At 42.7% G+C, this 282,853-nt stretch overlaps 2 protein-coding genes across 5 annotated transcripts; both read left to right on the top strand.

Moving 5' to 3' along the window:
• The first annotated feature begins 27,362 nt into the window (after window positions 1-27,362).
• Window positions 27,363-193,923, top strand: MAP4K4 (mitogen-activated protein kinase kinase kinase kinase 4). 4 transcript variants are annotated; one of them, XM_082279409.1, is made up of 32 exons: window positions 27,363-28,084; window positions 28,443-28,508; window positions 107,575-107,631; window positions 135,618-135,743; window positions 136,516-136,626; window positions 139,427-139,517; window positions 141,071-141,201; window positions 143,460-143,514; window positions 145,872-145,950; window positions 149,383-149,558; window positions 150,236-150,308; window positions 150,775-150,985; window positions 158,332-158,493; window positions 160,585-160,671; window positions 161,342-161,578; window positions 164,878-165,039; window positions 167,058-167,288; window positions 168,217-168,323; window positions 169,244-169,395; window positions 170,088-170,185; window positions 171,507-171,682; window positions 172,063-172,183; window positions 173,342-173,533; window positions 175,913-176,030; window positions 176,301-176,471; window positions 180,755-180,898; window positions 186,099-186,233; window positions 188,610-188,710; window positions 189,368-189,517; window positions 190,382-190,541; window positions 192,449-192,588; window positions 193,314-193,923. In XM_082279409.1, the coding sequence occupies exons 1-32, from the start codon at window positions 28,028-28,030 to the stop codon at window positions 193,395-193,397; spliced, it is 4,161 nt and encodes a 1,386-aa protein (XP_082135535.1). In that variant the 5' UTR covers window positions 27,363-28,027; the 3' UTR covers window positions 193,398-193,923. The 4 variants fall into 4 exon arrangements, with proteins under 4 accessions (XP_082135535.1, XP_082135536.1, XP_082135533.1 ...); XM_082279410.1 differs by lacking the exon at window positions 173,342-173,533; XM_082279407.1 differs by lacking the exon at window positions 167,058-167,288.
• A 29,481-nt stretch (window positions 193,924-223,404) lies between these two features.
• On the top strand, window positions 223,405-235,766 carry LOC309570734 (interleukin-1 receptor type 2-like). The gene is made up of 8 exons (XM_082277747.1): window positions 223,405-223,513; window positions 223,611-223,869; window positions 226,018-226,192; window positions 227,573-227,747; window positions 228,794-228,859; window positions 230,108-230,243; window positions 232,176-232,321; window positions 233,624-235,766. Exons 1-8 carry the CDS (start codon window positions 223,435-223,437, stop codon window positions 233,749-233,751), a joined length of 1,164 nt encoding a protein of 387 aa, XP_082133873.1. The 5' UTR covers window positions 223,405-223,434; the 3' UTR covers window positions 233,752-235,766.
• The last annotated feature ends 47,087 nt before the right edge of the window (window positions 235,767-282,853 follow it).

The raw sequence follows: 282,853 nt of genomic DNA on the forward strand, positions 1-282,853 counted from the left end.
TTTGGACCCACTCCAACAGGTCCATGTCCTCCCTGTGCTGAGGACCCCAGAGTTGGATGCAGCACTGCAGGTGGGGTGTCACCAGAGCGGAGCAGAGGGGCAGAATCCCCTCCCTTGCCCTGCTGGCCACACTGCTTTGGATGCAGCCCAGGACACAGTTGGTTTTCTGGGCTCTGAGTGCACATTGCCGAGTCATGCCCAGCCTTTCATCCACCAGCACCCACAGTCCTTCTCTGCAGGGTTGCTCTCAAGCTCTTCTATCCCCAGCCTGTATTTATCCCAGCGATTGCCATGACCCACAACTCTCAGAACAATGGGCTGAGGGCCCTTGCTAGCCTTCTGTCCCTCTAACCTTGGTGTGTCATCTCACAGCTTGTCACAGGCAGGCCTGGCATTATCCCCCTCCCCCAGCAAGTCTTGTTTAAAGCTCTGTCAATAAGCCCCACTAACTTGTGAGCAAAGATACTCTTCCCCCTCGATTATGGGGAAAAAAAATTAAGGTTTAAATTTGGCCACTCTTCAACATTAGACTGAATTTGACCCACAGCCTCTGACTGGCATTGAAAGGAAAGCTGAAAAATAATCAGTTCTGGGGCTGGAAGAAAATTTCTCGGCAATGTTTCTGAATCATTTTGCTGTTGTACTGCCATCTTTGTTAGTTAATACTTCTTTTAGCAAAACTGCTTTGATTTGGGTAGAACTCAGAACTTCTCTGCTTTCTTAGAAAAATAAAATTATGCTGATCTGTATTTTTCCTTGTGCAGGCTGCATTTGTTTGCACACATGATGTGAATAATGAAGGAGTCTACAAAATTCAGCTGGCAAAATTCTATCAGAGTTTGCAAGAAACAAAACAAACACAAAAACAGCCCATCAAGTAAAAATGGCTGATTGATGCAAAAGGCAACACAGATGGAGGTAATGGGGTTTCAAAAGAGGAATTAGAGAAGATCTGAATGGAAGCTCGTAAATCTGCAGCAATTCAGCTTTGCCAAGAATGGCAGTGGGAAATCCTCATTATGGGAGATATTTCCATTCTGTACTCACCCATGAGAGCTTTGCTAGGGCAACCACAGGGAAAGCAGGAGACACAGCCATCAGCATTCCTGAGCCCTGCCAGCCTGCGCTGCTGACTCACAAGGCAGCCTTGAGTGAGTCACTCATTGCCAGATGCTTCCACCTGACCTTGTCAAAGTGCTGCAAACAAGGAAGCAAAACAGACTCACCTTTGGCAACTCTGGCAAACAAGTTTTATCATGTCGTATTCGAGCTTCCCCCACACCACCAGGTAAGCAGCGTGGCCAAGGAAGAAGCTTTAGGCCAGGCCAGGCCATTTTTGGGGCTGGGAGCCATTGTCCTGGCATGGCAGACACATAAAGGAGTTGTTTGTAACAGAGGAGGACTTGACTGTCACAAAGGAAACGTGATGGCTGGTAGAAAGTTCTTTCTACACAGAAAGTGGAGAACCTGGTCGTTGGGAAGCTCTTTGTACATAGGCAGCAGAGAAGCAAGTGGCTCAGCAGATCCTGTGGGAAAGACCAGTGAATGAGGAGGATGCAGAGTCCCAGGAAGGGAGCCACATAAACATATGAGATAGCCTCCTACCACACAAGCTCAGCTGAAGGAAGGTAAAGGCTGGTCTTAAATCTTCCAGCAAATGGGAAAAAATATCACTGCTTCTAACAATGGGCTAGGGAATCTGGGAGGGCTACAAAATCTGGGGATTCTTCTGTCTTATCCCACCATTTCTCACCAGAGGGCATGTCACATTGCTAGTCTGGGAAGGGCAGTCCTTGGTGTTACAATCTGTCTCAAGGCAATTGCTCTGATGTGCTCTTTCTCTTCTATGGGATCAGATGTGGGCAGCCTGATCTATGTTAGAAAAACATCATCAAAAGTTTCTGAAACAATTCACTTGGGACTGAGGTTTCCTGAGGGTTTCTCTCTGTAGTGCCTCTCTGTAATATCTCCTGTACTACCACCTCTGACCACTAACACTGGGCTGGACTAACATGACTTGCAAAGCTTAAAAAAAGAGCTGAGACCTGAGTGGTACGTGGTCAGACCTGCAAGCTCAGGGGAGAAGGAGCCATGATCACTCTTATCCTTGCCTAAGCTTCATCTCCCCTTGCCTCCCAGCGCTGGCTCTGGATCAAACTTCCCTGTTTCATGACAGGAGATAATGTCATTAATCATGTTGCTGCATCCAGTATTGATACATAGAAAAATCAACCCGTGTTCCAGGTTATTGAAAATCCCTCCTGAGTGCCAGCAGAGGGTTAGTTTTAGGCTGAAGCTGCCCAGATACCACTACTGGTAAGGATCCTTACTATCAGCTGTGGCGGGACCTTCTTGGGGGCGGGGGGAGATAAGAGGCTGCCCTGAAGAGCTGTAATCTGGGGTTTAGAGTTAGCCCGTATCTCCTACAGTGTCACATAAAAGTGCCATTAAAGTCAGTACAGGAGTTCTCACTGCAGTAGGCAGTTTAGACACGAACACAGGCAACAAGCTGTGTCCTGAGTGCTCCCCCCCACCTTGCCTGTCTGGTCCTGGTCTCTGTGAGGACTGTGAAATGCAGGAGGATTTGGGATGGGTCTCAGCTCCGTCGGGCTGATGAGGGGAAAATCATTGTGAGTTACGTGGTTCTTGTTTTCTGTTACTGTGACCGTTCTGTGACACCTGAAAGCTTCAGGAAGTGATTCATAAAACCGCATTTGCAACAGGTTGGGTGCACTAAGGGAGCTGTAGGAAGAGATGTCAGGAAATCGTCACAGGTATGTACCACCAGCAACGCAGAAAGCTGTCCTGAGCTGTTGGTACTGACCCACAAGCCAGGCTGTATTTTAGTAGGTGGGTCTGCACCAGGCTGTAGATCCTCCCAGCATTCTGGCAGTCACCCAGCTAGGGGATGGACATCCCTCTATGTGCGGTCTCACCCTGACACCACAAAGCACTCCACAGGGAGCAAGCCTTCATTCAGAGAGGGAGAACTTCCACGCAATAAGTGCCTCTCTTGTTTCTGCTCTGTGACTCTGTTAGAAAACCAGGCTAGTGAAATACATGTGCCAATTTTAATCCCTGGATAGCACAGTGAAGCCTTATGTCCTTTGTGCTGCTTCCAGCTACAGCATTAGCTTTGCTAAACATACTAAGTGTTAGAATTTTTGTACTCTCTTGGTAGAAACAGATAAAAATAATACTTATGCTGGAGCTGACCCATTTGAGCTAGTGAAACACTGAAAACTCCCAGTTGTCTTTGAATAGAAACATTTTAAAGTATTGCCTAAATATTTTGGAACAATATTCAAACTATGTTTTCTTTGTTAGATATTTTATTTGATGTTTGCAAAATATTTGATGTCTACAAGCTATTGGATTTGACTTTCAGCTCATGTTGAGCAGCAAACAACATGCTTTTTGGCTGCAGGACTAAAGCTTTCCTCCTGACAGCTGGTGACTTTCACACCATTGTCTTTCTTTTTTTGCATTTCTGCAGGTAATTTATGCTAAATTCATGACGTATTTGCAGAATAGCTTCCAATCACCAATAGAAAAACCATTATCCTATCTCAGAAGTTGCAGTTAATGAAATTATGGGGTTCTATTTGCAGTGCACCTAAATGCTTCATTTGCTCTATGAAAAGAGCTATAAGCTAATTTTCTCTTTTTCAAACAATTAATGTGCTTATTTTCTGTCACAGCCAGAGTTGCATACATTACATGACCAGCTGTATTGTTAAATTCCTTTGAGGAAATCATCATTTAGTACTGCAGGTGCAAATTCTTCTGCAGCCAGTGGGTGTAGCAAGTACATATCTGAGAGCTGCATTTTGCCTGTTGAATTGAACTGCCCAGATCCTCAGAGGACCAAACGGGACAAGGGGAAAAATGGGAGCCATAAATTGCGGTACCACTAAGGGGCTGGTGTGCTGGAAGGATACACAGGGAAATGCCCTTTTGGACACATAACCACTTTCCAGTGATGAGAAAAGCTGGGGAAAGTGGGGACAAAACCCAGTGAGAGGCTGGGAAAGAGATGTAGCAACTGGAGTGGGAGAGCATGACTGTACCCACTGTCAGAGTTTCAGTGCACCAAAGCCAGGGTGCCTCACCCCATAATGACACAGCTAAATGGAAAGATTTTGTTTCTTTTGTGTCTCCACCCAGTTAGATAAAGATATAGCTAATGAAAGCCAGGTCACACCTGTCTACTGGCACCTTTTCCTCTCTCATTATGCGTGTTACCTTCCCAGATAGATTTATCTCGGCATAAAGATAAAGGGGGTTCTTTCTGTTTGTTTTCTGTTTTCTCTTTAATTTTAGAGGAAGTATTTCATACCTGAAAGGTAAAGATTACAGTTGCTTTTACTTTCTCTAAACTTAACTTCGGTGGGAAAATGGGAGCTGCTGAATCTGTTGTGTTTGATCCACTAGAGAATAAATATGTAAATAAAAAGTTGGAGCTGCACAGATTATAGCCCTCTGACAATAGCAGATTAAAAGCCATGAAGTAAAACCAAGGATATCTTAAGCAATTTCATGAAATGAAAAATATTTGTTTCTGGCTTTAATATTTTCACATATCTTTTAATCTTTTTGCATACTATCATTTAAAGGAACTTAAATTCACCTCAAAATACTTGTTAATGCAATGGAGACACTTCATTGTCTAGTGTAGCTGGTTCTAGACCTTCATCTTTTATCAATACCTTCTCTGAGGAAATCTTCTTTATTTCTAACAGACAAACCAAATCATGAAAACAGAGTTTGACCAACAATGAATTAGGAGTGCAGACACGGCTCAGCTGAGAAAGCACAGGTTTCAGTTAATCGTGGAATTATCTGTCCTGAAGCAAAAACCCTTCTTGAACGTACTGTGTGTTCAGATGAGAGAATACTTTTTCAACTTCAAGCCTACAGCAGAATGATAAAAATCCTCATGTTGAAACTACAGGTGCTTCGTGCAACACTGAGTAAATTACTCCAGAGTGAGTTTGGCTGGGGAGAAGTGACAGTCTTTTATTCATTGCACAAGCACCTCAGTCAGTCTGTCTGCTCAGGTTTCTGGAAACCTCTGTGGTCTGATTCACTATTTCCTTACTGTTTGTTTTGGGACTGGGAGTAACTATGCAAACATGACGTTGATGCAATGTTGTAGGGAGTATCTAGGCTAATCCCTGCATTCAACTTCTGAACATGTTTGTTGAGAGCAGGGGTTGGATTCCTTACTGTCTTCTCTCCTGTGCTAAGCCTAGGGAGATATAGGCACACACAGTTTTACACTCATTTTCTAACTAAATCACCCTACGCAAGCCAGTGAAAGAGAGAACTTCTGGTGGACAGTGAAATGTTCTGACAGTTGGCATGAGGACATAGCTAGCAAAAAAACGTATTTTCACAAAAACCTTTCTGCAAATTTGCAGCTTCTAAGAAATCATTGTTGTCCTCAAAATCATCTGAAGTAGTCAGGCTAACATCTTGGTTTTGGTATTGATGGCTTGGTGCTTTCAGGGAAGAATTAGAATTTGCTTCCCTCCAGATTTGTTTAATTATGTCCAAAGATACAGTAATTCTACCAGGACTCTTCTGGTCACTCAGAATTTAGTTGGAGAGCCAGTATAGGGGCCAGAAACACACTTTTAGAGACCTGTGCCACTTTTTAATAGGCTTTCCAGGCAGCATTGATCTCAACTAATATTACCTGTGAGAAACATCTGACCTGTTTTAGATGTCTGCCTTATGAAGAAAGGTAGGAAGGCTGCTTCTGCACATCAACTGTGAAGGGATCCATTCAGCGCCCTCAGATGTGGAAGCCCATAGCCACTTTGGCTGCCAGGCATCCTACCCTTTGCTGCTGAGCAACAAGCAGGATTTGATACAACAAGTACGTTATTTACAGTGGCAGAATGTGTGAAGGAAGAAAAAACCAGCAAACCTTTCAGACCAGCTTTCCAGTTCCTGATTCTCCAGGGAGTGTTGTGTTGGTTTTGGAGACCTTTAAAGTTTCTTTTAAGGACTGCAGAGTTTCTAAGGGTGGGGTGGATGGTGGTTGCAAGTCTTTTTAGGAAAGGAAAGCTCGACTTCTGTCTCTCTGCAGACAGTGCCACTTTCAGTTGCAAAGCAGTGGCATGGAGACCAGAAAGGTTTCCTGTTTAATCTCCCAGCCAAAACTACAAACACATGAATAGTTCTCTAGAAAAACACAGCTAAAAGACTGCACTTCCTGGCACTGGCTATGGAACATGGAACTGTAGATGGATGTGCTTTGATATTGTAAAGTGTACATGGCCCGCAGACAGGCAGGACAGAAGGCCCTGGGACTCAGGATGCACTGAGGGCTGCTAAGAGAGACAGCTGTGGCTTTCTGCCATTTTTGGAAGGCTGTGGTCCTTGGGGAAGGCCTCCAAAGACTGGAAATGTGCAAATGTTACATCTGAAGTGTGAGAAAGGATCCAAGGAACTGCACGCTGGTTGGCATAACCTGGAAAGATTATGAACATACCTTCTGGAAGCTGTGACTGGACACATGAAGAACAGATAACTGGGGACAGTCAAACAGGGCTTAGCAAGGACAAATCATGCCTGCCCACCCTGCCTGCCTTCTGCGCTGCAGTGACTGGCTCTGTGAATAAGGGGAAAGCAGTGCTCTTTACAAAGATGCTTAACAGTACTGGCCCCAGCACTGACCTCTGAGGGAGGCCAATAGCAAGCAGCTGCCAGTGCAACTTTGTACCTGAGCACAAGTCTTTGAGCTCGGCAATGCAGCCAGCTTTCCACCCACCATGCACTCTGCTCATTTGTTTCAGCAGTTTGGCTCTAAGGATACTATGAGAAGCTACAGTGAAGGTCAAGATCAAATCAAGAGGCAGCTGGCAGAGGTTGCAACAAAGGCAATCCCAATCAGATAAAAGGAAAACCAAACCTCGTGGAGGGGTTGATTCTTATTCAGGAACCCCTGTCCTTGGAGATGCTGCTAACACAGCTATCCAAGGCCCTGAGCAATGTGTTCTGAGAGCCCTATTCCAGTGAAGGGGCGGCACAGATGGATGGAAGGCACCCAGACAGGGCCTTTCCAAACTGAATTATTCTATGATCTACACTGTTGTATGTGTTTATACGTAGGTGTGCAGGAGACTTCCAGCACCATCGCTGGCCTTGTGTGGGAGGCTGTTTTGTACCTTAATTCAAAACAGTTGTGTCTGGCTTTCTCCAAGAGAAGAGATAACCTTCTGGGAGCTGATTTTCTTGTTTCCACTTCTGTTAGGGAGATGTCAGAACCATGAAAGTTACCACTGAGTGCAAGACTAATTACCACCTATTTGAGAAAAGGAATATGGGGCTGTACTGCCTTCTCACAAAGTCAGGTGTGGAAGCTGTTGGGGCAACTGTGGGAGGTCTGTGCTATCTGGCAGAGGAAGAGCTGAAGAACAAAGCTGTCAGTCTACTGCTTATCATCCCAAATACACATCTCTATTTTGTGTGCAAATTGGTATTTGCTTCACGCCTGACCCTGGTCTAAAAGATAATAATATTTCAACATGTTCTTGCCATGCAGAGACAGCTAAAGAGAATTAACAGCAAGGATAGACCCATGGGGAACAGCAGTGAGGGGCAATATGTACCTTCTCTGTCCTCCGGATAGGAAACGGAATAACCTTTAAGGGCTCAGCCAAAAAACATTTTTGTGACATCATCAGTGTTTAATCTAAGCAACTCATGTTGATATTACCTCCAATATCATGATAGAGATAATGCCTGTGAATGGATAGGAAGACTCCACATTGTGGGGCTACATCCATGTACATTTTATCTCATATCTGATGACATAAGCACTCGTATCTGTGCTCATTCTGGATCTTAGACGTACATGTAGCAAGGCTCCTCTGACCCATTTTACAGCAAACCCATCTACACTGAGATTCCCTTTGTGGTCAGAGGAGAGATATAGGTATTTCCAGGGAGCAATTTCTCTCTTTCGATAGCATATCTTCAGAATAGATTATACAACTTCCTGTTTCTTTCCAGCTACTGAAAAGAAAGTGTGGGTGACAGGCTCAAATGCAGATATCTTCATTGTAAACCCCAAAAGTGCAGATTCATCTCAGCCTGATTTTAGGGTGTTGGGGTAATTGCCCTGACTAGCCTCCCACAGGACCCCCAGACAGGTACCTTGTACCCCTTGTGGCAGGGGCTGCATGTGAGCTCAGGCCCTGGTGCCCCTCCTTGCCCCAGCTATGTTGTAGTTGTACCTGTGCCCTCTGCCCCATCCCCTGCTGATCCAGACATACTCCCTGGACTCCCTACATTGACTTCACACCCGACTCCTTGCCTGCTGCTACCCTCTGAAGGGCTTGATCCAGTCACCTCAGCTCTAATACTATTTGGTGTTTGTTATCTTGCTTAGTTGTGAGCTGACGCTCCAGTAGTCTCCCACAGGTCTGGCACCAGCTCCACAGGGATTCCACAACAACCCAGAGGGGTCTGAAAAGGTGTCAGACATCAATGGGCTGGCAGCTGGACTGCACCTCAGGTGTTTAAAGCCTGACTGCATGAGAGCAAGGTATCTAAGCTCTTGGTACAGGGAGTAAGGATGTAGACCATATAGTTAGTGGAGTCTGGAGAGCAATTTGGCTGACCAAATGTTGGGATCAACCTCAGGGAGAAAGTTGCTTGCTAGGCCCCACCAACTGTATGGGCTCAGTCTTCCTTGTCTGCCGTTGGACTTTAAGCTGTATCTCACACCCTGGCACTATAATTTAGGCAAGCTAAATCCCACCCATGATGACTAAAAGGAGAAGAAATGAATACATTTATAAGAGAAATATGAAAATGATCACTCTGTGTTAAACCTTGTGATTTTCATCTGAGAGGTATAGAAAGGCAAAAGCTTTGTGGATATTTTAAGTTCAGACACTGTGCCTGTACATCACACACTCCCAGAGTATTATATACACTCTCACAAAACACATCCTTTGTTTACAGTCATATGGATTTACAAACACTCTCTGGAAGGACAGGGACACACTCATTGTATACAATATGTTTTTTGCTTCTGTAAACTGTTAATGTGGAATTATAAATAATAATTTGGGATATTTAACATATGGTTTTCTGCATTCTGTGATTCTATCTCTACAAGTAAATGAAAATACTGGTAGTGTAAAATAATGATCTCTTTTTGCCTAGTCTCCTCTGCTCAGTTCTACAGTATTGTTATATCCTCCTCTGTTGCCATAGAAATGATTGATATGTCCAATCACTGCATTCTTGCCATACCCTTGTCTCCACATATTATGTATTTTGCCCTTTAAACCAGATTCTCAGTTGGCTTTTTGATATTTTGGGTTATGTTCTGCAGAGACAACAACAATGAAACATACAAATGAAAGAAAAGAAAAGAAAAAAGAAAACTTTGGCTTTGAGAAGACTGAAACTAATTCAAAAGACAGTTACCTGTATTAATACTGTGAGTATTAAAAATTTTACTGTAAACCTCTGACATTTTTTGTTCTTATTAACCCCCAGCTCTGACAAGCAATGACTTTGTGAAATTCTTCGCATCTTCTCATGCAAAACAAGTATTTGCAGTGTTTAAAGCTTCCTAGCTATGGAACTTAAAAACACAAATGCAAAGAGCTGCCTTTTGGGGGGCCTGCTGATTTTAGGGGGAATGAATCATGATTTTTGCAGATTTGGGCTTCCCTCTCAAGAAAAGAGAAGAAAAAAAGAACTAGTCAAGCTCTTCTTTGACATGATGCAATGAATAGCGGTCAGAATGATGACTTTAATTTTGCTTCCCATGTTTCAGAACTTACTAATGCAAGCTGGCTACTTCCAGACTCAGATGTCCATTCCACAGCACCTTATCACTCTAGGAAATGCCCTGGGGCTGCCTGGACTTCCTTTTCACTGACTTCCCCTTCCCCCCACAGCAGTGCCTGTAGGGATATGGCACCAGACATACTCCCCCTTCCCTACCTCTGGACAACAAACCTTTCCTCCCACCCCGGTCCTGTGCTCAGAGCCCCATGAGGGCCCCTGAACATTCCCCCGTACATCCCCTGTGCAGGAGAAAGGGCTTTCTGTTCATCCAAGGCATTCGCAACACGAGTGCTTTCAGCTCTGAGCAAAGGAAACCAAGGCAAGCCAGGTCTTAGGAGATGGGGCTGCACGACTTTGCACCCCCTGCTACCTCCTGCTGAGATACTCAGCATCTGGTCCATGCCCCAAAGGATCAGCGAGGCACAGGATGGCACAGCCAGCAGCAAAAGGGCTTTCGGTGCGATTGCGGCAAACTATGGTCGGACCTCGAAGCTGCCGTGAAATCTCCTCAATCTCCTGCCTTTTTGGGGGACTTTAGGTTCTGAAGCTGCCTGTAATACTGATTTCTATGAAATGCCACTAGGTGGCTCGAGATTGAACCTCTGCAGGCAACAGCTTTCAGTGGGATGCGCGTGTGTGGGGGGCAGGAATTTGGGAATTATCCTTGGGCGGTGCGCACCACCCTCATCGCTTCTGTGATTTTTAGATCTTGGTTGCAGATGCTGTAGGAAAGAAAGGGGCATCCCAGAAAACCCTCTGAAATGGGAACGAGTTCATTCTTATTTCTCACGTGAAATGAAACACGGAGTTTTCTCTTGAGAATTGGAACTAGCGATAGCCTGGAGCCTAGTAGTACTCCCCAGACTACCAGTGACAGCACCGCCCCAAATAAAAATGTGGGTTATTCTTCTCTTTTAAAAATTTTCAAAGGCAATTGTTACCATCATCAGGGGCTTATTTTGGCACGGGTTAGCTTTGAGAACCCACCATGAATGAGAGGTCTGAATCCAGCACTGGAAGAGAGAAGGGCTTCACGCTCAGATGACAAAAGTGATCACCACTGGCATCAGTTTTATGCCTGTCACCCTTCTAACCTCTTTCTCAGAGGTGCCCTGAAGTAATTGATTAATCCCCATTTCTCACTTCCCTCCATACCAAACCTCTGTTTTCTGCCCATCTTGTTCATTCTCATTCCAGGGTGCTCTGTGTCCCTCTTCCTCCCTGATACCTGTCCAGGCATCAGACCTGCGATTTGGCACACACCCCCTGTGTGTGGGACCCTGGTGGGACATCTCCCACCTGCCTCTCACCCGGAGCTGCCCCAGCTGCCTGGGGCGATGTGAGAGGATGCTGTGGGCAAGAGCCGGGAGGAGCAGGGAAGATGAGATGCACAGCTCAGCGCTGCCTGGAAAACCTCGCCCTGCTCCCTGGGAAGGCCAGGGCTGAGTTTGTCAGGGTGTCAACACCTCAAAGGCAAGGAGGAGGAGGGGGAAAGAGGAGATAGAGACATCGTTGAGCAAGAAGGTGCAAGTAGGTGCCATCAGCCAGTTGTTTGAACTGTAAACAACTGCAGAGATGCTGGGAGCTGTAGCTATGCTAAACAGTTGGCCCATCCCCCTCCTGTGTTGTTCCCATTCCTCCTTCTCTCCTCCACAGTCAACAGGGCTTTGGCCAGCGATACCTTCCCTGACACTTTGGATTTGATTGGAAAGCAACGTATATCCTATGACAGGCAGGCAGGTGAGCACAGCAACACTGGCAAGTTAAGCATGTGGTCTCACAGGCCTTGACAGCAAGTCAAATATATCCCCCCACTCCCTTACAGGCCTTAAGAATTCCTCATTTAGGGCCAGAGACAGCAAAGGTGAGCAACAACAAAACACTCACCTGGCTCTTCTGGGCTACAGCATGGGGCAGTTTCATTTGGCTTCTGCAGAGCAGCTACCAGAGCTCCTGCTAACCATCGACAAATTAGCCTTGTTTTAAAATGTAAAAATACACTTATTCTCAACTTTGCTTTTATTGAGAGAAAAGGGATAAAAAACTAATTCATAAGCCCCACCTAAATCCTCTTCCCCAGTGTTGGCTCTGCCTCAGCCTCCCTCCCCACAAACATTACCTGCCTTTCCCCCAGAGGGCTCCTCCTGTCTTCCTCATTTTTAGGGTGGAGGCTAATAAGCTCCCCAACCCTGGTAAGTCAGTATTAATTAACCTGCAGATCCCTGCAGGCTTCCAACACCTGCTAACTGAGAGAATCCAGCCAGGCTCTCACGGTGCCTTTTTTTTCTTTTATTTTTTGCACACAGCAAGATTTAGCACCTGGAATAAGGGAAGGTTATAAGCTCTTGCTTTGCCTGGGTGGTTTACAGTGAGGGAGGGAAAAAAAGGGGAAAATGATATTTCATACAGTCTGGTTTTTTTTTTTTGTTGGTTTTTTTTTTTTTTTTTGTTTTTTGTTTTTTGTTTTTTGTTTTTGTTTTCCTTTTAATTTAGACCAGCAACCTTTTGCATGGGAGGGGCATCTGCTAAGAAGCAGCTCTGCTACATGCCATTACCATCTTTCTGAGGCTGGGGGAGGCACTTTTAGCTGAGTTCTGCCTCTCTGCTAATGGGCACCCCTCTCTGCTGGCTGGCGGCTGCCATCTGTGGCAAATATTGTAGAGCATGTAGTCAATCACTGCAGGATGCAGTTATCTGGTGAAACAGCTCTCTAGGGACTGATTTAGGACCACTATAGTAAGGCCAGTTGGAACTAATTGGATTTTTTTCCCCCCCCCAACCTGGGTTTCCAGATGTGACAGGGCAGCATAGCTTTACTAACCTAGCCATGTTCATCCATGCTCCCTGTTACAGAGGAAGAGATTTCTTCTTTTTTTCCCTCGGTGTTGAATCACAGCTCAGTGGGGGGTGTTTCCTGCCGGTTCCTGAACAAGGGCCAAGTGGCCTTCCTTTTCTGCTGGAATTTTACAGCATGCACTGAACAGGGGTGCCACCCTCTTGAATGCTGGCAATTTTTATTTCAGTGAGCACTTCTTGCTATCTCCACCAATCCATGAGTCATTTTCCGTGGACTAGGAAAACCAGAAAAAAAAAAAAAATCCCTGGCAATATTCTTCAGTGACCCATTCAGGTGGCTAAAGCTTTTACAAATGTCCCGTCACAGCTAACAGGACACTGGTAAATAGCTTGTGTGCAGAAGAATGAAGATGGTGTTTTGCTGGGTCACAAGAGCCTTGGCTGCTAACGGAGAATTGCCACCATCCACCTCTTCCTTGCCCAGGTGCTTGGCTCCATCTTGGTGCCAACTTTGGGGCTCTATGGGTCATTTCACCATTCCGACCAGATGGAAACACAGAGCTATTTCCTGATAGTGCTTTGGCCCAAAAGCAGTTGGGCCACAAGGGAGAAGTGGGCCCACCTGGTTGGGAAGATGTTTGATCACTGTAGAGCAGCAGCCCCAGTTCATCCGCCAGTGCCACTCACCAGCCATGTGTTCTTTTTCACCATGTCTTTCTGGAAGAGATGAGAAACAAAGGCCCAAGGAGAGCTTAGGAGACCTGCTGATGGTCATATTCTAACAAACCCAGATTTTCTCATGAGTTTTGCTAGAGTGTTATACCAAAAATATCCAAAAAATGACTTGTATGCTATATTCCTTTGGACAATCCTGTACTTTAGATAATGGACAGCTTGGCCCCATAGGCACTGTGACCCACTTCTGGAGCAAAGGAATGTGTTTCAGAGAGCAGGAATAATGTTCTGTCATGGCCATTGATCCTTTACATTCTGCAGTTGTTCCCTGAGGATCTCCACAAGAATAAGTGTTCCATTTTTATCTGTATTGCAGATCTTTAAGAGAGGCTGAAGGCTTGCTAGTACCATGCACAGTACCACTTCAGAGCCAGAGCAGAGAACATCCTTCAGATCAGCACAGTTAATCTGTGTTCTTCACAGTCCAGGCAAGAGTAGTGGTGGCTCCTTCCAATACAACTAGCTCCAACAGGAGGATCCTTAAAAGGATGTTTAAAAGGATGCTCCATCCCCCTTCAGTTACAGCAAAGACTTTAGGAAATGTGGCTCTGGAGCAAGAAGGACCACATGCAATTCCATCTGCATAAATGTCAGAGGCTTCACTCCCTTGGAGATCCTGGATATATCTGCTCATGTCTGGTCACTCCTTTCTCCTCACTTTACTCTTAACCTCTCTTCTTTTTTTTTTTTTTACCCTATCTGCCAGCAACAGGACAAATCTCCTTTCGTACGGAGAGCAGCTGCTGCTTCCCTACCACCAACCCATCACCCACAGTATCTTTTCCATCCTAAATGATTCCATGCTTCTATATAGCTCTTCTTTCACTAGCAACTGAAGGCTAGTACCAGAACAGTGGTTCTCCCCACAAACTTCCTACCTGCCCTCCCAGACAGTTTCCCCATGAAGCATCATCCCTAGCATCCTGTACTTGGCTTGCCTAAATGCTGCTACTCTTTAACTGGAAGACATGCTTCTGGCATTCCTGGGCAGTGAATTACAGTCATCTTGGCAGCTGCCCTCTGCCCCTGTCTATTGCAATACCTCAAGATGATGCCAACAGGCCCTGGGCTGCATTAGGAGGAGGGTCACCAGCAGGTTGAGGGAGGTGATTATTCCCATCTGTTCAGCACTGGTAGACAGACACATTAGGGGTTCTGGGTCCAGTTCTCAGCTTCCCCAGTACAACACAGACAGGAACTTGCTGCAGAGAGTCAGTGAAGGGCCATGAAGATGATGAAAGGACTGGAGTGTCTGACGAGATGCTGAGAGAGCTGGGATTGTTCACCCTGGAAAAGAGAAGGCTCAGGGAGATCTGACCCTTGTGTATGAATACCCAATTGGGTGACTAAAGAAGACGAAGTCAGAGTCTAAGTGGTGTCCAGTTAAAGGACAAGAGGCAATGGCAGAAATGGTGTCACATTCCACTATGGGGAACTGCAGAGAGTTCTTTTAAAAATGGATGGTCAGGAACGAAATTAAGCCAAATGAGGCCAACGTTGTGTCTGACAAACCGTTTATTGATAACAAAAATGAGAAGGAAAAGGAGTTGCCCAAATGAAAAATGGCTAGAAGAGACAGAAAAGAAGAAAGGAAAATGGAAAAGGAATGGGGGAGAGAGAGGGAGGACAGAGAGACAAGGAGGGCGTTACCCCCATCGAGGCAGGGCGGTGCTGTCGGTGTCCAGGTGACGGGAGGTGTGCACGCTGCCTGCCCGCGGCCGGGCCGGCTCGGACCGAGCCTGCGCGGCTCCCGGCGGGGCGCGGCTCTCACGGCGACGGCACCGGGCACGCGGTGAGCGGGCGCTCGGACGGGAGCAGCAGGACCCTGGGCAGGGTCGCAGCAATCGGCTGGATCGGGACAACGGGGTTGGAAGCAGGCAGCCCAGGCAAGGACGCGGGGCGAAGTGGAAAGGCGGCGGTCAGGGGCACAGGGAGGCAGGACAGGTGTGAGGATGAGCCAGCGAGGGCAGGAGACCCAGAAGGCAAGCTGGGGCCAGGGCAAAGGAGGAAGCGAGTAGCAGTGATTCGTAATGCAGTCAGTTTTTATAGCCCAGCCCCTCCCAAAGTCCGCCCGCTAACAGGGAACCATTGGCCCAGTCCAACCTTCCTGTGCCGTCCATTGGTAGAGACCTTTTCACGACCTGATTGGAGAAGCCCCTCCACAGCGTCTCTTGCTGCCTGCCTCGTGTGGGGTATGCCAGGCAAGTCCTTCCAGAGATAAGGCTTCTAGTTGTCTCCTGCACGTGGTACATGTGCACCCCTCCTCCACATGACTCTGACAATCATTGTTGAGGCATAACAAAACTGAATTGTCTCCTCACAAATGGAAATACAAGAAATACCATTTCAGCATTAACCCCTGCGCCCCTCCTCCACTTCTCTACAAGAAGGGTGACCACCCAGACAGGTTGTGGAGTCTCCATCCTTGGAAATACTCAAAATCTGACTGTACCCATTCCTAAGCAACCTGCGCTAGCTGACTCTTCTCTGACCAGGTGTCAGACTAGACAATTCCCAGAGGCACCTGCATCACAGCCTTAACCATTCTGTGATCCTATTTGCTGATTCTCACATGTTGTAGCCAAGCCCACTACCCTTATCCTTTACCATCTTGATGAAGTGTTGTATGGCACTGTTGGGTGAAGGAACAAATTCGCTCTTCTGCAACAGACACTCAGAGACACCTGAGCAGCAGTCAAATGCACAGCTGATACGGGGAGTAGATGAGAAAAAAGGTCTTTCCATAACGTATTAAGTCCAGACAAGGGAATTCATCCCATCTAACTCTGGACATTTGCAGTGTAACCATTTATGCCTGAGTAATGTATCTAGACTCCCTTTTGAGTCAACACAGAGGAATAGGCATTTCTAGAAAGTGACTCATGTGACCTATTTCACATGAGATGAATCATGGCCCAGAGCTGCCTTTCTTTCTTTCCTGGCTACTATGAAGAGATCGAGGAGTGAAGAGGTCAAGTTTGGACTTCTATACTGTAGACATCTTACAGCAGTTAGGATGATTCCCACCTCTGGTACTCATGCAGAAGACTGTTATTGCCTAGAGTAAATTTTTACACACCATAAAATGCAGTCAAATTTGATGAATGTCTCTTTGCCCACAAAGAGGACTAAACAAACAGACAACTTGAAAAGGACAGGCAAACCCCAGAGCACTGCAGATTAAAAGTCCATACAAGTAATCTAGGGGCTGGCTGGAATCCTATTGTTTTATTCCAAGACTGAGTATTTTAGGGGTACAGGTCAAGGGCACTTTGAGTAATGGGACCTCATCTAGTACATTGGACCAAAGTCAAGGGCCCTAAACCCAGCCCTAGAGATTCCTTGTGGCTGGGCTCCTCAGAGTCCAGGGGAGTCTAGCAAACTGCTTATTTGATCAGTCCATGCTACTATCTCTGGGTTGGACAGAAGAGGACTGTGGACAAGATGGCCTGGTAAATCCATGTCTTAGATAATTCTTTGCAATTTTTAGTTCAGATTTCTTCGCATACATCCATCAACAGGATCTTACCAGGGACTGTTGATTGAACTTTCTTACTCACAAGCATTCCTTGGCCGGCAGTGGCAAGCAGCAAGGAGATAATGTGTGTCCTTGGCAGTGACAGGCCCTAGGCTGGGTCAGATGCTTGAAGGGCATGGCAAGAAGACATGACCTGTCTTGTTTTTTTTTTTTTTTTTTTTTATGAAATATGATGAGGCAACACAGCATAAAACTGTTTTCCCTTTTTGCACTGTCTGGCACACATCTGGACAGCATCTGGACAGAAGACTGATCAGACTTGGCAGAGGTGGTTTGGCTATGCAGCATGATGCCTCCATGCACTACAGGAAGCCGGATGGCATTAACACACTGTGGTGGTGCTATAGGTACTGGGGTGCAGTGTGGTCCTGGGTGCCTCAGATAGTCAGCCTAGGAGCTTGACTCTAATGTTGCACCAAGGGTTCTGGGAAAAGGAAGTATAGCTCCAGATTTCATCAGGCAAGTGATCTTTGGGCAAGATGCTTAGCCCCAGGATTTTTCAAGGGAAGCCACAACTTCTAGATAGATGTGTCATTTTGGGATGTTAACATTGTGGAAAAAGAAAGGATTGAGAAAGAGTATGTAAGGTCAACTGCCAAGAAAAATAACATGCAAAGTGTGAATGAAAATAGTTCATCTCAAATTAGGTACCTCAAATCCCAAATTAATTCCTGGTATAAAAGAACTTGTGACCTCAAATTTCTCAGTACTTTGAAAGACAATAATGTGTTGGGTTTTTTTCTGAAGTGCTCAGAGATGTTAGACAGCTATACAAGATTCAGGTGTTATTTAGTGTAGATATTAGCTGTTGTCCTGTAAATTGTAGTATGCAAACATGTTGGAAACTGCTGTGGGATGCAGGGAAAAGGTTGATATTTAAATATAATTTTACACCTTGACAGTGTAAAATTTCATCATCAAAAATCATAAAGCGTTTCTGTCCTATGTTATTATGGTGGTGAGAGGAAAGTGACTACCTATAACAAAATGCTTGAAATACCTGGTGCTAAGGTTAGTGGCCCTTATTTAAAACTCAGTAACTTCACTCATTTGGTATTGCCTTTTCAACAGTATGAAAATACAATTTGTCTTCCAGCTGAGCTGGGTGAGCAACAAGACAGGGCCTTTTTATCTCTGCTGCACAGGTGTCCATCTCGGTGGAGATGCGTGATCTCCACCTCTTTTTGCAGTGATGTGATGCCATGTAGGTCAAGAACAGTCCAGCTCCAGAGGTTTTAACCCCCAACCTCGTCAAAATTCATGTACAAGGGAAAACTATTTTGGTGAGCTTACATTCATCCTCAGTGAGCTGAATTTCAGATCCCAGCATCAGTGTAAAGATAGGCTTGCTTTCCTGGATGAAATCAAGGACTTGATCAGGCAGGGAGCTGCAGGCAGGGTTTGAGTACATCTGGCAGCGTCCTGGGGAATTCTGCAAAGCCCCTTGCCAAGTACTTAGGATCTAATCTGGGGGAACGCCCTTATTCACATTTGCATGCCATCCCACCACCTTTAGTACTGGAGTTGTCTTCTGACCTGGGACTTCCTTCTGTGGTGTATGCCTTCATCTTATCACTTCTCCCTATGCACTTACACCTAGTTCAAATAACGGCTCCAGGCTGGGCTTGGGAGAGGAGGGAACAACAATGATCAAAGCAGCAGAAAAAGTTTTCAAAGTGCAGTTGGGAAATCATGTGTTGTTTCTCTTTTCTTTGTATAAATTTTCCTGCTTTTTCCATTTCATGGCTAATTGAGCTAAGGCCAAATTGCCTATTCAGCACTGCCTAACAACATCCTTGTTTCTGATGATGACTGCATATAGCAAAAACAGCAGTCTTAAATGGGAGAAGTTGGTCATCAGAGCTTCCAAACAGTTTCAGAAGCAGAGCTACCCTAATTCACAGCAGTTAAATATCTGTCCCCTTGACTTCACTTTGCTAGTTAAATAGGTAAATAGTTTCCAAAGCATGCACAACTGCATTGAAAATCTTAAAAATTGGCACTGCATGAGAAAGCATTGCCTGGCTGCAAGGGATTCATCACACCAGCCTGAGATGTCTTCAGCACAGGCTTCAGCCTCCAAACTAACCATGACTTCTTCATGGTCACTGCTAAGATACCATTCCTCTGTGCCACTTCATTGTTTGTTTCATGATGAGAGGAACCTGAAGGTCCATCCTGGAGGTGCTCACTTCTTTAAATGGACAGGTGAAGCCCACATGTTTTAACTGGAGAAACAGCTCTCTGTGTACCCTCTATATTCAGTGTTTCTGTTATGACCAGAGGACCCCTAAGATATCCACATTTCAGAAGAAAAAGTAATTACATTGATTAGGAGTTCTTCACTAACAGTTACACTAAGGAACTTTACCAAACTGCTGTGTCACAGTAGCCCTGATATTTGGCTTACTTAAAACCAGATCACAGAGGGTAAATGTATCACACAGAAGAGCCCCCTGTTAAATTAGCAAGATCTAGAAATAGGCAGAAAATGCCTCTGAAAGCCAAACTGTAGCTAAACTACTTTGCCTTCTATCAAACCGCAGCAATGCCCCATAACATTCAACATTTTACTGTATTTTGATGACAACATTTTGTTTAAGAAACAACACCTGGAGGATTATCCTGTGTCAGTCAGCAGCCCTTTCCATTTCAGCCATCGATTATGAGCAGTGGGTGTCTTTGTTTTCAAATTATACATTCTAAGATGATATCAGCCTAGAGGCTTTGTCCCTTCCCTTGGACCTTTCCTTGGTATTTCTATTGATGTCAGCAGCAGCCCCATAAGATCTTTGCTTTGCTGTTGGAGGTAACTTAGGAAGTTGCCAATACCATTTCACCATTTCACTTGTGCCTCTTTGCTGTCATTGCCTTCTTGGTGACGCCACTGCCAGGCATCAGAACTGATTCACTCTTTCTGGGGAGTGTTATTTTTCAGCTGATGTGAGGCTTAGCCCTGCAAATCTTTGTTCTGGCAATAGGAGTTGCCCATGGAGAGGTGTGAAGCCAGGTACAGGACACCAGGGAAGGGAGTAGAGGGAACATTTTAAGTTAGTTTCACTGACAATGCCAGAGTTTCCTGAAATTATGGCCTCTGTGGACCTCATGCTGTATAAAATGAAAGGGAAACTTAAACAAATTAAGCCTCCATATTAATTGTGGAAATTCTTACGTGGTTCTAAATTTCCTTCAACAGCACTGGGGTTTTAATTTTTCATTTGAAAGGACAGTTAATTCTCACCTAAGCTTTTTTTTCCCCTTTCTTTTTCATTTTTGTGCTAATTCACTCTTCATTTTAAAGCTACTTTCAAAACACAAACTCATTGTAAAATTTCTACTCATTGTAAAATGTAACACAAAATGAAAATCCCTTCAACATTCAAATAAAAGTGACTTGGAAACTTAAGAAAGCAAGCTTTCAAAGGGCAGACTTCAGTAGCTTTAATGTTTGTTTAAAATACATGCTCTACACTTTAATTTCAACTTCTATAATTTACCTCACTTAAGTCACAGCTCTCAAAGATTTATGAATTCACAGGGAGCTTGCACAATGCATGAAGTTCAACATGGGGATAAATTTGCAGAATTAAAGATGTCTGTACTCAGACCAGGGGCACTGCAGGAGTTCATGCTCTCACAGATTTCTTGCAGAGGCCTACTGTTCGTAGAAGTGCATTGGCTTCATTCTGGGGACACAATGACTTCTGTACCAGCTCAGGCCATGTTGAAAGTTGATTATTACCAGGTTTGTGAATTTTTTTGGATCACCTTGCTCTGCATCAGATACAGACACACAACATCATCTTTCCATTCAGTTAGCCCAAGTATAGAGAAATATTTCTGTGCTAGCTTTATGCCTTTTTTTACCAAGTTTAAGATGACTTCAATATCTTCTCCATTAGATGTTCTGTGACAAAGTGACTCCCTCAGAATTTTTTGAACATATTTGAATTGACAGAATAAGTTCATAAAGGTTCAGTGATTTGCATCATGTCGTCATGGCATTTCTGACTCATTATATGGCACATCAAGACTATGTTCAGGGTCATGTCAAAACGAGGCCCAAGTTCTTGAAAAGTGATCCCCACTGATCTGCTCATGAGCCTGACAGGCTTGCAGACTCAACTTGAACTCTGTTTATATAAGCTGGAGAGCTCTGAAAGAACAACACAAACACACCTCCACACTCAATGCCTTTCTGCTTTCACCACACTGTGGACACGATGGAGCTGGATAAAACAAAATAAAATCTGAAACCAGGTGTTATTTCCAATAATTATCCATTTGGTCACATGGCTCTTGTAAGGACAGTGCAGTGACAGGAGCCAAAGAGCAGGAGGAAAGGCATAGGATACATGCCCATGTGCTTTGTGGGGAAGGCTTGGGAGATCCTTGCACAAGCACTGCCTGTAAATGCCTGCACAGCCACAGCCATCATCACGTTGGCAAAGCAACTTTTCTTATTCCAGGGCACAAATGTGGCATGAGCAGGTTGTGTCTCTCCTGAAGACACAGATCCCAGAAACTCTGGGTGAGCATCCCCAGGTGCCCTCGGGTGAGATAAAGCACATCAAGACAAATGTGAGGAGAGACAATACTCCCGGAGGAGTTCTGACTCAGATGGGGAGGAAAAGAGTTTGCTCATAGACTCTACAGATATGGCTCAGGGCCCTGTATAAGAGGTGAAATAAGTGTCACACTTGGGTCATGGGAAGATAGCTACAAGCCAGTTAGCTACAAGCAGAGATAGCCTGTGACAGCCAGTCACACTCAGTAATTGCATGCTTTGTGTGACAGATAGCAGACCCAGAAACAGCTAGCTTGTTAAAACTTTAGAGCATGGGCAGTGTACAAAAATACACATGGGATCTTCTCAATTAGCCCAAGCATGCAACAGTATTTTTTATGCCAGGTTTGTACATCGTTGCCTGGTTTAAGTCTAGCTGCAGGACTGACAGCTCTCTGATATGAAGTGCAAGATTCTGGACTGTACTGCAAATTCAGTCTGGGTAGATCAATTAGGGATGTGGAGTCAGTGAAAGACTGTGGCAACATGAAATCACCCTTTCTTGTGTGCAGAAGCAGTCTCCTCACAGAGGCTGTAGCTCCATGGATGCAAATCCTGTGTGGGCATGTTCAGAGTCAGATTCAAAATGCCCCAGCTAGGTGATGCAAATTTCTGAACTTCACTCTGCTGGTTTAGATTTGTTCACAGATTTCTCTGGGAGCATGTTGCCCTGGCAAGCTTCCTACCATTTCAGCCATCAGCTTCTCATGTCCCATGACTCTAGATGGATCAGATACCATCTTTCTTCATCACATCCAGCATAAAAAATTTACATAAACATTGTATTATGTTATTTTCATAAGAACATTGTCGTATGTTCATTTGTGATCTGGATCAAGTTAGAACTGCTGGGTGCTCCAGTACTGCACAAGTGTGATTAATTATTATAGGACTAAGGTTAACTTTTCCCTTTAGGTTATACTGCATTGCCATTTGAGGTAACTCTTCCCAAAATGACTTTAAGGACATGGTTTTGTGGTACCTAGATCTCTGTGTAATCACAACTTGAGAAATTCCCGCTCTCACATAACTGCCCACCACTCATTTAGAGCAGGGTGTTAATAAGAAGTAAAGGAAAGCTTGCAAAAAAATAAAGATGGTGTATTCTTTTTTGCTAAGATCAGCCTAGCTACCTAACCACAATACAGGGAAGCTGTACTAGCACAGCTGAAAAAACAGCACAGATGTGGAGCCTGGCAGGGGATGGGGAGAGGTGGGCACCTCCAAAGTGCCGACAGTGCTGACAGTACTGTGCCTTCCCGCATGGTACTGAGCAGCTGTGGAAAGGGCTCTGACTCATTCTGCCACTCTTCCTGTGCTAGCAGGATTGCTATATTTAGGCAGCCCCTGTGTTTCAGGAGTTCTTTCAATCCAGTCCCCAAAATGCTAACAGAGGAAGCCAGCCAGGGGGTGGGCAGTGATGGCCTCAAAGAGTACAGCTGGTGGAAAGCTGCTCCTTTTTGGCCTTGTGCAACTTCGTGTCACCTACATCAACATCTGCATGTGCTTCCCCAAGCTTGGGTCCAGCTACATGCCTGAGCTTTGGCTGTGTGCTGGAATGAGGGAAACCCATCAGTCTGGGAGGCAGTGCAGTATCCTGAGGAGTGGGAAGAAACAGGATGTCACCAGCAGCAGTGTGTGTGCAACTGGGCAACCAGAGCTGCAGGAACATGTCCACCCCATATGATATTAAGATGTGGCATGAAAGAACCTGGGTGTGCCGGCAGTGATCACGCAGAGCAGCTCTCACATGGAGGTGTGAGGTAGTGGTGGTGGAAACAGCAGAGGGAGAGAGGAGCCTAAGCTGGAGCGAGACTGATGGTGTGGCATCCTTCTGTAACTGATCTGCTCCCAGTATGTGTTGTAATAAATAGCATGAGGAGAACAGTCTCCCAGCCTCCCTCTGGTCTTGGGATCCCGCTTGCAGCAGGAGATCTGGACTAGGCAAAGTCTCACTCAGCCCCACTCACTACCCTGTCCTCTGTTACTTGTCACCCTAGCTTGAGCCTCCCTCAGAGATTTTTTTCACCCAAGGAGAGAACCATTTCCCTAGAGTATGATGGGGCACATGTCTAACACTTCACACTATAAAGGAGGTCAAAATCACTCCCATTTTCCACATAGAGAACTGGAGTGGAAGCAGGAAATGAGATGCCCCAAGGCTATGGGATGAATCAGTAGTAGAACAAAATGAAAATTCAGAACTTCCTGTCTCTTTACTCATCTCCTTGAATACTGTTGATGATTAAGCTCATAAAAAGTTAGTGCAGTTGATGACCTCTACATCTCTGGTCAGTGATTAGGGCCCCAGCACATTAAAAGCGGAAAATTATAGAACAAAGACAATTTCAAAGAACTGGAAAAAAAATAGACGGCAAGGAATTTCTTTTGTGGCTGCAACATAAATGTTGGGTTCCCATTACTCCTACAGTGTCTCTTCCAGTAAGGAAGGAAGTTTCTCTAGTTCTACCCCTATGGGTCCACTGAGAGTTGAAATTGGCTTAAACCACAGCCACAACCAAGAGGCAATGCTATGGTTACACTTCCCGCCCTCCACTTAGTTTCTTCCCCCCTCCCCCCGTTCTGTTAACACAACTGTTCAAGGAGGCATATGATGAACTAGCCTGGGGAACTGATCAACAGTAGTATTAAAAGTTCTTTTCCTTTTGTGGGCTAGGTTTGTTATGACTCCTGGCTCACTACACAGCTGTAGGGATGAGGTGCCACTCAACGGGAATAAATGGCCAGAGAAAAGGAGGCTCAGAACCCTTCTTTCAGGGATGCTGAAACTGCTCAGGGAGCTACAATCCTCTGTTCCCTTCACTGCTATGAGCACAGTGAGCAGGTATGGTTGCAACTGTGTCTGAGGGTGATGGAGAGCAGCACACACGGCCCACGTTTCTCTTGCTTTGTTCCCAAATGGATGCAGTGGACTCAGATTTTTTGATGCTTCTACTTAAGTTTGTCACTAGAAACACCATGTGTGCTCTGTGGGATGACTATCCGCAGGGGTGAAATTGCCTTTCCCTGCATTTAATCTTCATTATGATTTTTGATGGCTGTCTCACTCCTTCAGGATTGCTGTTTTCACTATGAGGAAGAGTTAAAACAGACCACTCATCTTCTTTCCAGTGGTTTCAAGTTTGGTCTTTCAACCTTTAGATTTTCCAAACTGGGTAAGTACACTGAGCTGGCGAAGAGCATGATGAACACGTGAACAGAGTGGCTTTGGCCGCAGCCAGAGGCGCTTCTTCCTCAAGAAAGCAAGCCTTTCATCCCTCCACTTGTGTAGGGAGGAAAAGGAAGGTGAGGCGTTGTGGTGCTTCACCCTGGGAACGAGCAGGAAGCTCTCTTGCAGCATTTACGGCTTTATGAAAACTATTTTTTTCCCTAAAGTTAGGGGATGTGTTACTTTTCAAGGATTCACAATCTTGTTGCTAGCACTTTTGCTTCTTTAGCAGGCTTTAGTATAATACTAAACCACACCAAAGAACGGAACTCACTGTAATAAAACACAAGCTCAAAGCAGAGAGGGGACACTGTGGTGGAGCCACATGAGAGGTTTGGTGAAATGATGTGTGTTAGTGAAAATGTGAATGGTGAAAATGTGTATTTGGGCTCAGATCCTCAGCTCTAAAAAATTTGGGCTGTACTTTTCAGAGGCACAAGAAAGTTGTTACATACTGTGTTTGGAAAACTTGCAGTTCAGAGCTTGGGCTTGAAAATCTTTCAGCATCCAGAAACACGCAGTAACAGTCTCTGAGGTAGTATTAACATTACAGAAGGGGATTCTGGAGTTATAACAGACATGTTCCACAGAAATGTCATATTCATACTCAACAACAGTGAAGAAAGGAAGGTTCAGGAGGGGACTGGAAATAAGAACATCACTATGATGCTGTATGGGGAACCCAGCATGAACATGATATGGAAATCCACATACCTGTCTTAAAAAAGAAGGCATTAGAAGCAGAACTGTTTCAATGAAGGGCAAATATGGAATGGCTTCCATTCATGGTATCATTAAAAAGACCAGAATTTGCTAGCTGGCAAAAACTGAGGGGAAAACACACCAGAAGTCTACAAAAAAAAATGGATATAATGAAGGAAATGAATAGGAAATCACTGGTGTCTCTTCCCAAACAAGAACCAGCAGGTTTTTTTTTTTTTTTCAGTCTAGCACATGTTGGTTCAAAGCCAATGAACAAAGGTGGTCTCCCCGTAACATGCTAGTTCAGCTTTGGAACTCCCTGCCAGAGGATACTGTTAAGAGCCAGAAGCATGTATGAATCCACAAAGTAAACAGGCAAATCTAATGAAAGGAAAACATCATCAAAACATGTGAAATGCGGTGACAGCAAATGCTGCTAAAGAACTCCCTGAGCTGTAGAAAGCTGGTAGGATACCCCAGGAAATTACTGGATGGTTAAAATATCCCTGTGATCTTCTCTCAGCATTTACTATTGGCTACATCTGGAGATGGACGCTGGGACAGACGGGCAATGGATCTGACCTACCAAGGCTTCTCTTATGCATAAAAAGGCTCAGTGAAATAAGCAACATAATGCAAACCAGGCCGATGATAATAAATCTTTGTGGAAATCCACTTCTCAAAACCTACTGCATCTCTAGACTTGACCTTACTCCTGTGCATGCACTCAGGCAGACACAGCACTGAATCCATCTGAAATTATTTGCCTTTTTCTTACTATTGGTTCCTATACAGAGAAAAAAATTTCCTGGTCTAGGTTGGAGTTTCCTTTTTATCTACACTTAAAGTGAAAATGAAGTATGCCATTAAACTGTTACAGTAATTTATCCTTACACTTTCTGCTCAACAGGTTTGCTTTGTTTCAAAAGTATGTTTCTGTGATACTTAAAGCTATGTATATTTAATTTTGTGGTTAAATTAGAAGAGAGAGGAAAACCCTGGTTCCCATAGGAAACATAACCTCCTGCAAGCATGTAACATTTTTGCCCTATCAGTGTGATAAAGAACTTCAATGAGAAACAAATCCTGCCAAGGTTTACACCTGTGTGCAACTGCCTGATGTGTCTTGTTCAAGTGAGGTTAATGAGGTTTTTCCACGATTCAAATTCTGCTGGAGGACTCTTCTGGGCGGGAAGGGGGACTGAGACAACCCTGCTTGTCAGTAAATGATATGTTAAAATATAATGAGAGATGGGTCTAGTTCTGTGGGCCAGGATTTGGCTCTCTTTCTGTAGATCTCTTAATAGGACACCAGTTGTTTTTCCTGTGGGCCTGGGGTCTCGGGGCAGGGGGGAACTGTGACATTCTGCTGGTCATCTCGCTGGGGATGGGAAGAGAAAATATCCCCACCCCACGGTGAACACCAGCCGTGACAGACCAACACTGGCCGCGCTGTCCCTCAGAGGCGCGGCGGGGGCTGTAGGGCCCGGTCCGTGCCCTGGGCGCGGGGCAGCGGCAGCGTGCGCCGGTCACTGCAGCCGGCGTGGGGCGGCCCCACGGCCCTGCCGCGGACTCGCGTGGGGCTCCCGCCGGCGGCGGGGCAGGGCCGCCCTGGGTGCCCCCGCCCCGTGGGGCTATTGCTGGGCGGCGGGGTGGGCAGGCTGCGCGGCTGGTTCTCTCCCCGCCCGCGCTCTCTCGCTCCCTCCCTCTCTCTTTCTCTCCCCGCGAGTTTACCCAGCAGTGCTCTGGTGCGGGCGCGTTTCCGCCGGTTTTTCCTGTCGGAGAAGGGAAGGGGGAGCTGTTTTCTCTCTCTCTCTCTTCGCTCGCAGTATATTTTCTCCTCCTCCTTCTCCTCCTCCTCCTCCTCCTCCTCCCCGGCTATCTTTGTCTGGCTCGCAGCACCCCGTTCCAGCCCCGCGTCCCTGCCCCGCCGCCGCCGGGACGCGCAGCCCCTGCCCGCCGGTGCCCGGCGCCGTTTGATGCGAGGGCAGCGCCGCGGGAAGGGCTCGGAGGCGGCGGGGGCACCGCCGCGGCACTGGGCGTGAGCCGCCCTCCCCATGCGAGAGCGGGGCCGCGGCTGCCACTGCCGGCTCCCGGCGTGAGCGCCGCCGGCCGGGCCGAGCCGAGCCGTGCCGTGCCATGCCCGGGTGCGGGGCGCATCGTGAGGCTGCCAGAGGCTGCCGGCACCGGCGCCGCTCCTGCCGCCGCCGCCGCGACATGGTGTGAGCCCGCTGCCGCCGGGGACGCGCGGGCACCCACCGACTCACCCGCTCACCCACCGACCGGCCGGGATCCTCGGAGGGATCCAGCCCCGCACTGCAGCGCGGGGAGACGGACGGACGGACAAACCGCAGCACCCCTTCTCCTTCCTCCTTCCCTTCCTTCACCTCCCTTTCCCCCCCCCCCCCTCCTCCCACCATCCATCTATCTATCCATCATCCCCCCCGCCAACCCCTCCCAGTGCTGAAGAGTTTCAACCCGGCGGGGCTGGAGTGAAGAAGGGAAGGGCGGAAGGGAGGAGAGGAGCGGAGCTCCGCGCAATTCACAGCTGCTCCAGGGAGGGGGGAGCGGCCTCGCTATTATTTAACAGAGAAGAAAGAAAAATTTAAAGGAAAAAAAAAAAAGAAGAGACGGGAAAATGGCGAACGATTCTCCTGCAAAAAGTCTGGTGGATATCGACCTTTCCTCCCTGCGGGTGAGTGCCGGGGGCCGGGGCGGGGGCCCCCCGGGACCGGCGCGCCCCTTGCCGGGGCTGCGGGGTCAGCGGGGTGGGAGCGGCCGGGCCCGGGGCCGGTGCCGGGGCGCGGCGGGCCGCGGCCGCGTGAGGGGAGCCTTCCCGCGGGGGCGGGCGGGGGGACCGCGGCCCTGGGCTGCTTTTCCTTTGTTTGCATGTATTGGCATGTGCGTGGAAAAACAGGGCGCAACAGCTGCACGCCGCCAGCAGCCGGGTTCGCTGGCTGGGCTCTGCCAGCAGGCATCGCCTGACAAAAATGTAACCCCGCTTCTCTTCTCCCCTTTCCTCCCCCGCCCCCTCTGCCCCTTCCTCCCCCTAGGACCCCGCTGGGATTTTTGAACTGGTGGAAGTGGTTGGCAATGGCACGTACGGGCAAGTCTACAAGGTTTGTGTCAGATTTTCTTCTCCATTTATTGTTGCCGATTTTCCAGAGGGTACCCGGTGCCTGCGCCGGGCTGAGCACACGGCTGAAGGCGAGCCACCCGCACTGGCAACCGGAACAGTGAGGGGTGGTAGAAGTGTTGCCCTTGTCATTGTCACTGGCCTTGTCAAGTTTGTCAGCCTCTTGGCTTCTGCTTTTTCAGATGGGTGCAAATTACTTTCCCAAGTACCCATCCTGAAATGATCAAATGCGCCTTTATTGTTCTTATTACTCCTCTCTGTGCTCTCTCCAGAGAAATGACCAAACCAAGTGGACGCTGTCAGAGTCTGGCTGGGTTATACAAATACGTCCACAGGCTTATTCAGCTTTGATGCTGGAAATCCTTATGGAAGTTGCTGCTGCAGTGACTCCAGACAAAGACATTGGCCTTAATTAAAATTGTCACCCGGTTTCCTTGTTGGAAAACCTTCAGAGTGTTGAAGCTACGGAGTTGGGGGCGAGTGCATCTGATGGGCTGTGCAGAGAAGAGGGGTGCAGAGTGACAATAATAAGTGACCGAAGCAGAGAAGCTTATTTTTTGAAAATCAGAATTCCCAGAATAACCTGTTTGACAAGTGTATGACTTTAAAAAATAGAAATCAGAGAGTGCCCATGTGGGTGTGAAACTAGCCTACTTTTTTTTTTTTTGTTTGTTTTTTTCCCCTTTAGTATGCAGTCCGTGGAACAAACAAATCTTGAGATTGCATGACTTTGCAGTGAGTGCTAGCTACCAGGATGACTAATTATTCACACAGACTTAATACTTGGCTAAAGACTGAAGGCTCTAGCCTTAAACTGTAGAAATGCAAGATGTGTTTGGAGGGAGAAGGAGAGAGATGAAGATGCTTAGCTGCTTGTTTGGTTTTTTGGTTGCTTTTTGTTGTTGTTTTGTTTTGTTTTTCTTTTTGCTTATAAACAAGGGAGTGTAATTGGTGAGTTTCCCTGATGGCAAGATACTGCTTCTTGCAGCTCCAGTAACTAAATAAAGCGCTTTGGTGCCTCTTCTGCAAATGAAACACATGTCAGTTTGTTTTGAGGGCGTGAACCTCAGCCTTCCTGATGGAGATTTAGTCTGCCTGTGCAGTGTATGAGTTGCTTTTTAAGACTTGAGCTGGAATAGCCAGGCTGCTGCTGTTGGTATAAAACTGGAAAAAAGGATGTGGCTCAAAAGGCCACAGGAGAGGGGGAGGATGAGTAAAAAGCTGCACTTTGACACAACCTCGACCATTTAATTTTTTTCTGCCATTTGAAAGGACACAATTTTTTTCTGTAATCCATTTGCTCCCAGAGCTTGCATCATCTGCATCATCATTAAAAAAAAAATTAATCGGGTGTGAATGTGTGACTTGAAACTCTCCTGTTAATTATTGCAATTTAGTGCATTGTTTCCCAGTGTACTTGTTAATGCTTTTGAGTTAATGAGAAAGTTCTCCGTAGTTTAACAGTCTTGACAACAGAAATTTAAAATCTTGTTTTCCTTAACTAAGGTAGAGCTCTCCTAGAATATTTAGTATTAGAAATGAAACTGAGCACGTGCATTTATTGTCTTGGAAGAGCTGAACAAACACTGGATGTCTAAAGACACCGGTGTCTGTGATAATGGGGAGCAACAGGCAGTGTCCTTGCTTGCTATAGAGCCTGCTAGACAGTAATGGATTGACAGGTGTTTAAGTTTGGGTTGGCACTGCTTCTTCTTAGGCATTTACCCACATTTGTGTACATACATTGATAATGCGGACACCTAATAGGGCTGTATGTAAACAAATAATACCAAACCAAAAACCTTCCTTGCTGTGATAAGCATCTTTCTTTTTAAAATAATGAAGTTATGTAAAAAAAAAAAAAAGTTGTTGAAATAGTATTTAACTTTTCTTGGCCACTTTTTTTTTTGCTAGGAAAAATGTTCCAGGGACACCCAAAGATGAGACTGTATGTGTATGTTTCGAGGGCTTTCATAGGAACGGCATAACCGAGGGAAAAACGTGTTTACGGTGTGCTTGCTTGTTGCCTTCCGCTTTCCTCCTACCCAGCAACCACTTCTTGAAATCCCTCTTCCTGGATGGTTTTATTTCCCTTCCAAGCGGTCTGTCATCCCAAGGGGCTGGGGGTGGGGTGGAGGTTGCTTTTGAGGAGCCGAGCTCCGCGATGTAGTTTGATGTACTTCCACATTCGTGTACAGGCATCAGCGATGATGTCACCCGGGAGCGGGATTGGCTGGCTACCTGCCACTGCGGGGAGGACACGGAGGGAGCGGGAGAGGGCATGACGTTATCTCTTTGTCTAGCTCATACACCCGCCGATGATGCCGAAGGTCGTTTGCCTGCCTGGGGAGTCTGCTTTCCAGCAGCGGTGGGACGGGGACTGCGCCAACCTGTTGAAAAGCAGAAAATAGTCTTGTTTCTCTCCTCTTTGCCTTAGCTGAGCTAGCTGGAAATAGCTCATCTATCTGGCTAGTGATATTTCTGTAGCTAGTTCTACCTTAGCTATTTATTTAGCTATATGTAGGTGTATAGATGTTTATATATGTATGAAATGTGAGGGCAGCCCTTGGATGTTTGGCACCTAAATGCAAGTGGAGTTACTCCTGCATTTTATGCATTAAATGGGTTGGCTTAGGTGGAGTGTTACTGTGGGCCTGGGACTTCAGTGGCGAGGTGTTAAAGATACTAAAGTTTTATGCACAGTAAACTGAGAATAGGTTTAGATTAGACATTGGGAAAAAATCCTTTATTGTGAGGGTGGTGGGGCACAGGGACAAGTTGCCCAGAAAACTTGTGGATGCCCCATCCCTGAAAGTGTTCAAGGCTGGGTTGGATGGGGCTTTGTGCAACCTGGTCTAGTGGAAGGGGTCTCTGCCTGTGACAAAGGGGTTGGAACTAGATGATCTTTAAGATCACTTCCAACCCAAACAGTTCTGTGATTCTATGATTCTTAAGTTTATAGAGTTTATATGAGTTTCATTTTCATAACCTTGCTTACACCTCTCCTGTGTGAAGGAACCTTGTGTGTCATGAGCAGCTTGTTACAAAGTGGTGAATTGATTTAAAAAAAGAAAAAGAAAAAAAAAAAGAGGTTCACCAGCCCTGGGTAGCTAAAAGAAAGGGATGTTTTGGGGAAGCCTTTGCCCAGCACAGGGGAAGGGGTAACGCGGTTTGGCTCATTCGTCCTGGAGCCAAGCAGCGCTTCTCTGCTTCTCCTCGGAAATCCTGGGGAATGAGAGTGGTTTTCCCTTTCGTAGTTCGTTCGAAACCCGAGAACGATGGCGTGGAAGTTGCACCGCTTAGATTAGTGAGAAAGCAAAGGGTTAAACGCTGCCAAGTACAGCCGGCAGCGTTCCCTCCGAGCAGAGCCGGGGAGGACCGGGCGCAGAACCCTCTGGGTCGGTCGTTCTAACACTTTTAAGGAGTCCCACGGCAGTGCTGGAGTTGGGAGGGAGAACTTTCCCTTGAGTAGGTCGGTGTCAGCTGCCGGGAGCCGAGCGGCGTGTGCGGGCCGGCCCGGGCCGCGCCTGGGCCCGCGGCGGGCGGGGAGCCTCGGGCCGCCCCCCGGCCCGCTGCCAGCGCCGCTGTGCCCCCGTCAGGCGGGGCAGCCGCGCGGGAACCGGCACGGATCCTGGTGTTAGCCTGCACTTTTGCTTTCTGTGCTTGCTGCTGGCTTGTGGTGTGGCTGGGATGCACCGTGGATATGCTGCCCATGTCCTTCCTTCCTTCCTTCCTTAGCCGAGTCCCGCTTCCGTGTAACTGGAACTTGTAGCCAGCTCACCAAGTTGCCTTAAGGGCTTTTTTTGATCTTTAACAAGTAGTGGGAGAAGCATTTTTTGCATTGCTGCGGTTAGATTTTAGTTTTTCACATCCAGCAGTAAGCTTAATACGAAGTTTGGCTTGCACCAAAATGAGAACACTCCTGAAATTTGTCTCAAGATAAAATTTTTTATCTTTTTTGCAAGTCATTGCTATTGAGCTTAAACATCTACACCATCCAAAGCCTGGTGGATGTTTGCTTCCCTTCTAGGTTTTGGTATTTTGGGTTTTTTTTAATGCAAAAATTACCTGTGACCTAAAGGCAATTGGTTAATACTTTTGAGATTTTAAAATCTTTATCGTCTGATCATTCATAGAGGCATAAAACTTTGTAATTTTTGAGCTCTGTTAATTTGCTCAGTCACTTTCTCTTTTCTTGTGTGTGTGTCTGTTTTTAAAGACATCTAACACTTTAAAATAACCATTGTGAGTGTGCTGTTGTATCTCACAGATAGACATCTTAATTCTCTTGTGGCAGCAATGACTTGGGTGGAAGGATATATTTGTGGGAGTTCTGAGGCATAACAGGAGTGCACCAGAAAGATGAGAATTAGGGATGATACTCCTAATTGCCCTCAACGCCGGCTGGAGTGACTTTCTAAGAGCGTTGTAATAGTTAATTCATAGTGAAGGCTTCTTTTGTTGATCTATGTTGCAGCCTTCCAAAACTGCATGTAAATGATGTGTATTGTCTAACTGCTGGCTCGTAAAAGGAAGTGATGTAAGATGTGATCGTTTAAATGCTGATTTGAAAGTAAATTAAAACTTGGCTAAATGTTTTCTCACGCTAAGGATACCCTATTTTTGTGTTAATGGACTTTCTGTCTTACAAGGTGACTCTGTTGGGGGGTAGGAAGATAGGACAGTTCTTGGTGTTCTCTAGTAACTCAGTTAAGGGTTTTTTTTTCCCCTCCCTCTCCCCTTTGTTTCTCTCACTGCTAAAGGGACATCATTGTGGATTCAAATGATTTTGTTAAACATGAATACAATTCCAGTCTTATCACTATAAAGACAAACTGTACTGGGGATCAGTGAGGTCACTGGCTTTCAGGAACTGGTCCAGACCAGCTCTCTTAAGTATGAATTGCACTTCTTCCCTTCCTCCTGTGTTTTTTTGTGGATTGTGTTGCAAAGTGAGACCTTGCTGTTTTAGAAATCGTGGAGGATCAGGCAGCAGCTGGAATATTGGCACTTTTTTGGGGTCCTGCAGCTGGATGTTTACTCTCCTGTCCTCCCCTAAATTGGCTGAACTTTTTACCAGTTCTCCATCACCCAAATCCTTCTTAATTAAATATACAAAAGCTAGGCAGGTGGCCAGTGGGGATTACTGATATTTATTTTTATTAAAGAAAAAGAGAAAAGAAAGCAATGTGCCAATTGTGGGTAACCACATGTCCCTCTTGTTCTTCCTCCCCCAGTCCATCTGCCTGTTTGCAAAATGTGGGGCTTTTGCAAACTCCTGGGTCAGGGACTCCTTATTCTGAACTAATTAGAAGAGGACTTGGGTGTGTGCAGGGCTTTGAGGTGATGGATGTAACAAGATCCAGCCCAGAGTTTTGTGCTGACTCCTACAAATTTTTTTTAAGCTTTCTACAGGAAGATACTTCAACTGGTGTGGATAAAATTTCAGTTGAAATCATCTGGTACTCTCTCCTTGCTTTTCTCGTGTGTGGGCTCTCTCCCCCTTAGCAGTGGTAGAGGTTGTTTCCCTGGGCTTTTTTAGGTGGAAGGTTTTCCCCATCAAGGTCTCTTCTTGCACCAGGCATGAGGAAGGTGAGCTTTATCTGTAAGGCCTGGAGTAGGGGTTTTTAGTAGTTTTGGGATAGTGAAGAAAGGAGAAAACCAGGAATGTACACCTTCCTTTCCTTACTTTATTTTTGTTCTTCTGGTAGTGTCATGTAGTTTGGTGACATGTTGTCAACTTCCAAGCACCAGAGCCTTGGCCTGATAGTGTGCAAAAATCCTTCTTTTGGTCTCTATTATTGATGCCTTAGGATATTAGCTTTTATATTTTTCATGTATTTGTAATTCTGCAATGCTTTAGTGTGTAAGTCTAAAACTCCATATAGCCTGTTAGCTACTGTTCTCTCTTTCTGGTCAGACAAAACAAATCCTCTCTAGGCCTGAAACTCAAGGATACCTTACTGTCTTAAGCCCCGAGAAATGTGAAGAACAGTGGTTTATGGGGGGAGCACACTTGGGGTAAATGACTTCATTATCTGAAGCTGTAATTGGAGAATTGACCGCTGATGTGCAAATGGACCAAACTTACAAAAGTATGGAAACCTGTGACCCGGTCGTTTGGTTTGGTTGTAGCCCCTGGGGCTCTGAGTGCTCAAAGTGTACCTGAAGGCCCTTCAATAAATATACCCGCTCTTATTTTCTTAATTTTGTCTAGCCTTTGCTTTTAGGTAGCCTCATCAAGGCATCATGATGAGGGCAGATCTGCATCTCCCACCCAAGGGAATGATGCAGAGGAATGTCCCCAAAGGCAATGCAGCATTACAAGAGGTGCTCACCCTTTGCATTTCCTTGCCTTCAGCATATACATTTTTTAGTATATGTTTTTGGACTAGAATGCTAGCTAACTTTTCTCATGTGGTCTAGCATGTGTTTGTATATACACATTATGTTCTAGTCATCTTCTTTTTAAGTGGTACTTGCTGTTGCAAGAGTGATTTTAGCCTGGTACGTGTATACCTACCTTCCTGAGACCTGTTTTCCTTGGAGGAAAGTGGTATTTTTGTTTTTTCCATTTTACATTTCTGCCTGTACAGTCTGGCTCCACCAGGCTTTGACGTTGATATTTAAGCTCAATAGCATTGACTTGCACAATGTGAGCTTGACTGTAGTCAAAGTTACAGTAAGATCCTTATCTGCATCATTATTTTAGGTCTCAGCCCACAGAAAGCAGTGGAAAGAATTCAGCTTGCTTGAACGAGAGGTGGATTTGGGAGGGGATCTCATAGCTTTGCACAAGAGTTCTCTTATCAAATACTTTATGTTTGTAACGTTATGGGTCCCTGATTATTTCTCAGGTTAGCACAGGCTCAAGAAAAGATACTGTTGGCTCTAAAATCAGACAACTATGGGAAGAAGGAGGAAAAAACCCACAGCTGTACAGACCTCTTGGAACCTTGAGGCAGCTTTGTTTGTAGAGGGCTTGGGGATTTTGACATTGCAGCTCAGTATTATTTATTTCCAAAGGGTATTTTCTGCCTTGGATGTGTTGTGAAACACTTTCATAGAGGCACAAAGAATATGCCATTGATTACAAGCTGTGGAGTGCTGCTCAATGGCCAATATGCTGTTGTGAAGCTCATAGTACCTCTACCTAAGCCTTATTCCTGGTCCCCTGTCATGTCCTGAGCAGGGCTCGATGTATCTCCTCCGAGGTGGCCATGGAGCCCTGTAGTCCTAACTCGTGTGGTATCTATTTTGGTGTTAGAAAAAATGACAGAGCAGCTTTTTGAAAGAGGAGCAAATACAGACTGAAGGCTTGATAGTATTGCCGGCAAAGCACTCCCTTGCTCTCCCAGGCTTTGCTGTTCTGCAGCAAAGTGAAATCTGCTGTTCTGAGTGTAATGAATAATTACAATTTGACCTCAGTGGTGTTGGTTTTAATTTGCTGCTGATTGGGAAATCTGTGAAAAGCACCACTAAAGAAGGATGAAATCACAGAGACTGGGGAGTGGAGGTGCTCACCCTTTCAGAGGATTTGCACTTTTGAGGCACATAAGGATTGGATAAAGGTAGGAATGGAGTAGGCTTTTCTCCATTTTACTTAGAAATTGATGCAACTAAGTCCTGTCTGTAATGCCCTGTGCAGCTCAACTGTGTGGGCATGAAGGGTGTTGACGTCTCCCAAAGGTTCTCCTATGGCCTCCTGCTACACCTTGCATCATAGTTGCAAGTGAAGGGTGAAATCTATGGCAGGATTTGTAGTTAGGAAGAGATAGTGAGACAGTTCAGAGAGAAGCAGTCTACTGAAGGTGAATTTACGGAGGAAATCAGAAGATGAAGAAGGAGAACATGGCTTAAATGTAGAGAATGAATTAGAGGACTGCTCATAGTTATGGGAAATAAAAAGTAGTGTGGAGTCAGGGAAATGCGTAATATAAGAAAAAGTAAGGGACACCTTAGTTGTTAGTAGAATCATATTAGCACATGTAATTTATATTAAAAAGATATCTATTATGAAAGAGATTAGCTTTTACCCATTGCTGTTCACTAGCCAGCCAGGCTTTGGACTTATGCACACCAGGGGAATGTTCATTGACACAGGTTTTTGTGCTGATTTTATCATGGCCCAGGCTGAGGAGACCTCCCTTAGCTCGCCTAGCCGTTGTGACTATGTGCCAGAATAAGGGATGTGTTTTGGGGGAGATTGTTTAGCACTCGTGGCAAAATGCTTATTTCCCACCAGAGCTGCGCTTCCCTGGGTTGCTCTGGCACTGTGGCTGTCATTATCACTGTACAAACAGGACGCTGCAAGTGCCAACAGGTCCTGATTGGCCTGTCTAGCAATAAAACAGCTAGCATGGTAAAACTCCTACCATGGATGCAGTTATACTGGTATTGTAGGGCTTATCTGGTATGTCTCTGTCACCTCCCTTTGGAGCTGTCCTGTGGCGCGTTGATAACAGTTGCTCTCTGTGCAGGGATTGCCGTGACTCATGGCTTTGTACCTGTGGTTGAAGGAGCCACATGAACTGTAGCCACTCGCTTCCCAGAGCAAGGTAGCACTACCCTGGAGAAGGTCTGCTGTGGGCTGTGGTCAGGATGTAGCTTCTGGGGCTGTAGGTGGTGTGCCATGGACGTTTGTCTGCTTCCTCCTCTGCCCCTGTGTGCCCTGGGCACCCCAATAGCTCCCTGGCTCTGGGGCTGCTGGTGAGGTCCACTTGCTTAGTGCTCTTCTCACCACCCTGGCTGAGAAAGTCCTAAAAGATCCCTCTGGGCACTGTAGATTTGCAGCTTTGGAGGCATGGCGCTGCTCCACTTTGTACCTGCTTCCAAAGGTTTTCCTTCTAGTGCCACTCTGTACATGGAAATGCAGGTCCACATGTCCATCCATGACACCCCTCTGCTTTGTCTTTGGCTACTCACTCTGTGATGTATTATCCCCAAAAATGGCTTTTCTTTTCAGTATGTCTGTCCTTGGAGTTCCCCTTAGCGTCACTGGATATTTTAGGGCTCTGAAAGTTGTGCTAGTTTTATGTGTAAGTATTTGGGTTACCGTCTTCTTATGTTGTATCAGTCTATGGTATGGGCTTGTTGGCTGTAGTTCCTGCACCTGGCAACTTCACCAGAGGACAAAGGTGAAATGGGAGAGTGTTATTTAGGTAAAAGAATGACAGCAGCTCAAAATAATTGATTTGCATCAAATCTGTTTTATTAACTTCCTGAGGACTACCAAGGCGATAGTTTACTCCTGCTGGTTTACCTCAAAGCTGATGCACTCTGAGATTTTTGTATTTGGCACTGTTAAAAATTACTTGAAGTCTTAAAAATACGACAATTTCAGTTAAACTCTGGTGATTTCAAGAGCTTCTTCCCAGGATTTTGAGAGAGTAGCTGTAGGGGATGACAGTGGGCAAGAGTTCATGATTCTAATTCAAACTCTAAGCTCAAAACAAAATAAACCTGTCTCAAAACTTGCTCCCTAAACTTTGAGCTGTCTAATGGTATTGGGTTGTTTTGTTTTCAAACTTAGAAAAGAAAAGCTTGAGGCCTATGGGTCTTAATGTGTTATCGTAAAGTATTCTGTGCCCTGCTTGGGTTTATGTATCTTAGAGTCAGGTGATGCCATGAAGATTTTTTGCCTTTTCTTTCATACCCCTGTTATACCTTTTTTACAGCTTCTGTATTCCTAGTGCTTTTTCCCTACATTCTTTGACTTGTTTGTCAAGGTAAGAGACTAAACATTTTAGAAGCTTCGTAGTTAGGGATCAGTGTGCCCCAGACCCCAAGGTCCTCTGCAGAACACATTCTGTAAACTAAGACAGAGCCATCCAGGGGAAGGTTCCTTGGGGAGGGGGGCTCACTTGAGCCTCTCATTGGGGAATCTTTGATAGATATGCTAATTAGTAAAGCCTATAATGTTATACCTGATCTTTTGGGGAATATTTGTCGGGGGCGCATTTCGATGCACATGACCTGGACGTGTGCACCTAAGGATCCTTAAAATAAATACCAAGGTAAAATCCCTTTTCCCCTTCTAACAGTGTATGACTCTTGATTTTAAGACCAGGAAAAGGCATCACAGGGACCCCCCCAATATTATTTTGGTTCATTATTTTTCTTTGTTTTTGTGATTTGCAAGGGAAAATCAGTAGAAAACCTAAAAGGAAGCACAGCTGTACCCGTCTTACAGGGCTGTTGTCAGGAGGGAACGCTTGTAACTGAGTTATAAACCCCTACAGACAGGGGTACATAAAGAAGATCAATATGCTGGTGAATCCTTAGCTGTAGTCCACTACCATGTGCTACTGCAATAATCAAAATAATTCTTGGGAGAACTGGTGCAGTAGAGTTTGCAAATAATGATGAGGTATTTGCTGACTGGAAGCCCTAATTAAATTTCTTTTGTGCTTCCCAAAAATCTGATAGTGCTGTGTATCTCCAGTTATGTTATGGTGGCCTGATGGGTGAAAAATGCATTTTGTACTGACAGCTGCTTTTACACACAGATGCTTAGTAATTTACAGCTTGTTTCTGTGCAGTGGGCTTGGATGGTACCTTTGAAGGTGCTCAAGTAGGTGGGCTGCTTACTGTCCTTTTGCTGTCTAATCTGAGCTGTGTGTGCTCTTGGACTCAGTGGAGAGAAATAGGACAGGGGAATGGCCTCTGGAGATAACTACCATAGGATGAGATAAATTGCTCTTTACCTGAGTCTTTGTCTGTTACTTAAAATGGGAACTTCAGATGAATGTCTCAGTTTTATTTCTTCTGAATGTCTAAGATTGGACAGGGTGACCCCACTCTGTACCATGCATGTGACAGCTCCTGCCGTCTGTGTTCTTTGTGGTATATATAGTAGGAGTGAAGATGCCTTTGTAAGTGAATGTATGAAGTGAGTGATGTGTAAAACCCCACTAGCTCATCATGGAAGGGAAACATCAATTTTCTCTAAAAAATGTCATAAGTAAGTGACTTGTTTTTGCATATACCAAGAGGTGAATGTGCTTGCTCTCAGTTAGGATTCTCTGCACTCTTATATGAAGTATTGGAACTTATATGATACAGTTTTTCTCAATCAGATCCCTCAGAAGTTTTGCAGAAATAAACCTATCAGTGTGAAAAAGTGGTCAGTGCCTTGTGTCTCCTCTCTGTGGCTCTGCAGTAAGTGCTGGGGTCTTTCCTGTTCAGGTAGATTATACATCTATAGAGAACGCATTTAATCTAGGTTACTGTTTGTTAGGTGAGAATTATAGAGGCACTTTAGGTTTTTCATGATGTTGATAAGGGTTGTAATTAAGTGCCTGACATTCAGACTTTATTTCAAATGTGTGCTTCTCTGCAAGGTATCCTTTCCCATCAAACGTGCTTGGATTTTTTAAAATTTATTTTTCCCACCTGTATTGTTGTTTTCCCACCTGTATTACTTCTTCAGCTAGTAAGATTCAGTCTGGTTGTGAATCTTGTGTTTAAATCTCAGCCTGTTGTAAACCCAAGCATCTTTTCTCTAATTAATGCTTGGGTTTTCTTAAGACAATATCCTGGATATTCCTTCAGCAGCTACAGCAGACATTCCTGAAGTACTTGAAGTTTCAGATTCCGCACCATTTGTTAAACTGAACTTTCAGTTGCCTGGTAATCTCCTGTATAAACGCAGAAGGAAGTGGAACTCTCATGTGCTGATACTCAGGTTATCCACTGTGCTTTACTTCAGGGTGAGGAGGTGGGAGGGAAGTACAGTGGGGAACTGATGTAATTTATTCCCTGCCACTGAGGAAATATGAGACAGAGGTACAGTCTAAACCTCTGAACATAGAGTAGGTATGTGCTTTAATGAAAAGAGATCCCTTCTTTTGCCTTAGAACTAGCTGGGATCAGTTTTCATGCTTAGCCATGCCAAAGAGAAGGAAGACTTTGCATGCTGACCCTGTGGTCTCTTAAAACCTGTCCTTAGGTGACTAGGTGGGTGGATCTCATGGAGCGAGTCTCATGGTACCCCTGCTTGTTTTACTTGTATTTGTGGTGGAATTAATGTGCTGTCCTGCAGTTGGTGAGGTTTTTGCTTAACTGTCTTGCAGAAAGGCATGAACTGAATTGCTCACATTTAAGTGTGAGGTGAGGAAGGTATTAGGTTATTTTACCATGACTAAACAGCAGCTTTAATACCTTTAAAATTGGTATATTGACATTTATGAGCAGATATCACATTACAGTGATAGCTTCAGGGGCCTTCTGCTGCGTATGTGAGCTCTTGGTTGATTTAGAAAGCAAATAAATAAAATTTTAAAGGTACCTTAACACAGCTAAGCATGTTAAATCGAATATGGAAGGTGATGCTATATCCTTAGATTATCCTGTCAACTGCTGCTATTTCAGCAGATGAAGTTAATGATGTACTGTTGCAGAAAGAACAAAAGGTGTATCATTGAGAACTATGGGGGAATCTGGGATGTGAGAGCTTGTCCTGGGGTCTGTTTGGAGGAGTCCCTGTGCTGCAGAGTTGGGGTTTGGCAGAGCTGGCATGACTCCAGGCTCCCTTAACTTGTCGCCTTCGCCTGTGTTTCTGGTGTGGTCTTGTGGGGGAAGAAAGAATGTCAGCCTATTAATAGTGACAGTGCAGGCTTTTTCCTCTTCATCTCTTACAAATCACTGGAATGCTTTGAATAACAAATAAATGAAAAATCTTTCTTTCTTTTTTTTTTTTCTTTTTTGTTTTTAATCCGAGTGTTGTGAAAAGTGCTCTTTGCTCTTCTTTTCCCCCATGTGGAACACACTGAAATTCTCTGAGCTGACTGTTCTTGGGGACTATGGAGAACACTCTATGCAGCTCCCCCTGTGCGTTTTCACCAAGAGTTAAGTTCTGGGGTGATGACAAGTAAATGTGGGGAAAATGTTTCAAGTCATGTGAAAGAAATGTTACCTGCTAAATAACTTGAGTGTTAAAAGAAGGAATGGGAAAAGCTTTTCTTAGCCTTATAATCTTATATGGCAGGGAATGAAAATCTTTAATATTGACCTAATTTTATTTGTATTTAAGATCAAAGAGCCCTTGTGAATGAGTTGCTTGTCTTGTATGTCAGTGGCTTTATGGTCTTCTGAATGGCTTGAGGCACTAAATCCGTTCTGAGTAATGCTACCTTTCCTTAGGTTTCCTCTGAGGTAATGGAAATGGCTCTAATTTCTTCTTCAGGAATAAAGATATATTCATTATTGAGAAGACTTCTTTTGGGCTAATTGCTGAGTTTGGAGGTGCCTCCTCATGGACCAGGTGTTGTGGCAGTGCTTGTGCTGGGCTTCGGAAAAGGATGAGAGAAATGGGCAACCAAACCACTGTTATTGACACTGCCACTTTGGTCACAGATCAAGTCCTTGCTGTGATCAGAGCTGGCTTTGGAGTGTCCTCATCTGCTGCTGCTCTGCATCTCTAAGCTCTTTGCTAAACAGTCTGTCATCAAGTGCATGCTGGTGTTGTAAGAAGGTGTGTTTTGTATACATATGCTGTGGTTGCATTGGGCTGTATGGGAAAGGGGAAGGTTTTATTTTGTGCTCCCTACCAGAAGGATTTCCTAATGCAGAAAGGAGAAGGGAAGGTGAGGCAGACAGATGGAACATCTTGGGTGGTATCTGCTTACTTTATTCCCAGAGGGAGAGGGATCCTGCTGGCTTACACGATCCAGAGCTGTGCTGAAAGCACTGGGTCTTGGAGATACCTGGGTTTGCTGGAGAATCTGTTGACCCAGAAGCACCATAATGTGGGTTTTAATCTTTCTCTGTTAACTCAGATAGGAGAAGATGGGAAAAGGAAATGTGAACAGCATTTCAAATCTGTAAAGATGGCATCAAAGTGGTTTGTAGATCCTTGTGAATTTGGAAACAAAGCCAGTGGACTTGGGTATTAAAGTGTTTTGTTACTGCTTAAATCTGTTTGCCCTGTAGGATTGCTATGCTTAGGAGGAGATTCTTCTTAAGGGAAGAATCCCAAATCCAGTTCTTTCTTTAAGAATTATTTTTGTGGGTGCTGTTGTCTCAGCTGTTGGCTGCTGGGAAATGGCACATGTAGATGAAAACCCACGGAGGAGGGTGTGGGTGATATGGTACCTCTGGGGTGGTAGTTGTGTCTGCTGAGCCTTGACTGCTTGTGGGTCTTTGTCAGTGGTGGTGGATGCTGCTGACTTGGCAGTGCCTTTTCTCACCTCCTCTGCTTGGAGATGGTGCTTATTTGCGAGAGTGACAGGTGCCCAATAAACTGGGAATATCACAAAGCCTTGCTGAACTTTACCAAAACCTGTCTTTTTGTCAAGGTTAGCTGAAAAGTTTGGGTTGTGTTTTCTTTGCAAGAGTTCTTGGTTTAAAGCTCCATTAATTGTGTGTCAGTTACCATATGTGTTATGATAATAACCAAGAGTGGAAAAGACTAGATTTATTTCAGTAAACATCTCACCTAGTAAAATTTTAATAGCTTGTCCATATTCAAAGGCCATTCCTTTTTCTCTTATGCAGATAGTGCACCCAGCAGCAGTACAGAGTGTTTCCCAGAGAGATGTGTTTGTAACCTGACCTCGAGATGCTGCTCTTCCCAAGACAAGGACAGGGTTGTTCCAAATGTGCTCAGTCCTGTGTTTCTTTGCAAGGCAGAGATTGAGTTTGCCTCTGCTGTGCTGGATTCTGTGGGTTTCTTTTAATAGCGCCTATGGACAGCTTTGAAAGATGATAAAAACAACATGCTGAAATGACTAGGGACTTGCGTCTGAATCACAGCTGTCAGCAAAACCACCTCATTTCGGGAACGGTTCTGCATGACGGCAGAAAGTCTTGTGAGCACCCAAGCCAAACTTCTCTTCAACAAATATGGGATTTCATGGTTTCGGTGTTTTGAGGGAAATGTTTTGAATGTCTTTTCTGTCTCAGGCCAGCAGAAATGCAAACCTTAACAGCTTATGAAACCGCCTGTATGCTCATAATTTAAGAGATGTAAATGTCATTTGAGAGATAAAGAGAGATGAAGAAGTATAGTGGAATAAGAGCATGACAGAAGCAATCATTCTGCAGAGTTGAGGTGTATATTGGTTTAGCTTAGATTTTTTTTTGTAAAGATAGAAGTACTTTGACTCTCCAGGAACAGACCCTGTCTGCTGAAGTCAGAGGAACTAAACTGAGTGTCAGCCTGGCTCAGGAGCTTGTGGTTAGAGCCATGTGGGCAAAGACTGGCACATTTTTGGTTTGAGACAATGTTCACTTGTCAGACTTGAGAGAAAGAAGTATTCTTTCTAGAAATAACACTTTTCGGAAGTGCCTCAGGTCCTTAAATTCTTTGACTTATTCTTTAATTTTTTCTTGTATAATGAATTTTGTAATTTTGCCCTCCTTCTTAGCGGTGCCAGGTTTCTCTCCCTTTCTGTGGTTTGTTTTGTCCTTGCTGTCTTCCCTCAGACTCATCTGATGTGGGTGAATTCCTCCTGCTGTTCTCCCTTCCTCTAAACTCTATACTCATCATCTTTTGCATTTCTTCCTCTAGGCTTTTCTGAGACTTTTTTTTTTGTCTAAAAGTAACTAACAAATACAAAGGATATGGTTAAATCCACATGACCTCTGGTCTATTGGCTGTAGTTCTGCTGAGATGAATGTGGTATATTTGTTTTTATGTTGATGTGTTACTCCACATGCATTCTGTACCTTCTCTGGATCTTTTTTTTTTTTTTTTTGTGGTCTCTTTTTACCCTGGATTTCTGAAGAAATGAAGCTTTTTCCATTTTATTCTGTCCTCAACACTTTTTCAGCCTCGGGGCTGACTTGAGCTGTGTTTTGATCTGGGTTGTGGGTCTGAAATCCTTACAAGTTTCATGAAAAAATAGATGACTAGGTAGATGGGAATGAGAGAGCCTGTTTGCTCTTCTCCTCCCCCCTGCTTTTCAGTTAAACCCTCTCATTATTGGTCATTGGGAAGATGTGTGCCCAAGATTCAGGTTACCCCTGCTTGTAGGTCTGTCTTCTGTTCCAGTGGGGTATTTTTTTTTACCCTGGTCTTTTAGAGAAAAGGGTGGTGCCATTTTCTGAAGTTCGGGTGTTCCCCAGCAGTCAGAGGAGCTCTGAGGGGATGCTTTGCTCTCTCTCAGGGCTTCTCTCTCCACTGGGATTGAAGATGTGAGATTTGGATATGCTGACTAAAGAACATTGAAAGTCTTTGTCTAGACAAGGCATGCTGCCCTTGACACATGCTAAGTTGGTACAGTTTAAAGCCTTGGGTACTTAATGTGTGCTAACCTTAGGAGGTAAATCCAGGGCTAGACAAGCCCCTTAAGGAGGTGGTGAACAAGGTGGGGATTTCTTTGCATTAGTCTTTGCTGTAACTTCAGCTGGTGCCTGAATGCAAAACTAGTAATAATCAGTCATAAACCCTGGATGCTTTTTCTCTTGTCAGCTCCTGTCTGAACAGGGGCTTTTTCATGACACATGCTTGTTTGCTCATATTTCTCTTTAAAGGAAAGCAGTTAAACTAGGCAATAACCACCAGTAATTCAGTGCTCTGTTAAGCATGTAATAAACCAAGCCCCAGATCCCTTGGTCTCGAGCCATTAGAGACTGCCACCCTTTGTTTCTCTCTTGGTGGGGAGGAGGGAAGAAATGGGGCACGACCGGCTTCTGGTGTGGGAAGGATGAAAGGGTGCCAAACAGGGGAGAGGTGTGATGGTGCAGTGCTCTGAGGACAGGCATCACCGTCCTGCCCAAAAAGTGCAGGATCAAACCCCAGCCTGCGCTCTGTGCCTGTGATGGTAAAATATGTGAAGTCTGCTTCAAATTAATTTTAAAAAGGAATTGCAGCTTGTGATTGGTGCCAACTCAAGTACGGGTTTCAGCTCATCCTGAGGCAGGCACCTCTCCTTGACTACAAGGCTTGCTATCATATTCTGACCTGTGTTTAATCCAGGTGCAGCCCACCTGTGGGCTGGCCAGTAGCTGATTCTATTCTTCTCTACTTGCAGTCATTGCTAAAATACAGGCTTCTACTAAATTATCAAGTGGACTTTGTTAGAATTTTTGTTTTGTTTTGATTTTGTTTTTTTATTTTTTAAATGAAGCTACTCCATGCAAGTGCTGGTGCAGCATGGAAACAAAGCAAAGGCTTTAACCAATGTGTGGATACATGTTTAGGACATGTGTCTTATAGACTCTTACTGTAAAAAACAAAATTAAAGTGCTATCTTATCTCTGAACTGCTCCTTTAAGCCTAAAACACTGCCTCTGAAAATCAGTTTGCTCTTTACCAAGGAGAATGGCTTCATGCTCTCTCTATGATTTTGCAAAAAGCATTTCCAGAGGGGACCTTTCTTATACTTATGCAGAACAAATTTTAGCAAAACATTTCACTTTCTTCTCTCTTCAGCTTTATGAAAATGAACTCCATCGTGACTTTTCAAAGTGTGGGCTTAGGCAGAAACTCTCAAGGCATTTCAGTGCTGGTTCTGATGCAGCTGTTAGTTTAAGAAATCTCTTTTTAAACTGGAGGTGGCTGTTAATTTTATTCAGGAGAGGAAAACGCTGTGTTGAGCTGGGTAAACTGTGGTTTAGCTGATACTTATTTTGAGATTGGGTGTGGCAGGTAAAAGACACTCTATCAGAAACATGAAAGAAGAAAGACTGATTTAAATTTTGTTGCAACAAAATTTTAACAATCTTTTCTAAAATGTTCTCCTTCTGCAACGTAAGTTACCAGCACTGCCATCTGGGAGAGCACCATCACTCCCAGACATCCTGCTTTGACTTCTTTATTGCAACACTTCTGCCTTTTCAAAAAGTAATGTGACTTTTAGACGCTCCGCACAGTTCACTGTAGGACAGGTAGTATACGTGAACTTTTGTGTCTTGGTCCTCTAGGTTTAAGGAGGTACCTAGTGGCTCTGTAAATGCTGAATGGCAGTGTATAAGACAATAGGTGCTAGGCAACTGTTAAAGAGGAAGTGGGGGAATTGAGGGAGGAGAGCAGGTTGTCTCTCTGGGTCTGCCTTCATTATCTTGTCTTGAAGCTTCCACGTGGACCATCACCACGTTCTGTCTCTGGCTCTGTGGGTTAGCCTGTGCGATTGTCCCCCTGAGACTGTGTGGGCATCATGGCCTTAAGAAATGGTTCATTTAATTTGTCTAGATGATAATAGCATTTGATGGGGGAAGCTTTAAATGTGGAGTTACTGCCTTTGGAGCCTGGAGCTTAGTCACAGTTTTCCTTGCTGGTTGTGCTTCTTCTCCCCAGATGTGTTTGGGGTGATCTGCTCCACGCACAGGAGCGATGCTCTCCCCTTGGGATCTGTCCACCTCTTTGCTTTGATTCAGACTCTGCTGCCCAGGAACTACTTTTCCTGTCCTTCCTGGGTGTGGAGTGGATCGGAGAGCAGGGACACACAGCAGGCTTATTATACTCAGTTTCCCAGCCTGCCAGGTTTACCAGATGAAGTAAATTATCTATTCGGATTTTTTTCACTTCATGGCTGAATTGAGAAGTGTGTAAGGGTGTCTAGGGCCTTGTGCCATACAGTAAGCAGTGAGGGATGAAGACACTGCTGTATGTCTTGTCTCCGGCCTTGCACATGCTGATTGCCGCTATATCCCGGATTCGGTCTTTCAGGTGCTGGGTAGTAATGCAGTGGTCCCTCTGGTAGCAGCAGGCAACAAATTATAAAGATCAAAACTCTCTCACTTGGATATCTGCGGTTTTGAATGTACTCACATGGCCTTTTTTCCCCAGGAAAACCATAATTGCATCTATTTTTTAAGATTCCCGCCTCTCTGCCACTCCCCCCTGCCCCCCTCTGTCCCCCCCCCCGCCTTGATCTCCATGGAGGTGACAGTTGTGGCAGGATTGAGCCAAGTCTGGTTTTTTAGGTATTAGGAGGTACTTAGAGGAGTTTCTGCTGAGATCACCATCTGGACAAAGATTCATTTACTGAGGAGCTGCACTGGCTCCAGGGGAAGACTGTTCAGATGGGGTGTGTGTGGTACCAGCAGGCTGAAAAGGCAGTAAGGGAAGATACAGGCTTCTATATGGTTACTTTAGGGCACTGCATTTCTTGAAGTTTTTACTGGTTGAAAAAAAGCAAGTAGTCATTGCAGATGGGCTTGGTGCTGACCTCTGTAATGTACTGGGTAGGCAGAGGACTCTTATTGTTAATTGCTCCCATATGGCAAATTCCCTAATAATGTAGGTGCTGTAGTACTTGGGAATCAATTTTTCCTTGCCGTGATCTGGTCCTGTACCCGTCCTATACATGAATTGCTGAAAGCAGCTTAGGTTCTTGGGAAGAGTTTAAATTGCAGCATATTTCCAACTTCACCCCTTGAAGTGTTTGGCTCTTGCCCTCAGACACGGATCTTGTTAGTCCTGCTCTGCTGAATTTAACTGGCTGTGTTTCATGCTCTCTGTGCTGGAATTGATTGGATATTAGAGCCGTGTGGACATACCACACATGTCCCACTCAGGGGGCATTGCACTGGTGGGGCTTCACATTTAGGCACCAGAAGGATTAAAGGGCACGCTTTGGAAGGATACTACTTCATCTTGCTGATAAGCGGCACTGAGCACACAGGAGGGAGAGGGGGTTAATGCCCCTTTTACCCAGAGTCTGTTTAAAGAAAGGCAGTAATTCAGCTAAAATATACATGCACAGTTCATTTCTGTTTAAACTGAAATTACTGAGTAAAGAAATGCATCCTGGGAATGGATTAAGCTGTATGTTGGGAAAGGAACACATTTCTCTCAAGCTCAGTTGACAGCAATACGCTTCAGGGTTTTCTGTATTAAATATTTGATAAATCTCTAGTAGACTTGAATTCTGTGTGGTTTTAATTACTTTTGATTTTTTAAGCCTGCAGGATTCTGACGTCTTTTTTTTCATCATGATCCTTTTTCATCATGAAATGAGAATTTGGGTATAAACGTTCGTAGCCACATCCTGGTGATAGGCATAGTGATCTCTGTGAAGCTGGCCATAAGACTGTGTTTTCAACTCTGGGAGGTCCAGAAAGCTCTGGTCCTGAAATTTATTGCTTCAGAAATATTTGATTAACTTTGTTGTATTATTATAAGGTTGGTTTTATTGCTATTTCCTATACTTTATTAAGAAACCGATTATTAAAAGTGCAAACATATGTATTTCCTTGTAATGGACCCTTTCTTTTTCTGCTGTTGGCAGCAGTTTGCTGTAGGATTGTTAGCAGCCAGTGCTTCCAGGCATGGTGGGATGGGGAGAGAGGAGTGGTGGGGAAGTATTTGCTCCTCCTATTTTTAAAAAAAATACTTTATTTAGTCAGAAAATATTTAGGGGGTTTGGTTTGGTTTGATTGGGTTTTTTTGAGCTGGAGAGAGGTTAATTCTCCCTTTGCGTTCTAGAGCAGGAGTCTGGATCTTCCTCTCCTGTTGAGTTATATTTGAAGCATACTTGCCCATCTGTGTGCTCTAAGTATGTAGGTGCCACTGGCCTCTGTGCCTGTTTGCTTTCTTCCCCTCACTCCCAGCTGGGCAAAGCCCAGACTCTTCACCTGCCCCCTGCATTGCATTCCCAGCTTTTGGATAAACTTGTCGTGTCAGGCAGCCATGGGCACAGGTGATTTCTGCTGAGCAGATGCACCTGCATTATGTCCCTGTGTAATTTATATCAGCCAGTGCAGTGGTGTTCTCAAAAGCACTGAATGGAGAGGAGGGAGGTCAAGGGGAAAAAATCCAACCCAGCCTTGAGCAGTTGCTTGTAGCTGTTTCAGGCAGCCTATTCTTGCGGCTGCTTTATCACTCATGTGCTTGGGGCCTGCAGACTCTGAACTGCAGAGGATAAGAAAAAAAAAATAAATCCACTCCAGCAAGAACTTGATTTGCTTGTTTATGGTACAGATGTATTTTCTAGCAAGAACACAGATTTTTTTAAGGGAAAAGCACTGATTCTGTGTGAGCAATTGTGAAATTTTGTTGTGAGTAATGAGTACATTCCTGTGGAAAGCAGGACTGTTAAATTCTTTCACCCAGCTAGGGGTGCAGGCTGGTGTTTGGCAGTTTTTCCCCATTTCTCCTTATTTTGACCAGATCTGCAGCTGTTGGTCTTTTGAGAGACCCTTTCCGGAGAGGTCTTCTGTGACTTAATTTTTTCCCCCCTCCCCTACTGGTATTTTCTTGGTCTCTCAGTTTGCATTTTCCATTCTTCAGAATATTTAATACTTGAGACATTAATCTTTCTTCAGTCTGTTTTCCATAAGGTTATAGGTATGTAAGAAATGCTGGAGACAGCTAAATAAAAAGACCTTCCCAGACAAGAAATATAATACAAGCCACCTGAGTAGCTTGGTCTTCTCCAGCTGCCTGCTAGCAACCCTCCTTTTCCCTTAGCCTCAGGGCCTCCATGAAGTCTCTCCCCTCCAGATTTGCCAAGTGCTTGGTTGCCTGTTAATCACCAGTAATAAAAAGTGTGTTAAAGATCAGGTGAGTGTCTAGGGATGCTTGTCAAGGCTGTATCTCCCCAGTCTCTGCAGCTTTTTCCAGCGATGAGTGTGGATGGAGTGACTCGGACCCCCAGACTGCAGCTGAGCGAGCAGCTCACCTCTGGGTACAGGCTTGGCCATTTCCCTCTTACCCCCTGCCTTATGCAGAGACAGGTATTGGGCATGCCCTCATTTTTCAGGAGACATCAGGGACGTTGTGTTGTGTATGGCTGGGGAGAGGATGTGTTTGCTGTGTGCACAGCACTAGTGCAACTTCTGCTGAAGGGCTGCAGCTCACCCCGCTGCAGAACTGATGTGTTTTAAGGGGGTTCTGCTACTATGGACAGCCATGGAAAGCTGCTCTCAGCATGGATATGGGTCACAGGGTCACGGTCATGTAGCTGATGAGCATTGATGTGTGTCAGGCCTTGTGTTAGCCATGGATGACCCTCTGGCTGACTGCAGGTTTGAAAGCTGAAGCTCAGGTGGGAGAGCCTGTTGGTGCTTTGTCCATCACCTGCCTGGGCCGATGCTTGTCAGCACCTTGGTGTTGCCCAATGCTGGTTCCTTGTCAATTCATCTCTGTTACACAAGTCATTTGCTGACAAAACAAAGATCTGGGTCACTGCTCTTAAAATAGATTCAGCATTTGGCAAATTGCTCAAGCAAGCTCTCCTTGCCTCTGAGAAGGCAATGTCAACCCAACCTCATAGGGATACCCCTAAGAAGCACAGCACCCTACCGCAGCGGCCCTGTCAATTTAGCACACTTGCCTAATACACTTTCAAAATGCAATGCCCAGCTGTTTGCTCAATGTTTGACTTGTGCGTTAGGGAGTAAGGGCTTTTTCTTTATGTTAATGCAGATATATGCATCAATATGAATTGTTTTGGTCTTTTTTGTTTGGGTTGGGTTTTTTTGTTTTAGGAGAGTTTTTTTTTGTGGTGGTCTTTGCAAATCTTTTCTTCCTTTCTGCTTTGGTGCCTGGAAGTGTGATCGGCATGTTTAACTTTCATCTGTAACAGCCATAATAAATGATAACTGTATAAGGTGATTGTTGCCTTTGCTTATAGGCAGAGTCTGGTGGTGCCACTTTCACCTTGGTAACAGTCATCCGGTAACTGCTTTGAACACGCTGTGCCAAGTTCACGTGTGGGTGCACAACCGGTCGAGGTTGAATTACTCATGAAATTAATTTTTAAGGTCACAGCCAGGCTTCTGTAGACTCTGATCCTGAGTTTATAGGATGATTTGCTGTACTACGTGCCTTTCTCCCAGAGTTCTGTGGACTTCCTGGGCCTGGGCTGCAAAACGTGCTGCCTGGTGGTTTCTTCTGCTTGTCCAGGAGATTTCTTCCACTTTGAAGAGGACTACTGTTGCTGGGAGTGGGACTGGAAAACACTGATCAGAAAAGGGGAACTGGAAAGCAGGATATTGGTTCTTCTTGCTCATCAGAGTTCACCTCTGTGTCTATTGACATTAAATGGAAAGCACAGTAGCCATTGGTTTGGTGAAGTCTAGGTGGAATTTCCATTTATGAGGCAAATATGGTTTGGTGTTCCATGAATGTGTTTCCTGCTTGACCCCATGCCAGTCTGGGTTGGCAGTAGCAGAAAAGTCCCTCTAATGACAGGGGAGGTCGCAGTTTTCTTCTAATTGTAGACTCGTAGAATCATTTAGATTGGAAAAAACTAATGTCACTGAGCCCAACTGAAGAACAGTGGTGTGAGTGCTCACCAAATACAGGGAATGCTAGCAATTCTGTAGTGTGTTAGCAAGAGCACTTGGCTAGTAGGGAGTTGGGATGCAAGCTCTTCCCTTGGGATGTGATCCCTTACCTTCTTCCACCTACTCCAGCTACTGTGATGTAGGAAGGTCTTGCTAGATTTGATCCTGCTCTCCTTCTGAAATTTTAATACTTGCATGAATAAAGTGTGATTGGTTTGGGAAGGAGGTGGTACAATGCATATAGCTTTGTGTGATACATCATCACATGGAGTGTTTCCTAGAAAGTTTACTGTCGACACGTGTAAGAATACTGAAATACTGTTCAGGTGAAGAGAGGATGATGGGTTGGTTGTTAATGATAGTTCTTCCACTTGGAAGAGTAGAGGTGGGGATGCTAGTACCTACTTCAGCCCCCTCCCGACAGTGTGCTTTCAGGAAAAGCAGAGTGCATCAGTACTGCTGAGGGGTGAGAGGGGAGGGCAGGCTGAGATGAGAGTGGCTCTTGGTAGATACCAGTCTTACCACCACTGATGGACTGAGAAACAGAGGGAGTTGAATACTTCTGTAAGTACTGTCCTTGATGAGAACAGAAAGCTCTGTCCCTTATCAGGCCTATAGGTACCCAGTGGTTTTTAAGTCCAAACTGTCTCTGTAAGCTAAGAAAAAAAATGTTTCTTCTCACAGTCTGGGGGAAAAATCAAGGATCATTGTGGTATCTAATAATTAAGTTTCTCTAATTTCCCTGTGTTGAAATGTTACTTTGTTTCTTTTTTCCTTGATAAGCATTCTGAAATACCAGTCAGTGATTTTAAATAGCCTGTTCCAAAGGTCGTGGCTGCTTTAGAAACTAACTCCTTTATTTTGCAGTGCTGCCATTGAGGGTAATCCTGACCTGGAGCCTAGCATTAGCCTTTTCATTTTGGATTCTTCCCACTCCCAAATCACAGATCTAATCAACTTAAACAGAAATGAAAGATGGCAAACTGGGAGAAGGCTTTGTAACTGTTTTCCTAAAGAGGCTGGTGCATGTCCTGGTGGAGCCTTTTTCAGTGACGGTTTGGGAGCGGAAAACACTCCTACTTGTTTGCCCCAAATTATTAAGTCAGGAAGATGGACTGAAGGAGGGTCAAAAATTGTTTCAGGTGGTTGTGACTCTTTTTATTTCATCTGTTCTGAAGGTTTGCTGTACTGAGCCCAGCCCTAGAGCTGAGTGACCTTCAGCTACTGTTACACCTTCATTTGGGAGCTGAGCTCTGGGTTTGATTTTATGCTTAAACATTTTATTCAGAAAGGTGAGGCCTGGTACAGAGACCCTGTTTGCTGGCACATGGGCGTGCTTATGAGATCAGGCCCTGAGGCATTCATGTGACAGTACTGAAGCACTGTGATGCAGAGTGGGATTTTTCAGCAGGGTGATGCTGAGGTGCTGTATGCTTCAGATGCTTGCTGTATCTTTAAAAAATAGTTACCTATCTCTCTATCTCTGTTCAGCAATTTTTTTTACAAAATTACAGAAATGACCCCAGAAATGGTTATGTAGTTTTTTATTTTCTTTTTTTCCTGAGGGTGGCATATTCACATGAGCTAGAAATATAGCAAACAGCAAATAGAAGCTTGCTGGAGTGGTCTTGGAGCTTGTGCTCTTCTTTTAGGTATTATTCTCTTTGCTGAAAATGTTGAGCTAAATCTTAGCCAGGGTTTGAATGGTGAAATCACATGAGGTGCTAATTTTGACTCAAGAGGTAAGACAACAAAGGGAAGATAAAGAGAAGGGTGGACGTAATGCAGAGATGTTGAATTAGTGTGTTAAAGCCACATGTGGAATATTCCTACTCAGGCATTTCATGCAGCTTCTAAGAGCTCTCGCTATGGTGTTGTTGCTTGGTCTCCTCTGTGTCGTTACCATGAATTTTTCAGTGTCTGAGAGATCTGTGTGTGTACTGCATATCCGAGTAATATAAATCATGCATGTTAACATACAAAAGGGATAACTCTAACTGCTCTGTCAGGCTGATAGTGTCTTTAAAATGAGGACTTCTAAATCAATGTCCTCCCCTCAAACTGTGGAGTTACGACAGCTGTCCCTTGGACATTCATGTGTGTGTATTCATTTTGAGTTCCTTTATCAATCACTAGCTTTATGCAAGGCTTGATCAGGTTGATAAAAGGCAAAAAAGGATCCATCTAATAGAGCTTACAGTGAAAGTGGCACAGTAAGTTCCTCCTGCATGAACAGCAGTCCCCTGATGTATCAAGGAGACCTGATTATACAACAGGACTAATCAGCTCTGGATGCTGCCGTGAATTATGGGTTGGCTTAAGTGCTGTGATACACATTTCTGCCTTAAATTATGTCAGAATCAAAACAGAAAATCAGAGCAGAAAGCCCAAATGTCAGCAAGGCTTGTCTTCTTTAGGTCTCTGTCAGGGTTAAAGAAGAGGTTTCTTAATGTAATCATAACCTGTCTCTTCTATCCAGGCTAGCAAAAATAAACCAGGTTATATTGGAACTTTACTGCATAATGTTACACAACCATGCTTATTTAAATGTAGCTATTTTTGTAATATACATTGTGCCTTAATGGGAGTCACGGATAAGGTGCATTGACCCACTGAAACAGCTGAATATAGATGTACAACATTTATGGAAGTTACAGTGAACCCAGCATATTTGCAGTTAGGGCAGAAAATAAGGTGGAAAATAATGAATGTGTTAAAAATATCTGCCTGGTGTAACTACATGCCTTTTTCCTCCTATGGAGAGCGAATTAGTTGTTCCCCCCCCCCTCCCCCCCCGCCTTTCTTTCTTTGTCTCTTTTCCATTTTTATTTTACTATTTACATTGGTGTAATTTTGGCACTTTATGCACACAGCCTCCTCAGTTTTTAATTTCAGACACCTACAATTAAGGCTTACCTATTTACTCAGACTTAGTTGCATCTGTGGTTGAGAGATGAATAGGTGCTTCCAGGTGATTCATCTGACCTGTCTTAGACCCTGATGAAAAGGTGACTAGCTGAAACTAGCAGTTAGGTGCCCTGAATTGGGACAGATTCCCTCTCTCCACCTGGGTAATATCCCCAGCTCAGGTCACTTTGTGAAGAGGATGAGGAGGGTGGTGTTGGTCTACCCCTGGTAATTTCCAAACCAGGTCCAGAGCTGTTAGGTGAGTTTTGGGGGTAAATGTGCTTGGGAGGTGGTGATTCAGACCAAGGGGCTTTCAGAAATATGGCACAATGCTGGCTGTGGAGAACTCAGCTGTTTCTTAGATATGCAAATCCATTCCCTCTGATTTGGCTGGGAGAACTGGGTGTCTGTGTTTCCTCATGATGAGATTGTTTGTTTGTTTATCTGCATGGGATTTTCAACATTATAAATTCTGACTATAATTATAATAATAGATGGCATGGTTATTTCACAAACGGTGTGCCCTCTGCTGTGATCAGCTACTGCATTCGGGAGCCTCTGTGCCCATCTACAGCTTCGTACCCTCTTGCCATGTCTGTATTCTGGTTGTTCCAGGTTTCCCCTCCTCAAGAGCAGCAGCCCTTTCCAGGCATTAAGAAAAAAATAATAAAGGAATGCTGTGAACATTTTTGGGGTTGTCCTGTCCAGAGGCAGGAGTTGGACTCAGTGATGCTTGTGGGTCACTTCCAACTCAGGATATTCTGTTTCAGTGATTCTAACATGATTTAGGAAGGAGGAAATTCTGAGTGAATTGGTAAGAAGCAGCACTCTGTTGCTGTATTTTTGTGCAGACTGTGAGTAGTGAGCGACACAGCCCCTGTGACGTGCAAGGTGTGCCTGTGGAGGAAAGCTGGCACCTACATTGCAAATAATTACAGTCTAAGCAAGCTTGGAAAAGGGGTGGAGTTCAGGGAATAATTCACTCTGTGAGAGATTTGTTGTACAATGAGGTCGGCTTTTCTTGGTTCTAATTCAATTTTTCTTCTAGGGTTTTACCCTTGAAGGGTTCAAGTGACAGAGTGAGGGGATACTGCTACTCATGTGCTTCTTTTTGGAGAGGAGGCTCGAAATTTGATTCCCCAGATTTAAACCTGGGTGTTTCTCAGGCATTTCTTTCAGCAGACATGTCAGCTGGGAGAGCTCAGCCCTTTCCCACCACCATCTCCTTGGCCAGGCTGGTGCAGCCCTGGCAGCGGCTGAATTTCAGTCCCTGTCCAGCTGCACAGAGTGACTCCAGCTGCCAGAGCAGTGGGGAGGAAGAGGAGGAGGAGGAGGGATGCTGGGCTTGGCTGTGCTGTTGAAACAGGAGCTTGTGGTTGGAGGCTGTCAATTTGCGTAAGCTGGTTTTAGGGCTTTTTAATACTGGATCAGAAGCATTCTCATCAGATCTGAATCCTTGCTGTGCAAACTCAGCTGGTTCAAATCTGTTAGCATTTATTTATTTATTTTGTTTAAACAGGTTAACTTCCCGCTGATGGGGTTCCATGCTGGTTTGGGTGTCCTCGTCCTGCAGCCAGTGGAAAGCTGGCAGGGTGTCCAAGCTTTGGCTAGTGCAAGAGTAATTGTGGCTTGCTGGCTGCTGGCTTCTTGCTGGCATTTTGGGGTGGGGCTGCAGCGGGCTTTGCTTGCCCCACGGGTGCCTGCTGGCTGGCTGGAGCTGGCGGCTTGTGGGGAAAGGTCCAGACGGTCCCCAGCTGGCACCGGTGTGCTGGCAAAGCCATGGCACCCTGGTGCTTCTTGCTCGGCTTGCCTCTCCCATGAACAGCCACCATGGCATGTACCCAGCCACAAGAGGGTTTCACCTGCCTCCCTGAGCATGTTGGGGGCACAGCGTGCTGGGCGGGATGCCCTGGCAAGATGCTCCTTTGAGATGCGGTCCCCACCGCCCTCGCTGGGGTGCCATGTCAGCTGGAAACTGTTAGCCTGGGAGTCAGAGCACATGCAAAAACATAAAATGTATTGAAAATGTCAGGCTGGAGCACTGGAGGGAGATCCCTCAAGTCTCACCTGTGCTGTGAAGATAACCATCTAGGCTTCTTTCCCTGGAGTACAGCACAGCCTGAGTAAATGGTTCACCAGTGCTGAGAAGGAACACCCTACAGCTTGTCTCCTTTGAAGGAGGCCACAGGGCTGTGCTTGCAGATCCTTTCAGCTTTGTCTTGAACAATTTCACCTGTATGCTGCTGATTCTGAGTGAACATCACATGGGGCCTGTTGAAGTGAGTCAAAATCCTATTTAGTTGATAACTTCTTCTGCCCCAAAGAGAGGTAAGAAAACCTGTGCCCCTTCTCTTCCCTCCTCTTCCTGGTCCCTGTGTCTGTGGGACAAAGGATGTACTGGCCAGTGCAATACTTAATCCATTCTTTTTGGTTTATTGTTGTCTCTTGATGGAAGATTAAATCGAGATGCAAACACCACATCAGAAAATAGATAGATGGAGCATTTAGTTTTACCTGGGAGCTGTAGTAAGGATGTGCTTTCTTAGCAACTTTCTTGCTAAGTTTTTCTCTGAAATTGTATTTTGGCTGTGCAGCTCTTTTATTTGAACCAGGGGTGCTCCCTCCTTATGTTTACTGTTTTTTCATTTTGCAAGTCAAACATCCCTCAGGTGTGCAGCTGAGCCAGCTTCGGTGGGTGGGACTGAAGGCAAGAGAAGGACAAGCATATGCAGGAAGAGACATATTCTGGATTCCTGCTGTGGAGATGAGTAATCGCTGGTGGTTAAGGCAAAACAGAAGAGTTCCAAATAGAGTTTTGTCTACTCCTTACATCCCCTTTTCCCACTGGAGAGCTATGTACCTTTTTGTGATTAAGGTTGAAACATCTGAGCCCCAGCATTGCAGAAAAAGATATAGGCTATGTTTTTTGTTGGTATTGGACAAAACTTGTGAATTACCTTACTATTTTTCTCTTTTTACTGTGAACTTTGAAAAGATAATCAATAGTCACATGCCAAATACTGGTTAATCTATGAAAGGGATTGTTACAGAGGAGGTGCATGTGTACTGTCTGGGTATGAGGATATAAACAAATCCTAATTTGTTTTTGTAGGACTGAGTTTGACTATATAATATGTTGGGGAAGACAAGACAGAGCTGGAGCCTTCTGATACAGTTGCCCAGCCTGGCAGTTGTAAAGGTTTTGTTTATGAGGCCATGAACAATGGCTTGGAATGTGATGCTATTGATTTTTTTCCCTGCAATGTTTCATAAATGCTGTGCAGTTTAACTCAGCTTTTAACCTTGTATGCAGTTTGGAGAGTGAGGCTTCTCACCCGGTGTCAAATGGCTCACACAGTGGGAAAAAAAGCCAGCCACCCTACAGCTCAAATCCCATCGGTACGTGGAAACGTGCCCGTTCTGCTGTCCGATTCCCAGCAAAAGCGCCTGGGTGGTGGCAGCCCTCCGGGGTGGTCCCTGGGAGGTCTTGCACAGCTCACTGAGAGAAGCATGAGAGCTGTAGGCTCCATGCTGCCTGGAGTCTGGAGCCTCAGGCTTCAATCTTAGATGCCTTTGTTTCCTGCCTGGATCGCTATAGCATCTGTTTGAACCTAAGAGGGCTGTGTAGTACAGTGTAATTCTGCTTGCTGAGTTTTATACTGCATGTGGTACTCAGCAGTTTCTGTAGAGCACTCTGAAAAGAAATCTTACAGCTGACTGGGATTTGTTTTTAACCAGTTACCATTTCACTGAATATTGCATTGCACATTCATTAAAAAAACCCCAAAAGATAAAACACTCCAGTGGGGGAGCTTTATACTTTCTCCATGGTTTTATAACGTTCCCATTTTTCTGAATATGCAGGTGTCTCATTTACATTCCTAGAAACACAGCCTTCGTGTTTCCTTTAAAGTCAAGGTTTCTGATCTGTTGTTCTTAGCTTAAGGCATCCTTGGCATCGCTCAGGAACACCTTTGAGAGGGGGTTGTTTCACAACGCAGTACCTGCAGGTGGTGATGTCATGCCAATATGAGCAAAAGAAAAACGATTAGAAGCGTTGCAATGTGAGTTGGGTTCATCCTGTGCTGTGTCACCCAAGAGTGTGTCTTCTTGTGTGTTGAGCTTCTGTCCCACCATTTGTGCCTGTTGTGCTGTGCCTCTTGTACAGTCGACCCTTTGTACAGGTTATTGTGCAGTTTCTGCTCCCAGTTGCACAGATCTGGATTTAGGTAGTGTTACACTTGCCTATCTAAATTATTTATTGCTGTTTCACATGGTGGATCAGCAAACACTGTTGAAAGACATGCTTGATATAGCAGTATTAGGAGAAAAGCCAAAGTCGATCTTGTCTGTAGGTGGAGTGACTGACTACCCCTCGTAAATAAGATGATTAACACACATGCACACACCAGAAAAAACCCCAACCAACCAACCCACCAAAAAAAAAAGAAAGCCTTGAAATGTTCACTTTTTCCTTTAGACATCACTCTTGACTTGCTCAGGGCGATGACCCTGTGTTGTGAGTCTCAGACGGGTGACTCAGAAGGAGTGCTGATGACAAAACATCTGCTTGGAGTTTCTGGTTATGAGAGGAGATCACATTTCTGCTTGTCTGTGCCTTGCCTGCTTAGCTGTGTGGCAGCTGGAGACATGTGTATCTGCACTAGTAAATGCTCTGAGGTCACTCCAAAAATGAATTATATGCTGGACAAACACTGGAAATGTAAACATAGTTTTTATTTCCTGGAGTAGCCTTCTTCAAACTTTGGTGAAACAGAAAAGGGACTGGAAGCTCTCACAGAGTTTGTACAGGGAAGGTTTGGCTGTAGGATCAGCTAAAGGTGAGAAGGTCTGACCTGTAGCTGGTTGAAATAAATGTGTTGATGAAAGTTAATGGCTGGAGGTTTCCTTGCTGTTTTTGTTAATAACATCCCCCAGTGCAGCATTGGAAGTGTTAACTTTTTTTTAAAGAAAAGTTTTGGGTTGCTGAATCCTCAACAAATCTTAAACTAGAGGTATCTCAGAACAGCACGACTCAAAGCACTGTGTGTGTGGGCAGCTGAGACATGGGACCTGTCTGCTCTGCCACTGAACCCCACGTAAAACAAAACTACAAAAAAACCCACAGTGCACAATTTTGTGTCTTTGTGTTTTACACCTTTTCCTGTTTATGCCTCTGCTTAAACTCAAGTTATCAGTGAAAGTGTGTAATTGCAAGTTTTGCTAAAAGATTTTGATACTGAATGCAGCTTTTAATATTGAACTCCTTTGGAAACCAAATTCTGTTATTATATGATGGAATAATTTTAAACAAGCCCTGTTTTAGATATCTCTTTGTCTTTTTTTTTTCCTTTGGCAGAGGGGGGTACTGTTTAAAAAAAAAAAAATAGCACTCTGTTGATTGCAGCTGTTAGGATCCTGGTATGTCTCTCCTGTGCTTCCAGACAGTGTAGCCCTGATGTAGCCATTGCACTTGAATTCTTTGCATTCTGGCAGCACTTGCAATTTAGCTGTTGGGATCTGTTGTAGTGGAGAAATCCCCACGGTGGGAAGGCATGCACATGGGCTCTCTGCTGAGAAATTATTTGATTGACACCACCCCTCCCCTCCCCCCCGAAAGTAAAAGCATGTGCATGTACTTTTGAAGGTTATTTATTTGCCTTGCAGAGGGTCAACTGTAAAACCCTTTCTGAAAATATGCTCCTTGAAAGCCTCCTGAAGAATGGCGGGCTCAAGCCAGAAAGGTCTTGTTTTACAGCCCCACTGCCATGAAAGAAATCTAAGTGTAGGAAAAACCACAGCTTAAATACCTCAGATATTTATTTTGTCCTTTCCTTGCACAAGCCTTCTCTCCCTCCCTCCCTGGGCTGGGAGGTCAGGGTGTGTATGTGTGTGGCTGTGCTTTCAGCGGGAACCCTGCTGCACAGGCACTTGTGGGCCTGCTCTAGCCCCCTTATTGTTTTAACAATTAATCTTTCACCCATTTATAATTCAAAACACTAATAAAGACACCCTTTTCTCCCCAAATTCTCAGGACTTTCTGCAGTCTCCTGCTTGATTACATATGTCCAAGCTTGCACAAATAAGTCCTTCAGTGTTATCCCACCAAATGAAACCTTGAAGGGGTGTGTTTGACCTTGGTTTGTGCAGTGACTGTACCTTACTCACTTGTCCTGAAGACAGAAAAGAATGCTGACATTTACAATGTGAAAATAAGTACTTGAAGATATGTTTTGGTCTGTCAACATAAACAAAAATCCTTCTCTTGTTTGTGTGTTACAGGTCTGTATTGTAGCCTTCACAATACTACTCTGTATAATCCAAAAGCCCTTGATAGGAGGCATTTTAAATTGGAAGTTAAAACCAGAAAACAAACCAGAAGTGAAACTCCTGTATTCCTATGATTGCTTGTATTCCTTTCTTCTTCTTAAATTCAGTATGGATTTTTTTTCTTTTATGTTTTCGCATATCCTCACAACCAGTGGTATGTTTGGTACCCCACTAGGAAGCTCAAACCGCTGCCCCAGCCCTTGCTTTCATGGGAGGCCTTAATTTGAAAGACAATTTGAACATTTCTATAGGCTGCCAAGAAAAATTGGAAGAACTTGTTTCATGTTAGAGCTCCCACCTTCGTTCTTAGCTGTGGAAATAAATGAAAAACTTGTTTTGACAACCTGGCATATTTGCCTGAATGCTTTCCCTGTCACTGATGGATGGAGGGACAGGCTTGTAGTTCTGTGTAACAATGGGCCAGGGGAGCACTGCTTTCCAGAACAGGACATCTAATGACAGGAAAGGAATAAAGGTCTAAATATCTACTTTCAATTCCATGTGTGTGCATCTGCTCCAGGTAACTTCAAGATGGAAAAAATGTAAGATTCAAGGATGCCTGGTTGGTAGCTTTGTTCATACATGATCCTATGTGTGGATTCTCTCCTTTCTTTCTCTCTATTGTTGAAAAAGTGAAAGCCCTTATTTTAGGCTATTCCCCTTTCATTAGGGCCTCTAGAGAAAGTAAGGAATGACATGTTGAATTTGGACTGGACCAGGTTTGTTTGCCTGAGGCAAACAGGAAATTGTGTAGTGCGCTCTAGGGGAGTAATCTCTTGCAAAGGTTCTTCAAAGGGTGGTGGTGCTCATTTCCCAAAGTGGAGCTTGCATGAGACAAGGATGTCCGTACCACTGAGGTGTGGTGTCTCTTGGGTGTCCTGAGAAACGTGTGCCTGTGGGAATGGGCTTCTATTGATGGAGATGTGACAGTGTGTCACAAAATTCTCCACCTACTACTGCAAAATTTCTCCTGGAGTTTTGCTATAAAGACTGAAGGAAACCAGAAGCATTTGGTGTTGGGTCAAAATGCTGAGATTATCATTCTCCTACTTGCTGTGGTTTTATACTTTTAAAGCCAAGGTGAGATTGGTAGTGGTCTCTAGTATGTGTTTGCTTGATTTTGAGGTACTTCCGATGGTGCTGTGCCTGCTAGCACTGTTTCAGACCATTAGGATTTTGTTAGTTCCAGAGAAGTCTATAGAACAACAATTGTTGGTATCAATTTCTGCACTGAGGGTTCACTGACAGTCTGTGATGGATGCAAGGACTAGATCTGGTTTTGTTCTGATTAGCTTGTTTATAGCTTGAGGTAGGAGAGCTGAAAGCTGGAAGTCCCTTTGCCATCCTTTGTTTTTCCTGACTGTTGCTTTTTCTTGGAATTTTTCCTCTTGGGTAGCCTTTCCAATTTAAAAGGGACTGCTGTGTTTAGTGGTGTATTTGTAGAAAATCTAATGTTGACAGGCAGTAATACATTTAAACAACTTTCCTTGAAACCTTTTTGTCATGGTTGGACTGTCTCGAAGGCCGATTGTATTGTGCAGAGCAAGGGTATGGAGTCAGGTTTCATGTTTTGGTTAATTTACAGGTCATTTAGAGCTCAGGGTATTGCACGGAGAAGGCAGCTGAGCTGTGTGAAAAACATGGGGTTTATCACTTGCCTCTGTCTGGGTGTTTTTTTTTTTTTTTAAATCTTAGGCAGTGGAATTAGTTTTCCTGCCTTTCCTGCCTTTCCAGTTCACGCCCTAAAAATCACTGAACTTTGAATGAAGAGGTAAACTTGAAGTCAACCAGTTGGCTTCCTTGTTTGTGTGGGTTTGAAGGAAAGTTTTTTAAGGCTTAAGAGGTGGAAGTCTAACCAACCCTCACCAATGGTACTTCCAGCTCCTCACTGGTGGCCTTTGCCTGGTGGTGTCCTGATGGGACTGAGACCTTGACAGTGATCCTTAAGATGAAGAAAACTCTGTGTAGGGCTACAACTGTCCCATAGTTTTTATAGTCTCTGCTCTAGCTCTGTTCTGCCAATAGGAAATGAGAAATGTGATTCTTGATGGTGTGGGAGGTCAAAGATGGCACCAGCTCCTTTCTGTTCAGAGTACAGATCACCCATCTCCTAAGGCATATACACCTTCAATCACACCTTGTCTTTTTGCTTATTCTTCTCCTCACTATGTAGATGGAAGTAAGGCACAAAAGGTAAAAATAATGTAAAATTAGAGTTTTCAGTCTGGAGAGGTTCTCTGTCCCTTCCAGTGCAATATTAACCTTCTAATTGTCTTAGGGGTAAACAAGTGCTAGGAATGGTTCAGGAGTCTGAAGTCTGATCACTTTAGACAAATCTGTGTGGTTGGAAACAGTGTCAGACAAGAGGACAGAGCTGGGGCTTGCTAAGCTGCTTTGCTTTCCTAGAGAATGACAATGCCTGGTTAATCTGTCACTGCTGTGGGGTGCCTGGCTATCCCCCCAGTGGGACTGCGAACAACAAGGTGCAATGAGTGTGGACCCAAAAGCAGGAAGGGACTGAGGCAGGTAAAGTTCCTGCTTGGTAGGGGCAGCTTCTGAGACAGTGACATCAGGGTGTCTGTGCCTGGTCAGAGCCATGTCGGTACCTTACTGCACTAGAGGCGGCTGTTAAGGAAAGGCTGACAAGTTTGATACGAATCACCCAATATGGGGGGAAAGCCCTCTTTAATTAGCTACCAGAGAGAGAAGCAACTGGTTCTGAACTGTGTCTATGGTGTAGACCTTTGCTCAGGCACCATCAGCTTAGCCTGCTGGCACTGGGAGATTGCATCTTGCTTCAACACTGATGGGGTGCAACCTGTTTTCCTACTGCTCTTAGGGGTTTTCTGTATTGGTGTGATAGACAGAGCATGGGAGAAGTCGAAGACCAGTTGTTGGCTGTGGTAGTGTGACCTTAGCTGGATGCCAGATGCCCACCAAAGTCACTTTATCATTCCCCTCCTCAAATGGACGGGGGAGAGAAAATATAACAAAAGGCACAGGGAGAGATCACTCACCAGTTACCATCACAGGCAAAACAGACTCAGTTTGGGGAAATTAACTTACTACCAATCAAATCAGAGTAGGATAATGAGAAATAAAACAAATTTTAAAAACACCTTCCCTCCACTGCTCCCTCGTTCTCTTAATTTTATTAATGTTTTTCTACCTCCTCAGTGCAGCAATGTAGGGAGATGGACAATAGGGGCTGCAGTCAGTTCATCATGTGTTGGTTCTGCCACTGCTCAGGGTGAGGAGACAGTCCTCTACAAATTCTTCCAACGTGAGCTCTTCCCATGGGCTGCAGTTCTTCATGAAGTGCTCCAGCATGGGACCCTTCCATGGGCTGCAGTCCTTCAGGAACAGACTGGGTCCCCCACAGGGTCACAGGTCCTGCCAGCAAACCTACTCCACTGTGGACTCCTCTCTCCACACGTCATGCCAGGAGCCTGCTCCAGTGTGAGCTTCCCCACAGGGTCACAGCCTCTTCTGGGCATCCATCTGCTCCAGTGTGGGGTCTCCAGGGGCTGCAGGTGGTTTGCTGCTCCACCACTGACCTCCAAGGACTTCTAGGGCACAGCTGCATCACCATGGTCTTCACCATGGGCTGCAGGGGAATCGTTCCCAGCACCTGGAGCACCTCCTTCTCTCTTTCACTGACCTCTTGGTGTCCGCAGAGTTGTTTCTCTCACATATTCTCCTTCCTTAATTCTCTGGCTGCAATTACTTCCACCCAATAATTTTTTCCCCTTCTTAAATATGTTATCCTGGAGTCATTACTACCATTTCTGCTGCGCTCAGCCTTGGCCAGCAGCAGGTCTGTTTTGGAGCTGACTGGTGTTGGTCCTGTTGGACAGAGGAAGCTTCTGGCAGCTTCTCAGAGAAGCTAGCCCTGTAGCCCCCCCAGCTATCAGTACCTTGCTACCCAAACCCAGTACTTTGGCCTGTGAGTTCTTACTGGTGCCATTTGTGCTGGTGGCTTTCACCTGCATGAGTTCTGGGTCTTGGATTAGGCCCAGGGAAAACAAATGAGCCTGTGGATCATTTCAAGCACTTATGTATGTGCTTGTAATTTGCTTTACCGCAAGAATAAGCATTTGACTTTTTTTTTTTTTCCTGTAGAATAGTGATGGCCTGAGTTTTCCAGAACTAGTCCACTGAGAGGAGGGGAAAAAAAAAAAAAAAAGTGTTTAGGCAAATGAAGGCTTCAGCAGCTTAGTGCTTGTCTACATGGGGAAGTTAGTGCGCAGTAAGCTAGGGTGTGAATTTACAGCACGCTAGCTGCTCTGCACTAACTCCCCCTGTGGATGCTGAGTGTGCACTAAGAGCGCCTGTTGGGCAGGTTAATTCAGTCTGCTGAAAGAAAGTGTGCTGAAAATTCACACTGCTGCTTCCTTTGTCCTGACTTTCCCATGTAGACAAGCCCTTAGTAAGTCTAGAGTAAAAGGTCCTTGTTCAGAGGTCTGGCTTAAATTCTTTCTGCTTTGTTCTTTCTTCCTTGTTTTTTCTTCTCTCTCTTCTCTCCCAGTTCTCCCTCTGTTTTTTCTCCCTTGTCTCTCCTCTTCATTTTCTCTCATCCTTTTCTCTCTTCAATACAGATTAAATGTAATTGGAGCTTTGTCATCCTGGTGAAGACTCTCTGTACACGTAAATTTGGGGGGAATGACTTCAGAGGGAGGCCTGAAGGTGTATCACGTGCAAGTGTAAAATGCTGTTTTACCAGATACAGAAAGGGGCATGTCCTCTAAAGCATAAGGTGTGCTTGACTCAGCTTAAATAGTATAACCAAAAGCTACAAGAGCATAGTCATTTGGAGGAAAGTACTTCCCCTTGCTTAGAAGATGAGAAGCTATTTATGCATGAAACCATATGTTTTGTAGACACAGCATTAGGTTTGTTTAATTTTCAACAATTAGGAGCCCCATAAAAAGCCCCTCTTCTAACAAGTACAGGCAGTAATTCTCTTACTGATTCCTGAGGTATCAGGGCAGATTAGTGTTGTGGAAATTATAGAAACAAATTAATTTTTTAATAGGTTATACTCACTGATGGTTATTGCTCTCAGCACATTTCCCTGCCTATTATCTCCGTTTATTTCCTCTTGGGAGGTAGGAAATGTGAGAAGGAAAATTGTATGTACTGGTACAAAATGCAGAGGTATCACTCCTTTTTGTTTTAGATATGGTTTAGCATATGAGATTTTGGCTATCTCATACTGATATTTTCTATCTAGATTTTTGAGAAATAGGTTGTTTTGGTGACTTAAATCACGGAAGGAAAATTTGTGTTTCTTCTTCTTAATTGGGAGGGTGAGAAGGAGTGGTTACATACATGTGTGAAAACAAACAACTTTTCTGCAGCTCCTCTCACTGTGCTAAAATAAGCCCAGTGGAATGGGTGAAATAGGTCAGGTACAATGTTACGCCATACTGGCTTTTCACGTATCCTGGTTCGTGGTGGAGTTTCACAGCTTTTCCAGCATGCCTGCCCCAGCCCTGATGAGGAGGGAGATACAGGCTCTTCCCTCCTTCCTCTGTCCAGTATGTGTGGTTATGCTCAATGCAGTCTGTTTCATCCAGTGTTTCCAAATACAAAGGAGAGTGAGTGATTTGGGCGTATAAGAGGAGTTCTTGGGCTGTCTTTGATATAGAGATCTTGTTTTAAGGATTTGCACTCGCTGAAGTATGGAAAAGAAGCTATGTTCAGAGCTTCCTTTTGGTTTTATAGATCCTTGCCATCTATGCTGTCCAATGGTCCACTGTTGTAATGACTTAGAGGTACTGCCACAGGGGTTGGAAGCAATTTTATCATTCTCCTGTTTTCAACAGAATGTGTATTTTTGCTATGTAGTTTGTCTTTAAACTACAGAGATTATGGTGGTGGCTTCTGCTCAGTGTTCTGGCTCATGTGACAGTGAGTTTGTGAATGGGACTTGGGGCTCCTGTGGAAGAGGTCATGAGCAGTAAACACAGATATGCCACTGCGTTGGGATGTTTTGACTTAATTCTTCCTCACCACTGCTTCTTGTCTGCTGCAGTTTATCAGCTGGTAGTTTGTCAGCCTGTAAACATATATTTATTTTATAGACAGTTTATAAAACACAGTTTTAATATAATAAGTTCCTGTAGTGTTTGAGAAGAATAAATAAACCCCAATGTATATCTGCAAAGGAGCAGATCTGTTCCTTGTATTGTAATTGTAACATATTGTTGATGGATGTCTTTTGTATAAACAAGCCTGAAAAAAAAAAAGTGATGTGGTAGGTGCTCTTGCTGCAATTTCCCTTCCAAATTAAACTGATCTGTGCCCTTTTTTTCTTGCCTGGTGTAACCTCACATAAATTGCTTTGAGCAAGATTTTTTTTGTCTTTAAATCTGTCTGGTCATTTCCTTTCTTTTCTGGCATATGTGGTGGGAATATGTCTCTGTTTAGCCGCTCCTCCCTTCCTTTCCATTTTTGGGAGACCCTTCTCCTATAAATGCTCCCAGTGCCAGCTTCCCTGGGCTGCTGCTCTGGACCATGCCAAGCAGTGAACAAAGCTGAACTTTAGCAGTCTCTTGGCTTTCCAGGCGCCTGCCTGCTTCTGAATAGCAGCTGGGGAAACTGATGAGGCACTGTTCGCCTCCTGCTTTGCTGTGCTTACGCCAGGCAAGGCTGGCTGCTGGGACTGTGCCCTTGCAGGCTTATGAAGACATTACCTTCTTTTTGCCCGAGTTTGGGTTTGAGTGACTCCCTTCATAGCTAGCAGGGCACAGAGGTGGGACTGTGCCATGGCTGAAAGCTTGGGCTCTGTCGAGGTTGGGGAGCTTGCACTGGAGTCCTTCCTGTTTTCTATGGGTGAGAAGAGTCATTCAGAGCATCACTTTTGCCCTTTGAGCATCAAACTCCTGAATACAATAAAGGAGGGCAAGAAAGAGAAGAGAAAAGGGACTCTCTACTTCCCCAGTTTTCCTCCCTGGAGCTGTGAGGTGCAGGGGACACCGTGCTGCAGCAGGAACCATGGCAAAGCATCGCTGTGTGTGGGGCAGCTCGCTCTGCACACCGGCTGGCAGCCTGGGAGGACTTGAAGGTGACAGAGATAAGGCTTGGATCCTAGTAACCCGACTAATAAAAGACTTATTCTAGCCTTAATAAGCTCCTTGGACAGATGGGTTCTGTTGGACAGATGGATTTAATCTGGGAAAATGATTATGCGGCTTTTGTACTCATTAGTATTTTTGGTCTTGGTATTTATGCGTTAATATTCTTGTGGTAGGTTGGTGAAAATATATCTGTGTAAACCTGCAGTGCTTCTGCTCACAGCAGTGGGGAAAGATGCCTTTGTGCTTCCCTTCCCGGCCAGGTATGTGGTGTACACGTGTGCTTCTCTATACTTTATAGATGTACGTCTATACATGTACATATGGGTATGTAGATATGTATAAAGACATATGTCCATATGTCTGTAACACACATGTAGACTGTATGTTCCCATGAGTCTTGCATGACTGAACTGCAAACTTCCATTTTGATAGGGCTGTGCAGCCCTGTGTTCCCTGAAGGTGCAGCTCAAAGTGATTTTCTAAGCAGGAATATTCTCTCCCCAGCTTGTGCACAGCCACCTTTTTGAAGGAGACTTGGCAGCTCTTCAAGATAATGAGGGAGATCAAAGTTGAGACTGTTGGGTTGTCCTCATGTCCCTAGTAACATATTAGACAGCAGCATGGACCAGAGAGTAACTAAACAGATTCACAATCTTCATATAACACAGGAAAGTGCTTGCAGTGGAGTGGATGCATACTTAGGTGATGATTTGGCAATAATTAATGTTAGAGCAGAGGATGCTAATAAGCACCATCTCTCCCCGAGGTTCATTCAAAGTGAAAAGCTATAGAAACATAGAGTGAGAAAAAACATGCCAAACATTTTGTGATTGGACTTCATATTTTCATTGCCTTAAGTGAGAGGTATTTAATTTTAAGCACTTAATTTTCCCATTATGGATGTGTGTCATTTGCAGCTCTGGACTGGCTGGGGATTTTTGAAATAGCTGGAGCATGATGAAGTTTTAAATGAAGTCAGAAACTGAAACTTACAGTGGAAACTTTCTTAATATTTAATTTACTACCTCCAGAGCTAGTGGAAAAGGGCTGGGGGCAGAGGGAAAGGGAAGAATGATATTCATGAATTGCTCTGTGAATGTGTGTGTGTTTTAATGGAACAAAAAACCCCAAAAAGTTAATTTCATAAGGTTTATCAGCTTACTTTGCTATAAACTGAAGCAGTGTTTGCCAAGTATTTTTGTTCCTTGGCACTTCATTTTCCTGTAAGTGCTTTACCAGTGCTACCTGTCACGGAGGATTAGCTTGGCAGTTTCACGGGCTTTGGAGGAATGGCCATTTGCAGTGGGGTTGGCAAGTTTTGTGACCTGCTCTGCAAGTCTGGGCTATGTTGCTGGCAGTGTGAAGGTGCAGGGTCAGGCGATTCCCACCCTGTCACCTCCCTGATGCTGGGTTACCCTGCAGGATGGGCAGCCTCCCATTCCTGGGACTGCCCAGAAGGAGTCCTCTTTGAAATACCTTTCACTCTGTAGGCACCTGCACTTTTGGTTTTCATAGCGAGTGTGCTAAGGTGAAAGTATTAGTATTTAAAATGTGTCAGTGCTTTCTCAGATACAGTGTGTCCCTTATCTTCTCCCACAGGTAGGCAGAAACAGGTGAAGCTGTTTTCTGTTTCTGTAGTGGCCTGGAAACCCCAGGTAGGGGTGTCAGAGGTCACTCATCAAGCCCTTTCCTTGTGCTCCCTGTAAGCCATCGGGTGCACAAACAGGGCCCTGGTAGTACCAGCAGTGTGACCCAGCAGAACCAGGTACTCTGTAACTGAAGCACACAGTGCAGGTTGTGCTGTTGTTGTGAGGCTTCTCTGCCCCTCTAACTGTGATACTGATGTGGATTAGTATTGAAAGATTTGGGTGGAAAATGTTTATATTTATGTTCTGATTTTTTTTTTCTTTTTTTTTTTTTTTTTTTAGTATGTGTGTGTTTCTGATGACTTACTCAGTTCTCATATGTATAGACTTTCCTGATTCCGGAAAGAAAGAACCTGAGTAAAAGACTCAAAAATGATGTGCTTGTGTTTCAGGGAGCTCAGGGCTGTTATGGTGAGGTGCTCAAGACCTGGCTGCTGTGAAAGGGGGATGAGGTTGTCAAGCAAAGAGCAATTAAAGAATTCTTCAGGGAACAGATGATCCCAGCTGTGTAATTAAAAATAGTGGCCTGCTGCTGTCATTGCTGTTGGGGTTTGCAGTTAGAAGCAGAGCCAAGAAGGGCAGCAGGCCACTGCCCCTCCCACAGCCTGGCTGCAGGATGCAAAGGCCTGTCTGCTCAATCATTTTTCCTCCTGGTTTTTGCTTCCCCCCTGCTTTTCAAGCACACCCACAGGAAGCCCCACCCCAGTCAAGGGAGTGAAGCCTGTGCATGCTCTGGGATGCTTATTACTGTGCAGCCTGCTTCAAAGCAGCAGGCATCCCTGTACACAAAAAAAACTTCTCTCTGGTTTCCACTAGGTGCTTTGTGGGTTTCTCTGAAAAAAGTGCTAACACAAGTCTTTAGTTACAAACAGAAAACAACAGAAGAACAACTGCTCTGAAGCAGCATCATTTATACTGGCTGTCAGTGACTCTTAGAAATTGATTTCCCCCCAAGTTACAGAGTTTACCATTTTTTGTCCTTTTCCGTTTTCCAGGTAGGTGTTGTGCATTATATATTGTATTAATAAAGCACCTCCTAGATGAATCCCTTTATTTAAGGGAATATCCCCATAGCTTCTCTCCTTTGTCTTTCTTAATGATGGCTTCGCTCTGCTTTCTGACTGGTGCCATGAATCATGTGTGTGTTAATAGATCTCTGTCAAGGTCTGCTTGCTCACAGAATTCAGAAGGGGAGCAAATCATGAGATCTCTTGTAGATGAAGAACTGCTGTAGCCACATTACAGGTTGAAAAACAAAGAAAGCCCAAGCCTGCTAGCATGAGGTAATTTTTCTGTGAGGAAAGGTGATAGAAAAGACAGTAGGAAAGCAAGTCTGGCATAACTGTGACCCTCCAATTCTTTCAAGTCTTGTCCAGCTGTGTTAAGGAGTGCAGATGGCATTGGATTTTTGACCAACCTTTTCTTTGCTTGCTTGTTATGGTTCTTCAAGGATATTTGCATGCTTTGCCTACAGCAAACCAGAATTTGCTTTTATGGTGAGATTTGAATGACTCAAGGGAATTTCTGCTGTAGTTTTATTTAAATTCAAAACACGCTTTGATTAATCACATGAAGAGGGGTCATGTGGCCAGTATCCTCTGTTTTGATAGGAAAATTAATATGCTTCCCATATTCAGCTTGCAAAGAGTACTTTCTGGTGTGTTCAGTTGCTGGTACTCAGCTCTGATGGATGATTCAGGGTTCTAGGATAAAGACCTTTGGACTCCTGACTAAATTCCTGTGCTCAACTTTTTGGCAAAGCAACTAACTGAGCTAGCATTTGTGATTGTCTTTTCAATTCACTTACAATGCACTTATGAAGCAAACTGAACTATGGGGGGACAGCCAGGCACCTCCTTGAGTGCTTGCAGGTGAGCCATGAGGGTGGGTGGTGTGCTGCTGGAAGTTCTTCCTTGGTGGCAGCCAGAAAGAGGGGAAGGAGTGCGTGCCCCTGTTTTAGTATCACACAGCTGTGGACAGAGGTGCCTGGAGCTCTGATGCCGCTCTGATTTAGAGCAGGCAAAAAGCATGCAGGTGGATTTCAGTGGGTGAATTTGACTGCAGAGGCAGGGGTGGGTGGTGGACACCTGGGATAAGGAGGAACTTCAGCTAGCACTGTCTCACCAGCCAGAGCTTGTCTGCCTTGGGTCTGTGAATAAGTGTGTTTTGGTAACATTCATGGAAATGAGAAATTATCTTCCACCCCACAAAAACACACAAACCCCAAGTTAGTACACTGGATTTCCTTGCTCAGAAGTTGGGAATCAGTAGGTGCGCAGTTAATTCTTGCAGCAGCTCTCTTTTTGCATCCTTTCTCTGTGTAGCCTAAAACATAGGCAAGCAGAGTGTGGTGGCACTTTATCGTAATGTCAGTTTGTAGGAAAACTGAATGGAAGCTTGTGTGGATAAAAGAATAGTCCCAGCTGGTCCAAAATTTGGATCTGAGAACTGGATAACTTCAGCACAAAGAAAAAGTAGGCTGTAGGCTTAGGTAGAGAATGGTTTAGGTTTAGGCTTAGGTAGAGAAAAATTTTCATTTTTCAGTGATTGAAAAGTATTTTCACAGCACAGCTGTCATACACTCTTTTTTTTGTCTTTTAGAAATAATGATTCCTTAGGCTAATCTTGCTCTGAAGTGTAGGTATGCATTTGCTATTCAGCTCTGCTCTGGACCATACTGGCCAAATCCCAAATAGTCCCCACATTTAGTGAGATCAGAATTCCAGCTCTGGGGTTGAGCAGTGTGTTACAGGTCATGTGTCCATGTATATTGGATGGAGTGGGAAGCTGCTCTTTTGAAGATGCCTGTTCTTAACATTGGTAGTCTTTGTCCCCTGAGCCCTGTTCACAGTTCTTGGGATGGGTGTATGTTACTGCTCTCCTTGGAGATTATTTACAGTGCTTTAAGCTATGCTGATTGCTGTGAGGTTGAGGCTGTCAGTATTATTTGGGTTGCCTTTGTAGCCTAAAAACAAGTATTTTTATCCTAGCCCGTATTCTTGGGAATTGCATGCACATGTTAACCACTCCTTGGAAACACCTTACTGTGGAAAGCACTACTGAGAAAATACTGTAATCTTTGTTGAAAAGTGGCAATTTTAGTCTCTTATTCCTTCTCACTTAGATTTCTCCTCCCGATGTTTGTTCACCTTGATTGCTTGGGAACATGCCTTTTTCTGGTGTATGTGGGAGGCTGCTGTATGAGGAGTTATCTTTAGTTTTGGATGGATGTTCTAGGGCATTGATACTGAGGAAAATACAGATGTGCTCTCAGATTTACAGTAACAAATAATTCCATTGATTAGGGGCCTAAAGGGGAAAATTATTTCAATTTATTTATTACATTTCTGTAATCCTAGATTGGAAGACTTTCCTGTTTTAATTAGATGCATGGCAGAAGTCTGTATCTAGTTTATTCTATGTACCAAAGAACTAGAAACAGTTGGCTTTGGATTAATTAGAGCTAACAGTAATAAATTGTTTTACCCATAGCTCTCAGACTTTGTCTTGAAGAGCAGATTCGTCACTGTGATTGAAGGTGACACGAGGACTGAGTCATATACTCAGCCCCATCCAACACTTGCATATAATAAATTTTAATTAATTTTAAATTTGGAATAAAACCCCATCTCATGATGATCTTTATTTTTGTGCTAAGAGCATGCTTTGTGTTTTTATAGTAAGACTACATTTTGAGTGATTGCTGCATGGCATTTTAAGATAGTTTTTAATGGGGAATTTTTTTCTATAGAAACTTTGCTTTGTGTTTTTATAAAAAAATATAGTATCTTTTACTTGGAGACATTAAAGAATATTAAACTGAGAGATAATTTGCTTTGTCTTTTTTTTGCAATGTTCTTATGCCCTGTTGTGGTTTTGAACAATGCTACCTTTGGGTACGTGATGAAGGTGATGACAAGTCGATGAAGTATGACGACAAAGTGAGGCTTAATTTTAGTATATTTTGTACTTGGAAAGTTCACTAAGTTCTTTTACAGTCTCATTTAAATGCATCTGTTAGTTACTTAAACCATGATTGAAGTGGAAGGACAAACTTCTGAGCGGGCAGAACGTGTAATCATGAAAAGTGAATAACAGCTTGTGATTATGGAATTGAAACTACTGGTGAGAATTTTTATAGTGGCATGTAGTTTATATAACTAACCAAATTAAAATTTAACCATATGTGAATATCTTTCCTCTTACGGAATACGTTTACTTAAAAAAAAAAAAAGAAAACAAACCCCAAAGGAATTCAGCAATTACAGGGAGTGCATTGCATTTGATCTCTTACCAGTCTTTCACTAATGGTATTTTAAAGTATGAATTTAATCTTAATGCATACATAATTCTCTCCTATTTCCACTTGTTTGATTTGGACTGCGAGAACAGAGCAACAGCTAATATCTGTGTTTATCAATATATGCTTCCACACCACCACCTCCTCAGGGAAGAGCTTTTGCTTTCAGAGCACTGTTTCAAAAGTACTTCTCTAAGCTCAGAGTTGAGCTCTGCTCCCAGAAGCTGGCAGGCTGGCTGGTCCTGAGGGGCATGGAGGACTGTTTTAATTTACCTGCTGCTTCTTCCATAAGAAAGAAAATGTCTGAAAAGAGGAGGGGAGTAGGGGTAAAAAACCTTTGCTGTTTCAGTAGAGCTGTATGACTCCACTTAGCCAACTTGATACTAAACCCTGATAAAGGGAAAACAGGAACTTTCTCCTTTGCTTCATTGCTTTATGTCAGCATTACACCTTCTCAACTGCACTTAGAGCTGAATCCTACTTTTTAAGATGCTGGTGAGCTGCCACTCTTGATATAAAAGCCTGTTTCCAAGAACTTAAGCTTTTTCTACACAAAAATCTAAGTGTATTTGGGAAAGCCTAAGAGCTTCCATGTGGGATCAGGCTGCAGATCTGTACTGCCTAGGCTGCTGTCTTTAGTACTTGTCAGTGGTTGAGAAAAGGATTAAAAATGTATATACAGGCAAAAAGAGAGACTTCCCATATTACCAACCCTTGACAGTTGATGCTGGGAGTTTGTGGTGGGTGCTTGCTTTTTTTTGTTTGACTGAGATTGCATCCAGTTCATCCATGCTTAATAGCCCTTATGGAATAAACCATGTTTCAACCTTTGGCTTCAGTGGCATCCAGTGGGAAGGATGGCTGTGTGAAAAAGTACTGGTTGAACTTGCTGCTCAGTAAACAGTGGTAGAAGCACCATGGTGTGACCCTTCAGGGCGGATGTCTTTGCCTGGGGAGGAGTACTCAAGAGCTGTCTGCAGCTGGCACAGCCTCATCTTTCCTGCCATTCTTCTCCCCTCTTTTCAAGATAGCAAAGTTACACCTACACCTCAGCAGCTTGATGACCTGTGGGTTGTGTTGCATGGATTTGCAGCCCACTTCCATCTGCCGGACATAATTAATGATCCGTGTGCGTCCATCTATTAAAATATCAGGCTAGTGTAAACAGTCGTTTTTCCTTTGGAAGCATGGCTGCTCAAAAGCATGCTATCACCAAATTGGTATTTGTTTTAATCTACAAGTTGGAAAAATATGTTTTTCTGATTTATTAGGCTGTCATGAGGACTCCCTAAGTCAGGTCTGAATCTTGCTGTCTCCTGCAATCCCAGCTGGGACTTCCTTCCAAAACTGCTATGAAACCCCTTCTTGGCTGAAACACTTTCATATATTCTGGTGTTAGAAGAAGAGCACTTGAGATGAAAATTAGTTTGTTAACTGTAAATTTAGGTCTTAAGTAAATAAGTTATTTCAGCTTTAAAAATGTTCCTTTTGGCCGTGAAAGAACTCTTCTTCCTGAATTTCTGCAATTCCTTTCACGCTTCTCAACAAAGTACAGGATGAGTTTTATGAAGAATCAGAGCAAGTTTTAGGTGTTGCTTGCCACTTAGTGTTTGTTGAGTATAGTTTCTCAGCTGTGGGGTTTATCTGATGTGATTTTCTAATTTGGCTCTCCAGCCTGTATTCTAAGTGTATTGATTTCCTAGTTGGTCTCCTGTCAAATTTTCATGTATGGAATTTGTTGCTTCAAACTGTTCTTAACTCTTTGTGAAAGGAGGGAAGAAGAAAGCAAAAAAAGTATATATAAATGTTTCATGGTAAACTCTTACGTATGCATGGTATATTATGAACTCAAATGTTCATCAGATCAGTAGGGAGCAGGGTTTTTTCTAGAATTGGTGTCCACTAAGAAGTAGCGTAGCAAATTTGAATAGCCCAGGCAGACAGGAACAAAAGGATGTGACTCATGCTGCATATGTCTTTCAGGGAGAGCAATGAAACTGTGAAGAAAGACTGTGAAATTTTGTGTATGTTGTTTTTGGCACCTGTTTGGGTGTGCAAAAGGCTTCAATTTTTGTGAGGAAGAATGCTTTTGGCTATTTGCCTCTATTGCCTGAATATTTTCAGCAGCTTCAGAAACCAACATTTTGCAGAAAAAAAGGTTTAGGTTATTACTTCTTTGTTAGTAAAGAGTGAGAATTATGATTTACTCTAATAAATATTTTCAGGATATAGTAACCTGCGATGAAATATGGCATGCACTGAAGGTTTCCCAAGATATGGAATACATTTTTCGTATTTTTCAGGGAGTGCGTAATCTTATTTTTTTTCCAGGATGGAGTTGATTAAAAAAAAGGGGTTTTTTTTCCACACCAGTTAGTGACATAGTTTGCCGAGCATGCAGTATATAAACAGATGAAAGCTATTTTTGATGTGTCATTGTCTCAGCAAGATGGGAATTGGCAGCACCGATGAAATGACAAGTACTTGGCGCTGTCGACTTTACCACATGGCTGTCAGTCTAGCGATTAAAAAGAACTGGCAGGCGAGGATTGCTGTGGTTTAAGCGGAGGAGCTGATTTTCTGCTGTAGAGCCTGATTCTGCACATTTTGACTCATTTTGAGGTGCTGAAATCAGGTGACTTGGCTCAAGTGATGTAGGGGTTGCTTGAACATCCTGCAGGGTTGAGTGCTCAGGAGCAGGTCTGCTCCTCTGCAGGCCCCTCTGTTGTGCCACAGGGGTTGCCAGCACACGGACACGCATGGATGCACGGACACACGGACAGACACGCACACATGTGCACCCAGGCCGCTGCGTTCTGAGCCAGAAGAATTCGAGCCTTGTACCCATCCTTGGGCACAAATCCTCTGAGTCTCTGTCAGGTCTGAGCTCTGGGCTGAAGTTGCGTTTGCTTTTTACAGCATTGCTTCTAGTTCGCTTTGGAAATAAGGAGGATAAGTTGTTTTATACTGCTTTCTCTGAAATGGGGGTCTAAAATAACTGACTGTCCTCTTTAAGGTACTATTAAAGGAGTGATTTCATCCTTTAAATTAGCAGGTTAGACGAACACCATTTATGAAGAGCTTGATCTGTTGATGGATGCAAGGGGGGCAGGAAACGTGTAAATTTAGCAATTTTCTCTCCCTGTGGGTGGGGGATGTATGTGCCCCAGCAGCGCCACTTTCCTTGGTGAAGGGGTAACATTGTTGCACAAAAGGGTTTTCTTAATTTATTTTAGTGGCACAGTTTAAAGGCTAATTGGAAGGATACTCTCAGGCTGTGCTGAAGTGCTTAAAGGGCTCCTTGTGGATGGGTGAGCAAAGGGCCTTTGTTCCGTGTGCAGGCTCACGTGACGGCAGCGGGGGGATAAATAGCGACAAGACACGTGCAGAGCAAAGCGCTGACTTATCTCTGCAGCCCCCCCGCCCTGCCATCTCCACCCTCCCACCTCGCTGCAGGCCCTCGGATATTTTTTTTTTATTTTTTTTATTTTTTTTTAATATTTTTTTTTTTTTTGTTAAACATCATCCAGTTTTCTCTCCTGCAGTTAAATTATGGGTGAGCGGAGGAAGGGGAGGGGTGGAGAGGGAAATCTCCATCCCAGTTAAGACGAACTTGCCAATGCCTTAATGCTGCAGAAAGGGCAGTTCTCCAGGCGTCTTTAGGGTTTTAATGAGTGTAACTGATGGCTCGGTTAGGGCTTTTCTTTACTTTTATGACAGATTGCTGATACCCGTCCAGGAAACCTAAATGCAAAAGTCATTTGTGGCTGCACCGTTGTTCTCCTTCTCGTCCGTCTCCCCCGGTCCAGATGTGCTCGCTGTGGCAGCAGCCGTGGCTGAGGACAGTGGGAGCTGGGGGTTCTGTCCTGGCAAGGCGCTGCGCATCGGTCCTGGTCTCAGCCCCTCTTTTTTGCCTGTGGGGATCTACCTCTGCCAGCAGATGTGCAGGTGATCGGTGCTGGTGCTTGGGTTTGAGGAGCACGCTCCTACGAACCCTCCAAATGAACCATCTGTCTTTAATGACCTTTCTAGCGGGGGTTGGGCAGTTTCTTAGGTTTTTTTTCTTCCTCTCAGTAGACAGGAAATTTTTCAGTATTGTGCCTGGTGGTTTCATGTTACAAATCCTCTCAGCTGGCTTCTCATTTTATTGGCCATTTTTCTGACCACCTTGTACTGGCTATAGGGAGTGGGGGAAAAGCCGCTCTCGGGATCTGTGGCTTGACTGTTGCCCCTGTGTTTTTACCTTTTTCTATTACTTCTGTTATTCAGGCTCAGTTTTAAGTCTCAGTTGCCGAATGTTTGAAACGAGATTGCTAGGCCTATTAAACCCTGAACTCACTTTAACATTTTAAACTTACAGAGGTGTGTTAAGGGATTTAAAGTTGCATGGCCATTTCAGAAGTGCAGTGGATATTAATTCCCTGAGCTCCATCATTTATCTTTATGGGGAGAACTGGACCATTGCACATTTTTGACCTACATTTATCTGATGAAAGGAAGAGGGCATGAAATACAACTCCTCCGTTGTTTAGTGCTGGTCTTCTTTTTTTTTTTTTTTTCTTTTTTTTGGGAGGGCATCAAGAAAGAAATGTGGGAGTGGGTGGCTTAGAGTTACCTGAAGCTTTTGAACTCTTGGAGGCCAGGAGCGATACAAATGTGAAGGTAGGGCGAATTCTCGCCATCACTGGTCTCAGGCTCGTGATCCACAGAGCTTACAGCAGCTTCAGAAAGCTGTGAAAATATTTTCTTTAGCTTATGCATGGGCTTTTGGGTTTCGGTTTATGGTTTTAAATTCTTTATTTAGGAGTTTAGGACATGACTTTGTTTTAAGGGAGAAATGAGTAGACATCGGTGATTAGCCTTTCCTGTGTTGTGTACTTAACCAGATATTTATTATGTAAAGTTCCTAGCTATTGTTTTTTTATTCAGACACAAGATCCAGCCACTCCCAGCTCTGGCCTACAAGTTTTCCAGGCCTTTGAAATGTAGCACTATTTCAGGTACAAGTGTGACTTATGGCTCTGCTCCCTCAGAGCATTGTTGTTGTTTTGCTCAGCACATCCATTTTCTCTGGGTGGCTGGGCTTCAGGGAGGTCCTGAGCTTGTATTACTGCAGATCCTCACAACAGGTCAGGCCTGCCATGAGTTATAAAGATAACAAGCTGTTTTTACAGGTTTTAATACTAAAGTATAGTCAGAACTTCTTGCAATGTAGGCTTTCAGCACTCTTGGTTCTTACAGGAAGGTTTATGGTTGGGGGAAAAGAAAAGGCTATCGACCCTGGATATTTTATAAGGGTGGCATCAGAAGAGAAAATTCTCTGTTCGTTAGCATTGATATTACCAGTTGTTACAAGTGCAATATTACATGTTATTGTCCCTTGGTGACCTGTAGTTGTTACTGAAAGTGTCACTGTTTGGTTCCTGACTCTCTGTAGGAGACTTGAAGTAGCTCCTGGCGATCCTTTCTTGCCCCCACCTTCCATCTGTTGCCCTCGTGATGCAGCACTGTGGGGCTGGTGGCATTTTACCTGAGTTCGGGGTAGCCCTGGAGAGGGGACTCTGGGGCTGAACCCTGAGGGATAGGAATAACCTCTAGCTTCTCCTTTGGCTGCCCCAAGCCAGCATTAGGGAAACCTTAGTTTTCATTATGGGTAAATTACATTAAATGTGCTCTTTTCCTTGCTGCCCTTGCATTGTTAGAGCACATTTGTGCCAGATAAAATACCTGGGTTTGGAGGGGTGCTGAGGACACAGGCTGAAGGAATGGTTGTTATTTTGTGTGTGTGTGTGGCTTGAACAAGAACTCTTTGAATCCCTTGTGTAGTTTCTAAATTAATTCCCAGGGCGTGTGGGGCCTGCAGCTCAAACTCTTAGACATGACAAGTGTGACTATTAACATGCCTTCAGTTTTTGGGAGGGCTCAAAGAAACTTGTCTTTTTGGAATGTCTTCTGAAAAATCACTGACTGCTTCTTTTTCTATTACCTTTGAAGTAACATTGAGTGTTACCATTTAATCTTTCGCACTGCTGATGCTGAGCAAATGCCATTGCTAGTGTGATAGCATTTCAGAGGCAGCGAGATTTTGGGGACTGCCTGAGTGAGCGCAGCAGGTTGTTCTTTTGGTTTCCCACCCTTCTTGCTGTGCTCTTGCTGGGGAACATGACTTGTCCCCTCCTCCCATGGAGAAGCCTCTTTGATCCAGGTCCTTAGGGATGAAGCTGGTGGAGATTCTGGGGTGCCCTGAAGGGTGGCAGAAGCCTAGGAAGGTGGTTAGCTCAAAGCAGGCAAACACAGTTTGTGTCTGGGTACCAACCTTGTAGTCGCTAGGCCCTTGTGTCCTGTGATGCTCTGGCATTGCTGCTGGCAAGGTTGCTGATGGTCCTGTGGTATCAACACATCTCCCATTGGTCTCCCAGTCACTGCGCTGGAAAATACCAGACTTCCTCTCCTGACTTGAGCAAATGTCAGGTCTTGTTACTAATCAGTTTTTTCCTTCTTTTCCCCACTAATCTTCCTGTGAGAAGTCCCTGTGCTAGCCTTAAGAAGTGGATCAGCGCTTGAATTTTCATCCCTGTGAACATGGTACTCCTGTGTGCTGACTTACAAATCCCATTGAAATGTCTTACGCTGCTGTTTGGTTTTGAAATATTTCAGATAGGCTCTCATTGTCTCTGGCTGCATGCTTGTTTATTTACTTACTTATCTGGGTGCCCTTTGGTCGGCTGGAGGGCTTCAGTCCTTTTTGGCTGCACTTTGCTAGATCTTTTAAGTGTGGTTAGCAAGCATGCTTAAGCATGGTTTAAAATTCTCATGGCTGAGCAAAATTACAACACGCTTATGCCAGCATTCTGGTGGGAGCCAACTGGTGTCAGAGCAGTCTGAAAAAACTTGCTTTGAAATGATGGAGAGCTGCAGCAGTCAGGGACGCTTGGCCAGGCCGACCTGTCTCACAACCTGGGTTGGCCACAGCCACATCTGAGCCTTGCTTCGCTCCAGCCTGCAGGCCTTCTGTGCCATCGATAGCTGCCCTGCTCCCTTCAGGGACAAGGAGGCTTTGGAGATCAGATGAGACTTGGTAGAGGTTGATGGAGAAGAGACAGGAGGAAGGAGTGGAAGAGCTTTGGCGTTGAAGAGCCGAGCTTGATTCACAGCATTGGATATTAGTCGGGACAATAATCTGTATTCATCTTTGTCATCTTGGGCTTTCAGTAGGCACTTTCCATAACTGTTTTTGTAATAGCAGGTTAAACTTTCTGAGGGAAAAAAAATTGCCAACCGGTTTAAGAATAAAAGTCTGGCTATTGTAAAGGAAAATATGTTCTTAACGCAAATGGGTAATTATCTCCCAGAGCTTGGTCTTATCTGTTCTCTATTCTCAAAGGATCTGATGATACCATCTCGGTGGCATTTCCTCAGGAAAGTTTGTAGCTCAGATCCCCTACGCCACCCTGGCCCTGCTGGAGCCACTGGGAGGTGGCTGGGGGGGGGGGGAGAGGGGGTGCAGGGGAAAAAGGGCCGTATGGACATGTTTTCCGAGGGAGACAGGTAGCAAAAAACAGGATTCATTGCCCCCTTCACCTCTACTTTGCTCCATTGAGTGACCCACTGAGAGCATTTGGGCCATGACAGGGTGTAAGCACAGGTATGCACACACGTCCCCCTGGGCGCCTTTGCCTGGGCCATTGTATTCATGTCTGCAGTGTGCTAATCTCCTCCATGTGATCGGCCTCCTTTCGGAGTCTGGCCTAAGTTACTTAACAACCAGCAGATTAACCTTAGGAAGATTTCCTCCGGTTTGAGGGGGAAGCCTGTTCTTTTCTTACTGAACCCAGGACGCGAACCTTATGTAAGAGACCAAAGGTGTTGACTGCAGTCCTTGGTTAAGGGACGCATGGCACTGTCTTGTGTTGCTGGGACTTCTTTATGGCGTAGGTCATTCGAAGGGGGTTTGGACAACTTCTGTTTTCTTCCCAGCCACGATCAGTGAGCTGGAAACTGTATTAAGGAAATTACATATGCCATCTTTTCTTGCCCCGACATCAGTAATTTATGTGTATGTGTTTGTGTGTATATGTGTGTGTGTACATATATGCATGTATAAATAGACAATCAATTCATGTAAAAGAATCTTAGGAGATCATCCAATCCTGTGCCCCAAGACTGGAGACCTTTGGTCTGTTAGGCTGTTCCTGATGGCTAATTTGTGTAGCCTATGGTCTCATGGTACTGTATCCTCAGGCGATCTATTTCTGCAGGTAACCATCATTGATAAGGAGGACCTTTTAGTTTGTAGCAGCATGCCTCCTGATTTCCATCTGATACATGGAAATCGTCAGAAGTTTGTGTCTTATCCTCAAGAGAAACATTGGATTTGGTAGGAATGCTGCAACCTTCACCACCTCTGCTCCTCCTTGTCAGGAGTCCTTGACCCTGTCTCCTTGTTTGCTGGATGCAGGTGCTCAGCCTCCTAGTGCGGCAGCACTGGTTTTGTCTCTGAGCTGTGGACGTTCACTTTCCTTTTCTTCGCCCGTTCCTTGACAAAGAAGCGATTGGTGTTATCTGCCAGTCTGGCTCTCTGGCAGTGCCTGCTGCTGCTGTGCCTGGGGCCAGGGGTTGGAGGTGAGAGGAGGGGAGCTGTCAGGGGCTCGCTCCTGATGGCAGTAGCTCACCCTTAGATAGGTTTTTAGCTGAATCCCCAAGTCACACCTACAGATGTCTGCTCAGGTCTGGTCTGAGTGAGGCGTGAACTGCTGGTGCCCTGGCCATGGGGTGAAATGTGGGTCGAAGCTGTGACTCGCAGCAGTATGGTCTGCTCAGGATAGATGGGCTTAGTTTGACCGTGAGAGACTCAGGAGGAGTTGTTGCACGTACATGGACTTGCCGTCTCCCCTGCTTCCACACCCTGCTTTCTGCTTACGTTCTCAGATGCTTTCTTACCCTTGGCTTTTGCCCATTTTTTGCTTGTTCCCTCTTGCACATAGCAGCTTCTCTGCTTTGCCTCCTTTACCTCCAAACAAGGACAGGAGCTGCTTTTCGCAGTTTGACTGAAGCTGAAAACAAAATAGCCTTCTCTTAAACACCCACTTTGTTTTGGTGGGCAAGGTGGTAAATCTCTTTGAAAGAACATTTTCACCACTCTTGCTTTCCTCTTTGGGGATCAGTACTTCTTTTTCCAAATATGATAATTACTGAAAGTGATCAAATCACCCATGAGTGCAAGTGATCCTGTACTTTAAGAGAAGTAACTTCTGGCAAACTAGACCTTTTCATTTCCTCCAGCGTCAAAAAAAGGTGACTTACTCTAGCCATAAACACCACCAACCTTTCTGTTTCCCTGGCTTTAGCTGAAAGAACGTCCTGAATAGTCCTGCATTCATCTGGCTGGTGTGAGAGAGCCTGCTTTCGTGGAGGCATGTTTGAAAAGGCTTAAGTTACAGTTATGTTGTCCTCAAAAAACCAGAATTTGTTTTCATAGCTGAGGACAGAATAAATGGATTTCTTCAAATAAAGGATTTCTTTAAATGACAGTATTTTTAGTAAAATTATGGGGAGTAGAGTAGTAATAAAATTGTCTACAGCTGAGACAACATTTTATTTTATTTTATTTACTTATCTGTTTTCTTTCCCTGGTTGAGAGCTAGTACAAGGGATTGTTGTTATTGCCTGAGCACAGCAGAAGGGTCAGATGCTGATTTCTGTTCTCCAAGAAAGGGACAAGAGCTGGAGAAACTCCACTCTGCTGTTGAGCTCTTGAACTTTATTAGCAGCCTGTGATCTAATCTGCTTGTTCTTCTTGTTAACGTGATTTTCTTCCTCCTCACTATGTTCCAAGTCACCTGGATAGATGGACATCCATCCATCCATCCATCCATCCATCCATCCATCCATCCATCCATCTTTGAAGTCCATAGCTTCGGTAACAGCAGCAAAGTCATGGGACCAGCAGTTTGTCTTAGCCTTTCCAAATTACTTCTCAGTTCTTTGGCACCTCACTGAATACCCCCCTGAAAAGGGGAAAGGTAGGTATTTTTGCCCTCCTGACAGGGTTCATCACAGTTCCAGTCACCCAGCACAGTGGTAGTTAATTGTGAAGCGTGCTGAAAGTGATGTCCTTGGCAGCAGAAAGTTTTTCTTGTTGAAGTTTTTGGCATGGAAGTGGCTTTTAGCAACCCAGTACTCATGAACCTACTTCCTTAATTTATAAATATTAAATTAGAAGAATTAAATGTCTTCTGATTTTAGTCTTTAAGCTAATGAAAGTGAAGTAAATCATGGTTATGGATGAACTGCTATGTAAACTTGCTGCTGTAAAATAGTCTGCCAAGTAGAATACTATAACAAAGTAAATCCTGTAGGCCTAAAGCTTAATTATTGATTTGATTTAGGCATATATACAAATGCTAAGAAAATACTATAACTTTGGGTTCTAGTGTAAGTTGTAATTCAAGTTGTAAAACAGTTTCCGTTGTGAGCCTCAGATTGGAGACCCTCTCTTTTTATTATTTATTTTTTCCTTCCCTGTTTTGGCTGACAGTTTGCATCTGGCTTGTTCTCTGTAGAGATTGCTTTGAGTGTTTGTGCTCTGTGGTTTTGTTCTGGCCTTGGAAATCAGGAGGGTGATAGGAATTAGTTCTCCCCATCTGATTGAATTCTATCCTTTCTTTTATAGCGGATTATAGAAAAGATTCTAAACTAGAGGAGAAATTTGTGTTAGGGTAAACTTGATAGTTCTTGAGATATGGAAATATTTTGGTATTGATAAAGAAGTCCTTCGGTGGAAGAGGGCCTTGAGAAACTGCCTCCGTCAAAACTTCACAATATTTTCTTAGAACAAGGACTGTAAATAGTATCACAAACCCTACAGGTCAGAACTGTGGCAATTCTAACAAAATCACTTACAAAATTTATAGGGAGACATAGTGTGTTTGATAAACACTGTCAAAATTTGGTCATGGAATACCTCCTTTGAGCCCTGCAACTGGAGGAGCAAGCTTCAAGAAGTGATGTTTTTTGGGTTTGGTGTATTTTTGGGGGTGTATGTGTTTTTTTAAATGGATTTTAATACTTTTTCTTGTCTGCGTGGTTTATTTTTTAATACCACAACTGCATTTTGATCACTTTAGAGAATGTTTTACTAATCCTAAGCATCCTAAGGTTTTTCCTTCCAGGTTACCAAGTGGCTGGGAACTTCCAGGGACCTGAGTGTTGGACGTAAGGCAGCCAGAGGAAAGCGCTGACTTGGCAACAATGTTTGTTCAGGCCAAGAGTTTTCTAGACAGGCATTTCTGCCCTAACTGGGACAGGATTAAACTCTTGGAGTATTTGCTGTCTGGGATAGCTTGAGTGCACATACTTTCCTGAGCGAGGGCACCAGGCCGTAAGCGCTTTGGGTTTGCCTGTGTGGGTGGCTGTGTCTAACACAATGCTGATTTGGTCATGATTTGAGGCCACTGAGTGCTACTGCAGTGTAAATAAGAAATAAATTGTTGCTGAGCCACACTCTCACACTGAGCCTGTGTAAATGCACTCAGTCCCAACAGGCTGTTGTTCCAAATTTAATTAGTGTTCAGTGCAAGCTTCCCCCAGTACCCAGACCGCATCGGTAGCTGGTGGAGAGGCTGCAGCCTTATCTTTTTCACTTTCTTTGCAGAGTTAGCTCTTTGGTTCCCTTGTGCTCCTAATTGAAGAATTAATGTTGAGTTCCCATTGGCCACACATCAATTTGTGCCTCTCTGAGCTCTGTGGATGCCTCGAACTCTGCTAATCCTCCTGGAGTGTAACTCCATAGGGAAGGGGTTCTTTGGCTTCCTGTGCTTCATGCTGCGTTGGATCCTCAGGACGTGGCTGGTGGGGAAGTTGCGTAAGCTGCAGGCTTCCTGCTCACCCCATGTCTGCCTCACACTGTCCCTGTGTGTGTGGTTTCTTCAACTGTTTCCCATTGGGAGCTGGTGACATCATGTGTATTTTCAGTGGTGCAGAAAAACTGCCTGGCAAATCCAGCCCTGTTCATTTGTTCCTATGGACATCATGTATCTTGAAAAATAACCTGCAGAACATCTGCGTGCAGGGGTGTATTTACTCATGCTATAGATACCTGCTATGAAGTTTCTCCCATCTGTGCTTCTGCCTAGATGGATTAATTTAATTTATAGCTTGCTGCAGCTGTAGCTGCAGATGTGGGAGTCTGTCTGTTCTACCCGCAGACCCAGGGCAGGCTCTTGCTCAACCTCTGCTCCTTTTTCTAGCATTTTTCTGAGGTTTAGGATCCTCTTTGATCCTTGGCTCGCCTAGGAAGGAGTGAACTGTGTAAAGCTGAAGGTAATTGGTTGTTCTACTCAATGAAAAAGGCTCTCTCTCTTTTTTTTCCTGCAATAGCTTAATGTTTGCCATGATTTTCCCCCTTGCTTTGCTTTAACTGATGTGTTTGGGCATAGTAATATAAAACAGGTAACACTGGGGGTATAAAATAGTTATTTATAAATACTGCACATGTAACTTGCACATCCTCCACAGCTTCTTGCTGTAAGCTTGGTCTTCTTTTAAAATGCAGGAAACCTGATAGCTTAAGAGAAACGGGATCAAGCAGATTGTTGGTGTCAAGCCCAGCCCTGGAAAGAGACAGAGAAGGGGCTCAGGGAGGAATTGCACTTGGACTTCACATTTGCATGTGATGTGAGGTCAGATATGCGTTTGTGCTGAGTGGTGTTTTGGTGACCTCTGTCATTCTGTTGAATGACTAATCAAATAGATAGTTACATGCCTTCCAGGCCAAATTGTTAGTCCTCCTTTCTCAACAAAGAGAAGAATAACACAATTTTAGCCCACTGTGCTGTTCCCTACTGTGCTACAGTGTGGGCCTCACAGAGGGCTTTATGTGAAACTTGGCGTAGGGAGAAGATAATTGGACTGTTGCTCTTTTTTCTTACTGTTCCGTTAAATTCATGATGCACTTTCCTCTAACCAGTGCTCATTATATGTAATCTTATAAAATGCCCTGCTAACGTACTTTAGTAATATTCTAATGAATCAGATACACACAAAAGCACCAGGCAGAGGGTGATCTTAGGACCTGATTTATGATGTCTGCCCCTCCTAGGGGAGGAGGGTGACAAGTCCTTCCAGCTGGATGCGTGGTGTAGTTTCTTTAAATATCTGTAACTCTTGCAGCTGAGTGAGGAAGGAGGATGAGGCTGTGTGCCTACTGAAGTGTCACGGGAGTGGTGGGCTACACCTAAATACTTGGTGGTCCTCCATCACAGCGTTGAATGAATGACCTGAGGAGCTGATGCTCTTTTGCTTTGGTGCAGTTCCTTAGGGGTCCCAGCTTGCTCTGCAAAAGTTGTCATTTAAGAGTAGGATGTAAACCTGCGGCAAATGCTAGGTGGGTTTTAGGGTACAGAAGAGGGTCCCTGCGGGTGGAGGGTGCTGCACAACCCCAGGCTGCTCCTTGTTTCTGGAAACTTCTTTCTTGGATTTGCAGAATTTTAAAATAATTCGGCATAGAGTGAGCCATCAGTTGCGAAGTGTGGGAGGAGTTGGCCTGCATTAAAGGCAGTCTTTTCTCACCACCCCTGAAATACAGAGCCTTCAGAGGATCTAGTGACTTTTAATTTTAGAAACAAGAACACCTTAGATCCGAAAGTACACCAGCAGCTCCAGCTCTGAGCCAGGCAAGGTGTAGAATTGACAGTGCTGAAGCAGTGGAGTTTTGTCCTGAAGGACAAAATGTCTCTGCAGAGAAGGAATCCAGAAATTTATTTCATTTTGCTTTGCTTTCAGGCTTATAGATAAAGATCTGAATTTCCTCTATATCAGCAAATCTTGGATTTACAGCCTCTTGAAGATATCCACATGATGCTGTTAATATTTGTTCAACAGATCTTTCTTTACTAAAAAAGCTACTTTTTTGGAAGACTGTCTTCACCTGCTCATTCCCTTTTGCTTTGCTGAAGAGAAGTGAAAGAATTAAGAATAATCCTTCCCATAACCCCTTTCTTCCTTTACATATTTAACATGAAAAACATTAATACTCAGATGCTCAAAGTCAGAATGCATATACTGTTTGAAAAACCATATGACCTTTTCAGGAATAGGAGTTGTGGGTTTTTTGGTGGTTTTTCTTTTTTTTTGCTTGTTTGTTTTGTTTTTTTAATATATGGGATCAAGAGTGAAAAATTAAAAGGTGGTGGGATCTCATCACATGTGAAGTAGCAGTAATCAGTAGCCTTTTTGAATAGGCAATTCTCTTCCTTTTTATCCTGTCTGCCAAAACGCAGTGTTGTTTACAGCATGCCTTTTTATGAAGGCTGGGAAGCCATGCCTGCGGTTAAGCTGCTTGTGGGTCCTTTGTTCCAGCCGTGTTGAGGCACTTCCTCAAAGGGAGTGATCCCACTTTCAGGGGCCACTGCAGCCCAGTTGCCTTCAAAACCGAGGTGCACCCAGCTGGGACACTGCATTCGAGCTGCTGTACCAGGGGTGTTGCTGGTGATGCCATCATACCTCAGGGGCAGTGGGATAAGACCCACGTCATACTCTTCCCCTCTACCCTCTCCTCTCTGCTTCTGTCCAGCAAGGAGAGGTGTGCTGGAGCATCCTGTCCTGCCTTGCACCCAGCATCTACTCCAAAAGGACATAGACCTCTAACAGGACTTATGTCCTTTAATGCTTGCCCTGGGATGTCCCACAAAGCATCAATCACCCATATTTAAGCTACACAAATTGAGCTGCAGGATGCTGGCAGTCTGGTCTCTGCCTTTTGCTGGAGGAAGAGGAAGTCTGACTCAGCTTCCTTGGTTTTCCCTCAGCACCCATGATTTTGTCTCTTTGCTTCTGTGGTGTTGTCTGCTCTCCTTCAGATCTGGCATGGCACTGAATGTGCCTGATGCTTCTGTTGGATGTGTCCGCTGCTGTTTCCTGGTCTTAAATGGCCTCTCAGTACAGAGAAACTGCAAGTACTTGTGCAAGGCATTACTCCTGGTAATATTTAACTGTTCTTTAATATGTGATCTATCTGTAGCAGCTTTCACTCAGGAACATCAAAGCACTTTTTTTGCTAAACATTAATGAATTACATCTGACAATGCAACTATGAAGTTAGTATTTCTATGGATTAAAAGAAAGCAACCAAAACAAAACAGAAAATTGAGTTCAAAATTGCACAGGAAATCTACAGCTGAAGTGGAAATGTGTCATCTCCTTCCAGACCTCTCTTCTTGACATACATTCTCCCATCTCCCACTGTCTTGTGGTGACAAACACTCCAGATTTGTATTTGTGTTCATGTGTCTCTTTCAGTGTGCCTCAAATTGCTCAAGACCGTAATCCCTTTCTGAACTTGAGGTTTGAGGTTTCTTCTAGTTTTCGTGGCGAAGCTGGAAAACTAGAGATGGGGGGGTAGGGTGGGAGGATGAAGGTCTGGAGTTTATCCTGGGAACTGACTCTCTGTATTGGATCCTGGCGATGTGCACATCTACATGTTGTCTTCCAACCCTCAGCCCATTGTTCATGGGAGGACCTTTCTGATGCTTCTGTGTTCTCTTATAAGCAGTGTTAGAGCTACCTGCTGGGTTTAAGAGGAAAAAGAGATGGTTGGCATGTTTTGCTCTTTCAGTGTAAAGGCAAGATGCAAATGTGTGCTCTTTATGTGCTGGATGCTTCTTTATCTACTGGATGCTTCATATCTGAGGAAGTGAAAGGTGGTGCAAGAGAATTACTTTTTAAAGTAGCAGACTTTGCAGGATGAGGCTTGAAAAGAGTAGAAGGAAACATCTGCAAACTGAGAAGATTTAGAGTGATCATAAGGGTAGAAATGCAGATACTGTTTGGGTCAGATTGTCACTGCATACATGATCTGGATGAAAAATGATAGCAATGCTAAAATCTAAATATGTATAGAAGTTTCTCCACAAGTAATTTTATATGTGCAGAGGTCCTCTGGTACAGCTGTTAGGTTCAGAAGTAGTTTAGCAGAGAGCTTATGGTCTGCTAGAGAGTTTTGCAAAAGCATTTAATGGATATTTGTTACTTAAGTTTTAAAATTTTTGATACTAGTACTTTTTCATAGGCCTTAACTATCTCAGTTTTGTAGACTTGAGAAGCAAGTTTTGGGTATTGCAGCAGACAAAACAGAAATTTGTTTTTTCCCGTCTTTGAGCATCAGGCCCTATTTTTTGCCCCACTGAATTTGAGATACTTGTATTTTTATGAAGACCTTCCATCACAGCCAAAGTGGTGGGAAGGACAAGTAGAGTCCAGTCCTGGAAGTGTCTGTGTCTAGCTGTGGTGGAGAGAATCATCGTTAACTCTCATTAACGGCATCATTAAATGGATAAGCCTTCTTTAAATCTAGCTTTGAGGAACCAAATTATCTTAATCTTATATTGGCAATAAGTCACCAGCACTCTGGAGGCAATGTTTTTCTCCCCATTAGGAATGAAATTTGGCACTCTAAAGGGAGACTCCCCTGTGCAAAAGGCACATAGGCAGGTTGTGATGGTAGATGGGATTACTAAATGCTGGCATTTGCTCATCCTTATAATCTCTTGTGTGCACGCTTGTTTCCTGGACTTGTCTGCTATAATGTGCTGTCATGTGTTGACTTCCTAGTAGTGACTAGGCAGGGACCTTTTGTGAAGGTTTATGGTGCTGGAAGCAGTCCCCTTTTTCTTCTTCCCTCCTTGCTTTTTCTTTGACTGTTCCTTCTAGCTTTATTGAGGGGATGCCACCTCCTTTGTCATGGTATAGCCATGAGAAAGATTTTTTTGTCTGAGTTTGGATGTTCAAAGTAAGCAGAGATATTAGGAAAGAAGGTCTATTGGGTGTTGCCACCCTCCCCTCCCTCCAATGATTTTTAGATTGCTTGGCTATGTGTGAGTGTCACATCGTACCCAGTATCAGGTAATCTTGATTGAAGAAAGGAAGGCTTTGCTCATCATTCCCGAGGTGATTCTAGCTGGGGGAAATGAAATCCTAACAATAATTTATTAGGTATTCTCTCTTGAGATTCTGTTTTCTGAGATGAAGGGAGTCGTTGTGGCTGGGAGTGCTGAAGATCTGATGTGGAGGAAGAGATGAAAGATAAGGCTGTACTTGCACCTGCATGCCAGATATTCAGCTCCCTTGCCATTGACCTATCCAGCAGTAAAAATACAGTCTTTTGTTTGTTTACAGTTGTTACCTCCTATCTCCCAGAGCTCTGCCAAAGCTGTAGCATGGCATGGCTCCCCAGGGTAGCTCTGCTGAGTTGGACTTGCAGACCTTCATCTTGGTTCCTCCCTGGGGCTCTTCTGTTCTTTCTGCTGTTTTTGACCCACTCTTTCTCTCAGGTCTCTTCCATAGGGCAGCATGGAGAAACGTAGCCTGAAGGCCTTCTTTTTAAGTGAATTTCCTTGAAGGAATCAGACTTCATTTAAGCATACCACGTATCTTCTAGTTTGTTTGCTTGGAAGGTATTGGCACAGGCTTGCATTGAATGATTTCTATCCTAAGACAGAGCTAAAATTTGTCATTAGTAAGTGTGTACTTTTCGCTGAGTGTGTGACACATTCACAGGAATCACAAAAATAAAACAAATTAATTTCTGCCTGCAATGAATATGAAATTGAAGACTGGAAAGCTGGAATGATCTACTTCAAATTCCCACTAGTTGGTTTTTCTGTTAATTTTCAGTTGCGTGTACTGAAGCTGAGGATGGTTCTTGAAGACTTTAATGCAGCAGTCAACTAGACTTCACTTTTCTTGCTTGCCACCTCTTGTTGAATTTCACCCACCCATTCGTTTTTAATGCTAGCTATAAATGCAAGTGGCAAACAGTATAATTAGGCAGATTAAACTTCTCTTAGCTACAGACTTATTCACGTAGTGGAGAAATGTTGGGTTTCTCGTATTTTTTTCCTTTTGCTCTGGAATAGTGTCTCTTGAAATTCTCAAACTAATGAGCAGGCTAAATGGCAACTGTGCATTATCAGTTTTTAAGTGTGTATAGAAGATAGTTTGTAAGCTACTGAAGTGATAGTAAAAATGAAAATAAAAAGCAGAGTCATCAAAATCCATTAAAGTAAAACCAAGCACTTAACTATTTTTTTCTTAAATGGAGTGCTGATGTTTGCCAGTAACTTGTATCTGTTTACTTTCTTTGCCCCAACCATTTGGTTTCACATTGAAGAACCCTTGCTCTGTGCTTCTTGCAGATACTTGGCTGTTACAGCTCCTCAAATTATTTGGATCTCGGATGGTTCTATCTCTGATCTCTTAGCTTTGCCTCTTTCTTGGTTGCACTTCAGGTTTGTGGCAAAAATCAGAAAAGGAAGCCCTTTCTACCTTTCTGCTGGTGGAAGGTACAAGCTCCTTCCCTTCTTTCTGCCATATGGGCATCTTAAATGCTTCCAGCCTTGAATTCTCATGTTTATTTGAACTCAAGTCCAGTGTAATATCAAATTAAGCTTTGGGAGTTTTCTTAATGTTTCAGATGGAAATTCATTGGCATCTTTGAGCTTTGTTTTGTTTATTTTCTTTCCAGGCATCTCAGTTTAGGATGTGTGGTAGCTAGATGAGGAGAAAGAACACAGGATCCCTGAGTTTTTTACTTGGTTTTTTTCACTAAAACAGCCTCTCAGGCCCTGATCTGGGTAGAATAAGACCTTTGGGACAGACCTGTGTACCTGTGGGGACCTGACTGCCCTCCTTCAGATTGCGTGTAGCTGCAGTGGGTGCCCTTGGGAGGGTCAGAAAGCCAGTTGTAGGAGCCTGCCTCACTGCCACAGACAAAGTCAGGCAGAGGTGAGTGATGATGGAAAATGTGTTTTGGCATGTACATGTGTGACTCTTTGTGTGTTTTTCACCTTCAGTGATAGTGGAGCAGCATTCCAACCAGAGTTTAACAACTTTGCTAGAGACTGGTCTGCCAGGGCTGTGCTTTGCTGGCTGCCTCCAACACTCCTTTCCTTTGTGCCCTGTAGTTTCTGAATGTTGGTAGTTTCCCTGTGTGGTGAAGCAATCTCACCGACTGGGCTGATGGGTGGGGTGGGATTCTGACTTTTGTCAGGGTTTTCTTATTCAGAGTAGGTTGTATGAGTGGTGATGTGGTCATGATGCCGAGGTTTAGAGCATGGTGCCATAGTCAGCCCTTGGCTTGTCTGTGTGTTTGATGGGGCTGCCCCACACTTGGCATAAATATGCATCTGCCCGTGTGTGTCCATAACTGACAGCACTTTCGGCTAAATTTTTTCTTGCATGTGCTTTGCCTGGTGATCCACGGTTCAGTGAAATTGCTTTAAGTGTTACCTATTGCTCGTGCTTGTGTTTTGCAAAACAAGCGCTTGGACTCGTTCTGAATTCTACTTTGACAGCAGTTGCAATAGCTGTGCACTGTATAATTGAGCAATCTATTTCAGCATTCCATCTTCATGTTTTCGGTGCAGACACATGATTATAATAAACTGTAATGCTCTTTCAGTAATTAGACAAGTGGCTGTAAATTCATAAGGTGAACTTTAAAAGCATTGGAACTTTTGTAAATCCAGTTTTATTACAATTTTAAAATAGTTACTTTGTTTTAGCTGTCCTCATAGTGCTGCAGTCTGGGACAGGCACATCTGGGGTGCGTAGACCCCTCCCCAGCATCTTGGAAATCCAGTCCTGCTGGTGATACAACATTCAGACTGGTGGAAAGGACTTTGTTTTCTTTCCCTGATAGAAGGGAGTAGAAGTAGTAGGGCAGCATCTCAACTGATTTAATTTTGTTTTCAGTGCATGGCACTTAATTGGAAGATTGCTTAATTCTAGGAACTGCTGTTCTGCACCACCATACCACATAATGTAATTAGGTCACAGCTGTAGTGTTTGGTCGGAGTACCTGGTTGTGATTAACACAACTCTTTTCCAGATTCAAGTGGTGATTTGTTTAAATGGCGGGTAGCTTTTCAGGCAGTGTTGCTTAAACTTTGTAGGTAGGCTTCCATATGTCCTAGGAAAGTGACTGAGCAGATACCTTATAACAAGTGGAAGGCTTCTACTCTTAAAAAAAATTATTTATTTCCGGTTCCCCTCTTCAATCTTTTCAGTAAGGTTCAAGTGGTGGAACGAATGGTAAAAGATTAAGTTTGGCTACAGCTTTGACGTTATGTATATCTGTGTTTTAAGGATTAAAATTTTTTAAAGTTTAAATTCTGAGTGGGATTAAGCAGTATTTTCACTTGTGGCTTCCTAACCAAAAACTTACTGGAGGTTTCTGGGCTGTTCCCCATCTGGGCATTGGGTCTGTCTCTGAGCTGCAGTAGCTGAGGTGACTGGTTATTTTGCAAAGAGCCATGTGGCAGGAGGCAGTGTGCTGGCTCCTGGTGTGCTGCACTCCAGATGTGTCTGGGTGCATCCTTCACAGTCAGCTCCATCTGCTCTTGGAGACATCAGTGTATTGGCAGATATGTGGGATCTTTCATGACTGCCTCTTTGGAAACCACCCAGCTGGGGATGGAAACTTTGGGTGTGTGGGGCGCTCCTGAGTCAGGGCTGAATGATTGCTGGAGAAATATTTTTTTTTTGTTTGCAGGGGGCTGGGACTGTCTATAGGTTCCCATTTCTGTATTTAGGGGAGACGGGCCCAGAGATGATCAGCCTGCTGTAGTCATCAGCTGGGCAGGTCCACTGTCTGCTTCCTTCATGTTGTGTCCTGGCCCTCAGCGAGATGTGTCCCTGCTGTCTCTTCCGTTTATGTGAGTCTGGCTGCCAAGACGTTTCCAGGGCCAGAGGGACAACTTTGTTGCCCATGTGGGGGGAGTGTTCTTCCTTTCCCTTTGCCACCTGAGAAGTGCTGCAGTATTACAGAGGCTTCATGGATAGTGATGCTGGGCTAAGCTGCCAGGCTATAACTGGCTACAAAATGTATGAGTCATGCTCCTCAGCTGAATTTGATTGTTCCTCCTCTTTTGCAGTCTGGGGCAATAGTAAGTTTTCCTATTTGTTCCAGTTCACCGAATGATTTACAGCCAAAAGCTTGGCCTTTCTGACTAGCAATTTTTATATTACATCTAATGGCAGTTGTGATCCAGAGTAGTGACTTGTGGTTTGCAGGAATGGCTGATGTTGGATCATGAGCTGAATAATAGTTTTGTGTGTGTCATGGTGTCATGAGAAGATTTTTATTTTTCCCAAAGTGCAATTGTTACTAGAAATTTAGAAATACTAAAAAAGTCTTCACTGTATATCCTACCTTCAGCTACAGAAGGTGTGTGTGTTGGGGACTAAAATCATAGAATCACAGAACTGTTTAGGTTGAAAAAGACCTTTAGGATCAAGTCCAACTATTAACCCAGCACTGCCAAGTCCACCACTAAGTCAGGTCCCCAAGTGCCACATCTATATGTCGTTGGAATATCTCCACAGGTGGTGACTCCACTGCTTCCCTGGGCATCTTGTTCCAATGCCTAACCACTCTTTCTGTGAAGAAATTAATCCTAATATCCAATCTAAACCTCCCTCAGCACAACTCAAGTCCATTTCCTTTGGTTCTGTCGCTTGTTTGCTTAGGAGAAGGGACTGACCCCCACTGTGCTACAGCCGCCTTTCAGGTGATTGTAGAGAGCAGTAAGGTCTCCCCTGAGCCTTTTTCCCCAGGCCAAACACCCCCAGCTTCCTCAGCCACTCCTGATGGGGCTTGTGTTCTAGCCCCTTCACCAGTTCCACTGCCCTTCTCTGGACATGCTCCAGCATCTCAATGTCCTTCTTGTAGTGATGGGCCCAGAACTGAACACAGGACTCAAGGTGATGCCTCACCAGTGCTGAGTACAGGGGGACGATCCCTGCCCTGGTCCTTCTTGTCACAGTATTGCTGATACAGGCCAGGATGCTGTTGGGTCTCTTGGCCACCTGGGCGCATTCCTGTGTTTCCTGCCCCTTCTTCCAAAGGTCATAAACTCTCCTTCTTTTCCCCAAGTTCCACCCAACGCTCTTTGTTCAGTCAGGCCGGCCTTTCTCCCTGCCAGCTTGTCTTTCATCACATGGGGATGGGCTGCTCCTGTGCCTTTGTGATTTCCTTCTTGTAGAATGTCCATCCTTTCTGGTCCCCTTTGTCCCTCAGGGCTACCTTCCAATGGACTTTGCCAACCAATTTCCAAGACAGGCCAAGGTGGCAGTTCTGCTGCCCTCCCTCTTACTTGTTTAAGAACTGAAAACTCTTACCATTTCATGATTGCTTTGCTCAAGAGGCCTCCAACCATCACATCACCCACCAGTCCTCTGTTCGCAAACAGCAGTTCTCACGGGGAAGCTTCCCTAGTTTTCCACATTTGACCAGCTGCATCAGGAGGTTACAATCTTCCACACTCTCCAAGACCCACCTGGACTGTTTCCTCTCTGCTGTGTTGTACTTCCAGCAGGCATCTGGTAAGTTAAAGTTCCCCATGAGAATAAGGGCCAGTGATCATGAGATGACTCCCAGCTGCTTGTACAATATTCCATCTGCCTCTTCATCCTGATTGGGTGGTCTGTAACAGACTCCCACCGGGATATCTGCCTAGGCCTTCCCTCTGATTCTTATCCATAAACACTCTACCCTGTCATCACCATCATTAAACTCTGGGCAGTCAAAACACTCCCTAACACACAGGGCTACCCCGCCGCCTCTCCTTCCTTGCCTGTCCCTTCTGAACAGTTTATAGCCGTCCATTGCAGCTCTGTAATTGTATGAGTTATCGCACCATGTTGCTGTGATGGCAGCTGTATAATAGTTTTCCTTCTGTGTGATGACTTCTAGCTCCTCCTGTTTGTTGCCTGTGCTGTGTGCATTGGTGTAGATGCACTTCAGTTCGTCGTTTGATTCCACCACCTTTTTATGGGAAGAAGCCCTCATTTTTCCGTGGTTGTTCTCAGGTACTTCTGTGGTTTCCAACACACTGATAACCCATTCCATCTTTGCTGTCATATGAATCTCCATCTCCAGCCTTCACTAAGACAGCAGACTGAAGCACCTTGGTAGCACACTGTCCCACAAACATTGGCATGCTTCTCCCAGGCTTATCTCTAGTGACCCTGGTTTTATCCCTTTCCCCTTTCAAACCTAGTTCAAGGCTCTTTCAATGTTAACTGCTGTCCAAAGATCCTTTTCTCCCTCTGAGAGAGGTGTATCCTGTCTGCCAGCAGGCCTGCTGTCATGTAGACTGACCGATGACCAAAACCCCCAAAATTCTGCTGGGGGCACCAGACTCAGAGCCAGGTATTGATCTGCTGACTCTTCCTGTAGAAAGAAACCTAACAAAGCCTTTTACACCAAAATAACTTGTGCTCAATCTGCATTTTATTTGTTCCCTGAGTACACAGCAAGGCAGGTAAATACCAGCTGCAATGGCAGCAGTACTGTGGCCTTGCATTGCAAGTTCTCCCAAGGAATTTCTTTCCCTTTTTGTTTGCCACAACCTGGTCTGTGAAAGCCTGTAGTGTGTTATTTAGGAGTGGCGAACGTGTTTTGACTAGTTTTTGCGAGGCACTTGCTGTGTTCTTGAGTACTCGGTAAAAAGTCATTATTGGAGAACACACAGCCTCCATTTCCTTAATGCCATTCTTTTCCGTGGATTAACCTGTGAGCTGAATGTGTTGCATAATGGCTTTTCTGTCATCTGGCCCTTTCACATAATAAATATGTTGGCCACAGGCTTTGGGAATGCAACTTACATACTACCCAGGTAGCAACAGAGAGGAAATGGCATTTATTTTGGTCCTCCTTTTGCTAAATAAATAAATGGCTCTGTAACCTCTGAGACTAGGGAGCTGTTGTTACTGACTCTGGTATAGAAAGGGTTGTTAGTACAGGCTTGAATTTCTGAGCCAAACTCCTGCTGACAAAGCAGAAATAGTTTGAGGTCTGAAAATACTGTCTGAGTGTTTGAAAATAGTTTGTGTGGACACAAAGCTGTTTACAGATCACTTGCTGGCCACCAGCCAGTTTCTCAAGGACAAGGTGGTTTGGATTTTTTTTTTTTCCCCTTTAAAATCACAGATGTACTTGGCAGGTTATCAGAAGATAAAAATGCTGTAAATAGTCTCCTGGTGCGAGTCCTCATTTAATTAAAATACATGCAACTTTAGGCTAAATGTTGCTTGCAAGCAAGTTGGTAAAATATATCTGAATTTGTTTTTACATGTGGGGTTACAGTATAAGACATGGTCCCTATTCTTTACAAGAATGCTTCTTACTGTAGTACTCCTGCAGCATACCTTGTGCTCTACAAGATGTATTTTAGTTTTCAGCAGTATCTGCCTGGAAGATTCTGGCTTCCTCAGAGTGGCAAGGAGACATCACTAACTGGAACTGGTGCTGATGATGTTTGTAATGGCTAAAGGAAAGAGAATCGAAGAATAGAATATCCTGAGTTGGAAGGGACCCACAAGGACCATTGAAGCCCAACTCCTGATGGCAGCCAGTGTCTCCCCTCAATAGGAGAAGCAAAAAGCTCAAAACCAATTCCAGCCCTCCTTCTTGTGTGGGGTAGCACTGGAGGAGTATTAACAGTTGGACTGGAACTTATTTTTTATATATATACATATATATGTATATTTATATAAATAAATGTGTATTTAAGAGTTCATTGACTTTTCGTCTTTAATGCTAATGTTCTGGAATTTTTTAAAGGCTGCCAATGTGAAATCTCTCATTTTAACCATGTTGAAATAAAATTCATTACACAGCCTGATTTCCCTGCTCTGTTCAGCTGTATTGTTCTGCTGGGAAAGTATACATGGAAATAGTTCTCCTTCCCCTTGCCCCTCATTAATATTAAGCTAGCAGCTCCTCCCCATGGAGTGTGTTATCATCTTGTGATGCAGCTAGACAAAAGGTGTGACTCTCTTGATGAGGACAGCTGTATGGGGCAGTGTGTGTTGGGCTCCTCTGTGCAACAGCAAACCCAAAAACATACTAACAATTGAAATTAAAAGCAGCAAAGCCAATTGTTCCCGCTTTTCCCTTCCCACTATGTCTTTTGCATTTACAGTGATGTTTTATGCCTTCCAAAACAATTGCCCTATCCATTTAGCATTCTTGAAATAAAAGGAAAGGTTGATTTCTTTAATTACCCTTCCTTGCTGCTGTCCAGGAGGCTGCTGGACATTTCAGGATGGTGTCGCAGGCAGCCAAAACCTGAAGCAGCATAGCTGGACACCTGCTGTCTGTGACTGCTGGATGCTGTCCAGGGAGGGCCACTGACCTCTCGCTGCCTGGCAATGGCTGTCACCCATTTCTCGAAGCCAGTCTCTTTTGACAGTAGATGGAATGCAGCAAGGCTGGTATGGTGGGTGTGGGCTTATCTTTCCTTCTGTCAGTGGTGTACGACCTCTGACCATGCCCCCCATGAGAGTGCAGGCTGCTTTCAACAGAGCTGGTGCATGGAGGGGCAGGGACTAACTAGGGCTTGATTATTATTTTTTCTCCCCCCAAAGAAAAGTATGCATTTTGTGGCACTTCTGTGTACTCAGTGCCTATTTTTATGTCTTACCTTCTCTTTCCAAAGGGGTGTGCCCAGCACTGAGGTGGTTTCTCTGCAAGTTGGTGGTGAGCGTGAGCAAAGTGAAATGGGTGCAGACTTGCCTGGCTATGCAGAGGGCCTTGGTCACAAGGTGGCAATTGCTCCTCTCAGTCGGAAAGTTCTGCTTGTCCAGGGTGATGATTAAATGTCAATATGAATTCATTTAAAAAGCAGTCAAAGAGAAGCAGCCCCAGGCTTTTTTCATCCAGGCTTAGTTTGATGTCACTCTGCAGAAGGAATGGAGAGATTCTGCCCTTTATCTGCCATCTCTCTCAGCTGCAAAAGCACCTGCATTGTTTCAAAGCCCCTGTCCACCCATGTGGGGACCCTGGTAGGTCAGTTCGGGCCATGCTTGGTCTGAGGTAGGAGTCTTGTGTGGTGCATGATGTCTCTGAAGTGACGCTGGGTGGTTGTGGTGCCATGTGGCAGGCACAGGGCTTGCTCTAGTGACTTGTAGTGGTTCCCTTCAATGTGATTAACACAGCCCCTGTTGCAGGGACTTGCTATGAGCATGCCACCAAACTGGGTGTGCTGCTCCTTCGGGCAGTGGCCAATACCCAGTGGAAAGTGTGTTGTGGTGACAGTGCCTGTCAAGGTGTAAGATGAGAAATCAGTAGCAGTCTGTATCAACAGACCATGTAATTTTGTATCTACAAGTACATGTTTTATAATTTTGATCTAAATTCTTTTCTTGATGTTCTCCACCTGGCTCATTTTTAATTATAGTTGCCAAAAAGAAATTGTTCTATATACAGGAGAACATTGCAGGGCGTCCAGAGACACCTATCGGTGTTAGGAGGGGTGGATTTAGTGACTGGTAAAACCATTTAGGTAGGGTGAAGAACTGGTTTGAATGAGAGCCAGTTGATTTTACCTGATGTTTCCAAAGGAAGCCAAATGTGGTCTAAGCCAACTGAGTCCATGTGGGAGGTATGCCTCTATTCTGATTTAATAATTTTCTTTCATTTTAGTTTGGTTTGGTTTTTTTTTTTTTTTTTTGGTGTCTTTCAGTAGTGTGCTAACTAAATCACCCAGGAAGGTTTAAAACCAGAAAAAAAGTGCAAGGATTAATAAAGTCCATCTCTTTTTGGACAGGGCTGGGCGTGCAGACTCCATTATGAGAGAAAATGAGTGATGATGTCTTTAGTAAAAGTCACTAAATCTGGACATAGAATGGTGGCAGCTGGAAGAATGGGATGATGACTTCAAGAGTGGCTCGTGAAGAGGGTATCTTCCAGGCTGGGGTCTCAAGCCAGTTAGCTCAAGTGTCCTTTTAGAAGAAGCCTCTAGTCTGCAGGAAGCTCTGGGTGGTCACCTACAGAGCAGCAAAGCTTGATCTAGCACACAGCCGATGACTGGGGTGTCTGGCAGAGGGGCAGCACTCAGCACGGCATATCTTTAAAAACATTTTCGATGGCCTTGTGTGAAGATGCATTGCAGCCTTGCTGCCAGTGTTGCCAGCAGACCCTCATTTGTCAGCCTTCCTGCTTGGTATTTGAGGAATGAAAAAGAGGGAAATCTGTAGCCTTCACTTGGTAAGGGAATGTTTAGTGCTATTTGAGCCAGGAAATGTGTGGTTTTGAAGGGATCCTGGCTGGCTGAATGGACTGCAGTTGACATGACTGGGTAACAAAGGACCAGCCATGGTCTTAAACTCTACAGCTGCACTGCTCTTACCCTCCCCTTCCCCTGCAACATCCCCTTCTTTTGCTATCTTTTTTAATCTATTGCCAGGTGAAGTGTTTCAGTGGCTGTGAACTGAAACCGGCATGAACGTCAGGCCTCAGGCAAATCTTTTCAAAGCTCCTTGGGGAATTGGTGTTGTTTTCCAGGTGAATTGTCAAGAGAACTGTCTGCTTTTGCAGTTCTCGTTCTGTCTTCTCCCATCAGACAAAAACATCTCCTGCCGATAGGTGGGACCAGGTGGACTGCTGGGCAGGGTGCTGGGAATCAGCAGAGATGCCTCCTAGCTGAGCTCTGCAATTGACTTGTTGTTATCCTGGGAAAGTTAGATTGTGGCTTTCTGCCATGCTTTTCCCACCATCCTTTCTCCTCCTTCCCCTTTCTCTTCTTCCTATTTAGGCAATGAGCTGTTTGGGAGAAGGAAATGCCTCTGATAATGTATATCCAGCATCTTTCACAGTGGGAAAGCTACCACAAAACTAGGAATCAAAATGAAAAATAGTGAATAGAACTCTCCTTTTTTTCTTCCTAGTGGGTAACATCTTTTCACTCTGTCCCCAGAAGAACAAAACTGATAATAACTGTGCATCTTTCTGTGCATTATTTCGCAGAATGCACTACTGTGCATGAGTAAATTGTCATTATTATTTCTTCAATAGGCAGCTAGTGAGCCTGTGGATATCAAAAGCAGGATAGAGAGTATGTTGTTTTCTGTTTTCCTTTTCAGGCATTTGATGTCAGGAGTTAGATAGAAGGAAAACACAGAGGTTTGTCCTGTCTTTGACTTAAACAGTGGCAGTCTTTAATAGTTCTGGTTAGTTTGGGTTTAGAAATCATCTAACAGGATGACTTCTTCTTGTGTATTTCTGCAGTGATTTTCCAGGTCTTTGTGTGGAGGTTCTTTTGCTGATTTTTATTTTAGTTTTCCTGCCAGATAAACATTATCTCTTTTTTTTTTTTACAAATTTCCATCGCTGGAGCCTATGATTACTTGCCTTACGGAATGCTGTATCAGTAGAACAGCATTATTTTGGTTACAAATACAGTTAGGTAGACTTTTTGCTTAAGAGCACATTACATATAACTTTTTGGTTTTGACTGGGGAGGTTGTTTTCACTTTGTGCCATTCTGTCTGCATGTCAAAAATATGTTCTGTTTCCTCCACAAGCACTGCTCCCATTGCTTTTCACAGGCTAGACCTGGTCTTTTCGGGGAGTGGAAACAAATGCTATGTAGAGTCCAAGTTTTCACAATGCAAAGTTGGTTGGTCTACAACTTTCTACTTTGACGACTGACAAAAAGAGCTGATGGCAAACATGACTTGGAATAATAAGTTATCATTTACTGCACTGGGGCGTGCAACCTAATAACAGAGTATTGCTTCATGGCTTGTTGCCTCGGGCTGGTAGGAGTTTAGAGCCAGCTGAATGAGAAGCAAATTGCAAAGTTAAGTTTGGCACGGGGGCATTGTACAGCACTCACTACTAAGAGGTGGCACTGAGGTGAATTTTCACTTGATGGCATGTCTAAATCTGGTCTGCTGCTTCTGCATGCATTGTGGCAACTGAAATTGGATTAGTAGATTTTTTTTTTTTTTCAAATCAGTTCCTCTTCTTTCTACAACTGTCAGCATAGAATACTGGGAGCCTGGAGAAATTTACCAAAGGCTTAATTGTGTACAGTGCACAGGATAATCTGAACTTGCAAGTCATGAGTCACAAATGGTGCATTCCTTCCTTAATGCATGATGTTGCCCCATATACTGCTTCCATGCCATTTAGCTGGGGAACAAGCTTCCAGGAACTGTCTCCCAAAGGCATGCTAGTACACAGGTCTGAAACTGTGTTAGTAGGAGAATTACATTACTGTGACATAAATATCTTGGATAATTGGGGAAAGGTGGGGGAAGGAGGTAAATTAGCTGATAGAATTTTCTTTTGCACTTCATTTGCATAGTTCTTTGATATCATTAAGGCACAAGAAAAAAAAAAGCACCATGAAAAACAGCACATAACACCACTTGCCTTTGAACCTTTCTAAACCAAAAATTTTACAGTAATAATGTGTGTGAAGGAAGAAAGAGGCAAGAAGTAGGTGTATTAACTGACTTGGAGAGTGTGGGAAGGCTTGAAATTTATAATGTTCTGCAGATCTTGGCAGTCTACCAAGGATTCCCCTTGTCCCCTCTGCTTTTCAACATGCATAAAGCCCACTGAGATGAGAAATAAACACCATATTGCTATCAGACATGACTGGGAATGTACTTAAGTAGAGGATTCAGTTTAAGATACAATTGAATACTGCAGTGTTGCTGTGTAGATGAGAACTACAGCTCTGTGTAAATGAACTTTCAGTCGTCTGCATGAGAAGAAACAGGACAAGATTTGAGGTTGGCAGTCTCAATTCTGTTGATTTGCTCATCCCAACAGGCCATTTAAAAATGCAGTGGTACAAGTAGCACTCTTAAAAATATTCTTACGCTGCTTCCTTGGGAGGATAAGTGCTTTAATATGAATAGAACCATGAAAGGAGGGAGAGAAAAGTGGGGAGAATGTGTAAGAAACAAGAAGTAGTTAGGAGATTTTGGTGAATAAAATCTTAATGTGGGCTAAATGAAGGGAATGTGTTGGTGGGCTCATTTCCATGGGGACAAGCTGACAGTGCTGATGTTTTCTTGTGGTTCCCATGCTGAAACCCAGTAAGAGGCAAACTCTCACTCCCAGGATGATGTAGTGTTTTCTACCTGTTGCTGCCACTATTTGCAGAAACCTCTGCAGCTTCCTCACTCCATTGGCTCTGGAGACAGTCAGCTTATGCTTAGCAAGATGCATCTAGGTTGCTGTTGTCTTCATTGCACATTTCCTATCCCCACAACGTTCTGGCCATGGGACAGACAGTGTCTTGTGATCCCCAGCCTCTGATATTTGGCATCTAGCAATATTTTAAGAAACTGCTGTTTTCAGTTAGCATGGGTTGCATTTTGCAATATTGCAGAGCTTTTCAGATATCCAGATGGTAATTGCCAACACTTTGCCTGGAGAAACAAAGCTGTAAGAATCTCTGCCTTGCCAGGGGCATGGGGATCCCTGGATGCCCTGAGGGGCCACATGTCCACACTGCACTGAAGCAAGGGCCTCATTCTGCGTAAAAAATGTTATTCCAATGGAGTGTGTTGCTGAGATATGGTGTCTGGATGGAGCCTTGATGGCTATTGCATTTGTGAAGTGCCCTGTGAGCAGAATTTGAATAAATTTTAATCCCAGGAGATTGAGTTCAGAGGTTTTCTCCCATCTATGATTTCTGCAGTTCTTTCTTCACATTCAGCCACTTTGCAATTTTATTATTACTCTTTTTAACACAGACAAATTTTTCCAAAGTGAAAGCTGGCCATGAAAATCTTAACGATTGGTTTCCAAAGTGGGAATGCTTAGCCATTTCATGTTGCGAGCAAAATTATACCAGCATGCTAATAGTTTGACAGGCCTGTTCTTGAGCAGAGCTGTTAAGCAGATAAACAAACAAACAAACAAATACTCTGCTCATGCTTATATGCTGTGCTTGTGATATTTGGTCTTTCCCGCCCTCTGAAAAAATTTTTAATGAAAAGAATGTGGCTTCAAAATGTCCTTTTACTTCTCTCATATAAATTAATGTCATGCAGGCCATCCCTCCTCCTCCCCATATGTTGTAGATTTTTAGAATATGAATGCTCCATACATTACAAAAAGGGTATTTGGAGTAATTTTAAACAATATTCTGAAGTGACCAGGGTTTAAATTTGGCTTGGGATACTGAGCAGACCACACTTCCCACACTCTGCAGTTCCCTTGCTTTCAGTCCCTTAGGAGAGTTATGTAGAAGCTTTTCCCCTCCCAGAAGAAGCAAAGTGAAACATGAGCAGTCGCTGTGTTCTGCTGTAGCTGGCCCCAGTTTTCATAGGAACACTTGTGGAGGCACCAGCAGGATCCCATAAAGCTTCAGGGGAAGGATGGTAGGGCTGGTGCACATTAGTCATCCCGAGTGGGCCAGTCTCACAGGGAAGAACATTGACTCAAGAAGAGCTGTGAAGCTGAGCACTGGGAAATTTTAGGTGTCTCTCTGGAAATAGCAAGCCCACCAGTAGTTAGTAGATTTAAAAAGACAAATAGAGCAAAAATTCCAAAAAATGCTGCTTTGCTCTTCTGCATGCCACATTTTCTGTTTGAGTATGTTCTGCCACCATTTTAGCATCTCCACTTTGATGCAGAGTGAATGGGGAACTGTATTCCACTGCTTTTTTTAAAAAAAGTTTCTTTCCTCAGACCTTAGTGTTGTGAGGGTTTTTCCTCAGAGATGTCTTTGTTTTTCTCTTATCTTTAGCATACTGTTTTTGTACCTAAAACTCTGATTCCCATGCCTTGGGCTTTCAAGTTCATTCAACAAAGCTGTGGAAAAATGGGGGCAGAGCTGAGAGTAGGCATTTTTCCACTTCGGTGTAAGCCATTTTCCCCTCCTTCCTTGTGGGATAGTAAGTCTTGAGGAGAAGACCACAGGCTTTTGTCATTAGGCAGAGGTCCAGTGTGGGAAATTAGAGTTGGAAATCTCCTGGGCTTGCTGAAAGACTTTGGTTCACGAAGTAGTAAGGTCAAGGTGGGGTCAGTGTTGGCTACTGCACACATGTTACGACCCCTAACTTTGTTTCAAAATTGAAACCAGCTTGAGACCAAGCTGTAAAAAGAAATGCCTGCAGTAAAGCGAGTTTACAGAGCAAGCAAAAGCCTGAGCACACTAATGTATTTATAGAAAGCATGTGGATTGGTTAGTAAGGGGGAGAGTGAAGCACAAGAGTTGTGGAAGAAAGGTGAGGCAGTGAATTCTGCAGCATTTCATCCTTTTGAATGCAGCAGCAATGCCTGGCCATTACCTCCATGGAGGGCATCATAACGTGTGAAGGGGTCAAGACGTCTCTAAAGAGACTGGTGGTTTGGGGTGCTTCAGTTCTGGGGTGCCAGTCTCAAAAGACCCTGTGAAGAGATTAATATGTTAGTCCAGGAAAAAAAGATACTATTCATGTCTGTCACATAGGTTTCTGCCTAGGAAAGTCAGAAGTTGGTGAGGAGAGAGATAAAGGAACTGTGACTTCAGTTAAATGTTCCATTATGTTCTTATCATTATTTCTGATAAAAATGAAGAAATTTAATGGGCATACCTGTTGCTAGAGGGCTTGACTGATGCAGATAAGAACCTTTGGGGATGGTGCCTGGGAAAGTGGTTGGGAGACTGGGCTGTTTGACTGGCTTAGGATAGGCTGCTGGGTGTTACACTGAGTGTTAAGTGGAGAGCTGGAAAATATCAATATTAAGACCATTTCTAACTGCCTGTTTAGGAAAAAAGTACACAACAGCTAACTGATGTCTCTACCTTGTGTAAACATACACTGGAGAGAAAAAGGCTTTTGTTAGAAGTCAGCTGAGGCGAGTTACAGCCCACCAGGACTGGAGGGGCTTGCCATGCCGCCTGCTTCCTAGCCCTGTGATCTGCATCCTGCTGGTTCCGGCTCTGTTTCAACTGCAGAACAAACCAGTTTAATTTCCTGGACTGAAATCCCCTGCCCCACCCCACAGTTTGCTTTTTCTGTGTTAACTTTCTGCCATTTTAGTGATCTCAATCAGCTTATCATATGATACAATGAGTGCCAGAAGGAGCTCAGTGCTCCTGGGAGAAATATGTGACAGGAGGCTGGAAGGAGGCAGAGGAAGGAAGGGTAGGAGCTCCCTGCTGCAGGAGCTGGGATCTATTAACTCAGCTCCAGCTGTACTGAGAAACTGTACCCTTACTGTGGTGTAGCTGAAGGGAGATGACGTCTTGTTCTTGTCTTGCCATTGTGAGACAAGCAAAGAGAGCTCTTGCAGGTCTGATGCATCCCTTGCAGAAACCCCACTTTTTTTACTTGGGAAGACCAAACCAGTGAGAAATGTCCAAGCCCTAAGCATGGGCTAACCATGCTTACTAGGTAAAGTATGTTATATGTCACCTAGGTGCTAGGCATTGGTGCATACACATAAAATATGCAACATGTGGAATTTAGTTATTCTGACATGGGATTAAACTATCGTTACTGATTATGAGCTTTGCTAAAGTAAACAGAAGGGAAGCTGTGAATATAGCCTGTTTGTACTTGATAATCATCATTTTAATGAGGAGAAAAAAAAAGGGTTCTAAAATTTTAATAGGAACACTTCAAATTTGTTATTGTTGTTGTTGTTTTAACCATCTAGAGTATTTGTAATGTTTCCTAGAAAGTATCATAAGGGTCCAGCATAGCTGGGGAAAACCCAGTGACTGGAATGCTTGTCCAAGTGTTTTGCTCTGTGTAAGCTGAAGGGATGGATGAGATGCTGGTGCTGACTGTTCTCTCTCTGTTACTCAGGGTCGCCATGTCAAAACGGGCCAGCTGGCAGCCATCAAAGTCATGGATGTTACTGAGGTGAGTAGAGGAACCTTCTGCTTTATTAGCAACGTGTAAAATTTAATAATGATATATATATATGGCACTTACCTCATATTTCTGTTGAAAGGCATGGTCCTTGCATGTGAGTGTTAGCTCTCTGCTTGCAGGACCTGACCTCTCCAGTCCATCTGCCCAAGATTTCTGTGTGCCTGTGAGCTGGGGCGTTTGGCCTTCACAAATTGCATTGTCCAGTCCCAAGGCACATGGGTGCATGCAGCACTCCCTTTTCAGAAATTTCTTAGAAGAGGGGGAGAAAGTTCAGACTGCTTGCTTCCCACTTTTTTCTCTGAAATGTGTCATCTTGCTTTTACTGAAAAAGAAGGTGAGGTGCCTGCTTGATGTAGAGGATAGTGTTCTCCCTGGTACATCTGCAACCTACAAAGGGTATATGTTTATTCAAAGGAATGGGTCCAATGTAGTTCCAAGAAGCCTAAAAACGGAAGTACCTGCAGGAATGATGAGCAGATTGCTAACAGAATTCAGCAGTGTAAAGCAGTTGTAGTAACTGACCCACGGGGATTTATTGCGGAGCTTTAGATGGGAAAGAGGGGAAAGTAACCCAGTCAAAGAAATAAAAAATATATGCCTATATTTGAATCCTTAGGTGTCTTGCAGTTTATGCTGTTCAAAAAGCAATCAGTCTAAATTAAGTCTTCAAAACAGATGAAGAAAAGCATGGGTTTCTCCCTGTTATTCCATTTGTGTTGTATAGAGTTCCATTCACAAATTAGAAGCTTCACATTTAAAATCAAGTGAGATCCTCCCATGTGATATCTGCAAAGCTTGACTGATACCACTCTTCTGTAGAGAGGTTGTGCCTTTTCAAACTGTCATACTTTTCTGAACTTATGAACTTACATAGGAGGAATAATTACGTTAATGCATGTACATTGTACAGAGCAGGGGGTCTTTGGCCAAGATGGTTATAGCAAGCAAAACTTTTGCAAGGGTATTGCTGCAAAATATTTTATAGTTTAGTGTGTGTATAGGTGCAACAAGTAAAAATGGCCTTGGACACAAGGTCCTAGATGAGTGGTAGGGTGTAATAGGTAAACAGGCAGGAGAAGAGGGAAACAAGATGGCAGGGTTAGGTCAACTGATAGGACTTCAGTCTTATCTCCAAATCTCGAGTGATTGATGGACAGTGTGACTGCTGCTCTCTGACTTCAGCTGTTGTGTCTGCCAACAGCTAGATATTCTTTTTTTGTGAGATGGCTTGATAAAGATCAATTTTCAGCTGAAGTTTTTCAAAGGCTGCCTTCACGAGGAGGCAGTGCTTTTTTTGCTGCAGTTAACAAGCAGAGAAACTAGAGAAGAATGAAGGTGCATTGACACACAGTGAATGTTCTTTGCACAGCAAATGTTTTCATTTTTGCAGCAGTTTTACACAGGGCAGCTTGCTGGACTGTGCATGGCAATGGCTTCTTCCATAGTGTTAAGATGGGCTCTACTGCACACTCCCTCTGTTTTTAATAGCATGTATTAATCAGAAGCAGTTGTAATAGAGAGGTTGCACAGAAAAAGGAAAACAGTTGAAAAATGCTGTCTATGCTATGGCTAAGCTCATATTGCAGGAGATGGCTTAAGTTTTGAAACTTTCTGTAATTTTTGTCTGGTTTTGAAAAGCGAGTTGTATATTGGCACTGTCTTTTATCTCATAAGTGCAGTGCTTTTTTAGGGGATGAAATTTAGTCAGAGGGAGGAGTTTGGAGATGTTAGCCCCATGCAGCTTAAAAGCATTGTCATTCCTACCAGTGGAGCTCATGTGTTTTTGCTTCAAAGTAAAGAGCCCACAGAGACTAAAAATGTGTAAATTCTTCCAAGTTGTACTAAGTCAGCTCCAGGCATGGAGTGATACTGTTGCAATGTACCATTCTCTCAGTGGCAGATGTGGCCGTAGGATGTTCTTGTCCAGCCTTGCTCACTGGTTCCTTGCCTGTTTCCCAACACTTGTGCCGACACAGCTGCCTTGGTGCCAGATGGTGACCTGGATCAGTGAATGGGCCCTGGTCCCAGTTTAAAAATACCGTTACTCCTCTCCTTCCCCATGTTATTTATAACCTGGATTGGTTCATTGATTGAGTTCAGCACATGATGTTGCAAACTCTTGTGCGGTTGCTATGAAGAAGGTGGCATGAGACTGGAAAAGAGCCACTGCTGGCCATCAGGGAAAAGGGGCAGTAGCTCAAACTGACATTTCTGCCAGAGATGGCCATATCCTCAAACCATAGCTTCGGTTTCATGAACACCTCCTTTGCTGGCAAACAGTGCAGGTCCATCCTGGTTCTAGCTCACCACAACTTACAGGGACTGTGGGAGGAGAGAACATGGGGACAGAGAGGGCAGTGACTGCCACCATTAGCACTGTTCCAAAAGAAGTGGTGAAGGAACCACAGCCATAAATTCACCTTCTCCTCTTTAAGAGCTACAGTTAGGTGAACTGCTATTGGTAATACTGTATCCATGCCCATGGAGAAAGAGGCTCCAGTGGAAACTTCCACAAAACTGAAATTGTGGTTTTCTGATGAGTGGCTGCTTGAAGCTGTAGGTGATTTGTGCCTATGTGCATATTTTACTGGCAGTGTTACGCCTTTCTGCTTAAATTCAAGCGGTGCTGTGGGGGATAGCTGATTATTCTGACTAACCTGAACTGAGAACAGACGCAAGACTTCCTTTCTTCTGGGATACCTCTGATCCAGTGCTTGCTTTGCCAAATGCTTAACAAATTAGAAAACCTAATGTATTGGCATGCTCTGTGGGCACACCCCAGATTTTCAGTTTTCAAGGCCATGATTCTGCAATTCACACATTGCTCAAGATCAGTGAAGTTATGTCAGTTCTGGACTGTAAAGCTTTGATCACCTCAAAGGAGGGATGTCAAACTCAGAGTGAAGGCTTTCCTTAAAAAGTTTTGGTTGGCATGAAGAAAATGAGGTAGTATAACCTCTGACTAGAGGCATTGGAAGAAATATTACTGCTCTGTAGTGCACATGGCACTGTGGAAATGCTCTTCATCCTTCTCATCTTTTCTTGTGGTTTTCTCTTTAGACTTTAATTTTGAAAAGAATGATGGCAAGGATGAGAAAAGAGGAGGTGGGCTGAAGCCAATCAGCTTGATCTTTGAATAAATTATGACTAGTTAGTTCTGCTGCCTGAAACGTTGGGGGATGTTGATGTGCATAAAACTTTCCTGCCTATTCTACTTCCCTCCTTTCTAAACAAATTAAGAAAATACTTAGAAGACTGAATCTTTGCAGATCTTTAGATCTACAGCAGTAAAGCAAGCACTAATGGAACAGTAAGATCTAAAATCTATAGGTTTTACTACAGAATGATGCATAGGTAGGTCTTCTTTTCACTTTCTGAGGGCAAAGCTGCAGTGCATGTAGGCTGAAAAAATTTCACTGGACCATAGAACAAATAAAACCAAAAAACCCACCAGTCTTCATCAATGGAAAGCTATTCTCACTCCTTATTGGAATGAGCCCAATGACAGTAAAAGGGGAACAATGCAAACTATCAGCGTATGCACACTTTGAAAATTGTTTTACAAAATCTACATATGTAGGATGAATCTCACGCTGTTTGCTTGTTGTGAGGGAGGCATTCTGCATAGTCTGTCCTTAATCTTTCTGTTGTAAGGTCTCTGTTCCTTTTGTGACATTGTTTTGGAGAAGGTGTTGCTCAGTCTGCATTGATCCCTTCCACTCACTGACCATACTGTTAGGTTTCCATGATTGTAAGACTGCCATGACTGCTAAGATTTGGCAGTCCTTGTTTAGTTGGAAGAATCTGTTTTCTTGTGAAGCAAATAGCATTTAAAACCTTAGCAAAGCTTACTTGGCAAATCTGCCTGCATCCAAGCTGTTAACTTGCATTACACCCTAAAGCTTGACTCTGCTTAACTCCTTTGGAGCCTTTCCTTGCAGCTGCACGGTTGTTTCCAGTGTTGCTCCTGTGTTCCGCTTCCAGCAATGCTTTTCTCTTTGTAAAGTTTAATAACTGATTTTGAGGGAAAAATACAATTGCTTCTCTTCTATTTGTTATAACCCCTGACGCTGGTGCTTCTTCCTCCTACCTCTTCCCACACACACTCTTGGCATCCCTTGGGAAAGTTTTCCACATGCCTTTTTTAATAGCAGCATTTCTCAGCTCTTGTGCCCAGTGTTTCATGACTTGTCCAATCTAGTCTGTGTAAAATTATACTAAGTAAACAACTGGATACTGTATCCTGCTGATTTATGAAAGGAGTTGGATTGCTTTTAGTGCCTGCCTGTCTTGCTGTTTCTGTGTGTCCTCTGCAGAAAAATTAACAACCTCAGACCAAAGCCTCCAGGCCTGCAGAGAAACATGGCACATCTCCCATACCTAGACAGGAAGGGTTCCCTGAGTTACTCACTGCCACCTTCCTTACTCTGCTGACTGCTTATTTCTGTTGCAATATGCAAGTCACTTTGATTCTTGTGAGTCTGTATCTTATGGCCTACATGGTGTTATAAACTACAATTGTGTGGGTAATCTGTCCATTGTCGATAGGACATCTTAAAGCAGTCTGCAGAAAAATCGCAGATAAATAAAAATGTGTGTTCCCACACAAACTAGCAGACAAAATGAAGGAAAAATGAAATAATAAGCACCAAAAAGTTTGCGCTATTACATATATTCTTGTTTTCCCCATGAAAACTCAAAGACAATCCATGGATTTTGGTCTGTTTGAAGGAAAAAAAAAAGTTGGTGGCTCACTTTGGAAGATTGGGAAATACAGATCCTCCTGGCCCTGTGCAACAGAACTGGGTCAAGCCAGCTTGGAGAAGCTGAATAAGGGCGGTCCTTTTAGTGTAGAGATGTGAATGCAGTGCTTTACCTGGCTGTATCTGGCTTAGTGCGGCTGCCTGATAAAGTGCTTACGTACCAGTCCATGGCTGTACTTACTGTAAAGTTAGCCAAAGCAAAACTAAAGTCACTAGAGTTACTTTGCCATTTCACTGTTTCATAGGAGTCACCACTTCTTAATGTGAATTGGGGAAAATGGATCAGGGGCCTAAAAATCCAGATTGTTCCATGGAGAGTACTGGCACTCTGCTTGCTTGTCCCTGAAATAAGAGGTTGCTTACTACTAGTATGAACATCATTCTGTAGTCTTTGGTTAAACAGTTACCTGGCAAAATAAGGAATCGTTCTGTGGAAAAGAAGTAAATAGGAAAGGTACTGACAATGTGGACAGCCCTGCTGTCCAGTTCTCCTGAAGCTGATAAACCTCAGATCTCTTCTAGAGACTAGGTAAAAAGCCCCAAACCACTGCTGGGAACTATATATTACAGTTCAGAGGAAAACAGAGCTGGCCAGAGTGGTCCCTTGAGCTGTAACACCTGGTTTTGGAGGAGGTCAAAAAGAGCTATGATAGTGTTGCAGCCAGTAGGTCAGCCTTTTTTGAACTGCAGAGAATTTGTATAATTTATTGTTTCCTTCCTTAACTGAGATCCCTCACCTACCTCTGCTGCATGCCCTCGCCCAGCAGCTTGGCACAGTTCTTCCCCCTGCTTTGCCATGGAACTGATGCCGGGAGGTTCAGCTGTGGGTGCTGGCAGGGTCTGCAGTGCTGGCTGGTGTCAGTGTGGGACCGGGCTCTGCTGCAGCTCCATGCTGCCTGTTTTTCTGCAAGGCCCCCGTTTGGTCAGAGGTGGTTCTGTCCATCTTCAGGGCAAGGGTGGTGCATAGGGCATTGTAGGGGTGCCAGACATGTCACAACACGCCTGCCCTTGGGTGGCTGGGAAGTTTCTTGGATTGCCAGCTCATAGTTCTAACAGGGTAGAATGACATTTAACTCTAAAGAGCCTTTTGTCCTTACAAGGAGCAGTGACTTTATCTCCCAGCAAGGCAGATACATCTAACACCTGGCTTAAGTCAGAGCTGCAGTTTCTGGATGCAGTCCAAGAAATTTCCTGGAGCAGTGCTGGCACCAGTTTTGATAAAGGGCAAACTTCACTCTATTCATCTGATTACTCAGGTGGTTAGCAAGATTGTCAGGCTGGAGAAGGTTATTTGGAAAGGGGAGGATGTCTGGTTTGATGCAGTTGAAGAGGGAGCTTCACAGGCATTTGAGATCAGGGCAAAAAGCTGTGGCTGTTATCGAGCAGCTTGGGAAATTATGCTGCTGGAGAGAGCTGATGTTGAGCACTAAGGCTCTGCATTGCTGTGTCCCTGTAAGGAGCAACTTTGCACTGATACTGTGTGTTTGAGGGAAAAATTTCCAAAGGAGAGAAGAAAATGGATATAAACCATTCATACATATTTGTTTCTCTGTCTGCTTATTTCAACATATGTTTTCTCCTTATGCAAGATTTTCACCTGAGAGGAAGACAGTTGTTCTTGTGGGTATACCTCTGTATACATTTTAACAAGCTTGTTTTGGAAACCTGTTTCAAGGCTGAAAGAAGCAGGTGTTTTCCTTTTGCCATGAAGATCATTGAGGGCACCATTGCTGCCTCACCAGCATCTCTCAACAGGAATAGAGCTTTAGCTGTAAAGGCTTCATGGTGCTCATGTAGCAGAATTCCTGTTGCATGGCTTTTAGAGCTGAGGCTGGGTGATGGCTTCATACTCAAAGTTGATTGTGGAACACAGTGTGAAGAAAGTGTAAAGAAAGCTGTGTTGCCTCTGCCTTCTCCTCATCTGTATGTTTATGTCTGATGTGCAAGGTTCTTGTCCTGTCTAGCAGAAAATGTTTTACCAGTGCTCTGTAAATCGAAATGTAGTTTAGATAACACAACTGGAAGTTATGGCCACATAAAGGGAACTTTGTAGTTTGGAGTGTAAAATAATCTCCTTTTTTTTAGGGAGACAGCTTTAAAAATTTGCCTACCTGGCTGTAAGAGAACCAGATAACACTCTGCTATAGCACAACAGATGATGCTCAGGATATATTCCCCAGCTGTGGCACCGAGATCTGTTATTGCTCATCAGTATGTGAGGGCACCTATTGGAACATAATGGAAACAGCTACAGCTGACTTCTATAGGCAGAAGGGCAGGATTGCATATTAGGATTTCTCTGCAAGTCTTGAGCTCTTTGGACAAGTCTGGACTTCTTAAAAAATTTCTTTCCTTCGGTCTGATGGTGCAGCTGCAGTGACACACTGAGAAAGAAAGAATAAGTCATCTCGGTGAATTTGTTGACGTCTATTACCATCCTTGGGCACTAATACCAGTCCAGGTGGGCAATACTCATGCATTTAAGCTTTAATACTGTGCCTAATTTTCTTCAGTCATTAGGCTTGATACCTACAATCATCTGAAGTCCTGCTGTTAGCATTGACAAAGAGATCACTAGTGACACATGATTTCATATGTGTACAATTGACTGCTAGCATCTATCTGTGTTCTGGACCCTAATACTAACAGTGGTGAAGGCTCAATGTGGATAGCATGCAGATGCTTTCACAGTTGAGATATTTTACCTACCAGTCATACCTGCACTGACATGAATTTGAACAATAATAGCTTGTGCAAATTCTAGTGATGGAGCATTTCTTCTGAGCTGAGAGGAGTGTTTGTGCAGGTGACCTCAATGCAGGTGATTTGCTGCTGCCTTCCCCAGTGCTGAGCTCTGATTCTCTCAGCTGTCTGAGGAGGTTCGAGTTCTGATGGGAAACAAATGTTTTGTGTGCAGATAACAGCAAGAAGTATGAGGCTGTGTTTTATATAATTTCTGTCAGACACAGAGCACAGCTCAATTTACCCCCAGTGAGTCAGACATATTGTCTACTCAAGGAAAACAAGGCAACCTTGTCAATGCAGTGTTAGAGCATGTGTGCTCTTGCCTGCTTGGGCAGAGTGAAACCAATAAGGATTGTGACAGAGCGTTGTGCTTTCATTTTAGCAAGTTTTTATGCTGAACTTGAGTCTGCATAGGCAAGCAAAAGATCTCAGGTCTAGTATAAGCTGCTGTCTTTCTGAGGTACACTTTAAAATCTGGCTTGGGCATTAGGATCAAAGTCAGGGGAATTAATTCTCTGTTTATATTAGAGGGGATATATCTGCTTGAAATGTAATCTCTCTTGACTGTGTTTAATTGTAGTTTCATAAACTGCACCTGCCTGTGGGCTCCTCCTGTTTTTGCTGCAGCGTTCCATATTTTTATCTTGACTTCCTAAGGAAATGAGGCTTCTTGATGATACTGAATGTGTCCTGCCTTCTTTTCCACCAAATACCTTTAGGATCTGCTGGTTGACTTCAGCCAAGTTTAATAAGGAGAAATTCCAGAGATACAAAGTCCTGACAAGTTATGTGAAAACTGACAGGCTTCATGGAGAAGGGAGGAGCTGAAATTTATAGCGTCTGCTTTGAAAATGGTAGGCAGACCTTAGCCACCTTCCATTATCAGTCAGCTGGCCACTGTTCTGCAGTAAATCATGAGGAAAAAGTAGATCACTTCATTTTTATTTAAAGAAAAAGTTCTGTGCAGTGTAGCACATGCAAACTACTTTCAAGCATTTTAAAATCTCCTCTGGTTCTTTCTTTAGTTTATGGGTCCACAAATCTAGTATTGTACATTTGGGATTATCCTGTGTGATTTCTCTCCCCTTCTTTCTTAATGTGCATATGTATATATAAATATAAAATAGCAATGTTATTCTCCAACATTTAATGAGACAAAAATGTTTTTTCTAAGTCCCTCAACGGTGCTTCTTTTGCAAGGCACAGTTTGAGTGATTGTGCATGGAATTGTTGGCTAAAATAGAGTCTTAAAGCCGAGCTCCTAAATCTAGAGATTATGGTAGCAAGTGCTAATGCTAGAGGACCTGGGAATTCATTGTACCCTAAGCTGGTTTGTAATCACAATAAACACTGCCCTTGTGCCTAAAGCGTTCTTCTTCCCCTGTGCCCAATCGCTTAAATATGCAATGGAAAGCACACAGCTGAGCTAGTGTTAAAAGAGCCTTGAAGATGCTGTGCAAAATAGTTCAGTTGACCAGTGTAGGAGAAGATGCTGTTTGTCTCTGGAGCCCAGAAGTGTCTCAAATCCTTTCCAACAATGCTCCTGTGTACCTACCTCCAGATAGAGAGTAGCCTCTCTGTCAGAAAACACTAGATAAAGTGCAGAGAACACTTTAGATAGAAGTGCAAAGGTGTTGTCATTAAATTGCAAAGATTGGTGCTTCATAATAAGCAGATGGTTTATTCTTGCTCTCTCCTTTTAAGACCCTGCTTCAAGCAGGACAGAGGCACACTTTTTTGTTGTTGTAATGTTTACCTGTTGATTTTTTTAACGTCAGGCTTTATTTCTTGAACATTTCATCAGTGTTTTGTTCTGAAAGCTGAATCTGTGGGAAGTGAGCAAGCTAACAGCAGAAATGGTACTGTTCCAGTGTGGACAGCAAGCACACGGGTGTTGTGTTTTGCCTCACATCCACCAGGTAAAATGGTAGTTTCTTTACCCAGCACATCACTGGTGCAAAAGATGTGGTGCGAGTTCCGATAGCCTGCTCTCTTTTGCACCTCATTCTGTAAGATGGATGGGTGCCTCCACAAGTGTCCCTCTCTCTGCCTAGTGGAGGGGTCAGTTCCAGAAACAAGCTCAACTTTTGTGTGTTGGTTGGTGTAAGAGGTGTTTCTGCAGCATTTCACTTCAGCAGGAATATTTTCCACTGTAGCACCTTCTTCCTGAACAGAGTTTTAGTGTTTGATTCTAGACATGGTAAGAACTAAGTGGAAATCCTAGTGTAAATGCAGCAGCCCACAGATCTTCAGATAACTACTACCGGCCTGGCAAAGCACCTCAGCTCTGCCTGCAAGAGTAAGAGAGGAGAGTGTCCATGATCCCTGAAAATAATTTTCTCATGTGGAATATTTTACCAAATGGAAATGTAATTGGGCAGAGAGACCAGAAGCAGCAGGGAGAGAGTATGCTCGTGGCTGCTTGGCTCCCCCTGTGCTAACCCATCCTCCTGGCCAGGGCTGCAGGCAGACAGGCAGCCCTGAGTCATTGGTGTGGAAACACTGATGCAAAGACAGCATTATTAAGGAGTGTTTTATTTGTCTCTTGCATGTTTTACCTCAGCTCCCTTTCCGCTAGCATTTATTGTAGTTGCCTCTCTTTGAGCCTGTAGGACAAAATAATTTTTATAAATGAGTTTGTTGGTTTTCACTCTGAATTTGTCTTTCTAATTCTCTTACTACACTCCTGTGCAACAACTTTTTACATATGAAGCCTTGCATTAATTATAAAATGATGGAGTCTCACTGATTCATAGATCAGAGGGGGCTGCATGATCAAACAAGTCTGCAATCAAATTTGAGTCCCTGAGGGAGATGTCTGTTCCTGTGTCAGAACTGCTGCTGCTCCCCAATTCTGATTAAAAAGTTTGGGAAATTTACCAAGCTTAGTCTTGATTTGGCAACACAAATTGTAAGAGTTTGCACTGTTCATGTAAAAGTAGATGGGTCAGCATGTAAATGCAAACTCATTCTCTGTGCCTACAAATGTAAACAAACTGTGTGTAAATTCAGGAAAGGATTTCTCCCACTGGCATGAAAAAAAGGAGGAATAGTTGCATTTTCTATTTGTAAATGTTCAGATGGCATCTTGTTATGCTTCCTCCTGACATAGGTGTCTGTGTTCTTCCCATTTCTAGTTACTTTTCTCTAGAGATAAGGTTTTACAATACAGCAAAGACAGTTGGGTGTCTGGATGCTATTGCAGGGACAGCCCTGCCTCTCTTCCCTTCCTTTCTAAGTTCCCCTTGCACCAGCATCTGTCAGGTCCCATCCTGTGCTCCACTTGCAAGGAAATATATATATATTCTTTTCTTAAGTACAGATTAGCTTTCTACTGTTTTTGCCCTCGCTAAAGCTGGCCAGGTGCTGGGTGAGAGGGGCCAGGCAGGATGGGGAGTGGAAGTGGCAGCTTCTGGGAGCTGCATCTCCACAGGGAGCAGCAGCATCTCCACAGGGTCACAGTTGTGAGGCTGCCTGAGGAACCCAGAGGCATCCCTTTGCACTGCAAATCCAGGAGGAAAGCCGGCTGCAGCGCCTTTCCAACATCTTGGCTGCATCTTTCTCAGCCACCTGCAGTGACCGCTGAGGGGCTGTTTGTAGTGCTCCAACCTGCAGATTTAGGAGTAAAGAATGGAGTGTAAAGGTCTTCTGCAGGGATTCCCCTACCCTCCAATTCTTTGCACTGTGCAACAGGCTATCTTAAGTCTGCTTGCTTGCCTCAGAAATTACTTCCCTTTCTGCTTTGGATGATTTCCATAATACTCATTGTGATTCTGAATTCCAGTGTTCAGGATAATGTCAGAGTGAAGAATCGCTGGGTGGCAAGCTCAATTTCAGTGTGGAGCGAGAAAACCTGCGCTGAGTTTGTGTGATGCCAGCTGCCTCCAACCTGGTGACCCGTGGGAGACTGGCTTAGCTGAACCTCATTGTGGACCATGCCCCATGTTTGCAGGCAGAGAGCCTTGTTAACCCTGAGTTTAATGGTGCTTTGGTTAGTGAATGGTAAAAGAAAACAACCCTTTAGTGGACTAATCCAGGTAGCCAACATAGATCTACCTCTGAAAGACATCTGTTTGCTTTAAGTGAAGATCAGAGTCAAAAGCTCAGCCTGCCCTTGCTGTGTATGCTTGGATGTTACCATTGCTAATTCACTGAATGTCACTCATTCTTCCTTCACACAGTAGTTAGATATGATTTAAATCAGCAGGTTTTTTGGCGATAAAGTGCTCTTAAGCTATATAAGGTGTTAGAGCAGACCTTGCTGTGGGAAACAGTGCTCGTCTTAACATTGTTGTATATGATGCATCTAACCATTTGCCATTCTGACATGTAAAAAATATCATAGAGTCAAAGAATCACCAAGGTTGGAAGAGACCTACAAGGTGATCCAGTCTAACTGCCCACCTGGCACTATCACTGTAACCCTTAAACCACTGAATCACATCACCCAGCGCCAGATCCACACACCTCTTGCACACCTCCAGGGATGGTGACTCCACCACCTCCCTGGGCAACCAATTCCAATGCCTGACCATCTGAACAGTGAATTTTTTTAAATGTCTAATCTGAATCTCCCCTGCCTCAGTTCAAGGCCATTTCCTCTGGTCCTCTCACTGAAGGCACAGCAGAAGAGATCAGCCCCCACCTCACCACAGCCTCCTCTCAGGCAGTTGTAGAGAGCAATGAGGTTCCCCCGAGCCTCCTCTTCTCACTCCCTCAGCTGTGTCTCATAGGACATGTTTTCTAGACCCTTCACAAGCCTTGCTGTCCTTCTCTGGACACACTTCAGCACCTCAATGTCCTTTTTATACGTTTTATATCGCTAGTTCTGTAATAAATGAATTTCATACAGCTGATTGATAAAGCAGAAGAATGCAATTAAGTGAGTTTGGGCAGCGTGTTGCAGTTTCATAGGAAAGGCCTCCAGACTTGGCATCCCTGAGGCAGTGCTGGATCCAGAGGGTGATGAAGACTGACTGGCAGTTAATAGGAAATTTTCTTAGATAAAAATGAAGATGTTTCTTCTACTAGTCTTCTCTGAAGCCTGATAATGCATGGGATGAATATACTTTGGGGAATTCGTACGTTCAGGAGCTGTATATTTGGTGGAGAGCAGAGATCGAGCCTATTGCTAAGGGTCAATATAGATCAAAAAATTGGAATTCAGTGTTTGAGATTGGGGGAAAAAAAAGACATTTATTATCAAGCCTACATTCTTATGAATTTTCCACATTTTTTTTCTCCCGAGTCTTGATTAAGAACCACTCTGGATAGATTGGTTCCTGTTTGGATTAGAGGTCTAATCCATGATTGTTTACAAAAATACCCATATTCACCAGCCTTTGAAGGACAAATGGCTACTTAGGGTGTGGATAAACAGTCACAAACACTGTGCTTAGCATGGTTCCACGAGCTGTTCTGTGCTCCTTGTAACGTGGCCATCCTGACCTGGCATGGCAGATGAGTGGTGATCTCTTGTGTAGGTGTTTCTCTGCGTTTTTCCCCGATTGCACTCAAAGCGAGTAAATGTGTGACTGCTCTGCCTTTGGTTATCACTAGAGGGCTGCAGAGAGAGAAACCTGCTTGCCTCCCACATGATGTCAGGAGCCAAAAGTTTCTTCTGAAACCTGATACACGGCGGTGTAACAGAGAGCTTCGAGTTATGCTAGTAGGAGCTTACTGGTGTTCAGCAGTTTTTTTGCAACTTCCATTCAGGAAACTTCTTTCATAATTTTCTTTTTTTTTTTCCTTTTTAAGCTTCTCTTTTAATTATCTTTACAAGATGAATAGTAAAACATGCATTACCTGACCCTACACGTGTGAGGCGAGTAGGGCTGCTAGGCAGCTGACACCACTTAAATGGTTTTGCAGCACGCTGCACTTCCCTGGAGGGAAGTGACTGGAACAAGCAGGTTGTCGGTGTGCACGGGCATGTGCTCGCTCTCCAGGCCAGCACTGTGGAGAGGTGGCCAAAACAGGGTCGTGACTGTTGCATGGATGTACCCGCTGTGGTTCCTCAGGAGGAGTATCTGCTCACGAACCAGAGGCGTGAGGGAATAAGGGACATATTGTATGAAAGACAACCTTTAAGAGAGTGTCTCGCTTTGAAGAGACTTGCCATCAAGTTGGAGAGCTGCCCTCAGCCAAGCCTGCTTTCAGTCAGGAAGTTTTATAGGTCATGAAAAGCAGCAATGTCTTTTTTTTTTCCATCGTGCCCTGCTTTTATATGCAGTAGCACACATGCACTGCCCTTACCCTTCGTGCTTAGGATCAGTGGCTCGGCGTTAGCCCAGGAAGGCCTGTGAGTACCTCTGATTTCTCTGTGGTGTGGGAACACTGAAGCACATAATGGCTGCGATTCAAAGACAAATGCTAGCTCTTTATACTGATCACTTTGGCAGAAACCCCCAGATGCTCAGAGACTACAGATGGAGCTGTTTTGGGGGGAGTTTTTTTGTTAAAGAAAAAAGGCACCCACAACCTTAGAATTTTCTATTATTATTATCAGTGGTGGTAATACTAATATTACGTTTTTCTATCTTTATGATAGCCTCCCTATTTTTCCTTTTCTTACTCTGCACCCCCTGACCCTCACTTTCAATTCATGCCAGCTGGAGCACAGCTAAAAGCTTTTTGTAGTAGTGCATCATTTGTTAGTAAACCAGCAAAGACAAGCTTAATCAATTTAACCAGCAATTTCTGTGCTACTTTTCTTTTCGAGTGGACTTCGGGATTTTTACATGTGCCTTTTGGAGAGACTAGGCTGCAGGAAACTGCAGGAGAGGAGCCTTCAGCCATGACAGGCTTTGTTCAGATACCTTAGTCTGGCAGAAGCTGACCTCTGCAACACATGGTCTTTCACTTAGTGGCTTCTCTCCGGCTGTTGGAGAGGTCTGATTTGCTGTGTGTGGGATTTCTGCTGCTTCCATGCTGCTTGGTAGTGTTTCCAAACCAACCAGTGGATCCTTGCCTTGGTGGTGGAGCTGGAGCTGGCAGGGTTGCTGCAGCTGTCCCTTTGTGCATGACTTCATTGTGACACAGCTCTGCTCTGAGCAAACCAGTGTCTTGAACCTTATCCTTCTGAGTTTTGAAGCTCTCCAAACAATCTAGGTTTCGCCTTTTGGATGTAAATGCCTTCCCTGTCTCCCCCACTTTGGCTGGGCTAATTGCTCTTAGTTTGGTTTCAAATCAAGTGTGATTAAGAGAAGATTTCTTCAGACTGTCACTTAATCATGTTACCAGACTTGCATAGTAAAAAGTTGTAATATCTGTTGGGGTGAATACCCTGAGCACAGAATTACAGGCCCTTTCCTGCTCATGAGTCATCTTCCCCTGAGACTCTGTAGTGATAGCATTACTTTTATTTTAACAGAAAAATCTCTGAGAAGGAGACCAGTTATTATCTGAACAAGAGAGGTCATATTTCTTGTTTTTTGTTGGCTTTTTTAGTTTTTTTTTTTTTAAACTCCACACTTTTGTATATATCCTTAAAGAAGGCACTGCTTTGCATGTAGTTCCCAGGAAGATGCTGGCTGGTCAGGCTGGGGCCATGCTTGGCAGGAGATGTAGTGGCTGCTGCAGGCTGGGGAAACCAAACCAATACTTTCTCTGAGGGAGATCAGATTATATTATGTATTGGAGGATTTCAGTAAAACATGTTACGCCTGCATTTATTTTAACAGTCAGGTTGCTGAGTTTCACTTTTTAACAAGGGCTTGTGCTACAGGAGTGGGTTGTGCCTGTCTGAACTGCCTGCTTGAGAAAAGAGCCTCCAGAGCAGCTCACAGCAGTCTCATAACACACACGCACACACATGCACATGCACACACATCCTTTCTGTGTCACCTTCCTCTTTGAACATGTGTGGTGCCCAATGAGTGGAATAACCAAAGCAAGCCCCTGGCCACAAGCCTGAGGGAGTGATGTTACCCATTGCTGCCTGGGGAGGGTTGCAGCCTGGATTGGGTGGTGGGTGTGTGTTACAGTGGGGATACTGCAACATGTGTTTCAGACAACGAGGCCCGTGGAAAAGAAATAGATATGGACAGATTCTTGCTAGATGTTTCAGAGATGTTTATTTCCCCAGCCGCATGGCCGGGGCTCTGCCCAGGAACTGTTCCAGTCACGGGACCCGAGGGTCCTTCTGCCCGCGCAGGGGAACACAAAACAATCAATGGGGAACGAGGCTGAGCAGGGCCAGGGAAACCCCGTGTGTCCCCAGGGCCCCTCTGCCAGGACCACATGGCAGGGGGGAAGGGACCCCGACAGGTGTGCTTCCACCTCTTCCTGGACTGCTGCATGGCTTTTTCTTTCTGGGTGAGGTGGCCTGGCTTCTCCAGTTTCTCTTACAGACTTTGTGGTTGATGTAGGGCCTATCACAGGAGAGTTTTGGACTGAGTAAACCTCATTTTCTTCTTATCAGCATCCAAGTGTTGGTGCCTGACTCCCTTGTTCCCGTTTGGACTGCTCGCTGCCTGCTGTGCATACACACCTGCAGTTTTGAGCGGCTGTCTGACCATTCAGTATGTTGGTCCCTGCAGGTCCCCTCTGCTAGTTGTGGTGCAGTTGTGACAGACAAGACAAGGCTTGCAGGTTAGGGTCTGGCAGAAGCCCCTGCTTTTCAGCATGGGAGCAGCAGGGCAAAGAGCAGCTGAGCCTCACTGGGGGCTGGTGTTGGCATTGGGAAGTGGACTTCTGTCCCCAAACTCCTGCTCCTGCTCTCAGCATTTCAGCTCAAGAGTGCGAGACTTGTGCTGGGATCTGAGCTGTTTGTTTTTGAACTGGAGAGTGAGATGCCATAGCAGCTCTGATTTTTGAAGTGAAACACCTTTTAATAAATGCTTGCCTGTTCACAGCCCAGCAGCAAAAACAAACATGTACTGTAGCATTAGGACCGTTTTATATTTTCTCCAGTCCTATTTTCTTGGCTGTTAATCAAGGTCTCTTTGTCACCTTCCCAGCTAAGGGTAAATGCAGCTGGGATGTAATATTTGCAAGCATTTGTTGCTTTTATTTATCCTGATGGAGGCAGAAAAGGTTTTCTTCTCAGGTGAGTAATTAGCTGGCCATCCACAGCTTCCTTGCTCAGAGAGCAGGAGTAAGGGAGAGAGGGGACTGTGACACCCTATTTAATAGATGGACATGAGCATCTTGTGGCTCTGTTCATTGTTAATTCACTCCTGCAGCACTGCTCAGCTGTGAGGTTTCCAGGCGTGCTTGGCAGCACCGACAACAAAAACATCTGGTCCAAGAATATAGCTCCCTTCTGCTGGCAGCTGCATGAAAATGATTTTGTACATCGTGGCGTATCGCCAAGTGCACTTAACTTGTACACTAAAGTGCACAGCCTTTATAGAGCTTTGGCAGTGCAGGGTGATTCTAAATGCTGTGCATAAGTCAGCGTTAATCTACCAAAGAAAATCAAAACCTCAGCAACCAGTTTTGTAAAGAACTCGCTTATCGCACGTGCCCAGACGTGGCTATACCTTTGTACCTGTCTAACAGCTGTTCCTGTCTGAACACAAAGGAAAAGCTTTTTGGTTGCAGCCCTGGTTGTCATCTGTCCTCCAGGAGGGTTTGGCACAGACATGAAGGGAAATTTGCCCCTCTCAGACATCACCAAATTCCACTCATCAGCAGCCACATTTGTTACTGATAGAGGTTGTCTGTCTCCCTGCTTGTTTTAGAAAGGACCTGGCAATTGCTGAAGAAAAAATGTTAACTGTGAATCAAATAGTTTGTGTGTCTGCTGGTAAATTGTAATTTGAGTGATTGGACCTGATAATTACAGACATAATCATCTTGTCAGTCAGTTGTAAATCATTTGGTAATGGATTTCCCATTTTTAAAAGAGCTGTTTTTTTGAGCAGAAGTATATTTTAGAGGTAAAATATAATACCCATATTCCTTCTTGCTTTGAAAACCCCTAGGGTTATAAACATGGATCTCATTCATACATGAACAAGCAATTTGGAGAGGTCTGCTCCAGGAAAGCTGCTCTCAGCATACATATTTCTAGTTATTTATTTTCAGTTTATTCCTACAGAGTAGCTGAGCATGGTGTTTTTTTCACCCTCAAAGCTTCTGTTACATTGTAGGTTTCGGGAATGCTGCAGAAGAGCAGGGAAGAGCAGAAATCCTGGGTCCAGTCTGGTATCCATCATGGGTCTGGGTTTGCGCTTTGCAGAAGGAGCCCATTCCTTCCCAAGAAGTAGCAGGTGGTTTGAGGGCTTGGACAAGTTTCAGCAGGTGTGTGCAGGTCTGATGGTGTCACAGCTGATACTAGTTTTCTGCTCTGTCACTGCTTTGAGGAGCAGTTCTCTCCAGAACAGAGAGGGAAGAGAAGGTGGAGATAGTGACAAAGGGAGTAGGAGCGAGCCTCCTTCTGGCTTTTGAAGCAGTCTTTGCTTGCAGTGTTGGTGTTAGAAACCAAAGGCACTTTCTGGAGTATTTTTAAAATGGAATTTGACAAACCTGTAGGGCTTGGTCCAGTCTCCTCCCTTCTCCTCATCCCAGCCACCCACGGTCTGCGCGGACAGTGGTTTATTCATCCTGTTTCTCAAACACATGACAGTGGGCTGGTGTTGCAGCTGTTTTTGCGATCCCTTCTGTCCCTTATCAGGTGAGAGGAATGGGCTTTTGAACCTCTTGGGTCCTCCCTATTGGCACCTGGCATTTTGCATTTGCAGTCCTTTCCCTGCATAAGGCAGGGGAGAAGGCGGCGGATTACTGACAGAGGCTGGGCGGTGACTAATATTGGACCAGAGGAGCTAAAGTGTTTAACCTTGAGGCAAAGATTACCTGAAATTAAAACTTGTAAGGACTTGTGCACTCACACTGTGTCATTCAATCGTGTTTGTAATACACATGTACAGATTGGATGATTTCTTTTATTCCTGGGCAATTTACATATTTTGGCTGCTTCACAAAAGAAACCTTGTGTTGAATAAGTCAGATCATGATCTCACACCAATCCTTGCTTACAAGAAGTTTTTTTGGAAGCTGTAGCATAATCCAGAATTTTGAGTTTTCCTTTTGTAGGTGTGAAACAGAGCATAGGTTACTGGCTGCACTAAAAATGGGCATTAAGCATGGGTATTCCTAAGCCAATGTCTTACCTTCTGTGTTTGCAGATGTAATGGCTGTCTGTTAGAAGTAGTTTCACCTGGCAGGTATATCTCAGACAAAGGTACACCACTTTAGAAAAGAAGCATTAAATCTGTTTCTTCATAGTAGTGGGCTCAGTGAAGTATATGTCACTTTATAGAAGTGGATTGGTGGGCTGCAAAGAAAATGCAGTAATTGTGGGTTTGGGGCTTTTCTTAGTACTCATTTTCTGACAAAATGCAGGGCTTTGTTAGTGTTTCAGACTGAGTTTTAAATATTTGGAAGGAAAAAATGCTGCACTCGCAACATTTTAATGACAGTTCCCTTAATTAAAGCATTAGAAGACTTGGGGAATGTGGACAGCTGAGGGATTAGCAATATGTTACAAAGTTCTTCTTCCACCTACTAGCTGATTTGGGGTCAGAAGACAAAGACCATAATAAAACTTGTAGTCTTCCAGCAGTTGTTTTCTTGTCTTCACCGTTGATGCTACCAATGACCAAAGCCCGGATTCATTCTGTCTAATTTTAGGGCATGCAGTGGTTGTGCCAAAGCCTAGAGTGTAAGTGACCTGGGGATCTGCAATTTAACATGGGGAGAAAGGTGCCTGTGAGGGACAGATCTGTCCACCTGGGATGGTATTTGTCCTATAGAGGGGTAAAGGTCACTGGTGGGACTGTGTCTCCTGGAAGTATGAGGTACTTGCTTCATGGCTGCCAGCTGCTCACTGCCGACAGTTATGGTGGTACTTGTTTGTGCTTTGGGTTTGTTTTTGTTTTGTTTTGTAGTTTTTGTTTGTTTTGGTTTGGGATTTTTTAAAATTTGTTTTTATTTTTTATTTTATTTCTTAATGTATGATTGATTTTGGAGTACTGTTGCCAGTCTGCCTCCTCTGCTTTGCAAATCTGTTTGCTTTTGGCCTAAGTAATATCATGTACTGAGCAGTGCCAAGCCCTTCAGGAAAGAAATGGTGGCATGTGATGCAGTTGCTGAATTCCTCTTGTAAACTACTTCTCCAGCCCCATCTCTTTTTGATAAAAGATCCTACGTGAAACAGCCCTGAGGAAGGCCCAAATGGGATTACTTTTCCTTCTTCTCATTTGTTCTGTTCCTGATAGGGTGTGCATAGTTATAGCTTTTGTGTTTGTTATCCCAGACTGTTGGGATATTTTGTTTGTCTTCTAGGATTTGAGTTTCCTTCAATGTATGAAATGAAAGAGCGATTGTAAATAAATCCCTCTTCTCTGTTCATCTACAAGACTTGTTGGTCAGTGTCGGTGTGAGGCTGATACTGAACAAATCTGTCCTGGAAGAGAATTAGTGTCTTTGTGTAATTATAGGTTTTCACGACATAAGTACTAGAAGAACATTAGTGTTATGCCAGAACTGCTATTTTTAATGTATTTTACTTTCTCGGCTTACATTTCTGCTAATATAATGTCTGTGTGGCATTTGGTGCATAGGAAAGCTGCTTTCACTCATTTCAACCTTTTGTTTCCTCTCTTCTCTCAGATGTTTTCCTTTTGCCTCCCTCTAAGTTTAAAGCTTAGTCTCAAACCAGAACTTTTGTTCCTTGTTGAGTCACTCCAGCTGCATGAAACCTGCAGAACTCAGGAGCATTTTACATCTCCCAGGTCCAAACTGCAGCCCAGCAGTGTCTGGACTGCACATGCAGGCAGGGACTCATGTGTTGATCCCCTCTGGGAAGGGGATCTGCCCTCCAGGTGGGAGCAGTGGAGCTTCATACTGCCCAGGGCAGAGCAGGGACCAGGCAGTGAGCAAATGCCTCCCTTGGCTTTGTCACCCCCTGAGATGCTGCTTTCCTTGGCATCAAATGCATGCTGAGATTGGAAGTAGAAAAGCCATGCAACTTTTTGGCATTGTGCATTCGTCTGTTTTCTTTCCAGCATCTGCATCTCTTCCTATTGTCTGAGCCCGGAGCTTTGCATAAAGGAGATTGCTATAATTTCTTTCCTTCACACACAGGCTTACTTTGAATATCTGCTAGGAAGGGCTTGTTCCAATCACAAGAAACCTAAGACTGGATGTAGAAATTGTATGGCAACAGGCATTTTCAGTGTAAATAGTAGTGATGAAAGTAGGGGATTAGTCCTTCCCTCTTTTATGAGAGCTCTGAAGATGTCAGTATAAGGCTAGCTTGTTGTGTAACTTGTAAGTAATTTAGGCTTGATGAGGATGGACAGTTGAATTGTATAGCTGGGACAAACATGCAATCTGAGCAGGAAACTCTTTTAAGTAATCATGACTAGGATCACGGAGTTAGCCTTGGAAATGGTAGAAGGGATTTGCCCTTAGGAGGTTTCTCTCTTGGTTGTCGTTGGAAAAGCCTGTGACGTCCTGGCGTTTTACTGAGGCAGGTCAGCAGTGGTGCAGTTTCTGTGCCTTCAGAGCAGCTCATTCAGTGACCAGTGAAGGCACCGGAGGCACATCAGGCAAGAAAGAAAATATTGTTGTCGAAGTGACTGGCAGAGGAGGTGGTTTAGGGGGGAGACAACAGGCAAGTATTGTCTTCACGTGGTTTTTGGCTCCTTCCTGCCTGCACGTGATTCCATCTCCTGTGCCTGCACAATGCTGCTACACAGGCTCCTTGGGGAGTGCTGGGACCCTGCTTAGGAGCTAGTCCTTCCTCATGCCTTTGTCCAGCTCATTTAACTGCCACTTTATGGCTGCAGCCTCAGTGATGGCACTGTCGTGAACAACTCGGCTCATTTGCTTTCTTGTTTCAAACAGTGCTTTTAGCATGCAGTAGGGAGGGTGTTGTGCCAAGGGGAGACAAAGCAGCTTCTGTTTTGTGTGTGTTTGGAAGTGTTTCTCACCTGCTTGATGAAATGTTGCCACTGAAGGTAACTGAATGTGGTCATAAGGACAGCACTGTTCTGTCAGCCAGTCCTCACAAAACTAAGGTTTTTTTGACCCTTGGAAAAGCTTCACAGCCATCTTCTGCAATTACCATGCCTGAGCAGCGTTGCCGCTTTGCTGTTCCTGGCAGCATGGCTCTGTGCCAGCAGCGGCAGCAGCTCTCAGGCTGGTGGGCAGCTCACAGTGACAGGATGCCTGGTTTCCAGAAAGCTCACAAATGGTAAAGCCCGTGAAGGCCTTTCTCTGCATGGGCTGTGTATGTGGACAAGGGGCAGAGGCTGAGAGGCACCCTCCCAGCGATGGTGGGAGGATGCTTGCTGGATGGCTAGTGCTCCGTCAGTGTCACTGAGTGTGTGTCATGATGGATGCCTTTCTCAAGAGGGAGCAGTCTGAAGGCCTTGGAAAAAGTCTGTGTTTGGGAAGGACTTGAAGGACAGTGCAGAGAAATTAACCTGCTGATGCCAAGGTGGGAAGAATATGTGGGCAAGGGGTCTCTGAGAAAGAGACCTTGCATGTGGAGTGAAACAGGCACGGGGAATGCTGGGAGTGAGAAGGTAGCACGGGAGAGAGACAGACGGGAAATAAACTTACATGAGGTCTTTAGCTTGAGGGTGACAAAGCTCAAAAGCTTGTAAAAGACTCTCAAGAAAAATGGGATGTAATAAGAAAGTTGGAGGCTCTTGTATGTTAAGATTTAGGAGGGATTGTATATGGACTTGTTAAATGTTTATTGCACCTCTTAATTAAAGTCTTTTATTTAAAACAGTTTAGACTTTCCCTCCCAAGAAGCCTGTGTTTGATATTTTTTCTTAAGAGCTATTTTATGTCGTATTCCCAATTCCTACACTTCGTTGTGGTGTTGGAGAGGATTAAGTTTTTCCACATTGCACTCTCTGCACTGCAAGCTGCTCTGCTTTATACAAACTTCCTACCTTGGCAGTCGCTGGCAGGGACTTACCCTCTCAGAGTATCGTTTCTCTTGTGGTTTGGTTCCTCCTGAAATTACAACCTCCTTCCCGGCTTGGAGGCAGTGCCACAGCTCCCAGTTCAAGTACTGTGCTGTGTGCAATACTGCCCCAAATTCCTCGCCAAAACATCTCCCTTGTGTGTGAGAACTTTATTAACGACTGTATATATTATGGATTCCAGCAGCAGAAAAGGTCACCTATTGTGCTAGGCTCTATTCAGACTTTCTCTGTCCTGGACAGATTCTGCTCCAAATGGATGCTGGCCAGGTCTGGGGTGCAAAGAGGAGGGAGGTCATGACACTCAAGCAGAATGGTGGTTTGCAAAAGTTGGTGTTGTGAATTTGATTTATCCAGGAAGATTTTTGTTTGTGGTTTTTGGTGTCTTCTAGGACTTTTTTTTTTTTTTTTTTAATGTGAGTGGAAGGCAGAAATGAAAAGTGAGAGGAAGCAGAAAGGAAAATCAACTGGGTTTCTTTTGGGCTTTTCCCGTTTCTCTTCAACTAGCTTGTCAGGGGCAGATGGCGAAAGAAAGGGCAAGTCATCATCATTTTGGTGCCTCTGAAGGCAAACTGGTTTCCTCTTCACCAGTCTGGGGGTCCATGGTTTAGCAGTCCCTTTTCACTCCCAACACTGAGCTGAGGCTGCTGACTGCCCCTCTACACAGATCGCAACTATGTCATGATCTAAAGATTCCCAGATTCCAGAAGCTACCACTGGAGGTTGTGATGCTCAAGAACTCAGCTTACTCTGAAACCCGAGGCAGAGTATTGCCAGCTGCCATTCTCCAGGCAGGGCAGCTCCATGGGTATAGGCAGGCAAAGCTTTGTGAGCAGCATTGGGAAAGCAAAGGAAAGGAGATTTGAAGGCTTCCCTCACTCCATCCCGTTTAGATGGTGTGTATGACTTTCCACTGTTTGGTAATGATATTAATTCTTAAAACCCTTGGCTGTAGCTTAAAATGACTGGATGCATTTGTGCGGGGAGAGCCGAGATTTGTCACTGTCTCATTTCTTAAATCAAAAAGTAAAGTTGCTGAAGGGACCAATTTGTGTTCTGCTTCATACTGATTTAGGGCAGTGTATAAATCATCTGGTAGGATAAGTAAACTTGCTCTCTCCTTTATCACAGAATGTTGTCTTGCTGGACTGTGTTTTCTCATTTGTATTTCCCCTCATCATATTACTAGGGTAAATAAAACCTTTGGAAATAGTCCTGAGTTTCTCTTCCTTGAGCTGGCAGAATAAATATCTGGCCAAGAGCAGTGTTCAGACAGATCTTCCAGGTGGGGGAGTTTGGATGGAAAGTCACCACTTACATGCCCTGAGACATGTCTTTGCTGTGCCTTTGGGACGGTTGGCTTTTTTTAATTTTAAAATTGAGCTCCAGAAATAATTTCATTGTGCTATAGAGCTTGGGATGAGTGTTATTTCCCCCTTACTCCTCCAGGTGTGTTTCTCAGAGACAGTTTCTCATAGGGATCTCATACCAGTTTTAGTGCTGGAACAGGTCAGGACTGTTGTCCTTGGTCTCCTGAGGCATCTAGACAATGATGTTTAGTGACAGACTTGAAGTGATTTTTCTTTTCCTTTGGTTATGTCCTCCCTGATTCTGACACTTCTAGAGCTTAGTTCTCTTATTTTTCATCCCTGAAAAATGTCCAGCTAAGTCTTTCTGAATTCCTTATCTTCAAAAAATTTGTGCGAATAAGTGGCATTTTCTTCCAATAGTCATGCAGACGGTGGGGTGCTACCTTTGGAAAACAGCTGGTAATCTTCCTTACATGGATCTGCACTAGTAGCATTTTTTGACTGTGAGTTACTCCAGTGGCAACCATGGTCAGATACTTAAATCTTCAGCTACTTAAATCATCACAATTTTGTAAATGCTGAAGTAATAAAAATAACAAGTCATTGATTTGCCATCTGCATGCAGAAAAACCCACACTGATACTTAGTGTGCAGTGATGAATGGAAGAACAAGGGGTGTTGAGTTTTGTGGTGGAGCAGTAAGCAAGCTGATCAGATGTTGCTGGGTGGTTTGCTGAGAGGTAACACACCTGGGTTTATTTTTAGTGTGCTAATTCAAATGGTTAGAAATTATCTGAATGTACATAGGTGGGTTTCTGTGTGGGAGTCATATACGGGTTTTAATCTTACAGGCAAGATTATTTTGGTTAAAGAAATCCCTAGGGATGCTCTCACGTCCATTTAGTCTCTGAAAGAAAACACATGAAAAGGGAGAGGGAAGCTGCTCCAAGCTTGATTTAACCATGTGAGTCTTGCAAAAGTATAGCTTACTGCAAAAATTACTGGTAATCAGACATGCTGTCACAGACAGTGAATGTATAAGTATAAAACACTTCTACCAGCTCCATCAGAGGGAAGACAAAGAAGGTTTCAATGGGAGTTTGTATTCACAGATAATGGCTTAAAGTGATAATTGATGCCAGCTGCATAAAATCACTAGGAAGGGCTCACCAGCTGCCTCTCTACTCCAAGAAAAAAGGATGTACTTTTGTATTACTTCATGAGAATGTCAGTCTCTTGCCTCAATCAGTTTTAATTTTCTGCTTTTATGACACCCTTGCCTCTGCAAATGGAGGGACTGTTAGTGGTGGTGGTGCAGGGCATGTGTTGTCTGGAGGAAGTGACAGACCTTCCATCTCTGAGGCTGACTCACATGTCCAAATCCCAGGACAGCTACTGAAACACCTCACTCTCCACAGGAGGATCCCTGCTGCAGGCCGCAGCATAGCCTCCCTGAGGCACGTGTGTGCATGAGGAGATTTGTGCGGAAATGGCCTTATCCGGCGAGATTTTTGGGTGGGATTCATCTCGCCTTGATGCAAGACATCTGCAAGATTGGTGTCTGGATCTTGGCTAATGACCTCACCCTCCTTTTGTAGTTAGTGGGGAGAAGTAAACACTGGTAGGGCGCACATTGTTTGGCCTCTTTCAGATGTCCACATTGGGATGAAATGACCTGTGCCCTGGAAAAAAAATGCTCCTGAATATGGAACAGAACAATTTTGGTCTGGCCAACTTTTTTTTTTTTTTTTTTTTTTTTTTTTTTTTAAATTTTTTTTTTTTTTATTATTATTATTATTATTCCCTTTTTTTTTTTAAGTCTTCCACCAATTGCTGTGCCACACTGGTGCTTCAGCTTTTACTGTGCTGATTAATCCTCATAATAGTTCTGTCTCCACAAAGTCTTCAGGACTCATTGCCAGGGAGTTATTGATCCACACTAAGTAAGTGGAGTCTTACAAAGCTGGCAAAAATTACTGAATCCATTTATTATTGTAGACTGTATTTTGGACTGGATTGAACTGTAGGTGAGGTGCTATCTGTATTCTGGACAAGTGCTCAAAGGCGACTGAAATATGAATGTAGGACCATTGTTAGCTATAGTTCAGGGAGATATTTGGGGTTGCGGCAGGCCTTTGAGCAGGTGCTGTGACACAGACTCAGTGGAGAGCTGAAAGAGCAGTAATTGCCTACAGTCTGCTGGCTCTGTGTGTGCCTTTTTTGTTGTTTGTTCTTCAGGATTTTTTATGTTGGAGGGGAGTGGGCTGGGATTTTTATTATTTTATTTTTCAGAAATAGATCCTGTGTAAGTATTGTCATTTTGGCTGCTGTTACAATAAATAAACACAAACAACCTCTAGGACATCCTGCCCATTGTATTGTAAAAGCTATTGTGTTCATGTGCTGAGGGTAGGAAATAATTTTAATCTAGAAGTTCAAAATAGCAGATTAATCCAATTATACATATTAACCTATCAGCAATTAAGTCCCAAAGCATGAAGTTTAACAATGCTCCTGTTTAATTTTTTTTTTGCCTAAATGCATAGTTCTGAGTTTTGGTGTAGTATAAGCATGTATTCCTCCTCTCTTTTTTTTTTTCTTTTTGCATATAGTCTGAATAAATAAAAAATCATGCAACAGCAAGAACAACAGAAGCAGCTGAGGAAGCACCAAGTTAGCTTTTGGCTCAAAAAGCTTTTCTGACAATGCTTTCTCCCAGGGCTGCTGTTCAGTGGGAACTTTGATTTACAAGATTCTTGTACTATTTTGTTCAGTGTTCCAGAAATACACAGTATTTTACTTCAAAGATGCATCGTGAGAAGATCTAAGAATAGTTTATCCCTGGTGCATTTTGGGAATTCTGTCGTAATAATTTACGAGTAAGCATTGCATCCCACTATTAGAGTGTTTGAAATAATTGTTTGCTTTGTAGCATAGAGTGGCTTCTTTTGTTCAAGCCGTGTGTACCAGTGTGTGTAAACAGTTAACATGTAGCTAGTATTAACATCATGAATAGGATATTTGGTTGCTAGTGTGGTACAAATTGCAAGGAAGTTTAAGGCTTAAAATTTATCATATAATCAGCTTTGACATCACAGGATAATCAAAATATGTGCTACCATTCCCATCAGCCAGCAACCCTAGGGAGAAGTTGTTTTGAGTTCTTCCTGGAATCAGTTTAAGGTAGATGTTTTTCTGCTTGGATATCTACAGATATAAACTAGGGAGCAAAAAGGGATCTGCCTTTTAATTTGTTGCCGTAATAGGTGCTTGAAGAAGACTGCCACTGTCTAGGTATGGGAACAGAGAGTTGGGGGTAGGATAGTGTCTGTTCCTTCTTCTGTATCAGCTGGCTGCCTGCTCAGACACCACCTCAGTGTGTGTTGATCCTTCCATGCAACATGTCCTACTGTCACGTCAAAAGCAGCTTGTGGGTGTTTTAAGGAGTGGTTTCATGATATTACCCATTTCAGCTCTTTGGAGGGATGACCTCCTTTCACCTGAGCTGCTCTTTGCTTGGCACCTCGCTGGAGCGGGGGGAGCTGGGGGAAATCCTTCTCTGCCTTTGTGTCTCAGCATCCTGTTTACTGCCTGGGCTTCTGGTCTGTTCTTCCTGATACACTTGCTCTTCCTCCACAGAGGCAGATGAAGGAGGAGGAGGAAACTTGTGCACGAGACAAATGCCTTTTTCTTGCAATAAGGGGAATTCCTGATCTCCACCTCTGTTTTCCTGTGCCAGTCCCATGCTGGCACCAAGATGGGAATCTGCTTTGGCAGCTGGCTGCACGAAGCCCCTGTCTGGCATTTAAATAGAACTGGTTGAAATTTCTGAAATTAAAGGAGAAAAAATGAGGAAGATGGAAATAATACTCCTCTGTCATGAATTCCCAGCCTGCTAGCTATGAATTTGCTTAAGGTATTACAAGTGTAGGGTTTTTGAAGCAGATTATGCCGTGTTCCATCACTGGGTCAAATCCATTACATCCTTTATTTGGTTTTTTGCGGTACTGAAAACTTGGGAAGGACCTGTTTCAGACCATCTCAATACACAGGATTTTGATGGCATGAACATCAGAGGGGTTTATGGAACATGATGCTGTATGAATTGAACTTTAAAAACAATCTACTTGTGTGAAAGTGAAGAATAAATCAATAATGCACATGATATACTAAACATATGGGGGTTTGTTTTATTTTTTCCAAAGGATGAAGAAGAAGAAATCAAACTGGAGATTAATATGCTAAAGAAATATTCTCATCACAGAAATATTGCAACTTATTATGGTGCTTTCATTAAGAAGAGTCCTCCAGGACATGATGACCAACTGTGGGTAAGCAGATGTTTTTCAGACATGTTCTTAATTCTTTCCCTATTGGATATAGATTGACAATGAGAGAAATACCACTTTATGGAAAGACTAACTAAAGGAGTTTGGTGCTTGCCTGGACAGCTAGATAAGTGAATCACAGAGGCTAATCACACATCCTTAAGGGGGTGGCTGAACCAAGATTTGCTATAAGCAGTAGATTTGTTCTTTAAGTAACTTTTTTCCCGGATGGATAGTAACATGTTTCATAGGAACAAGACATCTGAGCACAGCAGTAAGAATATGTGAATGTAAAAATAAAGCTGCACTTGGGAATTGTACCCATTACATTTTTCATCCCACCTCATCTACACCCTCTAGAGGACTGAAGTTCGGGGTTGAAATGGCAGGGTGTGTGTTCTTCCATAAATAAATGGAAGTTAAAGGATAAGATGGATGGTATTGCAGTGATGTGATCAATTTGGTTCCTTCAGCACTGGATGTGTTCTTACTGCTAGTGCATTTTGCATAGCTGAGCAAATCCAGATTCCCAGCATTAAATTACAGTGATTGAATCAGTCCTTGAAAATGTGGTACCTAATGTGAGACATATTCCATATATGTCTGACACACGTTGAAGATGTTTGGTTGAATCCACTTTCCAGGCAGAGATGTAAAATACATTCTCCGCTTTACAAGAGCTTCCCATATCAATGCTGAAACCTGATTATTTTTCTTTGTTAAACAGCTGAGATCTGTGTTTAATGTTGGTTGTACACTGATATTTGTTTTGCAGCTTGTTATGGAGTTTTGTGGAGCTGGCTCTATCACAGACCTTGTGAAGAACACCAAAGGGAATACTCTGAAAGAAGACTGGATAGCATATATCTCCAGAGAGATTCTCCGGGTAAGGAAAAGAGCCTGTCCCACACAGAAACAGTCTTACAGAGATGTAGCCTAGCTTGAGGTCCTGCAAGAAGCTGTTTCTGATCAATCCCATTAGCCATGTCATCACTTGGAGAGTGCGTAGGAGCAGATAGATGTCTGCTCCATGTCATTTAACTTGGTGAGAGTTGTACTGTATTGTAGCAGAAGCCTTGCAGAAAATCACAATTTCTAGTCATGAGGAGCCAGTGACCTTACCTACTGTAGGAGCTGTGAAACAGTGTCCATAAGACCTGAGGCTGAAACAGTGTTGTAGCACAGCAGCATACAGAATGGGCTTTTCTAACTATGCTTGCAGCTGCCTTTCTCTTCTCCTAATCAAGTCCATGGAGGAGGACCTGTTGGCTCAGGCCAGCAGTCAGGACTTCTGTGCTGTGATGTGCTCTCGTCTTGTGTTGTCCTGCAGTCTGTCTAGAGCAAGCAGCTCTGTCACATGTGGCTATGCCCTGTGCAGTGCTCGCGGGTGGCACTGCAGAAGTTTTTTAGGAAGAGGGTTGCAGCTTACCAGTTGTTCTAAAATTGAAACTTTAACTAATTACTCTTAATATTTAATTTCCAGTTGGTACAGTTTAAGTGCTTTTTGAATTGGCATTTGTTTTGCTTCACTAAGTAAATTTGGTATGGTTTTCCTTGTGCTTCTTTGTAAAACAAATTGCCTCCTACCCATACCACTACACAGTATGTTTGTTCAATTGTTTAATCATAAATGAAGTTCTGAAGAGCTTTATGTTAAAGGAAACCAGCACTGGCTCTTGCATATAAATCAGTGCTGCAGTTGTCTGTGTTACACATTTTCTCTGCCTTGGCAGAGCAAATTTTTAAGATGAGGACGGAGGGAGACACGTGGTTCTGGTCTCTTGCTCTAATTTCAAATTCTGGAGAGGAGTCCAGCCGCTGGAGTTTGACTGGCACATTTCAAGTTGTGCCAGAAGTTGTATTTCAAAACAAATGGATAGCATGCTTTAATATGAGGAAAACTAAATTCTGCAGGACTATCTTATCCTTGATTTGAGAGCCATGTGGGCTTGGAGGTATTGCATGCTTTGTTGCATTCATCATAGATCCTCCTTAGATAAAGCAGTCAAACACTTGCTGAGAAGAGGGAAAAATTATTTACCTCAGAAAAGAGATAAGGAAAACTATTTTCTCATTTCAGTGAGAGATTTGCAAAAGGAGCATTAATTACTGGCCATCAGGAACTGGAATATCTGGAAAAAAGGAATGCTAAACTCACATTGCTATGAGACTTTTCAAAACCTAATTCAACACAGAGTTTGTCAGAGGTGGAGGAGAGAGGTTGTGTAACGCAAAGTTAAAAGGAGCCAAAGTGCCAAAGATTGGTGTAGGTGGAGACACAGGTGAAGGTGGACCCAGTGGATCCTTGTGTGGTTGGAAAGGTCTGGGGGCTGTAGGAAAGTGGAGACGTGCCCCTCTGTCTTCTTCCAGTCCTTCACAACCCCAGATGTGTTTTTTCAGTAAGGTTAGATGGTACTCTGGAGAGAACAGACGATTATCTCTCTGGCTGGGTTGGTGTAGCAGAAGGCTTTAAAAAATATCCTGTGTGAAGCTGTGGAAAAGCCTTCATTCCTGTGACAAATGACCACACTTAGCATTAGCAGTCAGTGAAGGGTCTCAGGGATATCAGTGGTTCACTTGATTGGCTTGTGATGTGTGAGAGAGAAGCTGTGGCTGGTGTTTTTTTGTCACACTCATTAACTGTTTTAAAAAAGGAAAACAGCCCAATGGTTATGTAGGCAAACTGGTAAATGATCAGTTAATGAAGAACATGTGTTAGGAAATACTTCTCTACAGCAACCACTACTCTCTTAACCTCTTGCAGCTGTAAAGGTTCTATTTCTTTATTTTTCACATAACATTAAAAGACTATGAGGGCAACACGAATAGGCAAGATGATCCCACTGGAGACTACAATTTTCCAAGCAGAAAACTGAGGAGAACCCAAAATACAAGCAGTTGCTAAGAGGATTGCCTGTTGTTCTCCCAATTACATTAGAGAGTAAAATGCAACATATGTCTTTCTCAGCCCTCCCTGCACATGGCTAATGCTTTGGGGCATGTATCCAGGTGCTGTCTCAACAAAAAGCACCGTATGGCAGGAGGTTTTGTTTCCTTTGGAAAGTATAATGCTTATGCTTTTGTTTTTTTAAACTTTTTTTTCTTTTGCATTTTTTTTCCTGAGGTACAGTTATCTGGCTTCATATTTATGAAGGCTAGAGAAGAGAACTGCAGCTTTGCAGTAGAGCATGTCTTTGTCATCTGTCCCCCCTCGCCTTCAAACATGACTGCCAGTCCGACCCCCTGCCCCCTTCTCGGTGGTGCATGTTGATGCTCCTTTCTCCTTCCACCTCCCTTCCCAATTAAAATCTGTGTGACCCTGTGCACATCAGGAGCCAGTGGCACACACGGACACTGATGTCATTTAGAATGTAATTGCACAGACACTTTGTGGGAGCTGAACTTTGTTCACAGGACAGCTGGGAGGGCTTTGCACAGTGCAGATGTTGGGCTGTATTCAGGTACTGTGTGTGCATGACCTGAGGCCTGTGTCTCTGCTCCATCACCAAAAGCTGTGTGGGTGGTGTGCTGCTACATGGCTGCTGCAAGTCCCATTGCACCCAGCTGCAAGAGGTCGAGACAGTGCTACGACCTTTGGGGCTGCTGGGTATGGATAGTCTGTTGCTAAGCCAAGAGCCTAACTCTGAACATCCTCTCCTTCTTCACTTCTCTTTTCCTTAATGCAGGGGTTGGCACATCTTCATGCCCATCATGTGATTCACAGGGATATCAAAGGGCAAAATGTGTTGTTAACAGAGAATGCAGAAGTGAAACTTGGTAAGTAGGCACACATGTACGCTTCCTCATTTGTTCAGCCTTTGGTTTTATGATGTTCCCAAATTAATTTCATCCTTTAAGAGCTCTATAACATGTTTTATAGCATGAGTACTCTGTCACTAGTTCCATGTGGATTGACAGCCTGAATGTATTTTCTCCTGCTTGGAGAGGATGTAGCACAGGTTGTTGTTGAATTTTGTTAGAAGATACTGGTTTCCATGCCAGAATCAGTGCAGGGATCATTTTTTCCCCCACTGAGCTGTGTGTAACTTGAGTCTGTTCTGATTCACTTTATTCTGGACTCGGGAAGTGACAGGAGTCTCTCTTGTATTTGGCTTTAATTAAAATAGCACCTGCTGTTCAGGTTCTGGACACAAAAATATGATCTGGACAGCACTCTCAAGGGAGCTGTGGCATTGAATTCAAAACACAGTTCCAGCACTGGCGTGCTTGCTGAAAATCGTGCTCATCCCTGGCCTCTTCTCTCCTGCCAAGTGGGCATACTCTTTTTTTTATTTCCTCTCTAATTTGTCTCTTTCAGTTAGTGCACATGTTAACCTTCTGTGTTTGTATCACGCTATACTCGCCACCTTTTTTTCATTAAATATAGAGCCATGCTGAAGCCCTCCCACCCAGCCCACATCCCTTCTGGTTTGCATTACACCTTCCTGCAGCACGAGGCATGGGAAGTTGTCCCGGCTGCTGGAGGAGGAAGCTCTCAGGAGAGCTTTCCTTCGTTTGGTCCAAAATGGAGCACAGTAGCTTCCAAACCATTGCTTCCACTGAGGTTGTCTACACAGTTTGTCAGTGTCACTTAGATGGTGGGTGCAGTGAAGCTGACACAGCCCTCTTAGAGCAGATGCAGTTACTGGTATAGAAAGACACATAGCACTGTGGTCATGAGCAGGGCAAAATGAAGGGCAGAAAACACCTTTGTAATGTAATTGCTTTGTAATCAGTGGGCACCTCTTTTGCAGCCTGTGTGCATGTGTGCTCAAAGTTAGCACTTCTTGAATAATCCTCATCTTTTGCTCCCAGTGATGTTTCTGCTCTGCACTTTTAAACCAGAGAGCAGCTCCCTGAACAAAAGATTATTTTTGCTGTCCAGTTTTAGAGCAGCGAAAGTGGTGAGCTGAAGGGGACGTGTTTATGCATGCAATTTTCCCATAGCATGAGATGTACCTTCAGGAAGTGGCTGTTTCTGTATAGGCAAAGGTGCTTGGCTTCACCACGTGGGAAGGGAATAAATAGCCCTCTCTCAGCCTCCCAGGCAGTACTTTTGCATCTGTGCTCTCCCTTCTGTCCAGGCAGACCAGTGAGGGCTACACAGGAGAGGTGATTGTATGCTGCTGTGTCCCTTGACACTTGTGCCCAAGCACATTGTGTGTGAACCATGAGGGCTCAGTTGCCTCAGGATTAATCATCTTATTTCTCTTCAGCATGGTCCTCCCACATGGAACATCTACAGGGCTCTATTTTCAAATCACTTCGCAAAAGTAATCACTGCATAATTTTTCCCCTCTTATTTCATTTTACTCTTTTCCCACCCACAGTGGATTTTGGTGTGAGTGCTCAGCTGGACAGGACGGTTGGCAGGAGAAACACTTTTATTGGGACTCCATACTGGATGGCTCCAGAAGTTATTGCCTGTGATGAGAATCCAGATGCTACATATGATTACAGAGTAAGAGTCCTATTAAAAAAAAAAAACCCGAAACATACACTTGCAGTATAAATGTCCATGAATTACGACAGTTTTTGAGACTTCTTGTGCTTTGTAGGGGTTGTAACTATTTTGTGTAGTTCCATTCTTATTACAAAAGTACAGGGTATGGATACTGTCAAATTGTGACCTTTAACAGTTTCTGCTGCTTGTATTATCATAGCTTTGAGATGTAAATACAGGACTTCAGGGTGCTGTAGGTGCTTAGAGAAGGCAAAAAACAGTTTACCTGGAAATGCTTGTGTTCTCAATTGGTACGATGGTTGTACTTTAAACCGTGTTAGATTATGTCCCAGTTATTGTGGTAACCCAGAACAATACGTTTTAGGTGTTGCCTTTAAATAGAACCACTATCTGGAGAGCCAGTGAAGTACAGAAAGAGCTCTTAAAACTATTCCTGATTTCAGGATACATAGACATGATTTTTTTGATAGAAATTTATCCATCACAACATTTCTTAACAGAGATCCTTTATACATAGCTTGCTGCAAACCAAGGATTTAATTACTGCAAAACCATAATTGGCTTGATGGTATTTGCACTATCCTTAAGAATATTAGGTATATATATTTAAAGTTAAATATATCTAGTGAAAGCATACTGTAATCTTGAAAGTTATTCTCAGCTGACTTTAATGAGAGCACAAGGAAAGAAAAAATGTGAAAATACGCTTTTTAAGAAATCTTCACTTAGCCTAATGCGTTGTTCCAGCTTTAACCAAGGGCAACAAGGATAGCAGACAGCCAGGGATTAAGGCCTTACAATGGTTTATAGAGCTGAATATCAGTTATATCACTTTGCTGAGAGTGATGGTGGTGTTTGCTATCAGTAAGTTTGTGTGTGTCTAAATCTTTGTAAAACACCCAGATTATTTGAATTGGTGTTTTGTACATTTTGACTAAGATTGATCAGATCGATCCTATTTCTCTTGATTTAATTGCTTTTTACATTCAGCATCTCATTGTACAAAAGGTAATGTTTCATATCTTTCCAGATTGCGTTATTAGTAAGGAAGGTTTGCTATTAAATAATACAATAAAGCAGAAAAACTCCCTGCAATATTTGTTAATGCAGTAGTGATGTGAAAAATAACTCCTCTGGCCTCTGAAAACACCTGTTTATTGTTCCTGGTGGAGCCTGTGGGGTGGTGTCTCACAAAAAATTAATGTTGGAAAGATTCTGTAAGACCATGAGGCTGTACAATTTAGCTTAAATGGCTGCATTTGACTAAGAGTGCCTTGCTGGGTCTGAAAACATGATCTTTAGAAATGCTTCTCTGGTTGTAGTGCACGAAGAGCTTATTTGCTCATTGGTTTTAAGTAATTTTAAAAAAATCACAGTTATCACCAGAAATGAAGACTGCTTTGCTGAAGAACAGCTCTCTTTCACAGCAGTCTCGTCCAGTGTTTTGCTCATTAAGCTGTGTCAGTCTCTGGAGTTGGTTCCTTGCCAGGACTCCTCCATCTCTTCCCTCTGTTTGATCTTCCTGGCTCTTGTTTGGTCTCTCCCGAGTCAGACGTGCTGGCCAGAGGTGGTACCTTGAGAGGCTGCCACTGAAGGACTCTTGTTCTGTAGTGTTTCAAGCAAAGCTGAGATGTTAGGGGAGGAATGTTGGCTTTGCTTTTCCTTTTGTTTCCACTCATCAGTGGAAAAGACAGAGGTGTAAATTTCGGGAATCTGCCTTTTTGGTGGTGCTGCTGACTAATTCACCTCTCCTTTCCGTGGTCCTGTGTTTTCCTTTTGCTCTTGCTTGTTTGTTTACATACCAAAAGAACCCTTTCTTGTAGTTTTTGACAAGTCTGGCCACTTTAAATTTGAGCTGAGCTTTTGCTTTTCTATCTGCATCTCTACACACCCTGGGAATGGCCTTGTTCAGTTCTTTGTTGACAAGGGAATATTGAAAATTCTGTTGTTTCACAGGCTTAGATTTCTGGCAAATGTATTTCCCATTGTCATAATGTGAATATATTTTTATGTGTAATTAGGAGGGGTTGTTTGCTCACTCAGTAAGAATATGTTCGTGTGTTCCTGCATATACCTATGTATTATATGAAAAGTAGGATTTTATCATACTGTTACAAGAAAAAAGAGGCTTATATTATTTAAATAGCCGTGGTATTTGGTTTTGGCCTCACCTACAGGGCCTCTCTAAGTAGTACTCTCTTACTGTGTGAATGGGTAAATCTACCTGCTAACATATGGTGTCTCTTTTTGTGCAGAGTGACCTTTGGTCATGCGGCATTACGGCCATAGAGATGGCAGAAGGAGCTCCCCGTAAGTGATACCTGTGCTTCTCCAGTGGGCTCGTTAAGGCTGAAATATATACTGGGGTGATGCTGGTTGCAATCTAAGCATAGTTTTGAGGTTTCTGAAAGTATCCCCATGTTATTTCTGTTCTCTTTGGTTTTGCCTGCTCTGTAAATATAAAATCCCATAAATAGCTATGCTTTTGATAAAGATAGGATTGTGTTTAAACACTACAGTGCAGACTGCAGTAATTTAATTTCTATAGCAGGAATATTTGTAAGCTAATCGAGTGTCTGACTTCCTTCCTATGGGTAGTATATTGTGTTTTGGAGTTGTGTCCCACTTTGTCTATGGACTGGCCTGGAATACTGAAACCTCGGCTGGGGAGAGGGTCAGTGGGACTTTGAGGAAACAAACCTTAATGAAAAAAGCATTTGTGGCAACTGTTTCCATGCTGGCTTTCTGTCTGGATAATGCTAACAGTTGCTTCTCCTTTTGTTTCCGCTCATCAGTGGGTGGTGTTAATCTTCCTTAGCAGTGACATGGCTTAAGCTGTAAATCCTTCTTCAGGACAAAGCGCTGAATTTAGGTATTCTCAAGCAGGGAACATTATCAGTTAGTTTGGATTTGAGAGGAAAACCTGGAAACCAAAAATGCCAAACTTTTTAATAGGTTCTTTTGCTTTCACATAGTTCTTTCAGAATATAAAGGCAAACAGCAGATGTGTGAGGAGGACAGAAACCTTTGAAAAGAAAAAAAGTTAGGCATGGTGTTTTGACTTTTAATGATAATTTTTATGAAAGTCCTTACTGATCTTACAAATACACTTACCCTCAGCTGGAGCTCTGTATTTAAAAATAAGAGCCTTAGGTACCTAAGAGCAAATTAAATTTTTTTTGCACATAAAAATCTACCACCACACCACAGCCCAGCTTGAAATGTCTTTGAAATTATCATGTTGAAATAAAGTATTGATATTTCCCAACTAAAAATTGGTCATTTCATTGTAGCTGCTGCCTGATTTTGTTGTTGTTATTGACTTTAATGTAAGATTTAAAAAAACAAATCGCAATGGTCATGTGTTGATTCATGTTTTAGGAGGTCTGATGGTTTGGGGTTATTTTCTTTTTTCCTTCTTAATTGCACGTTTGCATGAATGTCCATGTGATAGCTGCTCCCAGGACACCTCAGCCAGCACTCTATTAAATGAACTACCTCCTTTTTGCCCTATCTTTCTGTTCAGTGCATTGGGTTGCCTGTATAGCTTTCTATTAAAAGCTGTGTCTGTGGGCTTTCTAAGCCTAGAATTGGACAATAATATTTTGTTCATTTCTAAACCAAAGCAAAGTTTGACCCCTCTCTGTGTAAAAGCACAAGAGTGGCATTTAAGAAGTAAGCAAAGATCCTCTGTAAGTGCTGAACAGCTCTTGTCCTCTGGTATGTGGGCTCTGCCTCCTCCTCCAGTGGCAGCTGAAGAGTCGATCTCTACGTTTGGTGGTCTGCAGGGATCCACAGGCATCCAAGGGCTTCTTTGCCAAGATTGTGGCCCCTTATTTTTGAAGCCAGAATTCTCTTCACATCAGTCTGTTTCTCCTGAATTTCTGTTGTGTGGTACATGTCACCTCATCCTGCAGTGATCACTCAGGCTGACACTGAGGGTGTAAGAGGTCAAACACAGGAAGATGGTTAAAACATTGCTCCTAGAGACTTTTCTTGGGCTGCCCCTGTCCCTGCTCCCTTGTTTCCTTGTGTTGGCTCTGCTGTGTTGCTTTGCTATGGAACAGGAGGAAAAGCTGTCAGACATTGATCCTGGACTCCCACCAAATGTCCACTGAGACAAACAGGACTTCTTTGGACAAAAGTTATGGGTTTGCATTTCAATTCTGCAGGCAATCCTTTTTTGTTATACAGACCCTCCCATGCTTTAAAACTGTCATGCCTTGAAGTAAAGAAAATATCCAGGTCTAGAGAGCAAAAATGAAGCATCCTCCATAGTGGGAGAGAAGGGCAGGTAGAGGGAAGATTGTAACTCTCATTCTTCCCTTCCACCATCATCATCATCTCCCAATATTTTATTGACCAGAAAGTAAGTTAGATGACTTGGGGCTGGAGGAGGGCCATACTCAGATGTTCCCATCTTGGTTGATTCTGGAGGTTAATCCATGCTTCGATCTCTTTCTCTTTTTGGGCTGCCACTGGCACACTTAGCTATGCAATTGTTGTCATTTTGGGCTAATTCTGTTAAGCTGTGTTGCTGTCTGCACCTTCTGCATGTATTTTTGGGGTAGTGGGAATGGTTGTGGAAGCTGAAGTCATGGCATTGACAGAGAGCAACTAAATCAGTGTCTGTATGTCTCTGTTTGGTTTTGTTTTCTTCCCTTTAGCGCTTTGTGACATGCATCCCATGAGGGCTCTCTTTCTGATACCCAGGAACCCTCCCCCACGGTTAAAATCCAAGAAATGGTATGTATATCTTGCTTCTAGCCTTTTGTGACATGAAATCTTCTTGTATCACATACAGTTTTGTTAAGCCTTCCATAGAACTGTAAAGCAATTTAAGTTAGAAAAATCTCCGTTATCTTTTATGCCTCTGAATCAAGGCATGACATAAAATGCATGTATTATTTAGTTTTTTGTCCCAGAGAAATTCCATCTCAAATTGTGTGAAAATAAATACCCAGGGTTTTTTTTGATAGAGTAGCATCTGTATTAGGGTGACAAATGGATCCATATTTTAAAAAATAGACTGCTGCAGCACTCTTAATATGCAGTATGTTTTCTCAGATGTATCATAACACAGAAACAGAACAGTACTGTAGTGTTCTAGTTGCTAAATAGAAAGGAGCTATTAAAACTAATGAAGGCTTTTACTATAATTATTGTAAATGGTTGGAATTGAGTGCTTGCTTCTTGCCAGCTGAGAAGAATCCATTAGTATCAGAGGATTTCCTCCCAGTTATTGGTTACAACTGGCACATATGAAACAAAAATACTCCCTAGAAAGAGGTTTCTTATAGATTGAATGTGATCATGGGATGCTGTGATCCTGTCAAAATAATCAAGTGATTTGACTGTGTATTCAATGTCAACATAACATAAACTTGGCTTGCTTGCTGGGCTTGGTCTCTACCTGGATTGACTTATTTAGGCACTTGTACTGTCAAGGCATCACTCTCTCTTACTTGCCTTCTGCATGTATTAAGGGAATAGAGATGCACATATGCCATTTGCATTAGCCTTTCATTAACCTTTTTATGTGAAATAATAACATTCAAGGTGTAAGGAATGAAAAATCTGAACAACCAAGTTATTTATGTTGGATTCAGCCTTTTTTATTACAGTAGGGAAGTAAACTGATGGATAGAAATAATTGTTTTTATGCTTAACCATGTGGTGAGGATATTTGCTCTCCAAGCACTGGAGCAGGTTGAAAGCAGCTACCAAATAAAAAGCAGCTCTGGTCAAAGGCAGTGCTGCTGTGACTCAACTGTTTTGATAGTGTGCTCAGTGGCAGGTTACGAGAAGATAGGCCAAATGATGACAGAGTTGTAGAATCATCACAGAATGGCTTGGATTGGAAGGGACCTTAAAGATCATCTAGTTCCAAACCCTGCCATGGACAGGGATGCCACCCACTAATTCAGGTAGCTCAGAAACCCATCCAGCCTGGCCAGGGATGGGGCATCCACAACTTCTCTGGGCAACCTGTTCCAGTGCCTCACTGCAGTTTTGAGTACTTCCACTATTGGCATTTTGCAAGGTGACTTGTTTGGTCACTTCTTTCTGGATAGGTCCTTGTAGTGGTTTGGTCCAAAATACTCATTACTGTTTATCTGCTGTGAGATACGAATTAGGAGAAATGCAAAGCAGGCACCAAACTTGAAAGAATATAAAGAAGTTTATTAACAGACCTAAAAGATGGAGAAAAGAAAAAAAATTATACCACCTTCAGAACTCTCCTCCTCCCCCCACCTTCCTCCCTTCTCCCACTGACAATGTGAAAAAACAACCCTTAAGATGTTCAGTCTGTTTACCACTTCCATAATAACCTTGTTTAGTCCATTTAGAAAGAGAAGTCTCTTCTTGCTCATGCTATGAAAACATTATCACAACGAGACAGCCGCCCACTTCCAAATATTGTTCAGTCCATTTAGGAAGAGGAGTCTCTCTGCCTGCGTTTGAGTCCTTTCCCCCGACTTGCAGCTTTTCCCGCAACTGCTTTCGAGGGTCCACTCTTGAAGTTTTTTGGGGTACAATTTTAAGGTTGAGCCATTCAGAAACAAAAACAGAGGCCCTTCTCCTTCCCTGGGAGCAAAGGGTCTTCATCATCTTCATCGTTAAGACTATCTCTGGGAGCATCTCTAGGGACTGAGGTTTTCTCCTTTCCCGTTTGGAGCAAAAGTCCTCATCTGGTTCATCTCTAGGGACTGAGGTTTTCTCCTTTCCCGTTTGGAGCAAAAGTCCTCATCTGGTTCATCTCTCCTTGTTCAAACTTCTCATGAAATTACAGCTGCATCAGCATCTGCCTATCTCAGAGCAGGTGCTTTTGCTTATGAGTTGAACACTCCACCCCCCATATCTTCATGAAATTACAACAGGATACTCTGATATGTCATAGCTTCACAACAGAATTTCAGCTTTAAGCATCTCCTCTCTCTCTTCCCTCAGGTTTCAGCTCTTCAGAGCAGTAAAAGGGTTAATCTCACCTCGGCCTTGCAGCTGGAATGTTGAATTTTTCTTATTGCAGTGGAGAGGGGGGGGAGCCGAGCCGCTCCGGCTGCCCACGGCAAGGCAGTGGGGGGGGTTCCACGGCTGGAACAGGTCCATGGCTCCAGGATGGCCGTGGCCCAGCCTGGCCTGGCCTGAGCAGGGCCTGGCCGGGCCCGCTGGCCCCCACACGGGGCCCGCAGCCACCTGTGCCAGCGCCGGAAACGAGAGAGAGCTTGGAGGGGGAGTTTCCCTATTCTTAAATGTGGATCACAGAGGTGTTCACAACTTTAAGTGGCTTAGAGAATTGTCCATATTCAAACTGGCCAGCTGATAGGTTCTATCAGTTCCCAGAGGAAACTGTAAGCACCCCTTAGCAAGGACGTCCCTTCCGGGACTATGCTCGCTAACCTGTGACAGTCCTCTTTCAAGAGTTCAAATGAAGGGCAAATTTTGGAAGGTGGTGCTGCAGCTTAGCTAACTCCCATACCCTGTCACTTTATTCTGTGTGCAGGAGGGGTTTAGTTTAGTTCATGCCATTAAATTGTGTCAGAGAGAATTTGACCCAAAGTACCTGTGTTGAACAGACAGCACTGACCAACACCTGCCTATTGTACTATAAGAATTTTTGTGTGTGACTCTTAAGGTAAAAGATAAAATAATCTTAAATTCTGGCAGATCTAACTCTGTGAGCCCAGGTGCATGCAAAAGCAGTGTGGTGCTGCTTGTGTCAGGAGAATGGCAGACACAGTTCTCCTGGCTTTGGGTATGGCTGTCTGTAGCGTGGGTAGGTGGAGGCACACCAGAGCTGCCCTGCCTCTGCTCCAAGCAGGCTGGATTCTATCCAGCTCTGATCCAGAAGCAGCAGAGCTGGGTTTACGTGATTCACCTCACTAATAGATCCTGACTTTCAGGGCAATTATGCCTCTGAAAGAGGGCACATTACTGTGAGGCTGTGCCTGAGTGCTGCAAGTATGTTCATGTCACCCTGTGTCCCTCCAGCCCGGTGCTCAGCTGGAACATACTCAGATCTGATCAGGAGGTACACTTGCAGGTAGCACTTGAACTGTCCTTTGGGACATGATGTTCTTGAGGAAAGGAATTTGAGGAAGAACAGAAAAAATGTTTCAGCTGAGTTTTACCTGTCACCTTTTGCTTTGTTTTGTTTTTTCCTTCCTGCTTTCTCAGGTCGAAAAAGTTTTTCAGCTTTATAGAAGGTTGTCTAGTGAAGAATTACATGCAGCGACCTTCTACAGAGCAACTGTTGAAACATCCCTTTATACGTGACCAGCCAAATGAAAGGCAAGTCCGAATCCAGCTTAAGGACCATATAGACAGGACCAGGAAGAAGAGAGGAGAGAAAGGTATGCAGCTTCTAAAAATCAAGTCTTTGCAACTTGTCAAAAATGCGTATTTTTGTCCTGCTTTGCATTCTTAATACCCACCCCAAGAGAAGCTCCTATAGCCCAAATCCTTAAAAAGTTCTTTTTTAATTCCTAATTTGACTGTCAGAAAGCTTTTTGTTCTGTCCTTTACAGAGAGGGTATCAGTTTCAAGTGCTGTATTTTCTGATACATTAAGTTTACTTACTTCTTGGCCTCTGCCTCTTCCATACAAGCATTAAACAGTATTTAGGAGGATATTGGCATATATGCCTTTCCCTTCCTAAGTCTGTGATTGGTTCATTTCCTGGGCTGATGCCATAAATCAGACTCACAGGAAATAACCCATCACAAGAGCTGTGAAGCAAATGTTTTGGGCAGCCTTTTCTCCTTATTCAGGTGGTGCTGAAGTTCTCCTGGTGTCTTGTCTTACATATAAAACCTGGTGTTGTTCAGGGAATTTGCTGGAAGTCTTTTGCAAAGCACTGTGCCACTTTACAAGTCAGGGAAGATGAGCTGATTTATACAGAATGAGTTCTAGGGTCTGTGATAGATCTTCTCACCGAAGGGAGCAGGAGCTGGTTTACTGAGGTGCTACTGCAACTCCCCACTGCCCTAAAATTAAAGTACTATCCAAGCCTTTGTTTCTTTCCTGTTAGATGAGACGGAGTATGAATATAGTGGAAGTGAGGAAGAAGAGGAGGAAGTGCCTGAACAAGAAGGAGAGCCAAGGTAATAATTGCTTTTGGGATGGCTTTGGGCAATCCATGCCACGTAAGTCTAAAGGTCTGTGATTATAAATCAGCATGCTAAATTTCTGTCTCTTATTAAGTGAATGCTCAAGCCACACAAACTACCCAAAGGGTTTGAATACCTATGCTATGACTGCTAAAGGTTTGAAAGCTCTCCTTCCTATGACTTAGAGCCAACAAAATCTGGATGGAGGGAGATTTATGGCAAATATGATTGATCAGGGTCTCCACAATGTTAGCATTCGTCCTTATTTTGCTTGGCCTCATTTCACGCCTTCCACTGAGAGCGTGTATTTGACATACATTCAGTGTCCTTGCTCCAAAAGAAATGAGATTAAACTTTAACATCATGATATAATTTATTAATGTTCCCCTGCTTTGGCAAAGGTATTTAATGGCCCATCAGGCTTTATCATACAGAAGGCTTTAGCTTCCTCTTGTTGCAGTTCTATTGTCAATGTGCCTGGAGAATCAACCCTCCGACGTGATTTCCTGAGACTGCAGCAGGAAAACAAGGAACGGTCCGAGGCCCTTCGGAGACAGCAGCTGCTGCAGGAGCAGCAGCTCCGTGAGCAGGAGGAGTACAAGAGGCAGCTGCTGGCAGAGAGGCAGAAACGCATCGAGCAGCAGAAGGAGCAGAGGAGGCGGCTAGAAGAGGTAGAAACAGGAGACTGGAGTTTGGGGGACAGAAGTCCCTCTCGCCCTTTTGTTTCCCATTCCTGTGCCCATTTAAAAAGAGTTCCCTGTAGCCCCAGGATATCTCAAGAAAGAAAACATCATGTGAAAATCCACCTGCAAACGTAGAGCAAAGCACTTAAATCCCTGCCCGGCTACTCGAATATGTCTTCCAAAGCGTTTGAATATCCAGCAGCTTCTATGAAGACAATATAGAGCTGGGTTTTGGAAGGTGTTTTTTAGGAGAGAGTCTTTGTCTTGGTCTCTGTCTAGGCTTTAGGTAGCTGTAGAGAAGAGGAGACATAAATTATTCCCAGATAGATTTTCCTCTCAAGAGTACTTTTTGGGAAGGCCATAATATTTTTCAGATTTCCCTTTAAATGTTTCTCAAACATCTGTGTTTCGCACTCATTCATGGTAGATAGAAGCCTGTATTTTAATGTATTACTCTCTCATGCATAGGTAGCTTAATGACTAAAAGCCACCTAGATCATAAAATCATAGAATGATTTGGATTGGAAGGGGCTTTTAAAAGTAGATCTATAAATATGTTTTATAAATCAGTGTTAACATTATAATTCTGCAGAAATTGCAAATATGTAGATCATACTTTTTGATAGAGTAAGTATGCCATTTCTATACTTTGCTGGAAGGTAAAAGAAAGTAAATGTACATGGACAATATGGTTCTGTCATACTTTTTACCTCCTAAGATCTCGTGTGCATTTATATATATGTAGATGGAATATGCAGCGTGAGCTTCAGAGGTAGGAAGATTTCAAAACAGCTCTTCAGGCCAGAGCTGGGTATGACACAGAGTTGAAATGAAACCAATCCTTGTTCTTCAGGAAATGCAGGGTCAAATTCCAGTTGTTCTTAAATGACCTCTTGCTTGAGTCTGTTTCAACTGTCCACATAGGAATGATGGAAAAACTACACCCAGTCTGGTTTTCCAAATCCTGGTAACGTTTAATGAGGATGCAACCAGGACCAAATGTTGATTTGCATCCTGTGATGTGTTTGCATAACAGGTAATACAAAGTTCCAAATACCCTTCCAGGTCACATTATGCTCCTTATCCCTCTTTTCCAAAGTGCAAATGAGTTTAGTGTTGCTATAAGGAGGGATTGGTAGCTAAGATTCAGCCACACATGAATCCATGAGGAGGAATGAGGGGAAACCGTATAAACTCCATTTCTCTTCTGTTTCTTTCCCACCCTTCAGAGAATGCCAAGATAAACACTGTAGTACTTCCAACTGTTTTAGACTGTTTGTGGGGGGAGTAAGTAATAAAAAAAGATACTAGGAAAATATGAAAATAAAATACTGATATTGTCAAAGGTGGGCAAAAGTTGAGATACTATTTAGCCTCTCAAATTTTTCTTAGTATGCAAGTCAATGATTTCTTTTAAATGCCCCTTTAATCTCTAAGGTTCTGCAGGCAGTATTTTTTGTTGAGGAAGAGGATTACAATTAAATTATCTAGGTCATTTAACTTTAGTAATCAGTGCAACTCTTAAAATCTGGATTTTCTTTTTGAAATAAAGGAGCTGCTGCTGCTAATAGTGGAAACAAAGCAATGCACCATTTTCCCTGCACGGGTTGGACTTTTTCGGGATGTTGCAGTTATAACTAAATGAGCAAGTAAAAAGAAAAGGCAGTTACCTGAAAGTTATGTTTAATCAGTCCTGCTTTTAAAAATATGAAACAAAACTGACAGCTACCACAACCACAAGACAGCATGTAATGTAGATTGTATTACTGAGTAGGGTTGCATGGTAAAACATGTAAAATTTGTAAGATCAAAGCTTTTTACCTGGTATTGGTCTGTAACCTCTTCCGGATTCCCTTGGAGGCATAAATAGGAATGACAAGTTACAAAAGTTTCCTTTTACAGGTGATGGTGTGGGCATATTGTTCATCAAGTGCATTAAAGAAAAGGCTCACATTTAGCTTTCAAAAAATCCCCACTTAGTTCATTGACTCTTGTGTTGGAAAAATGTATGATCCCAAGTGATTTTTAAAAAAACGGCAGCCAAAACAAGCTCCTTCAGATGGGGGAAGGGTGGTAGACACAAATTTAGATAAACATCAGTGTTGTGACACAAATGAAGGCCAAAATATTGAAATGTTGTCACTTTGTCCTTAACTCACCCCCCTGTTTTGATGAAGCCAGTAAACAATGGAGAGCTTGGTAATGGGAGTTAAGATTAGTGTCAGGCATTGAAGCTCAGGGCGTTCATAAATTTGTTGATATTTTTACCACACTTGCTTGCTTGTAATTTTTGCTTGTGTAGAGTATGTTTGCATATACCTAATTAATATTCTTTGGTAGAATTTTATGCATTAGATAATCTTCCTGAACAAGTTGCATATACTTCCCCCCCTCCCCACTTCCTAAATTAAAATTGAGGGCTTGTTCTTACAATGCTGGCACAGAGCCTAGACAGTTTTGACCGAGACTGTAACAGGAACGGTGTTTAGGACATCTGCCAAAAACTGTAATTCTCAGCAGTATTAGAGAAAAGATTACTTTTTAAAAGGCATATAGGTGACTTCTAAAACTTGCTGTTGTAGGAACCTTGTAGTTCATGTGTTACTGAGGAGGCGAAAATGACATGTGGTTAAACTACAGAAAATTATTTGAGAATTTTGGGAAGGGGATTTATTTGTCTTACCTCCAGTCCTGCTTCAAAAGACATATAAAGACTATCAACCATGTAGGTGTTTAGATAATTTAAACAAGAAATCTGAGCTGTTCCTGGCTGGTTTAATGTTTGTCTGTGTTTCTGCTCAGCAACATGGAGAAAACTGCTGGGTATCAGAAAGCATTTGAATTTGTACTTAGCAAAACTGAGTCTGGCTCGGGAAATTCAGAATTGGCTGTGGTGGAGTCTCATTCTCTGTGGACCTCTGCAGTTCAGGATAGCTTCATTAAATGGTGTCTCTGTCCCTGATCATGAGAACCTAAGATGGATGTTTTTGAAGTGGTAGGTTACAGCTCCACTGACAAGTCGTACAGCCTTGTAGAAGCAGATCGTGGAGCACAATAATTAAAGTGCTGAGGACCTGAAGACTTCATGTGTTTAAAGACAGGAGGAATTCCTTTGGACTGGCTGTGGTCTAGACTCTGTGCCTACTTGTGGTTGGAGTGCATCAGTCTTTTTAATTTCATCCAAAAGGTGTGGTTGGCACTCCAGGACATCTTCAAAATATGAAACAAAACTGGATAAGTGGAGGTGTTTGGGTAATTCACTTCAAAAGACCACTCCTGATCCTGAACCAAGATGCTAATGTAGGTGTACCTGCAGGCAATTTTTGCCAGGGCTTTATTTCTTTTACAGAAGGGGTGCTTACTCTTAGCTACTTAATTTGAATTGCTTGCAGCTTGGATTGGTACTGAATAAGAAGTTCTACTTCTGATTTATCTCTAATGTGGACAAAGCAAAAATCTCTTTATTAATCTTGCCAATTCTCTTCCTAAGCTGATACCAGGCTACCTAATTCTTTGTGAAAGAAATAATTAATATATGTATCATCAATCTTCTTCTGAATATGAGACACAGTAATAATATCTTAGGAATTTAAAATTAGAGGATCTGTATCTATCTTCAGCATTTCACTGTATGGACGAGGGCCTGAATTCGTTGGTATAGACCAACTGCGTGTGTAGTTGCATTGCCCCCTCCTGGTAAATCATGCTCTACTGCATGGACGTCCAGTTTGGAAATGTCAGGTTCCATTATGAGATCATCATTATTGCACCCTAAAACCAGACAAGGAGCCAGAGTATTAACACTGTATTTTCTTTGTGTTTTTTTTTTTTTTTAGTGTTGTTCGCATAGCAAATGCCCATTTTGTGAAATGCAGTAATTTGAGGCAGTATGGACTCTGTCAAAATTCTGTTTTGGCATGTCGGACACTTCTTTGAAGAGTTCTTGCCTTAACTTCTGGTTATCAGTTAGCTCCTTGGAAAGAAACTTTACATCTGACATGTGCAAGAAAGTTGGTAATACCATACCCAGCTAAAGAACACCTGAATATTCATCCATAAGTTCAGGAATTTAGATCTATACCTGCTGCTTATTGGACAAGAATGTTTTATGTCAGTGTTTTTTGTAGTGCATGACAAATTTACAGTATCTGACAATCACATGCACTAAATTCGGAAGGCAAATTTTTATGCGTAGAAATATGACATTGGTTTTAACAAATGGTTTTCCCTGTCCCTCTCCCATCCTTTGGGCAAGCCTTAGGAACACAGTGATCAGGGTTTTGGTGTGTCCTCACAAAAGGGTTACTAGAGCCAATCAGGAAGGCAACCTTGTGCCAACAGATGGATACAAGAAAGTCAGCTATAGGGCTGGCTCTGAAGCCAGGTTGGGTCAACACAAATTGCCACCAACCACCTTTGGCATTGCTTTGACAAGATGTGGACTAGGATCCAAGAGATGGTTGTCACTGTGGGTTTCCTCTCCCTGGGCGTGTTAAAAGTAAATTCCACTTCGTTAGTGACCACTGGTTTGATGCCAAGGTTTCAAAGACCACGTGCAAAGGAAGTGAAACCTTTCTTTTACAGCTAGGGCTGGGATTAAGGGGTCATGCAGGGTGTTTGTGTGGGCTCCTGCAGTGCCAGGTACCTCTCTTCCCACTCACCTGGCAGGAGGCTGAGGCAGTGTCTGATGGGAAGATGGAAGTGATGCTGAGAAGCCCAATCTCCCTGCCTACTTTGGTGCACAGACCGTAGTACATTTTGAGATTTGACTTAAATCCTTTTTCCCCCCTCATTCTTTTGCTGGGTAATAAATATCTGCTGTTGTGCTGAGCTAGATGTCTGGATCAAGGTTTCATTAAAAATCTCATCTTTTGACAATTGATTTTGTTTATTTTGTGATGCCATGGGAAACCAGTGTGCTTAATCAATTTGTAGCTTATTTTTCTCATATTAAGTTCAGTTATTTATACTTATTCCTGAACACTTCTGAATTAATTCAAGAAGCGATGAATTTACCCATCTTCCTTGTAGTGAGAATGATGCCATCCTGAGATCTGCAATATATCCGCTTAACAATGTCAACACAATATTGTTTGAGTTGATAAATGTGCATATTATATTAATCAGTCAGCAGTGTGCTGTCTCTTGCATCCTCAAGGCAGCAGAATTACTGTACTTCACATCTTACTTTTCTTAAACAAAAGCCTGTCAGACTTGATTAGCCAAGAAGGACCTGAATATATTGACTTAAATGTAGAAATTGCTTGACACTGATGCATATATTCAGAAATAAAAGTGCCTACTTAATCCTTTTACAGTGCTTAAAAAATGAGGGAGGGGGAGCAGTGAAACCTATGAAATGCACCACGTGCCGTAGCTGCCTTGCAGTGCTTTTGCTATTTATATATCTACATTCATTGAAGGGAGCTGGCTTAAGCATGAGTGAAAAGGCTGGTAAATGGATTTAGTTAGAAGAGATGCAAGAGCAAGGAAGCTATGTTTCTGAGAAGATACAGAAAGTGTGGGGGATAAAAGAGCTTATGTCTTGTGGCACAGGAAGGTGGTGGTGAACCCAGGATGATGCTATAGGCCAGGAAGGAGGGCATGATAGTTACAGTGTGGGTGTACTTCAACAGTGGTCTTCCAGAAAGTCATGTCTTCCCCTGAACTGTAGTTAATGGAAGAGAATTGGAAAGCAGCCTGTACTATTTAAGTGCTACTAATTGATGGAATCACAGAATGGTTTGTGTAGGAAGGGACTTTAAAGGCCAGCCAGCTCCAACTTCCCTGCCATGGGCAGAAGACACCTTCCAGCGCTCAAAGCCCCATCCAGCCTAGCCTTGAACACTGCCAGGGATGGGACATCCACGACTTCTCTTGGCAGAAAAGCTCAGAAAACCCCAAGAACCATCTTTTTTTTTCCCCCTGGTATTTCTCCTCCACTGTCATGGCAGTATCAATTCCGGAAGATGGGAAGGCTGTTGATCTTTCAGTTACTTCATAGTAATGCAAGAAAATGTGCCCAGCAGAGAAAGCTCATTTCCCATGAAGTGACACAGCGAGTGTAGATCGGCCCTTGCTTTTCCAGTTGAGCACAACTATGAAACTCACACCAGTAACTGGATTTGTGAACCCAAATAAAAGCTTAGTGTGAGTGCTCTTTCTTGCAAGACTATTTGGAGTGCCTTAAGACAGGCAAATCCGTGGCAGCTTTGTTTCAACAGAAATTTGGGATAGTATTAACCTTAACCTAAATGTGATAAAGAATAACCAATGTAGGTTTTCATTTTTGTTCTTGGGATTAAATTTGTACATGCTATTTTTTGGTTTAAATTTCTTCCATATTTTTTAGCATATTATAGAAACGTATAAAGAAAGTAAATGTAGTGATATTCCCAGTTGATGGTTGAACAGGAGACAGCTGGGTCTTTTGACACTTAGGCAGTTGTGGGAGGCTGCCTGGGATTTCGATGTAGGTGGAGTAACTGGATGCTTATGCTGAAGTGCAGGAAGAGTTGGTCACGACTGTATGGGCATTTAAAATGTCTTCTCTGAAGTCATACATGGTGCTCTATAGACATAAATGAGTCAGTTCATGCTTTCTAGAGCTGTTTTCCAGTTTTTTTTCAGACATGAGCAGACCTAATCAGCACCAGTTTGTATTTGGGTCATGTGTGGAAGCTTATCTGTGTAAGTGTAAATCTTACTTCAGTTGCTTTTCCTCTTTTACATATAGGTGCTTCTGATGTTCTGGGAGGAGCTGAGGTGCTGTTGGTCAGCCTTCCTTCTCTCCTAGGCAAAGTTTTGGGCAGTGCATTAAATTAAGCTTGGATATTGGGTCACACTACAAAATTCTTAGCAGACCATGAATTGTTTTAAGAGACAAGCTACTTACAGAAAGTTCAAATAGTGGTCATTTAAGTTAGCTGATTCAGTAGGGCTGATCATTCCCTTTTGGCAACATGTAGATTGTTGATGTCAAAAAAGTTGTCATCTCTGTGTTCAACAGTTGTTCAAAGATTGAGATTTGTGTTAGCCTCTCTTGAAGAGAGGAGTGAGTTTCCACAGCTCAGTTGTCATCAAGAGTATGGTACATGACTTTGTGTGTGTGCATGAAGAAACCAGAGAATGGAAGTGAGGCTACTTTTAGGGATAGATGCTTGCTGGGTGTGAGTTTAGTTTCCTGGTGGAACACTTGCATAAAATGTTTTGTCACTTGGTTGCAGAGCTTGCTAGTCCTGGTAAATCCCGCTCTTCACCATAGAAAACAACTCCACCTCTTTCTTTGATAACAACAAAAGTAAAACTCTGTGGTTTCTTTTCCCTTTTTGTAGCAACAAAGAAGAGAAAGGGAAGCTCGAAGGCAACAAGAGCGCGAGCAAAGGCGGAGAGAACAGGAGGAAAAAAGACGTCTGGAAGAAATGGAGAGGAGGCGTAAGGAGGAGGAAGAGAGAAGAAGAGCAGAGGAGGAAAAGAGGAGGGTAGAAAGGGAGCAGGTGAGTCCATGATACAGATATATGTGCAATAAGTTTGCTTTGTCTAAGTTCTAATTTAATTTTTTAAAAAGTAGTAAGCCTAAAGCAGCTTAGAGGCAATGTAACACTAACTCTTTCATCTTTGTTGTTTTTGACAGCAAATGCACTAACATAGGATTGTAGGGCTTTATGGAAAATTCTGGCAGCCTCAATATTCTCTCAAAAAAAGAAGTCTTGTTGCAATACTCATTCTAAATTCAGCTCGTGCCCCTGGGCTGGACTAAAAATCACCAGAATTGGCAAAATCATCACTGGGGCTGAAAATTGTTTCTAGGCTTGTCTTGCTGGATATGCCCCTGTTCAGAAGGCCTCCCAAGAGAATGGCAGCTCTGTTCTGTGTCGGCTTCTGGCACACAGAATTGGTCATTGTCATGAACTTTAAATACTCTGAATTTGGGATGAAATCTTTTGGCTGCAGAGGATTTTCCATCCTAAAACTTTAATATACAGTTTCCCTCTCTTACTCTATCTGTTTAAAATCAGTAATGTATGCCCATTCAGGCAACAAGTATATTGTAAGTTATGCCAGTGTGCCCTTAATACATTGAAAGTACAACTGAGAAACTTGTTAAACTGTGAAATTCAGCTGCTATATTTATGCATGAAATCTGCATGTTTTAAAATCCTTTAATAACTTTAATCAGGGTGATAATCAGAGCAATACTTACTGTGCATGTACTGCAAAATACTGATCGCAAATAAAGGGCCAAAACTTCCGTCCTAGAGGCTGATTGATTGTAAATTTCCCATTAACTTCAGGAATGCTGGGTTTGGCCTGACATACATTAATTTTTTCTTACATAAATTCTCTGTATTTGAGATCATAGATGATTGTGTTACTGGGAAATTTTATTGTCTTTGTGTATGTGTCAAAGAATCTTGAGTCAAAAGGAGAGAAGACTAACCAACGGGAATAAATATAGGGAAAATCTCTAATTACAGCATAGCAATTTGCTTTTGGGCAGACACCGGGTATTCCCCCAGCTGCTTTTTAAACTGTTGAAATGCTAATTGCGCACAGTGCCAATAATGACAAATGGTTAATTAGTGTGGCCAAGCTGAACCACTCTGAATCTTTATTCTTTTTTTTTTAGAAGAAAAGACATGTTCCCTCTTAGAACTTTTGTTAACTCAAAGTGTGGCTCAGCCAATGTGCGTAACAACAGTATAGTGTATCTCATCAGTCTGTCACAAGACTTTCTATAACTCCCATCACTGTATCACTGATCCATTAATTTCTTTATGCATACACTGTAAATGTGTGCGTGTGCTTGTGTGTGTGCGCATGCACATGTTACATACTTCCATTAATTGCATGATAGGATGTTACCAGCTTGGGTTTGGTGCTTCAGAGTTTGAGTTCTTCCAGGGGGTAGGTGAAGCAATGGGTAAATGTCTTGACCTGTTGAGGCTGCAGGTGAAGAGATGGCTAGATGGCAAGAGCAAGCGAGTTTGGTCTAATATTTGTTTCCTGGTGGATGTTTGTTTGTGTCATAACCATCGCATAATTCAGCAAGGCTGGCAGCATTTGCTCAGGAGAGGCTTCTGGTGAGGGCAGCAGGGGAGACTCAGCAGGCCAGGTCCCAACTGCACTTGGCAGAGCCCATTTTGGGGGAGCTTGCTCCAGCTCTGCCTACACTATGCCTGGCTCTAGCTGTTGCTAACAGTTCATCGCACCAGTGCAACACACTAATGTTTAATACAACTTGCATGTGACTTTGTATTGGCTGTGTTGAGTCAGACTTGCTGTGTTTTAACTTTCCAAAACCTTCAAGTGCATTTTGCTGCTTCTTGAAACCACTTCCAAAATACATAAATGAGCTCTGGCCTGTGCCGGCAACATTTGCAGGAGTGCAAATTTCAGAACAGAAGGGGCCAAAATCTAATGCTTAGGAGGCAGGGCTTCCTAAATTGTTCTGCAGGCACTAATCCATCCTGAAGTGCATTTCTCATTAAAGCTGAACTGGGGAAGTAGCGTGTGGTGTTCCACCCAGGGGGTTCTGATGCATTCCTTTTGAATAAATTTATTGCTGGGTAATTTCTATGTGACAGGAGTATATCAGGCGACAGCTAGAAGAGGAGCAGCGGCACTTGGAAATTCTACAGCAGCAGCTGCTCCAGGAGCAGGCCATGTTACTGGTAAAGCACTGTATCTGTTTTGTTCAGTAGCTATAGGATCCATTTATCCGGCCAGTCCTAGGCTTCCCTCAGTCGGGCACAGCTGCACTGACAGTATGACAACAAAGGAGCTTGATTAAAAGGCCATTTATGCTAGTGTTGTGGGCTGACAGGCACATATGAGAAGTGCTGTATGGTCACACTGCTTTCTGGGCAATAAGAGGAGGCTTTATGTTAAAGTGGAACAGTTCTGGTGTGGTGGTCGAATTTCTGAACAGACCTTGGCATTCAGTGAAGAACTAGAGTGCTTGTGTTGCAGATCAAAAGCACACATGATATGTAAATCCACCCCAGGATACAATGGCCTAGTGTTGGTCTAAATCGTTGTTTTATGAACTTTACACTGGATTTAGTATAAATAACTCTTTTTTTTTCCCTTTAATAAAAACCAGTTTTGACATAACTCTCCAATCATGTCAAGCTTAGCACTACACTCATGACATTCCCAACATAAGACACAAGTCATATGGGTCTAACTTAGCTCTTGGTTATACTTTAACAATGAAATAAACAAACAAACAAACAAAAAAGCAACAGCAACCAGAAAGGTGCATTTTTAATGGGATTGGTAGGGACACATCCACTGTACAGTCAGTGTCATGTCTTGAATTCCTCGCCCATTCTCTCAAAGGAATACAGATGGCGAGAGATGGAGGAACACCGCCAGGCAGAGCGACTCCAGCGCCAGTTGCAGCAGGAGCAAGCCTACCTCCTGTCACTGCAGCACGACCACAGGCGGCAGCAGCAGCAGCAGCAACAGCAGCAGCAGCAACAGCAGCAGCAGCAGCAGCAGCAAGAAAGAAATAAACAAAGCTATCATACCCCTGAGCCAAAATCCCACTATGAGCCTGCTGAAAGAGCACGTGAGGTAAGTCCTCCTTTGAACAAGAGTCTGCTAACTGCTTCTCTGCCTGCTGGCATCAGCATAACTGCAGTTCTGCTACGATAGAGTTGGAGGCCAAAGCACCACTTGTAAGGGGCAGGATATTTTAAACTGTTGGCTACTGGTTTTCAAGCCCAAGGGCAACTTCTGAGTACTTCTGCTGCAATCAGTGGAGTTCAGAGTTTTGAGGTGTAGAAGTTGGAAAGAAGGTGTGGAAGGCTGCAGACTAAGGGGACCTGGTTTTGGAAGGATCATGTCTCGAAGTTACATCTATGCTTCATCAGATGTGTTTTCTTAGGAAGCATTGGTGCAGCTGGTGATCTGTGTCTCTGGCAAGTACTGGGGATTTGAAATTGAGAGGCAGTTGGAAAGCACAAACCCATGATGGATGTTAAGACTCAGCACATTTACAGATCTGGTGTTTTATCTTACGCTCTTCAAAATTTCGTTCTCGTTAATGCAAACCTGAATTTCATTAGTTACATTTTTGAAGTGTTAAGTATTCTCTTCTGAGATCATGTCCCGCTCTTTTGATACTCTGTGATGCTGCCTTCTTGGACTTCAGGCACTCACAAGTCAATCTGAAGTGCTTTTTCTTTCAGTGAGTGGTCCCCTGTCTTCACTGGTCCATGAATAACATTGCTAAGCAAGTAAACGCCTCTTTGATGTATATTTGGCTTTCTTTCAGTGATCTTACATTTCCCTTGAGCACCATACTGCCCACAAACCACCAGACTGGGCAATGTTAGTCAAACCTCTTAATGGCATTCATCAGCTGCATGTGGGAACTAGGTAAATACATTTTGGAACAAGAACAGAAAATATATTTAGGCCTGCTAAATGTGATAAAGTAGCTCTCGGTTCAGCTTCATCCAGCAGTGCTTCTTAGTCTTTGAAGTATTGTTGTTTGGGCTTGGTGGACACAAACTCGTTTTATTCTAGATGCTGTTGTCCAAGTTCTTAATAAACCATGTTTGTGCTATCTCATCCATTCTGCTTGATGGTTGAAGTATCTGATACGTCTTTCTTATTTGGAAGAAGTTCAGACTTGTCTGGTATGTGATGGTGCAGACATGGAACCAGCCCTCTTGTCCTTGTTGCATGCTCTTGGCCCACCTCAGTGAAAGCATTGTGCCAGTCTAGCACTTCTGTCCAGCCTGAATGCTGGCTTTGGAGGGATGCAGAACTGTATTCTGTTTCATTTGCCTTTCAGAGTTGAAAAGGAGAGAAACTCCTTGGCAAAGATTCAAGTATTACATCCTTTAGGAGAACCACTGACTCAGCTGTTTTTCTGTTGTAGTCTTTTTCTTTTGTGATTGCTCTAAGCCGAAAGTAAAGACAGAAAAATTGGTTAGTAGTCAGATCTTCCCAGAGACTGTTGTGCAATAGTCTTTTTAAAAAGTGTGGTAGAAGTATAGCCATAATGTCTTGATACCTGGCAGTAGGAATGCCACCAGTTAATCCTAACAGCAGGCATTAACTCTGACAACATTCTTTACGTAAAATAACAGCTGGAATGAGTTCTATGCCTTATACTTTCAGCCATACTGGTCTCCAGAGAAAGGGTCCACTTACAGAGATGCTGACCATTGGGATGGTAAGCTGAAGTGGACTAACTTTCATGACTGGCAAATTTTAATGGTGATTAGTTTTTTTCCTCACTGCAATAGCTATGAGGTTATAAGGAAATGGACTTCCATGATCGGCTTTGGGAAACAGCAGGGGACTTGGAACTTAATACCACTTTCAGATCCAGACAGTCAGATGACTGGAACAGGAGCTGTTTCTATCCAGGAATGTACTCTTACCTCCTTCCCACTTCTTGCCTGGTTTTGAGGACATGTTGCTCATGCAGTTTATGTACTTTGTGGAAGAAACTTCCTATCATCTACAGCTAGAGACGTGAAAACCTGTTTCTTCAGACGGAAGTACTTGAGGCTTTTCCTTATGCTATTCATAACAAGGAGTCTGGCCTGTTTTTTAGACTATAAAGAATGCCTCTGTGAAGTAGAACACAGTGGTGAAAATGATTGCATGGTGAAGATCCTTGCCTCCATTATTGTTGTACTTCCCAAGACATGGTATGTTTTGTGTAGACCTCACAGAACCTTGTCTGCTTGCCTATAGGCAAACTGGTACTATCCTGAAATTTTGGAAAGCAGCGGCGAGTTGGGTTTGTAAAGGAGCCCACCTGAGGTGAGGAGTCTGGAAACTGGCCTCTGTCTTCTGGTAGCCATCGTCTCCAGACCATCACTGCTAGGGAGCAATTAGGAAATCGTCCCAATACTGGTTTTGTGCTCTGGGCACAAGGGTTAAAGCAAATTAAATCATCCCAAGCATCCAGTCTGATCTTTGGTGCTTTGATAAAATGCTGGGAGTTTAGCATTCCTCAGAGGCAGCTTCCCTGGCACATGCTGCCTTGGTTCTAGCAACAGGCTGTCTTAGGAAATGGGAGGCTATTTCCTTTCTGCCTGTAGCCTCCCTCCATCTCCTGTGCTTCATACATCTCACTTTGTTCTCAGTATTGTGGCCTTGAAAGAGGTGATGTTTCTGCATGGGGACCTTGCTTGATGGTCTTCTGAGGACTGAGTACATTCTGATTTAGTCTTCCCCTCAGCAAGCTCTTGAGGTTAATATAAGATCAATTCTACACCTTCCTGAGAACAGGAAACAGGATGATGGGACTGTCCTCTACAGCCTTTGAGGTTGTGCTGGGACTGATTGGTGAAGAGACAATAATAAATCCTACACTTTTGTGCCTAAAGCTGAACAGACTCCAGTATTACCTGGCAGAGAAACATATCCTCCTATCTCTTTTTCTATTGCCAAAGAGAAAAGCACAGGAAAGCAGATCATCCAAAAACACTGGTTGCATAAGGTGGTCAACTAAAGTAAGAGATAGCAATGGGAAATGTACTTTTATATTATAAAGTTGTTTCTGTTTTCATATATTCTTTTTATTATCTGTGAGGAAAGTACCGATAACAATTAATCTAGGCAGAAAGAAGGCCCATAATGGTCTTTCATGACATTATCTCACATCTTACCACCTCCTGTATCTCCTCTCTTCCTGGTATGGATTATCCGTATTGGCATACTTGCTGCCTTGGTGTAGTTCACTCAGTGAACTTACAGTGCTGGCAAAAGTGGTAGGGAAAAAATCCTGCCAAACCCCAAATGTATTTGGTTTCTTTGTGGTAAAGAAAAGGTGGTACTCCCCTTTGTATTTCTACTGTAATTGGTTTTACTGACTCGAGGCTTAACCTCCATTTATTTTGGCTTAGGTGGAGGAGAGATTTAGAAAAACTAATCAGGGCTCCCCTGAAGCACAGTCTAAACAGATGGGCAAAGTGTTGGAGCCACCAGTGCCTTCAAGATCAGAGTCCTTTTCCAATGGAAACTCAGAACCTGCTCAGCCTGCCCTGCAGAGGCCAATGGAGCCCCAGGTAAGTGCCCAGGAAAATCTTGGTGATCCTCGAGGGAATGCAGAAGTCCTAACTTGTTTCCTTCAAATTTGCAGATCTTTGCACTTAGAAAGCCTATTGTAGAGGGTAGTACTGTTACACAAAACAGCTTATTCTGTAGATTTACTCTTTGTCTATTTTTACTTGTGTTATTGAGAAACTGATGGATTTCTGAGTTTGGTGGTTTGGTTTGGTTTGGGTTTTTTCAATGTTAGAGCTAGAGTAGAACTTTTGCATCCCGTTATTATCTGTGCAGCAGTGACACAGTGGGTTCAAATGCTGGTGGCAGTTGCAGAGCATTTTGCAATTCAGAATTTGTTCTGTGCAAGGTATTTACTACTAAAAAGGATGCTCAGGAAAAAAGTGCACTTGCTTGGTTTTTTAAATTCTTGCAGAAAAAAGCTAACTAAACAAGTGGGTTTTAATAGTATGAGCAGTGTTTCAAAGAGCGTTGCAGAGCATGTCTAAGAAAAGCAAGTTTATTGTCAGTAGGCCTGCAGTTGCTAAATAGAGCTCTGTACCACCCCTGGAAAATCAAGAAGAGGTTGAAACCACTGAGCTTCATGGTAGCCATTGTTCCGTTGTTTTCTAAGGAGAGGCCTCCAGATCTTGATATCTGATCTCATATTGCATGAATAAGTAACCTTTGTCTAAAACTTTGACATGGCCCAGGAATTCTGAGCAATTTAGTATGCTAAATTAAACGGTAGAGTTCTGCATTTAGTTCCTCTGTTTCCATGCAGAATTTTCTTCTTTCAAATAAAGTCTGTTGATGACAGTGCAAGCTAAAACCATCCCTGACTGTGACTAGGTATTGCCACTCTTTTGGACAACAGGAGAATTTGAACAGACGGAAGAGTGGGAGAAATCAGGACAGAACTTCATCTCTTGCTCATTATTTCCTGGCTTTTATTCAAACCTCTATGACTATTTCAAAATATTGGACTTGTATCTTCATACTCTGTGCCAGTTACTTTTAAAGTCTGTGTCTTCCACTCATATTAAGGATAATCAGGCTCTTCAACAGCTGTGTGTATTAAAATTGAGGAAATAATAATCATATAAAAACAAATACAGCCAGCCTACTGAAACTGGGATTGAAAGCAAAGTTTTGCTTAATCATTAGGTGTGAAAACAGCGTGTTCCTCAGTTATAACCTTTCCTCCTCCTTAGTTTCAGAAATTAACTCTGAAACACAGGCTTATGCCCAAAGAGGAAGTAGGCTGAAGGGTCAATATGGATTTCACTGGGAATCGTAACGGAGTTTTAACTCCAGGGTCACTGTTATGCCTTCTTAGTATGTGTAATTGAATATGTGTGCATGTAAGTGTGTGTGTGTGTGTACTTTGTGTATAAATATGTATATATGTACAGTATATGGTACATATATGGTGTAAGTATAATATGCATTGTACATATGTATACCAAATACAATATATATTATGGTTTTTTATATATATTGCAATAACTGTAAAGGAATAAAGGCTTTGTGTTATGGTCTTTCTCCAAAAGTTTTGAGCTGTATCCAGTTCCTAAATTTATTAGGAAATGTAAATGTCTGTTGGTTTGCCCAATTTACAGCATTCTTTAATTTTGTACATTGCTTCAATTGGATGTCCACTTCAAATTTCCCAGCCCACCAGTGCTGCCATGAGACCTGGCCAAAGCCCACTGAAGACCAGGGAACAGAAGGCAACTTCTGTCTTGAGCGGCCTTTGAATTCAGGCTCATGGTGCAGATATTGGGTCCCCTTTTCCTCTGGGCACCAGTGTATGTGTATGTGGAGAGCGTATCACACAAAAAATGCATATGTGCTGTATTTTCAGTCTGTTACGTTCTTTGGGCGCTTGCCTTGCTTTAAGTGCATCGATTCCACCCCACGCTTACCTAATGCCATAACCAATTTGTCTCTGCCTGCCCCACCTGCCTTTATTCTGTGTTAATTGGAAAGCCGGTTATACTGAGCGCATTGAATGTTTTATGTTTTGTTTTCTTGTAAGGTACAGTGGTCCCATCTGGCATCTCTCAAGAACAATGTTTCCCCTGTCTCGCGATCCCATTCCTTCAGTGACCCTTCTCCCAAATTTGCTCATCACCATCTTCGTTCCCAGGACCCATATCCACCTTCACGCAGTGAAGTGCTTAATCAGAGTTCTGACTCTAAGTCGGAGGTACCCGACCCCACCCAAAAGGCTTGGGCTAGATCAGACAGTGACGAGGTGCCTCCAAGGGTAAGGAGTAGAAAGACAGATGTGTGGTATTTTTTTATTATTAATTACAGTTTTCTTAAGGATGTGATACCCTGGGCACTGGGAAGACCGTGCCCTTGTGCCAGCACTGGTAACAGTATTTTGGAAGGCAGATCATAATGTAGGTATTCAGTCAATGGGTTAATGATAATCAACCTGAAGTACAATATTGAAGCTTCATATAAAATTACTAATTATTTATAGAATGCAGCTATTTCAGAGAAACAATTTATTATGCAAAGTTAACAAATCATTACCATATTCAGGAAAGAATTCAAAATATCCCTGAGGTTATTGCTCAGAGTTAATATTCCTCTTCATCGGTTAGCAACCCAAACTATGAATCATACACTTACTTAAAATTGAGATGGATCTGAACAAAAAGGAAACATTCAATATATTTCCTCCTCCTCTCCCGCTCCCATCCCCCCTCCCATCCACTGGGATTTGCTTCTTCTGAGTATATTCTTGCTCCCCCCCCCCACCAGTCTTTGCCTTCTGCTGATCCATTCCCAGGCATTTGTTTGGTTCCCTTGAGCTTATTCTCCTAATTCTCATGCTGTTTCAGCAAATTGCTTTGTGCCTTCCCTGCTTCAGTCAAAATGCCATATTCTTTTCAAATGTCTCAGTAGTTGGGAGGGTAGCAGGGCGTGTACGTGTTCGTGTGATAACCATTAAACTCTATTTAATATTAAGACTCAACTTTGGGCTCTATTCAAATTCTGAACAGCATCACGACTAAGGCTTTTGGCTTTGTGGGTGTTTGTTCATTGCTTTTGGTCATTGATACTAGCTTGTACTTAGAACACATTGTTAAGATCTTAAGAATATATTTCGTGGCAGGGGAGATTGTATCTTCCTGTCCTCTCTGTCCTCTTTGTGGGTTTAACACAACCTTTTTTCTCCCAAGGTACCTGTGAGAACAACATCCCGATCACCAGTCCTGTCCCGCCGTGATTCCCCACTGCAGGGCAGTGGGCAGCAAAATAACCAAGCAGGTCAAAGAAATTCCACGAGGTTTGTAAGCCTACGTGTCCTGGCTTTTCTTGAATTGGAAGGAAAAGGCTTATGGGAATCCAGGTGTTTCCGGACAGCTTTTGGCAATGCCTGTAGGATGTGAAAGGAAGATAATGTAGGATCCCTTTTCAGTAATGATTAATATTGATTTCCCTTGCTGTAGCATGTGTCAACAAATGCTGACAAAATTTCTTCTTTCCTCTTCTCATCTGAGTTGCCTGCCCTGTAATTTTAGCAATAATTTCAAATATCCTTCAAATTTTGGAAAAAATGTGGCTGTTTGTGAACATCTTGCCTTTTGGTGCAATGGGTCATCTTGGATGTACCATGGGGATTACTGGCAGCAGAAGGGCTTGTAACATCTAAAGCGAAGCGACCTCAGAAACTTTTTGGCCTCTTAGCCAGAAAAAAATATTTTAAGAGGGGGAAAAAGACTCCATGAGCTGTGACACAGCATCCAAGGTCAGGAAGGGGAAGAGAGAGCTGACTCCTGAGCTCAGCAGAGGAACATGGGAGGCCACTCTGGAATTAGCTCACTGGACAGGGGTGAGGGTATTCTGGTATTCTTTTTGGCTAGTGTTTAGTTCCTAGGACACTACTGAGCCAATTTTAAACCTACTGCATGCAGGCTGAGAGAATTGTCTGCTTCAGATTAGATACATAAGAATGGCAGGTAGATAATTCCAAATAAAAGGAATAGCTTATACCCACCTAAACTTTTTTTTTAACCATCATAAATAAGGTAATAGTTATTTCAAAGGGAGCCACTGCCTGGGTTGTGAAGCATTACTGATGCCCTGAGCTCAGTGTTAAAGTGTTCTTTCAGTTGAGTTATTAGCAAAACACTGAGGGAGAGTGATGTTTCAGTGTGTGTGACTGAAGTGTGTGTAACAAAGAATTTCTTTCCTCCCTTGATACAGCAATATAGAGCCTCGTCTGCTGTGGGAAAGGGTGGAGAAGCTTGTACCAAGGCCAGGCAGTGGCAGTTCTTCTGGCTCAAGCAACTCTGGCTCGCAACCTGGCTCCCACCCTGGCTCTCAGAGCGGGTCTGGAGAGCGGTTCAGGATGAGATGTAAGTCCTTCTCCCACCCTTCGGAACAGTGTGTTTCTGAGTTTATTAAGCTGTGAAGCCCTCAGTAATTAAGGCTGATAACCCTCACAAGGAACAACCTTTGAGCATTCAGTGTCACAGATGGATTAGCTTCCTGTACCCTCTTGGCTGTATGTCCTTTCTTGGCAAAGGCAGTAGGCACAGAAATCATTGTCAAACTGTTTCATTGTTCTTTAATTCACATCCAGGCACTGCTGCATGTTCCTGTGTGCAAACAGCCCAGTCTCCATGCCCTCACAGCTCCCTCCCTTCCTCATGTGTTCAGGGGCACATTTTGATACTTGTTGCTTGTCACAGTGGTGGTTGTTGACGCGGTGCAGACTGCAATGGATAGGTCTCAGCTGGCTACATTGGATGATGATGGAGGTTTTCCAGCTCGTGGCCACACTTGAGTCTTTGATTTACAATTGTTGTGACCGTTTACTTTGGCTTCAGTCATAGGTCAGTTGTACCTATACAAATCCCAGCTTATGATGGTTTTTATACAGTCCTTCAGGGACAATGCAATAGTGAAACTTCGGTCTTGTGGTCAGACACCCCTAATAGTCTTCTCACCTCTCTTCCTCACTCTAAAGTGAAGTAAGAAAACATGTTTTAGCTCCCTGCCTAATCTGTTTTGTTCTGTGTTCCTTTTGGGGTCTTGGCACATGCAGCATCATCCAAATCAGAGGGTTCGCCATCACAGCGCCATGAAAGTGCACCTAAAAAGCCTGAAGAGAAAAAGGAAGTCTTCAGACCTATCAAGCCTGCTGTGAGTTGCATCCACCTCCCCTGTCCTCCTTCTCTTTCAGGTAGATTCACAAAAAGTACAGTGAGAGCTTCATTCAGTGCCATTAGGGGTGAACATCAGCTAGAATTGAGTTTGTAACTGTGGGTCTAGCAGCATGTTCTGGGCTGTGCAATTGCCTGTGCATATCAGTACTGCAAACATTAGATTTTGCTCTGCTTCTGGAATTTCTGCTCTCTGGTCTTCTTCCTTCCTAATCCATGCCTTTCTCTCTTTCAATCTTGTGCTTCCTTCCTGGGGCTGGACCAATGGTCATGCATTTGACCTGAATGTGCCAATGCTGGGCTGAATGGTGCAGGGAGAAGTGGTAAGACCTTAAATTTTTCCTACTCTCTGTGGAAGATTTCTGACATTTCCTATATCTGGCTGCTATTACAATTGATAACAGCTCTGTGTCCAGTTGTATATTGGGGAACTCAATGGTTTTTACAGTATTTGCACCTTTCCTTGAAACTTTCTTCAGTTGCCATATCTCTTATGATGCTTCACCATCACCCAAATCCATCAGCTTTCTAAAGAAACATAGAGGCTGGTCCTTCACTTCTGATAGTTTAATGTGTGAAATATTTGCCATAAACTGTATTCAGCTAAATAAAACATAGCTACACAACTGAGAACACATTGAACTGACTGCAAACCATGTTTACCCACTCTGCAAACTGCAGACAGAAGTGCAGCTTATGTTCCATACTGTATATACTGTTTGACAGTCTTGTGTGACTGACTGGTGCTGATGAATCGGACTTCACAAGTGAACGCCTCAGCACAGTTCCTTGCAGCTGGAAATTGATCAAAAGGTTTCAAGGAGATCAGCTCTCTGCAACTGTGCCTTAGGTGGCTCAGTAAGTCCTAGGATCTTTCTACAACCTTGATGTCTAGATTTCTTGTGGCTGATGCTATTAGCTTGAAAAGTTTAGGAAAATGAACTGTGACAGTAGCCACTATGAGAGAGTGGGTCCTTGTGCTTGTATACGTCCTTCAGATGGTATGATAGCGTAAACTGAAGTCATAGGGTAGTTGGGTTTCAGAGTATGCACATTTTTCTGTGATATGGCAAGACCCCCTTAGGTTGACTCTTCTGGTGCTTGAATCTATCAGAAAGTGAGTTTTGGTAACTGTTAGGAATGAGTAAGTCAAAGGAAACAGTACTGCTGGGGCAATGGAATCACAGAAGTGAACAAGTGAACAAACTCAGGCACTAATCCTGTGGGTTTGTCTTGCAAACTCTTCTTCTCTCCTACTTGCAACATCAGTTTTTAATTATTTTTCTTCCCTCTGCCATCAGGATTTAACTGCATTGGCAAAGGAGTTGCGAGCAGTAGAGGATGTGCGACCTCCACATAAAGTAACGGATTACTCATCCTCAAGTGAGGAATCAGGGACAACAGATGAGGAAGATGATGATATGGAACAAGAAGGAGCAGATGAATCTACTTCTGGACCCGATGATGTCCGAGCAGTGTTAGTCCCTCTAACAGTGTTTTGCGTCTGTTTTCCCTTACAGGGGATTGAAGGAAAAGGATGTTAGTTACTTTGGCTTGTATGTTAGTTCTTTCAGCTTACTACAATCTATGAGCAAGACATTGCAGCCTTGTATGTTCATATATTCAAACACTGAGGCTAATCTTTTCAATGTCCTTTCCCTCTTCTTCCTTGATTTCTTACAGAACAAGAAACTGTTTAACAATCTCTTGATAGAGAGGCTTTTCTAGGCAGCTTATGTAAATATTCTACTGGTGTCACAATATAAATTAATTCTGAGTATTCCATGATTCAGGGCAGTGACAGCCAGGGCACTAGTGCTGTTATCTCACTCCAGTTATTTCTTGTCTGGCAAATAGGTCAACGTTGAACTTGAGCAATGGTGAAACAGAGTCAGTAAAAACCATGATTGTCCATGATGATGTGGAGAGTGAACCTGCCTTGACTCCTTCTAAGGAGGGCACCTTAATTGTTCGACAGGTATTGCTTTTCCTTCCCTGTGCAGTGCTGCACCCTTTCTGTGCTCATTAACCCACTCGCTCATTCACCCATGCTGTTTCTACATTATATTTGTTGTTCGTATTATCAAGACGCAGCTGTAGTGAATTTCAGATGAGCAAGATGTTTGATGCATGCAAAGAGAACAGTAGCCCATCACCCCTTGCTTCTGTTTTGCATGCTTTCCAGTGACACTCATGGCAGCACCATGCAGAATATCTCAAAGTCTGTGGGAGAGAAGGGTAGAAAAGCTGCAGGTGTGTGGAGCAAGTACCTGGAGCAAAAACTTAGTTTAGTTTTACCACAGAACCAAATATGTGTCTCAGGAGTGGGGCTGGGAGGGAGACTGGGGTGGGAGCACTCAGGGTTTTTAAAAATTGTTTTGAACCTGTAGTTGAGGGCATACAGACCACCCAGATAACATACACACACATGTACATGTGATTTCACACAAGAGTTGGTGTGGGGGAGAAGCAAAATAGGTGGTGAGGCAGAGAATGTGGACAGAGCTAGAGTGCTGTGTTGTTGCCTTTGATTCTGAAAATATTGCATCCTTGTGCCTCTGAAAGATAATGGTTCCCTGTTAATGAGCTTGTGTGTTAATGAGCGTGTTAGCTTATAGGAGTTTCCTCAGTAATCGCATTTCTGAGTTTCACAACTGAATGCTGATTTCTTAATTGAGCCCTCTTGTTTGAAAATGAAGGTTTCATGGTTATTGTTTTAAATAATTAGCTGAAGGGATTCTCCAGAAAGTCCAAACTGCTATCTGTATAGGATCTAAGTTAGTTTAAAACAAAATAATAGGGAAAAAAATCCTCATCCCCAAAAATGTGCTTGTCCCTGTTGTGGTGTTGGACTTAGCAGCACAGTTATTCTTCTGTTAATTGGTGGAACTGGCTGTGCAAGTCAACCACATGAACCAAGCTTTTGCCTGCCAGTGGGAATTTGATGAATTCTAGTATCTCTGCCCACTTTCCATGCAGGCATCAAAGCATGGATTGTCAGCTTATTTAAAAAAAAAATTAAAAAAAAAAAAAAAGTGAAAAGGTAGGAAGTGAGGGAGAGAAGGAGAGAGGTTGTTAGGGATATAGACCTTTAAGCAGCACTTGAGCAAGACAAGTGTGCCTGTTTTTTCTACAGAGTACAGTTGACAAAAAGCGTGCCAGCCATCATGAGAGCAATGGCTTTGCCGGTCGCATTCACCTCTTGCCAGATCTCTTACAGCAAAGCCATTCCTCCTCCACTTCCTCCACCTCCTCTTCCCCATCCTCCAGCCAGCCGACACCCACCATGTCCCCACAGACACCCCAGGACAAGCTAACTACTAATGAGGTATGTCTTACACCACAGCTGGCTGCTTTCATAGGGTTATAGCAGCATTGCCTAGTAGCTAGTTTGCAAAGGAACTCCAGCCAATCTCCCCTGCTTTTTTTTTCCTGTCACCTTTGTTCCCACCTCCCAAATAACACATTTCAATTCTGTGTAAGAAGCCCTTAACTCTAGAGCAGTCCCACGCCAAACTTGCCAGTTTACTATTTTTGCTTCCTTTTAGTGAGTCATTAATTGCATGGCGTTCGTTTTAAACTAAACTTGACTACTGCATTTTCAAGCCAATACTCTTTTTTAATTCTGTTTTATTCCGGGAGCAGGCTAATTGCAAGCAATGTGCCTCTTCAGAATTAGCAGTTAATTTTGGCTTTGTCAGTAAAGGCTGGACTAGTGTCTCCACACATATGAGGAGCTGCTTGTGGAGACTCACCCTTTGGGAGAGGAAGTGGCTGTGGAGGGATTTTGCTCACTATAGCTTGCCACGTGGGCTGGGCGAACAAATCAGGTGTTGCCTGGGAGGGTTGTAAAAACCTGAGGTATTGTTATTTTGAAATAATGAATGGGGGGAAATATTTGGTTTTTTTTCCAAGTATGTGTGTACCCTGAGAAGCAGCTGTGTAAAGATCACTGTTCTCCACCAATGCTGATTGTGTCCAGGGGGAGAAGATTTCACTATGGGGGAAGCTCTCTCTTGCTGTCCTGGGCTGATCTCAGGATGGTGCCTTCCTTTACCAAGTGCTAGTGGGAAAGCCTGGTCCTTCATGTGCGTGTAACCCCTTGCAGCAGAGGATATGCATACATGGGAATGAACGAAGGGTCTTTTGCCCCTTACCAACCCCAGCAGTGAGCAAGGAGCCTTGTATGGTGTCTCCACTCCTGGCTGGGTGGCCAGCCTGGCTTGCAAGGAGAGTCTCAAGCAGGGGGTCATACAGGGCAAGCGAAACCCGGTGAAAAGAAGCTGCTGCTTCTCAGGGTACAGTCCTGCCATGTAGGTGTGCAAGTGTTGTGGTGAGGAGAGGTTGCAGTGAGCTGGGTAGGCTTATGGCAATGTGCATGTTTACCACATAATCAAAAATACTTCTTAACCACTTAGCAGTAGGGTGGGTGTGAGGGAGAGTTTCCTCCTGGAAATTCATTTAGCATAATACTTAATTTTCAGCTATGCTTCGTTGGTCTTTGATCTTTCTAAAAGTGCACTCTTGTAGTTTATAGAGATCAGTTGATTGATCCAGAGATATGCTTGCTCTTTACTTTGATCTAAGCAATACGTAAGCAGGGTTCAGTTAACTCAGCTTGGGAAGTGGAGGTTGTGGCAGTGCCCAGTGATGGAAGAGCCTTTTGGTATTGGGTTGTGCAGGGGAGGGATATACTCCAAAGAGCCATTACTATTTTTTTCTGTAGAGGATTAGGAAGATCAGAGGTTGAAGATTAGTTGATGCTAAAGAAGTGTCTTGTAACTATGTTTGCATAAAACTGAGCAAAAACCCAGTACTGCTTGGTATAACTTACCACATGCACACCCTTTATATATATACACACTTTTTTTTTCCCCACTTGTCCCATTCTGCTTCAGTATGATATGTTGTCACTGTAATACTAAACTGGCAAGGGTTTTTAAGTTGTTTCATTTCCACTTTTAACAGTTCATTGTTTCACTTGTCTTCTTTCTTTATGTTTTTTCATGTTTAGACCTCATAACAAGCACCAGTGATTTTATCCACTACATATTCATAGTGTCATATCACTGTTTGCTACACCTTCCACACTAATGAGCACCTTTGTTCAATACAGGTTTAATATGTTGCTTTGTCAAATAAAGGTGGAAGAATCTGCTGCAGCTTTCTGGCAAGAGGCTCAGGTTAAACAAAATAGGGAGATTGAACAGTAGCGAACATTGAAACATAGTCCATTATAGAAGTGAATGCTTGATCCCAGATGGTTCTGATTTTGTTGCACAAGCCAAGAGATCAAACATCGTAATATATTAAACTACCTCAAGTCAGGAGATGCTTCATAAATTCAAAAATTGTAGATAGTGGACAGTGTGCAGATAAAATAGTATACATACATTTAAGCAGATTTTCAAAAGGAGAGACATTCCCTCGCTTTGTGCCTAATTGTAGTGGTCTGTCCTAAAAAGCTTTGCTAGCAGCTGAGGTTCAGGGATGACAGTTTAGCTAATTACATTTTGCTGTAACATGTGCAGTGTGCATATGTATCTAGTTCAGGTGTGGTGCCTGCAGTGCATTGTGTATTAATAAAGGAAGGATAAAAGCTTGGGGAGACTGTAGCATAATTCTGTAGTGACTTTAAAATGTTGGTGTTTGTTATCCATGCTTTTTATTGTCATTAATATTAATAAAGTTGAAATTTACATTGCAGACTCAGTCCGCTAGTAACACACTCCAGAAACACAAATCTTCCTCCTCCTTTACACCTTTTATAGACCCCAGATTACTACAGATTTCTCCATCTAGTGGGACAACTGTGACTTCTGTGGGTAAGTAAAGTAGCTGAAGATGACAATTGAAAAAAGGGTTCAGTGATTTCAGTGGCTCTTTAAAGTACTTAAGAATGTTACCATCATGCTTTTTATTTGTTTTGCAATGTATTGCATAGTTTATTTTCTTTTTCCATTTACATTTCTTAAAAAAAGAAAGACTTTCTCAGTATTCTGAGTTATTGATTTGAGTTGTATGATGTAGAGAATATATGGCCAGAATCTAGCACTGGAGGGATATTACATGCACTTTACGTTTTTTTCTTCCAGTAGGATTTTCTAGTGAAGCAATGAGATCAGAGGCAATAAGGCAAGACCCTACACGGAAAGGATCAGTTGTCAATGTGAATCCCACAAATACACGGCCACAGAGTGACACACCAGAGATTCGCAAATACAAGAAGAGATTCAATTCTGAGATACTGTGTGCGGCCTTATGGGGTAATGCAAACATGTTCTTCCCTTGCCTCCTGCACTCCTGAAGTGTAGACATGCCAGTAGGAGCTTGCAACCTTTGATAATGTATCTCCAAAACTGTAGCTGTTTCTCTGCATTTATTCAGTGCTTGTTTACATCTTTTTTGTTGCAAGACCTGATTATTATTGTGTTTTGTGCTTTGATATAATTTCCCACTGGTACGTACATGCTTCTGATGGCACAGTTTAGACTGAGTATCATAGAATCATTAGGGTTGGAAAAGACCTCTGAGATCATTTTTGACTCAACACCACCAGATCAGCTAGACCATGGCACTATGTACCACATCCAGTTGTTTCTTGAACTCTTGCAGGGATGATTACTCTATCACCTCCACTGGCAGCCTGTTCCAATGCTTAACCAGTGAAAAAGTTCTTCCTGGTATCTAATCTGAACTGCCTTGGCGCAGCTTGAGGCAGTGTCCTCTTTTCCTGTCACTAGTTGTCTGGGAGAGGCTTCATGCAGTTGATCAGGATGTCCTTTTCAGCTCTCTCTGAACCCTAGTACATCTCTTGCAGCTTTCGGGAGCTTATAGTAGTCCTTGCAGTGTACACCTGGTGCACACAGAATATTTCTTTTGAAAAATAATCATCTTCTTCAGGCTCTTGTTAATGTACTGTTTCAGGGCTTGATTAAGATGTGTTGCGTAAGATGACTTGTCACCTCAGCCATCAGTATATGTAGGAAGTAAGAGGGAAAAGGATAGAAGGAATATTTTCCGTTCTGAGACTTAGCTTTGTTAAGAGTGATTACTGCAGAGAGAAGCTGGGTATGAGATGTCAGCTGACTAAGTGTGTCTGGTCTTCTTGTCACTAGGGATAATTTGTGTTGGTGTCAGACAGTCAGGATTCCATACTTCATCAGGCTTAGAGCAGTGCCTGTTGCCTGCTACAGTGTGGAATCACTGCTGCAACACCCAGTGAAAGCTTTTCTCCGTTGTTGGTTTCTTGGCCAGAATCTATGGGGACACATGAATTTTTTCATTATCTAAATGTTTAATAGTTGTTGCTTGTGTGTGTTACATACATATTTATCTAGTATCCCTAAACTTGGCAGACTGTAAATGCACATGCAGCTCATTTTAAAAACTAAGGAAGAAGAGAATTGGCCATTGCCCTAAGTCACATGATTATTATATAGGTAACACAGTCCCCTCTCTTTTTTACATTTTTATAGCTCTTTCCAAGGCTTTAGTTCTCTTTTGGCGTTATTTCCAGCATTTCCTATTTCTCAGAACAGTACTGTTGTCCCAATCTTCTTGCCTGCAAAACTGTGTCAATTAAATAGCTCTCCCAACACCTTGTCTTCCTATCTGCTGCTTTCTTTATTTCCAGAACTTACTGGTAAGAAATTTTACCCCAACACTATTTCTGCTTGAACTCCTGTGTAAAGTTCTCTGATAAAGTAAGACTTGTGCAAATGTAAACTTCCAGGCTGTGAGAGGGCAAATCAGAGAGAAATCACATGGTGTCAGTAAAGATGACTCATAATTTCTCTGATCTGCCTTGTTTTGCCAGTAGCAATTCATGTTAATGGTTTTATATTTCTTTGATCTATGTATCTGACTGTTAGGGTTGTTTAAAGAATAGGTGTAAAATCCTAGAGGTGTTTTATAGCTGTAACACAGCCCTTCCTTGTTGAACATTTAGGGCCAAACTGATGGTGATACAAGTTGGTACACATGTTTGCTTCTTGGTAAGGTTTAACTTCCTTTACCCTTAAGAAAATTAAACCGTTTCATGGTGATGCTTTTTATTCAAAAACAGGGGGACTTGCTTTGCTTTGATTTGATTAGTCTTACCAGTGGTAATGCCAGTAGTATCTGGCAAGCTGCTAATTGCATTAGGTCTCTGATACTGTGTCTTCTAGTTTTGAGTGGTGAAAGTCAATATTAATGACATGGATGCAGTTACACAGATTTTTACACCCAGCCTCCACAGACAGCCTGTGCTTTTTCAGGAAGCATTTGCATTTGTTTGAAAAAGCCAGAACTGCTTAATTGTAGGGTGGCGGTAGAAGAGCTCTGCTGTCTGTGAGTAAGGAGGATGTCCGCATTGTAAAATTCAAGCACTGCTTGCCACCAGCATAGTACCTTGTTAGTTTCATCTCCAAGTACGTGTAGCCAAGGGAAGGGGGACAGGTGTGCATGAGAACTCAAAGCAGAAACAATTGCACCACAAAGGCAGCGGCAGGAGAGGTGAGGGTGGAGGCAGCAGCAGTGGAGCCCTGATGTGCAAAGAGGGGAAGGGACCCTGAGGGAGCAGTTTGCATATGGCTTGCTTTGAATTGTAGCCCACACTGGAAAAAGTGCAGAAATGCATGTTGAAGCTTATAGCTTTAGTCAATGGGTACTGGAGCTGCAGGAAGGAGACCAGCTGCTGGGCAGTTCCTTGGCTGGTTTGGTGCTGCTTCAGCCTGTGCTAAGCCCTGACTTGTGTGTGTCTAGCTCTCCCTGCTTCCTTCTGCCGCTTCTCAATCTGATGATGTCTCCCAGTATGAGAGAGAGTCGGTGTGAAATGCTCTTGGGTGAAATGCCTACTGCCCATGGGAGCTGTGGGATGGGATCCAGCTAGTGTTTAAAAAAAGATTGGATGTGGCACTCAGTGCCGTGGTTTAGTTGAGATGGTGTTGGGGCATGGGTTGAACTCAGTGATCTTGAAGGTCTCTTCCAACCCAGTGATTCTGTGATTAGTGCAAACCATGTGGGGGATGCGGAGGCAAGAGGTGGGCAGCAGCTAAAGGAGAGCCTGGAGGGTGACAGGCCTCCCAGGAGAAGTAGCAGAAGAGTAAATCCAAGCAAAAAATGCCTTGGGGCTGCTGGGACCTCTAAAGTTTTCTTACTGAGAAGGCTAGAGAGAGGAAAATGGAGAGATGCGTGATAATTTCTGAACTCACTATGGGCTGCATCTTTTTTTCTCATCCACCTAAAGGCTTTTAAGAGTGCTTCAGCATCAGCAGCTCAGCCCCCATCATTACTTCCTCCTGCCTGCAGCCCTGCTTCCCCCTAATACTCTCTCCCCTTTCAGAGATACTTTGTGTCCCCTGGGTCAGGCCTTCCTTTTCGCAAGCCACTCCCATGCCTGGTATCCAGGGTGTTGTTTAGGTGAGCGGTAATGCCCTTTTTCAGTACTGTAAGAAGGCATGTCACTGCTGTAGGTGCAGACTGCACTGAGACACACACACACACCTGGACACTGGGCACACCTGCTCTATCAGAAAAGGTTCATTATGGGATCAGCCCAGATGGCCCATTGGCACCAGTGTAGTTGTATGTGGGGTTAATTGTCTGACTAGGGATTAAGACCATTAAGCAGTGTAACTATGATGATCTTCTGTGAGTTTTGCTTTTCTTATTTCATTATTTTATTGTGCTAGAGCATGGCAAGTTTTATATTGGGATTGCAACATGGAAGCCTAATAAAGGGAGTCATACATTTGGTTTGATTTCCATTTCCTGTAGTGTATTTGAACTGTCTCTGCAAAATTTGTGAGCTTCTGGACTTAAACACTATTGCAAATAAAAAGTTTAAGAGTGATAACACAATAGGAATTTAAAACTTAGTCTCATATATATCTATGATGTAAAAAAAAGTAATTGATTTTAAATAGTAAGGTTTTATGGTCTCTTGGAAAGTGTTCCAATGGACCTTTGGAACTTTGTATAAAGAAACTGGACTACTGACTTCTCTCGTCTATATTTGCTTGATCTTTAGGAGAAGCCTGTGGAAACACGAGATTACTGTAGTTCCTCTGGTTTTAACATTCAGATGGAAAAGATTGGTGTGAAGCTGGGAACAAACCCAGTGCCTATCCTTTTGCAGGAGGGCTGCACCACAATCTGTTTCTCCCAGTTTTTACTGCCATGTCTATGTCAAAAGCATCCTGCTACCACCCCCCTAACAACAGCTAATACGTATTTGGAATACACAGGCTTGCATACCACTTTGTGCCTCACTCCTCCTCCAACATTAGCATGCCTTTTTGTTTGGGACTGGTGCTCTAGAAAGCTCTCCGTGGTCTTCCAGTCTCTTACTCTTTTGGACACCGTTTGGTGTCAATAGTCACTGTGGGCAGGTAATGTAGAGAGCCTCTGCATCGTAAGAGCTTTTAGGCTGCAGGCAAATGAGACCCAGTCAGCAGTGGTTAGACCTGCTTGAAACAAGTCAGTTGCTGTATCAATCATCACTTCATCAGAATATGTGGAAAAGGTGCTTACTAACTTGGATCTCTGGCTTTGTTTTTTCTAGGAGTGAACTTGTTGGTGGGCACTGAAAGTGGTCTGATGCTGCTAGACAGAAGTGGACAGGGGAAGGTTTATCCGCTCATCAATCGAAGACGATTCCAGCAAATGGATGTACTTGAAGGGCTGAATGTCTTGGTGACAATTTCTGGTAAATTTAACTGTTGAACATTATATTTTTCCTCCATCTGGCATGGCATGGCATGGCAGAAAGATTTTCTTGGCAGCCTGTGTATTGAGGGGGAAGTCCTGACTGAAGTCAGTGGGTTTTCCATCATTTCACCTCTCTGAGTCTACAGTTTATTTCTGCAAGTGAATCGTTTTCCACACAACACCCATGCCTGGTTGCTCCCTGTCCTTCCTTCTGTGGGGTGACATTTAAAAATGCTGCACAAGTTGGGGGAAATGTCTGGCTTTGTTCCCTTGTTCAGTATTTGAGAGCTGGAAATTAATGTTTTGTTAAGTTTGGGAAAATGGCATTCTTTCCCTCTGTCATGATTGCCTTCAACCTGGCCTCTTTCTAACCAAAGCACAGTGTGCTACTTGGGTTTAAAGACATTTTTCTTGTGCGTTAGAATCTGTAGAATGGGGAAAGCTCTTGCAAAATAGGGAAGTAAGAGTGATGTGCAGTAAAAGTGTGAGAGAGAGGAGTACAGTGTGTACATGGTGTGGAAATGACCAGAGAGCAAGAAGGGAGATTGGTGCCTGGTCTCTCACTGGGTACAACTTGGGAATGACAAATTAATGGGAGATGAAGGGTGGTGGTGATGCTTGTGTTTGTTTTGTGTGTGCTGATGAGAAATATGTTGTATGAAGCTTGAGATTGCAGACTCTTTGACTCTAGAAAGTTATGGCATAAGGTTAACCTGCTGTTAGACAATTTGGTGTGGTGCATTGTTAGTCTTTCTTCACTGGTGTTGTTCAGCCATTTACCTTCCTTTTGTTTTGGTTTGTTTGGGAAATAAGTCTTTGCTGTGCTGTGTGTGATTGGGAGAGGTTGTTTAATGAGGTTTCTCACAGGATTTGCTGTTGTTCAGACTCACCTAAACTTTATTGAGGCTCCAGAATCTCTCTGAGTCTGCTGGAGGAGATCTCTGGCTCTCCCAACACTTGTTCAAAAGGACACACAGTAGACAATTTAGTGGAATTTAATGCATTAGCCATGTTGTGTTACCACAGATCCAAAGACCCATGCCCATGCTGCTGTCATCAACATGGGATTTGTTTCTGTCTGGAACAAGTGAATTTTGTTGGTTTGTCACTTGCTGCATTCTCAGATACAGCTATTCTGTGAAATCTATAAAAAGAAAAAGATGAATCAGGCAGCATTTAAAAATACACAACCTGCTGTGTGTCCTTTTGATGTCTAGTGCTGTATGTTAAAATATAAGCCGTTTGAAAGGCACCATTTGATAGATTTTATACTATAGCAGACCTTGTAAACAAAAATATTGTATAATCCAACTTGTGTAAAATCTGTTGGTTTGAAACATATGCTACACAATTCACAAGTGCCCGTGATTCAGTCTTGTGTATAATTGTTTTAAGTTTATTGATGTTTGCGTCAGTCACAACTGGAGTACCCTGACACATCCGTTTTCTTTGTTTCCTTCAAAACTATTGCTTCCTCTGTGGAGACACGCTACATTAACCCTTAAGAAATCAGCTGATCTTTGTTCTATGCCTTTGTGTCTGTGCCATCTCCTGTGTTTTATGGGAGGTTACTGGAGTATGAGGCAGAAGAGGCATCCTTGCCCAGTGAAAGGCAGGGCTGGGGGAGCATATTCAGTGAAACCATAATGCTGTTATGCCCAAGCTTCCCCTTATGTCCTGCTTTTGCCTTCTGTGCTCCACATCTCAGTTTTTTACTCTCATGCTGGACTTCCCTAAGCATCTTTTTATTTGTGATGAGTTGCTTCACCACTCCAGGCAAAATTGGGATGCTGGAATGAAGTTATGTTTCTGCAAATGGTGTGTTTTGGCAGATTAGTTATTGAACTCCCTCTGAGCTTTGTCCCCACGCTGCTGCAGCTTTGCTGGGAGTATTGTTCAGCTCACTGTGGTGCACTCAGCCGTATGTTCCCCTGAGTTTTTTGGGAAGTGATGTGCTGATGGTGGTAGGGTTTGAAAGGTGTCACTGCGTTGTGCGAAGAAGCTGCCGTGTGCTAGGATTTTAAGAGGATTGTCACCTAAACTTGCTTTTAATAGACACACTCTTGAGTCTGAAAACATTATATCAATTCTTGACCCAATTTATATTTGAAGTACAGAACTTTTTGACAACAAAGCTTTTGATACTGAGATACTGAGCCTTCTAGAAATGGTACAAGAAAGCCGTGCAGGTAAAGCAAGAGTAGTTGATTGGTTCTTCAGTTCATGCTGTTGAGAGGCAAAAAACATGGTTTCTTCTGCTGAGATGATACAGTGCAGAGTCATAAAACTGCTGGAGGAGAGAGTGGCAACGTGCATACAGAACACGCTCCAGTTGTGGCTCCTTGAGGGTTTTGCCAGCCCAGCTGGCTGATGGTGGCACCAGGAAGGTAGGAGGAGATGACAAAGTGGAAGAACTGGTTGCAATCTGCCTGCTCAATAATTAAAAACCACAGTGACAATAAAAACAAAAACTCAATATAGGGAAAAGGACTTTGCCTTTGAAACTATGTCTGTGGGAGAATCCAACCTGGGAGTTCTCATAGAATTCATTGTCTGATTAGTTCATTTGATGGCTGGAGCAGAGTTTTCTTTCTTATTCAATGGTCATAATGATTAGACCCCTGCAAAAGATAAAAAAGACCAGATTTCTGAGAGCTGTTTAAACTGACTGGTAGAGCTTTACAAGGAGAAGGATCTGATCTCTGCACTCCAAATGGGAACATTAAGAGCAGCAAAACTTGTTTAAATACATGCATAGCCATGTTTATATAACTAACTGGTCCTACTCTTTTCATGTCAGGCTGCAGAAAGGCAAAGGAATTTCCTGTCTTGTGACTTTTCCTTGTGGTCTAGACACCAAAACACAATGGGAACACACTTGAGATATTTCTCAGTTGTTTTGAAAAATATTTCTGGTTGGAGAGAAATACCCTGGTGCACATCATGTGAACCAAAAGGAAAAAATGTAGCCGCGTGCTGGGAAATTCCCATGTGTACTGTTTGTTCTGAGTCTTCGAGTTTGACTAAGCTGCTGGGGAAGCTACAACCATGGAAAAATCTGAGGCAGAATTTATCTCCTTGTGGACAGGGACTCACGATGGTTTTAAAAGCATTTGGAACATTGTACTGACCCTGAGCCCTCTGAGTTCTTCCTTGCCCAGAACTGCAGTAGCTTCTGATATGAACTATGTTTCCTATTTTTCAGTGTTTTTAAAAGAGCCCTTGTGGCTATAATTTGCAGTGTTTTCATGGAAGGACCTTTCCTTGGTTACATGTGGGACTTCTGGAAATACTGTTTCCTGCTCTAGTCCTCCAAATCTTGAGAAAGCTACAGGAGTGGTAGGGCTTTACCCCTTTATGAAACATGGCTTAATAAATATTAAGTCAGGAAGTAAATCAGGGTACTCATTTACTGCCAAATCTATAGTCCCATTTGTAACGGAGATAAACAATAGATGGTGCAGTGTTACTTCACATTGCATTGCATGGCATCAGAACAAAAGGGCTTTTAAAATTGAGTGACAGATCCAGTATTTGCAATCACCTCTCCAATTCCACTTTAAATTTAAGCTCAGTGAACAGATTTTTTACTTTGAAACTGCCTCTTCTTTTCCTCCTGTCCTTTCCCATCCAAGTAATCATAAAAAGATCTTTTAGACTGTGTGTATTTTTAATGCAATGGCTTGTGGTGCTGGAGTCGATGGAGAAGCCTGTTTGCAAGCTGTGCTTCCCCATGTTGCTGCCTCAGCCCCTGCAGATGCTTTTCCTGACAAGCCTACCTCTGTTGGGGATCCCCTGCCATCAGGGTAGGGGGTTTGTGCCAGCTCTGGCACAGCCAGCTCAATGTGGAGGATGGTCTCAATGCCTGGGCCTCATGTCCTGCTGCAGCCAGTATCCCCTGAGCCAGCCACCTGTGAACTAATCTGTCAGCAGGCATCCTGTGAAAACTTAAATGACAAATTAGAGACATTTAGCGGAACTCTATAGCTGGATCTGGCTGGCAGGCTGCCAGGTGGACCATCTTGATAGGAAGTGGCTTTCGACAGCACAGACCAGTACAGTGTCGCTTGGCCAGCCCAGCAGTGACTGCAGTGACTTCTCTAGCAGCTGAGAAACACTGGACAGGCACATGGCACTTCATTGTGGCTGGTGAAGAACAAGCGTGGAGCTACCCTGCTGACAAGTAGGGTCCCTGAGAGCATCTCCTGTTTCCTTTCCTTTCACAAGGACCTCATGGAGCCTTATTAAATGGCTCCTAGTCAAAGCAGGGGTGATCTCCCTTCCTCAGCCACAGCTTCATCTGTGGAACTGTAATGGCTTCAAGCAGCAAAGCAGCGGGAGAAAAGAGGATGCAAGCTTTGTGTATGTGCATTTAGGACCATCTTCTCACTAGTTCAGCAAATGCTTTGTAGGCCATTAGTTGTTAAAGAATCACTGATAAAGTTTGTCATGAACCTTGCATTCATTCAAAGAGGCCTTCTCCTATCAAGAGTTAAAAGTCTGAGGTGTATTTCGATGATGTGGCAGATGCATTGTCAGTTGAAGATAGGGCAGCCTGGGCAGGTAGCTTCTCTCACCTGTGGAGAAGAAACACCTTTCACAGTTTCTGTGTACAGTCTGATAAGTATTATACCCTTGCAGTTCAAGGGAAGGGCTGCTGACAAAGCAGTCGTCAGCTTTTAGCAAGCAGAGGAAGTTTCAGGTCTCATATTCCATCCTCCTGCTCTCCTACAGTTTTGTGTCAAAAAGAGCCATTCTGACTCAGCTATATATATATATATATATATATATATATATATATATATATATATATATATATATATATATATATATATATATATTTTAATCTCAGTGCATTACTCTCTTGTGCTTTTGTTGTGGGAATTCCCTGTTCTAGTGGAAGTTGTCTAGGTCCTAAGAACCAGATAGCTGAAGAGTTATTCCCTTGAGTTTGTCATTTATGTTCGTGTAGTATTGCCATGTGTCTCTGTCATTGATTATCGGGGAAGTGCGTGTCTGGGTGGAGTCTGGAGTGAAGCTGTTATGGGTGTAAAAGCTAAGGGAGATGTCTGTGGTTGCAGCATTTTCTCCTTCATTGTTGTTTTGATTTGCTTTGCAGGGCTTTCTGTTTGTCTGGGTAGGGCTTTTTGCAAGTATCTTCCTATGGAGATAAACCATTGTTTTAATTTTGTGGCCAGGTAAGAAGAACAAGTTGCGAGTTTACTATTTGTCATGGTTAAGAAATAAAATCCTTCACAACGATCCTGAAGTAGAAAAGAAACAGGGCTGGACAACGGTGGGCGACTTGGAAGGCTGTGTGCACTATAAAGTTGGTGAGTAGCAAATGCAGTAATCAAATAGTTGGGACAAAGGATGGCTGAGAAAGGGAACTGCAGTGCATGTAGCTATTGGGTTTAAAGTTCGGTCGGTTTTATTTCTAGCTGTCTTACCTGTTTCTCAGGGTGAACTTGATGGCAAAGCACCAAAATAGATGGCAAGTTACAGGGTTAAATTGAAGATGAGAGGGATTTTGTGGTGAGACGATGGGCTGGGAACTGGAGAGTGTGCGAATCCCATCTGTCTCCTTCCTGTAATGGATGCAGCTTCCAGAAGGGTGCTGATATGGGCAGTGAGGGCTGATAACATTTCACCAGGTCTATCAGACCCTTTAGGTAATAGAAGGATTCTTGTCCCCAGCAACTGTTTTCTTTGCTAGCAGGTTTCCCTGATCTTGTACCATGATGAATTTACATGCTGGAATAGATTGAAAAAAGTCTCTCTTTAATTAGATTTTAGAGACTGGGGGGAAAAAAAGAGTGGGAGGAGAAAGGAAGCCCAGGTAGCAGATGAGCTTTGGGGAAGTATCTGGGAACAGAGGCATGTCTTTAACTTCAGGATGATTCATTGGTTCCCCTTAGCTCATGAAATTCCCTAATGCCATCTCAGATCTGCTGCAGTACAGTTACAGAATCAAGTGTGTTTTCATTAGACAGGTGCCCTTTGAGTGGTTTTAAGTAATTTAAATGGATTTGGCTATAGAAACTTCCACCAAAGCTGGTGAAAGACATGTAGCATTCACAGCCAGCGGAGTATACAGTGAGCCTGCTGCCCTGCAGGTGGGAATATGAACCAAGAGCTCTTTCTGCTGCTTCGGTTTCATGGTGCATCCTAATGGGCACTGGATGTTGCCTCTGATTTGATTTTCTCCCAAGAGCCAGCTCAGTTCCTTTCCAGCTGTGTCAGTCGGTGTGGAGCAGCAGCAATCAAACAGTTCTCAGTCTCCTCCTGTCATGCTCGTGCTCTTGGAAAAACCTGCTAATGGGGCGTAATCAATAACAATGGCAGTAAGTGACTGCTGAACCAGGAGCTTGACCCCGAAAACAATTAATAATGCACTTCTCTGGTATCATACCCCAGGGTGTCAGCAGCGTAATGAAGTGGCCTGTTAACAATACATCAACAGCTATTGAAAGGAGGCTTTCCAGCAGGGAAGCGTCTGAAACAAAGAGCATTCTCTTCCAGATGAAGAGGGGTTTGTTACCCTGGGCTGCAGCCTGGCACTGAACTTCCCTCTGAACCACAGAAATACAGTAGACTTTTTCAGGTAGTGAGAGGCCTCTTTGACAGCTGCGCTTCAGTTCCCAAGAAGGACAGCTCTGCCAGTAGTTGGGCTTGCAGTCTGGACGCTGTCACCGAGGCAGCTGGCACTGATCACTTCCTTGTCTCTTTGATGCAACAGGGGTCTCCGATGTCAGGGTGAAGTGGTATTTATGGATCTCAGTTGCTTCAGGCAACTTTTGGCTCCTCTAAATGAGAAATTGCTCTTTTGAAACTTAAGATTTGGGTGAATTCCCAGATAGCACCCAGAGCAAATAATAAGAATTATCAAATGTCCCCTTTCACAGATGAGGTGGTTTTGTTCAACACCCCCCTCTTCTCCGTGAAAAAATTCCAGGAAGTCTTGTAAGCTAGACAAGACTGAACAAAAGCTCTGTTTTTAGTCAGTACAGCTGTGGAGGTTGAGAGAATTTTTTTTGTCTGTTGAAGAAGTGTCAAGTCCCTTAACACTTACAGCTCAGTAGTCTTGCTTTCCTGCACAGCTAAAAGAGCAAGCAGTATTGTGGATCATTATTGTAATGATGCTTTATTTCTGATTATTTCTGTGAATCTTTTTTCTTTTTCTCAAGTGAGTTATGTCAGACTTTAGGGACAAAGGAAAGTGCTCCACTATCAAGCTTGCCTTTTGCTTTTGAAATTGAGTTATGTTGTAATTTTTTTTTCTTCCTCCTTTCCTCTGGGTAGTTTCTCCATCAGCTCAAAGTACCACTGCCAGTGCTGTGACTGGAACTGCCAGTAATGGACTCTTCCACAGTCACGGCCTTCTTTTATTGGAATGTGTCTGTCTGAAAATTCATTTTCTTGTCTTGATGACTAAGCACTGTCCAATGTGGAAAAAAATAAGTGGAAATAAGTGTGTACTGACTAATTAATTCTAAAGATGGTGACATGGTCAGTTGCTAATAAGAGTAATGACTTTTGTAGCATAAATGTATCAAAGAGCTTAACTTCATAGAAGTAGCAATCCTAAAATATAGTGTTACTAAAACTCTCAGTATTTCTTCATACTTACATAAATTGTCTTCTTTCTTGATGTAACTGGAATGACTTTGTAATTATGCTGAATTATTTTTTGTTTTCTTTAATTTCAGTAAAATATGAAAGAATCAAGTTCTTGGTAATTGCATTGAAGAGTTCTGTGGAAGTCTATGCATGGGCACCAAAGCCATACCATAAATTTATGGCCTTTAAGGTAACAGTATATTTCAGCCATAGGTAGGATTTTCCCATAACACTTGCAGTTATCCCTTTTACAAAAATGTTCTGACATTGTATCATGGCCATGTTCCAAGTTCTTTGGTAAATCTCCACAAACTTTGTATTGTATTTTAATTTAGGAGAGGTTTTTTTTTTAATTCTAGGAGACAATACACTTAAAGGTCTAAATTGTAACGGAGCATAAACTAATAATGACACAATATCACAAGTCTTTGCTCTGAGTGATACTCAGCATTGTTATGGGACTATTTTTGAATGCTGCTAGAATGAAATTAGCTGGCTTGGTATAATTGCCAGGCTGATTTACAGACAGTTACTGTTGGTTGTGCAGATAGAAGTAAGTACTACAGGAGTGCTGAATTGCCCTGAACTTTGGGGAGAACAATTCTTACTAAAAAAGCAAACAGGCCAAGTAAACCTGACAGAAAATAGCTTAGGTGATTGAAATGCAGCAGTTTGCCGAGTAATCTGTCCTTATTCATGAGAGACATGTTAGCCTAATGGGTCTGGTGTCTAGGGACCAGAGGGATGTGGAGGAATAAACCCACAATGTGTGCATGCGAGCATATTTTTATAAACCCCACTGTTTTTCAAAGCACTAAAGTAAATCTCACTGATGGTTGTCTCACAGTCATTTGGAGAATTGGTACATAAGCCATTGCTGGTGGATCTAACCGTAGAAGAGGGCCAGAGACTAAAAGTGATCTATGGCTCCTGCGCTGGCTTCCATGCTGTTGATGTGGATTCAGGATCGGTCTATGATATTTATCTACCAACACATGTAAGAGCTGCTGCTGTGCTTGGGTTTTTCTCTTTCTTTCTGGTGGATCACACCCCCCCCCCCCCCCCCCGGCCCCTTCCTTTCCCCAAATGACTGATGTGTCTGGCTGTCCCTGTGGATCACTGCCAGATGTTTGCAGTGGTAAATTGGATGGAGGGGTCTAAGCAGATATGGCCACATTTGCCATGGGGTTTGTGCCTCACTGTCAGTCCTCACGTCATAGTCAGTATGTCTCTATGGTCTGGAGTTGCCCACTCAGATCTGATGTGGACCAGTGTGACTGTTCCAGGGGTAGCAGGTAAATGGCCAAGTGCCCTGCAAATGCCCAGCAGCACAAATGACACAACAGCCCACTGATGGGTTTCAAAAGGGTTGGCCTTAGTGGTGGTTTTTGTTCTAAGGCCAGGTGGCCTTAGTTACCAAGATTTCCTGTTGGTCATTGTACACAGAGGTGTCAGATGGGCCACCCCAAGCACTATCCAGTGCAGTGAAGAGATCTGAGGTCTGCATCTGCAGTGCTTGCTCCAGGCTCCCTTTCTGCCCATGAAAAGAAATAGGCATCCCTATAGAGGAATTAATCTTTCCTTGGCTTAGATGTCTGCCTTAGGATGAGAGGATTTATGCTTCAAGGGTTTACAGGTCTTGGTCACCGTGTATGGTGTCTAGCTCGAGGGGAGCAGATCTAGTGCTTCTAAAGTGAGTGAATTTGGGACTAGATGATCTTTAGGGTCCCTTCCAACCCAATCCATTCTATAATTCTGTGAATCCCTGATGTGTCAGCCAAAACCAAAACCCACTCATTTCTTTCTTCTAGCACAGGATCTGCAGCATTAAAACAAAAGTTTCCTCTTTCTGTCTCTGTAGATCCAGAGTAGTATCCAACCTCACGCAATCATCATTCTCCCAAACACGGATGGGATGGAGCTACTGGTCTGCTACGAGGATGAAGGAGTTTACGTCAACACATACGGAAGGATAACCAAGGATGTGGTTCTGCAGTGGGGAGAAATGCCAACTTCAGTTGGTAAGTGCCTCTGGTGTGCCATGTACAATGTGCTCTTAGGGAGTGTGAGTCTGTGCACATGGGCAGAAGGAGGGAACATCGAGTGTGCTGCTTCTGCATCTGAAGTCAGTGCTGTATTATTTCTGGAAAACAGCTGTTTTGGCTGAAGTTTTTGTGAACAAAACCCAAACAATCAAATTGTGGAGTTCATGATTGAAAAACTCACCATGACCTCTGTAGGCTGCTGCAGAATTTTTGCTAGATAGCCACAAAGCTGTAGAAACCTTTCAGTATAAAGGCATATAAAGTGGCAGAGGAATAAAATATTATGGGTAAGTCCATGTAGATAACAAAAGGTGTACCTCATTTGATGTCTTTAATTCACCTTCAGATTACTCATCTCTCCAGCTCAAAATAAGGTTGAGAGTGAGAATAATAAGTGTAGTACACAAGTACACACCAGAATCCCTCTTGCTTGTGCTGCTGTAATTCAGTGCGGAGCATAGCGTGGGCTGTGGTCACACCTTCCTTTTGTTGGGCAAGCACATTGCATTTTATGGGCTGTGGGATGCCTGCACATATTGGGAGATGAGTGCTGATAGCTGTTTGAGCAGCAGGAACAACAATGGAGGAGGAAATTTAAAGACATTTCATGCACAGCATGTTCGCTCCTGTGCTGATTAACTCTTGACTAGATCTAAAAGCAAGCAGAATATATCAGCTGGCAAATTCCAGAGCCTTTGGAGATTGGAATGCTTGTGAAGTAGTAAATGGCACTGAGGCAGCCAACACCATTTGAACATCTTGTCTGGCAATTTTTTGAAACTATTTGGCCCAGTTAGCACTAGTGAAATATTTAAAAATAAATAATTTTCCATCAGGATGGTATATACACTGTTGGTGTACATTATATTGTAGTAGATAATTTTATTTAATTTCAGTGAAAACTAATTTGAATATGTTATATAAAAGGAAAGTACTGCAAAATTAAGTATTTTTAAATTTTTCTGGCTAGGAAGTAGTTTTTATTTTTCTGTTAAGAATGCAAATCAGAGGCAACAGCTTAGTCTTCATTAAGTTCCCCATATGTTATTTTTGACAGCATTCCTAAGACTATCCATCAAACTGCTTTGTGAATATACCTTTGCATAATGCTGGTGACTATACTTTTTATTTAATTTTCTTACTCCTGTCAAAAATAGATTATTTTCCTCACACTACTACTAATCTTGTTCCCCTGTGACACTAAGGAAAAATGTTTGATTTGTTGCTTTATTTGTACACAAAGGAATGCAGTATGTCAAATAATAATATTTCTACTTTGAGAGTTTAATGTGAACCTCTTGAGAGATATACGGAATGATTTTCAGTTGGCTTTTGCAAGGAGATCAGTTTTTCAAGTATTACTCCTATTAAGAGAGGCTAGGTAATTTTTTTCTAGTTTTACCTTTCCCTCTCATTCTTTGTTTTTGCTGACAAACTCCTTCAAGGAGGGAAAATAACATGTAAGACACAGAGCTGGTGCTTGGGAAGCACTGTAGTGGATGGGCTTAGTCTATTTAAACCTTGGCTTCTGCTTTCTCCTAGTCAACACCTAATTAATCCATCTCTTTGTCCCAGACTTGGAGAAGAGGCCTGTGTAAAAACTCAATGTTCCCTCAGTTTAATTAAAGGTTATAGAGTATCCTTTGTTACAAATGCTCAAGGAAGAAGTATATAACATAGAAAGCATGCAAAAGAAATTAAAATAAAAAAAGGTATTTTTTAGGTACATGTTCTGAGGACAGAAATAGCACTCTGAACATGTGTGTAGCTACAATAACACACATGCAGGTAATTTTTAACTGGAGTGTATCAGGATATTCTGTGCTTTTTCCATTCTTCCTGTTGCCCTCTGCCCATGCTAACGTGCTGTTTTCTCTCCAAAGCATACATCCGATCTAACCAGATCATGGGCTGGGGAGAAAAAGCTATCGAAATCCGGTCGGTGGAAACTGGACACTTGGATGGTGTGTTCATGCACAAAAGGGCACAAAGACTCAAATTCTTATGTGAACGCAATGACAAGGTACATTCCCTCCCACCAAGTTTGTTGCCAAGATAATAGACGTGTGCTTCAGTTGGGTACTTAGGTTGGGTTGACCCTGACCAGCAGCTAAACACCCAGCCAGCCTCAAGCTCTCTCCCCTCTCCCATGGAAGGGAAAGAAAATAGTCAGAAGGCAAAAAGACTCATGGATCGAGATATGGACAGTTTAATAAGACAGCAAAAGCTGTACGTGCAAGCCACACAAAGTAAAGAGTTAATACACAGTCTCCCATGGGCAGGTGGATGTTCAGATGTTTTCCACACATAATGCTTTCTTGGGAAGACAGATGTCATCACCACAATGTCCCTCCTATCCTCTCCTTTGCCCTGAGCCTTTATTGGTGTACATGATGCTCTAAATTATGGGACATCCATTTGGTCAGTTTGGGTCAACTGTCCCAGCATTGTCCCCTTCCAGCCTCTTGCCCATCCCAGCCCTCTTGCCTTTTAGGGGTGAGGGAGCTGGAGAGAAAGCCCTGATACTGTGAAGTATTGTTCAGCAGTAGCCAAAACACTGGTGTGTTAACAACACTGTTTAACACAGATGCAAAGCCCTGAACCCACAGGCCACATGAGGAGCATCAACTCCATCCCCACCAGCCCAGACCAGCACTGCAATTGCACTGCAAATACTGGGGACAGTGAAGGCACATTAGAACCAGTGCTGTCCTACCTGTTGAATTTGTTAATCTCTTTTCTTTGCAGGTTTTCTTTGCCTCCGTGCGGTCAGGTGGAAGCAGTCAAGTCTATTTCATGACCCTTGGCAGGACTTCACTTCTGAGCTGGTAGAAGCGGTGGGATTTGGAGAGGAATTGCTGACATCCAGAGTCTGAGATCTTCATAACTTGGAATTATTTTCAACTGGAGTACAGACCTGCACGAATGCAGCACTCTGTGTAAATGTGTGTGCAGGCATCACTGGTGTTAGGTTTCTTTATGTTTTTCAACTGAGGCTGCGACGCAGCTGGTGCTGTAAAGATATTGCCATCAGGTGCTACAATGTCTTTGAGATTTGGGATCACGCTAGAAAGCTACAGGTCTTCTTTTCCCTTCAGCTCCAGGATTCCTAGGATTTGAAGGACTCTGTTTGTTAGTGTTAAAACAGAGAAGGGGGGGAAAAAAGGAAGAAAAACAAACCAGGCTTACCATGAATATGCTGTTTGTTGAGTGGACAGGAGGCAGGCAAGAGAAGGTGAGAAGTGGTGTAGAGAGTCAGACTGGCTGAAACAGAGGGCAGATCTAGTCTAGTAATGTTAACAATGTATTTAATTGACATTTCTTTTTTGTAATGTGACAATATGTGGACAAAGAGGAAGGTGCAGGTTTTAAGAAGTTAATATTTATAAAATGTGAAAGACACAGTGACTAGAATAACTTCTTCTTGGGGACAGGGAGGGTGGGAAGGGGCTTGGGGTGGAATTCTTAGGGTTTTTTTGTTTCTGCAGTTTTATTTTGGCCTGGCCAATAACTTTAGTCATTTTCTGTGTACCAGGTGTTGCCTGAAACATGTGCAGATGATAAAAAAAGAAAAAAAGGAAAAAAAAATTCATTTTCTATAATGATTCTGTGTTAGGCCAGAACTTGGTTATGTCACAGTATTAGCACTGCCTCAGTTAAAGGTTTAATTTTTGTTTAAACCTAGAAGTGCAACAACAGTTTTACCACAGTCTGCACTCGCAGAACTAAAAAAAAAAAGAAAAAAAAAAGAAAAAAAAGAGAAATAAAATCCAAACTACATATGTTTATTTTTTGTGCCTACCTCATTGTTTTTAATGCATAAAATAAAAGAGGTGGTTTAGTTTATACGTTTTTAGAAGAAAACCATTAATGTCTAATTTAATCTTAATACCAAAACTACCAGATTGAAAGGTTTCTGACTGTTATTGCATAGCGAGTTTCAGCAGGAGGAGAGAGTAGTCCGTGGGGGCAATAGTTGTAGCGGTATGGCAGTGAGACACTGATTAATGTAATTTGCTTACAAAATTTGGTAAAGCAAGCATTTTTTAAACCAGTTTCATCCTTAATAGAAGTCTGAATTTAGCCTAAACCAGAGGTTTCACTCTTCTAACACGTGGGCTTAGTAACAGGCAGGTAAAAGTAACTAGGCTAGTTCTATAAATTGTTAAATGTTGTAGGAAACATTTTGGGGCGGTGATGTTTTTCTTTTTTAAGAATGCAATGCACTAAAACTCTTTTAAGAATGTAGTTAATACTGCTTATTCATAAAAACAGCGTATACCTGTGTTTAGATGTAAGATCCCAGCTCTGGCTTTTTTTCTTTCTTTTTTTTTTTTTTTTTAAGTCAGTTTTATTTTATGAATAAGTTCTGACATTTTTAATAAATGTCTTGAGAGTAATAATTTGTTTAGTGGCTACATGTTCATTACTTGAGAACTCTTGAGTGTATAATAATCTGTTGATGTTGTAATAATGCACAGTGTCACAATTCAGCCATTTTCCTTTTTGTTTTTTTTTTCTTTTTCCTTAATTCCTTTGGTGGGGTACTTTGCTGACAGCTGCCTTAAGCTGTTCATTCAGTGAACAGGCTCTCAGTGTTTCATGGGCTTTGTCTTCTGCTGTGGTTAACTTTCCTTCATGGCATGACAGGTAGGGCTTTTTAAACACGTATTCTTCAATTCAGTCAAGCTGATGGCTCAAGCGACTGGTCACACAATCAATTAAGAGCCAAGAGCACCAAGTGTGCAAAGCTCAGACTCAACAGACCCTTCTTTTGGTGTCAAATCTGACTGCTGTAAATCCTTCAACCCCAGTCAGCGCTGCTGCTGAAGACTCTCCTTCGAACATCGTAGATGGTTGAAAAGTGAGCGGTAAATGCGTACCTCCAGCGCATGCGTGTGCACACAGCAACCCCCACTCCCCCACCCCCCAAAAAGAATCAAAACTCAAGAAAGCCTTACATTTGCTGGCGGAGGAATACCTAGAACTATTTTTTTTTTTAATTGTATGACTTTTGGATAGTGTCGAAGGTGAAGGATGTGTTCTTTTCAGGCCTGGTGTGGTCAGCCAGAAGAACGATCAACCTTTTGTACTATAATGAACTAAAGGGGACTTGAAAATGCAACGTGATGGTAGACATGGGTGTAATCACAGAGCTGCCCTGTAGTGTAGTTTGCCGAAGCTGATTCGATCGAATGTCAGTCTGCGTGATTTAAATCTTCCAGTGCTATGTGGTCAAAATTAATCTAGTCCTTGAAAGCTAATGCTATTCACCTAGAAGAAGATGCTCCAGTGCTGTAGGGATGCCCAGGTCATGGATATGTGCTGTTGAAGTTTTGAGGCTCCGGGGGAGGGTGGAAATCTCCTTCCTTCAGTGGGTCTGCCCATCTGGCAGCTTCTGCCTCCGCAGAAGTGCCAACATGGCAAGGTAAAAACAGTATTACAAAACCACTTCATATACCAACATCGAACTCTTCAAACAGTGCTTTTGTAAGCAAAGAAGAAAAGAAAAGCTCCTAGGTTTAGTTTTAAGCTTTAATAAGTAATAATTTTCTGTATCTTTAAGTCAAAGTAACCCTAACTTGTATGACTGCAGTGTTTTTATTTTTTATCTTATGCACATGTTATGTTGGAGAAAATGTTTACAAAAATGGTTTTGTTACACTAATGTGCATCACATATTTATGGTTTATTTGAAAGTGATTTTTGTGGGTTTTTTAGTTTTTCATAGTAGTAGTAGTACACTTTTTGTGATTTATAACCCCAAACTCTGCTGATTATAAAGATGCTAAACAATAATACAAAATGACAAACTGCATTAAAATTACTAATCGTAGAGCTGCAAAGCAGACTGGTGACAAGTAAAACACTCAGCCTTTTTTTTGCAGTGCTATCTAACTTGTCTTCTGTGTATTATGGAAATTACTGTTTTTTCCCCGTTTTTCCTTAAATAAAGTCAAATTGACACCTATTGTATGTGGAAAGTACTTTGAATATCTACTGGCTGCAGAAGTCAAGCTGCATGTTGCCTAGTTGCATGTTACCATAAGAACAAAAGTCTTATTGTCAAATCTCATAATTTTAGAGACTTTGACAATAAATATGGGCTTTTGAGGGCTTTTTTTGTTGTTGTTCTTTTTTTTTTTTTTTTCTCTAAAGCCCAATCTCCTGATGCAGTTGCTCTTTTGAGAATTGCAGTTTTGCTTTTACAGTGAAAATCTTAGAAATGTGAGTGTGGGCCCGGAAAGAAGTTGTGCAAGGAGAGCTTGGGTGCATTGTGAACGTGCCCTCCTGCCACACCACCTTCAGGCACGTGGTTTTTGTAAGCTGGTATTGCTTATTGTCAAGAGTGCAATGAACGGCAGTCCTGAGCCAGACTCTTGCACAGCATAAAAGCATGGCTCCAAAAAAGCCAAGCTTTCCTAGTCATAAGCCACAAATACTGAGCAGGTTTGATGCTAAGTTGCTGTTTTCGTCCCCAGGGTTTCCCTTGGGCTTTGCCTGTGTTTTTTCACCACAGGCTGTGTCTGTTTTCTGAAGTGGAGATAAACAGTAGACATTTCCTTCCGACTAGGCTGGTCTCTGTGTCAGGAGGAGGAGGAGGAAGTCTGTGGTCCCAGACTTCGGCCTTTCCTTTCACTCTCATCTGCAGAAGGCATGGGGTGTGGTGTAAGTTGAAAAATGTTTCAGGGTTTCACTTGCTTCCTACGGACAAAGGTATCTGAAATCCTCAAGCCTCACAGCTTTTCCGCTTCTGCAAGGATAGATATTCTCTGAGCTTAAAGAGCTCAGGACCAGACAACTGCTGGTCAGGGTCCTACTGGCTCTGCTCCAGTTGCTGCTTCAGAGCTGCTGGTTTTCCTCAGTCATCCATGACCCACTGAAGGCTTCCCTCAGTAAAACATGCTTAGGTGCGGTTGGGTGAGCACTGTTAGCTGGTCGTGAAGACAGATGTGAGCTGATGCTCGTTCCAGTGTGCAGTAAGTAGCTGAAAGCAGCAACCACAGATGCGAGTTTTGGAGCAGGTGCTGGCAGAGGCAGTGGAGAACAGGGAAAACCTTTGTGCTTCTGTGAAGAAAGGCATAGTTATGGTGACTTACAGTAAGAAGGAAATAAAAAAGATAGCATTGGAAACCATGCAGCAGATCTAATTCCTCTATGGCACTTGTGTAGGTAGCAGTGGTGAGAAAGACACAAATTTTTAGTTTGCAAGGGGGGGAGGGATGTTCATGGGGCAGAAGAGAACAAACAGTGCAGCAAAGGAACATGTGCATCTTAAAACTGAACTACTGCATTAGTCAAACCAGAGAAAGAAATGATCAAATGTCAAAATTGAAACAGTTTTTTTACAAAGCTTTTAAATATGCAAGTTAAATATTAGCAAAGTGCAGAACACTTACCCAGGAGATTGAAGCAACAAAAATCCAAATTAGAAAAGATACAAGAGCCAGCCCTTTTCAGCAGGTTGCTCTGCTGGAAGTCATGTGCTAGAGCAATAGGACTGTTTAGAACCTTATATGAAGGTGGGAAAGTCTTGTTTTGTGGGCTGCTACCTTTTGTGCAGAGACCTTGTTAATTCTTCTGCTTGTATTCATGTGGTGGTCTGGGATGAGGACTGTAATACTGCTGAAAAGAGTCTGAAATTGCAGAAACTTCAAGTGCAAGAAAAGAGCTGATGGCAGAGAGGGGACTCAGCACTGGTCCGTGGCAACAAATACAGTAGTAGTAACGGGACTGCATTTCCGCCTTGGGGCCCGGTGCCTTGTGAGCTCCAGCATCTGAGCCCAAAGCTTTTTCTCTCCTCTAAAATCACTAAAGAAATACTAGCACTGAGTTGTGCCACTTTGCTTAAGCAGTGGTCGTGGCCAGTCTGGGCTACTTGCTGCTGGCTCTTACTTTGCCAGGGAATCCCAACCAGTCCAGCAGGGGAACAATGCTGGGAACTGAACTGTGAGAAGACTTCTTTTGCCCATGAGGAATAAGCTTTATGGCTAGGATTCCATCTGCACATGAGGGGTGTCCCTTGCCTGCTGTACTATACTGGCGTGTGTAAGGAGATGTGGGTTCAAAGAGCTGTGTGTGCCCAGCAGCTGTAATAATGTTCGATTGTAGCTGTCATCCAGTATGTACAAATTCACTGCTGAGCTCCAGCACACAGCTTTTGGCCTATTTCCAACCCATTAAAGGCAGGAAAGCTGGTAACAACGGTCTTCTTTTGACTTAACTTTTTTTTTAAAAGGTTTTTTTAACACACTGCTGTGTTGGTGCTGCTTGGGGAGGTGTGAAAACACAGGGTCAGGCCAAAACTAGCACAGCCACTATAGCCATTGGACTGCTGTGAATGTAACTGGGTGGGGGAATTAAAGATGAAGATCAGGTAATAATTGCAGTCGCTTAATTTTCGCTCCATGATTGTGTGGCTCAGTGCAGCATATAAAGGGTAAAGTCTCTGCCCTAGAAATACTGATAATCTTACTCTCTTTATCTCTCTGGTTTATTCCACTCTTGGTCTAAACAATGATAAACTAGGGGGAGAAGGAGGGAGGAAGGTGTTTCATTGTTTAAGAAAGTAAATCCCTGACTCAATCAAAATATGCCCTTTCCAGCTGAGGAAATGACAGGGGTACTTTCTTTGTTAAAATAGGAAATTGACTTCAATGTTTCATTCTCAGGCTCTTTTGATTCTGTAGGGTAAATATGTGGCACGGGAAAATCAGATTAATTTGTTCCATTCCTGCATGTGGCTCAGATTTTACTTGCCCTCTGTGTGAAATTTATATTGCAGAATCGCATGTTTGTCATTCGGCTTAATTTGTCCATTAAAAGGCATTACCATACTTCCATTTTATTTTAATATTTGCATCGCCCAACCGATTTTACCCAGACCATGTTACCCATGGAAAAAAAAAGCATTTCTGTCTCTGAAACAGCTGTTGGAGTGAAGGGATTGTAAATGCTGTTTGTGTCATCTCTTGTCACAGGGAGGTTACAGACAATTTCTGGTAGAATCCTGTCAGTATAGTTAGCAAGACTCTAGTCTTAGAAACAGGGAAAGCTGAAAGACAGAAGAGAGTAAATGATGTGTTTGGCAGCTTTTAGTTGTCAGAGGGATAGCTAGAAAACAGGTTTTTAGTTTTAAGATTCTTCAAGTCAACCGTTAAACCATCTTGGCCCCTTTGGGTACGGGTGTTTCCCTGATGTTTGGTGAAGGCAGTAGAGTGTGACCCACACGCTCACGTTTCTGGGCCAGATGCTGACTAACCCTTGGCAATTGAGACAGGAAGGCATTAGCAAGGTGAGATCTGTCAGAGAGCAAAGAGCATGTTTTCTGCTTTATTGCAATGATTTTACCAAATTTTCTACCTCTGCTAAAGGATACATGTGCATATAGTTTGGTATAGAGCATGCTTACTTGCAACAAGGAAAAGTCCTGGCTTTTGGCAATCCTGTGTCTCCTACTGGTGGTGCCACCAGGCAGAAAGTGGACCTGGGTCCTCCTAGAAGAGCCTTGTCAAGAGCTTTCTCAGGCCCACTGCAGACCTAAGCATTTACTTTATCTTCAAACATAACATAGACACAATCTAACCTCTCTTCTCCCAAGCACTGAGTTGTGTCCTAGCCTCCAGCTAATGCTGAAGTGTAATCCCAAACCTGAAGGCAGACTTCCTGCTGTGATGATCCCACCATGGTGCAGCCTGTTGGAACCCTGGGTTCAGAGAATTTCAGTCTTTCAGTGCTGACAGGCAATGATCTTCAAAAGCACACTGCATTTGACCTGAGGGCTTGGGAAAGGCTTCCCTTTTTATGTGATAGCACTGAGATTGCTGCTGTGTAATTAAAGTTATATCACTGGGTGGAATATGTAGAGATGTAGAAAATTAGGTTTATGGGATTTAGTAACAAGATGGAGGATTTTGGGCATGGGTTTGCTCTTCTTCTTTCCTCCTTCTTCTTCACAGATCTCGGTGTTTTGATATTGGTTCAAAAAGCCCACAGTGTGGATCATGAATAATTAGTTATTGGATTGTAAGTAAAAATAGATTAGTTGGCATTCCATAATTGGATAGTGTGGACTTTAAATGGCCTTGGAAGTTAGAACTCGGGGCCATCTTCACCTTGTTAACTTAGAGGCATATCCCATGCAGCTGTGCTGTAGATAAGAAATAATAAACATCAATTAGAAGAGGAAGCCTGGTGTCTCCTGCGTTTTAATCTGAACTCTGAGTAAAAGAACTCACAAAACAGAGGCAAAGAAAAAAAGAAACAAAACGGAGAAAATGAATAACTGGTGCTCCCATGTGAGGACTCAGAGTTTGGACTTCCCTGAAGAAATGAGAGGAAAAAGAAGAAAAAGCAGCTTAGAACTGGAAGAGGAAAAGAATAAAAAGCAGCTTAGAGCTGGAAAACGAAAAAGGATATTCCCCAGGGAAAAAAGGATCTCGGACCCTAGTGCTGGTGAAAGGAACAGGGCCGTACTTCTGAACAGTTACGGAACAGAGGGAACTGAGGAAAATTTCTGACAGCAAAGTCAGGTATGAATTATATGCTTCGGGGTTAATCCTGAGTTCATAACGTTATGTCAAAATCGCAGAGAGATGCACTTAATAAGCTAGAATCTATGGTTAAAAAACACCCTACAGCTGTCCCAAAAAACCAATTAAGAGATCTCAGTATCTCTGAGATTCTGTACATCTAAGACTATATAATACAGCCTCTCTTGGAAATGGTCCCGCTGCAAGGCTTCTTCCCGTTTGCAGAGTTGTATACGAAATTATGGCAAGCAAATTCCCTAATCAAAATCACGTAGAACAGCGCAGCAAAATGCTGGCAGCTTCTCACAGTGACACAGCTTGCGCGCAGCCTCTGCAGCCCACACAGGAGTGGGAGGGGACCCCACCTCCTCCTCAGGTGGCAGGAGCTAAAATTCAAATGGAACAGAAGGAGTCTGTAACAGATCATGAGCTGCCCGAAATGTTAAACACAATTGCCGGTGCAGCAGATATGGCAAAAGCAAAGCAGATAACATCTGAGGGGTTGCAGGGAAATGCAGGTTCATCCCTGGTCAATTCACAAACCACGGCATGGACCGACCTGGGACTGGAGCGGTCAAAACAACAAAAGCCACCCCAGACAAGCCAGAGAGAAGCAGAATGTGATACTTTACCCGTCGCTGCAGCGTGTAGTCTCCCTCAGTTGCCTGTTTTTATGCAAAATCCTATAGAATCCCCCACTGCCGTGGCGAGCATGGGACTTGTGTTTTTGCAAAATGGTGGTGCACAGCTTACCTCTGCCGTACAGCAAAATGGCAGCGCGCAGCATACATCCGCCATACAAGAAGATGGCAACACCCAGCGTACGTCCGTAAACAATGCCTATGTACTTCCACCTGCACCATCTTGTGACCAACAAGTTGCTTATCCTCCAGCTGCAATTCTACAGTGGGCCGCTTCTGTTATTGCATCCTCAAATATATATAATACACAGATAAAAACACAACCGAATTTCTGTATGAGGGAAGAAGGCATGAATGCAGCTTTGAAGCCAGAAGGAAAAACATCTTTACAAGGCATAAATCTACAAAATACAAATCTACAGAATGCAAATAGAGAATTAATCACATTTTCTTCTAATTTAGGTGTATTTTCAAGCAATAATGCAAGTAATTCTTCAGAAGATACACCTAACTTCACCAACTGGGCAGAGGTTAGAAGAAAGGCAGTAAAGGATGGAGAATCACAGAGCAAACAATCAAGCCGCAGGAGATACAACTTAGAACCTGTGTCAACAATCTGCAGGATCAGCAGCTCTTGGGAGAAATCAGTTGAATTAGGCCAATTTTGGGGATCACCAGTGATGAACTTGCTCCAGTTTTTGACTTGCTAAGAGGAGACTGTGACATCATGTCTCCCAAGACTCTTACTCCTGAGGCTCAAAAGGCTCTTGACAGAGTGGCAAACAGGTATCAACAAATACTCATTTTTTGGAAAATATAAAGATACCCTTCTGCCAGTGGATACATTTTACAATGCAGTCTTTGCCTCCTTACACACAGGAGAAACAGCGAAACATGCATGTCAGCATTTTCTGCAAGCATTTGCATCATTAGGTGTGCCTCAAGAAATAAAAACAGACAATGGTCCAGCTTACGTAGCAAAAGAGCTACATAAATTCTTAATGAATTGGGGTGTGTGTCACTCCTTTGGTATTCCTCATTTTCCTACGGGGCAAGTAATCATTGAAAGAACACACCACACTTTAAAATCCCTTTTGGATAAACAAAAAAGGGGGGAGGCAGAAGCTACGCCTCAAATGCACCTCAAATGTTTTAAATAGCTCTTTTGCAGAACCAAATCCGCCAATAGTCAGGCATTTTTCCAATACCACACAAGAAAAGTTAAAGGAAAACCCTTTTGTTTTGATCAGAAATCCAGAGACAGGGAAAATCGAAGGTCCGTTCCCACTAATAACCTGGGGCAAAGAGTACACTTGTGTCTCTACAGGTGCTGGTCCAAAGTGGATTCCTTCAAAACACGTGAAACCCTAGAAACCACAGGAATACGCAGACACCCCCAGAAGCAGAGAAGCAAGCACACAGATGTGAACTGCAGAAGGACCGCAGCTGATGATAAACATCTTTTATCCCACGTGCAGAAGCTGTCAACTTTGGGTTTTGTGCCAGTATAATAGTGTGGGAATTGTTGGTATCGTAAAGCCTTGTTGACAAATGTGTGGTGTGGATCGTGCTACGATTCAGAATTACATACAAAGTGTAAGGCCAGTGAAATTTTAATTATATTAGGTCACAAGGAAGGAAATAGTCCTCGTCTCCACGGTAATTGGAGAAAACTTTAGAGAGAATCCAAAGAGGTCCAAATTTGCAGAATTGAATGCAAAAGAAATAACTTTCATGCCTTACGCTTGGCTTGTCCCAGAGCAAGATTGAGAAAAGAAACCAAAGAGAAGTATGAAACTAAATCAGATATCATACTTGTGCCTTTTTATTTCATTGTTTGCCTTAAGTAACGCCATCCTACCTGTGAGTCAACCAAAACCCAATGTTTGGGTGACCTTAGCTAATGCCTCAGGCCTGGATACCATTTGTTTGACTTATTCAAGTCCAGAAAAGCCATTCTCAACCTGCTTGGTCGGTTTACTGGTAGACAGTTGGCCAATACCAAAAAAAATCTCTTCGAATCCCACAGAGGAATGGGGTGTCTGGACTAAATTTCTCCCTGAGACACCTTATGAACCGAACCTCAAGAACTGGAAATCTTTGGCTCAGTAGAAATGGATCAAGGATCTCATAAAAATGGGAGGTTTAATTATAGTTGTTATCCTTCTCATTTTCCTCCTTGTGCCGTATTTGTTCTCCTTTCCTCAAAGGGCACTGCAGAGGACCACAAACGCTGCATTTTTGGTTGAAAAACAATCCTCAAAGTTAAAAGAGGATCATGGTTGGATGATCTGTTTGATTGGTTGAGCCTCGCTCTGTTGTGGAGAGAGCTTTTGGAATTGGCCGTGTATGTTTCGATCGTCATTATAGTCATCATGGTACTTGTACCTTGTCTACTTCAGTATATCTGACAATGGTTTAACAAAGCAGTTAAAGCAGTGTTCATGGTTCAAACAGGAGAGGGAGATGTTGGAACCCTGGGTTCAGAGAATTTCAGTCTTTCAGTGCTGACAGGCAATGATCTTCAAAAGCACACTGCATTTGACCTGAGGGCTTGGGAAAGGCTTCCCTTTTTATGTGATAGCACTGAGGTTGTTGCTGTGTAATTAAAGTTATATCACTGGGTGGAATATGTAGAGATGTAGAAAAATTAGGTTTATGGGATTTAGTAACAAGATGAAGGATTTTGGGCATGGGTTTGCTCTTCTTTCCTCCTTCTTCTTCACAAATCTCGGTGTTTTGATATTGGTTCAAAAAGCCCACAGTGCAGATCATGAATAATTAGTTATTGGATTGTAAGTAAAAATAGATTAGTTGGCATTCCATAATTGGATAGTGTGGACTTTAAATGGCCTTGGAAGTTAGAACTCGGGGCCATCTTCACCTTGTTAACTTAGAGGCATATCCCATGCAGCTGTGCTGTAGATAAGAAATAATAAACATTAATTAGAAGAAGAAGCCTGGTGTCTCCTGCGTTTTAATCTGAACTCTGAGTAAAAGAACTCACAAAACAGAGGCAAAGAAAAAAAGAAACAAAATGGAGAAAACTCATAGCAGCCTACACAGAGCAGTTGGCAAAGCCAGACTGGTGGGTGCATACAGAAGCTGTGTACTAAGAACTGTCTCTCTAGGCTTCATTAAGTGCTAGACCAACCCCAATCAAATCCCAAAACCTTCGGGAAAATTCGTATGGAAATTTTCTTGGTGTTTCGGTAATGAAATTAGCTGGAAGATAAGAAGAGAGCACATACTGGCATAGAATGTTAAAATGCAAAATATGTAATTATAGGCTCACAGTTGTAATGACTCTAATGGATATCAGAGACAAGTATAAGAGGAGAATAAATTATTTCAGGGCATAAAGAATCAGTTATGGGTAATTAAGCTGCAATTATCATTACTGTGCTGCTATGATAGGTTTTTTTAAACTAATTTTTCTAAAATGGAAAAATGCAAGTTAAGCATGAATTCATCTATTATTTGCCATTCAGATAAAAACATTTTTCTAGTGCTTTTCAAAATGTGCCAGTGGGACAAATCTCAGTTTTACACTAGAGAGAGTACCAGGGATTTTATGAAGTGATTTATTTCACATCACACAGCTGTTCAGTGGCACCATTAAACTCACGTTCAGTGACGTGCATAAACTCGTGCCCACTGCCAATCATGGAAGACAGCAATCAGGTTCTTCACATGTTTAAGATGAAGGGATTTGGTAAATCTAAAGTCCGGGGCTCCAATTCAGAGCAAGGACATCACAGCTTAGAGTGGCCAGCTTTGTTCTTGGTTCAGTCTGCAGTGCTGAGATGGCTGGACCTCGAAATCAGCTTTTAAAAAGCTGCAGTTTATGAAATTGAGACCAACGCTCATTGGTGTCACCTTGCTTTAAAAGGGACCTTGTAAAACGTGTTGGGTGAGTATGTGCTCCATGAGCAGCTGTGGTGTGGGAAGGATCATGAAATCAGAGACCTGAGCTGGCAGTGGTGTTACAGATGATGAACCAGGAAGGCACTGAAGGCTTTGCAGCTGGAGAGGAGCTCCTTACTGGTACCAGTGTAGAAACTCAGGGATTAGAAGTGACAACCCAAAATGTAGATAGAGGACAACTTTGCCTGTAACCTGCACAAAGCAGCAAGGAAATGAATTCCAGGTTTGCTCCTAGCACCATCTCTCTATGGATGACCCAAGGTAGGAGTATTTGCTGAAGAATTACTTTGAGTTCCTAAAGGCTTTGTGTCCTTTGGTATTCTGGTTGGTTTCCAGCTGCTGCAGCAGAAATGTTGGGATTCCCAGGGAAGTGGGGTTGTCTCAGATACCTTGGACTTCTGGAAGAGAACCACATGCTTGAGTTTAGGTACCCACATGTCACCAGGGTTTTTTTTAGCATGTTTGCCATGACACTAAACTCCTCAGTGCAGAGCTCGTCATCTGCTGCATGTGTTTTTAGAAAAGGACATTTTAAAAATGCTGAAAATTTGGAATATAACAGGTCTAATGTTCCTAACTTAATCCAGACACTTCTTTCTACTGCTCAGCATTTGTAGACTTTTCTTGAAGAGCCATATTCCCTCTACAACAGATGGTCATTGTGAGACTATTCAAAAACTCTCTTTATCCTCATTAATTAGTTTGTAGCCTTATGTATACCTGGATATCATCTTAAGTACTTTTTTTCTCACAAGTACTCTACACTCCTGTTGAGGGAGAGTTAGAAGCATTTTTTTTTTCTAATATTAAGGTCCTAATTTGAAATAAAGAACAAAAGGTTAGATTTATTTGTTTCTTTACAAAAGAGAATTTAAAAAGCATTTTGTTTCGGAAAATTCAAAGGAAAACACTGCAGTATTTGGTCAAAAATAATTTCTTCATTTGTAATAATGGTAATATTTTGCTTTCTGCAAGAACCACGAAGATATCATTATGCTGACTATAATTTGAATTCCAAAGGCATTTTGATGCTGCTGAATTCATTAACCCTATACAGTGCATATTGAATGGACAACTTCTCTCATGGCCCAGCTCACAAAGTTTGTCTCCAAGGGAAATGTGTTGCATCAGGCTACATTTACAATTTTGAGGGGTTGGGTATATGTATAAAACCCCATGTGCTGCATTAAAGTGCTTTACAAATTTGATGACATTGATCAAGTATTGCAGGATGTATCAAACAAAATATTCTGTCTCGGTCAACCTGACCTCCTCTTGCCTTTCTTGACCAGAGTGTCTCTATTTCACAAGACTAGCATTTTTTCCCATGAGAAGTATCAGTTAAATGGCAAATTAATTTTCTGATTAAAAAGGAAAAGACTAAGATGGAAAATGCTTAGCCCGCTGTGATTTTTGTACATGAAGTACTGAAGTGAGGTTCTGTCCAGCTGGCCAAAGTTTTCACTCCTGAGCTGCCCCATCTGCCCCAGGAGAGAAGCCCCTCATTGTTGTCAGGCCATGGCACCCACAGATCTCAGCTGCAGACTTGTGGACAAACAAGTGCCAGTCACCCATATTTTGGGCAGGTGCCTCAGAGTGATGGTTTTGTTACAATAACTGAGACTTGGGGCAGAAGGGGGAAAGCATCAACAACTCAGGCTCTGCCAAGCCCTTCCTTGGGTGCACTAAACACAAGCAATGAGAAATCCTTGGGGTTCAGCCAGCTATGTCTCCAACTCACTGACAGACAAGGGAGCTTGTGGCAGATAATTTCATTAGAGAGGAGGTATAAGCTAGTTGTTTTCTGAGGAAAAATGTGCCAAGTAAAACAAAAAGAGGTTTAGGCAGAAAATGTGGAAAAATGGTGATAGTGCTGTGTTGTAAAACCAGTACCTACAATGGGTGCCTGGTTTCTGATACCTGTTTTTCATGCTTGTCTTTGGAAGAGGACTTATTCACTGCTCTTAAACACGTCTTCTTCCGAAAGGTGCATACCTTGATCTTTATTTTCTGAAGAAAGTACAAAAAAGATTTTCCCACAAATTCAATTTGAGGGCTTTAAAATAGTAGTTAATTGCATCACTGATGGTTTGGGATGTGGGCATAACCCCTCATGCCACAGCACATGGGCAAAAGGAGCACATCCCTTGTGTTCCTTGTGGCACATGCACATGTGTCTGCAAATCAAACAGGGCTTTATTCAGCTGTCACTGATCACACTTTCACAGTGAAAGTCTCACAATTTGGGTTCTTAACTGAAATCAGTCCAATATATTTTTCCCCTGGGCTCAGTTTGCAGCTGAGATTCACTGCAGCAGTGAACAAAGTGAAGCGGTTATCATCTTTTTGCCCCACTTCTGTAAATAGAACCAACCCTTTTAGCTTCAGTTTTGTTTCTAGTCAAGAAGACCATGGTGTACATTCCTGTAACTGAGATAGTTAAAAGGGCTCTTAGGTCTTCTTCCTAGTCTTTTGTAATAACAGCTCTGGGGGGAGGAAAACATGATTTCCTAGTATCTGTGAGATGTTTGCATGATGAGGCCAAATACAGCAGAAGTCTCTGGAGACCCCTGGGAGAAGGAGTAGATATGCCAGGGACTGCATGCCAGTGGAGCTGGGGTTGGATGCTGCCCACAGCTGTGCCCCACAGCTGGAGGTCACCGGCTCTGGGCAGGCTGGTGAGGCTTTGTGCCTGGTGCTGCACCTTGGGGTGCAGCCAAGCTGGGTGCCACCAGCTGGGGAAAACTCCCATCAGCAGATCCCACAGCTGGGTGAGATCTGTTGTTTAGGATTTTCTCACACCTGGCTTCATCTGCAGCAGGAGATGCAGCTTTCTCCCCTCTGCCAACAATGCCTTTAGGCCCTGCAGGACTCATTAACTTCTCAGAACTTTGAGAAGCTTGTATTTTTGTGGCAGCTGTAAATTCAGTTTTATTTGAAGAAATGTTATTGTTTCTGTTCCCTTCTGCTTTTATCGGCTTCTTTTTTTTTTCTGCTGTCTGCTCTTCCTTCTTTCCTTCCTTCCTTAACTAGCTATCATACTTCTGTTTCTGCCAAAGAGCAGTGTTTGTTTTGCAAAGTAATGGGTTGAAGCAACCCACTGGAGATTCTTTTAGTGGATACAGCCATTGCTACTTCTAGCAAAGACACAACTGTGTGGTACTGGGATTGTATTTCTGCTCTGCAGTGTGTAACTGTGCATGTATCCTGGTGCAAACTGTCCTAAGACACTCCAGCTTTTAATCAAAGAGCTTCAGGCTAATATGCAAGCAAAGGAGTAGTTTCACAAAGGGCTGAAGCTGCAAAATGGTTCCCTCTTATCTGTGGAAGTTTTGATACTCTGTAGATTTAATAACAGCCTGCAAGATCAGAGACTGGAGGGACCAGATAATGCAAATATTTTGTTTGATTTTATGTGGATTGCTGAGTTTTACATTGTGGTCACTCTTCCAAATCCAGGTCCAAGACACACCAGCTGGAGGCTGAATGTTTACAAGCAGCATTGTCTTAGAAAGTGCCTTGCAAATCGCAGAAAACCTAAGTGCTGCAGAAACAGGAGGACCTCTCCTAGAAAACTGCAGCTGAGACATTTGCTCATAGATGTGATGATTAGAGACATGGTTTCATGGTGGACTTCGCAGTGTTAGGTTTATTGTAGGACTCAATGACCTTAAGGGTCTTTGCCTGCCTAAATTATTCTATGATTCTAAGAAGTTTTGAGCAGGCAAAATCTAAATCTTGTTTCTAAGATTGCCATCTGTTTGTAAAACGTGTATCAGCAAATGCTATACTTTCACATTCACAACTTAACTTGGTTCCGAGTTGACTGTGGTAACTCTGAGGCTTGACTAATGAATTTTGTAATAGCCACCTTCACTACTTTGGGAAGTATTGTCTGTGCTGATATTTCTCACACACCAAATGCAGAGGCCTAGAAGTTCCTTTTGGATTTGAAATATGGCGCCATTAAGCAAGCTCATTTTCCAAGTTCTAATCTCACCCTAGGAAACACCGTTCTTGTGAAGATGTGGCCATGAGAAAAGTGCATCCAGTTTCTTTCCTGTAAGATCTGGGATGAGTTCATATCTCTCAGCAGAGATGCTGAGTGCTTGCTGGCACACAGGATAGCTTCTTAAGGGAGTTTTGTGCAATGGCAGTAGACTGGGAGATGCTCAAAAATCTGAAGTTTGCAGAGGAAGTGGCAGTAAATATTTTTTGGAAGCTGTCATGGTCAGAGATAAAAAACAAAGGAGTATCCTTTTGAGGTGAAAACATTGATACTATGCATGTAAATACTTCTAATTGTGGTGCTCAATATCTGCTTCTTGCAATATCTTGACAGCTCTGTATGTGACAAACATTTCACTTTTTTTTTTTCACTTGTTTGGATGAACATGTGAAGATAACCTGCTTCAATCCGTAATCTAGAGAGGTTCACATCTCAGGTGAAGAAGGCTGCATTGCTATTTTATGGTAAGAGGCTGTCAATCTCACCTTGGAAAGTTTTAACGAAGACCATATCCATTCTCAGATTCATAAGACTTTAACATACAAGCCTACTATAAAAAGGCATCCAGGAAACCAAAAATTTCATTCATCCACAGTTAAAAAGCAGTTTGATTAATTCTAGCACTTGGTGTTTCTGTTGTGGTTTTCCTAAAGTAGGGAGGCTCTTCCTGGAAGGACCTTCAGGGTCACTGCTATACTCCTGCTTCAATGATTATTTCAGGCAAACTCCTAGTAATGCATAGAAGGCAAGAATCCTTTTGCAGTAGAAATATGGCACATTTTTAATGCACAGTCTTAGCTTATTGGCAGAAGTAGCCGTCTCCTTACTATATGTTTTTAAGATGTGTTGTGGCAGGAAGTTTCAAGAGACAAAGCTGGTTACTGTGAAAATTCATTTGTGGCACCTTGATATTTTTCCCTTCATACTTGTCTGAGGTTGGTGGAACAACTCTGCCTGCAGAAGCTGGTAGGGAGCAGCCACTAAAAGAGACATTGGGTAAGACTGGAGACATCCTCTTAACTTTTCCTTTAGATTCTTCTTTCAAAATTTTCCCTTCAAAAAACCCCCAAAACCCAAACACCAAAACCTCCAAAGGTTTTGTCTAAGTGCTATCATTTAGATGTGTTAGAAACACATTTCAATGTCTTCATCTATAAAGAGATAAAAATTCTCACTTCACTACACTTAAAAGCTTCAGCCTACTGCAGCTGAGTATGATTTGAGTGCTGGGTCCATCCATCTTGGAAAGGCATTGTGTCTAATTTTGCTCAGGAGAGCCGGCGATCTTGTGACGTTTGACTTGTGCTGCTCACAGCTTACTACAGCACCCAAACACTGGCAAGCCCTTTGTGCATCCAGCAGAATGCATCAGTAGTTGGATTTCTTCAAGGTTTGAAACAGATGGTTTGTAGTCCATTTTGCTGTCGTTTACCAAAGGGGTCCCTCTGAGGTACAACATCTTGTGTTTCGTTCTCAGTCTCTGGTCTCCAGGTCTAGGAACTGGCAGGTCTGCTATTTCTTGAGTACTGTAGAACTGTGAGTGTATAATTTCACAAGTCTTGAAATAGTGCAAGTGTAAATGTCAGTAGCTTTCCACATAGATATGTTGCACTTTTTATATTGCTTTACTTATTACGGTTTTATATTGCTTTTTTATTTGCAAGAGAAATGACATTAAGCTTACTTATGATCTTTAAAAGGTACTGCAGGGAAATCAAAATGCTGTGTAAATAGACCCTGACTAGAGACCTAGATTCTTCCTCATTGAGACAATACATCTGAATTCTTCAAGAGCTGGACTTGGGCAAACAGGTTTGGCCATACTTTACCGAGTTGCCCCCCATCACCTTTGGCTTGTGCAGTGCTGGAATGGGTAGTCCTGAGACAGGGTCAGATTTTTTCAGTGCCCAGGTCTGAGGTTGTTTAGTCCAGATGTGTCAGTTTGGATAATCCCAATTTAACCTTTTTGCATAAGGTTGTGTGAATAAGTAGGTACATTGATGGACTTGTTTTTCCCCTCAAGTCTGTGATGGTGTGTTGGGACTTAAACTGATGGACCAAACCTTACTTTTTTTACCACTGTTGGAAACTAATTTTAACAACTGATGCATTTGAGGCATATATAAATAATGTATGCATCCTTGAAGTGAACAGCATGTGATATGTGAAAGAAGAGGAGGGAACAAGCAGCTAAAAAAGGTAAAGTTATCAGTGTGTCACTGGGCACAGACAGATGGATACCAGCTGTCTTTTTGGTAGATACTAAGATATGCTGTATGAACTGAGGAAGAAGAATGTACTTTTACTGAATTCTGCTAACCCTGTAGAATAAAAAAGATGAAACCGAGATTTTAATTTTTTTTAGTAAGTAGGGCCATATTCTTTGTAAAGTATTCAAACAGGAAGATATTTCAAGTTGTTTCAGACTCCAGCGCTGCTGAAAAACCTCTGGATTCATGATAAAATGCATATTTATTATGTATCACAGATGGAGAAGAGAGCTGTTATTTTTGGAGCCAGAAAAAAAAAGTAGTTTGGAAGCATCCCACTATGTGGAACAAATTCCTTGTCATATTTGTTAGCAGAAAATGATGCAGGTAATGTTTGTTGCAACAGATGTCTTGCAGAATGGCAGAATTAGTAATTTGAGTTAGGATTCCCAAACTCCTATGTCCTAGGGACTGCAGAAAAAATTTGAAAATATACATTAGCAGGCCACATTAAATTTTAAGACATGAGTGATTATAATGCTCATTTGGCTTGGTTTCTTCCAGGAAGAATTTCCAGAAGTGATTTCTAAATGTTCTTGGGTGCTCTCCTCTTATGTCATTCCACAACATTGCTGACTTGCTGTAGCTGCAAACTGCATCAGTTCAGCCAGGGTGAGACTATAGTTGTCAAATGACCAGCAAACCTATCAAAATCAAAATTGTAAAGAGGAAGCAAGTTGAAGCCTCTTGATGTGTGGCAATTCTTCCGGAACAGGGCAGGCAACACGCAATCTCGGACAGCCCCCAGGGACAGCAGATCAATGAATACTTGCAGGGAGATGTTGCCTAAGTAACCACAGTCATGGGGTTGTATTTCACAAGCGTGTTTTCCTATTACTTGAGTAGTAATGGGATGCTTGTGGTACAGTGAACTCTGGATGCCTCATGGTACCTCTCTCACCTAGGAAACCTGAGGCCTACACCTTCATGAGCCAGAGTGCAAAGCATGAGGTTTGGCATGGGCTGAACTGGGAGTGCAAGGCCTGAATTGTTTTCAAACCTGATGTTGCTCTTTCAGCTCTGCACTTGTATTGGAACAGCGTAAGGTTGCATGAGCAGTACATGTACAGTACATTCTGTTCTGCAATCAGTGCCCATAGATCCCATCTTGCTGTCGCCCACATGAGCACAGATTGCCGGTAAGTGCTGTGTGCTCTGGTCAGCTGTCAAATGTTGCTCCCACAGGTTTTCAGGAAACTTGTGCATGTTCCACACAGTGCCCTACAAAGCACAGGACATCCTGGGCTCACTGGTATTATTCCTGCAACTCCAATGTTCTTGCAAACAGGTCCTGCAAGTCCTGACTGTTGCAGGCCCTACAACAGATTATAGGGTCTTAAGAACACCTGGAAGTGCTTTCCTCTAATTTGTTTATTAGGAAGATTTTTCCCATACATATGTGTTGCTTTTTCTCCTGGTGTCCAAAAGGTCCAGAACACTTTTTGTTCTTGTCTTACAAAGCCTTTTGCTGGTAAAAGAGTTAGCTATTTCCTGGGTTAGCTGCAGCGGGTACATAGGTGTATCTATGCATGCATTTTTAGGGCAGAAAAGTAGAGAGGGTCTTGTGCTCCATACTGAACTTTGCTGAGAAACATCTTCATATCATAGGAGCTGCTGGCTGCAATGTGGGCAGCCTTCATGGGTGAACCAGGTTCATGGCTGAGAGGCTTCTCTACAGTGGTGAAAAGGTGGAAAATGATACAGTAAAACTCTTCATGGGAACAACAGCCTCTCCTGCATTTGTACCACTCTGTGCCTTGTCTGTCTCCTGAGTCCTGGCCTATTTCCTCATGACCTTTTATTGTGGCTGTATTGGTAGGTAATTTACCTCCGTACAAAGTCCCCCATTGAAATATGTGATCTGGTTATAGCAGCCTGGGCATGACTGATAAGGGCACGGGGAGGACACAGGTCTGCAGCGAGGTGAGGGTTGTGGATTAGAGCAGTTCAAGAGATGGACAAGAACATGTATCAGAGGCACATCAGAACTTGGCTCAGGGTATGGATGAATTTGCATCCACCTTGCTGCAGGTGAACTTGTTCCTGTCTAGAAATATCTGTTTCTGAAAGGGGCTTGATAATGTGGATAAATACTACAGAGTTTGCAAACCCTGCATTTTATTTGTTGAGCTGAACCCAAAGCCACATGAATTTACCCATGGCAGATCCTAAGTGAGGCATGAGGTGTGTCGAAAGCCTCTTCAGTTCATTATTCCTCCTATGCACCAACTTCTGTTGAAAACTCCTCTTACATAAACATCAAATTTGGCACATTAACAGAATCCTTTCCTCAAGGTGGTGTTTCTTCATCTTCTCAGAAAGTACAGCCTTAAGGCAGAGCTCTGCCTGGCACTTTTGATTACAGCATTACAAGGTTTTGAAAGGGTCAGTTAAGCAGAGTGTTAAAACTGCTGGCTGCATACATTGTTAAGAAAACACTGAGAGTCTCCCTTTGGCAGATTGCTGTGCCAGAAAGTGTCAGACCTTTCCTCTGTTCCACAAAGCCTTCAGAAATAAGAGTGATTTGATGACGATATACTAGAAAAATCATACTCTTCTTTTATAGTAGTTATTTGCAAAAATGAGAAGTAAGTTTATCCTAAGACAAAGAGAGAAGTGGTCTGAGCAAGGTCTGGAGGGTGCCACCCAGTTCTGATGGTTCTGTGAATGCTGAGCTGCAGGAGCCCTGCCAGATGTTGTCAGCCCCTAATAGACATGGTATCATCAGCAAACTCATTAATGGATTTTGATTTAAATGACACAGCACTGCTGCTACTGAAGTTTTTAATGATGCCCTATTGTATAAAGTAAATTCTTTTTAGTATAGCCCTTGGGTCCTCCCTACACATGTAAACATCACTAAAATGCTATTAGCTATGTTAATAATAAATAAACTTTTTTTTGCTGGAGTTTTGATGTAAAATAGCTTTGAGTTTTCACAAACATTTATCAGTTTACATGGAGGAGTTTTGGCCAGATTACTGTGGTGTTCCTGTAGAGCACATCCAGCACCCTGTAACTGTCCCACTTTGCATGGGGCAATGGAAAAACAGACTGCAGAGCAGGAACAGAAATCCTCAGGGCTTTCTTTTCTACCCTTCTTTTGGTGACTTTTGCAATTTGAATACAACCCTTTCCTCTCAGCAGGCAGCAGCCTCTAAGTTTTTCCATGTATGGATAGATACATGTTTCTAATATTTTTTTTCTTTCTCTTTGTCTCTATGTATGGAGAGAGTTGCCAAGAAGTATGTGCCTTCTTACTGATCTCTTGTCTCCAGTATTTCACTTGGATATTTAAAAGTCCAGCAAAAGGTCCTGCGCACGGGACATGTAATTTCAAGCTTCTCATCTCAGGCCAGTATCATAGGCACGTCATGAAACAGGCAGCAGCTCTGAACCACTGAGTGCCATGTCCTTGTTGTGCAGAGCTGCCATTAGCAACTCCAAGGGAGCCAGCAATGGTTAAGGTTCCAAACACTGCTGCCATATCATTATGATATGAAATGGCCAAATTTAGTTCCCCTTTTTTTTGTCTCTTGTTCCCATAGCTATGGTATCAAGCCAAGAGCTTATCCATTATTCATATACCCTGCTGAAACTCTTCTCCCTGGGAAGTCTATTCACAAAACTTGTACATTAATCAAAATAGTAACTGGTAAAAGTCCTGGGATCTGTCAGCTTTCTGCGGAGACAAGGGGAATGGCTCAGCACTTATGAACTGGCCTTAAAATAAGTGCAGGGCTCTGCTGGTCCCCGGTGAAATAAATGCCTCTGAGATAACAGGTCTTTGAAGCTACAGCCAGAAGGACCAGCAGGGATCTGAGTTTTATTAGGAAGGAAGCTCTCAACCCAGGAATGTTTTGAAGGAAAGCTCACCTACCAGTTTCTTGCAAACATTCATTAAAGTTACCCAAATTTTCCTGCAAATGGTAAAGCCTTCCAATTAACCAAGTCTGAATGAAAACTCTTCCAGCTTGTAATCAAGGAAAATTTGCATAGCAAAGTAATACTGTTGTTAAAATCTCTTCTTTTTCTTTTCAAAATATGATTGATAGCAATGATTTAAACAAATAACATTCAATACTGCCTAGTGTAAAATCCTCCCAAAAAACCAGTAGCTGAAATGATGAGTTCCCTTTCAAGCTGGTACAGAACATTACGTGCTGGAGAAGCAGTCTATGTTGCACCTAATTATTTTTTATTCACTTATTTGTAACCCCCTGTTCCATAATATCAGAGATCCAGAGCAAGTCTTTCTTGCTCAATTTTTTCTTAAGCAGCTCTTGATGCCAGTCAGAATTGCTGGTCATCGTGACACTATGTACAAGACAAGCACAAAGAGAGAATGCCAAGTAGGACTGCAAATTTGTTGCCTCTGTTTCTATACCATATGCACTTTCATGTGGTATCTCCCACCCCAGCCCCTCCAAATCCTGTGATAATGAATTACACATTAGTGCAGTGGAGTAGGGAACAAATACCTTGGGTAATTGTATCTGCTACGTGTATTTCATATGACTGCTTCTTAAAACAAGTGTGTGAAATATACTTGTGTGTCAGAAGGACAGTAAATCTAAGATAAACGAGAAGATTTACTGTCTGCATTACATAAATGATTTCATCTTCTTGGTGAGACAACTACTCAATCAGGAACATGTAATAAAAAAGTAACATTTAATATTACCCTCCCAGTACACCTACATTAATATATGATACGTACCAGCTCAGTTTTTCCTTTATCACAGGCCATATATTTGTCACTGTTTTTCATAGCTATCAAGTTACTTTTTCCCTACTAAATTTAAGTTCAGCCAACAAAAAGGCAATTATGAACAAAAATCTTTGTCATCTGTTTTTCTCTTTGCCTCTGAAATCCCTGTTTGCTGGGTTGGCTGCTCCAGCCAAGCACCATAACTGGTTTAGAAATTTTCTATTGTCCCTGTTGTTCTGGCTCATGTAACTCTATATGACTTCATGGTCTTCAACTGGACACAGTTTCTCCTCTATCTGCTGTTACCGTGGGCTTTTTGTAATCACTGCCGTGTTTTTAAATCCCTCAACACCTCTCACATGAAAGACCACAGAACACATTATGTTGTTTCATACATATTATAAAGACTGATCATGATTGCAAGCAAACACTATGATTTTGGAACTCGTGGAAAGAAAAAAGCCACTCAGCAGTCTTAGGTTTGCTTTTTTCTTAGCATGTCCTAATGCCCCTACTGACTCACTGCCTGTGGTCTGAGAAGGTGCCAAAGTTGTGGGAAATGTCTGCTTGCTGTTCTTCTTGGCATTGCTGGCTCCCAAGCAGCCTCACCTCCCAGCCCTGACATGGTGAGTGACCGTGTAGCCTTGCCTGGAGCCCTGCACTAAGGCATGGTAGGTGCTGTGTGCTGTGGGCTTGCTCCATCCAAGCAGGGGGGATGGCTGGTAACTTGGGGAAGAATCAGGAACCTCAGCATGGTGGTAGCAAGTTGGGGGTTGGTCTCTTCTCCCAGGTAACAAGTGACAGCACAAGACGAAATGGCCTCAAGTTGTACCAGGGAAGGTTTAGACTAGATATTAGGAAAAATTTATTTGCTGAAAGGATGCACAGGCTTTGGAATATGCTGCCCAGGGAAATGCTGAAATCACCATCCCTGGAAGTGTTTAAAAGGCATGTGGATATGGTACTTGGGGATGTGGTTTAGTGATTAACATGGTGGTGCTGCATTAATGGTTGGACTTCATAGTCTTAGAGGTTTTTTTCTGAACTGAATGGTTCTGTGAATGGCCCAGATTAGAAAGATATAGGGGCAGCAATGTTGGGGCCCTGCAATGATCCCCTTGGCATGCCTTTTCCATCCCCAGTGTCCCTGGAGCCCTAGGCACTTTTACTCTCTGATCCCTAACCCTAACCATATCCCTGAACACAATTCAGCACATCTATGCACCATTTTATCCATAAGAGAAGGAAGAACAGTAAAATATTTTTTTTTTTTTTACTTTTATTGTCATTTGAAAGATGCACTAGGATGCACTGATGTTTAGACTGTCACTATTTAGCAGTTTAGATTATCCTCTTCAGTTTATGGGGAGAGCAATATCACTTTACTACTTTCAACAAACTCAGCTTTGCAAAAGCACTCCATCACTGCTTTTCCACATAGCATCATATATTAAGTAGGCTGTGCCTAGAGATTGTTTTCTACCTTAAATAAAATCCAGCAAACGCCACTTTTTCAGAAATAATTTCTTTATTTCACCAGTCTATGGCTGTGTGTCTGTCCACAGAGACTCTGGGCCTCTCTAGATGTTACTTTGTCCCTTGCACCCTGTTGATTTTTACACTGAGGGTGTCCTCCTCCCTGGCCCTTCCAGCTCTTGAGAGTATAATTATTTTTCACAGTTTGCCTGCCTTCTGTTGCAGTGAAAGGGTCTTTGGAAATTCCAGGAACCTGTAGTGGTGAGGAAATCTGTAACCCAGCCATTGCTGCTCTGGCCAAACTAGCACTCCCTCATGACAAAATGGATCCCTTGGCACATCACCTCCTGTTTCTCCCACTTAGTCATATACAACTGGGGTATGTCAGCACTTACTCTGCTGTCTAAGCCTGCAAATTCCTGTGTTCTTGGAGTCTGTTGTGCATTGTGCTAATCCCTCTGTTTAGTCTTTCTCTTTCTGTCACAGTTATTTGGTGATTCTCAGAGTTGGAGAGCTCCTTTTCTTCCCTTTCCTTTTCTGTTCTCCTCAAGACCCCATCTGGAAACTGTGCACAAGGGTATTATAAATTATTAAAACCAGGTTTGCTCATATCAATAAGCCATATAACATGTGTTGGTGCAATAGTTGTGGTTTACTTTGCATCTGCTTGCCAGTCAGCTTTCACCATTCAATATTTCTTAATGCCTCGTTACCTTATTCTTATGTGAACCAGAGAAATTTTCTTCAGTTTTTAATTGCATGAAGTTTGCTTAGCCAAACTGGATAACAGAATAAATAACAAAGTCCAAGGGATTGCAGTTCTTGGATGCCAAACATCATCAGCCACAGAGCCACTGGAACAGGGTGAGTTCCTCCAGGAGAAACAGCAGAATCTGGGAGCTGCTGTAAGAAGCAGGCACATTAGCAGTCCCTTGCAGAAAAGGTGTAATCCCCATTCCATGATGCCTGAATTTCCATTTCCCCTTCCATTGACTAGGGATAATGAACAGACACCTTGCTTGTGGAGGCCTTTTGAAAATCTGTGTTGCAAGGACCTTCCAGAACGCTAGATATTTCTCGATATTTTGATTATTTTATTGGGATGTCCAAGGACAGCAAAATCCACCCAAGTGAGGCAAGGCACTGCATGTAGCCCTGGTGTGGGAAATATCTATCTAGTGAGATGAGCAACGAGTGAGACATATGGGGAATAGTCTGGTCTCCAAGTTAGGAATTTCACAGCTATGCTCCAACATCTCGAGCTGTATAAATGAATCATCAGCACAGTGAAACCACAGAATGACACCAGCTTCCCTAAGAGAGTACCTCTATATATATAGCTGCTAGACTTGCACATTTCTGTTTATAAATTACTCAGTGATAACTAACCGCATAACGACATGGCCTTCTCAGCAGAAATCTACTAAAAAAAAGTCAAATTCTTGTTCTATCTTTCATTTCTTCCTGAGTTATTCTATACTAGACTTTTGCACCTCCAGAGAAACAATTTAAGCTCAAGGTCCTCATACTGCTGCATGTGATCAAGATATTTTCTGGATAAAAAGACAGCCAGGGCAGAACTCTTCTGAAGAAAGCTGTTTAAAAGTGTTGATCCTTGTTAGATGTATCTGAGGATGTTATTCTATCTGGGAGCTGGAGTCCCTCACTTGATTGCCCTCTTCTAAATAAGCGAAGGCCAAAATTGCCACAATTCATAACCATTTTCTTATTCCTCGTCATGAACCTGTGTCATAGGTTAGCAAGCATAGTCCCGGAAGGGATGTCCTTGCTAAGGGGTGCTTACAGCTTCCTCTGTGACCTGACAGAACCTATCAGCTGGCCAGTTTGAATATGGACAATTCTTTAAGCCACTTAAAGTTGTGACCGCCTCTGTGATCCACACCTAAGAACAGACACCCCCCCTCCCCCCAGCTCTCTCTCGTTTCCGGCGCTGGCACAGGTGGCTGCAGGCCCTGTGTGGGGGCCAGCGGGCCCGGCCAGGCCCTGCTCAGGCCAGGCTGGGCTGGGCCACGGCCATCCTGGAGCTGATGGACCTGTTCCAGCCGTGGAACCCACCCCCCCCCAGCCCTGCTGTGGGCAGCCGGAGCGGCTCGGCTCCCCCTCTCCAGCGCGGCCAAGATTCAACTGAAGCTGCACCACTGTGGGCAAAGGATCATGTGACCAACAGCAATAAGCAACATTCCAGCTGCAAGGCCTAGGTGAGATTAACCCTTTTAGTGCTGTGAAGAGCTGACAACCTGAGGGAGGAGAAAGAGATGCTTAAGGCTGAAATTCTGTTGTAAAGCTATGATATATCAGAGTATCCCGTTGTAATTTCATGAAGGCATGGAGGGTGGAGCGTTCAACTTGTACTTGTGAGCAAAAGTACCTGCGCTCAGATAAACAGATGCTGAAGCAGCTGTAATTTAATGAGAAGTTTGAACAGGGAGAGATGGAAGCGATGAGGACTTTTGCTCCAAATGGAAAAGGAGAAAACCTCAGTTCCTAGAGATGCTCCCAGAGATAGTCCTAGAGATGAAGATGAGGAGGACCCTTTGTTCCCAGGGAAGGAGGAGGGCCTCTGTTCTTAGAGATGAAATGCTCCCAGAGATGGGTGAAGAGAACTTTTGTTTCTGAACGGCTCAACCTTAAAATTACACCCCAGTAGCTCAAGATTGGACCCTTGAAAGCAGTCGTGGGAAGGGACTCGCATGCGAGCAGAGAACCAACCCGGGCGGCTGTCTTGTTGTGATAATGTTTTCATAGCATGGGCAAGAGAGACTCCTCTTCCTAAATGGACTGAACAAGGTTATTATGGAAGTAATAAACAGACTGAACATCTCATGGGTTGTCTTTTTTACATTGTCACTGGGAGAAAGGAGAAAGGGGGGGGCGGGGAGGGAGGAGAAGAGTTTTGAAGATGTGATATGATTTTTTTTTTCTTCTTTTAGGTCTGTTAATAAACTTCCTTATATTCTTTCAAGTTTGGTGCCTGCTTTGCGTATCTCCTAATTCTTATCTCACAGAAGGTAAACAGTAATGAGTATTTTGGACCAAACCACTACAACCTGGAAACCAAGCTGTTATTTCTTTATACCCCGTTGCAAGAGAGCCTTAACGTAGGCTGTCACACTAAAATGGATGTTAGGAGAGGAAAGGGGAATCAGCACATTTGTGTTTCACCAGCGATCTGGGAAATCACAGAAGATTCATGTTGTCCATGAAGAGCTGGCTAAACCACAAAATGTGAAGATTGAGATTATTTGGCTGCTGTGCAATTATTTAGCTGCTGACTATGCTGCAGTACACCTTTTGTTACCCATGAGAATTTTTTTACTTGAGGTACTTGAGGTAGTATGTGAAATAGTCATGTGAAGACATGAGTGTATGCAAGCTTCCATTCGTCAGAAAAGGGGAAAATTAGTCATATATTTAGCAGTCATTTCCCCTTTCTTTGGGAAATCCAAACACATATTTTCTCTCTGTCTGTGCCTCTGTTTCTCTCATCCTCACTCTACGGAAGGGAAGAAAGTTGTGTCTAAAACGTTATTTGGTTTTGACACAAATCTGATTGGGCAATGAGAGACAAATTTCCGTCGTGGGTTGAGCTAAACCCTATATAAGGTCCTCACTAGGAATTTTCAATCTGATAGCTTCTTTGAGAAGCTCATAGCTGAAAGACTACAGAAACACAGGTAAGTGAAGCTGATCGAAATTTGGGAATGAAAACTTTCTCTAAACCCTCAAATGGTGTAGGGCTCATGGAGTTTGTGAGTTACTAAACCAAAGGGACCAGAAAGCTATGAACAGAATAACCAAGTGTTTTTGTCAGGCAAAGGATCTGAAGAGAGAGAAACTCACCTTTTACAGGGTATTGATATGAACCATGGGACTTGCTAATGCCACTAGCACCTGGTTCAAGTGTAGCTGAGAGAGGCTAGAGCTCCATACTGATTCCCTGGAAACCCATGCCGATCTAAGAGCAGGGGAGATGACCCATGGTTATGAAACAGTATTATTGAGCAAGAAGTCGGTTTTGTGGTGTTGTAGAGATGACAACAAGCTGAAAATAGTTTATTGTAGTCAATGTCAGATATCAGATAAATATAGCTACTGGAACAGGAAGAAATTTGGATTAAAACCATTATGTAAGTATGAACATGATGGGATACACAAAAGATACTCAAAGGTGTATACCTGTGAATATGGCTTTATGTTGTTATATTGGTAGAAATATTTATTTTTGCTTTTGGTTTTGATTTGAAGTAGTTGTCCAGTCATTTAATATTCGTCATAGTTTTAAGCTAATGTTAAATACATGCAGTTTCAATTTCTGTATGTAAAATGGAAATAGTGCAACATATCATGTGGATATGTGTACTGTATTGCTCATAATTTCCTTACATAGAGCATAAACTAGCGCCTCTATCCAGCATGTTTTATATATTTTTGCCCAAGGCACACCGAGGTAAAGCATAATTAATCAACTGAGTAGCAGGAGCTGAGGCCTCGTGGCAGAGCAGAAGCATTCAGTGGTGTACACAGACACTGCCATGCCCATGCCAGGCCCATACAGATGACACCTGATGAATGACTGGCAGCGGAGAATTTAACTTTCCCTTTGTGCCAACCTACGTGATTTTCAGGACAGGTTGTTTGGGTTTTCTTTATCTTTTTTTTTCAGAACAGATGGTAGTAGTGTCCATGCTGAAAACTTACTTGTGTACCACCAGCAAGATGGGTATACATGCCATGGGAGTCCATGTTTTTTGTCCCAAGAGAAACATTTGTTGTAGACAAGAAAACTTGGCTCTGCTTGTAGCAGGGAGTTTTCCTGCAGCTTGATTCACACTAGCTGGCCTACTGTGCCTCTGTGTTCACCCAAGCTATTACACTGCAGCTCACTCAAAGAAGCTGACCTGTGCTTCAGTCACATTGCAAAATAAGCAGAGCTAGATTTTTCCACCTGTAGCTGCTGCTCTGAAAAGCTGTGGGGACAGCAGCATCTTGTGGTATGCTGTTTTCATCTCCTCGAGTGAAAGGGAAGGGCCAGAAGTGGTATGTGTGTGCCAAGACAGATGTTCTGGTTCCACAGTTCAGCCCCCATAAACTAAGGATGAAGACAGCTTTCTGCTCACTGAGGATGAACCAAAGCTCTCCAGGTCTGAAGCGAGAAAAATAGCAGTTAACTCTTCAGATAACATTGAGTATTTTCATTTTATCTTCTATCTTGTAATAAACTTCCTTGTAGGTTTCAAAACACTTTCCTTTGACCCCCTCCTTCTGATCTCCCGTGGAAAAAAATGCGTGGGCTCTTCTTTGTCCTGGTGACATGCACAGCAGGTGCCTCTGCTTTCAGACTCCAGCAAGTCAAAACCACGGGTAAGTGCATATTTGTCTTTTTTCCTTCTGTTTCCCTCACCCTTCTTTTTAATATTCCTGTCTGACAGTAATGTAAAAATATCTCTGATTTATATAGAAAACTGCCCAGATCACACCGTGTTTTTCAAACACTACTATGAACTGCATGGAGAACCTGTGGTTCTGAAATGCCCCTCTCCCAGATACAAACATTTGGATTTCTCTGCCTTGACCCCTAATGTCACATGGTATAAAAATGGTTCAAACCCCATGATACCAGGAAGAGATGAAGATTCAAGAATCTGGGCAAAAGGAAATGCACTCTGGTTTTTACCAGTGATGCTAGAAGACTCGGGAGTGTATATCTGCACAAAAAGGTAGGTATTTAAAAGAAAATCTAGTTCACTAACAAAGTGGTTATGTCTAAATGCATTACCTTGATTTTAAACTCCAGTTATATTCAGAGCATTTCTGGATAACATAATTTCCTTGCTGACCTTGTTAGAGAGAAAGAATGTGGGAAGTCAGGACCCTTAGAGAGCGCTGTATGTTTCCTGTAGCTACGTCTACTGAAATCTGGATAAATTTTGACACATGGTTGCCATTTTGGCTACAATCTCATAGGAGAATAGTGTATGGAGAGTTTGTTCTGGTTGTCTCTGAGCCAGTCAGTGCTATAGCAAGTGAGGCACGCTGCAGGCAGGGGGTGTTGCTGAGCGCAAATACCCTTGTTGCACCTCAGACTGCCTTATGAAACATATATATGGCATTGTGGCTCTGCAGTGGCTTTCCTCTTCCGTCTTCCTATCCCCGATCTTCACTTTTCTTCTGCGTCATGTTTTAAACCAGAATTTGATTGACTTGGTATTGTCAATAAGACTTTTCATGAGACCCAATGTATATTTACTAGACTGGTACCAGATTTGTGGTGTTGTCGTGAGTTGAGACTTCAGCCATGGCTCTTTTCAGCCCTATTGGTCATTTTTTTTCTGAGTGTTTACAATCTGACAGCCCACTGTACCATGTCAAAAGAGGTGCCAGGGTCTGGATTTGTAGAGGACTGAGGAAGGCAAAAACTCCCATCACCCTTAGAGCCCGAACTTCAAAAGATATTCCAGGTCCCTGTCCCTTGCCATCTCCTGCAGCCAGGCAGCCTCTCAGTATCTCTGGCACCTTGCTCTGGAGAACGTATCTCCACATCCCTGAAGCTGCTTGTGGAGAGCACGGTCTCCTTGCTTGCAAGGCACACCTTGTGAGTGATGCATGTCAGCAGTAGAAGAGGTGGACAAGTTGAGAAATCATGCTCAGTGTATCAGGTTGGCCTTTCTCCACATGTCTTAGCAGCAATTTCAGTTGTGGAGCAGAAGAGAAGACACTGACAGTGAGGCCCAAACAACAAAAGGTTCCAAATACTGTTCTAGAGCAGAGTAGTTGCCTGGGATGTTCAAGAGTGTTTTTTAATCCTCTTTTCAGACTATTCTGCCTCACTTTGTCAATATATAACACTATGGCAGTGTTACTGAGAGATCTAGTAAAATGCTGGGAAGCATATTTGGAAAAGACATGCAAGAGCCAAGTAGGTAATTTCATTGCTAGCATTATTATAGGATTAATAAAGTGCAAGCAAATTGCATTTCCTCTGCAAATTATCCCACAGGGAAGCCAGCAGATTTTTTTATCAGCTGTGTAAAATGAAAGTAGTGGTAAACTATCACAGATCTCTGCTTCTGTGTTCTGTGGAGCAAATATTTTGGATTTGGGCATCTGGCCTGTATGTGGCAGATGGCCACAGTGCCCTGGCAGTAGTCTCAATCTGTCTGCTTGCAGCCCACAGCTGCTGTCCTGGAGGTAGCAGCCCGGCTCCCCTGGCTTTGCTGTCCCCTTCAAGGATCAGGCACTGCCCTGAGTAGAGGCATCTCCAAAACAGGCTTCCAGAGGTTGTAAAGGATATAATTTAAGCATCTATCTCTCCCGGTTCAGTCTTCATTGGGAGTGGAATTGTCACTTGGGGCCAGAAAAAAATGTTGAATATTGCAAACCTTTCAAAGCCAGAATGCCTTCTTTGCTACACAAAATGATACGTACTCACACAAGTGTCTATGGTTGTGCAACAGTAACTGCAGATGTATTTTAATACATGCTTTAAGCTTTTTATTTCATTATTAGCATTTTCACAGTCAAAACCTCTTCCAAGGAAATGATGGAAGGTTCATGACACACCTGCTATTGTTCAGGTGAACATGTTCCCCCTCCCCACAAAGTTAAAATCATGCTGCAGCCTAAAGGTGCACAGGAAACTTGTACTAAAAAGAAAAGGAAAGCCTAAAGGTCTGAGGCAGATGTGTCAGCAACATGTTTAGATTGTGCCAAAAGAACAGTACCAGCGATTTTCCAGCATCCCTCCTGGTATGATCTCAGTCTTGGTCTATGTTAAGGAGGGAAATGGAGCCAGGAGGAAACCAAGGGTGTCATTCGAGTTCCCCTCATCACTCTTGGGGGCTCACCTCTCCCTGCTCTGTCTGCAGGAACTCCTCCTACTGCGCCGAGGTCTCCATCCACCTCACAGTTGTGGAGAAAACAGCTGCTCAGGAGATTGCCTATCCCCAGGTCCTCTTCACTTTCACCTCTGGAAAAATTGTTTGTCCTGACCTGTGGGATTTTACACCCAATAGGACAAGCCTGGAGCTCAAGTGGTACAAGGTAGAACTTTCATTTCCTCTTTGTGCATAGCCTCATCCCAACTTGGCACATAAATCTCCACTTCACATTTCTCCTGAACATCATGTTCTTAGTCATGAGCACAGTGTAATATACTGGGAATTTTGGGGCAGATGTTTGCATTTTAAGAAAAGTTCTCTGGGGTACACTCAGCATGGGGTGAAGTGTTCCACATGTTTTCTGCTCTTACAGGCTGTGCAACTGTTTTTAAGGCTAAATTACTTACCCAGCTCCAAGGTTTGCCACCTGATAACAGTCTTTTTCTCTTTGGCTCTGTGCTTCTTTTTATGGCCCTTCTAGTGAATCCCATAAAGTAGGACCTCCCAGGGATGCTTCCTCCATGTTCAGGTGAGGTAGCTTTCATTAATCAACTGGAATACAGCATTTGGAAATACTGGATGAATTGCACAATACTTGGAGTGTTCTCTTGCCTAACTGGCCAGTTTGCTGCTTTTCAAGTAGGCAAGCCTGGTTTTGCCTCTAAGATCAAATACAACATCCTCAGCTGTTCAGTGTCACACTGGAGAGCAGGGGATTCTTCTTACATTTCCCTAACACCTCAGTGTAGCTTTTATTTACAGTCCCCTATGATCACACACTCTGCCTTGTGCAGCTGTAGCCTTCCCACAGGATGCAATATACAGGCTGTGTCTAGGCTGTGATCTGCACCATACCAGCAAAATGTTGCTGCTCAGGACTCCCTTCAGAAGTGGGAACATAACCCACCTTATCTAAGCAAAAGGCTGCTCCCCTCAATGTGGTTCTTGTTACAAATGTAAGAAAGAGCCACCCTGCCTTCATGAGGAAGGAACATAATTTCTCCTAGCAGGGCTCCAAACTGTGTATGAGAAGAGCCTTAGGGATACAGAGCCGGATTTTCTAACAGTTTATGAGATCTATAGGATAAGTAACAGTTACGTGAAATCCTACATGATCACAAGTATTTTTCTTCAAACAACATCTTAGAATGTTACTCTTTTGAGGTCATGTATGGAAAGTGATAACATTTTGAAAACCTCCATGGGTGCTGAAATCTTGGGTGATTGCTCTTCAGATGACTCAGGGAAGAGCTTGTTATATGTATTCCATCTTAAAATATGCACTTTATTAAAGAGCTATGCACACACACTATATATAGATTAAAATAGCAATTCTTCACACTTCATATAGTGCCATGAGGCATTTTAGAGATGGATACACATTCAGAGAACTTGTGCTTTGGTGGGAAAGCAGAACTGCTCAGATTTCCCAGTGATAAGTGAACTTGTAGTAAGAGAGAGACAGGGATAATCTGTCTGGGAGTTACACAGGGTGTAACCATAGCTATTTAAGTCATAACACCAGTTTCTGTCCTTTCTCCAGGATGCTCTGCCTTTGGAAGATGACAACGAAAGATTTGTCATTCTGAAAGGTTCGGCTTCTCTGATCATGACATCTGTGCTACCAACAGACGCTGGGTATTACACCTGCAAGATGTCATTTCCATTTGAAGGTGTGGCATATGAAATCACCAGGACAATTCAACTGGAGACTGTTGGTAAATATAGTATCAGATGATCAGAGGGATGGAACACCTCTTGTACAAGGAAAGGCTGAGACAATTGTGTTTGTTCAGCCTGGAGAAGAGAAGGCTTCAGTGTGACCGAATTGTGGCATACCAGTACCTGAAGGGGGCTTACAAGAAAAATGGAGAGGGACTTCTTACAAGAGCATGAAGTCACAGGACAAGGGAGAATGGCTTCAAGCTGAAAGAGGGCAGGTTGAGATTAGCTATTAGGAGGAAGTTTTTTACTGTGAGAGTAGTGAGGCACTTGCAGAGGTTCCCCAGAGAAGTTGTGGATGTTCCCCCATCCCTGGAAGCGTTCAAGGCTAGGCTGGATGGGGATTTGAGCAACCTGGTCTAGTGGAAGGTGTCCCTGCCCATGGTAAGAGGATCAGAACTAGGTGGTCTTAAAGGTTCCTTCCAACCTAAACCATTCTGTGGGTCTGTGATTCAATGATTGACATATTAAAATGTTACAGCACATAAGAAACCCTCTTCTTCGCTGACAAAACTCTTGAGAGGAGCTCGTGCTCAGCCTCTCAGCCGTGCCAAGGGAAGGGTGACACTGTGAGTGCTTGTCCTGGCCCTGATGGGGCTCCCACAGCACCCCTGGCAGGGTGGGGGTCCCTCCTGCAAGTACCTGTGTTTGTTAACCCGAATAATTTATGCCTTGGGGGCAGGAGGGGGTGTGTCACTGCCAAGGGCTTCAGAGGGGTTCGGAGATAAAGCATTTCGCGGTGGCTCAGGGCGGAGACAAGCCGCTGTTTCGCAGAGCTGCGCAGAGCGGCCGGCAGAGGGCGGCCGTGCCGCGAATTCCTCGTGTGCATCCCTGAGGATCGGGATGGGAGCGGCGCCCCGCCCGTCCCCGCAGCCGCGGGGCTCGGCTTTGAACGGGAATATCTGTTTGCCAGGGGCTTTAGCAATCAAATCCTTTCCTGGGAGACGATGGATGTTGGGTTAAGTGGCATGTTTCTAGTTCTGGGGCCATGCCCACATTTTCTCTTGTCTTAGCACTGACTCTGTTCTCTTTCTCTGTCAAGAACAAGAGAAGAGAACTACCCCGATAATTGTGTATCCAGCGCAAAAGACAACATCAGCTGCTCTTGGTAAGGCCCAACATTATTTTTGGAAACATTTAGTCAGAGAAAAATTAGAGCAGGTCCTCTTACGGTGTAATTTTTTGGCTTAAATTTTTACAGGTTTTTAAATCTCAATTATATTAGTTGAGGGTCAGTGCTAGAGTATTTTTTTGCTTTTTAATGTCTACAACCAGATGCTATCTTCCAGGTAAGAGACGCTGCAGAACTGCTGTCAATTTTAGCCCCTTACCATGCAATAAAAGCATATTTGCACCATTAGCTCAGCTGTCCAGAGTTCTCACTTCACTAAGAGCTTTTCTTTTTCATACTTCCTGAAATTGGTTTAGGTTGTCGTGTAGCTTTGAATGAGCCATCTAGCTCTTTTGAAAGGAGACTTTTTTTCATTCCTTTTTGCTGTTTGAACTAGACAGTTGTTAGCTAGCAAGTACCTTGATAGGATCTCAATTTTTCTTTGAAGATTATATGATGGCAACAAATTTCTGTTGTATTCCTTCTTCCCAGAAAATGCCAGTTACATTTTACACTAGACGTTTTAATCTGGGTACTATACACACAGCTACATCCTATGATGTTGTTAGTTTTCTCTGCCACTTTTCTCTCCATCGGTGTAGGCCAAAGAGGTTTTTTGTTTTTTTTTTTTTTCCCCTATCTACCTCTGTGTGGTGTTTTATGTTCCTTTTATCACTACCTGCACAGGTATAATAATAACATTATTTCCATTATTGAGCCCTGTGTTTTCCATATCATATAGACACCGATCTGGAGTCTCCTTATCCCTGTGTTACAGTAATTATAGCAAAGTTTCAGAATTTTTGCAAAATCACTTTATCCGTGGAGGTCCCACCTTGAGCTGAATGTCCTCACCCACAGCATCTCTGTGTGAAGCTGTGCTGCTGGTTAATGCAGTTGCTCCAGAGGGGTAAATCACACAGTGCCCTTTGGACTGCAGTACGTCAGAAAGGGCAAGGCCATAGGGACACAGCTTTGCCTCTAGGGAATGTGTTTAGTGCAAGAATTGCTAACTGTTGCAATAGGGAAATTATTTGGTTAGCAGCAGGGAAGGACTGCCAAACCGAAGGGTCTTGCTGCCAAGGAGTAGGGGATCAAAAGCAGTTTGGAGATTAACTTCAGTTATGAAAGAAGTGGTTCTTGATGTTTGTGGGGTCTCACACTGGAGTTGTTGGTTTTCACCAAAAGGAAGAGTAGTTCTTCGTATGTATCCAAATTGTTTTTCAATCTTCCTTTTTTTGACAGGCTCCAAGATGACTCTCCCGTGCAAAGTGTTTGTTGGGCTGAGCAGCCATTTCCAAACTGATGTGGAATGGCTAGCAAATGACACCAGAGTTGACGTGGTTTATAAACAAAGCAGAGTTACAGAGGGAGAACGACAGTAAGTCTGGCTGAAAGTGCTTCCTTGTGCTTATTGTTTCAATGTGCAGTGCTGCAGGGGCTCTTGGTGCAGCTGAGTGCCAGGTAATGAAATGGGAAATGGACAGATCTGAAGTGAAGGTGAGAGCTGGGAAAAAGAAAGGGCAGACAAGCAAAAAAACCCCAAGCCCAACCTAATCAGTCAAATAAATTCTTTATCTCTGTTTTTCGTTACATGGTATTTTTCAAATGAGCCAGCTTTGACACTTAAACTTTAAGCACGTTTTCATGAACAACTGAGCTGATGTAAGAGCTGAATGCAGTGGAAAGCAAGGAGACTTAATTTTTCCCAGTGCTTCTCTTATCTCTCTCCTTACGCCATGCCAGAAAAGTGGCTACATTCTGTCCCTGACATTCATGAGGTTCTCTTGAGTACACTAAGACAACAGAAAATTATCTAGTGGTTTGTTGGTTTTTGTTTTTGTTTTTTTTTAATAACACTGTTTTTCCTTCTAAGCGTGTTCTTTTCCACATTAGTGAGTTAAACTGACTCACACAGACACCCGCTGAGTGCTAGAATTGATGCCAGAGTAGCACTGAAGGGGATGCTGGTGGGAGGGAGAAACAGGATGTTCCACATCCTCTTGCCCTGATTCATTGTGTCTCCCTGTTTTGAGGAGCCTTCTTTCAGCTGCCTCCTAGCTGCATGCTGCCAGGCTTCTCTAGCTGCCTCATAGCTGCGTGCCTCAAGGCTTTTCCCACTAGTTTCTTACAGTTATGGATGTGAGATGGTTTTGGCAATTTGTGGCCACCAGTGCCAGGTAACAGCCTGGCCATGGTGCAGCCAGAGGCAACATAGTAACTCAGCTGTATGTCCCAGCCTTTAGGTATTTTCCCATTCCCCACAGCATGACTGAGAAAACTAATTTATAATCTTGTTCATCTGGATAAGTGAAAATGCATTGGACCTGTGGACAGGAACCACAAAATGTGCTGCAGCTATAATCTCTGCAGGCTTTAGAATAGAGCAGCACTTTCTTACTTGGACTTTGAAATTTATTTTTGTTATGCCTATTACTATCATTATTGCTGTTATATATTATCATGCAATTGCACAAGGACAGTGACAGTGACAGCTGAGGTTCCTGCAGGACCCACAGTGTGCGAGACACCCCAGTTCTGCTGGAAGCCCTCATTATGGCAGCATGACAAAACAGCTCAAATGCCACTGGGAAAACAAATTCCCTGCAGAAATCTCTGGCAAAGAGCTCCTGAGAGGAGCGCCCAGGGAATTCCATTGCTGCTGTGCAATGCAGGCTCGTGATCTGACCATTTAGGAGCAGCTGGACAACTGCTCTGGTAATGACTAAAAGATATCAACGGAGAATATTTGACTACAGCTAGAAAATCACTTGAAAATAGTGGGACTCCTGAAATAATCATGTTGAAATAAGCTGGAAACCTCTTGGACAGTTTCTTGTATTGAGCAATTGGCTTTGAGCACGTGATAGACAGGAATGGTGGTTCAGTTTTCTCAGAGAGTATTTGCAGGGTTATGTTCTCCATATGTCCTCTTCCAGCTGGTCATAAGAATTAACCTCAGGTGGTCAGAGAGAAGGAATTAGGTCCTTGCACAATGCTGTGAAGTGAACTCAAAGATACACAGAATTCTACTTACCTTTTTCCCCCTCCCTTTTCTTTGTTTTTGCAAGACAAATCCAGATTTTTTTTTTCCTCTGGACTCCAAAAAGTGCAGGATAGGTACTGCCCACGGACACACAAATAGCACAACTGGGCTGAAGACAACAGGTGTCCATGAATGCTGAGGGGCTGGTTCAGAAATGAGCCAATATCCAACGCATTTTCTTGCGATGTGCTGTTAGAAGGGACATATCAAATAGAGGAAAACCATCTTATTAAAATATTTAACATTAAATCTTTCTTATTCTTCCAGAGAAATTGTAGAAAATGGTGAAAACTTCATTGAAGTACCACTGATTTTTGATTCTGTTGAAGAAGTGGACTTTTACACAGACTTTACCTGTCTGGCTGAGAACAGATATGGATACCAAGTACTGCCAACAAGGGTCAAGCAGGAAGGTAGTTATTTTGACTGCTTATTTTTGATAATTATTATTATTATTCTAATGCTAAATTATCATCTGATCTGTTTATACTGTCAGAGCTAGTGTTGGGATGAGTTATTTCCTGGAGAAAATCCAGTTGCCTCTTTCACCTTTAGTCTTTGATATAGCCTATTCACAAAATACACCTACTACAGCAGGTCATTTACTGACATTTTATGAAGGGATAAGGATCCATCTGTGCTGGTATATCTGTTTGTTGGATGAGGCTTCAATTTAGATACACTTTGTGCAATAATTGTTCCAGTGAGACTACTGGCACACTCTCTTTGCAGCAGGGCCAAATCTCCTCCAGTTCCTCAACAAGCAGGGAATAAAAGGACAATAACAGAATAAATGATTAGAGTGTTCCTTTTCCTCATGCACAGACTTCTGCCAAAATAACAAGAAGTGTATATTATGATGGGTGTTGTTATTTTGACTCCTAGTGATGGGAAGAGATATCTAAACTCAGTGCAATTAATGTTGCAGTGTGATAAACCATTGGCCAAGAACCAGCTGCATAAACAATGTGAAGCAATGCTAATTGTTTCTTTGCATGGTGTTGGTGAATCGCCAAAGTTTGCTCACGCTCTCTTAGAAAGTCACATGAACACTTTCAGCTTCATTATCAGTTATGACTCACTCCAGCACCCTCTGATGAGGGATTTGTATTCAGTTTGCTGGATCATGTGCTGCTCTTCTCTTCCATGAGCTACATAGGTATAACTACAGAGGAGGCAATATATATTGGAATAATCCAAAATGGTCTGGATAGACACTGGTGTTGGAAATCAGCCAGATTTGTGAAGAAGTTTTGAGTCTTGGGTCAATCACTGCTAATTTATAAACTGCTCTGTAGGAGAAAGTTATTCACACAACTTGTGTGGGTGGACTAAATGTTAAGTACTCCTGCACCACATGGTGCTTGGATTTCCGGCTAGGAATGTCTCTGCTTTTAAGAAACCAAGATAAAAAGGACACAGCTGCTCTGATCAGGTGTTCAGAAAGCTGGGTGTCTGCAAAAGACTGAACCTTAAATTCTCACCCTCTGTTGTTTTCCAATCCTTCCTCCCATCTTCATGAACACATTTCCCAGAGTGCTCAATCAACAGACCTATTCCTTTCAAAGGTGATAAGCCCAGCTGGAAGGTTAACTTGCAGACATCCTTTTTATTGTGATTTCTCCTCTTCCCACTTGAGCTTAGAGAACTACGCTCCTGGGAGTTTGTTGGGGTTTTTTCTGTTTTTCTAATATTTAATTTGTTTACTTTTCCAGCTGTTGGTCTGTCCTGGTACATTGCAATGATTCCTGTTGCACTGGCCTGCGTGATCGTGGGAGGGATATACATGCGCAAGTGCTGGAAGCGGAGAGCTGATAAAGGATATACAATACCAAAGGTTTAAAATCCACTTGGTTCTCCAACTGCCAATGGAACAAAAAATCACCCTGGCTGTCTTTCATGTCAGACACAGAGAGCATTTCAAACCTGACACAGTACATTCCCAACAGACTGATAATAACAGCTCTTTTCCACTTCTCCAAGTGTTCTATGATCTGATGAAGTTAAGAATATAAGTTTGCATTTTTATGCTGCTTAGATGCAGGAAATCTGGTTCTATTGTTCTGTAGGGTGAAATCTGTAGAATTTTGGAACGCAAAACCATGCTCTGGACATGGGAAGGGTAGGGTAGGGAAAGGGAGGTGCTCTCACAATTTTTAATTCCAATAGATGTACTTTTTTTTTTAAAAAGGAAAATAAATGCCCTAAAATCTAAAAAAAGGAAGATAAGGAAGCTTGCTACAGAAGGACTATTTGACACTAGAGTGAAAAAGCAGTTTTCCTATGCAACCAGCATAAATTTATTTTACTTCAGTCTAAAAAGAGCCATTTGTTTTCCTTTTTCCAGAGCCAAATGCAGTTGTCATGGCAACTGTATATCTATGAACTTCTCCACGGAAAAACTAATTTTGTTCACCATTTGGATTACTCTTTGCTGAAATAGACTGTCTCAGAATATCCCTCCCCCAGAGATAACTCCATCTGTATAACAGATAACTGTACACAGAAGAATTCAGTTCTGTTTTATCTACCAATATGTTACTAGGGATTCATAGGCAGCTGTAACATGTAGTCATCTTTGCCAAGGAAAGAATTGGAGGGATGTTTAAGTGTTTAGAGAGAAATTTGGCTAATAAAAAGTTTTATTCCTGGAAGTGATTGGACATAATGCCAGTAATAATGTATAGTCTCACACTTCTGTGCCTCCAACCCTTTTGTGACCAGCCTGGTGTAGCTTCCGATTGTGTCCTTTTAATTGCAGTATGCAAATTGGTTACTCATGATACAAAACACTGCTGGTTAGGTTAACCTAACTGGATTCTAGTCTTGACATAAATCATAAGGGAGCAATAAATAATCAGTGATCATGTTGTACTTTGAGGGTCAGAATGAGTAAAATAACTTGGTTACTTCCTCTTCAAAGAGACACCACTTATGTCAGCTGAGAAATCATTACATGATGTATAATGTGTATTATCTTCATCTGTATAGGAGGGAAGAGAACCTGCATTAAGGCCTAGATTACTACAGCTCCATAACTGTCACCTCTCACAGACACCAAATATAAAGCTTTTTGTTCATGTGAATAATCCTAGAGGATTTTCAAACTCCATAGGAAAAAACAATCAGGAAAAACTTTGGCTCCAAAAAACCAAATTGTAACACACTGGAGAAGTGAATGGCTCACATCCATCTGGGAGAGACCATGACCTTATTCCTTTCCACCACCACTTCTAGTTGGCTCTGAGTTTAGCCCAATAAATATCTGGAAGGATTTTAAAGAGTAGGATGTGGCTTGAGTTAAGAAATCTTCACTCTGTTAGCAAGAACATTCATATGCAATGAGATTTAAACCAAAGCCTCCCTTTAAATATTCTAAATGTTTGTTGTGAAGATACAGGCACAGAGATTAGAGCTCTGACGCAGTTTGAGTCAAGGGCATCCAGAGAAAACCACAGGACTCACTGTTTCCAAGTGCAGAATATTAAAGATGATAAGGACTCCATGTATTTTATGGGCAGATGGGAAAAAGGTGGATGCAAGTGAAGAGGTCAGTCCACTTGGATATCGGTTCTTTGAAGGAAGAGAGCTATAGATGAACTGACCAATGTTGGAGGGAATACTGAAGATGTTTTAGGAGCATCAGGAATGCTCATTATTTTCAAACAACTGCTAGTCTGTACCTAGAGAACAAATTAGGTTTGTCAGTAAATGTAATCTTACAAACTGTGATTTGCTCTTTCTTTCCACCTGAATCTTCCAAGACTAGTGTGATCACATAGGTGGCTGTAGGGGCAGGGTTGGATTTCACTAAGTACTGCAAAAGAAGCAGAACTTTTGGTATACAGAGTACTGGTGCCATAAGAAAGTTAAATACCTCAGATCCTTCTCCAAACCAGAGAAGGAGAAAAAAATATGATTGTAAGATAAAATTAGATATTTAGAGAATTGCTGTTACATACTCAGTGGCATCTTGAATGCAAATGGAAAGTAAAGAAACAAAGGCTTTTCTTTTATGAAGTGATGTTTGCTTCTCTGACTACTAGTATCATAATATTCTGAACACTTTCCTCATAAATAGATGTCTTCAGGTGAGCTACACAGTGTAAGTATTTTACAGGTAGATTTGAACAAGTGAGCTACATAATGTAAATGTGTTACACTGATTTGCATCATTATACACAAGGGCAACATGGTTTATCTTAATTTTGAAAATGTTATGTGAAAAAATGGAAAACAAATAAAACCCAAACTAAAATGCTGGTGTGTGAGTTGAGTGGGAAGAAAGATGTGAGATACAAGATGGCTCTTTGAGGGTGGCAGCTCTCTCCCAGACCTGAAAAGAGGTACAGTATTAGGGAACATCAATTCATGTCAAGGATTCAGGGCTCTGCACCACAATGTTTATCTTTGGAAAGATTACAGATGCAAGGAGGACAAGGTCACCTCGTACCTGGGACTGTGAGTTTATAGCATTTTCCAGAGAGCTAGTCTGTCTGCAATGACTTCGGAGGCACACCTACAGAGGGGAAAAGACTGGTGTACCATGGTCTTGGCATGAGTTAGCATCCAGGACAGGGCTTCTCATGCAGAAGTTTTTCTCAGAAAACGTGAGTTCAGTTAACAACTCTTTCCTAGTTTAGGCCAGAATATGTGATCTTGATGCCAGCTATCCATCTAAATAGGCAGCATAACTAATGTTTGACCAGTAGCATCTAAAACAAACCTAAACATAATTTGAAGAGCAGCAAATAATTTTACCTGCTTGTTCCCAAATAAAACCCTTAAATAAATATGGGAGCAAGTGAAAACAAGGGCTGACCTGCACACAGAGGTGATCTTGGCTGATCAAGACAAGAAAGTTACATTTTTTATTCTAGTAACTGGGGAGGGAAGGCATGCATGCAGGAGGACAAGGACCATGTTGAAATATCATTGCCAGGAATAGTGCTTTAGGTATGAAGAGCTAAATAAAGTGTTTATAATTAATCTGCCTCAATCTGCAAACAAGAGGCCCAGCAGGGCAAAAAAAAGTAAAAAATAGTTCTTATGTTTTGGAGCTGAGAACTCCCTGTCCACTCACAACCTTGCAGCTGCTAAAGATAGCCTAGGGTGGGGTACCTCCCACCCAGCCTTCACACAGCCAAAAGGAATACAGCTGATCCAAGACAGCCGCTGATGTTTCCTCTCCACTTAGTGGAGAAAGACTAAAAGAAATGGGTGAATTGTATCTCAGGTGTCTGTCTTTTTCCACCATTTTAAGACAAAGCGAGATGAATCCATTCTGCATGGATTCATGGATACAGGAATGACTGGTTGTGGATCACTGAATTTCTGGTTATCAAACAGGTTACAAAAAGAAACAGTCTAAAGCCCAGAGACACCTTGTCATGTAGTTGAGGCTGCTGGGCTTTCTTGGGAAATGACTTTAATGCTGGCAGCTCTCTGTGCAGAGCAAGCAGAGGTTCACACTAAATGAAAATACTGTGAGAGGCTGGGAGGCAGGCACAAAGGCGTATATTGTGGAATCCAACATAAGAGGCAGGCTGAAAATATCTAGCTGGTGCCTTGGAAAAATGTTTGTGGCTCACAGACTGCATGGTCATGAAGTGCCACAGCTCTTACAGGAAGAACAGGAAGAGCTGTCGTGTGTGCATGGCTGAAGTAGAGAGAGCCCTGCTGGGATCAGGAGGAATTCTGCTGTGTGACTGCAGGTGAGCTGGGGCCTGCCACCCTTTCCACAGCACTCAGCCAGCTCAGCTCCCATGGTAGGCAGTGCCTGCCTGCTCCTTCCTGGCTCTGCTGGGCTACAGCAGAAAATTGGAAAAAAAAGTTGTACAGAAAATGAAATATCATAAAACTAGTCTGCTTTCAGTGGACAAATTCATGTCATTGATAAGGAAACCACTTATATACATACATGTATATGTATATATGTTCTGCTTTAGTGTGCTCATGTGGAAGCTATAGTCTCTATCAGTCTATACATTACCTGGTATATACCATGTAAAGAGCTTAATAAAGCAGCTGAAATATAACTCCAGTCAGTTTTCCACAAGGACATGTCATGATCTTCCTGAAATTCTTCAACCAGGCACTAATAATAATAATGAGGAAACTTCTGAAAACTCATGTAGAACCAAGCTTACTTGTTAGAGCTTGGGAAATTCATCCATTTCTGAATCTTTAACTGCAAAGTGCAGTTTGGCTCTAATAGTTGTGTGTCTTTTCTACCCATTTTAAATGTTTGCACTAGTCTAAATTGTCTCAGAACCTGACAATGACTTCAGGTGTAAACAGCAAACTCCTTGCTTTGTAGCACGTTGAAAAAGTCAGTACCTCAGTCCTGATAAGAAGTGAAGGTCCTCTCTTTCTCACTGTTTTTACTGGCTTGTCATCTATTGAGTCATGCCTCGGGAACTTCACTTACATGTACGTAAATTTCATAGAAATGCACATCTTGATTCCTTTCTGGATAATGAGGTGTTTCTGTCTCATGAGGCTTGAACGGTACTATTCATTTAAAGCTGTGGAGGTCCTGTTCTGCCTTGGTTATAAAGCATTCATTCATCCATCTGCTAAGCTGTGGGATAAATGAATCATAATGTTTGCTTGCTTTGGCTCCCAAATGTGCTTCGTCATAAGTGCTAAGGAGGCCAGGCTATGACTGGAAGTAGTTGATGCTGTTTGTTTACTTGCAAAAAAGACTCTCAAGTGACTTGTGGTTTTCAAGTTGGAGACACTGCTGAACAAAGTAATTAAAGGGTGTGATTACATGTACCCTCAGTGTGTTACTACCGTTCTTTTTGCTTTGGCTGGGCTTTACCATGGCTGATCTTCAGAGAGTTTGAGAACACTCCAGAGGAGAGTGTGGGCAAGACATGGTGGTTTCTTTGCTCTCATCATCATTACTCTGCTAGCCTGTGAATGCTGGAGACTAGGGCCTCCTTCTTATCATTAAATCATAGAATGATTTCAGTTGGAAGAGACCTCAAAGATCATCTAGTTCCAATCTCCTCTGCCATGGGCAGGGACACTTTCCACTAGAAGATTACTTAAAGCCCCATCCAGCCTGGTCTTGAACACTTTCAGGGATGGGGTATCCACAGGTTCTCTAGATAACCTGTTCCAGTGCCTCACAACCCTCACAGTGAATAATTTCCTTCTACTTCCTAATCTAACCCTACATTCTTTCTGTTTAAAGCCATTCCCCCTTGTCCTACCACTACATGGTCTTGTACAAAGTCCCTCTCCTGCTTTCTTACAGATCTCCTTCTTGTGAGTAGAAAGGAGCTATCAACTCAAGAAAGAAACAAGTGCCCTGCCTTTGATCATAGATGATGGGTAGTTTTTCAGATGAATCTAAGCTAGTAAAATGCAGGAAGAAGCACGGTAGAGAAAGAACATCACCTAAGAGTGGCTGACTGATTGCTCCTTAGTAGGAAAGAACATGTAAGATGATGATGATGATGATGATTATTATTATTACTACTGTCTCGCTGGTGATGATTATTACAACTACCACATTGAGTGGTGCCATTTAGGAAATATGGATTGCATGGGAGATCATAAATATGGGTGGAAGAGCATGGGGAATGGAGAACTTGTGAGAATAAGCAATATGAGCTTATCTTCTGCCCAGAAAGGCAATGACAGGCCATGATAACTGCCCATAAGTTCATCCAAAGGGAGAGTAAAAGTAAGGACATGTAACTATTTCCACTAATGAAGGAGCATGCATAATAAGATTGGAATAAGAAATGCATAATCAAAATTAATCACTGCAACAGTGAGGTCCTGAAAGAGCATCTCAGCAGGAGTAATGGTAGGAAAAGGAATTACTTCAAACCTGGAGCTGGGTACAGCTATGAATAGGATTTGATGAGTGTGACAGCAGGGGGTCTTCCTGCAAGGCTGAATCATGTCCTCTGGCTTTGTGTTCTTTACCTCCACTGGAAAAGGCTGGACAGCTGAAGATAAAAAATGCCATCCTAGAGTTTAATTACTGTGTTATTATTATTTCCTCAGTTAAATCTGCATTGCTCATATTTACAGACCTTACTAACTTGTAAGGGCTGGAAGATCAAAAGAATTAAACACTAAACACAATTGCTGGATATGTCTTTGTAGACATGTCCAAAGTTCAAGTCTTTTAAACTCTGCCAGGAGATGCCAGCTGCCCCTGGAAAATAGCCCTTAATGAGACTTGGCTCCCTTGGTGGAGGGAATGGTCCAGTCTCTAAACAAAACCGTGTTGTAAGAGATAATTTAGCTCTTCATATGGCCCAAGTGTTATGCAAAGAGGAGGAGAAGGAAGTCCTTAAATGTTATGTTGTTTTCCACTCATTCTCTTAAATGTCACTTTCTGTTTATTTTACTGTTTAATGGCTGCTTCTGTGGCATTCACTTTTGGCCATGCACTGGGAACCAAGTGTTGTCCCAGTGAGGGTCCCAGAAGCTTCCTGGCTCAGGCCAGCAGATCTGACAGACTGCAAGAAAGCAGCAGGAGTGATGTCTCTGCTGTGAATGTCGGGTCACTGGAGACAAGGAGCAAAGAGTGCAGTAATGATAAGTGGCAGCGGCATCCAGCTTCCATCCTTGGAAGAGTACTTTAGGACATAGAAACCAGCTGCTGAAACATGACTGCTGGAGTATTTTATAGTTTATGGGATTATATTTCAGGATTATTGCCAGTTCCTGCATGATGTTTTTTTAAAACCTTCATTATAAAAGCAGAATATTGATTTACACAAATGTGATCCTCTTACCCCTCTTAAATCAGTAACTCAAATTTTTCATTGTCTAGCCAGTATGGTACTCACTGATTGTGCAGAGGCAGTCTGAGACTGTGTATATGCCATCACCAGCTTTGTCTTTTAGATTTAATGGTTGTCATATTTAGCATTTGCTTTCATTCTCTTTCTTTTTGATTGAGAAAACTAATTAAATCCTCACTTTACAATGATTTTTAAAAGTGGATCATGATTTAAATCTTGTTATTCTTTAAAACAAATTACTATGATGCAATACTTTGAGGAGGTTTGAGCATGCCACAGCTTGTTCACACAAGCAAAAGTTAATTTTCAGAGAATATCCTGGTTCCTAGATTTCTCTAGGTTCAGTTTCAGCATTTCCTTTTTTCCATCTTTCTTTCATTTATTATGTTTGTAGCATATATTTGAACAAAGTGGATTCAAGAGGGCCAGCTGTACAATGAGCCTCCTTAGGGCAGTGGGATGGGAGGGAGAGGAAAGGGATGAGTCTCAGAGCAGCTCACCTGTGAGCAGTAGTCCTTCTGCTTGCTCTCTTCCTCAGGGCACCCTGCCTGCCCTCCAGACCCCATCTCAGTTATACCAGTGGCACATCTCTACCTTGGTGGCACAATACTCAATTTCAGGCTATTTGCTTTGGTCAGCAAAGTCCCAGGTGATGTCCAGCCACCTAAGTTCTCCAGGCCTTGTTGTTCTTCCTGTGGGGGTGTTTAGGTGCAGTTACTCTGAGTTTAGTTCCTGGGATGTTTTCCTCAGAGCTGGGCCAGTTTGGATTGGCTCAAGAGGTGGGGGCCTTTGACTCCTTGCTGTATATCTAACTTAAAACCAGACATACTTTTTTTTTTACATCAACAGAAATATGGCACTAACTCATGGATGCTTGTGGTCTTATGCTGTCATTCAGCCTTTCCATGTGAGCTGAGTAAAGTTCTAATGCATGAGATCAGAGGTCACCAAGTATTTGTGTATTACAGTAAAATAATGTGAGCCAAGGCATTTTTAATGGATTATTTGTAAATGCAGATGTTGATAATAATGTATTTCCAATCTCCTGCATTTCTTGTGTCATTAAAAACTGTAAGAGTGATGACTATGGCTTTATGTAAGAGAGCTAAATTTAGATCATGAAAATAAATGCCAGACTCCTAATGACACACAGCAGGTTGGTAAGAAGTGACTAACATGGCTGCAATTTTTCACTTGGTCTGAGCTTGTCCTTTTAGGACAACTAGTTAATGTGTGCATGTTTGTTTTGAAGAAAGGGGCAGTTGTAAAGTTAGCACAATTCATTTTTGCTGCATGTGATTTGTTTGATCACCTGTTGACCTCTTGCATTCCAAAGTCATTGACTTTGCCTACATTTTTGTTCATGGACATAGTAGAATTAGACTAAATCCAACAGAAGACCTTGGATAATTTAGTGTGGCATGCCATAAACCTGAGTGACATATGTGTCAGTCTGAAGTATTAGAGACTTTTGCAACTTACTATTAAATAGCTTAATACATTCTTTACAATAAAATTACAATGAACTTGAGCTATTTGTTGCTCTCCACAAGCCCCAGAGAGCATTTCAGAACACCACAAAAGCTCGGGTCCCCTGTACCCACTGCGTGGAACTTGTGTCTCTCCATAGTTTAAAGGCAGAGTCTCAAATGCTGTTTTTCAAAGCTATGTTTCCTCTGTGGGCTCTGTGCTCCTATACCTCATAATGAATACACACAAGTGCAGGATGGAAGGAAAGAAATAAGGTGTACAGCAGTTCTTCTAATTTTGATGAAACCTAGATGAAATTTATGAAAATTTTTCGTGTGTTCTGAGTTTTTCTTGTCATCAGGATGACTCTGATTAATACTACCACAGAAGAAGAATGAAAAACCCATTAAGAAAGGTTTCTTAAGGTATTCAAAACTATTGCTTATCTTCAATGTCTTTATCAGGGATATTAACAACCATTAATAACTCAGTAATACATGCAGCTCATCTTGTTTGACCAATAAATTTAAAGGCTCTTTGCTGCAACATTTGTAAAAAATAGTTTACTGATCCAGCTGGTTATCAAAGGATGGACACAGCGTTACTAATCACCCACGTGTGGTTTAAGTGACTTCTTATCATTCCACAGAAGCTTTGTGGCAGAGCTAAGGATGAAATCCTATTCTCAAAGGAAACACTCACATCCTTTAAAAATAGCCTTCTCTTTTACTCCAAACCCTGCTTCATCCATTACTAGCTTCCAGCTTTTACAGTGAATAAGAAAGGAATCTTCCAATGAACAGCCTCCTGTATGGTGCAGGTCAGATTATTTTCCATGGTTTGGGGCATCCTGTGCTCTCCAAGGTGGAAAAAAACATAGAGCATCTTGTATTTAAAGTCAAAGGGATGGAGGATGTCAGTTAGAGAAATAGTACTGTAGTGTATGACATGTTTGTTGTGAGTAGACACAGAAAAATACTTCCATTCAAAACTAGGGATTATGATGTTATTTCTACTGTTTGCCTCTTGAGTGACTACTTCTTCCACCAATCCTGACTCTTTGACCACTTGCCTTGGTCCACTTCTGATTCCATCCAGTCTCAGTCTCCATCCTGACATTTTTTGCATCTCTCCCTGTTTCTGGGTACACTGTCTTTTGCAATTTGGCCATGAGAAGATAAAATATGAAATTGTGTCATATGTTCTTACTCAGTATCTCTGAACTTCTTTCCTGGCTTCAGTTGTGAAGGAAAGCTTTTCCACAAACTTCTGCCAGCTGATGACTGCTTAAACTGGGAATTAGCTCCTTGGTTTCCATAGAGAGGTACTTTTCCATCCATGTCTGGGAATAAATCTATACTTTTCCTGGAAAGGCATAAGTTAATGCTGAAGGACATTGGGTTCTTGAGGTGGTTTTCCTCAGAAAATATTAAGCACTTTGCATCATAATTTGCATCCTTCCACCCACTGTATACAGCATGTCTCTGTGTGTAAAAAATGGAGAGGTTGTGTTTGGCTTTGAAATATATTTTCTCATGCATCTCTCAAGACAGAGATCATCTGCCTTGCTCCATTCTGACTTGCACTAGGCCAACCAGACCTGTGGACTGAAACACGATATTTTGCTTTAAACATTGTCTCCTTGATCTTGCAGTATGTCCAAGTTCTGCACATCCTGCACTTTGGTCTACAGATCCAAGACAACAAAAATAACTCCACCTCCTAAACTCTAGCCTTTTCTAACCCTCCAGGTCTAATTCAATACGGCCTGAAAATTTCCTAAGTATGTAGAGTTGGATGCTGATACGTGCACAGAAGCACCTGTCACAGAATGATCTTCTGTTAGAGATGTGCCAGTTCTGCTGACTTCTGCAGGGACACATCTGGCACCAAGGGCAGCCTGAAAAGCTGAGCTTTGATGCAGCCAAACATCCCCTGGGAAAGGGAAAGACCAGATCTAAGCTGTTATGTTAGGGTGAGAAAGCTGAAGTTCCATCCCAGAAAAGTAGTGCAGTGTGCCAGGCTGCTCCTGCCTGAAACAGGCAGGGGAAAGAACAGGGTGTGAGTGTCTGCTCCAGTGATTGGCACGGTTTGCTGCTTCTGATGAGTGGCTGTCCTGGGAGACAGGTTCATCCCAGCGAGCAGGGAGTGGAGCTCCCCAGCCTCGCCTGTCTCCATTTCCTCATGCCTGTTTTTGTCTGTTTCCTGGAGTGCATTGTGGCTCTGCCTCCCTGGAAATGGGAGGATTTTGGGAAGGATGAGGAAGGGTGAGCCCTTCTTAGTCGCCTTCTGCAGTCCTTCACATGAAGGAGTAAACTAATTTTGCCTAGTTCTGTCTGCTAGTGTTTTATGAATTCAGAGACCTATTTATTTACAGCCATGGCTGTTAATCCACTTGTATAATTCCTTTTGAATTTGAAACTCTTTAGAGAGCACCTTATGCAAATTTGTTGGTCCTCGCTTACGGTAAGAATTTCCTTTGCACTGAGACTGATGGTTTTGACAGTTCTGACAGCAGCTGCCAGTTCTTCCATACTCCTTTTTATTCCACAGCAAAACCTCAGATTTCCTTCCAAATGGCTAGTAGACGAATTGCACTCTTTTGGATCAAAGATCTTTCCAGTCTCATGCCACTTGTGGTACTGATTTACTTACATTATTTCTGATACGTAATAACACCATTAGAGAAAATGGAAGAAATGTGAGAATATATATACTTAGTGTTAGCTAATTTCCTGCTCACGGGTTGTGTCAGAGAGATAAATATGTTCCACACGAGAAAAGTCTTTCAAGATAAACACTTAAAAAGTCTGTAGTAGCTAATATCCCCCTTAAAACAAAGATCTGACATTCCATTACTTCAGATAAAATATATTTCCTCTGAATTTATGATATTATATATATATATATATATGCGTGCTATAAACTCACAACAAATATCCTGAAGTTTCTTATAATCCTTTTTGTTATTTTTTTCACAATATAGTGTGAGATATTTTATTGCAATCTGGCCAGTTAATATCATAGCTAGATTATATTAGCATGCTGATTTATAAAGGTATGGGAGAGGATAAAAAAAGGCACATGAGAGGTTTTTGGCTGCACAGTTTGATTGTATATGATTCTTCTGAAGTCCAGAGAAAGATGGAGAACGGACTACTTTGATGCTTTTAGGCAAAAATAAAAAATGGCATATAATCAGTCTTGCAGTCAAGACAGAGCTAAGGATTTGCCAGTACTGGAGACCTGAACTATTCAAATATCTGTTGGGAAAGAAACAGAGGAGGACATAGGTGATTCAGCAAGTTCTGGGAATGTGTTAGTGGCAACTTCTTATTGCAGAGGCAGAGGAAGTTAATAGATAAGTGACAGTAATTATCTCTCTTTGAAATTAAATTCAGACAGAGGTCACATGGTAATGTGAGTTACAGGAGACTACAAAACAATAGTGTTCCAAATAAAGGAAGGAAACTCGGAATTGAATTAAGGCAGAGAGGTAGGAGGATATCTTTGGAAGGCATTCCAAAGAGTATCTAAGGAACAAGAACACAAATAGGAGACAAAAAGCTGATTAAAAAGGGGCATTTGCCAAGAACAAAACATGCCTTTTCAATTTTGTTTCCTCTTTTGCAGGATAACAGCTTAAAGAGGGGGCAGTAGTTTATTATCTCAGATTTAGTAAGGGTTTTGAGGAATGCTGTAAATAAGCTTGGAAAACGTGATGGAGAAGATGGGAATGTAAAGGTTGATGCTCAGCTAGTAAATGCTACTCATGGAGGAGTCAACAATGGATTTCTGTGAAATGAGGGATATTTCAAGGCAATGTTGCAAATTTAATTCTTGGAAACACTTTGACTTTACCAAATCCAGTAATTTAGGTTAACAATGTACTTGATGGACTAAGGAATAGATTAATGAATTTATACTTCAAATTGTAGTAGGAAACGGTGGAAGTACTGTAGACAAACCACAAAGGTCAAAGTGGGTTTGGTATGTTGGGATCATGGTATGTGATGATAAATCCAAGAAAGAAAATACTAGGAAAAAGAATTAGTGGCTTTTAAGGAGCTAATTAGGCAATAGCAGCTCTGCCAGGCACATGGAAAACAAAATCAGCCAGAAATTGAGTTGGTAAATAATGCAAAGCAGTTGCAACAAAGACAATTTATATTGCATGTAGTAACAGGGTTCTTGTTCATATAGCATGAGAGGTACTTACTCTACTGCATCCTTATTGGGAAGACCTTATCTGGCATTCAAATTTCATTGAGTTTCAAAATCACATTTTGAGAAAGATGCACATAAATTGGTGGCGATCCAGAATAGAGATCCAGGAAGATTTTTGGAAAACATGATTTATTTGGAACAAATTTAGACCACTGAGTTTGTTTATATAAGAAAAGACTAAGGGGATATTGGTTAAATGATAGCAGACTTCCAAAATGGCAAGAAGATAACAAACAGTCATTTTCCATGTTGACTGGATTAAGACAAGGAATGATCTCTTCAGTTTTGCATGGGAAAATAAATATTTATGTGCTGTATTAGGGAAACCCAGTTCTGTTAGGAAAACTACAGCAAGTTTTTCTAGTTTAAGGACAGAAGTAGACCACGATATTGTACAGTGTTCTGACTGGGATGGAGTTAATTTTCTTCATAGTAGCTAGTAGGGAGGGGGCTGTGCTTCGGGTTTGTGAGCACAACAGTGCTGTGAATACAGGGATATTTTAGCTATTGCTTACACAGCATCAAGGCCTTTTCTGCCCCTCATTACACACTGAGAGTGGGGAGACTGGAGATACACAAGGAGCTGGGAGGGGACACAACCAGGACAGCTGATCCATGCTGACCAGAGAGATGTCCCATACCATATGACATCATACTCAACATATGAAAACTGGGAAAAGAAGGAAGTGGTGGACATATGGAGTGATGGCATTTGTCTTCCCAAGTCACCATTACCTGTGAAGTAGCCCGGTTTTCCTGGGGATTGCTGGACACCTCTCTGCTGGTGGGAAGTGGGAAATGAATTTCTTGTTCTGCTTTGCTAGCATGTTGTCATGGTTTAGCACAGTTTGGGTTTTTAGTTAAAGAAGGCTCCATCAGCCACCGAAGTGATTCTTTGCAAAGAGGTCCTTATAGCTTTGTCTAGACTCAATAGAACCAATCAACTGGCTAGTTTGAAAATTGGCAACTTTTTAAAGCCACTTAAGAAGCTTGACACGCCTCTGTGATCCACATTTAAGAATGAACAAACCCCAGGAAAGCTCTCTTGCTTCTGGCTTTTGGACAGGTAGCTGGACGTGGTGCAGCCCCCTCAGTTCGGCCTGGGCCGGGCAGGAGACAGCCATCCTGGAGCTCCGCAGCCCTGTTCCATCTGCGGCTCTGCTCCGTGCGGGCCAACCCCACAGCCCAGCTCCGTGCAGGCAGCCCTGCGGCATGGCTCTTAACCCTTTTTTAGTGCTGTAAGTTTCCTCCAGAACAGATGAAGCCTGCAGACATCAATCCTCTCGCAGGTCAAAAGAAAAGGAAGGGGGAGGGCATGTGAAGAAAACACCATAAAGACACCAAAAATCAGTGAAGAAGGAAGAGTTGAAACCCTGAGAGAGGAGAAAGAGGAGATGCTTCAAGCTTAGAAGCTGAAATTCTGTTGTAAAGCTATGGTGGTGATGGACTATGATACATCAGAGTACCTGCTGTAATTTCATGGAAGCATGGGGGGGTGGAGCATTCAAACTGCAAATGTGAGCAAAAGCACCTGTGCTGAAATAAGCAAGTGATGAAGTAGCTGTGATTTGATGAGAAGTTTGAACAGAGAGATGAAGGTGATGAAGACCCTTGCTCCAGGGAAGAAGACTTCTGTTCCTAGAAAAGAAGATGCTCCCAGAGATAGATGAAGAGAACCTGTGCTTCTGAACAGCTCATCCTTAAAATGGTACCCCAGTAGCTCAAGACTGGACCCTTGAAAGCAGTTGTGGGGAAAGCTGTAAGACAAGGGAAGGGACTCACATGTGAGCAGAGAACCAACCCAGGTGGCTGTCTCGCTGTGACATTGAAGCCATGAGAGAAAGGTTTCTTGTGGAGATGTCTCCATAGCATGAACAAGAGAGACTCCTCTCCCTAAGTGAACTAAGAAAGAGATTATTATAGAGATGGCAAACTGACTTAAAAAAATCACAAGGGTTGTCTTTTTACGTTGTCAGTGGGAGAAGGGACAAAGGTGGGGGGAAGAGAAATGTTCTGAAGGTTTAGTCAGAATTTTTCTTTCCTTTAGGTCTGTTACTAAACTTCTTTATATTCTTTTAAGTTTTGTGTCTGCTTTGCTTTCTCCTAATTCATATCTCACAGAAGGAAAATAAGTAAGGGATATTTTGAACCAAACCACTACACATGCTTTACCTGTTTCACTGTCTTTATCTCAGCCCACAAGTTTTCTCACTTTGACTCTTCCAATTTTCCCCATCCCAATGGGGCTGGGGAAGTACATGAGTGGCTATGTGCATCTGAGTTACCAGGTGATGTTTAAACCCTGACAAGGGGACTAAGAGATCTCTATGAGTATGTTAAATAACCATCTGATTATTACAGATCTACCAGCCATACTTCATGACAAAAGCACAGATTACATGCCCTTGTGATATCCTTTCAAGCTACATCCCAGCTTTTACTTTCATGGTCCTGTGCAAGTGTTCGTGGATTCACTCCCTCTTCCTGCAAGCAGAAATGTACACGTGCATCAGTTTAATGTGTCAGGTCATGCTTCTGTCTGTAGCTCAAACAACTTTATCAGAGTTTTATGGATTACTTCAGATTCAACCTTTTCTTTGCACTGAAGTAGAGGAAATTTTGTTTACTTTTTCCCCCCAATAATCCATTAGACCTTTTCCTGGAGCAGGCTGTAAACATTCCTTTATAAGAAAAATTTAAGTGAACAAGACCCAGGCTCAACCTTCAAGCAAGAGCCGAGTCCCTTCCAGCAGTCCAAATTTTCCCTTTGCTTCTGTCTAGGGAGAGACATGATTTAACCTCTTGATAGAAACACCACGTCTGCTTTAGGTTCTCTGAGGCTGAGCTTCGTTGCTGAATGTTTGAACTCAGTATGTCATAATATCCGTGAGGTTTTCTCTAGAAGCCTTCAGTAACATTTACAAATAGCAGTGTTATAAACATATATCGTAATATTGGCTTCTCGCAAGTAATAAGGTAGAGATTATATGATGTTAGAAATGCTTTTGCTGTGTGGATGTAGTTTTCTTTCTTTTTAGCAAGAATATTAGCAAGTATGAGCAAGTGAGATAACCTCCAAGTGAACAGAGGATGAGGCCCAAGGAGCTGCTAATCAACACTTTGTCCAGAGAACAAAGGGGCCCAAAGGCTGCTCTGCCCTGAGAACGAGGGCCCAGGGAGGCCCAGAGCCGCTATCACTGCTCTGCCCAGGGGGGCAAAGAGGCCCAAAGCTGCAATTGACCCTGACTGTCTGGGGAATTAAGAGGCCCACACTACTATCAACTCCCACCTGGTGAAGCCAAGGCCAAGAATCAAAAGAAATAAAACCGCAAGGCAGAAGAATACGCATGCTCTAAAAAGGAACCAAGGAGTGGCCATGCAGAACAGCTCTAGGAAAAGTTGGAACATACATAAAGAACAGACAGTAAAAATGGTATAAAAAAGGACTATCCCCGGGCATCAGGTGTGCTCTTGGCAGAGTGCCAAGGCACCCGGCCATTACCTCTTTGCTTTATTTTATGTCCCTCTTATTGTCTTTATATTAAACTTTTTAAATTCTCACAGGAGAGTGAACCTCGTTTTTCACAGCAGGATGCAAAATTCACCTTAACACCTCTTCCTCATGCTGCCTTTCTAAGTCTCTGGACACAAATACACATTTTGCATAAACATACAGTTCAATTTTTGTTCAGGTTCACAGATCAAATAACAATTTGGCTCTATAATTAACTCTGTGATTTTGCATTTCCAAAAGAACCTAAGGACCTTTATTTAACATTTTCTTTCTTTCTGAGCTTCTATCCTATGTTATTTGTTTTAACTGGGGAACACTGCGTTTTCTTTACTTCACTGTTTGATTTCTGAGTGATTTGCACAATGGCTGTTTTGGCGGCAGGAATCTGGACGTCAGCAGCTAGTTAACAAACGGGTTGGGTTATTCACATTGACACTCGTATTGATCATGCAGCCTGTGGAAGTTGCTCAAGGCTTCTATTGAATTAGGGTTCTGATTGTCCTCTGGCAATTTTGTAACCAGTCTCAAATAAGCACATTTGCGTTTTCAGTAGCAGGTACCATAAAACACTGATACACCTTGGAAGAAATGAAAAAGGAAATAAAAATGGCTTCCAAAAAGTTGATCTGAAATTTATAGCTCAGAAGTACAAGGTAATAGCCAAGTGCAGCTTTCTAATGGTTACTCACCATAAAAAATATCATTGCTAGTCAGATTGTTACTTAATAAAGTTGATTGTAAAGCAAATTCCTTTAACAAAATTATTCCTCTTACATTTTGTTTTTCCACATTGGGTTGTTTTATGGGATTTTTACAAGCCAAAGTTGAAGATCATCTGGAAGCAACTCAAGTTATATTCTAGGGATAAAAACAATTATAATATGATAAGGAAGAAGATCTTTTCCTCGCCTTGCCTCCACCCTTCCAAGAGGGCCAAGAGATAGAGGTTGGCCTGTGGTTTTAAAGCTGTGGGTGGTACAAACCATGAGCTCCTGCCTGCATGTGGCAACTGGCCCACTGGACCGAGGGGCTGCAGAAAGCCTCTGCAAGGCACACAGTAGATGGACCTTCCAGGAAGAGCAAAATCCCCTCCTGTCCACCCACATTTTATCTGCACAGCCTTTCTGAACATAGCATAAATGTGCCAGCTGAGAGTACGTGCCTTGGCACCCAGCTGAGGTTGGCAAACACCCAGGTTAGGTTACATTGGGCTGAAATTCCTGTAAGGATTAGTCAAAGGCTGGGTGAAATTTGCAGTTATTGGCAACTGAGTGTGTTGTGATGCTCTCCTCACCAGCAGCCATGGAAAAAACAAGGTCTGAGAGCACAGAGCAGCTTTAAATTCAGCAATTCAGATGGCAGTGGAGTGTTCTGGGGAAGATCCCAGAGTTTTCATCGAGTTTTCTCCTCAAAAAATAGAACTGTGACATAAGATATCACTCAGAGAGATTGTTCAGTAATAATTTGGCTGAAAACTAAGTGTTCAGGCCTGACATTAATTGGCTCTTTCTTCATTTTGTACAGCTTGCCTGTATTCCTAATTACACACAGCTGTCCTTTCCTTTCAGTTCATACCCAGTCAGCTGGTTGCTGCTGACCAAAATGTGCCTATCATTCAAGCACATATCCCTTCCCAGCACAGCTCAGAAGGCTCTTGGGATGTTGCCTTGCAGAAGCTGCGCGATTTTTGAAGGTGCTGAGACAGGGACATAACACCCTGACAGCTTTGGTAGTAGTACCTAATTAAGTACCTGTGAGGACAAACTGCAAAATGTGGTCAGGCAGGCAGAACAAAACCAGCCCTGACCAAAAGCAAAACAGAATTTAGTGTCCATATGCTTAGTTGTATGATTTAGGTTTAGGTAGTCCTGGAAGGAGCAAGGAGTTGTACTCGGTGATCTTTATGGTTCCCTGACGACTTGAGACAGTCTGTGATTCTGAAAGTTTAGAAACTTACGCCCAAAGCTGTGATTCTGGAAAGGGGCAATGCCTGGAGGAAAGGCAGACAGGCTGGGAGCAGCATGATCAGAGTATGGATACCTATATTTATTTGATAAGCCCTTAGCATTTTTTTTCTTAGTACTGTCCTAGCTTCAGCGCCACTCCTCTTCAGATTAAGGACTTGGTGGGTATGAGCTCAGCTGATAACTTAAACCCAGAAGTGAAAGGGCCTTATAAGAGTTAGGTCAGGAAAAATATCCAGTGTAAGGACTGGGAGCTGTAGCTTCCGGAAAACCAGTGGAAACATTTTCAGCAGAAACTGTGTACATGTTTCCAGCTGAGACTGAGATTCCCAAAGGCAATTGTGGGTTGTTATTGTAGGCTGCAGTTTGCACAAAATATAATACATTAGTAATTGCAGTCAAGCAGTCTAGTCTGTCAGTTACTCATTATTTCTGCTACATGAGTATCCCAAGCATGACACTGTCTGTGCCTTAATTGTTCCTCCCCTGATGGGGGAGAGTTTTAGAGTCTTTGCCAGGAGTCCAAGAGACGAATGGGACCTTCAGCCTTCTCTGCTTTCAGAGAGCTGTTTATTAAGTCTTATCAAAGAAATAGAGCCACTAAGGTGACCCAAACATAGCACAAAGCAGAGAATGCAGGAGAATGCCAAATTATCAAGATTACGCAGCCTTTTAAAAGGTAAATTAACCAATGGTCACTAAAAGCGTACATTATTTTACTTTTCTTCCAACGTCTAGTAAATTGTCTGGTCATGTAGACAGGAACTGTGGAACTCTTTATCCAATCATCCCAAACTACTTCTACTGCAGAATATGGAATAGTAGTAGAAGAAGGTCTGGAGAGCGACAACAATCCTCCATTTTGAAGTTTTTGCTTTTACCTATCTATATTATCTATATTATTAAAGCAAAAAACTCTAAATTTTTCACCCTGTGACAATCTTACATAATATTCTATCACCTAGTTCATACCAGTGTAGATTCTAAATCTTCCCAGAGGGTAGGCCATTTTCTCCATGGACGAAGGTCAAAACCAGCATTGTCCAGGAGGGTAGAACCCTTCAAAACAGGCAGAGAAATATTCTCTGCACTCTGGGCTCCCACACAAGCAGGATCAGGGCTGTCTTCTGTACTTCACAGAATATAAAGGAAAAGAGAAACTGATTTGCCTTTATGCAGATATGCACATGTCTGTGTCTCTTCAAACTTATTTAAAACTCAATTTTTTTTCCAGTTTTTCATCAACATCGCCCTATAAGTAATCAATCCTTTCCAATAACTTTAGTCAGAAGCAGATCAGGTCTGTAAGCAGAAGAATCTGCATGAAAGACGTGCATGCTTCACTGGGATATGTAGCACTTTTGCGTGCAAAGAGAAGCTGTGCAATGAGACTAGTTTTCAAAACTGAAGTAAAAAAAGCAAATAACACTTGGGGGACAGGGTGGGAGAGTTTCCTTAAGAGCATTTGGTTGTGACATGTGACAGCTCTTCCTTTAAATGACTGTTTCTGACAATGATAATGGAGCCTTGCAGGTGACTTTTCCAGTAAATCCATTTGCCTGAAACTCTTGCACAAAGGGCTCAGAACAAATAGGACTCATGCTGGAAACAGCATGCTGATGCAGTTCTTGCATAGCAGGGGTTTAAAGGTTTGTTTCAATAATTAGCACACACAGTTGGCTACCAGAGAACACAGCTTGCTACCAGTCACTGGCGTGACACCGGAGTAGATGCTGCAATGAACCTGAATGGAGCATATGATTTCCAGGGATATTTGAGGCATACAGTGAGGTACAATCCTCTCCTCACTCAGATTAAGGGCAGTGCTTCCACTACTGTCAAAGCTCCTATCCTGCATGCACAGTGAGAATTGCCCTGCTGCCACATTCTGAGTATGTGAGAGGTATGTGACAATACGACTGCAGATAAGCAAGACTTCACTTGACTTGTGCTCCTATAAATGTGGGCTTGGCAGATTCCCACTTTTCCTTATCAACCCTTGAAATATTTAACAGTTAAGTTCCTACTACGTGAAGACTAAAGCTAAGTAAGAGAATAAAAGCTTTCTTCCTTAAGAACAGGTGATTGCTGCTCCAGGTAGGCTTTACTTGCCATAACATGGGCTTATGAACTGCCAGCCAGAGCTTTGGTTTTGTTGTGGCTCACTTAAAGTCCCAGCAATGCATATTGGAAGAAGTGGATCAGCCCCAACACATTTTTTTTTTTTTTCCTGTTTGGTATGTCACTGTCAAATGAAATAAATTATAAAAACACAGAGAGGGCTTTTTGGTTTTATAACATGCTCTGCAAAAGACAGAAGAAGCTGGTCTCAGTGCTTAAGCTGTCAGAATAACTTCTGGCTATGTGTATGGTGCAATGAGTAAATTGGTGTATTTGAGCTCAAATTAAAGTTGTTCTGACTGCAATTGCTTTAAAAATAAAAGAGAAACAGGAACTCGCTTAATTAGACAATCTCATAAAACAAGATAGAAAGTTTTCCTTCATTGAAGACAGAGAGTTTTCTTGATTAAGACTTTAGTCACTGGAAAATACTGATTTATTAAACTAAACTAATTTTTAAAATCAATTAATTTTGGCCAAATTCATTTCCATGAAGAATCTTTTTTTCTGGGACATGACAGAGCCAGGCTGAATTCTTTGTCACAAAGGAAGTGAAGCATGAGACTGAATCTTTCTCATCCCTGCAATTTTGGCTTTTCTTCAGGAACTAGGATGTTATTTAGGTTCCTGGTGAAAAACTCGGGAAGATTTGTTCTTCAAACCAGTGTGCTAAGAAAAGAAATATCCATTGCTTTGATCTCGTCACCAAAAGGATTTTTTTGTTTCCTCATAAATTCTTTAGATTTTGGAGTGAGATTCCACAGGCTTTTTGAACTAATTCAGATAACACTCTGGTAGTTGCACTTCTCATTCATATCCAGGTTCAAGATATTATTAGAATGTGTGACTTACCACAGATCTTTTGGGATTTCCTCTCAGTCTGTACTGATAAGACAAGAAGAAAGAACAAAATTTTCACAAGTCACTTGGCCTCTTCATTCATAGATTGCAATATCTTGATCATCACTGGCACAGACCCGGAACAGCTTCAGAGTGGCACAGTGTGAGAAACTGCAGCTTTTTGCAACATCAAACCTGGCTCATTTATATGAATCAGCTGCAGGATGAATGCAATTCACACGAGAATGCATTGATCCTTCTCCTCCTCCTCCTCATCCTCCTCCTCCTTCTTCTTCCCAATCTATGAGGGAGAGAAGAGAGCAGTATCTGCTTTCCCACTCACTGTTGATAGGGATACTTTAGTCTGCCATTTTATTTGAGTGTTGTTAAGTAAAACATGATGGTATTTCAAACTGCCTGGCTTATGCAGATTCAGGTCACTGATGCTGCTAATCTACCAGGAGAGATCTCAGAGGGACCCTACTGACCTCTCGTCTGGGACTTCAAGTTTGTTTTTCTCAAAAAGGCGAGGTAACAGACTTTGCATGGGCTTCAGAATTACTTAGGCTGCTCAAATACATTAAAACATACTGTAAGGGCTGTGAAAGGGTCTTAGTAAGTCTTTTCACAGAACTGCCTGATAAAATGAGAGATTTAAATTTAGTGTAGAAAAATAGAAATCCTGTGGAAAACCAGTATTAGCTGTACCTGGAAAGACAGTAATCACTGTACCAACAGCTGGCTCTTCATTAGCTGTCTATGTTTAGGAAAGGCACATGGATATCACTGTGACTAGTTCTCTGAAAGCAACAGCTCAGTGATAAGCAGCAGTCTGTCAGGTGGGCTTCCTGGTGTTTTTAGGAAAGGAATGTTACTAAAAGGATCCAGATTCAGTGTAGGTTTAGGTAAATAGAATAAGTGGCTGCATCAAAGCGAGTACACCAGTGCCTTGGAAAGAGCAAACAGTCCTAGTTCTCTAACACTAACAAAATACAGCACAGAGGAGGGTGTCACAGATGATTGGTGTGTGGGGTGGCTTTGCCAGAAGGTTCTTTGGCTTGGAAATGCAAAGAGTATCCTCTGAGTCATGAACAGTGATGGAGAAAGTGAGCGAGAAAAGAGGTGCTTTCTCACATAATCAGAGTGAAGGGTGCCCAGCTATTACTGAGTGGCAGATTAAGAAAAAGCAGCACTGTTCCTTTTTAATCATAGTGTGTGTCTAGTGTAGAATGATTAATGTGCAAGTCATTTCCATGGGACGTGAAGGCAAGAAAGATAAGAAGTTTAAATAGAGACTAGAGAGAGCTATGAAGGGAAAGTTAATGAGTAACTACTGAATATGGGCATGACCTTTTGCTGACGGGATGCCTGAAATATTATTACTGGAAAATAGGAAAGTATAACAAACACAGACAAAACCCTCATTAGCCTTGTTCAACTGCTGTTTTTACAAGTACCTGCAGCTGGCCATAGTGTGAGACAAGAAATTTTCTCAAGGGCTGTATGGCCTTTAAATTTGGCCTTGCATGTCTGTTCTTCTGCCACATTGTCTCTAACAAGTGGCAAATTTTAAATGCTTTCATTTTATGAACCCATAAGTTAATATGCAGAGCAAATGATTTCACTTTAATCACTGGCTTCTGGAAAAAAATAAGGATTAGTTTTTAATAGAAACAGATACAGAATCAGGATGAGATCAGATAATGCCCAATTTGTACATATACACAAAGAAAAGTGGGAAGGCAGTGCAGTGGAGGTCGATATGAAAAGGTTTCAAATGGACATTAATTTTAATGCCATAAGTCTGTGCCTAAACCAGGCTCTAACTCAGTTATTTAGTGGAAATGTAAGACAATGGGGTTAAGGCAACACAATGTGTTGCTCCCTGGTCATCAAAACATAAAAAATTCTTATGATCTGACATCTTCTGGGGCTCCTTAGGGACACTACTTATTTAGTTTCCTGTTTGGAATTCCTAAAGGATACATTCAATAGGCAATGAAGCATAATGAAGGGGTTATAATCCAGACAGTTCTTTCTCTTCTGTTTTGGCTCCTCCCCAAACACAGCAACAATTTTTAGGAGCCACAAAAGTGGGACATCATTCTGCCTGTGTGCTTCAATATCTGGACTGCACAAGTTTGTGGACAGGATGTTTTAATGAAAGGACTTTTGTCATGAATTTGATCATTAGTTTATTTTAAAGGACCTGCCACAGATCAGTATTATTTGCTAGAAGTTACGCCTATCATGAAAGAAAGAAACAATGAAGCAAAGATGTAGATCCTGGTCTTAATCAATCTTTGGATTAAGTAATGTTAGTTAGACATTTGACATTTTTGTGGGTGTTTTTAAGCTGACAGGATGTCCTCTGGGTCTTGGCTAGGAGCTAAACCAGAGCTGGTAGAAGACAATAGAGTTCTTCCACATCACAAATTTAGGATGAGATCTGCAAGGTGTAAATAGAGACATACAGTTGTATTTACATTCTCCAGTGATTTCTCATCACTGAAGACATTATAACATCACTGAAGACATTATAACTAATTGGATTAAATGAATTTTGTTACCTGCGAATGGGGAAAGGCAGATTAAAGATAATTCACCATACTGAGGTATGAACAACTGATAAATACAAGAACAGTGAGAATTATACCAGATACACCCATGATGTCTTCTGGAGTAAAACTGTCACCTCTAAGTAAGGACAGCTGCTGACCAGGTCCTTTGCTAAGATCATTGCTCTAAACACATGGAAGCTGTTAATGGGGTTTTTGTATATCCATCTGGTGAAAACCTAATGCCATGATACAAGTCATCTTTCTAAAATTAAAGGCAGCACCCTAGTGAGTAATGGATGCAGGAGACCTATGGTCTTTCAGAGAAGTTGGACAGGCTGACCCATGGGTGTTACACAAACCATGTAATTGGAAAAATCTAACATTAATTGCACCACTTTAAATCCCAAGTTGTGCACCAGAGAGTCCAGACCTGCAGATCTGCTTAGCTCACACATAGGTTACCTCCTGTTTGCTGAGATTTACTCTCTGTTTTCCTTTTATTATAAACTCCTTACTATGTTTAAATTGTCAATAACCTTGAAGCTGTGTTATTAAAATGCACAGAAAAATCCCATGATATTGCCAATATGAGTTCAATCTCACAAGCAGTTCAATCTCTCAAGTAATTAAAACTTTTTATCCTGGTGCTCAGTCTCCATCAAGTTATTCAGTCTAAGGGTGAAAGTGTGAACTACTTCATAATGATCACACTTTGGCCAACTACTTGAACTCTTAATTAACTAACATTTTCAGCCTCTAGACTCAAAAGAGGCATGTGCTGTGTCAATCCCTTTAGTTCTGAATTTCTACGTATTTATACCGTGAATCTGAATAAAGGAAGAGTATCACTTTAGCCCTCGAAGTGAGGTTTATTTTGCATAGAAAACAAGGCATGAGGGTCCTTACCATGTGCTGAGGTGCCTCCCCAAAGAGGGTTGTTAGCATGGCTGAGGCCTGTAGCTGGAGCTAGTTCTAGAGTACTGAGACCTCGGCACTAGAGGCAAGTTAAACTATGGGTGTCTTCATAAAACCAATGCAAAATGATAATGGGAGGCAGGGGAAAGACATGGTTGGAAAGTAGGATTAAAATAATTTTCAGAAATTGTGGTTTTGCCCCAAAGAGACAGCCCACATTGCACAGAAAACTTCAAATGCTTAGGGCTATAATGTGCTCTCAGTTGCCATGTTACACTAAACAATTTCTGTTTCAACAAAACTTTTCTTTTCCTGTGGCTCATGTGGTCTCATTGCTGTAATATGATTACCTTATAGAATTATGCATTACAAAAGCTATCTGCAGGAAGAAAAGTATCCCATCCCCTTGAGAATACGCAGCACAGAATGATGGTAGTGTCTGAGCCACCTCATGGGGTTACCATTTCCCTCTTCAGTTTGAGTGGCCTTAAGATCTCTTTATCTCTTGAAACTCAAGAAATGTTCTGTACAATCTCACACTTACGTTGCTTTTTTGACCTACTTGGTTAACCAAAATTCAGCATCCTGTGGGTTGTCTCTGGAGGAGAGGTTGATGAGGGACTCAGATATCTTTGATGTGCTTCTTGTTTTGCAAATAAAGTCTTTTTTCCTTACCACAGAGCACTTTGCGTTGGAAAATGTTTTTATTCACAGCTCCAAATCTTTACGTGAGTTTTATTTGATAGTTTATGAGATTCATTCTTGAAGTATAGATTATGTCTGTGCATTCCAGTTTTAGTTTAATTATATGCTGCATATCTGCCATATAACTTCTTAACAAGCTTCAGTTTGATGGTTATTGTGTTTGAACAGTTTGCAGAAAAGCAGAGCTATAGACTGGTCACTACTGGTCACTATTTTGACCCAGCTGGCTCACAGAAAATTGCATCAAAACAGGAAAGTATCTTTTGCAAGGCTGTGGAGTGAGACTGCTATACAATGCTGTGCTGGGGAACAACAGGAACAAAAGCATAAGTGTTCATCTAGCAGTATTTTGTTTAGCAAAAAGCAGAAAAGTAGAATGCCTGCAGCACTGAAACTGTTGCTGGAGTCATCAGGAATTGTCTGCAAAACAAAGAAAAGGCAGAACAAACACTCTTGCTTTACCCAGTAGGATGTGGCATCTCAAGAGCTAGAGATGTTTCCTGCAAGTTATAGAGAGGGTATGGACTGCAGGAACTGATGGCTTCAGGCAGCAGTGTTGACCTGACTTACTATTTTCTGTTTTTATAGAGATGACACTGGCAGGGAGATAGAGAAGGGATACTTACTGTATCTGATTGTCTAAGTAAATCTGTACCGTGTCCTGTAGACATAACCCCCTCCTAGGGCTGATGACTGACCTTTCCACACAGGCCTTGTCTCTCCCTTGTTACCTGCAGAGCTTTTGTGATTCCTTCTGGATAGCTTGAACTCCACTTATTCTATGTCTCGTTGCTTTTGTGACAGTTTTTACATAGTGTGAAGCACATGACCATAGAATTGAAAGTCATCATTGTCCTGCAAAGCTCTGCTAAGAGTCCCAGATCTCTGCTCCAACTCTCTCTTCTGATGAAGAACATAGAACTGTGGGACAGCATAAAGTATTCTTCCTGTACATGAGTAAAATACAACAGCTACAAAAAGGTACAGGGTTGAGTTCCAGAGTTCTCTTTTCAGTAGGGCTTCCAGGTGGACAGCTGGCAGGGATCAGAAACATTCTGACCTCAGGAACATTCAGCAGGCATGGATTTGAGAGCATGAGGCGTTGACAAAACCTGGGATGATGTTACAAGTGTATCCTGATGGAACTGGAGGCAGAAAGGAGGAGAGCTCTTATGGACTCCTAAGCACCAAGCGCTCCTCACCGTATGGACTGGCAATGTATTTTCCTCTGTGGTTCATATACTGCAGAACCAGGATTATGAAAGAGGATGGAAGAGCTCCAAGGATGAATAATCAGAGAACTTCAAGCACATGCTGTCCAACAGGAAATATCCCATCTGCATCCTGTGCAAAGTCTGGACGAGAGAGATTAAATCATGAGTTTTTAGCTAGAAGGATAGAAAGATGTTTTCAAAGGTCAAATACAGAAAACGGAAAAAAGCTGGATATAGCATTTAAGCAATTGTCCTTCACCGTCTTCTTCAGTGGGGGCTTCTGTGAGCAAAACCCATATGTACAGGTTCTAGGGAATCTATGGCAAGCCAGAGCAGCAAGGGCTTCTTTTTGTTGAATGATGTTTTCAGAAGGAAAACCCTGAATGTGTGGATGAAATCAGAAGAGATCAGATGAAGCACTAAATGCACTTAAGATACAACAGAAAATAAATTATATGGAGTGTTGCAAAATGAAGAGTGAAGTGCCCCATGGAATTCTCTGCTAATTTTCAATGGGGTTTCAACAGAGTTTTGTGAGACCTTCAGTTCACATGGATTCAGGGGAGTGGGGGTGAAGCAAGCCCTGCAAATCCTGAAGTGACTGCATGCTCTGTACTTCCACTTCTTGAGATTACTCTTTGAGATAATTGAGTGTCAGAATGCTGCCTGCCTGCCTGTGCTCTCTCCCTCTCTCCCTTGTGTAATCAAAGGGAGTCGAGTCATCACTTTGAGCTATTTTTAACATTTAGCAAGAAAACCCCTAAATAAGTTGAAACATGGTGTCACAGGAAATGGAATAAATGGGTGCTGTGGTTTAACCCCAGTCAGCAACTGGGTGCCACACAGCCAATCGCTCGCTCCTCCATTCCAGCCCCAGTGGGATGTGGAGGAGAATAGGAAAGAAGAAAAGCTTGTGGGTTGAGATAAAAACAGTTTAATACTTAAAACAAATAATAATAATGATGATGATGATGATGACAGTAGTACTGCTAAGGAGAGGTATACTACTACTACTACTACTACTACTACTACTACTGTAATAACACTAATATAATACTAATACTTTTAATGATGATGATAAAAATAATAGTACTGAAAAGGAGAGAGGGATAAACCCCAAGATGCACAAGTGATGTACAATACAACTGCTCATCACTTGCTGACCAATGTCCAGCCCACCCCTGAGCAGCCATCAGCCCCCCCCAGCCAACTCCCCCTGGTTTATGTACTGGGCACGATGTTCTGTGGAAGGGAATCCCTTTGGCCAGTTTGGGGCAGCTGTCCTGGCCATGGGCCCCCACAGCTTTTGGTGCACCTGCTCACTGGCAGAGCAGGAGACACTGAAAAGTCCTTGAGTCAGGGCAAACTCAGCAACAACAGAGACATCAGGGAGTTATCAATGTTGTTCTCACACTGAACCAAACCAGTGCACTGTACCAGCTACTAGGAAGAAAATTAACCCCATCCCAGCCAAAATCAGGACAAGGGAGCAGATTTTTTTTAAAAAAGTGCTTAAAAAGATCTGATAGAGTTTTTTTCCTGTAAATCTGTCTTAGGCTGTATTTAAATAAAGAGTTCAATATGTAAATTATATTTTAAAACCTGTATTATCACTATAGTTTCTGTTTATGCATCATAATGTTTTGTAAAAAAATATATCTGGTTATAGAGAAATAGTTTACTTTGCAATGCTCAAATCAACTGACGGACTGAAACTCAGAGTCCTTGAAAGATGTTGAAGTAGTTTTGTTCTTGGAAAAAATTACTTTTGTGGCTCAGCCTGTAAAGGCTTACAGAGAACTACCATGCCAAATGCAGGGGAGTTTGGCTGTGGTAGAAGTTAATTGGGTTTGTTCTGTGCCTGGCTGCTGGGTGTTGGGAATGCACCAGACTCAGAGGAGATACCAACCCCATTCTTGCATTTATAAGACCTTTGAAGTCAGCCTGAGCTCAGACTGTCTAGAAGTATAGCACATTTTTATGGAGCGTACCTGAAGGTGCCTGAACACTTTCTAAAAGGACTTTTCTAGGCAAGAAAGATCTCAAGCCATCCTTCTGTCTGATTTTAAAACAAAGGCAGGTAGAAACCATACACTCTGCATTCTAGGAGGCTTGGGCACTGATCACACCTGACATTTCCTCTTGGGAATACTAGCAATTTAACTTCAAACATTCTTGGATAACACTCATGTTATCTTCCTTTCTAAGATTAAAATGTTTTTAGATGAATACTCAACAAACCTTTATGGTGATACACTGCAGGCAATGAACTGGAAATGGAGAAAAATTTCAAGTATGGTGTATAACATTAATCCCAATTAAAAGCGTGAGAAGTGAAAACAATATAAAATGTAGAAAAAATGATGACGTTTACAATGATTAGTCTCTAATTCTGACCAGCAGGATATTGGTTGCTCAAGTTGGAAAAAAAAAGATCTTATTGTGATGAATGTCTTCAAATTGCTAGACTCAACTAGTAAAATAGTAAATGAATGGTTCATGAACTTGTCCTGTATAAGCAAAAATTCATATTATAATTTGTTCATTTATATAGCAATTTTTATTATTTTTATTTTAATAAAGTTTTTTTAAAGCTTGAAATTCATAGTTATGTACAGATACAACTGCTTTTAATTGAAAGTAGATGTTACTGCAGATGAGATGATGTTATCACTTACACAACGTAATCCAATGGCTCATGTGGTTAATGTACAGGTTTTTGAGATTAACCCTGTAACTGTTTAACCAGTGAGCTGCAAAGAGATGACCATAAACTTTTTATTATTTCTGACTTTTGTTTCCAGACTATTCCTCCATTAAGATGATTCAAAGTTCCCCAACTTCCATTTATCTTGCTGATCTCAAGCAATAACTCGAGTCAGTTCAGTGACTCATTTCAGATAGCTGTTTCAGCATCTAACTGGATAAATCCAGGTCAGTCAAGGTACAATATCTTGAGACCCTCCCACAGATTTGGATTTGTTATTTCCGCTGTGTGTGCAGGACAAATTGAAGTTTTGATATTGCAGCAGTAGTTTTATACATGGGATCTCACTCAAGTCCATTTAAATATCAAGGTAGTGCACTCTTTGGCTGCAGAAAGAGACCAGAGATGGCAAGATTTCTTCCATCCTTTTGAGAAAGGATTTTGTTTGTCTTGCTTTGGTTTTGTTTGGTTGGATCTTTTACCACAAAAAAGGAAGACATCATCTTACGTGGCAGTTGGGTTATATCATGTACAGAGCAAAGTATCTCATGTATTGCTCAGAACTGAATTGATAATGTTTTATTTTTATTCCTCCTATTGAATGAGTGCTAACAAGTAACTCTTCTTCATGCTTTGTGTGTGCTTGCTTAACATCTATTATGCTTTTGGCAGGCAATGAGGAAGACATCAAGAGTTTTATCACTTACTGACATTTTTCATATTAAAAAAATTAATCCCTTCCTGCTCCTTTAAGCAGACTGCAGCATGACCTGACTCCTGTTTCATTATGAGCCTGCAAAAAACACATGGGTGTTATTATTTTGATTTGTATTTCTTACTGAAATTTTCTGTTTGTTTTGTTCTCTACTGGTGCAACAGAGTGTAATTGCTGCTCACAGAAATAAGGGCTTGGCTGCTATGGCTTATCAGCCTCTAGAAATCCTTTTGACAAGCATCAACAGATTTCAAAAAGAAAAGCAGAAACACCTTATAAATTCAGTACATGCCTATTGCTCTTTTTTTTCTCCCTCCCATTTTGTTATAAATGGAGAAATTTTGTATCTTTGTTTGGAAGGTTATCTGGCAGTGTCCAGAAATCCCTTTGGATATAGGCAGCCTACATACAGGGTCATGAATGAAAGGGGTTCATGGCAGAGGCACAAGCTCTGTCCCACGACCATCTCTTCTAACTGCATGCTCCCTGGCACACTTTTGGCTTGTGTCAGCCAGCACTCCGCTAGGAAATACCTGCTGGGGTACAGGGACTAGCCCAGGCTGGAGACTTTTCCCAGTCAGAAGTGAATTGGAGGAAACCATTTTGAGGCCACCCTTTGGAATTTAGTTTAGCCAATGTGAAACCTCAGACAACTTCTTCTCTGCTCCATTCATATATTGGTGCTAAGATAATTGTGGATTGTCATGGTCCATCTGGATTGCTAAAATTTACAGCACAACATAGTCTGTAAATTAAACTTTATTTTGTGAGCATTAGGAAAGGAAAGAAAGGAAACAAACCCAACAAACAAACTTCATTCGTCTTTGTGCAGACTAATCAACCATGTGAATTTACTGATTCGTCACTTAATTCATGATGTTTCTAACTCACAAGTTCTCTAATTCATAACTCACAACTCTTAACTCATTTACCTAGCTGATACGTAGGTAGTGACAGTGCTTACCCTTCCTCCTCCTTGATGGTGTGGAAACCCCGTTTTTCATGATTCCCTGTTCACACTGGGGAACATTAAAGCTTCAGCAGTCCAGCTACTGTTTTATCTATTTCAAAAGCTTTTTTTGGGATAAGTTGATGTATTTATACCTTCCAGGTTAGAAGTTTGGTCTATACAGTTTCTGTGAATTATTTTATTCTGAAGAAACTGCTAAAAAAATTTATATGCAAGGATGATGGCTGCTGAACACAGTAAGCTGCAGGACTGTGGCTGCATAATGGCCTTCAACCCTTACTGGCTACTGTGTCCTGCCTGTGTGTTGCCCTTGCTTTGACCTAATGGCACTGTTCCCAGCACACATCAGGCCTTAGCATTAGTGTGTATTAGCCAAAGTCTGAGCAGAAGTTGAGTGAACATCACAGGGATTAAGGTCTATGGAATAGTTCTCAATTCTTTTTGTGAATTTTTTTATGGCAGAAAGAGAAAGGGTGAACAGGCAGAACATGGCAAAAGATAAGAAATGCAGCTTTGTAGCCTGCAACACAATGCTCCTTCTGCTGGAAAAGAACTGTAGCTCCCAAATATGGATGCAGAAAATTTTTTCATCTAAAAATGATTTGTGCTTTGTGCCCCACTGCTAATGTAGACCCACCTTCAATCTCTACACCATTGCTTACACTAGCACCCACGTGGATAAACATGAAATGCAATGTGATTCTCTCATGTACAGTAAGTTCATCCTGACTTCCTAAAAAGGGTATGATGACCTTGTGTTGTGGGTTGTCCCAGGCCAGGTGCAAGACACCCACCAAAGCCACTGACTCACTCCCCTCTGCAGCTGGACAGAGGAGAGAAAATTTAACAAAGAGTTCATGGGTTGACATAAGAACTGGGAGAGATGGCTTATCAAATACCATCAAGGACAAAACAGGCTCAACTTAGAAATATGCAGTGAATTTAATACTAATAAAATCAGAGCAGGAAAATGAGGAGATAAATAAGCCCTTAAAACCACCTTCCTCCCACTCCTCCCTTCTTTCAGCTCTACCTCCTACCCCAGCAGCATGAGGAGGCAGGGAATGGGGGTTATGGTCAGTTCATCACACAAGGCTTTTCCTGCTGCTCAGGGAGAGGAGTCCTTCCCGTCCTGCACTGTGGGGTTCCTCCCACGGGAGACAATTCTCCATGAACTTCTTGGATGTGGCTCCATCTCACGAGCAACAGCTCCCTGCAAACTACTGCAATGTGAGTCCATCCCACGGGCAACAGTCCTCCCAAAACTGCTGCAGCGTGGGTCACTCTTCCACAGGGTGCAGTCCTCCAAGGACAGGTTGCTCCAGCCTGGGAGCAGGGCCCCTCTCTCCATGGGTGTTCCACAGGTTCACAGACTCCTTCAGGCATCCACCTGCTCCAGTGTGGGCTCCCCCACAGGCAGTGGGTGGATCTCTGCATTCTCCGTGGCCCTCCATGGGCTGCACGGGCACAGCTGCTTCATCGTGGTCGGCACCATGGCCTGCAGAGGAATCTTGGCTCTGGCGCCTGAAGCATCTCTTCCCCCTTCTTCACTGACCTTGATGTCTGCAGGGTTGTTCTCACATTCTCTAGTCCCAATTAAAACTGCACCACAATGTTTGTTTTGATTTCTTCTTAAATATGTTATCCCAGAGGCATTACCACCATTTCTAATTGGCCCAGCTTGGCCAGCAGCATGTCCATCTTTGCCAGGGACTGGCTCTGCTGGACATGATGGAAGCTTCTATCAGCTTCTCACAGAAAGCCACCTCTGTGGCCCCCCTGTTACCAAAAACCAGGCCATGCAAGCCTGATACATTCCACCCCTCACCATTCTAGGTGTAGTCAGTTCTGTCAGGATTGGGCTATCATGGCACAGCAGAGATTTTTGCTCAGCTTTGTAAGGTGTGTATGCATATAGCTGCTAGGAGGTACAAGTATTCCCCCCAGTTAGATGTGGAATTTCTCAGGAAGCCCCTGTTTCCCTCCCAGGGCTGAAGGAGGTCATATGGAAGAGTGAGCTGATGCACACTGCGGAGAAGCATCAGCCTGGGAGTGCTGCTCAGTTAGCAATTTGGGGACACCTCCAGGGCCCTGCATTAGGGCAGGGAGGCACCGCATGAGAAGACAAGGAGCATGAGCCACTTTCCAAATCCTGAAGCTGTAAGAAAACTAAAAAGTTACCTGTAAAAAATGCAAATATTGTGAGAATTAGGGAAATATTTAGGCATGTTGGCAACTTGTTAGGCAGCTAGGGAATTGCTCTCAAGTTGAATGCTATTGTTCTAATCTAAAAATATGCAGAACTTGACAACAGAGGAAGATGGTTTGGCAGCATCTTCTCCTCTTCCCTGCCATACACGGAAGAAGAAGATAAAACAGGAACCTTCAGTACATCCCTTCATTGTTATTTATTTTTCCAATTGCCTGGAAATGAGGGTGAGAAATGTGAAGAGGTACAGCCAACCCTATCTCCAGAAACGTCAAAACAACCTTAGCTGCTAATAATTTTATACACTCATACAGTGGAAATTACAGTTTCCAATTTCTAATGGATTTATAAGTATTTCTACGTTATGCATGGGTTTATAAACTGTAAGGCATGAAGGAGAGAGGAAAAGGATTAGGTGGGGAAGGAAAAGGATGTATAAGGGCTGGGATGATGACAATAATTTCAGGCACAATTTTCAAGGTTTAGCCAAAACTAATTGAATACTGGCAGTGTCACTGCATAATTTAAGTAGTGCCTATTGTGGCCTGGACAAAATCCTTCCCTGTTGAACAGCTGCATTTTATATTATACAAAAATTATCTCATTTCATTGCCAAAAACTATTGTCTAATGTGATTTTATGTAATTCTGGAAAGAAATTCTAGATTAAAATGACTGCTAGCTTATGTTTTAATTATGGAACTTTGACCTTATGCTCACTAGTCTACAAAGGAAGAACTTTTGAATCCTTTTGAGCAGACCTTTGCTGTCCTCCTGAGTTCAGACTAAATGATGCCATACTTCACAGCATTTTCTTGTAAAATTAAAGTAAGAAACCATTTGTATTTGAAGATGGCTCAGCTATTTATTCAGTACTGACCTACTCAAAATGAACAATGAATCTGATCTGTAAGACTTCACAAAGCATTTCACCTAGTGAACACTATTATTTTTCTTTAGACGTTGTGAAGTGAGCACTTACACAAAAATACTATATATATGAGAAATATGTATGCGAAAAATGCCCCAACAAGTTGTCTTCAATAGAAAAGACAGCCAAGCACCAAAGAATCACAGCTATATTGGTAAAATGGGTAAACTACTGATTATATCTAAGACAGTGATTTGTAAAGGCATATCTCCTGCTTACTAAATCAGGACAACTTCCATCACTAATTGGGTCAGCTAACCACAAAGGCACATGCCTCACTTCCTCTTCAAGCGTGTCCTTTGGTGTCTTCTCAGAAAGTTGCAGCTTTATGGCAAGACTTTGAAACACTTCAGAAACATCATCAATGTTCCTTTTGCAGTTATCACTTTCCATCTCTTCTGTTTTTTTCCACTTTATCCCACCTTTTATTTTTATAATCGTAAAATAAAATTAAATTTTTTCATCTTTCATATGTTCAGCTATTTTAAATGAAATATTAAATGTTTTGGCTTTTTTTCTTATAATGATACCTTTTTCTGTAACTCCCTTAAACAATTTTTTGTTTCTGTCAATTCTTTCTTATTTCTCTTCTATGTTTTATATTGCTTCTATGATAAAGCCATGCATACATGGCAATTTCTCCACTCATATCCTCAACTATTTACAAGTTCAAAATACTTCCTTTTCCCCTCTTCTTTTTTACCTCAGGTTTGCCTTCCCATTCCTCTTCTATGATTTGTTTAATCCAACTCCACTTGATTTCGTCATGATGAGAAATTAGAAACTTTGAAACTAAAATACCATAAAATATTCAGTGTTGTTCGCTCAATTATGAAACATATTTGAGAAATACGGTGAGATGATGTCAGATGTTAAATGTCAAATTGCTGCTTTTATAGAAAATGGAAAATTGCCCAATACGGTGTTCAAGACAGTCTTTTGAGGTTTAGCAACCTACAGTTCTGAAGATTTCGGCTGTACTGAACATGCTCCATTGCTTTGTGACTCTTAGTTCTGAGAGACAGAACAAGTCTGCAGAGCAATAGGATTCTCCACTCTAGGAAGAAAAGTGGACATCTCCTGTATTTACTACATGATGATGAGGCTACTACTACAAAGAGAAGAAAACATGGTGTCTCCTCAGCTGCCTGTGCTAATTCCACAGCTGGAAAGTGGGCAGCAGGAATTAATCTCCCTGAGTGCACAGGGGCCTACACCTGGGCCAGAAAAATAGAAGTGGAAGAAAGAAGTACATGGTGAAACTCAAAGAAGGGGTTGAGGGGTGTGGCTGTGGAGTAGGAGAGCTGGGGCGGACTGAGCATGCAGCCTAAGGCTGGGAAGAGAACTAACTCCCATTAAAGTTGGATTAGGAACAAGTGGTTCATATTCTGATGAGCAGTTTGAAGGAATAACACAGGCCCCCCCCCCCCCCCCAAAAAAAAAAAAAAAAATGGGGGTAGGAAAGAGAAATTGATAAAGAGAAGAATTTTTTGAAAGAGGTGAAGATTGTCTAGCCAGGGACACTATTAGCCAAATTCGTAGGAAGAAATAAACAACATGCAGAGAATTTGACAGGAGATGGGTATACTGGGATTGGGAGACAAATAAATGTGCTTAGGAACTAGAGAAGAGGAAACCGAACTGGTGAGAATACAGGGAGGGTGTGATGAATGTATCGTTTGAAGGAGGAGGTGAGTGAATAGATTGGGAATGACAGCCACTGAGGAGGGGCTCATGGACAGTTGGACTGTGGGAGCCTCCAGAAACAGAGAGACTGGAGACACCTGCTTTGGAGCACGGGGGAATGAGACTGCACATTTAAGAAGGCTATGATTGGGGTTAGAAGTCAAAGAAAACAGAGACTATGATATGAAACTCCATCTCACAAGACTGAGAAAGTAGGCAAAAAAGGGTCAGATAAATGTCATGTAGATAGGTGTAACACAATGCATATAGATAAAAATAATCTAGCCCATGTCTACACTATTCTGAACGTAGAACTGGCACAATTCATTAAAGAAATTGTGGACTAATGTGCTGAATGTATCTTTTGCTCTTTATAGCTGCTGCCAACACTGACAAAAAAAAAAAAAACGGCAGACCATAAACATCCCAGTAAAAATTACCTATTTCATGTATCTTAGCATCAAGAAACTTACTATCAAGTTAACAATAAAAATTACGAACGACCAAGCAAAAATGAGATACATGAAATTCACGGACTACAAGGGGCCCCAATCTCTTCAAAATGGGGCATGCTCAAGAAATACGACTTTAGGAATGAAAAGCAGTATCTGCCCATGGGCACCAGCTGCTAGTCCTCACATGGGTCACATTCATATTGCATATGAGGACCCAGAGTTGAACACAGCTGTGAAGTAACTTGTATCTATTGTAGACAACCAGGAAATTAGCATCCTGTTTGACCCAGACTGACAAATACTATCAAATATCTGATAATGCTGGACTGAAAAACATGAATAAAATTAAAGCACCTCTTTAACAAAAATCAAATTTGCAACACCTGCAAGAGCTGATGATACTTTTATTGCTTATGACCATGACAGTTCTTCCTTTATTGAATGTTACAAGGAGAGGCAGGAAGCCTGGCAAACCACAGAGGACTAAGCACAGTGTGCTGGCACCTTTTGAGTAATGTCCCAGTTGAAGTCTAAACTGCCTTAGTGCTGCACTGATTGCTACTGTGCCCTATATTTGATGTAACAACATGATTGTGTAACTCCACTTGTGGATGAAAACCTTTTGAATAAGAAATTCAGAGTGTGTTCTAGTGACCTCCATGCAAAATTACTCTTACACTTATAGTGATGAGCTGTTTTCCCTCTAGTCTGCTTTTTTCTAGGTTTCAAGAAAGTATTTATAACCTATAAAATGGCAGGTTTAGTCTAGCTTTCCTAACAATGGTTTTCAAAAGTCCATCAATCTTTCACATGTCACAGATTTGTAAACAGTGTATTTTGGCCAGTTTTTTTCAATATGTTATAACTGGCTAGCATTAGACTTCAGAAGGGAAGTTATTATGTCAATAATAATGAATACATAGTAGCATGAATGGGGTTGATAGAAACTCTGCAAGTCTCTGAGCCACCTATTTTTAATATTGTTAAATTTATCCCTTTGGACAGAAAGTTTGTATGCTCCATAATAATCTAAATTTATTTTTAAAAAAGGAGAATTGCCCAGATCCATTCAGAAATTTCTAAAACGATGTTAAAAATGAAAAACACTGTGTCTACATGCTTTAAAGCCAGGAACAGGAACAGTCAGGAATGCGTACCTTGCATTAATCTGAAGTGCTGCATGGGTTTGGCCAACTTGTAAGTCATTGCATATTTCATCTCACACATGCTCATATTTGCTGAGATTTACCAGCTAAGCCCTTTGAGTATTTTTCTTTTAGGATGTTTTATCTGATTTCTGTCTATGCTTAGGGAGCTTGCTTTCTGTGCATGCTATTGCAACATCCTCTCCACAAGTCATTGATGCCATCCCTTTCCAGAAAACCTAGAAAATTCTGGGTTCTAATTGCTGTAGCTGCCAGCGCAAGGAAGGTGAGAAGACAGCCTGAGACTGCTCTGCCCAAGGCCAGCTGGGGCCTCTGGCTAATTTCTCCCTCGTGTTAGGGCACCTCTGAAAGCTTCCCCAAACAGCAGCTCCTTCACAGCAGTCTATCAATGCCACCGTACAACTCTGCCTTGCTTACACTATCTCTTTTCCCTTCTCTACTGTGGCTTTCCTCATGATTGGATCTCTGAGGTTAACAGCTGGGGTGGATAGCAAAGGTCATGGGGACGTCCAGGGAGGAACCTGCTAGGCACAGAGTCTCCCAGAAAGGCAGGAGATCTCCCCTGACTGGGTCACAGACTGCTAACTATGCTCCTTCCCCTCCCCACCGGTTGCACTTGAGCATCGATAAACAACCTCACCTGGTTGGCACAAAAGTATTCAGATTTGTAATATTTTCAGCAAACTTTCTATCCTTTGCCTTGTTTGCTCCTCCACCCAAGTATTCCATCATCTTGCAACTGTTCCCTGCAATGCTTCTGAGCAACACAGCAACAACACACACTGATGAAGGGTGGGGAAATAAAGAGAGCACTTACAATTGAATCATGCGAACAAAAATTACTGTTTCCAGTTTGCCTGCATCTAAGGTGAAATTCCACCCTCGGTGTGCCCTTGTTTAAGACAGAAATCCCAAAAATGTGCTGTGGTCTAACTCCTTTTCTCCCCTTCAGGGTGAAGCTCAAGAAACTGAAATCAGGAGGATGTGAAGTTCACTCATCACCTGGTGGCATAAGGGAGGACATAAGGGGAGCTGGGAGCATTCAGAGCTCAGAACTGCTGCTCCCATTTGCTCCAGGGATGGAACAGATGCTTCCTTACAGGGTATCACCTTCCCGGTTCTGAAAAGAGTGGCCACTCTGACCTGGAGAGGCCACTCTGGATGTGTGGGGGGGAACTGGTCATTACAGTAAGTTGAACTTTTTAATTGAAAAAGCACAGCTGCTTTGTCCATTTTAATTCACTTTCAAACTCCATGCTTAGCACTCATGAGAGGCTTATATTACCAGTTTAATAGCTTACACTACTATCAGCTCAAACTACAAGTGTGACTCCAGTTAAATGCTAGACCGTGGTCCACATTTTTGCCTCCTCTTACACCAGATACTCTGGTCAAGACAGTGATTTAGTACCAGTTTTAGGGAATGCCCCAGAGAAAGCTTTGACATGACCAGCATGTTCTCTTAAACTGATTATATTGCTCAATCTCACAGGCATCGACCTTTGTCATCTCAGTGTGCTTACCTTGAGTGGGAGAAACGTTGAGGCTGCAGGGGTGAATGAGGTGGCTCTGAATTCATTACAGAGTATTGCAAAAAGCAAAACCAGCAAAAGTTGATTTAATAAAATCAGCAAAAGTGGATTTCATAAAAACTGTAAAAAAAAAAAAATTATTGTGGCATGAAAGAAAGCAGCTAGTTGACTGGGGGTTATGAGCCTACTGTCACAAGCTTTCTTTGCAAAAGGATGGACAAGAAGCCTCCAAACAAATCCACATCAATGACGATCTCCTTTTGATTGCTTTGAATCCTGTAAATAAGGTCAGGACTCCTCAAACAATATTTGCTCCCACTTGGTCCTCCGGATTATTTACCAATTTTTTGATACTTCATGTAGACAAAAATAACACCCTGGCCTCCAAATCCAGAGAGTTCTGTTGAAATGAACAAAAATGGAAAGAGAGACACGTTTCTCTCCCTCCAGCTACACTCATAAAACAGTGGATAACTTCTGAGTCAAAGTTGTGGCTGCTGTTCATGCTGCTCCACCCGCCCACCACAGCAGCATGATGACAGCTGAATGACGGATTTGAATAAGGATCCCAGTTCAAATGTTTGTCACAAATATGTTTCTAAAACTCTTGATTGCTCTTTTGCAGTAAATCATGAAGAAACCTTTTGCTGCTTGCAAGCAAGCCTTACCACACTTTGTAATAATATTTCACTTCACTTTTCTTAATCTTGCTTTTAGATGTGGCCTCAGAAATCTGACCCACCCTCCTTTCTTCCTACTAATACAAACTCTCTTCTTGCACTCACTCAGCATGATAATATCAAATTTTTGAGAAGGTTGTCTCTGACTGTCTGTGTAGGTCCTGCTCAACTTTTCCTCTTCTTTATGTAAGTCTGGCTGATCTGATAGCTTTGAAGGTCTAAAACAAAGGTTGAGACAGAAATAATTCCTATAAAATTAAAATTATCAAAACGTAAGATTTATCTCAGAACAGGGGGTTTGGAACACACTACATTGTTTCCCTTGGGAGACCACAGCAAGAGTCCTCATTTATTGTTATTACCAACATTGTCCTCCCACATAAATTTCTTCATAATTTTCTTTAATTTTACATGTATTCCATGCTCTTTAGGGCAAAAATGTACATCACAGCTGTTTGTGCCCTGCTTTGCATAATAGGACAAGACATGACGGATGCAATATTATAAAAAGGATGATTATAAGTAACACATATAATGGTTAAGCTCAGTTAAAAAGGCAAGAGACATTAGAATCAGAAAGGTGTATAATTAAGGGACTCCAGCATTGAATCTCTGTTACTTTCTACAGTATTAATTTAAGCTCTACCTTTTGCAGCAGAAAGGCCTGGGTACTTCACAGGAAGCTTTTCTTTGGTAGGATGCTGGGAGGCAGGAACACTTCAACCTTCCTAATACTATTACTCTCTATTTTGCCTTGACATCTCAAGAAAAAATGGCTTCAGCTGCAGTGGAGACAAGTCAAATTATTTTAACGATTTTCACCTGTTGTCACTATGAAATATTTGAATGCAGGATGCATATGGGAGGTATGTTCACTTTTGTTTCTAAAAATTATACAATACTGAAACCTGGTTCTTTACTTGGGGCATGAAGTAATTTGATATATCATAAGGCGATGAAGAAAATATTTGAACATAAAGTATGTTCTTAAGTTTAATCTTAACCCTCGAAGTTCACCAGCATTAAACATTACTGGTTAGTTGTTTTAGTTTTGTCTAGTCCCAGCTCAGGCTGGTCTGCTAAGACATGGCCTAGGCTCCTTAGTTTTTGAGAAGACATAGTCTTGCACAATTCTTCCGGCTTGCAGAACAAGGCTGGTTTCAGCCAGGCCCACTTGTTGGTGATGCCTGAACCGAAGCACTCTTTGCCCAGTCAGAGTGGGGGACCTTTTGCTTTTGTGTGCTCCCCTCTCTCTCCCCCACTTCACCGCAGAGCAGAATGGAAGTTCTGACCATTGAGGCACCTGACTGCAGCCCCCACAAAGACAATCCAGCAAACATACCAACAAAGAAAGGTATCTCTGTAATGAGAGCTCCAAGACATCCCTGATAAACTCAGACCCTGATGAATCAGTCCAAACTTCCTTGATGGGAAGCAGTCAGCAGAACAAAGAATCCCTGATGGGTGCAGGACAAAGAAACTGACCTTCCATGAAAACAGGAGTCAGTAACAACTGTTCTAGGAACTGATGTCCTACACAAAGATACTTATATCATAAAGGTATAAAAAGTAACTTACTGCCTAGCCAAAATGAACTTCTCTGCAAGACTTATTCTGCAAGTGATTTCCCAGAGAGACAAATCCCTTCCTGGGGATGCATATGGATCATCTTTGAAGTAAAACTTCTTCTCCATTTTCAATTAGACTCATTCTTGGGAGTGGTTTGGTATAGGTATGCACACAGGTAAAAGTTTGTGAGTATGTACTTGTTTCACTCATTGGAATTCTGCAATAGCTTCTAATATATCTGTATTTGCTTTACTCTTGTAATATAAATACTTGTTTTCATAGTAGTAGTTTTGTAGTGAGTTCTAGCATATATTTATTTTTTTTTTATTAATGGTAGTTTTGTTGTAATTTGTAACAAAGAAATTCACAGAACCCCTGACCTCTGTGTCCTTGTGTGCTGCCAAATCCTGAGAACACCACGGTCACCATCTTCACCCACCCATGAGTCAGGTAAGCCCCACTGGTTGTGACCAGGAACTGCTGCAGTGTCCACCTCTGCAGGTACTCATATGAAATCTAGAAAAAAGACAGAGGACAAAAGGAGTACATGGAAATCCAGAAAAGGAAAACATTTGAATTCAAAGGATCTCAAAATGAACTTCATTTATTTTGGGATGTAGCAGCTTACTCTGCCATCTGCAGCTGTATTTACTGTGGGTGGAGACCTAGCTTTGATTACCAAAATCCAGGCAAAGTATTATATATGCCAAATAACAAACAGAGCACCAGTATTTTACTGTACCTTTCATATCACAAGTCAGTTGCTAGCACAATTAAGCAAGGATCATGGGAAAAAGGTGACTAGCTGGACAAAAGCATACACACAAGGTTCTTTCCTCTACTCCCATAGCAAGATAGTCCTTGAGTGACTGCCAACAGGAAAAAATAAGAAATTTTAATGAAATTCAGCAGAAAAGCTCCTGTGGCTCTTGAAAATAACAGTATTGGAGTGTCTTTGCCTGTTCTTTATTTTTTTCTTTTTCTTGACCCTCCCTCCCTTATCTTCAAAAGCCAATTTATAGCTGTGGTCCAGTTGTGTTTTATAGCAATAAAAACACACATAATCAATGTCTCTGAGGGAAAAAACATAATGTTAGTGGGGGCTGGGATTGCTTAACACCACTGTCAGCATTCACCAACTCATTTTTAAAGGTTGCACTCACAGAAAACCAGCTCATGGACTGCTTCTGTATTCCACATTACTTTTTGCTTTCCTTGGGCAGAGGAGAATGCCAGCTCTTCAGACAATGGAAAGTTTCATAGGAGAACAAAAAAAAGCTCTCACAAGTTTTTCTGGAAGCAACAAGAAATTACTATCTCAAAACATAATGTAACACACAAGGCAAATTGTTTTCCTTCTCTTCTGTAATGTGACACAACAAAAGGAATTATCATAAAACAAATGATTAATTAAAATCCATAGAATTTAGTAGAGATGCTGTAGGCTGTTCAGGAAGGTCTGAGGACTGAGTTCATCTTCCCCAGCATACCGATCCAGAGTACAGATACATTTCTACGGCTGAGATAGTTTTGAAGCAGACAGAGAAGAGCAGGTCACAGAACTGCTCCCCACAATTCTTGCTGGCCACAGATGGAATGTCTGATGAGACTAACTCTGTCTTAAATGCTTAAGTCAGGCTTTATGAAAGTTTGAGAGGCCTGGGAGCTAAAAGGTCTGAAGAGCTTGTCCTGAAAGGAAGATTATAAGGAGGAATGTGACATGTGCAGCTGGGGAATTGGAAGAAGGAAGATCTAAGGCGAGGAGTGTGGCAGGGGGACACTCTTGACAGAAGGAAAGCTGGAGACTGTTTTAGTTTCTGCTGAGGGCTGTAGGACAAGAATAGGATTTGGAAAGTTTCATGGGAGAACAAAAAAAGCTCTCACAAATTCTTCTGGAAGCAACAAGAAATTACTATCTCAAAACATAATGAAACACACAAGGGAAATTGTTTTCCTTCTCTTCTGTAACATGACCCAATAAAACGAATTATCATAAAAGGTGCTGAAAGGAGTTGGTCTCCTTTGGGTAAGATGAGAGAATTGCAAGTTACTCTTATGAAGTTTGAGGTAATGTTTGTGTTTGAAGGACACGTAAGGAAAAGGAAAGACACAAAACCATCTGGGTAGTGTTATGTGTTGTGAATGCTGCTGATCACTAAAAGCCTGCTGAGAAAACAGTTGTTCCTGATCAGTGTGCTACAGTGAATTACAGGGATGCCACAGGGAGTGTTTGTCACAGGTAAGGTTTTTTGATTTATATGCAGGAATGGCAATGAAAATCTGCGTCATAGGCTTTAAATATTTCCATTTTTAAGGTTGATCAATCTTAATTAGACCTAATATACTGGACACTGAGAAAAAGCTATGTCATGACACAGCCACAGCAGTTTTCTGTTTAAAGTGATTTGATTTTGCTCACCTTCTTCCACAGGTACTGCTAATTACATGAATGAAAACCAGTTTCTACTTCTTATTTCTGACCAGACTCTTTCTATTGTCCTTCCTGTGGCTCCTATTTTTGCAGCCTCGGTTTATGGTAGGTTTGGTACACAGTGGTTGCAAAGACAAATCATTGTGCCAAGAAATGTATTTTAGACTTTAAAACATATAGTCAGAGAATCACAGAATCATAGAATGGTTTGAGTTGGAAGGGACCTTAAAGATCTTCTACTAAAGAACAGTGGGTAGGTATTATTAATAGAGAAATAAAAAACTAAGAAGCATGTTGTAGCTCCAGCTGTGTCCACCACTCCAAATTACTAGGGCTTTTCCTAAGAATTCGTTGCAATTAGTTTAGCATCAGATCCCTATTTAGCTTGTGCACAAAGCTTCTGATGACTAATCATTAAAAATGACTAACAATGGCCATGCTGTTTATTTGTTACAACACTTCAGCAAAAAGAAGGCTTCTGCAAGAGCACAGTGGCAATGCCAGCACAAGACCCCAAAACATGTATCCAGCAGACAAAAAACTTGACTTCTCAGCAAAATATTAATCAAAGTATTATGCCGAGTCTCTGGAAACATTTGAGGCAGCACTTAGCACAGTGATCCATGTTCAGCCTTAGAAAGGCAGCACATTACTCTCCAGAGGCAAAGGGTTCATGCTCCAGTCATGGGAAATCAATTGCTATAGATAATTAATTATTTTATCACAAGCATTATCTTCCAAACAACTGCTACTTCGATTTTTTTGCCTTTTAGCTGAAAGGAATGTTAAAGCTCAGGCAGAAGTAGCTCTGAGTTTTGCTTCCTTTGGTCTCATAGAGTTCTGAGTTTTTCCAGTGGTAGAAGAAAGCAGCAGTACAGTAATTTCTACATGCTTCTATGGCAACTAATCCTTCCTTCTAATTTAGAGTGAAATCACCAACACACCCTAGTTTCTGCTGAGATAAGAGTTTTATTTTTCAAAGCTCAATCCACTGCAAGTTACTGATTTTAAAGATTCTTTATGTTTCAGCTACCGTATTTCAGGGTCTGCTGTAATTGTGGATGTCCTTTTTGTGCTCTTCTAACAATTTAAAGATGAATAGTCTTGTATGGCTTTCCTTGGCCCGTTTTATTATTCCAGTTTACTTGTTGCTTTTGTTCACATAATGACAGGACAAGGGGGAGTGCATTCAAACTGAAAGAAAGTAGGTTTAGATTAGATATTAGGAAAAATTCTTTACTGTTGCCCACGGAAGCTGAGGATGTCCCATGCCTCGAAGTGTTCAAGGCCAGGCTGGATAGAGCTATGGGGAACCTGGTCTAATGGAAAGTATCCCTGCCCATGCCACTGATGTTGGAACTAGATGATCTTTAAGGTCCCTTCCAAGCCAAATGATTCTATGATTCTATGAATTTTAGTGGTATTCTAGCAAGACACTGGGTAATGTGATGAGAGATATGCAGCCATTGTACAGTTTGTCCAGAGTTCATTGTGTGCTGTACTTTTCTGTCTGGGTGAGAAGGATAAATCAAGAAGTCCTTTGCTCACAGTTCCAGGTTTCTTTTCTGCATGTTGGTCCTTACCATACAATATTTAAGAATAATTTCTGAGCACACATTGTACAAACTAATGAGCAAATCGCAAAAGCAGAAGTTAGAAAGCTGCTCCATGGTAACAGCAGACAGATTTGGTTGTAACAGATGAGGACATTTTAAACTCACTCTGTGTGTGTGTGTGTGTGTATGCTTACGTATGAGGGATAAACCACTGCATCAATCTTACAGACCTCACTGCAAATTAATTACAGCCTTTTTAGTTGCACTTCTGCTGACTCCAAGAGCTCTAACCCACAAAACAGGATAAGATCTTGAGGTGGACGTGTGTTGGGCAGAGATACGAAGTTGTGAAACTTGATTTTCATTTCAATGACTCAACTACTGGCTAGTGAAGACATTACTTGCTTTGGCTCTGATGCGTTTTGTTAGTGCCAACATACTGTCCCCACCTCAAGGAAGTTGTAAGGAGAATCTTGAAGCCATTCCAGGATCTGCCTTGAGAACTGCTTTGGTTCAAATCAGAACTATTCAGGTAATGTCAGTAATATTAGGATGGCTGATTTACTGAAGCAGTAATGTCGTAAAGCTTTGGGCCTGCTTAGTCACAGTGGAAATGAACAAAGCTATAGAGCTTTTGTGTGCTGAAGACAAAAAAGGAAAAGTCCCCAACAACTGTTCTCAGGAGGCATGGAAAAGAGTCACAGAAGAGAAGCATTCTGCAAAGAAATCCACAGTGAGCTTGGGTGGCACAGGAGGAGAAAGGTGCTCCTAGTATGCATTCCTGGTTAAATGTTGCAGTGACAGTCACATAACTGCCAAGACCTCCTCTGCTTAAGCAGCAGTTGCACTTGGAAATGTGAGGAAGTGATTTTGATGTAGAACTGATGGAAGATTTTCTAGCTTTTTTAAAAAAGAAAAACTAAACATTTTATTTTTAACCAGATTCTAATTTCAAAAGCTTTCTCTTGAGAGAACTGGTATGTTCATGTTATTCACTTACTTCAAATGTCAATTTGAGATCTGTTGCCCTATCCAGTATAAATTTGCTCTAAGTGCAGATGGATACACCTGATCAAATATGAGCTCTCTCTCTCTTCCGTGTGGAAATGCCAAACAGTGTGATTGAACGAACCTCAATATGTGAGAATCTGTTTTAGTTTACTGCCATGTGTACAAAATACAGGCATGTACTGACATGCCTTTGCAGGAGTAATACTAAAAGCACTGTTATGAGCGCAGTGTGATGTGTCTGTCTTTATGCTTCTGTTGCTACCTTGTCCTCTCTAAGAAGAGAGAGCTTTGTGCAAGAAGGCATTAATGATCGATCTAGTAGGATATGTAGCCAGTTTTGATTTGGACTTTGAACTTGGATGACAAGAAAATCAACCACCACCAGATTTAAGACTTTCTGGAATGAGGATCTTGGTGGCCACGACCTCTGCTGTTGTGCTAAAGTAGGCATGTTCAGACTGTAGGAGACTCAGAACTGGCTTGTGTTTTCAATGATTTGTAGCTTTTGGTGACGCAGCAAGCTGTAGCAAGATTTAACTAAGTATGAATAGTCTTTCTGACATGAATTTGTGTTTCTTGCTCGCCTTCCACATTAACCTGTACTAAACTACAAGTCAAAAGAGTCCCATGGAGAACTTTGGTGGAATTACCAAACAGTCTTTGAATTAACTCCTGTGACACAGTCACTGCTTACATCATCAGTGACTGATGTGTTGGGAATTTCACCTTTCAGGGCCAACTAGAACATCTTACTGTGTTGTTCTGAAGTTCACCCTGGTCAGTTACTCCCTAATACTGAAGGACACAAACCTCTGTCTGGCTTCTTGGTGCTAACTGATTTCTCATTAATGATAGAAGCACAGGCATTGGTCCAGAGGTTTGAGACCTCAGAGGCCTGCAGTTGGATGCAATGACAGGTTTTTCCCAATCATGTGTGAATGTAGTGCTTAGGTACACTCAGAGAGCTGACATAGTAATTGAGGTAACTGGTTGGGTTGTAAAACCACTTGGGAAAACTGCTCTGCAGTGGAAGAAGAGCAGAAATTTGCAAAACTACTGCTTTCTGACTGGAATCTTACTAATGTTTCATGATCGATTCATTCAAATTGTTCTTAAAAAAGAGTAGGAAAGATCCTCTGCTCTGCGAAAAATGCATACTTTGCTCCTGAATCACAACTTGGCAGTGCTGACTGTTGCGTGTGTTCTTTCTGAAGTGTACTTTCAGTTCATAGTGATTAGTTTCTCTAAAATGAGTGCCAGAGAGTACTTTGGGGGGTTACTTTAAAAGTATGGTCATGACACATATCAGAATACGGATATAGTGATGTGTGCCACATTCTACAAATGACCATTTAACCTAGTATTTATCAAATATTCTATACATCCACTGTGTAAGTTGTTATACTTCCTTGAGACTGGTTGGTTTCCGACATGTTCCCTATTCTCTTGCTACATGGTGGAGAGCTTTCCTGATCATTGATGGCTACTGGGAGAAACTTCTTTCTCTGACTCCTCCAGGTCACCAAATTTCAAACTTTGTGCAGCTTCAATTTGAAGCATTGCTATTATCTTTTAGTTAGATATTGTGGAGAAAAATATTGGGCAGAAAAACACTTAGAAAAATCTTTGTTCTTAAGATTGCTATGGCCTATGAAGTTTCCCCAATATAGCCAGTCACCTTAACATCAAACTTGACTCAAAACCAGTGAAGGCAAAAGTAGATAAAAAGTATTTTGTGCAGCTGAAATAGAGAGTTTGCAAAGGCTTATAAACACACATAGCAACAGGAATAAAAGTTTACTCATTTAGCTCATAAGGGGTTTTCTCCCCATTTACATTATCAGAAAAGCTGGTAAACATTTCACAGCTTTCCTCCCTGAGAGCTCCATGGCTCAAGCCACCTCTTCATCCTGATACTGTAAAAGTGGAACCATAGAAGAAGCCAGTATGAGAATCCCTTCTTTCCTCTAATTAGTGTTGAAACCAAGTGGGAAGAAACCTAACCCTTCTACGAAAAAAGTCCAAGCTTCCCACTTGGAAAAGGGTAATGGTTCTGTGAGTCTCAAACAAAGCTCTCATCTACCATTTAAGAAATTAAAACATGCCTTCCCACATTTTTTCAAACCCTGAACCAAGTTGACACTCATTTGGAAATTGTTCAAGTCTCAAGATGAAGCTTCTTCTTGCATTACTTTTTTATTATTCATATTAAAATGTATGTTTACTTCAACCGGAATGTAAATAAATTTAATGAATGGGGATCTTGAACAAAAGCAGATATGGGGATAAGCAATCACTGAATACCCTACAGTCATGTCTTTGAAGAATAAAAGTAACCCTATGGGAACCAAAATGAAGGAGGTGAAGGCAAGCACAGGGGAAAAAGTTCTGAAAACTATAGACAAGGAAACAATTCCGGGGAGACTTTGCCCCCGAAAATTCAATTTCTGTTTGAACAAATTTAGTTTATCAGACTAAACAGAGAGAACTGTATAGAGTTTCTACACAAACATGAAGGAAGAAACTATTGTTTGAACAAAAAAAGTGATATCCTGGCACAGTGAAAGGGATAGTTGATCAAACCAGAAAAAGTAAACACTTAGAATCATAGAATCAAAGAATGGTTTGGCTTGGAAGGGATCTTAAAGATCATCTACTTCCAAGTCCCATTTACATGGTGGAGAGCAAATAGAGCTCTGCTCTAAAAAGAGAGGGTGAACAACTTTAGGGGGTGGAACACAGGAATGGTGGCAGCAGACACTCACGCTGCCTGTTCTGGTAGATACCAGACAGAAGGGAGAATCCCTGCACTCACTTCATGAGTGGGGTGATGGATTTTCCAGGGATTGGTTTCTCTTGTGTGACAGGGTCCCAGAGCAGGCATGGCTAAGTCTGGCATGCCCTGGATGCACTGCAGTGCACGGGTACAATCTGTTTCTTTGAAGACATTAAATGTCTCCGCTCCCACCAGGCTACCAAATGGGATCAGTTCTGCTCTGCAGCAAAGCCGGGCGCTGAGC

This window comes from Coloeus monedula (genome assembly GCF_965178545.1).
Source record: "Coloeus monedula genome assembly, chromosome: 3".
Lineage (NCBI taxonomy): Eukaryota > Metazoa > Chordata > Aves > Passeriformes > Corvidae > Coloeus > Coloeus monedula.

What these genes read in the sequence shown, in the direction of transcription:
- LOC309570734 (XM_082277747.1), top strand. Translation starts at nt 223,435, where the DNA reads ATGCGTGGGCTCTTCTTTGTCCTGGTGACATGCACAGCAGGTGCCTCT. An exon ending in TGGAGCTCAAGTGGTACAAG is followed by an intron (nt 226,193 to 227,572) that starts GTAGAACTTTCA and finishes TCCTTTCTCCAG; the next exon opens with GATGCTCTGCCTTTGGAAGA. An exon ending in AACAAGGGTCAAGCAGGAAG is followed by an intron (nt 232,322 to 233,623) that starts GTAGTTATTTTG and finishes TTACTTTTCCAG; the next exon opens with CTGTTGGTCTGTCCTGGTAC.
- MAP4K4 (XM_082279409.1), top strand. Translation starts at nt 28,028, where the DNA reads ATGGCGAACGATTCTCCTGCAAAAAGTCTGGTGGATATCGACCTTTCC. An exon ending in CGGTTAAAATCCAAGAAATG is followed by an intron (nt 145,951 to 149,382) that starts GTATGTATATCT and finishes CTGCTTTCTCAG; the next exon opens with GTCGAAAAAGTTTTTCAGCT. An exon ending in CTGTGTGCACTATAAAGTTG is followed by an intron (nt 186,234 to 188,609) that starts GTGAGTAGCAAA and finishes CTTTAATTTCAG; the next exon opens with TAAAATATGAAAGAATCAAG.